The sequence below is a fragment of the Acomys russatus genome, chromosome 32, assembly GCF_903995435.1.
Source record: "Acomys russatus chromosome 32, mAcoRus1.1, whole genome shotgun sequence".
NCBI classification, from domain to species: domain Eukaryota; kingdom Metazoa; phylum Chordata; class Mammalia; order Rodentia; family Muridae; genus Acomys; species Acomys russatus.
This window is the reverse complement of record NC_067168.1, coordinates 22,634,016-22,922,373: the sequence shown is the minus strand read 5'-3', so window position 1 is coordinate 22,922,373 and position 288,358 is coordinate 22,634,016. Positions and strand designations below refer to the sequence as shown.

Sequence of the window (288,358 nt, the reverse complement as noted above, 5' to 3'; positions counted from 1 at the left end):
ATACAAAAGGCTTCTAGGACTTAGGCTGCTGGAAGCTCCAGTACTAAACAGACTCTCAGGAAAGCAACAGGAAGAAGGCTCATCCTGTTAGCTGTGTTTATGTCCTCGTTTTGCTATGATGGCTTTTATAAAGCCATTCTCCCTTCCTGATGCTTGCGGCCTCTGGGGGATGTGACTTCCAGGGATGTGGAGAGCGTTCTGACCCCTGTATACGAATGATGGATTGCTGGATCATTGCCTCAGACAGGCTAATCAAGGGCTCCGCAATAGATTACACTCTTGCTCCCCGACCCCCTTTTCTTGGGGGGCTGGTGATTGAAACCAGAGCTAAGGACGTATTTAACCGTCCGAGTTACATCTCCAGCTCTATTTTATTTTTAAAGATCTATTTTTATTTTTTTTGTGTGTGTGGTTCATTTGCTTGAATGCGTGTATGTGCACCACTTACGTGTCGGGTATATATCCTTGGAGACCAGAAGAGTGTGTGGGGTTCCCAGGAACTAGAATTACAGATTTGTGAGCCATCAGATGGGTGCTGGGAACTGAACTCAACTCCTCTGAAAGAACAGGAAGTGCTTTTGATCCCTCAGCCATCTAATTTATTGTTGTTGTTGTTGTTTTGTTTTTACAAGACAGGGTTTCTCTGTGTATCATTGGCTGTCCTAGACTTGCTTTGTAGACGAGGGTGGCCTCAGTCCACCTGCCTCTGTCTCCCTGAGTGCTGGGATTACAGGCCTGCACCACTGTGCCCTGCTAACCTCAAATTTTAGTGGCTAGCCGGGTGTGGTGGGACACGCCTTTATTCCCAGCATTTGGGAGGCAGAGGCAGGCGGATCACTGTGAATTCAAGGCTAGCCTGGTCTACAAAGTGAGTCTAGGACAGCCAAGACTACACAGAGAAACCCTGTTTCAAAAACCAAAAAAAAAATTTTAGTGGCTAAAAATTTAAATGAAGCTTTGAAAAATGGCAGTATCACTGGGTGATGGTGGCACACTAATCCCAGCACTCTGGAGGCAGAGGCAGCCACCCCTGTGAGTTTGAGGCCAGCCTGGTCTACAGGCTACAGAGTGAGCTCCAGGACAGCCAAGCATACACAGAGAAACCCTGTCTCAAAGAAAAAAGAAAAGAAAAGAAAAATGGCAGTCTCACAGACAGTAAGGTTTATCTAAGGCACACTTATTGCTATTTGAAAACTTTACCCAAATACTCTTAAGTTACAGTTGGTGTGGGAGTCTTAGTTGTCCATCTGACACAATCTAGAATCATCTGTGGAGGAAATGTCTTGATTATGTTGGTTGATGTAGGTAGACTGAGCCTAAAGAGAGCTCTGTTGTTCCTTGGCTTTGGGTCCATCTACAGACACAGAGAACGTGCCAGGTATGGTGACATACACCTTTAATCCAAGCACTTGAGGGAGAGGCAGGTGGGTCTCTGCAATCTCTAGGCTAGCCTGGTCTTTATTAAGAGTTCCAGGACAGCTAGGGTTACTTAGAGAGACCCTATCTCAAATCAAAGCTAGAGTGAGAGTGGACGCGTACTGACAAGCATCATGCACTGTTCTCTGCTCTGGCTAAGGATGCAATGTGACCTTGTGTTCTCTGTGATCAGGTGTCTCAATCTCCTGCCACTGTGACTTTTCCAGTGTGATGTACTATAACCTGGAACTATGAGCTGAAATAAACCTTTTTTTCTTGTTTGTTTGTTTGTTTGTTTTGTTGTTGTTGTTTTTTTCCGGGACAAGGTTTCTCTGTGTAGCCCTGGCTGTCCTGGACTCACTCTGTAGACAGGCTGGCCTCGAACTCAGAGCTCCACCTGCCTCTGCCTCCCAAGTGCTGGGATTAAAGGCGTGCACCACCATGCCTGGCTTAAACTCTTGTCTCAGGGTTTTTCATCACAGCTGTTGCACATAAACACTACGAAGACTCAAGATTGTTGGTTTAAAATTACTGAAGGATTTATGTCATGATATTGGTTTAAAAAAAAAAAAACCTCAGATATTTTATGGCAAAAACTATATAAAATTAAAATTTTAGAACCTCTAAGTAAAGTTTGAGTAGGTCCAGCTAGGTTTAATTGTTCAAGCTACAACCACTGAGCAGGTTTGACACAGATCATACGGTCCTCAGTTCCTGAAACATCATTCTCTAGCTGCTCAACTAAGTACCAACCCCAGATCAAAAGCATGCCAGAGGGAAAACAGGTGTCAAATACCTTCAATCAGATAATACAAAAGTGAAAATTCTGGATCTTAGTACTAGACCCCAAAAATGATTTCCTAAAACATGGTTTACCTCTTCTGGTCTCATCTGTTCAACCTGTCTCTCCACCTCACCTCTAACTCGTTCCACACTGCCCTGTGAGTTTCCCCCCTGGAGCCTTTACCTCAGTTACCACGTCTTTACTGGGCCGCCCCATGCCCATGGGCATTCACACTTACTATTTATATTCATTATGTGTGATACACAAGTGTATACATGTTTCTACACATGCAGTCAGTCACCTACACATGTGCACAGAGGTCAGAAGTCAGCAGCAAGGATCTATCTCCACTGTTCTCTTTTCCTTCCTTCCTTGTTTTTAGAGACAAGAGTTTCTCTGTGTAACAGCCCTGGCTATCCTGGAACTCACTTTGTAGACCGAGCTGGCCTCAAATTCATAGATCCAGCTGCCCCTGTCTCCCCAGTGCTGAGATTAAAGGCATGTACCACCATACCTAGCTTAAAGTAATATCTTATTTAGGATTCTTTGTTGTTGTTGTTGTTTGGTTTTTCAAGACAGGGTTTCTCTGTGTAGCCTTGGCTGTCCTGGACTCACTTTGTAGACCAGGCTGGCCTCGAACTCACAGTGATCCACCTGTCTCTGCTTCACGAATGCTGGGATTAAAGTTACTTAGATTTTTTTAGGATTTATTTATGTATACATATGAGTGTTCTATTTGTATGTATGCCTGTATGACAGAAGAGGGCATCAGATCCCATTATAGATGGCTGTGAGCCATCATGAGGTTGCTGGGAATTGAACTCAGGACTTCTGGAAGAGCAGATAGTGCTCTTAACTGCTGAGCCATCTCTCCAGCCCCCTTAACTTAGAATTCTTTTTTTTTTTTTTTTTTGGTTTTTCGAGACAGGGTCTCTCTGTGTAGCCTTGGCCATCCTGGATTCACTTTGTAGACCAGGCTGGCCTTGAACTCACAGCGATCTGCCTGCCTCTGCCTCCCGAGTGCTGGGATTAAAGGCGTGCGCCTTTTTTTTAATCTAAAGTCTTTTCAACATATAACTTTAAAAGAAAAAAATGGAATGCTTCATGAATTTGCATGTGGAATGTGTGCAGGCGCCTCACCCATCTTCTCAGGACTGTTAGAGTTTTAGTAAGTGTGCTGTCCAAGGAAGCACAACACACAGCTTTCCTCATATGCCAAAGATGACTTAGATCAATGGGGATTTTCTGACAGAATTCAGAAAAATCTTCAGGGCACGGTGGTGCACACCTATAACCCAGCATTTAGGAGGCGGAGGCTAGAGGAACAAGTGTTCAGTTCTTCGTTGATCCATCAGGGTTGACATCACAGGACAAATAGCTGTCCTAAGAACTAGAAACACGGGTACATACTGAGAACACCTTGGTACCAGCCGCCTCATCCTGCCGCAGAAGCCAGGGAGGAGGATGATACAGCAAGGGACTAAGTGCTGTAGCAGAGCTACGGCCGGGGCGCTCTGAGATAAGACTTCCCAGGGGCTTACAGGTTACGCGCTTGGCAGGGGGAGTGAAGTAATCACCTCAAAATAAGGCCAGATTGGGCTGTCCTGCTTAAAACTGGTCTGCAATCAGGAGGGACATCAGCTCTGCAGAGCCTGACCAGCTTGGCTTTTACCTGCGTCTAACTCAAGTTCAGCTCCTCACAGCATGCCTCACTTACCCAAAGAGCTAGAACCTGTCCAGGGTGCACACTCACTAACAGTCTAACAGGTAATGGCAGGGTTATAGAATGCGTCCCCTTTAGGAATGCCACGTCATTAGAGCTCCTGAATGTAGCCCAGGCCAGCTTCAAACTTGCTGTCAATCTCCTGCCTCAAGCTTGCCAATTGCTGGGGTTGCAGGTGTGCACCACCATGCCCAGCACTTGACCTCGGTGGTGTCACACAGACATTTACTCCACAAGACATTGCTGAGTGGCATGTTCCGTTCTGCCCACCCTCCTATCGGTGTGATGACAAGACACGATTTTAAACACAGAGACCAAGTGAAGACTGCTGTCTTCCTTTCCCACAGTCATGAACCCCTCTACACACACACACACACACACACACACACACACACACACACACACACACACACACCATCTTTTCTTACCTCAGATAGGTTTTGTAAAACCCAGATCAATCTCAAGGTAGCATGCTGGGTGGAGAAATAGAAGTGGCTGATCGTTGACATGAGCTTGCTTCTACTGAAAAAGTGAAGGACTCCGCACACACCACGCAGTAGCTATGTTAAAAAACAAAAGATACTTATAAGAAAATACATTTAGGCCGGGTGGTGGTGGCGTATGCCTGTAATCTCATCACTCAGGAAGGCAGAGGCAGGCAGATCTCTGTGAGTTCAAGGCCAGCCTGGTCTACAAAGTGAGTCCAGGACAGCCAAGGCTACACAGGGAAACCCTGTCTCAGAAAAAAAAAAAAAAAAAAAAGGAGTACTTGATTTTCTTTTTCCTTCTTCCCTACCTCCTCCCCGCCCCCCCCCCCCTTTATTAAGACAGCGTCTCACTATGTAGTTGTAGCTGGCCTTAGACTCACAGAGGTCTACCTGTTTCTGCCTCCCAAGTACTGGGATTAGTAACGTGTACCACCATGTCCAACTTAATCAGTTTCTTATAAAACAAAACACAAAGGCTGGAGAGGTGGCACAGTGATTAGGCATACTTGCTGCTCTTGCAGAGCACCTGGGTTCAGTTCCACCACCCGCACGGTGGCTCATAACACTCTGAAACTCCAGCGGTAGGGGAAGCCAAAGCCCCTAAGAATAGGAGGTGGCTCTGAGGTCAAGGAGCTTGTGCACATTAGAGGACTGAAGTTCTGATTCCCAGAACTGAAGTAAATGTCACGTGGGTGTGGAGGCCCAGCTGCAACTCCCCCGACACACCTCCTGAGCCACCTTGTAATACTGCAGTAGCTGAGAAGACGGGCGTTAGAAGTCAGCATCAGAACTGAGCGGTGGTGGCACGTGCCTTTAATCCCAGCACTCAGGGAGTCAGAGGCAGATGGAGTGCTGTGAGTTTGAGGCCAGCCTGATCTACAAAGCGAATCCAGGACAGCCAAGACTATACAGAGAAACCATCTCAAAAAAAAAACAAAAACAAAAACAAACAAGCAAACAAAAGAAGTCAGCATTAGAGCTGAGTGGTGGTGGCACAGGCTTTTAATCCCAGCACTTGGGAGGCAGAGACAGGTGAGTCACTGAGTTCGAGGCCAGCCTGGTCTACAGAGTGAGTTCCAGGACAGCCAGGGCTGCACAAAGAAACCCTGTCTGGCCGGGCGTGGTGGCGCACGCCTTTAATCCCAGCACTCGGGAGGCAGAGCCAGGCGGATTGCTGTGAGTTTGAGGCCAGCCTGATTACAAAGTGAGTCCAGGATGGCCAAGGCTACACTGAGAAACCCTGTCTTGAAAAACCAAAAAGAGAAAAAGAAAAGAAAAAAAAAAAGAAAAGAAAGAAAGTAACCCTGTCTGGGGGCACGGGGAGGCGGGGGGAGGCAAGACCAGTGATACTGAGTATCGGTAATAAATCTACAAGCTGCACCCCGTCTGAGGAGCCTCATCTTTTCCCTGAATAGCAGCACACTTGGGACTGTGGGGTTCTATAGGGAAATGATGCAACGGCAGCTGGCAGTGATGTCAACACTGTTCTCACTGTCAGCACTGTCGCCAGTGTATTCTGGTGGTCTACACTGCAGCGAGTATAATGTGTTGAGCTGTGAAAGTCTGCTAGCTATGTCACTGTCTGCTCACTTTCTAAGAAAACAAACAAACAATTTAGGGCACTCTACAATTAAAGTCTAAAGTTAAGAGACAGTTATAGAAAAACAAAAATATTTGATTAAGAAAATTACCTTCATTATGAGAGAATTATTCCACGACTTTACAAGTTCAGCTGCCCTTAGGTCTTGCCAACTAATGAAGTTGTGAAAGTGGTGTCCTGTTTTCCTAAGAAAGACGAAAATAGTAAAGTATAAATCAAATCTACCCTGAAGGTCTGCCACAGAGGGCCGGAGATATTGTCAGGACACTTAGAATGTATGAGGCCTGGGTTCCATCCTAGCCCTAAAAAACACAAATATGCCAAAAGAGAAAACAAATAAAAAAGACACACTATTGCCGGGCGTGGTGGCGCACGCCTTTAATCCCAGCACTCGGGAGGCAGAGGCAGGCGGATCGCTGTGAGTTCGAGGCCAGCCTGGTCTACAAAGTAAGTCCAGGATGGCCAAGGCTACACAGTGAAACCCTGTCTCGAACCCCCCCCCCAAAAAAAAAACCAAAAAAAAAATAGTAATAATAATAAAAAAGACACACTACAATTTTAAAATAATACATTAAATGGCACTTTTTATTGTGTTCTCTTTACATGTCGTAACAAACATGTGACATTAGCTGGATCATGGCTTATTTAGCACTTGAGAGGTTGATGCAGGAGGACTGCCGTAAGTTTCAGGCTAGCCTGGAATACATAGTGAGACCTTGTCTTATACTACTCCTCAAAAAACAAAAACAAAAAAATCTTAAAAATATTATGTAACATAGAGTGTCAGATTTTGAATAGACTATACCCAAAATGTCTTTTTGAAACAATGTAACACGTATACTTGCAACAATAAAATTATTGACAAGGCCTTGGAGACAAGCTCTATAAGAGGCAGAAGCAGGGGCAGGGGCAGGGGAGGGGCGGGGGCAGGGGCAGGGGCAGGGGAGGGGAGGGAGGGGCAGGGGCAGGGGCAGGGGCAGGGGGCAGGCATTTCCCTGAGTTCCAGTCGAGACTGCTCTACACAGTGAACTCTAGGTCAGCCAGGGCTACATAGTAAGATTCTGTATCAAAAAGCAAAAGCAAAAAAGGGTGGGGGGCTGCAGAGATGGCTCAGTGATTACAAGCACTGGCTGCTCTTTCAGAGGACCCAGCTTCAATTCCCACCACTCACATGGCAGCTCACAACTGTCTGTAACTCCAGTTCTAGGAGTGCACAGTGGAAGGAAAGAACCAATTCCCCAAAGTGCCTCTACAGACACATGGTGACACATGGCCACACTCACACACACATCACACACTGTGGTGGTTTGAACAGGAATGGCCCGAACAGATTCATGTGTTTGAATGCTTGGTCCATAGGGAGTGGCGAGGTTACTGGTGTGGCCTTGTTAGAGAAAGTGGGTCGTTGTGGGGGCAGGCTTTGAGGTCTCCTATGCTCAAGCTCCACCCAGTGTGGAGATCCAGTCTCCTCCTGGCTGCTTTTAGATGAAGACGTAGCATGATCTTCCAGCACCATGTCTGCCTGGATGCTGCCATGCTTCCCGCCATGATGATAATGGACTAAACCTCTGAAACTGTAAACCAGCCCCAATTCCACGTTTGCCTTTCTAAGAGTTGCTTTGGTCAGCTGGGCACATACCTATAACCACAGTACATGGGGAGGTAGAGGTAGGTGGATCTCCGTGAGTTCCAGGCCAGCCTGGTCTACAAAGTGAGCCCAGAACAGCCAAGGCTACACATAGGCAACCTGTCTGGAAAAAACAAAAAAAGAGCTGGGCCTGGTGACGCATGCCTGTAATCCCAGCGCTTAGGAAGCAGAGGCAGGCAGATCAATGTGAGTTCAAAGCTAACCTGGTCTACAAAGCATACAGACAGATACGATCATATTCCACTTTATCCGTGCATATGTGTGTTTTGGTTTTTTTTTTTTAATGATTTATTTAATTTTATTTCATGTGCATTGCTATGAGGGTGTCAGATCCCTTGGAATTGGAATTACAGAGAGTTGTGAACTGCCATGTGGCTGCTGGGAATTGAACCCGAGTCCTTTGGAAGAGTAGACAGTTGCTTTTAACCACTGAGCCATCTCTCCAGCCTGAAAAAAAGCCTTTTTCTTTTGATGCTCCTGCAGTACTGGGGATGAACCTGAGCTACATGGACACGCCCAGCCCCGGCCTCTCCTACCTGAGCAGCTCTTTTTCTCTGCCGATTGAACCATCTTCAATCCTAACACTATCCTAGCTACCATTCACTTGGGCAGCCCGTACCCCTGGCCACGCCTTCATGGCTTCAGCAAACAGTTTTGAAGGACTGTGTTCCAGACGCTGGAGACAGTACAGAGAACAGAACACAGGCATCACTGCCCTGGTGAATGTACTTTTACCCAGGCACTCAAAGAAATAACCTCTCCATCATTTAAAGACAACAAGAACGAGGCCCACGGAGGAGAAAACATAGGCATCTGAGTGTAAGTTAGGGACGTGCTGCCTGCGGGGAGGGAAGGAAGGCTTCACTGAGAAATGACACTGAAATTGGCTCTGAGGAGCCACAGCACCATGTAGGAGGTAAGTGCTCCGACAGAATGGCTGTTATGTGTTCAAAGATCCTCAGGTAGGTAACACATAGCAGCCGGGCGTGGTGGCGCACGCCTTTAATCCCAGCACTCGGGAGGCAGAGGCAGGGGGATCGCTGTGAGTTCGAGGCCAGCCTGGTCTACAAAGTGAGTCCAGGATGGCCAAGGCTACACAGAGAAACCCTGTCTCGAAAAACAAAAAAAAAAAAAAAAAAAACCACATAGCAGAGTTGAAAGACTAGCATGCTGAAGAAGAGAAAAAAACCACAAGATGAAAATGGAGTAGTTAACTCTGGCTGGAGAGATGGCTCAGAAGTTAAGAACACTGTCTGTTCTTCCGAAGGTCCTGAGTTCAATTCCCAGCAACCACATGATGGCTCACAACCATCTTTTTTTTTTTTTAAGATTTATTTATGATATATGCAATGTTCTGCCTGCATGCATACCTACACATGAGAAAAAGGCACCGGATCTCATTATAGGTGGTTGTGAGCCACAATGTAGTTGCTGGGAATTGAACTCAGGACCTTTGGAAGAGCAATTAGTGCTTTTAACCTCTGAGCCATCTATCCAGCCCCTCACAAACATCTATAGTCAGATTTGTGCCCTCTTCTGGCCTGCGGGTATACATGCAGACAGAGCACTAAATAAATAATAAATCTTTAAAAAAAAAAAAAAAAAAAAAAAAGAAAAAGAAAAAGAAAAAAGAAAGAAAGAAAGAAAAAGAAAACAGGTTAACTCCCTAGCACTCGGAAGGCAGAGGCAGGTGGATCGCTGTGAGTTTGAGGCCAGCCTGGTCTACAAAGCATGTTCAGGGCAGCCAAGGCTACGCAGAGAAACCCTGTCTCAAGAAAAAACAAAAACAAAAACCAACCAACCAAACAAACAAACAAACAAACAAACAAAAAAAAAACAAAAAGGAAAGAAAATGGAGTTAACTCAAAACATAATACAAAAGAAGCTAGAAGTTGGTCTGCAGTGGCAGCATATACTCCCAACGTCCATCTAGCATAGAGCTCTGTCAGGTTTAGCTCTATAAAAGGAGAAAACAGGGAGGAGCATGAAGGACAGTATCATAAACAAACTGCCTTCCATCCTGGTAACAGTGTATGCCCTTCTGTGTCTGTGTTACAGACAATTAGTATCACCATTAACACAAGCATCAAATCCTACAGCAAAAGCTCCATTTGACTAGGGAGAGAGTCGTTTATACAGTTGGTGATACAGAACATAAAAGCCCCAAGGGCTAGTGTTGGTTCCTCAAACAGCACAGGGAGCCCCTGCCTGAGAGCCTCGGCAGTCACCGAGGGATCCCAGCTTGTGACCCACATTTACACTGCTAATTGGCACATGCCCCGATCTGGGGCTGGTTGGCAAGGTCTCCCTGGGGGGACTCGGCAGCTGAAGGAAAAAACAAGTGGTAGTTTTTCAAAAGCAGCAATGTAGAGGATATGCCGCTTATAATTATTGCAGAAAGCAAGCTAAGTACATCATGGACTAAAAAAAAAGGAGACAGAGAAGAATATGAAAAAAAAAATTAAGGACTGAAAAACTTTAATACTGGGCTTCCTGGCTTTGTATACATATGGGGCGAATTCAAGGAAAAAACATGATATTAATACCACAAGGAAGATCAGCTTCTGTGGCTATGAATACAGGAATGTGCCATGCCCTGCCCTCCTCCTCCCTGCAAAAAAAAAAAAAAAAAAAAAAAAAAAAAATCAAAAAAATCAAAAAAACAAACAAACAAAAAACAGTAAAGCCGAACACGATGGCTCAAACCTATAACCTCAGAGTCCAGGAGCTGCAGCAGGAGGATTGCTATAAGTCTGAGGGCATATTTAATGAAAGCTTTTCTCAAACAAATCCACATGGCCAGGAAGTGGCCAGTGGTAATAAGTGACATGCAATGTGCTTTTGTAATCCCAGAGCTGGGGAGGTGAGGACCAGAGAACCCATTGGTGCTTACTGGCCAGACCGACTAGCCAACTGGTCAGCTCCAGGTTCAGTCAAACACCCTGACTCAAGACTAAGGTGGTGGGGCTGGAGAGATGGCTCAGAGGTTAAGAGCACTGACTGCTCTTCCAAAGGTTCTGAGTTCAATTCCCAGCAACCACATGGTGGCTCACAACCATCTGTAATGTGATCTGATGCCTTATTCTGACATGCAGGTGTACATGCAGGCAGAGCTCTGTATACATAATAATAAATCAATCAATCTTTAAAAAAAAAAAAAAAAAAAGACTAAGGTGGTGCATACCTTTAATCCCAACACTTGGGAGGCAGAGGCAGGTGGGTCGATGTGAGTTCCAGGCCAGCCTGGTCTACAGAGCAAGTCCAGGATAGCCAAGGATACACAGAGAAACCCTGTCTTAAAAAACAAAAACAAAAAACAAAAAACAAACAAACAAAAAACACAAAACAAAGCAAAAAAACCCTAAGGTAGAAACCAACAGAAGATACCCAGTGTTGACTGATGGCCTCTATACATGTGTGCATTCATGAACACACACACACACACACACACACACACACACACACAATGGGGTGGGGGTGGGGGTGAGATGCTGACTGTACTAGAACAGTGACTGCTGCACAGGCTCCAGTCTGCCCTTCTCTCAGTGGGACAACATGTACTCCCTGAGCTATGAGCTATCTACTCTGGTGCTGGCTTTGGCATTTGTGGGAATAGGTAGATGTTGCCCTCATGACATGCCGTAATGGCTCACGACTGTGCGGTGGGCATAAAAGCACCACACTGGCTCACTGGCCCAGAGTAAGACTCCATTTTGTCATCATCAAGGACAAGGACAAGGACAGGGCTACACCCATTTCTGCAAAACCAGACTCTGCCTGCAAAAAGTTCTTCCAAACTTCATAAAATATAAGCATTTCAAGATAATAAATTGTTTGACTGCTACATCAGTTCGGTACCTAAGCTGTCTCAGAGCCTCACCTGCTTTTTCAAAAATTAAAGCGCTGTCTCACTGTCACAGAAAAACTATTGCCTAATACTTGTCCTTCCTGCCGTGGATGACACAGCTACCTGGTGCTGGTGAGAGCAAGCAAGGGGACCAATGACCTCATCTCCAACTGTCACCAATAGGGACATTTCCACCAAGCTCCTTCCCTGGGAACTCTCTCTAGCTGCCACCTCCCTATAATTCTCACATCTGCCTTGGTACCTTTTGCCAGCATTCCTCCAACTCCGAATCTCTTTAAATCTGGGAGCGAAGTCGGGCATGGTGGCGCACACCTTTAATCCTAGTACTAGGGAGGCAGAGGCAGGTGGATCTCTGTGAGTGCAAGGGCAGCCTGGTCTACAAAGAGAGTTCCAGGGCCCGGCGGGGTGACGCACACCTTTAATCCCATCACTCGGGAGGCAGAGGCAGAGGCAGAGACAGAGACAGGCGGATCGCTGTGAGTTCGAGGCCAGCCTGGTCTACAAAGTGAGTCTAGGACAGCCTAGGCTACACAGACATCCTGTCTCGAGGAAAACAACAACAACAACAAAGAGAGCTCCAAAATAGCCAGGGCTATTATACAGAGAAACCTTGTCTTGAAAAACTAATAATAATAATAATAATAATAATAATAATAATAATAATAATAATAATAATAATAATAATAATAATAATAATAATCTGGGAAGGAAGAAAACCTCAAGTATAAAATTATGGCCCTTCCACATAGTCTCTACCAGAGAAAATGGCTACTTCTGAAGGCTTCTTCTGGCAATTCTCAAGGGGGAGCAATTTTACAATGTGTGAAGACATTTTGTCCCAAGGGATGGGACATCTACAATGCACAAAACATCCACCATCCTGCAAAGGAGGGCAAGCAAGGTGCCACTGGCTGGACAGCTCACTTGGATTTATTCAGTTATTACCATTTGTGTGTGTGTTTTGAGACAAGGTTTCATTGTGTAGCCCAGGCTAGCCATGAACTGGTTGCACCCATACTGCCTCAGCCACCAGAGCACTGGGATTACAAGTGTGAGCCACCATGCCTAGCCACAACTCTTCCGCCAGCCTAATATGCCGTGGAAAGCCTTTGATTCACTCACCCTGAGTCTCTCTGCAGGCTTAACTCCTCCTCTCACCTTTTCACCTGGCTGCCCAAGCTCAAGATGTCCTACAGAGTCCAGAGCAAACATTTTACAGTTTTGTTCCTGGTTTTATTTTGATGCTTGTCTCGACAATGCTAGGCTGGTCTTGGATTTAACCAATCCTCCAGACTAGAATTCCCAAGTGCAGGAATATTGGGCACATGCCATCACCATGTCTGGGTTCCTTTTATTGTTTTATTTTAAAAGTGGGGGTGGCTGCAGGGGGGAGACACGCGTTGAAGGCAAGATGGTAGGGATTAAACATAATAGGCTTCAAAGAAAAAATAGGCTTCACAGTTAAAGCCAAGAAACAGGGCTGGAGAGATGGCTCAGAGGTTAAGGGCACCGACTGCTCTTCCAGAGGTCCTGAGTTCAATTCCCAGCAACCACATGGTGGCTCACAGCCATCTATAATGAGATCTGGTGCCCTCTTCTGGCCTGCAGGCAGACACGCAGGCAGAACACTGTATACATAATAAATAAAGAAATCTTAAACCAACAAAACAAAAACACCAAAACCCAAAAAGAACAAAAACCCTCACAAAATTATTAGGGGCTCAGGGTGCTGCTTAGTGGAAGAGTGCTGGCCTAGCTCCTTGGGGCCTTGGTTTAATCCTCAGCACTGAAGAAAAAAAAAAAGTAATAAACAAAGCCAAGGGCTGGAGAGATGGCTCAGAGGTTAAGAGCAATGACTGCCCTTTGAAAGGTCCTGAGTTCAATTCCCAGCAACCACATGTGGCTCACAACCATCTATAATGTGATCTGATGCCCTCTTCTGGCCTGCAGGTGTACATGCAGGCAGAGCACTGCATACATAATAAATAAATAAATAAATAAATAAATAAATAAATAAATAAATAAATAGATCTTAAACACAAAACAAAGCCAAATGGGCAGTTTGAAACTCTGGCTGTATTCACTGAGTGACCTTGAACAATCTAGTGATTTCTAAGCTTCCGTTTCCTTCCTGGTTTGCTGTTCATATAATTAAAGTTGGAGCAGCAGAGGCACTGGTTCATCCCTCAGCAGCTATGACAGCACTGCTACTGTGTCTGCACTGTGTTCTCCTCAGATGCTGCAGAGATGCGCACGACTGTGAGCAAGTCTGAGAACATACAGCCTACCGCACTGCTGTGCTTCTCACATTTGCCAGGACCTCTGACTCTCTGTAAGTACGAGGCAAATTTCGCAGACCTTTGTGTTCCCAAAGACAACAGAGCAATAGAGAACTTTTATGAAAATAGCCATCTCCTTATTGTAACTTCAAGTTTTCTTTCTTTTCTCTCTTTCGTTCTTTCTTTTATGGGGGGAGGGGGAGTTTCAAGACAGTATTTCTCTGTGCAGCCTTGGCTGTCCTGGACTTGCTTTGTAGACCAGGCTAGCCTCGAACTCACAAGAGATCTGCCTGCCTCTGCCTTCCCGAGTGCTGGGATTACATGGGTGTGACACCATGCCCAGCTCAAATTTTCTTTTGAAATGGGGACTCATGGGGCTGGAGAGATGGCTCAGTGGTTAAGAGCCATGGCTGCTCTTCCAGAGGACCCAGGTTCGATTCCCAACTCACAACTGCCTGTAACTGCAGTTTCAGAGGATCTGGCCCTCTCACACAGATATATGCAAGCAAAACCTCAATGCAAATAAAAATAAAGAAATAAATCTTTTAAAAAAGAAAAGAAATGAGGACTCACTGTACTGTCCAGGCTGCCCTCAGACTCAGCAATCCTCCTGCCTCAGCTTCCCGAGTGCTGGAAGTGTAGGTATGCACTACTCTGCTGCCTTCTATTCTGTGGTTTCGAGTTCACTGAAGTGGACACCATGCCTGGCTTTTCTCATTTTTTTAAGTACAGTAAATTAAGCTCAGACGACAAGCAACGCAGATGAGCCAAATGGAAGCCCATTTTACTCCCTCTTAGCCAAATACAAGTGTTCTTCAAACACAAACTGAAACTCCCAGGCAGGTTCCCAAGCAACCAACCCCCTGAAATAGTGCTGGCCATACAAAGCACTTACTTGTTCCACGTGATAAAAGTGGCTCTCTGTGTCGATATGCCGAGACCGGCAATCTGATTCATCTGCACTCCTGCGGCTAAAGACAAAGACAGGTGAGTTATGTTTAAAAGCCAGGGAAGTTTAACTGTGTAAAAAACAGTAAGGAATCTCTGATAAGAACGGCCGAGTTTAATAAGCAAAGCATTACTAAGATAAATTTTGAATTACTTTCATTTAAAAGGAAAAAAGATACCCTAGTAATGACAAAAACTTAAAATGGGCAGGCAGTGGTGGCATACACTTTTAATCCCAGCAGGCAGGCAGATCTCAATGAGTTCAGGGCCAGCCTGGTCTATAGAAAGAGTTCTAGGAAACCAGGACTACACAGAGAAATCTTACCCTGTCTCGAAAACAAAACAAAACAAAACAAAAACCTTAAAATCGGGGGCTGGAGAGATGGCTCAGTGGTTAAGAGCACTAGCTGCTCTTCCAGAGGACCAAGATGGGTTCAATTCCCAGCACCACATGGCAGCTCACAACTGTCCAGTTGCAGAGGATATAACACCCCACACAGACATATATGCAGACAAAACACCAATACATACCAAATAAAAATAAATCAATTATCTAAAAAGATTAAAATGATAAAAAAAAAAATACTGTCAATCACACTATATTTTTTTCCCTGATAATACTAAGAAAAACCTGGATTTTTTTGTTTTGATTTAGTTTGGGTTTGGTTTTTTGAGATAAGGTTTCTCTGTATAGCCCTGGCTGTCCTGGACTCACTTTGTAGACCAGGATGTCCTTGAACTCACAGAGATGTACCTGCCTCTGCCTCCCGAGTGCTGGGATTACAGGCGTGCGCCACTGTTCCCAGCTAAATACCTGAACCTTAGTTTAGGCAATAACCATGATGAAGCTGAATGAAAGTCGCTGGATTTATTATTATTAATTAAGTAAGTAAGTAATTAATTTTGATTTTTCAAAGTAGAGTTTCTCTATGTAGCCATGGCTGTCCTGGAACTCACTCTGTAGCTTCCTAGGTACTGGGACTATGCCTAGATTTTATTTTACACGGAAATTAGTTTAATTACTGAAGTTGAGATAAAAATTTTCAACACAAACAGATGTTAAGTATAGAGATAAAAACCTGAGTTTTGGTTTCGTATTTTTTGTTTTTCTGAGACAGGTCTTACTCTGTAGCCCAGGCTGCCTCGGATCTCATTACTTAGGCCAACAGCAACCCTCTAAGGTTTGGTTGTTGTTATTTTGTAAAGAGAGAGAGAGAGAGAGAGAGAGAGTGTGTGTGTGTGTGTGTGTGTGTGTGTGTGTACACATATCTGTCTGTGTGTGCCACACCTGTGCTGCTGCATGAGGAGGCCAGAGAGGAATCTGGAAGCCTGGGGCTGGAGTTACAGGCAGCTGGGAGCCACCCAATATGGGTGCGAGGAGCTGAACTCAGGTCTTCTGGAAGAGTAGCAAGCAGTCTTAACCAGTAAGCTGCTGTTGTTTTTTTGGGGGTGGGGGAAGTTATATGATTGGGGGTGTAAACACATGCCACATATATGTACCTGTGAAGTCAGTTCTCTCCTTCAACCTTTACGTGGGTCCAGTGATCAAACCCAGGTCACCAGGTGTGCGTGCGGCAAGTGTTTTTACGTAGCGAGCCTTCCCACTGGTCCTGTGCAGAGTTTTAAAGTTCTTGTTTTTCTTTCGTGCTGCTGGGACTAGAACCCAGGGTCTCAAGGATGCTACGTAGTAAGCACTGTATACCACTAAGCTAGGTCACAGACCAGAAAATGAGCATTGTGAACCAAATTTCCTAAAATATAGACATGTGGGTTCTGTTTTGTTTTTAGACTGGATCTGACTACGCAGCCTTGGCTGTCCTGGAACACACAAGTCCAGGGTGGCCTTGAAGCCACAGAGATCTGTCTCTGCCTTCTGAGTTAGGAATGTGTGTTCTTATAATATTCTTTTTTTTTTTTTTTTCCTTTGCAACCAGGATTCATTATGTAGTGTAAGCTGGCCTCCATCCTCTTGTCTCAGCCTCCCGAGTGCTGGGATGACACGGCACGTCACCATGTTCGGCTTGTCATATTCTTTTAGAATCAATTCATGTGAGTACTGAGAAAAGTATGTCATTTCCTATATAGTATTTTTTCCAAAAATGTTTAACCCAGAATCTAACCAGGGGGAATCGGATGACCCAAAATGAGAAACAGTCTACTAAACTGGCCTGTGCTTTTGAAAAGGTTCAATGAAAAAGGGCTGGAGAGATGGCTCAGGGGTTAAGAGCACTGTCTGTTCTTCCAGAGGACCTGGGTTCAACTCCCAGCACCCACACAGAGGCTTCCAATTGGAGTCTGTAACTCCAGTTCCAGGGAATGTGATGTCCTTTTCTGGCTTCCACAGGCACCAGGCACAGCCATGGTGGGCAGACATACATGAAGGTTTGCGTACACAGATAAAAGAAAAACAAATACATCTTAAAAAAAAAAAAATTTTTTTTTTTTTTGGTTTTTCGAGACATTAGGGTTTCTCTGTGTAGCCTTGACTGTCCTGGACCCGCTTTGTAGACCAGGCTGGCCTCAAACTCACAGCAATCCGCCTGCCTCTGCCTCCCGAGTGATGGGATTAAAGGTGTGCGCCACCACGCCCGGCTTTAAAAAATATTTTTAAAACCTAGCTGTCAATCTAAAAAAGAGTGTCCTCTACATAGATGGGCAGGGCAGACTGGCATGAAAGCCACACATGCTTGGATCCTAGACTGAAAATCAAGTTATCTTTTTTTTTCTGTTTGTTTTTTAGTTTTTTTCAAGACACGGCTTCTCAGTGTAGGCCTAGCTGTCCCAGAGCTCGCTTTGTAGACCAGGCTGGCCTTAAAATTACAGAGATTGCCTCCCAAGTGCTGGGGTTAAAGGTGTGCACCAGCACCGCTTGGCTGAAAGTAGTTTTAATGAATACTTGCTATGGAGCGTGGGGACTGTGTTCTAGTCACACAGGAAGTGCACCTTCCTATGAGATCATCTTGTAGTGTGCAGGTGTGACAGCTTACATCAGAACTGTCCAAAGAGCTCAGCAGAAGACCATAAACAAAGCAAAACTATGCTTCTAGATTATACAGCCTAGCCTGCTCACTTAACATAGCTAGAGTCACCTAAGAAGAAAACTGGGCTGAAGAGGTGGCTCAAAGGTTAAGGGCACTGACTGCTTCTCAAGAGGTCCTGAGTTCAATTCCCAGCAACCACATGGTGGCTCACAACCATGTATAATGTGATATGATGCCCTCTTCTGGCCTGCAGGTGTATGTGCAGGCAGAGTACTGCATACATAATAAATAAATAAATAAATAAATAAATAAATAAATAAATAAATAAATAAATCTTTAAAAACAAAAAAGAAGAAAGAACCAAGGTAGGTGGTGGTGACACACACCTTTAATCCCAGCGCTCGGGAGGCGAGGGCAGGTGGATCTCTGTGAGTTCAAGGCCAGCCTGGTCTATAAAGAGAGTTCCAAGACAGCCAGGGCTACACAGAGAAATCCTGTCTTGAACTCCCCGCCCCGCCCCCCAAAAAAAGACGAAGAAGAAAGAACCTCAGTTGATAAAATGCGGCCATCAGATTGGCTGGCAGGCAGGCCTATGGGACATAATCATACATATGATTAACAATTCATGTGGGAGGGTCCAGCCTACTGTACTATGGCAGGGCAGGTGTCCAGCCAGAGGAAGCAAGTCAGTCCTCCAAGGCCAGTGTTTCGGTTCCTGCCTTGGGTTCCTGCCCTGACTTGCCTGAGTGATCACAGGACTGACTTCTAAGCTGTAAGGTGAAATAACTCCTCTTCTTTCCCATGTTGCTTTTGGTGAGAGTGCTCACTACTATGACTAACAACCCTAACGAGTTGGCACAGGCTCACTGTACAGTCTTTGGCTTTTTTTTTTCCTTAGAAGCTGAAGATTAAAAACAAGGCATTATGAAGCACATTTTCTACCACTGAGATATGCCCCAACATTTTATTCTTGCAATTGGTAAAAGAAATTCAGAGATATTAAAAACTAAAAGGGCTGGGCGTTTTGATAGACGCCTTTAATCTCAGCACTGGGGAAGCAGAGTCAGGCAGACCTCTGAGTGTGAGACCATCCTGGTCTACAAAGAGAGTCCAGGACAGCCAGGGCTACACAGAGAAACCCTGTCTCAAAAAAAGAAAAGAAAAAGAAAAAAAGAAAGAAAACAACAATAAAAAGCTAAAAAGACAAGAAGCAAAAACAATCCAGGCCCCCCAAATGTGCAGTGTTCTTAAACATTACACTAAAGCCAGTGTTTCCCCCTTTTCTCTTCTTTAACAAAAAAGTGTGTATATGTGTATGGATGCTCTGAATACAGCGCCTGCAGACGCTAGAAGAGGGCACTGGATCCTTGGAGCTGGATTTACAAGCTGTGGTAAGCCACTGGATGTTGGTGTTGAGAAGCCAGATTGGATCCTCTGAAACAGCAGCATATCAGGGTAGGGTGTGGTGGGGTGGGACTCCACTTCTCTGAAGAGTAGGGGAGGGAGGACAGGAAGAAGAGAGAGGGAAAGTGAGACCAGAAGGAGAGGAGGGAGGGGCCACGATTGAGATGTAAAGTAAATAAATTTCAAATAAGAAAGAAAGAAAGAGCAAGCAGCAAGTGCTCCTAAGCCCTCTTATTTTTCCTTTTTTTAAAAGGTTTTTCGAGGCAGGGCTTCTCCGTTTAACAATCCTGGCTGTCCTGGACTCTTTGGTAGACCAGGCTGGCCTTGAACTCACAGCGATCCACCTGCCTCCACCTCCCAAGTGATGGGATTAAAGGCATGTGCCACCATGCCTGGAGCCTCATTTTTCCTTTTTTAAGACAAGGTCTCCTAAGTAGCTTAAGCTGATCTCAAATGTTACATCAAGTGTGTGACACCAACACAGTGCACCAAGTGACCATGTAGGAAAACAAAACATATTTTACAACAAAGGTAAATGGGTGAAGAAGGAATGGCTTGTGTTAACCTTCTCTAACCCTGGATGTTGTACCCACCAGGAAATCCGAAGAGCCCTAGCGCTAACCTGGGGCATTTGTTATCCTACAGTGGAAAGGAGGTAAACTAGGACATGGCTGCTCTTACTTTCCTTTATAAAGTAGTTGACTATAAACCACAAATCTCCCAGCAGAATACTGGAAAACTGTAACACCTCCTCCAAAAAAAACCTCTCCACATTTAAAAGTATATATATTTTTTTCATAATGAAATATATGTAATATATAAAGTATATTTATATATCCATAAACTATTAATTATATTTATAAATACATATTTATATATCATATCTATGACAACTGATATATACAGTATAAACTATATCATAAAATATATATTATAAAAATATTTGTGATATATAAAAATGCTCATATATCTGTATTTATTTTTTGTTTTCTTTTTTTAAAGACTTATTTATTATGTATACAGTGTTCTGCCTACATGAACCCTTGCACACAAGAAGAGGACACTAGATCTCATTACAGATGGTTGTGAGCCACCATGTGGTTGCTGGGATTTGAACTCAGGACCTTTGGAAGAGCGGTCAGTGCTCTTAATCTGTGAGCCATCTCTCCAACCCCTTGTTTTGGTTTTTGAAACAGGGTTTCTCTGTGACAGCCTTGGCTGTCCTGGACTCGCTTTGTAGGCCAGCCTGGCCTCGAACTTATATAGATTGGCCTGCCTCTGCCTCCTAGAGAGCTGGAATTACAGGTCTGTGCCACCATGCCTGGCTTCGATACTTATTTATATTTATAAATATGTTTATACATATATGTGACAAATAATATATATGGTATATAAATATAAAAAGACCATATATGTTATATAATTTATATTTTGTGTATATATATATATATTGTAAATTCTCCCAAATCTAAGGAGAACTCATCAGGGAGAAGTCCACCTTAAGACGATGGTCCTCCCTGTAAATCCCATTACCTTTGACAGCATCTTTTATTACAGCAACAAACTGAGTCCAGAGAGCGTCAGGGTCGATCTCAACCCAGCCAGGTTGGGGGTAAATAGTTTCTACCTAGTCAGGAAAACAGAAGATTTAGGGAAAACACCATTAGACCAAACTGAGAATATCTGCATCCCAAGACTACTGGTTAAAATAATTCACCTATCTGCATTTAATTAATATTTGGAAGAACAGACAGTGTTCTTAACCTCTGAGCCATCTCTCCAGCCCCAAAGGTGTCTTTTTTAATAATAAAAACCTTTCTTTAAAAAGCTTTGTGTGGTCATGTCAAATACTAGTCTGATTTAGCACAAGAATATATATCCTAAGTATAACAGATAGATATGATTCTATAGATAAATAAGGTAAAATAGCTAAATAAAGTCTTCAAAAGCCCCAGAGACCCACAGAATATGGCATTTTAAAATGTTTTTATTATTCTAAAGATTCTTTGACAACAAGACAAGTTAACTGCTGGCAACACCCAGCTGACCTCAAAGAGGATGACGAGCATCAAAGAACCTCCTTATGTAGCTGGCTTCAAATGTGGCAAACAGACACTGAGCAAAACGTCTGCATTTCTGCCGACAGAATTCTGCCTAAAAATGAGCAAGCTTGGATGCAGGCAGAGTCGACAGCCGAACTCTGCCAAGACAGGGTAAGCATGTCCTCAATAGTTCCTGCCTTGCGAATGAGTCTGGCAGAGATATTGGGCCAGAAGGCCAAAGATGAGGCTCCAATGTTATACAGAGTGTAACAGTCATTTTTTTTCATTTTGGAAGCTGCCAACCTGCACTCCCCGTTCACTCAGGCATTCAAGTTTTATTCCTTTTCAAGTCTCTGAGGGGGGTTTAACCAGATAGTTTAGTTTTTTTTTTTTTTTTTTTTTTTTTGGGTTTTTTTTTGTTTTTTGGTTTTTCAAGACAGGGTCTCTCTGTTAGCTTTGGCTGTCTTGGACTTGCTTTGTAGACCAGGCTGGCCTCGAACTCACAGCGATCCGCCTGCCTCTGCCTCCCGAGTGCTGGGATTAAAGGCGTGCGCCACCACGCCCGGCTCAGATAGTTTAGTTTTAAAATCAGTTCAGTTGGTTAGGGAATAAGATCGTTTTAGATCAAGATAAAGAATTTAAGTTAATAGAGACGAGATATGATAGATATTGAGTTTCATTCAGAAATCTAGACCCAACAAGATGGGAAAACACACAAATACAAATACAAACACAAATACAAATAGCCAAATCACTATGAATGTAACATTTATATAACTCATGATTGTCACATGGTTTTCCCTGCTCTATGTAGTTTGTTTTATTCATGTATAATAAAATAAATGTATATGCTAAAAAAGAAAAAAAATTAAAAGTTTTGTGTAGCTGAGTGGTGGTAGTATACACCTTTAATCCCAGCACTTCGGAGACAGAGGCAAGTAGGTCTTTGTGAGTTTGAGGCCAGCCTGGTCTACATAGGGAGTCACAGGACAGCCAAGGTTCCATCAGAAGGCCTTGTCCCAAAATTTAAAATAAATAAATAGACAAACAAACAACTGAAAGAAAGAAACCAGCTGGGACTGGCATGATGGTTCAGCAGTTAAGAGCCCTGGGTTCAAGTCCCAGCACCCACACATCAGTGCACATCCATCTTCCACTCCCAGGGGATCTAACACCCGCCCCTCTGGTCCTCATGGGCACTGTACACACACTGTGCACAGCCACATTTGCAGGCAAAAGACCTATCCACTTAAATTAAATTTTTTTTTAAATCTCGGGGAGAGGGGGGCTAGAGAGGTGGCTCAGTGGTGAAGACTGCTCTTCCAGAGGACCTGGGTTCAAGTCCCAGCACCCACATGGCAGTTCACCACTGTCTGTGAACTGCATGATCTGACACCCTCACACAGACATACTTGCAGCCAAAACACACCAATGCACATAAAATAGAAATAACTTAATGGAAAAGTATATCTAAAAAAATAAATAAATAAGGGCCAGATATAGTGACACACGCCTTCAATTCCAGCACTCAGAAGGCAGAGGCAGGCGGATTGCTGTAAGTTCGAGGCCAGCCTGGTCTACAAAGTGAGTCCAGGACAGCCAGGGCTACACAGAGAAACTCTGTCTTGGGGGCAGGGGGTGATAAACATTCATTTCCTATATGCCTCAACACACCCACTCCTAAATACTTACCCCAGAGAAATGAGAACACATGCTCCCATTGAAATCTGTACATAAACATTTATAGCAAATCTATCCACAACTGCCAGAAACTGGAAACAATCTAAATAAATGTACCTCAATAAAAGAATGAATGTGGGACGTGTATATGACGGATTACTACCAGAAATAAGATGCAATGGGCGGAGTGTGAGATTCAGTTTAATGGTGGAACATTTGCCTAGCAAGTGCAAGGCCCTGGTTCAGTCCTCAGGACCAGAAAGAAAACAAATGAACAAACCAGCAACGAACCGTGAATACACACAGCACGGGCAAATCTCAAAAAAGAAAAAAATGATCAGGTGAATAACGCTGCCCTGAGACGCCTACTTATTGCATGATTCAATATGAGACATTTCTTTTTTTCCCACGGTTCTCATTTTCTTTTTAAATTCCAATAGAAGGAAGTATTTATGTAGCACATTGCAAGAGATGGCAGGCTGCAGAGTAACCACCTTGTGTTGCCCCTCCTGCCTCAGGCCTCGCCCTACCATATCCAACGTGTGTGTGTGGGTGCACACGTGTGTGTGCATGTGTACGGGGATGCCTTCCTTCCTTTGCCTCTCCATATGACAAAATGCCCTGGATAAAAGCCAACCGAAGGGTAACCCTTTCTCAGGATCTACTCCAGCTACACAGGAGCTGTCTGCTTCCCTTCTCCTAGGCTCTCCCTTCTGAGGGGAAAAAACAACAACAACAACTTAAGGCAACTTCAAAGGCAAAAGGTTCTATTCTGGGTCACTGTTCAAAGGCCCAGCTCTCCCAGCACTCGGGAAGCAGAGGCAGGCGGATCGCTGTGAGTTCGAGGCCAGCCTGGTCTACAAAAGCGAGTCTAGGACAGCCAAGGCTACACAGAAAAACTCTGTCTCAAAAAACAAAACAAAAAACAACAACAAAAAAAACCCAAAGGCCCAGCTCATCGTGCTGGGCATGTTAAGGTGCCGGGAGCTGGTCACACCGCATCCACGCTCAGGAACAGAGAGCTCCAGGTTCTGTGCACAGTCCAGAAAACCCTGCCCAGGCAACGGTCCCGCTCACAGGTAAGATGGTCCTCCCCCACCATTAGCCTATTCAAGACTCTCCCTCAGGACCACAGCCAGAGGCACACTCCCACTCCCAGATGGTCAGGTTGACTGCACTAACCGCACACGCAGGCCACTGAGGAAGAGTCTCTTACCTCCTCCACCTGGGGCTTATCTACTCAGCTAGTCTAGGTAGGCAGTTAGCTCCAAGACCCCCTCTCTCCACCACACAAGCCCTGGGATCACAAACGCTGCTGCTGGAGATCGTACTCTGGTTTTCATGCTTGTACAACAAGTATACAGTAGCCACTGACACCCCCAGTCCCATGCTCAGCTTTTATAACACCTTTAATGCCAGCACTCGGGAGGCAGAGGCAGGTGGATCGCTGTGAGTTCGAGGCCAGCCTGGTCTACAAAGTGAGTCCAGGACAGTCAGGGCTACAAGAGAAACCCTGTCTTGAAAAAAAAAAAAAAAACAACTAAAAAATAGAAAATAAAACCATTTCTTTTTGCTGTTGGGAGGTGGGGGTTTGGTGTGTGTGTGGTGATGTGTGTGTGTGTGTGTGTATGAATGTGTGTGCATACTTATGTGCACATGCAGGTATGCATGTCGGTATTGTGGGGAGGCCAGAAGCCTTTCTCCCAGTTTTTCAGATATAGTCCCTCACTGCTTCAGGTAGAGTGGCTGGCCACCAGGCGCCCAGTGATCTGCCGGTCTCTGCCGCTGTTGCTCACTGTGACACGGTATTCATGCTGGCATTGCAAGCGCTTTAGCCACAGAGCCTCGACCTAGCCTTGATGTTTTCCTCAATGAGGACTTGCTATGTAGCTCAGGCTAGCCCTCAACTCCTGGTACTTGGCTAGGTGAGCCTTGCACACTGCACCTAACTTGTTTTTTTTTTTTTTTTTTGGTTTTTTTCCACACCAGGCAACTTTAACTCCAACACCTATGATGCCTTCTTCCAGCCTCTGCAAGCACTGGCAGGCACGTGGCACACACTCTCATACACAAACACACATACACATAAAAATGTTTCAATTTAGTATTTATACAGTATTCTGCCTGCATGTGTGCCTACACACCAGAAGAGGGCACCGGATCTCATTATAGATGGTTGTGAGCTGCCATGTGGTTGCTGGGAATTGAACTTAGAACCTTTGGAAGAACAGCCAGTGCTCCTAACCTCTGAGCTATCTCTCCAGCACAATTTTTTTATTTTAATAATCTTTTTAAAATGTTTTAAGAGTCTACAGCTTAAAGTTTAACTGACGGCTTGGATGTATGTGTTTATCCTTGATACTTTTCAAGACTCTGCTAATAGAAAAACATAAAAAAATGGCTTAAGTGGGCTGGAGAGATGGCTCAGAGGTTAAGAGCACTGATGCTCTTCCAAAGGTCCTGAGTTCAATTCCCAGCAACCACATGGTGGCTCACAGCCATCTGTAATGTAATCTGACATGCAGGTGTACATGCAGACAAAGCGCGCTCTCTCTCTCTCTCTCTCTCTCTCTCTCTCTCTCTCTCTATATATATATATATATATATATATATATATATATATAATGATAAATAAATAAATAAATAAATCCAAAAATGGTTTAAGGATAACCAGGTATGAGCTAGGTACCCATCATCCCAGCACTCAGGAAGTCTGCTGATGTCCAGGGCAGCATGGATTACAGAGACCCTGTCTCAAAAGGAAGGCACCAGGACAAGGACAAAGAGAAAAGGACAAACAGGAGCAGACCGTATTTAACAGGTGTTTTTAATATTAACAGGGGCCAGGCAGGTGGGTAAAGCCTGGCACAGAAGACAATGCCCTGCTCGGATTACAGCGGGCGCTCCAATCAACGCCCTCTCCCCATCTCACTAACGGAAGAACCGTTCCTTACTGTCTACGAGACCTGAGTCAGGGCGCCTCCACTCCGCTCCTCAGAAAAGAGCACCCACAGGAGACTTCTGTTTATCTCACCCTCCGCATCTGTGAGTGCCCAAGGCTTTACAGAGATAAAGCGGGTGCACGCCCCTGAGAACAGCCCCACAGCAGAGGGCAGAGATTCTAGGCTGAGCCCCGGGAAAGGGACCGCTCGGGTGAAGTCTTCCTCAGACTCCCTGAAACCGCTTAGCCACACTGCTGCTGCTTCGCATCAGCAGGCACCAGGTGCCAAGGTCACTCTCTGGAGAGGCTGATCTTGGGAAGTCGATGAGCAGATACGGAGAGGAGGAGGGAGGAGGAGGGAAGGAGGAGGAGGGAGGAGGAGGGAAGAAGGAGAGAGAAGTGGGAAGAGGAGAAAGGAAAGAGGGGATTAGAGAGAAGGGGCAAAGAAGAGAAAAGAGAAGAAGGGGGGAGAAAGGGGGGACAGGAAACAGAGCAGGAAGGAATTGTTCTTGCAGGTTCTTGGCAGTTACAACAACGTCTCTTTTGTGCTAAGCTGGCAAAGTACCTTAATTCCCTCTAAGGACAAGCTCCCTTAAGATGTAATGATTTCTTCCTGGGACCCACTTCCTATAGATTCTACAGCTCCCTGAAGCACCACACTGGCTGCCAAGATTCCAACAGACTTAATCTTCGGGAACAAACTCAGAACCACGGGCAACCCTCAACAAGCAACATGAGACACGTGCCTCCTACGGAAGAAAGCAGTGAAGGCCCGGAGGGAAAATATCTTCAGAGCCTGTTTTTTAAGCGAACTCAGCTTTCCAATGCTGGAGGGGCCCACACCCTTGTTCTGGGACTTTCTATCCTGCTCTTCCAACCGTAACATTTATGGGTTTTCAAAGAAGCAGGATGTCCCTCCCAGTGAGAAGGGACATGATAAAATTTCTCCCTTTTCCAAAATAAGCTATCACAAACACACGTGAGGGCTTCAAATATGGACCACTAGCTGGTGGTGGCACACGCCTTTATTCCCAGCACTCAACTCGGGGAGGCAGAGGCAGGTGGATCTCTGTGAGTTCAAGGCCAGCCTGGTCTACAGAGTGAGTTCCAGGACAGCCAAGGCTATACAGAGAAACCCTGTCTCACAAAACCAAAAGAAGCCAGGAGGTGGTGGCGCACACCTTTAATCCCAGCAACTGGGAAGTAGAGGAAGGTGGATTTCTGTGAGTTCGAGGCCAGCCTGGTCTACAAAGCCAGTGCAGGACAGCCAGAGTGACAGAGAAGCCTTGTCTCAAAACAAAACAAAACAACCACTGTTTAGTATTTAACATTCATATTTAAGGTTCCATTAAAGACTTTTTTGGAGCCGAGCACGGGGGCGCATGCCTTTAAATCCCAGCACTCTGGAGGTAGAGGCAATCAGATCTCTGTGAGTTCAAGGCCAGCCTGGTCTACAAAGCAATTCCAAGAATTGTTGTTCCAAGAAACAACAAAAAACCTCTTTTGGTATTTTGTGTGTGTATATAATGCTCACGCCACAGAGCATGTAAGAAGGTCAGAGGTCAACTTCGATGTGTCATTTCTCTCCTCCTACCATGTGGGGCCCATAAATCAATCTCAGGTCACCAGGCTTGACAGAAAGTGTCCTTATCTGCTCAGCCATCTCAATGACCCAAAGGGAAAAAAATACAATTGCTGGGACTGGGACTTCGGATGTAACATGCAGGATCTGGTGTGTGCATGAGCGTGAGGGTGGGGTGTCCCCAGCCTCACTGTTAAAATAATAATAATAACAATGATAATAATAATAATAATAAAAAGGAATATAACCAATGTCTCCTGAGAAGCCTCATACATGTTTGGACTTCAATTTTAACTTAAAGGTCATGAAAACCTGTCTTGCTCCCATATCCAAAGGATGGTCTCTTTTCCTTTTTTATTTCTGTTCCACATGCCTTGTTTGGCTATATGAATCAAATCCTCCTAAACTAAGATTTTAGGTTTTTATGAATAATCTTTCCATTATATAAGAAGGGGTGTACCTTCCATTGAGAAGATAGATGTACATTATATGGCTAAGTCACAGAACCCACGAAGTAAACTAGATTCCTAGCATCTATTCTGTTTTGATTTTATTCTATAACTTTCTTTCTTTTTTTTTGGAGACAGGTTCTCACTATGCAGCCCTTGTTTGGCCAGGGATTTGCTATGAAGACCAGGCTGGCCTTGACCTCCCAGAGATCTGACTGTCTCTGCCTCCCAAGCGCTAGGATTAAAGGTGTGTACCACTATGCCCGGGGTGCATATAATTCACTCTGCACCCATGAAGTACTAAGACAGGTGCTAAATAACAACATAGACAGCAAGACTGAATTCTTAATGAAGTCTGCTCGCTGCAGCACAGCCCCAGATGTTGGTTGCCTTTTCTTTTCTTTCTTTTTTTTTTTTAGGGGGATGGGGAGTGGGAGGGGGGGTTAAGGAATGAAGCCCAGGGCCTTGCACATGCTAGGCAAGTACTCTTGAATTATGAATTTAATACACAATTAAGTTTCTAGAAAAATGGCTAAAGAAAACCCTGTGTTAGCTGGGCACATGCCTGTAATCCCAGCACTCAAGGAGACAGGAAGTTGTCTGTGAGTTCGAGACCACCCTGGTCTACAAAGTGAGTCCAGGACAGCCAAGGCTACACAGAGAAACCCTGAATCAAGGAAACAAAAACACAAAAAAGTGTGTTTTATCACTAGATAGAGACAACAGACAATTACTCTTCAAAACTACACTGGTGGCGTCTCAGCAGAGGTGGGACGGGGTGGGGACAGCCAACATGGCCTATGCTACAGGAAAGGGTTCTAGACCAGCGTTGGACACATAGCAAGATCCTAAAAACACAAATACACAAACAAACAAACAAACAAAAAGCTACCACAATTTATTTATTTATATATTTAATGATCTGCCCCAGAAGCACAGGTTTAAGTACTGCCATCAACCATCACAATTTAAGACGGCTCTTAGAATTCCAAAGACAGGGTTCTTCACATTACATTTCTCCACACAGCCCTGGCTATGGCTAGAAACTCCATCTGTAAACCGGGCAGCCTAGCCTTGAATTCAGAGACCCATCTGCCTCTATCTCCTGGGCCCCGGTATCAAAGGTGTGAGCCACTAAACCCCAATACTTTCTAAAAAAAAAAAGGCAATTTCCTCAAATTATGCAACAACTATGCAACTGTACTGTCTACCAACTTTTTGAATTTTCCCCCAACTTTATATTTACTACAAGGTGGGGTGGGGTGGGGACACACTTGTGCCATAGTTTAAAGTGCCAAGGTCAGAGGACAACTTGCAGACGTCCGATCCAGGGATCCAATTCTGGCTGTCAAGCTTAGGAGCAATGGAAACCATCTTCACCTACTGAACCATTCATATCAAACAACTGTAAAGCACACACTGCTTACGCAGAAGGACTTTGTGAGCAGAACTAGGAAAAACTAAGACGTATCATTGTGCTTGTGAGAAAGACTTGCAAAGAGACAAGAGTTCGGGGTGGTTCGTTGGCACAGGGATGGGCTGAGTGGGCGGGCCAGGGCTCCTACACAGCTAGCCAGAGAGAGAACTGCCGCAGTTGCAACTCACCTCCTGCTACAGAACACTGAATGAAGCTATTTCCTCACAGCAAATTCTCAAGGCCAGTCATTACTTACTTTCTCACCCTAGCTCATGGGGTCCTGAGAAAGTGCTGAGATGAAAAACACCCAGAGAGTAAGAAGTGGGGTAGCGTATTGAAAAAAAAAGGGGGGGGGGCGCCCAATGCTGTAGGGAAGGAGTTAAATGGCTCTTATCTTCACTAGTACTTTAAACATTAGAAAACTCTGGTATTGAAAGGAGCAAGTAAGAACACTACGCCCAATCAACTGCATTGACTATTGTATAGAAATCAGTGCTTCATTAAAATGGGTGTTGGCTGTTGACCAATATCTGCAGTTTGAGGCTTTCCTAACAAAGACCAACCAGTGCCTTGGCAAGCTTCAAGACAGAAGATATTTCTTATGAATTCTCAACGATATAAAGAAGTAAGGCCAACTGAGCTTTCAAAACTTGCTCAGTATCTCCAGCGGCCACGGAAGTCAGATGCTAGTGTGAGGACCTAGCGCTTTAGGAACACAAAGATGGCAACCAGTAAGATGGCTCAGCAGGTTAAAGTACTTCTGCCAAGCCCGACAACCTGAGTGCAATCCCAGGGAACAACTTGGTGGAAGGAAAGAAAGTTGTCCTGACTCTTAAATGTGTACTATAGCATGTGAGCAGACACAGATACAGGAGTAATAAAAGCAATTAATTGTTTTTAAAATGAGAGAACCGAAAAAGTTTACATCCCGTCAAAAACTGAAGAACTAAATAAAATGTGTGAAAACAAGAGTTGGAAGGTCATGAGGAAGTGCAAAAAAAAAAAAAGCAAATCACAAACCACCTTCTGTCCACATACACGCCTGCCCGCACTGCCCTGAGTCACCTCGGTTCCACCCAGGTAAAGCTAACGTGAGGAGTCCCGCGGAAGCGAGCGACAGACACCTGGCCACGCCGGTGCAGGAAAAGCATAGGTGCAGTCGGAGCCCCAGACCCGCAGGCCGCGCCCAGTCACCTTCTGCGCGCTGGAGCCTCGCACCCGCGCCGTCCGGTCATAGACGTGGCAGCGGATCACCGTGCTGCCCACGTCCAGCCCCAGCACGAAGCGAGAGTGGGACGAGGCCGGCGCGCTCGCCTCCTCCACGCTCCACCGCTCTGCAGCAACCTTCAGCACCGGCATCGCGACCCCCTGCACCGTAGCCGCTTGTGGCTGGTCAGCGAAGAAGCTATAAACGTCGGACCCCGGGGCAGAGCGCGCGCAGCCGGGACACCGCCCCCGCCGCGCCCTGCCCCGCCCCTCCGCGAGACCAGCGCCCCGCCCCTCCGCGAGACTTGGCCCCGCCCCGTCCACGAGACCCCGCCCCGCCTAGTCAGCCGGTTAGCGAAGCCCTGCTTCCCCCTCCCCACTCCCCGCCCCCTAGCGCCGTGACGTCAGGGCCCTGCGCCCAGCGCCGCGTTGGAACTTGTTGAAGATGGCGTTTGCCGCTGTGGTGTTTCTGATATCGCGGTTCAATGACCGTTACTTTGAAACTTTAAGTTCCCTTCTAACCCGGATTACTTTAAACGGATGTCTGTTAGGAGAAAAATCAATGGCATGAAGAAAAAGTTTTGAGGTTTTTCTTCTAGAATGTATGTGCTTTGGCTGCGTTTATGTAGGTGCACCACGTGCGTGCTGTCCGACGGTTGGGAGCTGCCATGCAGGTGATGGGAATGGAACCCTGGGCTTCTGCAAGAGCAACACATGCCCTTAACTACTGAGCCTTCTTCCCAGTCTCATGGAAAAAAAAAATTGTTCAGTCAAAAGTAAACAAGGTTCCTCTGGCCAGAAAAGGCTTGCATGTATAATACACAGAAATTAATAGATGTCCAAGTTATGTACAGCACTAAAGGACCTTCGCCGCCACGGAGAAAGCAAGCTTAAATATCATGAAAATGTTTTGTGGATAATTTGTTAGTTTAAAGGAATATTTTTTTCTTTTTTGGTCTTTTTTCGAGACAGGGTTTCTCTGTGTAACCTTGGCTGTCCTGGACTCACTCTGTAGACCAAGCCGGCCTCCAACTCACAGCGATCCACCTGCCTCTGCCTCCCAAGTGCTGGAATTAAAGGCGTGCGTCACCACCGCCCGGCGGAATATTGTTTTCTTGTTCGTGTTATCCTGTTAGCCTACTTGCTTGCCACTGGGCTGTGTTACTTAAAGCTTGAACATGAATCCCGTGTTTGTTTATTTGCCTCTGTATAGTCTACCTTACACAACAATACAGCAGTTGTCTGCCCTACCATTGCTGACCATTTGGGGTCAGGAGTGTGTGTGTGACTTCCCAGCGCTGTACACTTGACTGATAGTCATGCTGTTCTAGATTTCTTAAGAAACTGAAACCAAACAAATACCAGAAGGAAGACAGAGCCCAAGAGCCACAATTTAAATCTGAGCTTGTTCCATAAGGCCGTCTCTCACTAGGACCCAGAGTGCTTTTTGATTATGTATGCTCTTAGCATGGGTGCTGGGCACCAAAGTCAGGTCCTCATGCTCGACTGGCAAACACTTTACCTACTGAGCCATCTCGCTTAGTACCTGAGGGAAAGACTTTGAGGAATTTGGTATACACAGTTGGAGGGCCAGGCAAGCCTGGAACCGTGTAGACCTGGCCGGCCTTGAACTCACAATGCCAGAAGACTCACACAGGAGACAGTGACTTTGTAATTCAAGTAAAGAGACTTGGTTCTCTTCTTTTTAGCAATCAAAGCCGGGAACCTCCTTGTGCCCTCTCCCCTTAGAGAGGGTATATAGGCCAAGGCCTTGGAGGCCTCAAATACCCATCCCTAGTTAGACAGTAGTCAGCCTCCTTGCTTTCCTCCTCTTCCTCCTCCTCTTTTTCTTTTTTGCTGTTCTCTCTCTCTCTCTCTCTCTCTCTCTCTCTCTCTCTCTCTCTCTCCTCCCTCTCTCTCTCTCTCTTAAATTACGGCGTCGTTGTATCTCAGTCTAAGTTCAAACTCAGTCCACTTGCTTCAGCCTGAGAGCGGGGATTACAGGTGTTCCTGTTGATCCAGCGGCCACTGCTTTGTTGACCCTCACCACCTGATGGCCTTAATCTTCATTCCAGCTGGCTGCTGCTTCTCCGCTTCCGGGCTTGGCTGCTGTCCTGACTCTTTCCTCATCCTCGTCACCTTTCATCCTCTATCCTCTTTCAGCAGACCTGGGGTTACCACTCTGTGTACCAACCTCCCGCAACGCTCCAGACGTTTGGACAGAGTCCCTGGCACTGGGTCAGCCAGAAGCCACCCCAATCTCAGCAATGGAAACCCCAGTTAAGTCTCCGCATAGGACCCAGCAGTGGACCACCGCATTGCTGCAAGGGGTGGGGGTGGGGGGGCACAGCCCATAAGTGGTGGGAGTAGGATTTCTCCCTACCTGATAGTCCTTTGGGAATCCTGAAATATCCTCTCTTTCCAGAGGTAAGAATTAAAGTGTGACCTGTCTCCCAGATAAGACTGCACAAAAGCCAACAATGAATCTGGCCTCCAGCCTTGAAAGGAACTTAAATGGCTACACGGTTTCAGCCAGGGCAGAAATTGTGGTCTTTCTTGTAGTTGTTCTTTGGGGAGACTTCAACAGGATTGGCCTCTAAACTAAGGGAACCCGAAGTCCTGTGGCTCACCTGCTCTGGGTACCTGCCCATCTCCGGGCCCCTGAGAAGCATCCAGTGTCAGACACATGAGCAGGTTCATTCTTTAGCTTTTAAGTTCTTCCCTCCTGAAGTGTATTAAATGACAGGAAATCCCTCCGTCCACTGACTTATCTGTATCAAATTGTGGGAGGGAAGAAGGCACACAGTACTGATACGTTTCAGAAAGTCCTTTGCTTGAGAGAAGCACTTACATCTTGTTCTCTCAGTGACAATGCTTTTTATTATTATTATTATTTCTTTTGGTTTTTTGAGACCAGGGTTTCTCTGTGTAGCCTTGGCTGTCCTGGACTCACTTCGTTGACCAGGCTGGCCTCAAACTTAGAGAGATCTGCCTGCCTCTGCGTCCTGAGTGCTGGGATTAAAGATGTGCGCCACCACCACCAGGCAGCAATGCTTTTCAAAGAGGAGGGATGATTGCATGATTCCGGACTTACAAGGCACACATTCCAGGCTGAGTAGCCTGAGGTGGAGTGTCCCTGGAGGGCATCCCAAAACATCTGTCTCTTCTCTGTGTGGTAGTGCTATGGCAGCAGGTACATGGTTCTTGCTATGGTTAGTGAGATGCTCAACTAAAGCCGAGGCATGAGTAATTAGAATGTTTGTGGGTGGAGCCGGGCGTGGTGGCGCACGCCTTTAATCCTAGCACTCGGGAGGCAGAGGCAAGCAGATCGCTGTAGGTTCAAGGCCAGCCTGGACTACAAAGTGAGTCCAGGACAGTCAAGGCTACACAGAGAAACCCTGTCTCGAAAAACAAAAAAAAGAAAAAAAAAAAAAAGAATGTTTTGTTTGTGGGTGGAAAGCTGGGAAAACAGTCCTCATCTATGCGGTAAGGGATAGCATACCAGCTTGATGAGTGGGGTCTGTGGGTGACTGTGGAGGTACCCTGAGAGTAGTTAAAGGCTTAGGGATATTTTTGTAGTCTTTGAGAGGAGCACATAAGAATTGAGATTACCAGGTAGTGGTAGCCCATGCCTTTAATCTCAGCACTCAGGGGGCAGAAGCAGGCAGATCTCTGAGTTGAAGGCCAGCCTGGTTTACAAAGTGAGTTCTAGGACAGCTGGGGCTAAACAGAGGTACAACACTGTCTCAAAAAACAAAAAAAGACTCGAGATTGTTGGGGACATTAGGCCATATGGCCAGTGTTCAGCCATCTTGTCAGAGCCTGCACCGTTTCTATTTCTCCAGCAGTCTGTCATTTACCAGAAGCCAGCTGACCCTGTTGTGGTTCGGCAGTTAGATTAAAGATAAGATTAAGATGGAGCCAACCTGTTGTGGTTTATCAGTTAAGACTAGATAAAGATAGAGCAAAATATTTGGTGTGGCAGAACGTTATGACCTACTTGGAATTCCCCTTGTCTTGAGATAGCTTGCTGCTGGGTTGCCATAGCAATAGGCTTCCGTATCTCCTGCCTTATAAATACTGCTGCTTGAAAAATAAAATTTGAGAGCTTGATCAAAGATTCAGACTTGCTCTCCTTCTTTGTGTCTTGTATTTTCTTTTCTTTTCTTTTTTGTGTGTGTGTGTGGTTTTTCAAGACAGGGTTTCTCTGTGTAGCCTTGGTCGTCCTGGACTCGCTTTGTAGACCAGGCTGGCCTCAAACTCACAGCGATCGGCCTGCCTCTGCCTCCTGAGTGCTGGGATTAAAGGCGTGCGCCACCACCGCCCGGCTTAAATATATATGTATGTGTGTGTATTTTAACATTTTTTCAAAGATTTACTATTTATACAGTACTCAGCACATATGTGTGCCTGCCCACAACAAGAAGGCATCAGATCTCATTACATACGGTTGTGAGCCACCATGTGGTTGCTGGGAGTCGAACTCAGGACCTCTGGAAGAGCAGACAGTGCTGTTAACCTCTGAGCCATCTCTCCAGCCTGTGTCTTGTATTTTCATACAGGTGAATCTCCTCCCGAGCTTTAGTTGAACCCCCCGCAGGCTGGTGCAGAGACTATCAATCAGTGTCTGTGAAGGCGACCTGACCGATTCTGTGTGGAGTAAGAAATGAATCTGAGGCCAAGACTGTAGCCAAGTAGGGACTTGTTTGTATAAAGGAAACAATGTAACAAAAAGGGAGCTGTAGCTAGCATCCTCCGAGTTAGTCTTTGATTTGGGCAGAACTTGGATATACAAGAAGACTAGGGAGGACAAGGTAGATCTGTGCTAAAGAGCCCGTGCCCGGATCTCATGGGAAGGGCCAGATGAGGAGAGAGAAATGAAACACAAGCACTAGTGAGGGAAGGAAAGGCAGTGCCGAGCACTTGCTGCTCTTGCCAAGGTCCTGGGTTGGGTTTCCAGTGGCTACATGGTGGCTTACATCTGTCCATATCTTTAGTTCCAGAGGATCCAGTGCCCTCTTCCAGACCTCTGCTATGGATAAGGCACCAGGCACACACAAGGTACGCAGACACATGCAGAACACTCATACACATAAAATAAAAGTAAGTGAACCCTTTTTAAATTAAAAAAAAAAAAAAGATAAGCATAGTGGAATTTGAGGTCACCAGGACAGATAAGGCATTTACACTAGAGTTGAAACAGAGGTTATTTCAATGGAGACCTCAGGATTAGCCCAGAGCCTTGGTGGCCTCGGTGAGCACCACGGTGGGATGTGATCTCTGAGAGGCCTGGCTGTAGGTACCTTCACTCGCTGTCTCTCCAGCCAAGTTTGTGATTTTTGACAAAAGGGAGGAATGGCAACAGTGCAGTCAGCACCCGGGTCAAGATGGAGAGCATTTCCACCTTCTCGGAAGGCCTGTTTGGCACAGTGCTTTACAGTGAGCACAAAAGACGATTCTTTCCACTTAGGTGACTCAGAATTCTTGAACTTGGCACTGGTGTCAACGATCATGGATGTGGCCCATCTGAGAATGTTGCAGTTTCCAGATGAGTTTTAAGTCATTTTAAAGATGATGATGACGACAATGATGATTTATTTTGTTTTGTGGTTGGTTGGTTGGTTGGTTTTTTTTTTTTTGAGACAGGGTTTTTCTGTGTATCCCCTACTGTCCTGGAACTCACTCTGTAGACCAGTCTAGCCCCAGAATCATAGAGATCAGCCTGCCTCTGCCTCTCCAAGTGCTGGGATTACAGGCCTGCACCACCATGCCCGGCAAGATAATCATTATTTTCAGTGTACATATTTGTTCTTGTTATGAGACAGCGGCTTACCCTGCAGCCTACCAGTACTCTGCCTCCCAAGTGCTGGGATGGTAGGTGTGTACCACCACACCTGGCCACTTACATATTTGTGAGGCGTAGCATGCACATTAATAACGGATCTCAGTTGCTTTGATAAGACACCTGTGAGAAGCCGGCCGTGGTGGTGCATGTCTTTAATCCCAGCACTCGGGAGGCAGAGGCAGGTGGATCACTGTGAGTTAAAGGCCTGCCTGGTCTACAGAGTGAGTCCAGAACAGCCAGGGCTGCATAGAGAAACCTTGTCTTGAAAAAAAAAAAAAAAGACACCTGTGAGAAGGAGGAATTGCGCATTTTTGGCTCATAGTTTCAGAAGTACAAGCCAATTCAGGGTGTGATAACTAATACTGATTGTCTGCTTGGCAGGGGCTGGAATTAACTCGGGCAGGTCTGTGAGGCTACTCCCAGAAGGATTATCTGGAGGAGGAAGACCCTCTCACAGAGTGGGCAGCACCTCCTGATAGACAGTACATAGAAAGAAGTTCAAGAAGAAGCTTGTCGCTTGTCTTTCTGCCTTTGCTTGCTCCTCGTGACCCCGGCCACCCCTCTTTGATAGCAGAGAGCTGCTTTTTCAGCTTTCGACCATGAACTGAAGACACATGACTCCCCAAGAATCCTCCAGGCCTTCAGGGCCAGATGGAGACTGCTGAGGCCCCCAGCTTTGTGGGCTGATCATCTAGTGGCTTCTCAGCCTTTCCAGTGTGCGCATGGCTGTTGTGGGACTATCCTGCTCTGTGGGGCGGAAGCCATTCTAATAACACTCCCCTCTAGTTGATACACAGGCTATCTGTTCTGGTTCTGTAGTGAGCCCTGCCTAGTACAGATGCCATGGATGGGAGAGAAGGTCACATCAGGGCACAAGGAAGGGACCCAGGTTAGGGACCCACAAGGACCTGCTTTCCAGTGACTACTTGCTCTAATGAGGCTCCACTTTCCAAAGTTTTCAGAACCGCAAATGCTACTACAAGCTGGGGATAAAGTTTTCAAAACATGAATCTTGAGGGAGACATTTCCTATTAAAACTCTTAACAGAGTGATAATTCAACATAAGGAAATGCAATCCAAAATGACAGTGAGACAAAAATAGTGAGTGCACATGGGAACATGCTGGAAAAGGAACACTCAACCCAGGTGCACACCTGTAAGCCCAGCGCCTGGACTGTGGAGACGGGAGAATCGGGAGTGGGGAAGCATGGGGTATGTCTCATGAGACTATGTCTCAAAACAAAATGAGGATAAAGCCAGGACGTGGAGGGAAAGGAAACAACAGCTGTGGTGGTGCAGGTCTGTAAGCCCAGCGTTCAATAGGCAGAGGAGGGAAAAGTGTGGCAAGTTTGAAGCTAGCCTCGTATACATAATAAGTTCCAGGTCAGCCAGGGTCTTTAAAACAAATGGAGGCGGGACTAGAGAGATGGCTCAGAGGTTAAGAGCACTGGATGTTCTTCCAAAGGCCCTGAGTTCAATTCCCAACAGTCATATGGTGGCTCACAACCATCTATAATGAGATCTGGTGCCCTCTTCTGACCTGCAGGCACAACACTGTGTAAGTAATAAATAAATAAATCTTTTTTTAAAATTCATTTTAAAAATGAAACAAACTGGGCAGAGGCAGGCAGATCGTTGTGAGTTCAAGGCCAGCCAGGTCTACAAAGCAAGTCCAAGACAGCCAAGGCTACACAGAGAAACCCTGTCTCGGAAAAAAAAAGTGTACAAAAACAAAACAAATGTAGGGACTAGGCAGATAGTTTAGTAGGTAGAGTCTTTGCCTCACAGGCATGAAAGCCTGTGTTTAATTCCTAGAATTGCTTTTTCCCTCCAAAGATTTATTATGTATACAGTGTTCTGTCTGCATGCATGACGGCTTGCCAGAAGAGGGCACTAGATCTTATTATTGATGGTTGTAAGCCACCATGTGGTTGCTGGGAATTGAACTCAGGACCTCTGGAAGAGCAGCCAGTGCTCTTAACCTCTGAGCCATCTTTCCAGCTCCCCTGGAACTGCTTTTTAAAGAGAGTTGGGCGCATGTGTAATACCAGTGCTGGGGAGGTAAAGCCAGGCGAATCCTTGGGGCCTGCTGGCCAGCTAGCTCCAGGCCAGTGAGAGACAACAGCTCAGTGAAGAAGGTAGACAACACCTGAAGAATGATGTGGGGTTGATCTCTGTGCACACACACACACACACACACACACACACACACACACACACACACAAAGGGAGGGCATGCAGAACAAAAACTACAGCTACTCATTACTTACATCTCTGCTAAATCATGTATGGCTGCTGGCAATGCACAACGGGAAGCAACACAATTGCCACAATCCCTACGACGCCAGCCTGGGGTAGAGGGAGACTTTGTCTCGCAAAACACACACAAGGGCTGGGGAAATGGTGGGTAGAGATTTTTTTTTTCTCATGTCTGAAGCCCTGGGCTGCATCTCCAAGACCACAAAAAGCTAGATGTGGAAGCACATGTCTGTAAAATAAATACCACAGTGGTGGCTAAGGCTGAAGTGGCAAACACTGGACCATTGCTCTGAGAAGAAACTTGAAATTCGGGTTCCTGCAAACCTTCGGTCATGTTTTTTTTGGCCTGTTTTGGTTGAGACAGGGTCTCACATATTCCCTGTTGCTTTGGACACGTGATATAGCCAAGAATGACTCCTGGCCTTCCTAAGCCTCTCGAGTGTCAAAAGATTATAGGCATGGATTACCACAGCAGCGGCAGACGTCTTTGCACATGCACCTGCCACCGCAGGTGTGGAGGACAAAGAACGTCTTGTGGGAATTGGTTCTGTCCACACAGGGATTGAACGCAGGTTGCCAGCAGTGGTGGCAAACACCTCCCTTCGGAGCCATTTCTCTGGCCCGGGACAATCTTCTTAAGCTAAGAACAGTCGTGAGACTCTCAGAAGGAGAAATTTGCTTATAAGCAATGAACTCTGGAGGGGAGGACTGTACCTAGAGAGGCGATGGTATCTTTCATTTTCCAACAAACAAGAAATCTACAAGGCATGAAGAGAAGCTAACGGGCGTGGCCTATACACCGTGAGGAATCGGGCAACAGGAACAATTGTCACTGTTGTACTGAGAAGGAAAGACTTCAAAGCAGCCATTATAAACATGTATGAAACATCCAGCCAAGTAAAGAATGTCAATAAAATAGAAAGTATGAAAATGTAGCTGGCGTTTGCTACTTTTTCCTTCCACCCTTTCAACCCCCCAACACTAGATAGGACAGAAAAAAGGATGGAGGGCGAGGGGGAAGTAGGCAATGTTATCAATCACTAGACTGCTTCCTGCTGGTTAGGGGCATCAAGTTCTTTGGGGCAAGTTTTCTGTTTTTGTTTTTTGTTTGTTTGTTTGGTCTTTTTTGTTGTTGTTGTTTTTCGAGACAGGGTTTCTCTGTGTAGCCTTGGCTGTCCTGGACTCACTCTGTAGACCAGGCTGGCCTCTAACTCATAGTGATCTGCCTGCCTCTGCCTCCCAAGTGCTGGGATTAAAGGGGTGCGCCACCCTATGGGCCTCCTGGGGGCAAGTTTAATCTTCACCGTCAGGATATCTAATTTCTTCTTGTTGTTTCCTCTTTGCACAGGACTACTAATAACAAACAGCCATCCACCTATGGTGACTCAAGTATTTATCCTCTGAAAGTTCCCAGAATTCCAAATGTCACATACTCGCAGCTGTCAAAATCATGCCATGAGGCAAACCATAGTCATCTGTTGTGAGGCAACCTCTTATCCTCATCCCTGGGATTTAAAAAAAAAAAGCTTATTCTTATAATATTTCTTTGTTTTTAATTATTTTTATTTGATATGAATTGGTGTTTTGCCTGTATGTATGTCTGTGTGAGGGTCTTGGATCCCCTAGAACTGGATTTGCAGACAGTTGTGAGCTGCCATATGGGGCTGGGAATTGAACCTGGGTCCTTTTGAAGAGCAGCCAGTGCTCCCAGCCACTAACCCATCTCTCCAGCTAATTCTGTGTTTTTGTTTTGTTTTGTTTTGGGTTTTTTTTGTGTGTGTTTTTTTTTTTCCCCAAGACAGGGTTTCTCTGTGTAGCCTTGGCTGTCCTGGACTCACTTTATAGACCTGACTGGCCTCGAACTCACAGCGATCCATCTGCCTTTGCCTCCCAAGTGCTGGGATTACAGGTGTGAGCCATTACGCCCGGCCCTTAGTTCTGTGTTTTCAAAAGAATCCAAAAATACAAAATTCTCATTACATCAAAAGGGCCATATGGGAAGGGGCATGGTGGCTCATGTCTTTAACCTCAGCCCTTGGGAGGCAGAGGCAAGCGAATCTCTGCGAGTTCAAGGCCAGCCTGGTCTACAAAGAGAGTCCAGGTCAGCCAGGACTACATGGAGAAACTCTGTATTGAAACCCACCCCTAAGCCGGGCGTGGTGGCGCACGCCTTTAATCCCAGCACTCGGGAGGCAGAGGCAGGTGGATCGCTGTGAGTTCGAGGCCAGCCTGGTCTACAAAGCGAGTCCAGGATGGCCAAGGCTACACAGAGAAACCCTGTCTCGAAAACCAAAAAAAAAAAAAAAAAAGAAACCCACCCCTAAAATTTTTTAAATGAAAAATGACCCATTGTTAGCCGGACGGTGGTGGTGCACACCTTTAATGCCAGCACTTGGGAGGTAGAGGCAGAGGCAGGCAGATCTCTGTGAGTTCAAGGCCAGCTTGGTCTACAAAATGAGTCCAGGGCAGCCAAGGCTACATAGAGAAACTGTGTCAGGAAAAAAAAGACCCATTGTTTCAGCTGTTTTTCAGGTCATTCTGTTCCAGATGACAAGTGAAATTATGCTTGACAAGCCTGCAGCATAAGCACGGCTTCAGGTAAATCATAAATAAATCAGTATCTAATAATTGGTCTTTTTTTTTCAAGACAGGGTTTCTCTGTATAGCTGTGGCTGTCCTGGAACTCATTCTGTAGACCAGGCTGGCCTCCAACTCAGAGCTCATCCTGTCTCTGCCTCCCAAGTGCTGGGATTAAAGGTGTGCGCCTCCACGCCAGGCTCATAATTGGTCCTTTGTACCTTACCCTGCTTCAGTAGCCGTGGCAGAGGGCAGGGAGAGCAGGCTGGGCTACAGCTTAGACTGGCCTGGAACTCATATATAGCCCCAGGATGGCCTTAAACTTACAGTAATTCTCTTGCCTCAGTCTTTGAAGTATCAGGATTGCAATATGTGAGCCATCAAAGTGGCTGAGAGATACGGTTTATATTTAAGTACACAAAGTGACTATAAGTAAAAGTCTGGAAGAAGATACAGTATACCAAAAAAAAAAAACCAAAAAACAAAAAAACAAAAAACAAAAAACAAAAAAATCACTCCAAATGGCTGCCCTATTACCCTAGAAATGAGATTTTAAAATGAAGATGTTATTAGAGACAAAGAGGGATGTTTTACTCAGTTTTGGGTTTTTGAGACAGGGTTTCTCTGTGTAGCCTTGGTTAGTCTGGACTCTCTTTGTAGACCAGGCTGGCCTTGAAGTCAGAGATCCCCCTGCCTCTGCCTCCTGAGTGCTGGGATTAAAAACATGTACCACCATGCCCTTCAAGAGGGACATTTTATAATGACAAAGAATCAATCAATTAAGAATAAATAGTCCTGGTGGTATGCACCTTTAATTCTAGCACTCATGTAAGACAGGCAGATCTACATAGGAAGGTCCAGGCCAGTCAGGGCTACATAGTAAGACCATCTCAGAAAGAGGAAGAGGAGGAAGAGGAGGAGAAGGAGCAGCAGGAGCAGGGGAGTAGGAACAGGAGGAAGTAGATCAGGAGGAACAGGAAGAAGTGGAGCAGGAGGAAGAGGAGGAGGAACAGGAGGAAGTGGAGCAAGAGGAGGAAGAGGAAGTGGAACAGAAGGAGGAGAAGAAACAGGAGGAAGTGGAGCAGAAGGAGGGGGAGGAGGAGGAAGAAGGAGGAATAGGAGGAGGAGGAACAGGAGGAAGTGGAGCAGGAGGAGGAGGAAGTGAAGCAGAAGGAGGAACAGGAGGAGGAAGTGGAGCAGGGGGAACAGGAGGAAGTAGAGGAGGAGGAGGAAGTGAAGCAGAAGGAGGAACAGGAGGAGGAAGTGGAACAGGAGGAACAGGAGGAAGTAGAGCAGGAGGAGGAGGAAGTGAAGCAGAAGGTGGAACAGGAGGAGGAGGAAGTGAAGCAGAAGGTGGAACAGGAAGAAGTAGAGCAGGAGGAAGAGGAAGTGGAGCAGAAGGAGGAACAGGAGGAAGTGGAGCAGAAGGAGGAACAGGAGGAAGTGGAGCAGAAGGAGGAACAAGAGGAAGTAGAGCAGGAGGAGGAGGAACAGGGAGAAGTGGAACAGGAGGAAGTGGAACAGGAGGAGAAGGAACAGAAGGAGGAGGAGGAACAGGAGGAAGAAGAATAAGAGGAGAAACAGGAAGAAGAGGAGCAGGAGGAGGAACAGGAGGAAGAGGGGGAAGAACAGGAGGAGGAGGGGAGCAGGAGGAACGCCATGAACCCATTCAGCTAACAACAGAGCCTTTTATGCTTGAACATGCCTTTTAATGTCTGTAGACTAGGCCCTGAATGTCAAAATAGACAAGAGAGGAAGGGCAAGCAGCGTATGAGTGCCATTCTCCCTAAGTGTCTACTGTCGCTACCATCGCTAGCCATCTTGCTCCTTCCACCTTCCAATGTAGCCTTACAACAATGACACTCCAGAGGCGTTCTGAGCCTTCAGCTTTGGACCAGGGCTACCTCATTGGTTGCCAGTGTTGTGAGGTTTCCAGGTTTCTGGGTTGAGTAGCTCCTGGTCTCTGCCTCTCCAGTATTCATGTGGCCCATGTGGACTACACAGTCCCTGATCAATGAAGTGAAGCCAATAAAGTTCTCTTATAATTCTGATGCTTTGGGATGTCTCAGGTAGCCCAGGCTAGCCTCTGGTTCAAACTTATTTTGCAGCCAAAGATGACCTTGAGCTTCTGAGTCTCTTGCTTCTTTCTCCCAAGTGGTGTTGTAGGCATGCATTGTGGTGCTTGGCTTCCCATTTGCAGCTGTCTGTTATATGTTCTATTGGCTCTGTTTCTCTAGAGAACCCTAGGTAATAACACCAGCTAGATTTTTAAAATTAATGTGGCGTGTGTGTATGTGAGTGTGTGCGCATGTGCAGGTGAGTACCATGTGTTGTAACCTCTATAGCCCCTCTGTTGAGACCTATTTTAGTTCCTAGCATGATTGTAGCTCTTAGCTACACCAACTCTTAGCGTATCAGAAACCATTTTGACTCCAAGTCTCCATTTTGATTATAAGGTGAAGTTAAGTTCAAGTCCTTAGGCCCTACGTGCCTAGAGCCAGGAAGGTTCAATGCTTGCTGCTTCAGTAAAACAATTGGGCTGGAGAAATGGCTCAGAGGTTAAGAGCACTGACTGCTTTTCCAGATCCCCTGAGTTCAATTCCCAGCAACAACATGGTGGCTCACAGCCATCTCTAATGTGATCTAATGCCCTCTTCTGGCCTATAGGTGTATGTGCAGGCAGAACACTATACATAATAATAAATAAACTTTTAAAAAATAGGTGATAAATGCATATTCTGCTTGGGTTAAAGGTAAATGATGTGCTATTAGAGTTAAGACTGCAACATCCTCCTATGCTCCTTACTCCCAGAAGGCTGGAAAGCCCCCAAGCCACTTCTTCGGGAAACCTTTGAAAAGAAAAGAAAGGAAGGAAGGAGGAAGAAGGGAAGGAAGAAAGGAGAAAGCTGAGGTCTTTAAATGTAGATGGGTGTTGAAAGGCACATCTGTGCCCTAGCTATGCAAGTGCCACTGCAGAAGAATTTCATCTGGGTTCTGACACTCGCATACATGGATCTCTCTAGATCTGCCTGCATTTACATTTATCTAACCATCTATTTTTAAAGGATTTACTTTTATGATTTTTGAAATTGTGTGCAGACAGGTATGTGCACACAAGTGTAATGCCCAAAGAGAAGAGACGTGTCAGCTCTCCTGCAGCTGGAGTCTCAGGCAGCTGTGAGCTGTCTGCTGTGGGTGCTTGGAAAGGAACCAAGTTCCTCTTCAAAAGCTGAGCCATCTCTTCAGCTTTCTAAGTATATTTTTATTTAAATAATTTTTTTCCAGGCTGGAGAAGCGGCACAGGGGTTAATAGCACTGGCTGTTTGCTCTTCCGGAGGTCCTGAGTTTGATTCCCAGCAACCATTTATGATGGGATGTGATGTCCTCTTCTGTCAAATAGAGCACTTATATACATAAATAAAAAATGTTTGAAAAAAATTCCCCCCACCTCTCACGTGTAATGCGCATGATGCGTATGGACAATCTACGCACTGGTACAAGGGGTCAGAGGGCAACTGAAATGTGTGTTCAATACTCAAGTCATACATCAGGCAGCAAGTGCCTTGACTTCTCGAGCCATCTCTCTGGACCCCACTATCTATTTTTATTGTTGTTGTTGTTTTGTTTGTTTGTTTGTGTTGCCCTGGTTGTCTTGGACTACTTTTGTAGACCAGGCTGGCCTTGAACTCACAAAGATCCACTCACTTCTGCCTGGGCCCAACCTGCCATTATCTATTCTTTACTTTTATTAGTGTGTTTGTGTGAGTGGATGGCACATGTGTTTGGATATGTGCAAAAGTCACAAAAGGGTGTTGGACTCCCCTGGAGCTAGAGTTACAGGCAGTTGTGAGCTACCTGACATGGGTGCTGGGGACCAGCCTTGGGTCCTCTGGTAGAACAGCAAATTAGGGGTGAGACATCTTTCCAGCCCCGCCCACATTTAAAGGAACAGTTTATACTGACATTTCCAGTTTCCTTGGAGGAGAGTTTTTCTAAACCCCCCTCCCCATATCTGTAACTCATTTACTTTGCCAGTGGGAAGTCTCATTCCTGTGTGACTCCTGTATATTTACTAATTCAATTGATCTTACAATGCAAATAAATCACTTCCAAAATGTCTACTCTTTGTGTGAAATCAAAGTCTACTATCTAGAGGCCAATATTTGTCTAACCTGATGGCAGAGGGTCAAATGTTCATTACTGTAATTCTTTTTTTTTTCTGTAATTCTTTTTGTCCCTCAAAATGTGGATGCATTATTCATTATTCATTTGAAATATGATTTAATGCCAGCTGTTTTGCTCAGTTGGTTAGAGCTTGGGGCTGAAACATGATTTAGGAAATCATGTAGGTGGTAACTAACAGTAATGCCATCACTTGAGGGGCAGAGGCAGGAGGGTCAATGCAGCTATGAGACCAGCTAGTCTATATAGCAAGGTCCAGGCTCGCTAGGGCTTCATAAGAGACCCCATCAAAAACTAACCACACAGACAAGCAAAAATAAAATAAAATCTGGGAGACAGAGGCAGGTAGATCTCTGGGAGTTCAAGGCCAGCCTGGTCTACAGAGCAAGCTCCAGGATAGCCAAGACTACACAGAGAAAGCCTGTCTTGAAAAATAAAATACAATAAAAAAGAGTCTTAGAGTTATTTCTGTTTGCACTTCGTTTTAGGCTGTCCCTTAGGCTTGTTGGTTTTGTTCATTTGCATATTTTTGAATATGTAAACATACACATCTTTTAGAAAAGCATAGTTCTATACGAAGCTGTGCTCAGGGAGCACCATTCATCTTGTTCTCATTTGTCTGTTCTTTTCTCACCCTCCATACTTAGCCCAACAATCTCTCCTACTCATTTCCTTTTCCTCTGTCTGTGCCTCCCTTTCTCTCTCTCTCTCTCTCTCTCTCTCTCTCAAGCTGCATCTTCAGCCTATCACAAATTGCATTGTTATATTTGATTAATTAATTGGTTAATTATTATTATTATTTTGGTTTTTTGAGACTGGATTTCTCTGTGAAACAGCCCTGGCTGTTCTGGAATTTACTTTGTAAACCAGCTTCCCCTTGAACTCATAGAGATCCACCTGCCTCTGCCTCTCCAGTGCTGGGATTAAACATGTACATCACCATGCCCAGCTAATTAATTAATTTTTGAGGCAGGGTCTCTCTATGTAGCCCTGGCTGTCCTGGAACTCACTATGTAGACCAGGCTGACTTTCAACTCACAGAGCTCTGCCTACTTCTACCTCCTGAGTGTATCTATTTATTTTTCCTGTTTGTGTGTGTATATATGCTTATAGACATGCACATATTTTACATTGTGATTATAAAAGTTAGAGGCAACCAGTAGATGTTGGTCTCTTCCTTACACTAAGTGGGTCCCAGGGATTGAACTCAGGTTATCAGGCTTGGCAGCAGATCCCTTTACCTGTTGAGCCTTCTTATTGGCCACCTTTCTTTTTCCGAACCCTGGATCTCAAATGCTTGGACTACAGGTGTGAGCTATCATACCTGATTTAGCAATAATTTGCTAAATTTTGGTTTGTCTTTCTTTTGTACAAATGAGTAAAGGTACTTCTCCCCTCCCTCCCTCCCTCCCTCCCTCCCTCCCTCCCTCCCTCCCTCCCTCGCTTCCTTCTTTTCTTTTGGTACCTGAGATGGAACTCAAAGACAGACCACATCTGATTTCTCTTTTGTTTTCTAAGTATCCCCCATAGATCCCTATTGTTTGTTGTATTTACTTTTTTGTAATACATTATAGGTAACTCCTCTGACCCATTTTCTTTTTTTTTTTTTTTTTGGTTTTTCGAGACAGGGTTTCTCTGTGTAGCCTTGGCCATCCTGGACTCACTTTGTAGACCAGGCTGGCCTCGAACTCACAGCGATCCGCCTGCCTCTGCCTCCCGAGTGCTGGGATTAAAGGCATGCGCCACCACGCCCGGCCCTCTCTGACCCATTTTCAATCTATTCTCTTTGAAGCTATGTTTTTGATCTAAGTTTTAAAAGTTTTATACTTTAGACATTTTGATGCAACACTGTGGATTGAACCCAGGTTCCCATTGTATGTGTTTTCTTTTCTTTTCTCCTTGAAGACAGGGTCTGGTGTAGCCCAGGGTAGCCTTGAAATCACTTTGCAAACGAGAGTGACTTTGAACTTCTGACCTTCCTGCCTCCACCTCTAACCGCAAAAAAAAAAAAAAAAAAATCAATAATAATAATAATAATAATAATAATAATAATAATAATAATAATGAGAAACTGTTGATTTATTAATTATATGTTACATTTTGATTTATTAATTGGTTTTTCGAGACAGGGTTTCTCTGTGTAGCCTTGGCTGTCCTGGACTCACTTTGTAGACCAGCTTGGCCTTGAACTCACAGAGATCCACCTGCCTCTGCCTCCCGAGTGCTGGGATTAAAGGCGTGCGCCACCACATCCCGGCTCAAAGACACTTTTTCTTTCTTTCTTTCTTTTTTTTAGTTTTTTGAGACAGTGTTTCTCTGTGTTGCCTTGGCTGTCCTGGACTCACTTTGTAGACCAGGCTGGCCTCAAACTCACAGTGATCCACCTGCCTCTGCCTCCCGAGTGCTGGGATTAAAGGTGTGTGCCACCACGCCCGGCTTCAAAGACACTTTTTCTTAGTCCTTCTTTGATTCCTTCTCCAGTTTCTTGCCTGCCATCAGAAGGCACCTCTTCTGGTATGCCATCACCTGCACCTTGAAGCAATATCTTTGCCATAAAAGTGGATGTAGATGCTACACTGGCCTGACATCATGCCACAGGCCTAGGAGATGGGGGTCCTGAGAACTCATGGAGTAAAAATATGTGAGAAATCTGTGCAGACAAGCCCATGGCTTACGATGCTGTACCTCTGTGCTGGTGAGTTTCATGTTAACTTGACACGAGCTAGAGTCATTGGCAAGAGGAAATTTCAATTGAGAAAATGCTCCCCCAAACTGGCCAGTGGGTCATTTTCTTCATTGATTATTGATGTGAGATGGCCTAACTCACTGTGAGTGGTGACGTCCCTGGGTCCTATCAGAAAGCAGGCTGTGCAAAGCATAGGGAGCAAGCCTGCAAACAGCACTCCTCCTTGGCTGCGCTTCAGTTCCTGCTTCTGGGTTCCTGCTCTGGCTTCCCCTCAGTGGTGAAGTGTTACCTGAGAGTTGTAAGCTGAAATAAATCCTTTCCTTCCTAAGTTGCTTTTGGTCATGGTGTTTATCACAGGAATAGAAACCCTAAAACAGCCGGACAGAGGTGGTGCACGCCTTTAATCTCAGCACTCGGGAGGCAGAGGCAGGTGGATCTCTGTGAGTTCGAGGCCAAGCTGGTCTACAAAGTGAGTTCAGCACAGCCAAGGCTACACAGAGAAACCCTGTCTCGAAAAAACAAAAACAAAACCAACCAAACAAACAAAGACAACACCTGTTCCCATAGCCACAGAGATGAAGCTTTCTCCATCTTCTTACCCCATGCACATCAGCCCCTCCAGTGGGTTGGAAAACAGAGATGGGAAAGGCAGGGCGTTAGCTCTCAAAGGCCAGCTCCCAGTGACCCATTTCTAAAAGGTTCTACAACCTCCCTACACAATGCCACTATCTGGGGACCAAACGTTCAAACACATGAACCTGTGGAAGACACCTTACATCCAAACCATAACGCCAAATAGACTGGAACTTCTGGAGGAACAGGCATGAAACCTCAACATGTGGGGGGCTGAGGCATGCCTGGGAGTTTACAGCCAGGCTGGCTACACGGTGAGTTCCAGGCCAGTCTGAGCTACAGAGTAAGACCCTGTCTCCTCCCTATTCCCCCCAAACCAAACCAAGACTCCTGGGATTAGGGTAATCAGTGGTTACACAAGTACCAGAGAATTCTGAACGTGTTGTCAACCAAGAGCTCAGCAGGAACAGCCAACCTGTATGACTTACCTCCTTGTCCCTCTAACACAGCAGTTCTCCACCTACGGGCTGTGGCCTCTTCAAGGATTGAAGGACCCTTTCACAGGGGTCACCTAACACCATCAGAAAACAGATATTTACATGATGGTTAATAAAAGTATCAAAACTACAACTATGAGGTGGCAATGAAAACAGTTTTATTGTTGGAAATTGTATTAAAGAGCTGCAGCCTTTGGGAGTTTGAGAATCTCTGGTCTAACACATCAGTAGAAACTTGATATACAGGCGGTCACAGGACCTGAGCCTCACAGTACAGAGGATCCTGGGTGTGTCTGGGATCCAGTTAACAGAGCTAAGCTCTCAGATGGTCAGTCTGTATCACTGCTAACACCAGAAGAGCATCCGTTGTGTATCTGGCACTTTGTGCACATGAACAGATCAAGAGACATTGTCTCTTTAAAGAAAATTGAGATAATTATGTCACTTCCCCTCTTCCCTTTCCTCCCTCCAAACCTTCTAATGTACCCCCCTCCCCCCAATCTCACTCTCTCTCAAATTCACTGTCTCCAACTTGGCAAGGTTTGGCTGCTCCTTTACATTAGTGTGTGTGTGTCCATTTGTCCAGCCCTGTGGTGGTGAGTTCTGTTTCTTTCCCTTCCTAAGGCTAGGGTGTGGTGGGCATCAGGGATTTACTCTTGCCAAGTCTGAAGAAATGTGCTGCCTCTATGAGATTACCCCAACATGCAGGCTGCAGCTACTCTAAGGAGAGAAAGCAGAGTTTGTTTGTTTGTTTGTTTGTTTGGACTTGATTGGGATCTAAAGCCTGAAATAAAATTCATACTTCATATAGAAAGAAACATTTCATGGGTTCTTTTTAAAAACTGTTATAGCCACATGGTGGTGGTGGTGCATGCCTTTAGTCTCAGTAACTTGGGAGGCAGAGGCAGGTGTATTTCTGTGAGTTTAATGCCAGCCTGGTCTACAAAGTGAGTTCCAGGATAGCTAGGGCTACACAGAGACCCTGTCTCAAAACAAAAAAAAACCCTCCAAAGTGGTTGTTACATACAAATGCATGTGTATCTAAATATGTAAATACAGCCCCCACAGTCTGTATGTTATTTTATGTATATGTCTCCAGGGCTGATCATTTGGTGTTGGACAACCAGTTGGGATGCTCTTCACGGGGGAAGTTTTTCCATGCTCCAGCATTCTCTAGCTGCCTGTAGTTCTTGGCCAAGGGCTGAGGCCACACTAGCCTCCCCCTGTCCATTGGTGTCATGTTCAGACAGCCATGCTGGTGAGACTTCATGAGTATAGCATCTGACATCTCAGGAGACCCAGTCCTGTTCCTCTGGCTCTTAACAATCTTCCATCCCCTCTTCCTCAATGGTATCTGACCCTTAGATGCAGGAGTTGAGTTCTGTATCAATTGGGACTGGGCCGCAAAACTGTGCATTTTCATTGGTCGTAGTTTTCTAAATGGTCTCCATCTGCTGCCAAGTGAAATTCCCTTAACAAGAGGTGAAGACTATATTCATATGTATAAAGACAGATGTTTCGGGATGTAGCTAGGGATTAGTACACTGGCTTAGTAAAGTGTCAGTTCCAGATTCTCCTCCCAAGATCTGTGCCTTCAGTAGCCCTAGATTGTTGGTTAGGTTTCTACTACCAGTAATTGTTTTTGTCTTAGTAAGGGGATGACTTCCAATCGGAGCTTATTGGTTACTAACAAGGCATTCATGCCACTATTGCACCTTCATGGTTATTGTACCATGTTGTTGATTCATCATAGTTTGGTAGTACTGTTGGTTGGTTGTTCTCTCCTTTGGAAGCTTGCATGGAATCTTCAGAGAGATTTTCAGATCAGATCCAGTTCAGGGGCCTCTGGCCCTGTGCCTGGTGTGCTGCCCCTGTAGTGGATATAAACATGTTTTTGTTTTGATCCCAAGTGTGGGATGGGTAACAGACTTGTGAGAGAGCAGGTGATGTTTATCCACTTAGAAGCCGAACCACTTCGTTGGGGGTGAAGTAGGGTTGGTTTTTGCCAGCTGAAAAACATCCTAGTACAGACTGTGAGAGGACACACACACACACACACACACACACACACACACACACACACACACACACACACGGCTTTTTAGGTCTTGGTAGACACGGACACACACACACACACACACACACACACGGCTTTTTGGGTCTTGGTATTGTTTAGCTGTTCATGGCTCCACTTTGAGATGCTCCTAGAGAGAACTGCTCTAGTGAAAGCTTCAAGGCTTTGGGCTCTGGCTGAGGCTCCAGGTTCTGGTTGCTCTAGGTTCCAGCAGCAACTTTGGTGGAATTGCTGGTCTGCTGAAATCCTGCTGACACCAGGGAAATCGTTCACAGGAACTGAATCCAACAAGGTCTACTTTTCCTGTTCCCATAAACCTTTCTTGCCTATCTAGGGTAGGTGGGTTGGAAGGGAGGTATAAGCATTTAAAGAACTCCAAATAAATAAGGATTGGAAAAGTTGGAGCTTACATCCCCCAAGCCATGCCACGGTCTGTGGAGGAAGGTCTTGAGTGGATGTAACAACTGTCAATAAAGCACTGTTTAGCCAATCAACTAGGCAGGACAGGAAGTGGACCGTGGGACTTCCTGGAGAGGGGGAGGAGCCAGAATTGACAGTTAATGGGGAGAGAAGATGGTTGACAGTTGACTGGGAAGGAGGAAGAAGCCTCCGAGGATCAGACTGGCAAGTGCTTGGGATATATGCATGTTATGAGGTTTAGAGTAGTTTATTTTAATTTACGAGTAGATTAGTATCAGTTTAGATTCTGCCAGGTGTAGTGTTTGCAGCTTTAAAGTACGTTTCAGTCTCTCTATGTCAGTTATTGGCCTCCTAGGCCGAATCGATACAAATTATTCTAACAACGGTCCCCTTTCACTTTCCTGGTTGCTGCAGTTACTCCAGGCCATGTATTCACATCTGAGGAGTCAGAGCTAGGAGGCTTAGATGAGAAAGAACATGAGACATCAGTCTTTCTCGGTCTTTTCTCCTCTGTCATTTACCCAGGTAGACCTTGGGGAAGGGTCTCTGTTTCCTTTCTTTACGGGGTGCAAAGTCTAAACAAAAACTTCACATGACTTGTCTGTGACATACTTACAAATAGTAAGATACAGAGCCAAGATGTGAGTGATACCCTCTGATTCTGTAATTCAGATTTCCAGCAAACATGATGAGTTAACACAGTAATGGAGCAGCAGACTGAGGAATAAAAGGACACTCAGGTGAGACATGGTGGCACAGGCCTGTGACACTAGCATTCCGGAGTCCGAGACAGGAGAATCTCATGTTTTGATACCAGCGTGGGAAATGAGGCCCTGACTCAAAACAAGAAAAACTCCAACTAAATCGTAAGCACAGCAGGGTTGAGATAAAAGCTGATACTTCCAGTGTTCATGTTAATACACAGAATAGTAAAGAACAAGCACTTGTGCCGTCATTCAGTCTTTAATTAAACCCACAGCGCATTTAACACTTACAAATAAATGTCCAGACCTTCAGTGACATTTGCATGTTAAAAATCCCTTTGCACAACATTTTGAGGCTAACTTCGTGCTATGAATTTACAAATGTACAACATAAAAATACATTTGGAGTACATTCCATGAAGTTCAAAAATCTTTTACTGTAATTGACATACAATGTAAAGATATTTGAAATAAAAATTACAAAATGAGCACAAAGAAGTCTTCCCTTTGGAATTTTTAATAAAATACTGCTCTGTCTAAGATCTAATGAAAAATTCCAGTTATTTACAAAATAGTTACATGACGAAAGAAATCAAGGAAGATAGATACATATGAAATTACAGTGTTTAAATGAAGAAAATGTTAAACACTGTACTACACAGCACAACTTAGATCACTCAAATGTTAAGTGAAAACACTCAAAGTGATTTATGCAGGCGAAAGAAAATACAAGATTCTTGAGCCCCTCCCCCCAAAAGGGTAAAAAATAAAATCTAGCTGGGCAATGGTGGTTCTCCCCTTTAGTCCCAGCACTTGGGAGGCAGAGGCAAGTGGATCTCTGTGAGTTCAAGGCCAGCCTGGTCTACATATGGAGTTATAGGACAGCCAGGGCTCTGTTACACAGAGAAACCCTGTCTCAGTAACAAACAGCAACAACAGAAACAAAACAAAAACCCCCTACCCTCCAGCCCGCAACTGTACAAGAAAGGCAGGGTTAACAGAGCTTAAAGCATATTGGGCATGGTACCATATTCTGTAACCTCAGAATTTATAGGGCTGAGGCGGGGGACTGAAGGAGGGAGGGTGGTGTAGCAAGAGGGAGAATGGAGTGGAGATGGGGAAGAGAGACAAAGCCCGGGTGAGCAAGAGTAAGCACTTAAAGCAGGCCGTGGAGCAAATTCTCACCCCGTCATTTTGAGAGAAACAAGCAGCTACAAAGACCATCACCTGCTGCAATAACTGGCAGTAATGGACCAGCTGGTGAGAAAACCAACTTCTACAGGCCAGTTTGTAGCCCCTGGAGAGCAGTCTTCTTCAGCAACTGCACTGGAGTTTTCACCCACAGACAGGGATCCTCACCACTCTTGACACTTGGACTATTTCTCCTGTGTGAGTTACCCAGCGTGCTATGGTAACGGTGGCGCAGCTTGTCTGCTCTCCCTTGCTGCAGGAGAGCTGCCGCTGCTCTCCAGCTGCCTCTTGCTGTTCCCTGGCAGAAAGTGAGAATGTCTAAACAGGAATATGAACTAAGTCGGCCTGAGAGACACTAAAAACTTAAGCTTTATTTTTTGCAAGCAAAGAGAATGCCTGCCAAAAAAAGACCACTTTGTTGAAAACAACAACAACAACAACCACAACCACCACAACAACAACCACCACCACCACCACCACCACCACCACCACCAACATAAAATGCACACAAAGAGCTGCAGTTTGAGTCCTGGCCCTATCTCTAAAAAATAATGATTTTTTTTTGTGTGTGACCAATTTAAAAAACAAAAAGATACAGGATACCTTTCATCGTAATTTCTAACAAATTCTCTTCTATAGCAAAATGCAGAGCTGGAAGCCAGATGGTACCAAGACAATTCCTCAGAGAGTAAGGATGTGGGAGCCTCCTTCAGTGGAGAGCCACGGGGTTCCGTCACACAAGGTGCAAACTAGAAAAGTATTTGTTGATACAAATACAACAGCTACGGAAAGAAGGGAGTGAATAAAATGACCCCATAGTTTATTCTCTTGAGCTAAAAAGGTACACTGAAGTCTGCAAACACTATTGGATCTTACCTGTCTCCCTCGCTTTGCCTCCTTCCCCAAGAACTGAGAACCAAGAATCGGGAACTATCTAGACACAGTGGGCGTCTGATCAGAGGAGAGAGAACACTGCAGCAGAGAAGCGGCACCGATGCTCTTCGTTCTGCTCGTCAGGGGAGGAGGGGGCCCTTCAGGCTTTATTCCTTAATGCTTTGAAAAGTAAGGAGAATCTTTCTCTCTAGCCAGGGTCTATGTAGCCCAAGCTGGTCTTGATCTCACAGTCCTCCTGTGGCTGCTTTCCAAGTGCTGCGGGTAGAGATGTGCGCCACCATGCCCAGAGAAGGAAAATATTAAACTGAAACTAAGATTCAAAATGAGTAATTTTTTTTTTTTTGATACAACCGAGGTTTAGATGTTTAAGCCTTTAGTCTCTCAAGTGTTTAAGCCAATGAACGCATTTTATCTGCTAAATTATAGAACGAGGGCAATGAACAGGTAACGTACAAAACTGTGGAAAGGAACAATGGCTGAGAGGATCAATCTTTAGATGAACTTAATTTGCTTAAAAAATAAAGACGCACTCAACAAGGATATTTACAACAATTTCCGGTGAGGAGAGGAAGGTTGAATCAAATAACACTTCTAGTTACATGGAAACATAGACAATCTGGGAGAATTTTTCCTTCTGTCACCAAAGTCCACCATTTCCACCCCAAATTCTTAGATCCAATAGCTGGCTGAGCATATTTTACAAGCTTAAGGGTGGTTTTGGCCTGCTCTATCCCAAAGGGAAAACTGTATGGTTGCCACAGGTCAGCTATGTTTCAGAGATGTGCCAGACCCCTGCACACACGTGACAACAGATCCAGTGTCCTCATAGCTACGCTGCTGTTAAGACAAGTCTTGGCCTCTCACACCTTCCAGAGGCTGCACACATATCAGGCCTGCATTTGAACAGGGCTATGAAGGGACTGGAACAGAGAGTACCTCACTACTCTGTATCTGCCAGTATGGAATCTTCTCTTACTTTCTCTTCAAGCTTGACCCTTAGAATTTGTTTTGCTTATTTGTTTGGTTGGTTTAAGAGGAAGGTCAAAAATTCTTACTGGCTTTCCATACAGAATTACTTAGTTTGCTGTGCTCAGATTTTAGAGAAATATCCTCACAGATTCAATGGCATTATGTTTACTAAAATTTCTCACGGAATTTTCAAAAGAACAACTTCCTCTGTGTTTGCCAGGGAACACAGTTGAACACGAATTATCTCACTCGAGTTAGTGAATGGTAGAGTACACGTGAAGTGAGGTAATAAGCAGCACAAAGTTCTCAGAAGGAGTTACCATCACATCGTCACAACTCAACTTCTCCCTGTGTCCCCATCGGGTATTTCCCTTGAAAACAGAGTTTGTGAGGCACTGAAGACAAGCACGGGCCTTACCCCCAGGGTCCCACTGTATGGGAGTAAGTGCTGGGCACTGCAAACAGCTTAAATTCTATTAACAGAAAACAAAATTACAAAAATTCACATGACCATAGAAAATAAAGATAACGACCATTTAATACTAAAGGCACTACTATTATACATATACCCTGCCAGCACTCAGAGAAACACTGAAGTCAGCAGAGAAAGGAGCTCATCAAGTTCAACACTAGCATTTAAAAAACAGTAAGACTATTTTAAGACGTATGGCAGAGTTTTCCATGAGCTAAATAAAATCACACACAGCAATAAGTGGCTCCATATTAAGACTGGTTCCTACTTTTTAAAAAGTATAATCACTTTATTCCTTAAAAATATAAGTATATCACAAAACTAAAAGATAAATATATGTTTATATATGAATGCAGGCCCTGATGTCATTGAGAAAAATTTCTTAAATTCCAAATCATTTCAACAGTGTGAATAGCACGCATCCACGAGTGACATGCGGAGACAAAACGTGGCGCCACTGAGTGGCTCAGCAGGTGCTGAGCAGCTGGAATGGAGCAGGCAGGCAGTAATGGCCACACAAACATACATCTTGGATGTCCTAAAAAGTTTAAAGTGTTACCAGTGCAGGGAGGCTCTGCACATGGACCCACAGGTTTCACACATGTGAAGCAAGCAGAGAAAAAGCCGCACAAGTGGCTGTGGTGATGCATGGCTGGAGGATGGCTATGAGTACTAGGCCAGCCAGGACTACACAGCAAGATCCTGTCTCAAAGGAAAAAATACCAACCAACCAACCAAGCAGAACCTAAGAAGCCTAAAAAAGAACAGTGCCTGACAATCTGCACTGTTCTCTACTTGAAGACTGATTTTTAATCAATGTACCCTGTAGAGATTTTGAAACTTAATTTTATTAGAAATTCTTAATGCTGGTTCTTGAGTAATCTAAAAATAAAACCAAAACATCATTTCTCAAATCTAGATCGCTATTCCTAGTTCAAATCAGTCAGATGAACACTCTGGGACTTTCTAAAGTTGCTTTTGTACAAGATTTAGAGCAGAGCAACCCTGGTAGCACCAGCCAGTGTGCTGGCTCCACAGCATCTGAGGACTGACTGACTTTGGCAACAGACCGATGTGATGGCCGAGCAAGGGCCACTCTCCCAGTCATGTTGCTACATCATTAAAAAGAGATAAAACCCACATTTAGGAAATTATGAGGCCTAATTCATGCTGCATTTAGTTATCCCTCAATAATAGTGTAAAAAAGCTTGTTATGACACTAATATGATGAGTAATTTATAGCTCAAGGGCACTGCTAGTGAAGAAGTCAGTGGTTAGAGTGGTGCATTTTGACACGCAGCCCACCGCTATTTGTTTTTTGGGTTTGGAAGCAGGGTCTCAGGATGCCAGGGACTGACTGTGAAGCCCTGGAAAGCCGTGAATATATGGCAACCTGTCTCAGCCTCTCACGCATGAGTGTTACAGGCTGCTACCATGCCCAGTTTGATATTTATTTTAATACAAGATTTAATTTGATCTATTTTTTTTTACAGCTTTATTGAGGTATCACTGATGTACAACAAATTGCACATACTTAAAGTGCACAATTTGATATAGTCTTAAATAGCATGAAAAGTGCCTGATAACTTAAAAATAAAAAATATTCAATCTAAACATCTCCTAAAATAATATATTTCTGACATATAGATATCAATTTATAAAAAGGTAGATGAGATAAGGAAAATGAATTCCTAGGTACCAAATTTATTCAGAAGGCTTAGAACCACTAAAGTTGACAGCCAGTTTCCTTGATTTCCTTTTTGAGGAGCTTGGCGCTAACTTCGGGTGGGGCACAGCGCGGCCTTGGGAGGCAGTTTCAACTTGAGAAGATGCAGGCTGCGCAGCCTGAGAGGATGCTGAAGAAGCTGACGGACTTTCCTGTGGAATCGTTTTGGTGGCTTCAGAAGACCCTGATTTGCTAGTCTGAAGTGGTGTGGCTTGAGAACTCTGGGCCTCCTTATTCTCAAAATTCTTTCTGTTTGCAACTCTTTTTTTTGTAACCTTTAAGGAATAAACGCATTATTAACTAACAATCTAGGCATATGCATGCGCATGTATGCACACACATGCACGCACGCATGCACGCATGCACGCACATGTGCTTGTGTTAGAAAACACCATAAACCAGGCTACTATTATTTGCTATTCACTGCTGGTTCTTGACTTTCACCTACTAATAGCAAAAACATACTTGTAATAGGGGCTGGAGAAATGGCTCTGCAGATGAGAGTGCACTGCTCCTGCAGGGGACCTGGGTTTGGTCGCCCGCATCCATATTTGCTGGGCTATAACTCTGCTTCAGGGGCTACAATGCCTCTGGCCTGCCAGGGCACCTGAGCTCGTCTACACATGCCCTGCCCTGTTGGAGGTTGGTCTGGCGCTCTATGTGTACAAATGCTGAATTCTGGGCCCTGAGATCTGGCTGCAGTCCAGATGAGTGCATTGCCACATACTCTGAACAATGTTCTATAAACTTTTCTCCCCAATTATCTCTGCTTAATAAAAAAGCTGGACAGCCTGTAGCTGGGCAGGAGAGAGGTAGGCAAGAACTTCCGTTCCCAGGCTTAGGGTCTCAGGTGGGGACCACAAGGAAGAGGGGAAGAGGAGGAGAAAGAGAAAGAGTTGGGGGGGGGGGCATCATCAAGAGGAACTAGACTGATGGAAGAGAAACAGCCCAGACAGGACAAATACGGCAAGTAACTTGGGGCCTATGGCTGGAAAGCAGCCAGTCTAGCTTAGAGGATTAGTATAAAGCATATCTGCCCAGTTACTGAGTCTAAAGATTATTAATAAATCTAATAAGTCTCTGTGTCTTTTATTTGGGAGCTAGAACAGGTGACTAGAAAAGCCCTATGAATTAGCAAATTATCTATTACACTCCCCCATGCACATAATTAAACCAAAATAAATCTTTAAAAGATATTTATATTACTTGCTATCCTTAGTATTACTTATTAGAACATAAACTAAGACCAGAGAGACCAGCTTAGTTCATATACACAAGATTTCTAGTCAGTACTAACTAGATAAATTTTTATCAATAGTTTGTTCTGAATATTAAGAAGAAAAGAAGTAACTGTTCAAACTACAATTGTCTGCAGCTCTCACCTGCAGAGGTATGAACTGATTGTGCACCCCGCTTGGCATTCCTCCAGCCAAGGGCACGGTTCCAGGATATGAAGGATGATGGAAGGCCTTCCCAGCCACTGGCACTGGTGGTCTCCATGGCACTGAGCCAAAGAAATGAGACGATGAAGGCATTATATTGGCTGTCAAAAACCAAGATCCAGAGATTAAGACTCCTCTCTGTCAACCCTTTTAGCTTCTCCACCTCATCTGGCAACTGTAACTACTCCTGTCTGTATCACTCACTCCTGAGGGCCTTTCTTAGAACTGTGAACTATCTACAGAACTGCATATATATATGTATGTGTGTATATATATATATATATATATATATATATATATATATATATATATATATATATATATATATGTATTTATACACACACACACACACACACACATGATCATGAAGTGATTCCGTAAGAAAGGCCTGGAAACAAAGACACAAATCACCCTACCCAAATGCTAAGTTGCTTCCACAGTAAGCTGAACATACACAAAGCCCCAAAGCTCAGGAAGAGTTTTCTCTGTTCTAGTATTGTAAATGCAATTTGTGTTATGGGACAGCTATGCGCCCACAGAAGCCAGAGCAGAATGCCCCATAGGCTCACATATTTGAACACCTGCTCTCCAGTGTGTTGTGCTGTTTGGGGTTATGGACCCTTCAGAGTGTAGTCTTACTGGAGAAAGTATGTCCCTGGGGGCAGGCTTTGAGTTTATAGCTTTGTTCCACATCCAGTTTGCTTTCTCTATTTCAAGCCTGTACTTGACTATGTGATCTCTCAGTTTCTGGCCACCACTGTCTGTCACCATGCCTCCCTGCCATCAGGCGTGCCTCTTCTGGAACAGTAAGTCAAACTAACTCCTGCAGGATGCTTTTTTTTTTTTTTTTTTTTTTTTTTTTTTTTTTTGTCAAAATGCTTTACTGCAGCAAAAGGAAATAACAGTAACATTGTTTTCAATTACTCGACTCACTTTGTAGACTAGGCTGACCTTGAACTCACAGATATCTACCTGCCTCTGCCTCACAGAGTACTGGGATCACAGGCATGCACCACTAAGCCCAGCATTTATTCTTTTTTCATAAATCTTGTTTTCATTTTTCTAGTTCTGCAGACAGAGCTAGAGATTGCCCAGGGCTTTGCATATGCCTGGCAAGTGCAGTCTGTGAGAAGGATGAAGAACTTTTGCATCCTCTACTCCAGGGCTGTGATTTGCCCCTGAACCCTGCTCTGCTAAATTGACTATTCACTGCAAACTGTTTTCAAGCTTTGTTTTCTTTCTTTCTTTCTTTCTTTCTTTCTTTCTTTCTTTCTTTCCCGAGACAGAGTTTCTCTGTGTAGCACTGGCTGCCCTGGAACTCACTCTGTAGACCAGGCTGGTCTCCAAATCAGAGATCTGCCTGCCTCTGCCTCCCAAGTGCTGGGATGAAAAGTGTGAGTCACAACCACCCAGCTGTTTTCAAATTTCTAGTCTGCTGACATTTCTTCTATTTACTTATCCTCAGAGGTTTTGTTTTTAAAATTACTTATTATTTAATTTAATAGAATTTGGGCAGGAAAAAAAGGTAACTGCAAATTGTAAGCTTTTTTGATTTTTAAAGATCGTTCTTTAATTGGGTATGGTGGGTACACTTTAATGCCAGCATTCGGGAGATAGAGGGAGAAAAACTAGAAATTCAAACTGTCAAAAAAAAAAAAAAAAAAAAAAAAAAAAGTAAATCCCAAACCCCAAAAATGGGATATGTTGGTGTATGTGTATACACACTAAATATAATTTAAACTCCCTGAGAAAACTTCAACAAAAATGTAGTTTTAAAAAGAATTTAGAGAAAATAATACTTTAAGAATAAATACTTAGAAAAGCAAAATTATTACCTGTAGGTTGGGAAAAAACTGGAGGAACGGTTCCAGGTGGTACAGCAGGAGGATAATTTGGAAATATTGGTGGAAACAAGGGAAAATTCACACCCAAGGAGCCCTGTGCAAGTATTTAAAAGTTATAAGACAAAAACCAACAATACATTCTATAGAGACTAATTGAAATCTAACAGATATTGGGCTGGAGAGATGACTCAGAGGTTAAGGGCATTGACTGCTCCTCCAGAGGTCCCGAGTTCAATTCACAGCAACCACGTAGTGGCTTACAAGCATCTATAATGTGATCAGATGCTCTCTTCTGGCCTGCAGGTGCACGTGCAGCCAGAGCACTACATACATAATAATAAATAAATAAATCTTTAAAAAATAAAATAAAATCTAATGGACAGGCTATCTCAGAGGATGGAAGTTTGATTTCCAGCATGCATGATGCATCTAGCTCCAGGGGATCTATCCGACTTCCCTCTTCTGGTCTGTCTCTGTCTCTCCTTCCCTCTTCTGGTCTTCTCTCTCTCTCTCTCTCTCCCTCCTTCCCTCTTCTGGTCTTCTCTCTCTCTCTCTCTCTCTCTCTCTCTCTCTCTCTCTCATACACACACACACACCAATTTAAAAAACTTAGTAGAGAATTCATGAATGATTCTTACCAGTTGCTGTAAAGCATAAAGTGCAGCTCTCTCCTTGGCTTCACTTTCAGAGTGACACTGTGGCCCGTGGACCAATAAGCCATTAGACAATTTTACCTGACAAACTGTCATTGTCTAAAACCAGAAAATATAGATGTCTGTAAGATTATCTGTCTAGGAACCCAACTTCTTCCAAGGCTACACAGAGTGACCCTGTCTCAAATAAAAAACCGAAAACCCAAACCCAAACCAAAACTCTAAACGAATTCTACACTCATTAATCAATAATTTCCCCTCCATTCAAGCCATGGAAACCACTATTTAAGTACATCAGACATGTGGCTTGCTTCACTTAGTATAATATTTATTTTTATTTATCTATTTATTTATTTTTTGCTTTTTGAAACAGGGTTTCTCTGTGTAGCCTTGGCTGTCCTAGAGTTGCTTTGTAGACCAGGCAGGCCTTGAACTCACAATGATCTGACTGTCTCTGGCTCCCGAGGGCTGGGATTAAAGGTGTGTGCCACCACACCCTGCCCCAGACAGTGTTAAGCACTGAGCCTCTCCAGCCCCTGGAGACAAGACCTTGATATGTAGCCCAGGCTGACGTCAGCTTCCAGTGCTGGATTACAGGTATGCATCAGACGCCCCGCTATATTACCTTTATAGATTAGAAATGCCTATTTAAAGCTGGGCGTGGTGGCACACGCCTTTAATCCCAGCACTCGGGAGGCAGAGGCAGGCGGATCTCTGTGAGTTCAAGGCCAGCCTGGTCTACATAGTGAGTCCAGGACAACCAAGGCTACACAGAGAAACCCTGTCTCGAAAAAAAAAAAGCCTATTTAAATGTCTTGCTCACTTCTGAGTCACTGAGCTTTAAGAGTGATCTTATACATTCTGTTGTAACAGTATGTGCCTCTTACATGTGAGGCCTTGAGTTCAATTCCTAATGCTGCTGAAAAACATAGCACCAACTTCCCAAACCACAAACAAACAAAAAGCCTCAAACACACAGAAAACAACCTCCATACCACTCTATTTTTTCCACCTAAAGATTTATAGTCAGTTACGCTCAGTTAAAGATTTATATCTGTGTAGACATCAAACAGCAGCATACCATACCTGTGTTGTCCTCAGAAAGGAGAAATCTGGTTGTGGCATTCCCACAAGGGAACAAACTCGGGAAAGTTCAGTCACTGGTGTGGACACAGGAGGGATCTGGCCCGGCCAACATACACTATCCACAGATGGAACATGTTGGTGTTCATTCGTACTGTGAGGCTTGTTCATATAGCATGCTACCATGAAAGAAAGGGAATATCCATATTAACAGAATGGTCTTGGGCTATCCAGTTGTGTGGTGTGAATAAGAATGGCCCCATAAACGTATACATTTAATGTTTAATCACCAGGGAATGTTACTGTTTGATAGGATTAGAAAGATTGTCGGAGGAAGAATGTCATTTGGCGTGGGCTTGAGATTTCAAAAGCTCATGACAGGCTGCCTCTCTGTCAGCCACTGCTCTAGAGCCATGAGTGGGACCATGATAATTATGGCCTAAGCTGGGCGTGGTGGGGCATGCCTATAATCCCAGCACTCGGGAGGCAGAGGCAGGTGGATCTCTGTGAGTTCGAAGCCAGCCTGGTCTACAAAGTGAGTCCAGGACAGCCAAGGCTACACAGAGAAACCCTGTCTCAAAAAACCAACCCTCCCCCCCAAAAAAATCCCAAAGATAATTATAAACCTCTGAAACTGTTAAGCAAGCCCACAATTAAATCCTTTTATAAGCAGTGTCTTGGTCATTGGGGGGGGGGGCAGTCTTCACAGCAATATAACAGTGACCAAATCACCGGGGATTACAGTTTTATGTAGACAATACAGAAAACTGCTAAGTGGTTAAAAAGTGACAGGGTGGGCGTGGTGGCTTGCTCCTGTAAGCCTGAAGCAGACTGTCACCAGTCTGAATCTTGTCTGGGATACAAAATAAGATTCTGTCTCCAAGAACCAATAGAAAGGTTAAAAAAAAAAAATCACCAAGAAGCAAATTTAGATGGATATAGTTAATTAATGATAAGTATCAAGATAAAACTTTATTTATTTATTTATTTTTTTGAGACACGGTTTCTCTGTGTTATCTTGGCTGTCCTAGACTTGCTTTGTAGACCAGGCTGGCCTCGAACTTACAACGATCTGCCTGCCTCTGCCTCCCGAGTGCTGGGACTAAAAATGTGCACCGCCACGCCTGGCAAGATAAAACTTTTAAACTAGGCATGATGGAGTGTACCTCAACAAAAGCACACGTCAATGAAGAATTAACCTGTCCTTTTTGTTGAGAGAGGATCTCTCATTAGGTATGGCCTAGAACTTACTATGCAGCCACACAGTCCTCCAACTCACAGAGATCCACCTGCCCCTATCTCCAGAGTGCTGGGATTAAAGAGTGTGCCACCATACTTACCTCCTACTTCCTACTTTTGACTAGGTCTCATAAAATTTAAGATTAGCTTCAAACTTGTTACCCAGTCCAGGCTGGTCTTGAACTCTATGCTCTTGCCTCTACCTCCCAAGGGCTGAGAATATGGGGGTATTCACGAAAGCCTCCCACCCCTAGGCAGCACTGGGAACTGAACCCTGGGCCTTGTACATGCTCATCAGGCACTCTACCAGCTGAGCTATGAGAGCCTTGAAACCTTTACCATAGAAAAGAGATTAAACAGCTGGGCCTGATGGTGCGGATCCCTAATTCTAGGTATTTCGATAGCTGAGGCAGTAAGATCATGCTGTTTATAAGTTATTTGAATGATTGTGCTCATTTTATAAATTGGAAAGATATTTAGGAAAGTTAAAGTGTATTTAATACATAATCACTTTTTTTGTTTTGTTTTTTCGAGACAAGGTTATACAACCACTTTTAAATTATGTAGGGAAAAGGATGTGACACTCTTTGAAGGCTTGTGTACTTATCTGTAGTAGTTTAAGTGGTCACAAGAAGATGTAGAGCTTACAAATATTTTGATTACATATTTATATTTCTATAAGTGATACAGGCAAAAAAATGTTCATTTTTTTGGACAGAGTCCAATTATATAGCTTGGGATGGTCTTGAACTTGAAGCAGTTTTTCTGTTTTTAGCCTCGTAAGTGCTGAGATTAAAGGCGTACCTTACCAAATTTGACTTTTTTTTTTTTTTTAAGATTTATTTATTTAATACTATGTATACAGTATTCTGACTACAGGCATGTCTGTACACCAGAAGAAGGCACCAGATCTCATTATAGATGTTTATGAGCCACCATGTGGTTGCTGGGAATTGAATTTAGGACTTCTGGAAGAGCAGGCAGTGCTCTTAACCTCTGAGACATCTCTCTAGCCACCACAAAATTTGGCTTTAAAAAATTATTCTCAGCTGAGTGAGGTGGCATAGGCCTTTAATCCCAGCTCTTGAGGGAAGGGGTGGGGGATGGCAAGTGGATCTCTGTAAATTCAAGCCCAGCCTTATCTACAGAGTGAGCTCTAGACTAGCCAGACCAGAAGTACAAAGTAAGACTCTGTCTCAAAACAAAAATCCCCAAATAAAACCAAGCAAAGCAAGGTGGCTGGTGTATGCCTGTAATTGCAGCACTCAAAAAGCTATGTCAGGAGGCCTAAGAGCTCTTGGTGAGGCGAGGCATGGTGGCGCACGCCTTTAAACCCAGCACTCAGGAGGCAGAGGCAGGCGGATCGCTGTGAGTTCAAGGTCAGCCTGGTCTACAAAGTGAGTCCAGGACAGCCAAGGCTACACAGAGAAACCCTGTCTTGAAAAACAAACAAAAAGCAAACAAACAAACAAAAAAGAGTTCTTGGTGAGCTTGAACTGCAGAACTATATATCTCTACAGTGAGACTCCATCTTAAAAAAGGAAGAGACCAAAAATATAAAATAAAATCAAGCAAAACAAAAGCTTTATTAACAAAATAACAACAATAGCAACAATGATTATTATTATTATTGCTACTGAAGATAGGGTTTTGCTGTGTAGCCCAGCTGAACAGGAGCTAACTATGCAGTGCAGGCTAGCCTTGAGATCATGGGAATTCTCCTGCATTAGCCTCCTAAGGCCAGACACAGCCTGCGTGAGGCACCATGACAGGCTTCAAAGAGTAGCTACTTATTTTGTTACTTCATTTTTTTTGGCTGTCCTGGACTCACTTTGTAGACCAGGCTGGCCTCGAACTCACAAGAGATCTGCCTGCCTCTGCCTCCTGAGTGTTGGAATTAGAGGTGTGCGTCACTATGCCTGGCTACTTAATTTTTTAAAGATTTGTTATGATATCTTTAAATTATCTGTGTGTGTCCATGTGTGTGTTTATGAACATGAAGGCAGGTGCATGAGGAGGCCAGAGGCGTTGAGTCCCTTTGAGCTGGAGATGTGACTGGCTGTTAGCTACCTGCTATGGGTGCTGGGACTGACGTCTGTCTGGCTCTTTGCAAGGGGAATGTACTCTCTTAACCCTGAGCCATCTCCAGTCCTAGTTCTTTATTTATGTGTGTCTGTACGCACTTGGGGGTCATAGCATTGCATGTTTTTCTCTGCTATCACTGTCTTTCTATTCCTCTGAGGCAGGGTCTCTTCTTGAACCTGGGGCTTGATTTTCTTGGATAGGCTGGAAGTGAGCAAGACCGAGCAATCCTCCTGTTTCTACTTTCCTAGGAGCTGGAGTAATAGCTGTTTATGAGCTGCTAACTGGCTTGTTATATGTGTGCTATATGTGAACTCAGATCTTCATAAATATGTGGCAAGTACTCTTAACTACTGAACACCTTCTCTAGCTCCTAGTTAAAAACAAAAACAAAAAATAAAAAATAAATAAAAAATAAAAACAAATGTGTTTGGTGAGGTGGCTTAACGGGTAAAGGTGCTTGCTATTAAGCTTGATGACCTGAGTTCAAGCTCTGTCTGGGACATACACAATGTTAGGAGAGAACTGACTCCCCAAAGCTGTCCTCTAATGTACACACACACACACACACACACACACACACACACACACACACACACACACTGAAAAAACAAAGAAACAAAATATACTTTTTTCAAAGGAACCAAATGACCCAAGCTTTTGGAAACGACATCACTATAAGCAATAGTACTCACCTGTCTTCTTATTTGGCTTAGGATGTGATGACAACCCATGCTCATCTCTTCTACTAGAAGGAACAGTGACTTCATCATCAAATGGCTTCACATCCTTCTTACTGTCTGTTGTGTCAGGGCTGTCGATTTTTAGAATTTCTTTAAGCATCCGTGTTCCTTTCTTTTTAGAAAATGGTTCATAGGTAGATGGGGTAAGAAGAAAGTAAATGTTAGGCTTATGTAGCTTATTTGTTTTTTCTTCTTGATTTTTTGAGGTTAGTTTTTTCTTCCCCAGCCTTTGCTCTTTCTTTTGAAGAACTTCTGCTCTTAAAGATTAAGATGCTAGCCAGGCGTGGTGGCGCACTCCATTAACCCCAGCACTCGGGAGGCAGAGGCAGGCGGATCGCTCTGAGTTCAAGGCCAGCCTGGCCTACAAAGCAAGTCCAGGACACCAAAGGCTGCACAGAGAGACCCTGTCTCAAAAAACAACAACAACAACAAAAAACAAAACAAAACAAAAAAAGATTAAGATGCTAACTAAATTTGTCTAAGAAAAATAGATGGTCAAGGCTAAAAAACATTGACATTTCAAAGTACAGAGATAATATTCATCCTATTTGACTTTTACCTATTCAAACAATAGCAATGTTTAAAAAGCAGGGCTCTATGGTCTAATGGGAAAATAAAAACAATAACATACGTCAGGCGTGGTGGTGCACACCTATAATCCTAGCACTCAATGAGGGAGCGGCAGATGGATCTCTGTGAGTTCCAGACTAGACTGGTCTACAAAGCGAGTCCAGGACAGCCAAGGCTAAAGAGAAATCCTCTCTCAGGAAGCAAAACACAACAAAACAACAACATAAAAGGAAGGCTAGGGACTGGAGAGATGGCTCAGTGGTTAAGAGCACTGGCAGCTCTTCCAGAGCACTTGGGTTCAATTCCTGGCACCCACAAGGCAACTCACAACTGTTTGTAATTCCAAGATCTGACATCCACAGACATACATAAGGGCAAAATACCAATGCTAAATTGCTCAAAGCAATCCTGCCTTTCCTCACATGATGACAAAAGTGATGAAAGGTAGCATCTAACAGGACACAAAGACTTTGAACAGATGCATGGGGTATGCACGTGTAGCTGCTTAACATACGAACCATAGCAAATGACTGTGGTGATAGATTCGCCTCATCTGGAGGCTCCTCTTGAGGTGACTGTACTTCACTCTCCTTAGAGATATTCAAAGATGCTAAAAGATTCTCAATTCCAGAGTGAGGCTAAAAGAAGAAATATTTGTGCATAAAGATAAAAGTGGAAAATAGTAAAAAGCTAGATTTTACTCTAAAAATTCAACTTTTACTCATTCATTTTCCTAGATGTAAGAGTTTGGGAAGAGACACCAAATAAAGGATTTACCTATTTATTTATTTACCTTATCAATAGCATATGGGTAACCAGTCACAATCTTCTGGGCTTCTGAGGCTCCTGGACTTTCATTTCTCTTCAATAGTTTAATATTACATATGGCAGACGCCCCAGAAGTCTACAAAAAAGAATAAGTTTCTTGTGCAAGTAAATTTATAGTTACTATTTAACAATATTTTACATAAATTAAACAACATATTTTATGTACTGTATTCTTTCTCTAAAGATTTATTCCTTTTTATGTGTGTGGGTGTTTTACACGCATTTATGTCTGTGTATGCCAAGTAACTGAGCCACCATGTAGGTCCTAGGAACTGAACCCATCCTGTGAAGAGGGGACAATGCCCTTAGCCAGTGAGCCAACTGCGCAGCCCCAAGAACTGCTTTCTTTTAATGCCATAAGAAAAAGAGAGGGGGAGGGACTACTAGCTTGAATAGGGAAAATTATCTTTATTTTCATTAGCCTGTAAATAAGATTTAGATTTCTTTCAATTGTGAATATGGATAATAACCATTGATATAGACTGTAAATTTATGCCCAGCCCCCACCTCAATCAGGAGATAATCAGCTTCAGATGAGGTCATGAGGAACTCTCATGATGTGATAAGCAATTTTTAAAGGAGAAAAAAAATAGCTTTTTCTTTCTAACATATGAGAATTTAAGACTGGAGTCTCTACCTAAGGGCCAAGAAGAAAGCTCTTTGAGGACACCAATCCATACCAGACCCTAACTGTGCTTTAGCACCATTATTTCTCTTAAACTTACATTTCTTACCTTACTATTAGAAACATTATTTTGGTGGGTGTGGTGGCATAGAACTCTGATTTCAGTACTCTTTATTTCCCCCTGAGACAGGGTTTCTCTGTGTAGCCTTGGCTGACCTGGACTTGCTTTACAGACTGGGTTGGCCTCGAACTCACAGCGATCCGCCTGCCTCTGCCTCCCGAGTGCTGGGCTTAAAGGTGTGTGCCACCACACCCAGCCAAGACCATCCAACTCTTAAGTGTTAAAACAAGGATGACAGATGTCTCTCTTTTGAACCCTGACTCCAGCTGTGTAACGATTCAACAAAGTGACCGTGACTATGGCTTTCACTGTACTCCCTATGGATTGCTGAAGAAGCTGTAAAATACACTTAGACACTATACAACAACCATGTGTATTAAAAATCCAGCTATTAAGATTTTCATTTAGAGAAAAATTACCTGTTTATTGGGCAACTTTTGATTCTGACACTCAGCTTTCAGACTCTCACATTCTTCCTTAACTAGAGGAAAAACAAAAAACAAAAAAACAAAAAAACCAGACATTTTGGGACATGAAAGAGCTTACTAAACACCAGTTCAATTCATCAAGTATTCCCCTGTAGCAGAACAGCGGTTAAAAGATTTCAAGAAGGTGTAGAGTTCCCTCCTGTGTCTGTGCCTCCCTCTCCCCGTCCCTTCTCCCTGCTGTCCGTGCTGGTCCACGCCAGGCAAGTGCTCTACCACCACGCACACCCCCAAATTTGAACTGAAGACCAGGTGAGACAGAGAAGGATAACTGCGGACAATCAGATGGGGAAGGAAAGTGGCATCTGAATTGGATGTTGGAGGTGGGAGACTCCAGAAAAGATGTGAAACCAGAAAGGAATGTATTTCTGCAATTCTAAATGGGTCAGCTCTGCAGGAGGCTAAGGACAGATACTAAGCTTAGTGTCACTAATGAAGCAGGTGAGCCACAACGTGGGGGATACTGACATGTGGAATCAGGTTGTAAGCAATGGCAAACAGCCACAGGAAGGTTCTGAGCAGGTGGTACTCTGACCAGAACTGTAATTTAGTGAGATTAAATTATGAGTAATATACTATTGGCTAAATAAAGGGAGAATAGAAGACAAAGTTCTTAAAAGTTTTATTTTTGAAGCTGGGTGGTGGTGGTGTACACCTTTAATCCCAGTACTGGGACGGGGAGGCAGGCAGACCTCTTGACTTTGAGGCTAGCCTGGGCCAGGGCTACACAGAGAAACCCTGTGTCAAAACCATCAACAACAACAAACCCAACAAACAAAAACCAAACAAACAATTTCCTCATTTTTTGAGTGTATATGTGTTTGTGTTGATGTGTGCACTCAGGAAGGCAGAGGCAGGTGGACTGCTGTGAGTTCAAGGACAGCCTGGTCTACAAAGCGAGTCTGGGACAGCCAAGGCTACACAGAGAAACCCTATCTCGAACTGTGCCCCTGACCTCCCCCCCAAATAAACCAAACCCAAACCAAGACTTAGGAAATGAAAGAACATCGTGATGAAGGAGATGAAGATGTGAAATGACAGCAATGTTCTATCGTATTAGAACATTAAGGTATATAATTATCCTACAGCTCATTATTTTTTAGATTTATTTATTTATGTATATATGAGTGCTCCGTCCATTTGTATGTGTACCTGCATGACATCAGATCCCATTATAGATGGTTGTGAGCCACCATGCGGTTGCTGGGAATTGAACTCAGGTCCTCTGGAAGAGCAGCCAGAGCTCTTAACCATTGAGCTATCTCTCCAGCCCCCTATAACTCATTTTTAACTCCTTACTACTGGACTGTTAAGTCACTGTGGAGAGGAAAGGCTAAACGACTGGGCATGGTGACATGTGCCTGTGTTGTCAGAAGTTAGGTAGCAGGAGCAGGAGGACAGGTACACCATCATCAGGTACACAGTGAGGGTCCCGCAAGCCTGGGCCATGGGAGACCCTGTGTTAAACAACAATGAAAACATCACACAACCAGCAGCAAAAAAATAGGTGAGAAGAGAAGAAAGAAAAGAAGATATAAAGGAAAGAGGATAAAGAAAGCAGAAGGACATGAGAAGGAGGAATAAAAAAAGGAAGGAAATAAGGAAGACAGGAAAGAAAGTAATCTTTTATAAAGAAAATGAAAATGTGAGGACAAACATGATTAGTAAGCCTTTGTTGAGATATACAATCCACTGTATGGAAACCTAAATCATTGTAAAGAAACAATCTCAGCTGGGTGTGGGTGGTGGTGCACGCCTTTAATTCCAGCACTTGGGAGGCAGAGGCAGACGGATTGCTGTGAGTTCGAAGCCAGCCTGGTCTACAAAGTGAGTCCAGGATAGTCAAGGCTACACAGAGAAACCTTGTCTTGAAAAAAACCAAAAAACCAACCAAACAAACAAGAAACAAATCTCAGGAAGAAGTTTAGCACATTTTCATTAAATATACAATCTTTAGCTGAGTAAGCTGATGCATGGGCAGGGTAGATAAAATAAGGTTGGATTTGATTTGCAAGTGTTGTACGTGTGTGTGTGGAAATAGATAGAACCATATTAATATCTACAACTAAAATATACTAATGAATAATAGAAAATAAAAAGAAATCAGTTTCAAGTCCAGTTGGTTTTCTGGTGATTTCTATCAAACAATTTAAAGAGGAAGTATTACCATTCTTTCCAAAACATAAAAGGGCCTAAATTTCAGTTCTTTCTGAGGCCAGCATTACCAAGTTATCCCTAAATTTAAAATATCCCTCATGAATAGACAACCAACAAAACAAAACAAAAAACTCTAAACATACTAGCAATCTAACTGTTCAAACATGTCAAAATGGTTATGAACCATGACCTAGTAGGATTTATCATAAGAATCCAAAATTGTCTCAGCATAGGAAATATAATTGGACACATTAGATAAATTGAATACACGACAAATCATCCCAACAGAAATGGGAAAGACAAAGACAAAAGCAAAGCTCATCAAGGATCTAGTGGTGGGGACAGGAGTGGGACAGGAGTAGGGAGAGTGCCATGTCAGCTGCATTAGCACCTTGTAAGAGCTGGACCGGAAACATGGATCTCTTACCTCAGCTTTTGGAGAAGGGCGGAGACAAGAAGATCTCGGGAGCTCACTGGCCAGCCAGTCTACTCAACCAACTGAGCTACAGATTTAGAGACTCTGTCTTAAAAAAGGAGGCAGAAGGGGCTGGAGAGATGGCTCAATGGTTAAGAGCACTATCTACTGTTCCAAGAGGTCCTGAGTTGAATTCCCAGCAACCATATGGTGGCTCATGATCATCTATACTGGGATCTGATGCCCTCTTCTGGCCTGCAGGTGTATGTGCAGATAGAGCACTGTATACATAAAATACCTAAATAAATCTTTAAATTAAAAAAAAAAAAAAAAGAGGCAGAAGCCAGGCACGGTAGCACAACATTTAATCCCAGTACTCAGGGAGGCAGAGGCAGGTGGATCTCTGTGAGTTTGAGGCCAGAAGAGCAAGTTTATAGAGCAAGTTCCAGGACACCCAGAGCTACAAAAAGAAAACCTATTTTGAAAAAACAAAACAGAACAAAAAAAACCAACCAAAAAAGGTAGGTGAACCAGCAAGATGTCTCAATGTGTAAAGGTCCTTGTTGCCATGGTGGAAGAAAAAACCAACTCCTGTAAACTGTCCTCTGACTGCTACACATGCCACAAAACAAATAAATTAATGTAATAAAAAGTGAGAAAGGTGGAGAAAGACCAAGAAGATACTTGACATGTGACCCACATGTTTCTGCATGCACAGGCAGACACATTTAAGTGAAGTGATTTGTAACAGACAGAAAGTTTAATTCTAAGGTCAAGGTTAGGCAAGGATGCCTGTTTGTTTGTTTGTTTGTTTGAAGACAGTGTTTCTCTGTATAACAGCTCTGGCTGTCCTGGAACTCTATTTGTAGACCAAGCTGGCCTTGAACTCACAGAAATCCACCTGCCTCTGCCTCCCCACTGCTGGGATTAAAGGAGCACACCACCATGCCCAGCTGCCTGTTTGTTTTTAAAAACAAAAATTAACATAGCTTCATCAATAATGGTATTAAAAGAATTGTATTGTGTACTGTAAATGGTAAGATATCAGTGGAAGAAATAAGAAAGAATTAGACAAATGGAAAGACATTTGTGTTCATGGGCGGCGAATGGGACAGTGTTGAAGACACCGCATCCAATGTGATCTATGAAAATTCATATGGAAATGCAAAGACCCAGAATAAATGAAACCATCCTGGAAAAAGGCAAACAAAGCTGGGAGACTCAAAACTGTTTCATTTCTAACACTAAAGCTAAAGTAAGGAAGACAGCACAGACAGCATGCTGTGTGCATAGATGAACAGACTGGAACTCAGAGCTCAGAACTCACCACACAGATGTAGTCAGCTGACTTTTAATAAGGGTACCTGGGGAACGCACTGGGGAAGAACAGTCTTTCTGACAACCATGCTGCAACAACTGGGCATCTATTTACAAAAACATTAATAATCTACCTCTTCCTCATTACTGCAGGCTTTATTTTTATTTATTTTTATTTTTTATTTTTGGTTTTTCGAGACAGAGTCTCACTGTGTTAGCCTTGGCTGTCCTGGACTCACTTTGTAGACCAGGCTGGCCTTGAACTCACAGCGATCCGCCTGCCTCTGCCTCCTGAGTGCTGGGATTACAGGTGTGTGCCCCCACACCTGGCTACTGCAGACTTTAAATGATGGGTCTATGTTATCTGTTATTCTTGCTGTCTCTGTATCTGTGTGGCATGTGCATGCGTACCATGTATACACGCAGGTCAGAGGAGAACTCTGAGAGTTGTTTCTCTCCTTCCACCATGTGTGTCCAGGGGATTGAACTCATGTTGCCAGGCTTGAATGGCAGAGCCTTTACCTGCAGGGCCACCGAGCTTGCCTGGTGAATTTATTTTCAAGTATGAGATATATTTCAACAAAGCTGTTTGTTTAAACAACAAGCAACCAATGCACAGCAACAACCAAAAAAACCAAATAACCAAAAGCAGATAGCACATAAACACTTTTCCACCTTAAAACTTACATTTTCGGTGAGGGTCATGTTTTCTTTGCTGATATTTGACATTGTTGTCATTGAAGCCGGATTTATGTGGGTGAGTTACTTGACTTATTTCTTGAGGTAGAACTGCACCCTGAAAGTGAAAGTTCTCAGAAATCAATTAAACAAAACCTTAATATTATAACTTCAAAAATTAATTTAATAAAAATTATAAAACTTATTAGAAAAGCACACAGAAAACTATATAGAATTTTAAAAACTACTCAAAAATCACTCTTGGAAATAAGAATCATCAATATAATGGCCATTACACTCCAGGATTCCTTTATGTGTTTTTTTTTTCTCTATGTGCTAATTAGAAAGCAAGGTAAAACAAAACAACAAAACAAACAAACAACCCCCCCCCCAAAAAAAAACCCAAGTACCTTCCCACAGTTCTCTTTTCAATAGAAATAACTCAATCTAACTTTTTTTAAAAATTAAGAATTGAACTTAGAACCTATGGAAGAGCAGTCAGTGCTTTTAACCTCTGAGCCATCTCTCCAGCCCTCAATCTAACTTTGCTTAAAACAAATACAGAAACTAAAGAAAGCAGTAAACTTTGAATATTTCTTCTAATAAAAACTTCTTTAATCTTTTAAAAAGATTTCCTTTATTTTATGCATATGGGTGTTTTGCCTGGTAGTTGAGAAGGTCAGAAGACAGCATCAGATCCCCTGGAACTGGAGTGACAGATAGCTGGGAGCCACCATGGGGAGACGGGCAGTCAAACCTAGGTCCTCTGCAAGAGCAACATCTATCTCTCTAGCCCCCTAGAAACTTCTCTAAAAATTTCTCTAGATTTGCTTCAAGGTAAAAACGCTTTTAGTTTAGTGGGAATAAGGAGCAAGCGGGTGCAACATTAGAGCCAGCTAAGGGGTGGGGACATGTGGCGTCGCCCACATGGTTATCTAGGCTCAGCAATGTTAAAGATTTTCCATTGGAAAGGTTTTAAGATTAATACTTTTTCTTGTTTTATGAAACTCATTCACATTCCTTTCTATGTTCTTTTCCCAACAGCTGATTTTAAATTAATGTTTATACTGCCAAGTGAAACACAGTTTTCCAGAAAGACGGATCACAAACCCACAGTAATTAAGACAGTTTATGGGCTGGAGAGATGGCTCAGCAGTTAAGACTGATAGTTGCTCTTCCAGAGGACCAGGGTTTAATTCCCACCACCCACATGGTAGCTCACAGCTGTCTATAACTCCTGTTCCAGGGAATCTGACACCCTCACATAGGCATGCATGCAGGCAAAACACCAATGCATATAAAAAAAAAATCTGTATCAAAATAGGAAAAAAGAGACTTATAAATAGGCACAATAGTAAAATGACATGGTTAAACTTCACATAACATTTATAAAGTAATTTTTCTCCTGTGTGTGTGTGTGTGTGTGTGTGCATGTACGTGCTTACACACTGATGTCTGAATGCCTTCCTTAAGTTCTTCTTCACCTAATTTTTTAACAAGGTCTTTCACTGAACCTAGAGTTCAACATTTCAGCCAGACTTGACTGGTAAGAAAACCACTAGGATCTGCCTTGTCTCCATACCCCAGGGCTGCGGCTACAGACATGTGACATTACGCCTGGTTTTTTTTAATTGAGTGTTGGGGGATGCAAACTCATATTCAAGCATTTTACCCACTGAGCCAACTCTTCAATCTTAAGCTCTTTTGATTTTTGAAAGGAAGAGAAAGCTGGAAGGTGAAAAGAAACAACTTTCTATGGCTTAATCTGCTGAGGGAGTAAAAGCAGAAGCTGGAGAGCTTTAATACAAAATAATTCTCATTGTTTTGCTCTGGGCAAGTCTCATTTATCTTCAATTCTGGGCACACACAAATTCACATTGGGTAGGAAGAAACATCATGTCTTAACCAACCCTGAGCTTGTTTTAAAACGCTTGTGGTACAGGATGGAGTTGGGGGAACCCAGTGAGCTCACACACACTGTCACATGGCACGTGACTCCACCGTCATAGCAAGATGGCTGGTAGAGTTTTGGGAACAGCAGCACTTTCTGAAGGGTTTTGGGCCTAAGGAAGTGAATTAGAACTTAAGGATCAATAGAGAGGCATGAATAAATATTGCGTGCCTACTACTGTCAGGAATGTTAAATGTATTTTGCTTCCATTATCTCAGTATCAGTATAGTAATGCTACCATCATAATAATGTTGATGTATTTTTATTTTGTTTTACATATAAATAAGCTTAAGTCCAAAAGTGATCATTTCATTGAAGAATTACTGATGTTTGAGCTCAAACTCCCAAATCTTAAGTTCGATGTACTTCAAAAACACAGATGTATAATTCTAAAAGGAAAGCAAATACTGTAGTTTTCAACAGTCCTTTGGGTCACTAAAAAAACAAACTTATTTATGTGTGCATGTGTATGTGCAGGGGTTACAGGGGGTTGTGAGCAGCCTGGCACAGGCACAGGGAACTAAACGGGCGCTCTGCAACAGCAGTGCCCACTTTTAATTGCTAAGCTGTTGCTGCAGCACCCTCTTTGGGTTATTCTGTTTGACATTTCTGTAAAGATATTTGTGTTGGGCATATTACTATATTTTGCTAATTAATGCTAGGATTCTTTTTTCAAACGTTCATTAAATTCCTAGAATTGGCTTCTTTCTTCTTCCTCCTTCCTCCTCTTTTTTTTTTTTTGAGATAGGGTTTCTCTGTGTAGCTCTGGCTGTCTGGCTATGCCGGAATTTGCTCTGTAGACCAGGCTGGCCTTGAACTGAGAGATCCATCTGCCTCTGTCTCCTGAGTGCTGGGATTAAAAGTATGTGCCACCACTGCCTGGCCAATCTCAGTTTCTTAATATTAATACTTCATGAGTTTAAAAGTGTTGATTTAGGTAGCTTACAATTCTTAGAAAAGACAGAAGATAGACAAAACTTGGATGTGTTCTGCTAAAATAAGTTGTATCTGATAACAGAACTTACATACAGATTATGAAACAATATATCCCGTGATTCTCAAGGAAAGACCAGACCTTGACCCAGATCTAGAAGGATCTAGTAGTACAGGAAGAGAGTATATTGCAAGTGGAAAGAACAAAAAGAACATACAGTCCCAAATGGCAATCATTTGTTTGTGGGAAAAGGAAAGCAAAGAGTGCAAACTGACTGGACAGATTTTATGGGAATTAGTGTGGTTACATACTTGGACCAGAGTTCCCAGAGGTCTCTGGTCTTAGAGAAAAGAATTCAAAGGAAGACAGAGAAGAGACTCAACAACACCAGGCTTGTTAGAGCAAAGCACTAGTGTATCTCAGGAGTCAGTGCTCGTCCTCATGCTTTTCTTAGCCTGGGTTTTTCTTAGGGTCTTGCCAATGGAACATGGATCTTTCCACAATCCAGTAGGGAACTGTTTTATCTTGAGTGCCCCACAGGACTGCCATACCACACAATTAGGTGCATGGCAATGAAGTCACAGGTCGGGGAACAGCTTATTAATTTAAAATAAAAAGTTATTTTTTAAATTTATTTTTATTTATTTTACATTGGTGTTTTGCCAGCATGTTTGTCTGTGTAAGGGTGTCAGGTCCCCTGGAAACTGAAGTTACAGACAGTTGTGAGCTGCCACGTGGGTGATGGGAATTAAACCTGGGGCCTATGGAAGAGCAGTCAGTGCTCTTAACCATTAAGCCATCTCTCCAGCCCCTTACATTTAAAAAAAAAATTTGCTCACTTTACATCCCAATTGTAGCCCCCTCCCTCATCGCCTCCCGGTTCTACCCTCCCTCCCTCCCCTCTCCCCACTCCTCTAGTTTTCAGAAAGAGGAGCCCTTCTCCCCTATCAACTGACCCCAGCCTGTCAAGTCTCATTTGGACTGCCTGTATCCTCTTCCTCTGTGGCCGAGCAAGACCGCCCTGCCAGGGGGAAGTGACCAACAAGTGTCATAGGAAGCTCCTACTCCTCGTATTATGGGACCCACATGGAGACTGTGCTGTTATCTACCACATCTGAGCAGAGGGTCTAGGTCCTGACCATGCATGGTCCTTGGTTGGTGCGTCAGTCTCTGCAGCACCCACACCCCCAACCCGGATTTGTTGGCTCCATTAGTCTCCTTGTGGAGGGGGTATACGTTAAAAAGCCAATTTTGACACTATTATTTTTGGCCAGTTATTTACTCCCTACTTATCTTCTACATCAGTTACAGATTAAGAAAGACCTTGAAAGAAAGAAAGAAAGAAAGAAAGAAAGAAAGAAAGAAAGAAAGAAAGAAAAAAAGAAAGAAAGAAAGACCTTATGAGTGGGAGGAGTCAGGCTAGAATCCAATAGTACTGACCAGGAAGTCCTATGTATTCAAAAGTATCAGAGTAACACATTTTTAGGGCTGGCAAAGATCTAAGCAGTCTCCAATGCCTTCATTTCATATGTGTCATCACAGCAGCCCTGAGAAGTACATTTGTGTAACCTGTGTCATGAACTTGAGGCTTATTAACACTTACTACAATCTACTGCCACAGGGCATAGATTGGTCTTCAACGCAGAAGATACTTTACACAACTATGTCTTGAAGGTGATACAGGTGAAAGGATCATTAAGAAAGAGTAGGAAATATGACACACAAAGAACGCTAAGTGAAAGAGAGAGCATATGGGAGAACACTGAGAAGAGGTTAGGTTAGGTCTGGGAAGAAAAGTTAGGATCTAACTGAGAAATTCAAGGGTTTAGGATCTTGTTACAAAAAGATACCAGAAAGAAGACAGCAACTAAAAATTTCTTTTAGGGTGATAGCATACCGAAGCAGCAGCAGGAAACCAGTGTCAACAGAAGAGGACAGACAGGGACGCAGCTAGATCTCAGGGGTGGAGGTGGGGGAGACAAAAGTTCTAGATTCCAAGCTGTTTGGATGGGGGTGCTTGGGCAATGAGGGTGTAGAGACAAGAACAAAAGGAGAGGCTTCACCCGGGGTCACTCTGGGACATCCTGAGGCCAATGTGACAGTGCAGTGTCCACACAGACTCTCCCTATAGACTGGCAATACTGGATTAAACACTTGATTGAGATGTCAGAACCAGAGATTCTAGATTAGTTAAACTTAACAGATAGGTTAAGAGTCAAAGTCAGGCTTAAGGCAAAAGGGGAATGAAGCTTTTCAGTTCAGAGAAATATTTTTCTAGTGAAATGTTGGAAAAGCAAGAGTTAATAAAGAAAGTGCACGCAAGATTCTGGGAAATGTCTCTACTCACCCACCCACTCATCCTTTTTATGAAGTAAGATCTTGCTGTCTTATGTAAGCTGGCCTTGGCTTAAGTGATTCTTCTGTCTTAGCCTTCTGAGCTTCAGAGAAAAGCTGGGACTACAAGTATGTGCCACTGTGGACAGTTTGCTAATGATTCCTTTTAGAGCAAAATTCTTTGAGCCAGTAAAGTGGTGTACCTCTATAATCTCAACACTTTCTTTGGTTTTTTAAGATAGAGTTTCTCTGTGTAGCCTTGGCTGTCCTGGACTCACTTTGTAGACCAGGTTAAGAACACTGACTGCTCTTCCAGAGGTCATGAGTTCAATTCCCAGCAATCACATAGTGGCTCACCAACCATCTATAATGTGATCTAATGCCTTCTTCTGTCATGCAAGCATAATAAATAAATCTTTAAAAAAAAAAAAAAGAAAGAAAAGGAAAACCTCAAAGCTCAGTGACACACTTCCTCCAATGAGGCCATACCTTCCTAATTCTTCTAATCCTATCAGATAGCTCCACTCCCTGGTGATCAAGCATTGAAATATATCAGCATTGAGATATATCAGCATTGAGATATATCAGCATTGAGATATATCAGCATATAGGCCCATTCTTACTCAAACTACCACACTGAACAACTTTCTCAGGTTAGTGAGTTTTTTTATTTTTTATTTTTCTGAGACAAGTTTTCAGAGGAGCCTAGGCTGACCTCAAATCCCCTATGTAACTGATCCTATTGCCTCTCCATCTTGAGTGTTGGATAACAGGCAGACAGCACCAGGAATGGTGGATTTCATTCTTTTGTGTGTATGACATACATGTGTGTCGCACATGAATGTGTGCTCGCTCATATGCATGTGTGCACTAGGTGTTTTGCCCACCACTCTCTTTCTTTCACAGGGTCTGTTGCTGAGCCTGAGTTCACTGACTCAGCTAGCCTGGTTGACCAGCAGCCCTGGGGATCATCCTCCGTGTGGTCCGGCAGCACTGGGATTACATGCAGTTACAGGTGGGCGGCACCTGGCTTCCTTACGTGGCTGTTGAGGATTGTACTCAGGGCCACAGGCTTTTACAGCAAGTACTTTGCCAACCAAGCCAACTCCCCAGTGCCTCTTTTGTCTTGTGTGGAAAGGCCAAGGGTAAACTCATAGAAGACAGGGAAGCTTAGTATTTCTGCCTACAGTCCCAGACCTCTTCACGATCTCTGTAAATGTCTACTCATATTTAAGAAAACCCTTACTTAGGTGTGGTGGCACATGCCTGTAATCCAAGCACTCACTTGGGAGGGAGAGGAAGGTGGATCTCTGTGAGTTCAAGGCCAGTTTGCACAGCCAAGGCTATACAGAGAAACCCTGTCTCAAAAACAAAAAGACAAAAACAAAAACAAAGAATGCCCCTCCAAAAAACCCTTTACCAGCATAGCATTATGTATTCAAGGGGGGCCTTTGTTAAATTCGAAATGTAATTATTTCAGTTTTGTGAACAAATAAAAGTTATGATTTTATAACTTTTTCAGATATAATGAAATGACATAAAAACTGATTTCAAAGTTATATTCCTACTTACTGGAACCTATGTATGCCTAAAAGGAATTATGAAAATTAATGATTGAAACTCATAAAATTTTAAGAGAGATATAACACTGCAAATGAAAAGAAAAACTTTTCTTTAAACTAACTGTCCAGGCTGGCCATCATGGCGCAGGCCTTTAATCCCAGCACTCAGGAGTCAGAGGCAGGTGGATCATTGTGAGTTCGAGGCCAGCCTGGTCTACAAAGTGAGTCCAGGACAGCCAAGGATACGAAGAGAAACCCTGTCTTTAAAACCAAACAAAACCAAAACAACAACAAAACTGTCCACCAAACAAAGAACGCTAACCTTCTCTTGTACCGTTGGTTCAAAGTGCTGAATTTTTCCAGACCCCTGTAGAGATTGCCAAATGTTGCAAAATTCATCATCACCTTTTGTAGGTGCCTAGGAAATAAACAAAAATTTATATGAACTTTGGTATTAAAAATAAAATTGTTAGCTGGGTGTAGTGGCACACACCTTTAACCCCGGCACTCGGGAGGCAGAGGCAGACTGATTGCTGTGAGTTCGAGGCCAGCCTGGTCTAGAGAGTCTAGGATAGCCAAGGCTAAACAGAGAAACACTGTCTCAAAAAACCAAAAAAAGAAAAAAACAGAAACAAAAAAAGCCCCCCAAAAACAACAACAAGAAAGCCCTGTTTATTACAATTATTGAGTGATAAACAACAGTCAACTGACACCACATGACCTTCTCAGTCCCCTGCTCTGGAGCTGAGGGTAGCACTGGAATGTAACCAGTCTTCATAAATACATGGTTTTAAAAGTATTTAAATCCAAGCCAACCACACTATAAAGATGGTACTTATAGGTGGAGATAGAAAAGGCATGAGTTTGGTGCATGCCTACAATCCCAGCACTTCTGGATCGATGTAAGTTCGAGGTTAGCCTGGTCTATAAAGCGAGTCCGGGACAGCAAAGGCTACACAGAGAAACCCTGTCTTGGAGAGAAAAAAAAAAAAAAAGAAAAAAGAAAAAAAGGTCATAAGTTTGAGCCTCAGCTATGTAACAAGTCTGAAGCCAACCTGGGCTTATGTAAGACCTTGCCTCAAGCCTCCCTTTCAAAGGTTGATAAAAAATATCCCTACCAACAGATTTATTTTATATTTTCTAATGTTTAACCTATTGAATCTGTCAAACTCAGACCTAAGGACTTGTTTTTGGAAATCTTTAAACACCCTGAACCCCAGCATTTGGGAAGTGGCAGCAAGAACACAAACTCAAGGCTGAGCTATGAAGTGAGAACCTACCTAAGAACAGACAAGCACATGTCCCTCTTATGCAGAAACAATCTAATACATTTAAAAACTAGCCACTGTAGGTAAAGGGTTTCATACAGACTAAGACTAGGAAAAAACCTGAACCAAAACTTAACACCAGGCTACTAGAGGCAGTGCCTTTGGCCTCACACTGAGGCAGCAGAAGCCTGTAGGTCCAGCCTGGTCTAGTCTACAGGAGTTCAGAACAAACAAACCCACAAGCGAAGAAAAACTTCGTTGTGATTACTTGTGCAACTGGAGAGAAATTTGCTTGTGTTTTTTTTTTTTTTTTGCTCAGAAAAATGAAGAACTTAATTATGAAATGCATGGCAAAAATTTGAAGTTGCTTCTTGTTAGGTTTGCACAGGAGGGCCTCAACCTTATGTAGTGGAGGATGACCTCAAACTCATCTTCCTGCCTCCAAGGACTAGAATTATAGGTGAGTGCCACTACATCCAAGCTAGAAACTTGTTTTTGATGACTATGATGTAATTTTCTCATTATGGTTCAAATTTATTGTCACTCATCAGAGATAACATAGGACATTTAGACTATATAAGAAATCTAGGTGTTGGGCTAGTCAGCTTTCTGTCAATATGATACATGACGGAGTCATTTGGAAATAGGTCCTTTCAATTGAGAAAATGCCTGGAGGCAAGTCTGACTGATGATTGATGTGGAAGGCCCAGCTCCCTGTGGGCAGCACCAGGCTTGGGCTGGTAGTCCAGGTGCTATAAGAAAGCAAACTGAGCCAGGCGTGGTGGTCCATGCCTGTAATCCCAGCACTTGGGAGGCAGAGGCAGGCGGATTAGTGTGAGTCCGAGGCCAGCCCAGTCTACAAAGTGAGTCCAGGACAGCCAAGGCTACACAGAGAAATCCTGTCTCAAGAAAACAAAAAAACAAACAAACAACGCCCCCCCCCCCCCAAAAAAAAAAACGGCAAACTGAGCAAGCCAGAAAGCAGCAATCCTCCACGGCCTCTGGATGAACTCCTACCTCCAGGTTCCATCCCTATTTGCAGTCCTGTCCTGACTCCCCTTCATAATGGGCTGAGATGTGGAACTGTAAACTGAAACAAATTCTCCCCTTTCCAAGTTGCTTTTGGATGTGGTGGTTTTTTGTTTTTTGTTTTTGTTTTGTTTTTTGTTTGTTTGTTTTTCTGAGACAGGGTTTCTCTGTGTAGCCTTGGCTGTCCTGGATTCTCTTTGCAGAACAGGATGGCCTCGAACTTACAGAAATCCACCTGCCTGTGTCTCAAGAGTACTGGGATTATAGGCATCTGCCACTATGTTGGGATGCCTTTTTTTTTTTTTAGTCAAAAAAGAAAATGAAGTCTCTATGATTTCTGATTTGCAAAAAGAGTGGAAAGAAAGAATGAGAAACTTACTTGAGTAGGAACAAAAAGTGAGCGAGGAGAGTGATTAAGGCATCCCAAATGCCCAGAGGAAACGGATGAATTTGGGTTACAGTAATTCACAGCAGGTTGTGGTTTCACAATGGCTGTCAACTTCTGATTTCCAGTTTCAGAGCGACTCCCATGAGAAAGGTTCACCAAGGCACTTGTTGGCAGTCGGTATCCTCTAGCAGGTGAGCACCTACAGTCAAGAAGTTGCGTTAGAGGTGGGTCTGGTTGCACATCCCCGGACTGCTAGCAGATGAGAGGCAGGAGTAGAAAGACCAGGAGTTCAACATTGGCCAGCATTGCTACAGAGTATGACCTTGCCTCATAAAATAGGGGGGAAAAGAAAAGAAAAAAAAAAAAACATTGGAAATTAATTCAGGGCTAGATAGATCCCAGCACTTGAGAAAAGGGTAAAAAAAGTCTTTGTCAACTTTTTCTTATTCTTTTTAAATTTAATTTAATGTTTTGCTTTTCAAGACAGGGTCTCTCTGTGTAGCCGAGGCTGTCCTGGCCTCGAACTCACTGTGCTCCACCTGCATTTGTCTCCCAAGTGCTGAGATTAAAGGCGTGTGCAACCACGAACTTTTTAAACTCAATTACTTTTTCCTCTTTGAGGACACTGAAAAAGTAGAGTTCTTTTATGAGTTCCAGGTTGCTACAAAACACCTATTTTCATGAGAACTACACTTACTACAGATTGTGCATTATAAAAGTGAGTATGCCTGCAGGTAGTCTTTCACACAGCTCTCCGTCAGATGCTCTTACGTAGAAGTAGGAGAAAAAGATGTCAAGAAAACCAAAACCCAAACCAAGTCAGGTCTGGCAGCGCATCCTGGAATCACTGTGTAGGAGAGGCCGAGGCAGGAATGTCAGGTGTTCAAAGCCAGTCTTGGCTTCATTTCAAAACTGAAACTAGTCTGCCTTGATGAAACCCTTTGTCCAAGAAATTAAAACAATGAAAAAGCAACACAAAACCCAAAGCCTACAACCTATAGGTGTATTGTGACAGTGTGGGGACACACAGCTGTCTCCTCCATGAACTTGGAATGCAGAGGAAGGAAGACCTTGAGTTAGAGTCCAGCTTTGATCAAGGCCTTGTCTCAAAACAAACACACATAAAGAAAAAAAAAGTCATATAGCATAGACTAAATGCATGTGCAGTTGTGCAGAGGTAACTCATTATAATGAAACAATTGAGTAAGAGATCCAAATTCCTGGGGCATGGTGGCGCATGCCTTTAATCCCAGCACTTGGGAGGCAGAGGCAGGCAGATTGCTGTGAGTTCGAGGCCAGCCTGGTCCAGGACAGCCAAGGCTACACAGAGAAACCCTGTCTTGAAAAAAAAAAAAAAAAAGATTCAAATTCTGTTGCTGCATTTGAAGAGTACAAACTACAAGGTCTCAGAGGAACAAACATATTCAAGTTTCAAAACAACAAAGTTTGTATAACTTTATTGAGTGTGCACATGGGAAGGAGGCTGGAGGATGGCTTTATACTTTCCTTCCTTCCTTTCACTTGTCCTCGTGTCCTGGGGATAGAGGTCTCGCTGGCAGGCGTGTGCAGCAGTCACTTACACCTGCTACATTGTCTAGCTGGCTCAATAGTGGCACCGTCTAGGAACCACTGGGTACGGACTGAGGACTTACATCAGGAGCCTAAATGACAGTGATGTAAGAACTGTAATCACCCACTAACCAAAACACAGATGCAAAGGAAACTAAGTTGATGTCAGCTTGTAGTTAAATTAGAAAGAAAAACTAGAACAGGGTTTCATTTCTTCTTCCCAATATTCTAGTAATCTTCATGAGGATGACGATGCTACCAACATAAGTGACAGAGCTCACCCTATTATTTCGTACAGCTTTAAACTTTGTAGTAGAACTCCCTCAAAAATTATATCATACTTCATGTTCTAAAATAAAAGCAACTCACTCTACTGTCTTAAACCTGGTAACTTCCAATTATTGCTTTCTTTTCCCTTCACAGTCAAATTTCCTGTCTCCATTACAGATGGAAAGACGTACATGTCACTGGACTCAGCCAGCTCTATTCCTAAAGCCATTTAATCAGAAAATGTTCTTTGTTGCTGGTTCTATCCCATGTTTCTGAATATTTTCACTCTATTCCTCCCTCTTCTCCCAGCTACCCACTGTTCATGTATTTGTCACATTTAATTAAGTAGTTAACATTACAGTCAGTTGTTGAATCTTGGTGAAAGTGAAAAGTCAAGGGGGTAGACAGGTACGCACTGTTTTAACACTAGTAGCTACTATGGTGTCAGACAGTGGACAGACACATTTACAAGTGACAGAAAATCAGAGAGAGGCTGCATGGACTATCCACAAGGGACAATTATTATTTAGAAATACAAACCTTATTGTTAAGCCTCCAGGAAATTCCTCATCAAACAATACTTCAAATAGCACATCAGCTTCTCTACTAGCTGTTAAAGATGAAGAAATGAGTCAGACTGGAAAACCATACAATGAGAAACCAGCAGTAAGGTTTTTTTTTTTTTTAAAGATTTATTTATTACATATACAGTGTGTTGTCTGCATGCATGCCTACATGCCAGAAGAGGGCACCAGATCTTGTTATAGACAGTTGTGAGCCCACATGTGGTTGCCGGGAATTGAACTCAGGACCTTTGGAAGAGCAGCCAGTGCTCTTAAGCGCTGAGCCATCTCTCCAGCCCCAGCAGTTAAGTTTTTAAGAATTCTCAGAAGCATGTTTTATTTTAAAACCATTTACAAAAACCATTTTAAATATGAAGACTGACATAACACACGGACTCATCCAAGGCAAGAAACAAATGCAAACGTCATAGAAGACCACCGTGTCCTCTTTCCCTCACAGGCAGCCACGATCTTTACCGTGGCAATTTGATTTCCTATATAGTTCTTTACAGTTTGACTATTACGGACATTTCTGAAGTAATGTATAGTAGTGTTTGCAAATCGTAAAGCATTATCAGTTCACAGTTGTAACTGTATCTTCCATGCACCTATCTACCTACCATAGGGGATATACTCCTGTAACACGCTTGTTTTGTTTCAAAATTATGAGATTCATTCCTGTTTCCTGAATATGCTTTAGTATTTCTTGTATTCTATCCGTGAATATACCATCATTTATCTGTTTCCTCTGATGATGGACACTTAGTTTATAATTTTTCCAATTATTAAAAATGCTATTATGAATATCATATAAATGTGTCCTCTATGTAGGCAAATCCTTCCCTAAAAGTGAAATTACTAGGTGTTAGAGAACGCATTTAAGTTTTTTAAAATTAAAATTGGCATGGCAAGTTATATATATGTAAACTATATAATTTAATAATTCTTACCATATGTAATTAGCCAGGAAGCCATAGTAAGTAAGACACTGCTGAGAAACATTTCATTGTATAGCATCCAACAATTTATTTATTCATTTATTGGCAAGCATTTGGACTTTTCTAATTTTTGGTTATCTTATAAGGCTTGATGTAAATTCAAGTCTTTTTTCTCCCAGGTCAGTATCTAGGAATGAAATGACTGAGTCGGATGGTGTACGTTCCCATTTTAAAAACTTATCAGGGGTTGATGAGATGACCCAAGTACAATGTCCAGGACCCAAATGGGAGAAAGAGAGAATGATTCCTGCAAGTTATCCTCCAACACACAAAGACACATGCACACGCGCACATACACACGCACACAGGCACCGAAGTGAGCGTACACACAACCACTCCACAGTGGTAAGAAAGAGTAAAGAAAAGTAATTTATTAGAACACCTATGCCCTCACACTTGGGATGCTGAAGCGGAAGGAGCTTGAGTTTAGGTGGCCTGTGCTACATATTAAGTGCCAGGACGGCCTTGGCTACATAGCTACATAGCAAGGCCAGGTCACAAACAAACTTAACAAATGAAGCCAGACACCATAGTGCACAATCTAATACCAAAACTTGTGATGCAAATGGAGAAAGATCATGAGTGTGAGGTTAGCCTGGGTATCCATCTTCAATTAAAAAGAACCTAACAAACGACTTTGCAAAGTGGCTGTGCTGTTTTCATGTTCTCACTGACAATGTAGGAGAGTTTCAGTCACTCCACGGTGTGGACACTTCTTTCTTTTCTATTCTGAGGAAGGCTGATGGAAAGCCTGATGTAGGCCACGCTGTCTATGACCCACTATGCAGCCAGGGATGACCTTGAACTTCTATTCCTACTGCTGTGTTGCCTGTGGCCCTAGCATTGAACTCAGAGCCTCACTGCATTCTTGGTGAGCTATCTACCTACTGAGCTGCATCCACAACCCTCCTATTCACTTAAGTCAGTCTAGCTGCTGTTTGGCAGCATGTTTTTTCCTGTACATATCTCTATGGTAAAATACCTGCTCAATTATTATGCTTATTTTGAAAGAGCAGCTGAGGTGTGGCTCAGTGTCAAAGGCACTTGCTGACAAGCCAGATGACCCAAGCACTACCCTTGGAACCCTAGATGATCGAAGACAAGAACTGTCTCCCACACATTGTCTCTGACCTCCATATGTACCCACATGCAACATACACATGGGAACTAATAGTTAGCTTTTCCATGGCTTCTGCCTCCAGCTTCCCGCCTCGTTTGAGTTCCTGTCTTGGTCTCCCTCAATGGAGGACACTTGGGATAAGGAGGCAGCACTGCTCTTGGTCATTGTGCTTCATCACAGCAAGAGGAACCCTCACTAGGACACCCAGGTTTTCTTTTTTTGTTTTTTGTTTTTTTGTTTTTCTTTTTTTCCTGAGACAGGGCTTCACTGTGTAGCCTTGGCTGTCCTGGATTCGCTTTTGTAGACCAGGCTGGCCTGGAACTCACAGAGATCTGCCTGCCTCTGCCTCCCGAGCGCTGGGATTAAAGGCGTGTGCCACCACCCGGGTTTTTATGAATCCTTGGGATGGAGCTTGGGTCCTTACACTCATGCAGCAAGCACTGTCTCCCTAGCCCCGTTTTTAAATTTTTCTATTTATTTATTATGTATATAGTGTTCTGCCAACATTTGCACCTACATGACAGAAGAGGGCATGAAATAACACTATAGATGGTTGTGAGCCACCTAGTAGTTGCCAGAAATTGAACTCCAGACCTCTGGAAGAGCAGACAATGTTCTTAACCACTGAGCCATCTCTCCAGCCTGTTTTAAAATATTTCAGGCAAAGTCTCATTCTGTAGCCTATACTGGCCTGGAATTCTCTATATATCCAAGGTTAGCTTTGAACCTGTGGTACTCCTCCTGTTTCAGTTACCCAGTGTTGTGATTACAAAGTGTAGACCACCAGAACTGGCTATAATCTAGTTGTACTCGTAAAACTAAAATTAATATGTATCTAAAATGGTTTCACTGTAAATAACACTGTCCATTCTGAGAGATTTCTAGATTACAAAGCTTATTCAAATCTATAGATTGCAATGCAACTTAAGGCAAAACTATGAATAAGATTAGAGAAAAGTTTAAGAGCTGATGAAAATTTCCTTTCAGTTTCATAAAAATACAAGTACGCCCTATAAGCCATGGCATAATTTTAGTGTGATCTATATAAACTATTGAGCTGTCAATGGTTCTTCTCAGTTTCCCCTCCTTTCAACCACTTCTCAGATGATTAGATGAGACAGGAGAATTTTCTCTGTAAAGTACAACCGAAAGAGTAAGAGCAGCTAGAGCACACAGGGACTAAGCCTTTTCTCTGACTTATTTTCTGCTTAGATGCACATAACACACAGATCTGGGTTCTCTTTCACAACATGAAGCAGCTGCAGACATCAAGTACTGGCCTTACCCCCTTTGATTCCAATGATGGTGCCTCGAAGGCCGACTGGCACTGAGAAGTTCTCTCTCACATTTACAACACGGTCAAAGAGACGGAACTCCGCATCCCGATCAGGAATGACTCCATGCTGCTGCTCTAAAGGCTGAATAGAAGAGAGCTGTGTATTCTAAGGAACATTTGAGATCACTCCTGTCTTGATGTCTAAGTTCTGTTTTTAGAGTGTGGTCTTCCTATGCAGGCCAGGCGGACTGCAAACTTACTCTACTGCCTCAGCTATGCTGGACTAGTGGTCTTCTGACTCTGTGGCACGCCACCATGCACAGCTTGAATAAAAGTTGTTTCCTTTATATTTGTAAAGTAAAAGCAGCACTTTAAGCTTGTAGATACTTACTCTGTACAGCAAATGGGGTTTCACTGTCACTCGCACTTTCTTGTTACTCTTTCTTTGCTGAAGAAAAAATTCAAACAGAAAATTATAAAGCCATTCATCAGTTCTGACATCTATGAATTTTATAAAGCCAATAAAGGTTTTAATTTTAAGAATAACCTAAAGTTTTATTCTTATAGGAGGAATGAAATACACATTCATAAGATGAGTATAGCATAAAATTTTTTTGTTTTATATTTTGTTTTTTCGAGACAGGGTCTCTCTGTATACACCTCACTATTCTGGACTCACTTTGTAGACCAGGCTGGCTTCAAACTCACAGAGGTCTGCCTGCTTCTGCCTCCCCGAGTGCTAGGATTAAAAGTCTGCACCACCATGCCCAGCTAGTATAGCCTACATTCTTAAATCTTGTTATTTTAGGTATTATTATTATTATTATTATTATTATTATTATTATTATTATTATTATTATTATATGTATGGAGTTGGTTCTCTCCTTTACATTTATGTACAGAGATCAAACTTGGATCATTGGGTGGCAAATACTTCTTACCTGCTAAGTCATCTTGCTGGTTCTAATTTTTTTTTTTTTTTTGAAATAGGGTCTCACTATATGGCACTGGTTGTCCTGGAGCTTCCTATGCAAGCCAGGCTGGCTTTGAGCTTGCCAATATCTACCTGTCTGCCTCCCAAATGTAGGGACTAAAGGCACATACCATGGCTCCAAATTCGTATCTGTAAGTTTTAAAGTAAAATATTTAGGTTATATTTATTTATTTTTATCTTTATTATTATCTGTGTGTGTGCATGTGTGCTGGGGCCTAGATATGGACATACAAGGACACCTGAGGGAGTCAGAATTCTTGTTTGACCATGTGGGTCCTGGGGACTAAAACTCAGCTCACTGTGCTTGACAATAAGCACTTCTGCCCACTGAGCTACCTACTCACTGGCCCAGTAAATCGTTTTTAAGTATAAGACAGAAAATTTCAAAGGTAGAAGTAAGCTGCAGATTAGGTACTTTAAACTGCTCAAGTGCAGTGGTAAGAGGGGAGCTAATCAAGTTAGTTTTAACTGCATGAGTAGGTGAGAAGGTCTAGGCAGAGTCCCCCCACCCCTGGGCAGTGCTGGTGGCTAAGTTAGGGTCCTTAGCAGTGCTGGGAAAGCACACTACTTGGGAGCTGTGTCTCCAGCACTGCTGTGAGGCGAGCACAACATAAGAAACTTACTTTAAAAAAAAATATATATATTTTATTAATTTATTCATATTACATCTAAGAAACTTACTTTTAATATAGGTTATATTTTGTTTTCAACTCTATATATTTTTTTTCTCTAAAAAGAATTCTAAAGAATAGTCAACATAAGCTTTTTTTTCTTTTTTTTAAGTCAAGGTTTCACTCAGTAACCCAGGAATCCTCAAATGATCTTCCTGTCTCAGCCTTCTGAGTGCTGTGATTTCAGGCACCAGTTACCATGCTATGCTAAGAAAGATTTATATTAAAGAGAAAAATATATGAAGCATTCATCTATAAAATCATCTTGTGTGTGTGTGTCTGTGTGTGTGTGTGTGTGTGTGTGTATGTACTTAGACCAAGTGACCTAGAACCAGGTTGTTGTTGTTGTTTTTTAACAGACTGGAATTTATTCTGTTAATTTAAAAGAAAATCTAAACAAACAAACAAACAAACAAACAGAAGTCAAGTCCCATCCCTCCAATACACATATATTAAGAAGTAAGGGGAAAGAAGAAAAGAATTGGATTCCTAGGATAAAATGATTATTAAATGAAGTCTTTTCTTTCTAGCTTTGTTAAAATAGATTCCTACACTCAAGGAGTAAGAGACTAACACAGCTAACAAAGCCATCACTCTTTAGTCTTTTAGGCAGGAGGGAAGAGAGTAGAAAGAGGAAAAACTAGTGCTAAAAGAGCATGTGAGACAGTGGGAGGAGCTTTCAGTGAGCCTTTCTGGGAGCAGTAACTGCCCTCCTCGCAAGTTTCTGACCATAACACATTTGTGGTCACACCTAACCATGAAGGAGGCTGGGAAGCACAGCCTGAGAAATGCGCATGGGTTAAAAACTTGGACTTTGTTACAAAACAAATGGAAAGCAGGTTGATTTGGGACATAAAATTGTGAGGTATTCCATCTGTTCTGTTGCCTGTCCCCAGTCACACCTATCTCTATTTCTGTGTATATAGTACACTTTACTTCTCAGCTGGGCGGTGTGGCGCACATCTTTAATCCCAGCACTAGGGAGACAGAGGCAGGGGGATCGCTATGAGTTCGAGGCCAGCCAGGTCTACAAAGAGAGTCTAGGACAGCCAAGTTACACAGAGAAACCTGTCTCAAAAAACAAAACAAAACAAAACAACAAAAAGCCATCTTACTTCTCATAAACACATGCTCTCTGTGACCTACTCTGGAACCTAGACCTCACATCCACAGCTCTTGCAGTCAAGTTCACAGCCATCTTCTAAAGGTCTAGTTATTTATAACTAACTCATTTTGCTGGGAAATGGTGGCATACACCTGTAATTCCAGCACTTAGGAGGCAGAGGCAGGCAGATTTCTGAGTTTGAGGCCGCTCTACAGAGTGAATTCCAGGACAGGCTGGGTTATACAGAGAAACCTTGTCTCAACTCCCCCCCCCTCCAAAAACCACTAACTCATTTTATACTGATAGACAAGAAAAAAATTACTAAGTATTCCTTCTAAATATGACATTATGTTGTGTATAAGTATGTACAATTTTGCTTTTGAAATTCATTTATTTCTTATTTTGGTTTTTCGAGACAGGGTTTCTCTGTGTAGCCCTGGCTGGCCTGGACTCACATTGTAGACCAGGCTGGCCTCGAACTCACAGGGATCCACCTGCTTCTGCTTCCCGAGTGCTGGGATTAAAGGCATGAGCTACCACTGCCTGGCATGAAATTTAAAAATAAATTAATTAAAACTTTTATAAGAATTGGAAAAAAGAAATAATAAAGGTTCCTGGCCAAGAATCATTACACATAACCAAGTGTTACTTGGCTTGGCTCTGCACTGCGGAGTGCAGATTCTCACACTACCCTCTAGGCCCTACTGGGCTTATACCCTCTCACTTCCTCTGGGCTCAGGGATTGGGTTTGCATAGGCCATCTTCTTCTGCACATCAGACTGAGCACATCTGATTTCTCCCTTTTCTTTCCAACAGGGTCCTGCACATTATGTAGCCATGGCTGGCCTGGAACTTGCTAAGAATGAGCTGGGCTTACATTTATGGCAGCCCTCCTGTGGCTACCTCCCACATGCTGGGGTTACAGGTGTGCACCACCATGTTTGGCTTTTCAGAACCAGTACTTAACAAGCTACTGTGGAGATTTACTTGTATCTTAAAGTTTAAGAAGCACTGTTCTTGGGTGGACCCCAAATTGTTTTCCAGTATGAGAACTACTGCCTAATAAGAAAACTCTTTTTTTTTTTTTTTTTTTTTGTGGCGTGAGGGTATCAAATCCAAATCTTAGACGTGTAGGTGAGTGTTCTATCACTGAGGCACATCCTAGTGTAGAAGCTACTGATATATTCATTTAATGATGCAGTGTAAAGAAGTTTATCCATTTCTGATTGTTGTATTTAGTTTGTCTTTCTGTCCTTATTAGTCTAATAACACACTAGAACCCTAATTACACTCCTTTCACACATAAAGAAGCATTAAATTCTTATTTATATGCATATGTTGTAATAAAGATAATAAACTACAATTTTGTATATGTATTTTATGTTTGTAATATAAAGACAAATTGAGTAAAATATTTTGTATTGTGTGTGTATTATATGAGAGTATGTCCACACACACATGGGGAGACGAGAAGAGGGTATCAAATGCCCTCCTCACTCATGCTCTGCTTTAGTCTGAGACTAGGCCTCTTCTGTGAACCTGAAACTTGCTGTTACCCCACCCCCACCCCACTAGACTAACAGCTAGCAAGCTCCAGAAACCCTGCCTGCCTACTACTCTCCACGCCCCCTACTGGGGTTATAGGCATGTGTGGCCACGCCTGGCCTTCTATGTGAGTTCATAGTAGATGAACTCAGGTCCTCATGCTTGCATAGCAAGCGCTCCTATCCAGTGAGCCATCTTCCTAACCTTGTTTTTGTTTTGAGACAGGGTCTCACTCTGTAGCTCTGGCTGACCTGGAACTCAACCATATAGACCAGCTGGCCTCAGACTAGTGCAGTCCTCCTATGCCAGCTTCCAAGTTCTGGGATCACAGATGGGAGCCACCATAGAATCCTTTGTTCCCAAATGAGCTCATTGGCCTGAAAATTCTTCTTAAATATTTCTTTTATGTGTATAAAGACGTTGCCTACAGGTATATAAGTACACCACATGTATGCAGTGCATGCAGAGGCCAGAAAGGAGTGTTGGGTAATCTGGAACTGGAGTTATAGGTGGTTCTGAGTTGGGAACTGAACCCAGGGCTTCTCTGAAAGCACCAGGAGTTCTTAACCATGGAACCATCTCTCCAGCCCCTGGCCTGAATAGTAAACTCTGAGGCCTAAGGGTTTTTATCTCAGTGATAATGTCCTTGCCTACTTCACAGTACTGAAAATAAAGCATGACACAAAAATTCTCTTGGTTGAGTCTATTGATTTTTCTTCAAAGAAAAAAGGCCATGCAGTTCTGGTTTTTGTGGCTATCCTCACAGTTTCTGAGTATATGCCATGGCAATCCAAACACTACCACCACCATCATTAACAGCAGCTGTATAGCATGAGCAAAGTTTTCTTCCTTTCTTCTTCCTTTCTCTTTTTTAAAGGCATAGTCTTCACTTATTATTATGTATATAGTGCTCTGCCTGCATGTACACCCACAGGCCAGAAGAGGGCATCAGATCACATTATAGATGGTTGTGAACCACCATATGGTTCCTGGGAACTGAACTCAGGACCTCTGGAGGAGAAGTCAGTGCCCTTAACCTCTGAGCCATCTCTCCAACCCTTAAAGGCATAGTCTTATGTAGCCTAGGCTAGCCTCTGACCTATTATATTGGATAACCTTTTTTGTTTTGGTTTGGTTTTTTGAGACAGGATTTCTCTGTGTACCCCTGACTGTCCTGGAACTCATACTGTAGACCAGGCTGGCCTTGAACTCAGAGATCCACCCGCTTCTGCCTCCAGAGTGCTGGGACTATATGCATGTGTGACCACCTGCAGGCTTACAGGATAATCGTTAACACCTGAGTCTGCTGCTGCCTTTGCATCTGGCTTGCTGGGATTACAGGTGTGCACCACCATGCCTGGCTTTATGTGGTGCTGAGACACACTCAGGATGCTGTGTGTTCGAGGAAAGCACCCTATTGGCTGAGTCACATTCCCATTCCTGAAGAGAACATGTTTTTATCCCAGCGGCCTGGGATCATAACATGTGAGGTAGGCACCATTTTATAACTGATTTACCAATGATGATGCATGAAAAAATTAAAATGTTGAAAAAGAGTCTTAAGTTCAGTGTAGAAGGAAGGAACCAAAGTCTTATCCGATTTTGCTATTAATTAAAAATAGTGTGTTGTCAAGGCATCATTAATAAAAAGCAAATTAAGAGAAATTAAAGGTTTAAAAAATATCAATATAACCAACCCACTTCTATTATACCATTTATTTAAAATGGATAAAATAGGTTAAGTCAACTACACAAACTTGTTGCTTTGAAACAGCAAATAGAAAGACAGAGGTGTGTATGTGGCATGCTGCTGTGTGAGCGCATAGGCCAGGAAATGAATGTGGAGGTCAGAGGACAACTTTTGGGGAGTTGGTTTTCTCCTTCCACTACATGGATCCAGTGACTGAATTAGGTCATCAGGCACCTTCAGCCACTGAGCCATCTTACTAGCTCTGAATTGTGTCTTTAAAGGATGCAATTACAATAGTAAGGAAGAGGAAATCATCATTATTTTTCATCCACAAACTTTCTATTATGAATAGAATTATAAATTAGAACTATTACAGAGAAACAAATTAAAAACTTTATAGTTTTGGTATACTGAAGTATATTTACACTTATTTGTTTAAATTTCCTAATGGTTGCCAGGAATGTTACAGGATCATTAAGAACATACATTAGTTGGCTGAAACATAAACAAATGATAACACGCTGTTCTCATTAGTAATCATGGTTACTGAAAGTTAGTACCTTGCACTTCTCAACTTCTTCCTCAATTTTTTCAACAATAGCTGCATCCAGAATGTGTAAATCACAAGAAGACCGTGACAGGGTACTGACAGGGTGTCCTTTTAGCCAAGTAATAATTTCTTGAACTTTCTCAGCACTACAATAAAAACAGCATTGACTTTTTTACTTGATGAAAACTTTCTGAGGATTTACACTAAGGATCTGATAAACTTCCTGGAAACTGTGAATTATCAGATCTAAGTAATTGAAGCAAAATGAAATAATATAAAATAAAAGGGTACATTATCTGAACTTTGACGTGGGAGCCTGGAGCGGAACTCCGGGGCAGTGAGTGCCGACACTCTGCTTACCCGTTCTCATTTTCTCCAGGCCAGATGTCATCTTCATAGAACACGTCCTCTTGGCTGTTTTTGGCTATATAACTAAACAGTTCTGGTGCTCTAGTTAACAAAGAAATAAAATATTGCTTTAAAATATGAAATTAATCTCCTATTAAATGACTATGTATTCTAATGGGGACATGTAAAATGCACTGAAGCTTATTATAGTACTGTAGGGGATGGTACTAATAAGGAGCGAGACTGAAACACTGGATAGCCAGAGTATTCCTGTAACTATAAGAAAATTCCCACTGGCTGGGAAAGAAATAGTTCAATAGTTCAAAAAAAAAAATCAATTGTGGCTCTTGATTCTTCTTTGATTAAAATGTGAGTGTAGATGCATGAAAAACAGTATTTATAGGCTCTTTTTTTTTTTTTTTTTTAAATACAGGGCTTCCTATGTAAGCCAGGTTAATCTCACACTTGTAACCCTCCTGTCCAGCTTCCTCAGTGCTGGGATAACAATACTACAAGAACATAGAAGTTTTCTTATTCTTTTTCTTTTTGGTTTTTCGAGACAGGGTTTCTTTGTGTAGCCTTGGCTGTCCTAGACTCACTTTGTAGATCAGGCTGGCCTCGAACTCACAGCGATCTGCCTACCTCTGACTCCTGAGTGCTAGGATTAAAGGCATGTGCCACCACGCCCGGCAAGAACATGGAAGTTTTCAAAGCTAATTTTCTATCTTTTTTAAAACAAATCTGGAATATTTCATAATATAGCAAATTAAAACAGTTTACAAATTTCTTATGCTATTATTTAAAATTACATTTCTTTTGGAATCATGTAGGATTCTCAGGTATATCCAGGCAGATTAAACAAATCTTTGGTCCTTCCTCAAGCTACTAAAAAAACAATAAAATAGAAAACTGAACATAGACCAAAAAAAGAGAAATGAAGAAAATTGGGCTATGTAATGTCATATGATCTGTGAACAAACCTTTAGAAATTAGACACTGGATGGATGTGATTTAGCTGAACTGATGGACAGGAATATGCAAGTCACCAGGTGAAAGGCCAGCCTTCAGTGTCACAGCACTGCTGCTGAGTGCTTGAGGAGCTGCACAACACCAAGTTTCTCACTCTCAGCTCCGTTTCTCACTTGTGAACTGCCTTCTTGTTACGCACAATCAACTTACACAACAAAAAAATTATTTTTCCTGAATTTGCAAAGATTCAGGAAGTATGGACTTTAGGCATATTTAATAGCATTTACCCTGAAAATGTACAGCATGCAGTTGGGGAAGTTGTTTACTTGCCTCCCACCTCTGCATAATACCTGCAGTTATATTTTAGACAGGTCAGCAAAGAAATACTCTAGGTTATACCAGAGACAGAGAGCTGTGGGGGTATGGATGGTGCCAGAAAGAAGGACAGGTGCTGTGCAGCTGGGATTCACACATGAGTAGACACTACGCATGTCAGGAGCATAGCCTCTCTGGGAAGCGGACTCTGAGAAGGAGACAGACATGCACACGCTTAGTGGGGAGACTTGTAAAATCAACACTTGTGGGAAGGGAAAAGAAAACAAGGAGACCTGGACAACAGAAGTAGGAAGATGTTGAGCTGTGAGTTGTTGACGGTGAATTTCATGGCCAGTCCCACAAAAATCTCAAACTGGGAGAGCCCCTGAGATTTGTCCTGGACTGGGCAGGCAGTTGCATTTGCCTTCGTATCTCCTACACCAGGCACTGTGTTGTGCAATGGGAGTATGACTCAAGGTGAGGTAGTAGTTTGTCCACACAATTCCAGAAGAGAGCTTGCAGGTGGAGGGCTATCAGCAACGCTACTACTCCCAGGGAAAAAGAGCCTTCTGTCTAAGAAAGATCTGGAGCGAGTGGGAAGTAATTACAGAATCCATGGGACAATGAAACTCATTTTACCTGGTTAATTTCCAGAATACTAGCGGTCAGTTTTGTTCCTTACATCCATCATGCAAGGAAAATGCTAGGAGATACTTTTCTAGGAAAAATTACCCACTTAGAGAGACGATATCCATACAGGGCAATGACATTAGAAGGTCGTTTGTAGAAATAGTATCGTCCCATGTGACAAGCCCTACCCATGTGCACTAAACTCCCAATAGGCTTTTTGGCACATCGTTGTTAAGTACAGACACCAAGAAGCACTTAGAAAGCAGAGAGGGAAAACAAAACAAAACAAAACAAAACAAAAAAACCCAAACCACCACACACAACTAAACTCTAACATACAGGAGAAAAAATAATTTGGAGAAAATGGAGGTTAAAAAAAGACATTTAGCCCTGTCTTGAAAAAGCAAAAAACCAAACCAAACCAAAACCAAAAACAAACATTTAGGCGGCTCACAGCTGCCTGTAAATCCAGCTCCAGGGGATCTGATGCCTTTTTTTGGGCATTACACAAACCCATAAACATGTGGTACATGCAGACACATAAAAAAAAAAAAAAAAAAGACACTATGAATGTGTGCTGATGCACGCCTATCATATCAGCACTTAGGACACTGAGGCAGGAAGAGTACAAGTTACAGCCAGTCGACACTTTTTCTGAGTTTGAGGCCAGCATGTGGGAGGGGTGCTGTACCAGGAGACCTTGTCCTTAAAAACAAAAACTAAAATTAAAACCAACCAACCAAAAGTAACAAAAAACCAGATAAAGCTCAAACTGTCTCTTAGAGTAGAGTAATATGAAAAAAGGATGAAGAGAAGGAGACAAAAGGATAGATCCAAGAGTCCTACAAAGTGGGAACAGAAAAAAAAAAAATGTCAATTTTATCAATTATTAAATAGTATAAGGCAGGCTCCCAGAATTAAAAGGTTATCAGTTCCAGGGGCTAAACAACAGAAGAGAGAAAGAAAAAGAGTTAACACAACTAACAGAAAAGAGTCAAGAAAATGAAAATATGTCACAAGGGACTGGAGAGAGGTTAAAAGCACTGGGACTAGGGTTCAGCTCCCAGCACCCAGATGGTACTTTCCAGGCATCTGCACCTAGTTCAGGGGACATGACACCGTCTTCTGACCCTCCATAGGCACTATGCCTACAACTAGTGCACAGGCCCACATGCAGACAAAACCCTCACACACACAACATAACCTGAAACAATAGTATCTTTTTAAAAAGCAAATGGATCACAATACAAAGATCAAACCAAGATGCACAAGATTTATCAGCGCCAATAAAGGGGACATGGGACAGTGCTTTCGAAACTGAGTGAAAAGAAGCTCAATCCAGGACGCTACCTAGACAAGCTAATTTAGTGTGGGAGAAAGAAAAAAAGTATTTCCAGACACGAAGGCGGAGGGTGGAATTAAATGTACCATCCACATGGAGATATAAAGATTAAGGAACGGGAGCAGAAAGTAAAGCTTTGTATAGGGCCACAGTGATAGTGTCTCTGCATAGAGAGCTGGGTGACAGGCTGAAGCAGAGGCTGAAGGCTTTAGGACAGAGATGAACTGACAGATCCCATGGTCTGTATGGCAGTTAATGTATGTGTATACAGATAATAATCAAGTGAAAAAAGACAGGAGAGAAAATAAAAATGTGGACAGGGAAGAAATAAAATCATAATACAGGACATGGGCTAGCTGTGAATATTTATCACAATCATGTACAAACTGTAGTGAGAGGAAATCTGTCCGTGTCTATAGGGAACTGAGGGAATGAGAACTGGATGCATGTGTACTCTCTTGTGCATGTACACAGTATACTAATAGTAAGTTTAAAATAATATCTAAAAAGATATAGAATATGGCTTCATTTGGAAATGGGTTCTAATACAGACAACTATTAAGAGAGGGCTTTAATCCAACACGACTGGCACCACTGTATAAAGGAGAAATGTAGACAGACTGACAGGTGAAAGCTTACGTGAAGACAGGTGGGGGACACAGTGTCACCTGAAGACAGAGGACTGGAATGACTGCTCTGTGAGCCAAGTAACACATAAAGCTATAGGAAGCTAAGAGAAAGCCAGGGGATTATAACGCCCTTTCCCCTTGACTCTGGTTACCAGAATGGTGAGACAATTAAGTTCCCCTTGGTGAAAGCAGCTAGCTTGTGGTACCTTACTATGAGAGCCCTGGGAACCAGTACAGGGGTCCTCAACAACAAGGAGGTTAGAAACCTGGGCAACAGTAGAAAGAACGCTAAGCTGTAAATCAGAGGTGAGTATATTAACTATACATCTAAGTTACTCAGTTAACATTTACTAATAGGAACGGTAACACATTTCCTATGGGGTTACTAATGCAAATGTGTTGTTGCACATATTTTTTTTCCTTGAGACAGGCTGACCTTAAATGTACTACCTAGGTAGAATGGCCTCCAATTCCTGATCCTTCTGCCTTTACCTCCCTTGTGCTGGAGTTGGAGGCACACGCCAGCACGCCTAGCTGTTGCTGTACATTTTCCTGCAGAACACAACCTCCCTTTCAAGTGGGCCTGAGCAGGCAGGTAAGCAGTGCGCCTGGCTCAGAGGCCCGCAAGCTTGCTGCACTCACCTCTCTATGTACTCCGCAAGAAGCTGCTCCGCGGCTGACGAGTACATCCACTCACTCCCAACTTTCTTTGTGTATCCAGGGACTTCCTCGTTTTTCTTGTTGAATTTGAGATTTAAGCCCACATTTGCTTTATGGTCTCCATGAGGGCTAAGTTTAAACCACATATACACACAAGTGTTTTAAAATTTGTTCAAAAATTTTTTTAAAGTCTTTTTTTTTTTTTTTGACAGTGCTAGGGCTTGAATCCAAAGTCCTGCACGTGTCAGACAAACATCATTTCGCTACACCACAAACCCAACATTTGCTCTCAATTTTTAGAAAAGCTTAGTTCTGATTGTTTTACATTTTAGTTCGTATGGTTATTCTAATTAGCAGTAATTAAAAAGCTACAGGACAAGTTTTAAAATCAAAGTTAAGAAAGCATATAAATAAACTATGTAATTAGAAAAAAAGGAAAACAAAATTCACAGAAATCTATTACTGAGGTTCACACACACCCTCTGATACCTTTTTTCAAGGTTAGCTGCTAAAAATACAAACTGTCTTTGAAAGCATCTAAGACATACGCTGCCATGAAAGGGACCACCACTGGAGGACTTTACGGGCAACTCAGTCCACAGCCATTAATTGGAGAAAATCAATACCGAGAGAGTAAGCATTTAATCTCTATCACTTAATTTTTCTGCTATTTTAAGTAAATAAATATCCCTACACAAACTTACTTTCTCCTAGATCCTCTTCCAATAAAAATACTTCCTGTAAACCTTGAAACAAGGTATCCACTCACTCCAAGGCGACCGGCCAACACATATCCTGGGTTGTACTTTATAGAGTATTTCTTTGAATATAAAAATAAAGAGGTCAATTATGGAAACACACGTCTGTATTAAGTACTATTTGGCTACCTTTGAGATCTGTAGATAGTTACAACACCACTGACGAACCCCCCCAAGGATATGAAGGCCCCCCTTCTTTCTCTTTAAAGCACAGACTTCCCAAGGATGAAGGAGTAGGAAGCAGCTTCTAAGTCTGTCTCAATAAATAAATTCTGTAAGTACTAAACCGAAAAATTTTCATATAACCTTTTTAAAAGACTATTTTTCATACTTTAAGCAGGGCTAGCTGGCAAGTACATGGAATAAAAAAAGGCTTCAAAAATTACTACACTGAAGTCAAACATAAACACATCATCAAAACAGTTGCAAGTGAAGGAAGTAAAAAGTGTCCTTCATGTGTGAATGTAGGTACTCTTCCCCTCTAATATTTACTATCATATGAAAGTCACAGTCAAAGCTGGGCATGGTGGTGCACGCCTTTAATCCCAGTACTCGGGAGGCAGAGGCAGGTGGATTGCTGTGAGTTCGAGGCCAGCCTGGTCTACACAGTGAGTCCCGGACAGCCTTGTCTCAGGAAAAAAACAAAAACAAAACAAAACAAAACAAAAACAAAACAAAACAAAAAAACCAAAACAAAACAAAAAAGAAAGTCACAGTCAAATAAATGGAAACTTAAGTTTTGTAGTTAATGACTGAAATTAAGACAAAGAAGTGGGACAGGAAATTATGATCAGAATATATTGCATATATTCTGTATAGATAAATATATACATATACAGAAAACAGAAAAAAATCTATTTTCAATTTAAAAATATATTAAGTGGGAGAAAAAAAAAAAAAAAGAAAAGAAAAGAAAAAATAAGTATCAGATGGGATACTTTTTAACCAGGAAGCAAACAATTTACAAATCCAGAACCAACTGGCACTAACAACCATATCTACTTCTTTATACATAATGCACATAGGAAGACTAACTTTTATTTATAGCCTAATATTTTGTAAGTTTTATATAAACTTTATTTTTGAGACTCTTTCCTGGAGCTCAGGTTGGCCCTGAACTTGCTATGTGCTTGAGGATGATCCTGAGCTTCTGATCCTCCTTGCCTCCACTTCCTAAATGCTGGGATTACAAGCCTGGGCCACTAAGCTTGTCTATTCAGTGGTGGACACTGAACCCAAGGAGGCTCACGTATGCTAAACAACCACTCTACCAAACGAGCTACGTCCTCAGTCCTAATAACTTATATTCTTACTTTATGCTCACAGATGAATGTAGGAATATTTTTACCAACATATAATCAATTTCCTGAGATTGGTAAGGGATTAAATCAGCCACCATTATTTTATCGATCATATGTATCTACAATGATGCTCAAATAGGTAACTGTTTTTGGTAGGCTGGAATATCAAATTACTATTAAGATATATAAATATGTCAGTAGCCAAATGTGGTGGTTCATGTCCATAGCCCTAATACTTAGATCGAGATGAGGACAGGAGGATCAGGAGTTCAAAGTTATCCTTGGCTACTCGGTCAGTCAAAGGCCAGGCTGGACTACACAAAACACTGTCTCAGTGCTCACCCAGACACACAGAGCATGGGTGTTCAACAAGAATGCCATCAGATTTAGTAATGACACAATATGAAACAAGTTTGCTTTGCAAAACAGATGAGAAGAATTAAAGTGGTATTTCTTAATTATAAGAGGTATCACCTTATTAATAAGCACTTTGAACTGTGGAGAGGCACATTCAGTTATGATATTTAGCACAGATTACTATCATTTAGTGCCCAGGGACAAATGTCCTGTTTACATGGCTGCCATAGGTGTAAGTGTCCTGTTCCAAGTACTAACGGTACTCCATTTGAGAATTCTGAGCTGAGCTGCAATTAAGAAGTTAACTAAAATCATCAGTAATACCCTACAAAACACAAAAAGAAAACCTAAAATACTGGAGTAGAGAAAATGAGAGTGAAAGGAGCATTTTGTGTGTTCTCTGTCTAAAAGAAAACACAAGTTCTTCTTCCTTCACTGACTTTAAGACAAAGTCTCAGCTTATTCATCTGATGGCTTCAGAACATGTTGTCTAAATTCTTTCTATAATAGAGAGCTGACAGTAAGATTTTTAGGGACACCTCTGCATTCTATACCTGATGTTCCCGCAGGGTATGCCGATTCTTAATGCCTTAAATTTCGACAATGCAACATAAACACCAATTAATAATGTAATTTTTGCAATTTTTTTACAAAAGAATTACATATTTGTATATACAATTTCTATGCTAAAGATTAAACCTGGGTATTTAAGCATGCTATGCTAATTGACATGAATTTTGGGGACTTGGTTTGTACTTTTCCCTTACATTTTCAGAGTGTGTGTATTTTTCTGAGTGGGCACGCATACCACAGTACATGTGTGGAAGATAAACATGGTGTCATCCCTCTACTTGAGTTTTTCCTTTTGTCAGGCAGGATCTCTCATTAAGCCTGGCATTCATCAACCAGGCTCACCTGGTGGCGGGCAAGCTAGCTCCACAGACCTGTCTTCCAGTACTGGCATTATAGCATGTGCCACTTAAGCCCAGTTTTTATCTGTGGGTACTGGAGATTGCCCTTATACTTATATTCTTAAAATACTGAAATTAATTTTGAGGTAGAAAAAAAATCCTAGCATTAAAAAAGTTAATACCAACTATTGTACTTACATGCTGGTTCTGTATTAAAGGATCAAGATTTGGTTCCCATGGGATGCTGAAAACCACACGAATCCTACCTTCTGTAATCACGTCACTTGAATCCTGAACCTGGTGGTGGGGTAATAACACTGTTTACTCTCTTTCGTTACATTCCTTTACTTTTCTCCTTATTTGCATTTTACTCTTCTAAAATTAGACAGTGGAACTTTTCTTGTAATTTATAGCAAGATTTTAAAATATTGCAAGAGTGAGTCATTTCATATTTGCTTTAGTAGATATTAATCACATATAAACATTAACTTACTTGTAGATAACTTCAAGCTACCAAAATGTTGCAACTAATATTTGAAAACATTTGCCTAGATTCATTCACTCTTAATACCATAAAGAATGTATCTTTAACATTTGTATACTACCTGCATATTTACATATGTGCAACAACAACAACAGTTTCTACTAGTATTTTGGAAAAGAGTTTCAGTATGCATTTCCAGGTTAGCTTTGAACTCATTGTGTTGTCTAGGCTGGTCTCAAACTTGGTAACCCCCTGCTTCAGCTCCCTGAGTGCTGGGGTTATAAGCATGCACTACAATCCCCAGTTCTTCTCAGTGCTCTGAGGACACCTAATAGACATCATGCCCTTTATCTCTAAGTATTTTAGTGTATATATTTTTTGTTGTTGTTTGTGTTTTGGAGACAGAGTTTCTCTTTGTAGCCCTGGCTGTCCTCCAACTCACAGAGATCATCCTGCCTCTGCCTCTTGAGTGCTGGGATTTTATTTTTTACTTTTTTATTTATTAATTTATTCATATTACATCTCAGTTGTTATCCCATCCCTTGTATCCTCCCGTTCCTCCCTCCCTCCTGCTTTCCCCCTACTCCTCTCCCCTATGACTGTGACTGAGGGGGACCTCCACTCCCTATATATGCTCATAGGGTATTAGGTCTCTTCTTGATAGCCTGTTATCCTTCCTCTGAGTGCCACTGGGCCTCCCCATCAAGGGGACATGGTCAAATATGGGGCACCAGAGTTCGTGTGAAAATCAGTCCCCGCTCTCCACTCAACTGTGGAGAACGTTCTGTCCATTGGCTAGATCTGGATAGGGAGTGCTGGGATTAAAGGCATGCACCACCACGCCCAGCTTCCTAACAACGTTCTATGTAGAATTCTTTCCCCCCACTCTCCAAGCTGGCATCAGATATTGAACCCAGTTGTCTGTCTTCTTGCTTTTGAGGCAGGGTAATGCTATGTAGCCCAGGCAGGCTTCAAACTCATCCTCCTGCCTCAGCCTCCTAAATGCCAAGATTGTAGGCACATTCACACCCACTATTTGTCCTTTTTGAAAAAGGATTTTGTTATGTTCCCAGCTCCTAGCTGTATATTGAACGTCCTATAATCTAGACTATGTCCAGACCATTTCTTGCTGTGCACCTTAAATTTATTCCTCTCTTTTCACTCTGCCTTTCTCCTTCTTGTGTAATAGTGGAGATTGAACTAGTGTGCTAGGCAAACACTCTTTCCCTTAAAGTTCCTCACTGTGTAGTGAGGTTATCATCTGCCAGGATGTCCCTATATGTGATGTGTCTGCATTAGGGCATCATATCTGGAAGTACAAAACACCAATCAATTCCTGACTGTTACTAAGTGATCGTACTGTCAATATGCTGCTCAGCTTCTTACTGTACAATTAGTTTTTGTTTTCCTTGTAACTAATCAACAGTCTATGAAAAGACACTGTCTTTTTTCTTTCTTTCTTTCTTTCTTCTTCTTTTTTTTTTTTTCCCGAGACAGGGTTTGTCTATGTAGCTTTGGCTGTCTTGGAACTAGCTCTGTAGAACAGCCTGGCCTCGAACTCACAGAGATTCGCCTGCCTCTGCATCCCAGAGTGCTGGGATTATAGGTGTGTGCCATTGCACCCAGCATCATTTTTCCTTTTTATTATTACTATGCAATGATGAATTCTTGTTTTCCCTCAGTAATTTCTAATTCATCACTGTACTAAATTATTCTGTTACTTAAACTAGTAAGACTTGGGGGCTGGAGAGATGGCTCAGAGGTTAAGAGCACTGACTGCTCTTCTAGAGGTCCTGAGTTCAATTCCCAGCAACCACATAGTGGCTCACAACCATCTATAATGTGATCTAATGATCTCTTCCGGCAGGCAGCATACATGCAGGCAGAGCACAGTATACAATAATAATAAATAAATAAATCTTAAAAAAAAAAAAAAAAAAAAAGACTTGGCCAGTAGGAGCCCTCCCCCTTCTTCCTACGCTGACTGACACGGCCTTGCATTCTTCCGAGTATTTCTTACTTTCTGGCATCAGGTGTATCCAGCTCATTTTCTGTCTTACAGGCTCCAGACCTACAGTCAGATGCTCTAGTGGGAGACTGTTGTCTTCGAGGTCAAGGCCTGGGCACTATGTGTCTTCAATGCTCCCTGAGTGTCTGCTTCTTATTCTTTTGAAAATCAGAGCCAGAAAAATATGCATGTATATACACACAAACATGTGCCTATACGTGTATATATGCTTCAGAATCCCTAACAGTACCTCACATCTGTACCCCATAGACGCTTATTTCCTCCTATTCCGTGCCTGTATGCACTTTTTGTGTATGAATTATTAAAAATAACAGTATACTTAAAAACTCATTAGCCTTGTACCTGAAATCTACATGAGACAATTTTATAATTGCTTCAGATATAACCCAAGAAAAAAAGAGTATTACAACACACAAGATTTTGAGTTCTTTTCCCACCTCCTGATCACCCGCTTATCAGTATGTGTTCTTCAATTACATGAGTGATCTCTTTCTTACGTTTCCCTTTTCGCATTACATTTTATTTTACACTTAAGATGAATAACTATATTAACATAAAAGAAAGAAAAAGTTAATAAAAAAATTGAAACTAACTTCTCCAGTGCAGCCATAATAAGGACTTCCCAGCATAAAGACCATACTTCTGGGAGGAAACAAATCATCCAATGTTTTGATATTGGAGAAACGAGAGTCAAAAGCTCGGATGTCCTATATAAAATGAAATATAAAAGTCAATCACCATAGCTAGTGTTCCTGTAGCCCACATACCATTTCTTCCCTCACGGGATCAGATCTGTTTGTCTGCAAATGTCAAATATGAAGATTTCTATACAATAACACCCAGATCTGAGACAGCCTGACTTGCTATTTATCATGTCCTCTTCTAGGAGCGTCACAGCTTTATCGAGTTCATCTGCTTCCTACACAATCATTGGGGCAGACATTTACCACTGACCTCACTTTAGGAAGACTGACGTGAAAGGGGGGAATCCTGTCCAAGGTCACATAGCGAAAAAGCTACCTCAGGCAACCTGTGCTCTTAATTACTAACTATAACTTATTTTCCAGACTACAGGGTTAGTACATATAGCATTATTTATGCATGGGGTAGGGTTAGATTTCAAGTACCTTCCATGCTATGTATGTCTGAAACCACAGTCAGTACCAAAACTTATACCTTTTTTTTTTTTTTTTAATTTTTTGAGACAAGGTCTCTCTGTGTAGCCTTGGCTGTCCTGGACTCACTTTGTAGACCAGGCTGGCCTCGAACTCACAGTGATCCACCTGCCTCTACTTCATGAGTGCTGGGATTAAAGGCGTGCGTCACCACATCTGGCTCTATAAATACTTTTTTATACAGAGTTTACTTTATACATTAGGTAACAGTGAAAGATAACAGTAATAGAAGACTGTGAATGTGGTCTCTTCTCTTCAAAGTGTCTTGCATCTTATTCACCTTCTCCCTTCATGTGATGATGTGACAATACAACACCGCCAGGATGAAATGTGGTGAATGACTAAGAAGTTAGGAATAGAGGTGTATGCTCCAAGCTTGAAGTGCAGTACAATAGCAAAACCAGTACTGCCCTTGACTTTCATAGCTAAATAGTCATCCTTACCATCTGTAATCGGACCACCCTCAGCATATGAAGAAGAAAAAATCTCATCTTTTCATTTAAAAGGAGTATATTGTAATTGCCAGTAACACCACCCTTGCTCTTTGGAGTCATGTAGTGACTAACATAAATGTTACCATGCACCATGATACTGTCACAGCTAAGCTGGTGCTGAGATACTACTTCCCAGGTAATATTTTTAGACATTGGTTGAATGCAGGTGACTGAGGCTGTGAAACACCAAGCCTTGACTAAAGAGTACCTACTGCCTCCTTACATTATTGGAGACTATGCAAACAAAGGCAAAGCCTTTACTATTCATTAGTTTATTCCTGGAAAAAGAAAAAAATTTTTAAAAGAAAGGATATTGATATGTTGCCCATGATGGTCTAAATACACAATCTTCTGGCTTCAATTTCCCAAGTGCTAGGATTACAGCTAAGGCCAATATTTTTGAAGGATTTAAAAAAAAAAAAAAGTCAACATGTTAAGAATAAAGGGTGCATGTTCTAAAAAAATTTATTCTAGAAAGTAAGTTCTTAAAAACTACCAAAAATAAAAATAAATTAAAAAATAAAAATAAGAACTACCACAAAATTGGCCAGACATGGTGGTACATATCAGTAATCTCATACTCAGGAAGCACAGACAGGGGGATCTCTGTTGGACTCATGGCCAGCCTGTTCTATACAGTGAGTTCCAGGACAGCCAGAACTACATAATTGAAAGAAAAGCAAAAGCCAACCAATCAATCAACCAAATGAACAACAACAACAAAACTGTAACACAAAATCAAAACCATGTTCCCTACCTGTACCACGCTGAGAGAGCACGGAATAGTCCTTATACAGAATAATACTGACAAATTAACCGCCCCCCCCCAAACCACACGAACAAACCACTTATTTAGTGAATGTGTGAGTGAGGGGACACTTGTAGGAGCTGCTTCTCCTGCCACAGGGCTGCAGGACTGGACTCGGGTCCTCAAGTGTGGCTCTTCTGGAGATAGAACTCAGGTCATCAGACCTGGCTGCAAGCACTCTGACCTGCTGAGTCATTTGAGAAGCCCCCAAATAATATATTTTTTGAATTATGTTAAGTACCTTATTACACATTGCTAAATTACTATTCTATTTGTAAATAAATATTAATTATTGTGATATCTTTTCCCTTTGTTTTTCTTTTTTTGTGATACTGATTCTTCAAACACCTAGGACTTTATGAATGCTAGGTGAATACTCCACTGAGCTGTATCTCTAGTACTTTAAAATTTTTTCTTTTGAGACACATTTTTGCTAAGTTGCCCAGCTGCCTAGGCTGGCCTTGAACTCGCTATTTGGCTTAGATAGACCTTGAACCTGTAATCGTTCTACCTCAACCTCCAAGTAGCTGGGATTACAGTCCTGTGCATCAGACCTTGCTGGAAGGATTTTTTGTTTTTAATACAATGTGTAACAGTGTACAATAAGAGAAAATTGAGATTTGGGGGAACCTTACCTTAACAATAGTTTGATAAACAAATGGAAGAGTTTGTTTTGACCACTGTTTTTCTAGATGAACTTCACCATTTTGACTGATTTGATATTTACGACCTGTGAGCAATTGAGCATACACAACAGCAGATGTTTCATTTATTATTATTCCTTTTCTTCTTAGATATCTAAAGGAAGGGTACAGGAAGATATATATGTAGAAGTATGCATGCAGTCCAGGTGATACTCATTAATAAACCAATTACTTACAATCAATATCAATTACCTATATACACTGCAAATGAGGGCACAGCAGTTCTCAACACCCTGTAAAATAGTGGTTGTCAGCCTTCATAATACTGTGACCCTTTAATACAATTCCTTATGTATTTTCATTGCTACTTCATAACTGTAATTTTTCTATCTTATGAATTGTAATGTAAATGCCTGTGTTTTCCAATGGTCATAGGTGACCCCTGTAAAGGGCTATTTGGCTCCCAAAGGGGTTGCAATGATAAAGCCTTTCATAGTATTGATTTTAGTCTGTGGACCATTTCTCATTGTCTGTGACTAAGTGAGAAATCAGTCTGTAAAAACTCCAGAACTTCACATTCAAGGAAGGCTAGACACACAAAAAAATTATACATAATACAATTTTTAAATGTGAAAGAAAGTGTAAAAAGGCACCATGGAACTCAACAGAGGAGTATTTTAAGTATGCTACTCATTGCAAAGGCTCATTTGTTTCACTTATAGGTGCTACAAAATTTTCATAAATAGCTACCTTTTCCTTACTGATTCTTTTGGCTTTCAATTAAAATTTGCACTCCAATCTTCCGCACCCCCCACCCCCCGAGATGGGGTCTCTCTGTGTAGCCTTGGCTGTCCTCGAACTCACAGTGATCCTCCTGCCTCTGCCTCCTGAGTACTGGGATTAAAGGTGTATACCACATGCCTGGCTTTTTTTTTTTTTTTAAATGGCTTTAGGGGTTGAGTTCAGGCCTTGAACCTACTGAGCTACATCCTAGCCCCATACACTTTTTTATCTGCATTTCCTAGGCATGTAAATGCATCAGTCTCACAATCCTCCTGCCTCAGCTTCCTGAATGTAGTAATTAAAGTTGTAGGCCATCATGCTCAACTAGATTATTTTTTTTAATGTATTCATTTAATGTGTATGGGTATTTTGCCTTTATGTTGTGTCTGTGTACCATGTTTGTGACTGGTGCCTGTGGAGACCAGAAGAAGAGGACATCGAAGCCCTGGGATAGAGCCCCAGGTGGATGCTGATCATGCTGGGTCTTAATGCTGTTAAGAGAAGCCAGTGCTTTAGTCTCTGAGCCATGTCTCTATGACACTTACTGTTCTGAAATTCCTTGTATTTCTTTAGTCCAGTTCGATTGTTCTTTATCTGAAAGTTGGACGACTTTAGATGGTGGAGCAGTTTTCCCCAAATAAACCTTCTGTGTTCCTGGAGGTTCTTCCAAGCAAAACCTTAGGAATGAAAACAAAGTAAAAATTATACAAGCCCAAACTTGCTTTAATGTAGAGTTTTTGTAGGATTAGTGTCCATAGTAAAAAATTTTTGCATGGTACAATTGCAAAACCAAAAACCCCCAAACCCAAACCTTTTCTTGAATACAATACTAATAAAGTAGAGAATAGAGATGTGTGGACATTTCTATTGCTGAGCATGTTGGTATATCCCTGGATACCCAGCAACTTGAGGACCTGAGGGAAAAGGATGTCTTGTGTCCATGAATTTGAAACCAGCCTATGCAAGACAGCAAGCCCTCTCTCACTTCAACAAAAGATCAGATACTTAGGTATAAATATAAAAAGATGCATATATCATCTGTATAATAAAAAGATAAAATACTAACAAATCAAATATTTAAATAACAGAGGGTATTGTATTTATGGATTAGTAAAAGTATCAAATTTTCCCAAATTAACCTATATGTATACATTTTTTTTTGTTTCTTGTTTTTAAGGTTTTCCTCCCTTCCTCCTTCCACGTCTCTGCCCCATCTCTCTTTCAAGACAGAGGACAGCTATGCAGTACAGGCTAGCCTTCAACCTTACATAGCTGTGCAGTACAGGCTAGCCTTCAACCTTACATAGCTGTGTAGTACAGGCTAGCCTTCAACCTTACATAGCTGTGTAGTACAGGCTAGCCTTCAACCTTACATAGCTGTGCAGTACATGCTAGCCTTCAACTTTACATAGCTTGGTCTAGTCTTGAATTTGTAGAGATCTTCAATATTTCAGAAGTACTGGGATAATGAGTGTAAGCAATTATGTTCTTTAGATTTGATAAAATTTCTATAAAATCCCTTCAATATTAATAGATACAGAACCACCTTTCTTAAAAAGGAAACAAATGAGAACAACTAAAACCATTTCTTAATGGTTTTAGAAAAAAAATAGTCTAAGAGGAAAACTCAAATGAATCACTTTGATGTTATTAAGACTTGGAACACAGTTATAGTAATCAAGAAATTGGCATAAAATAAGTCCATAAATACAAATATACTAGAGAAGTAGAAAAACATCCACAAAAAAAGACTCAGCTTTAAAAGATGTTTGTTATTATTATGCCAGGATTTGTGTACAGTAGCTGGAAGCTCTGACACTGATCCAGAGTCTTAGGCTGTAACTTTTTTCTATTACTTAAAAAAAAAGTTTTTTTTTTCCATTTTCTATGTGTAAAGTGTAAAAGCTTGCATGTATGTATGTGCCCTGAGTGCATGCCTAGGGCCTGAAGAGGCCAGAGAGGCTTCGTATCCCTGGACTGGAGTTAGGGGTGGTTGTGAGCTGCTGAGTTGGTGCTGGAAACCAAACACAGGTCCTCTGTAAGAGCATACATGCTTTTAACTGATGAGCCATCTCTCCAGCCGCTGTAACTCTTGACTAAAGCAATCCAACAAAGCAAAGATAAATCTTTCACAAATGATGTAGCAACTGATTCATACATAAATATATTACACAATCTAAACTTGTAAAATTATGCATAAATCATTTAAATTAGGTCATTGACTTAATGTAAAAGATAGTAAGACCATAAAGAAAATATTAGCAACCTGGACTACATCAAAAAGAGAGAACTAAACTTTACTGATCCAAAAAGGAATCAAGATTTCTCACAGAGAAATACTGCCAACAAGAGTAAAAAATCATAATGGTAGTTATTTTTTTTTTAATCAATAACATTTATGAAACAGCACAACTAGTAGATGTATACAGGGTTAAGGGAAAAAAAGACTGGACAAATGACTGGTCTTCTAAAATCCTAATCCTATGTACAAAGAAAATAAAAAGATGTTTTTTGAAATGTAGTAACTAGAAAATACGACTCTGACCCAATTTCTCTGAACAAAACTTAGTTTTAGCTACATGCAAGCAAAAAAGAAGACAAGATTATATGAAAGAAAGTGTGAAATGACTAATAAAGACCTGACTAACTACTTATTGTTAAAAGAGTATGAGCTTATATAAAGTGGCAAAAAATACTCTTTTTTTTTTTGTCCAAGGCAGACTTGCTTTGTAGACCAGGCTGGCCTTGAACTTACAATGAACTCTCTGTCTCTGTCTTCTGAGTGCTGGGATTAAAGGCGTGCGCCACCATGCCTGGCTCAAAAATTCTTCTTAAAAATATAAGAAAAGGAAGGCTTGAAAGATGGCTCAGTGCTTAAAAGCGTTAGCTGTTCTTCCAGATTTCCAGCACTCATAGGACAGCTAATAACCATTACAACCTCATCTAATACCCTCTCTGGTTTCTACAGGAAACAGTCATACATATGGCACACATATCTGCAGGCAAAACACCCCTACACATACATAAAACGAATGAATGAAAAAAAAAAAAAAAAAAAAAAAGGCAAGCCAAGCTAATATACTATGTTCCAGATAAGCCAGTGCCACACAGCAAGGTCCTGTCTCATTATTTAAAGAGCTAATGTTATCTATTTTAGCAGGTAGAAGCACCTCACTGCACAGGCTTGACCACGCCCAGAATCTATGACGGAAGGAGAGAACAGACTTGCAAACGTTTTCCCCAGAGTTCCACTGCATGCCCACATTTATACTCAAACTCCTTTCTCTCTCTCTCTCTCTCTCTCTCTCTCTCTCTCTCTCTCACACACACACACACACACACACACACACACACACACACAAATCAGTGTATTATTGAAATAACATCTGAGAAGAATATGGAAAAGGTAAGGTTACATATGTTCTTTGTTGGTGGCTGTGAAAAAAAAAAAGCATCAAATGGCTTTAGAACTCACGTGATGTGGCCCACCGGTTAGCCCAACCAAGATGGGTGTGCCTCAGAGACACCGCCCCGAGGACTATGCGCCCTGAGGTCTTCATGCTGTTGTGCCCTCAGGGTCACTACTTCCCTCATAATCTAAGAGCTGTATGAAAGCTCTAAGGGGCTCCCAGCCCCTCACTGGGCAGTGTCACTGGCACCTGCAATATTAGTGATTGATCTTTCCCAAGCACTGCTGCTAGAGCAGATCAGTGATTCAACCACCACCCTCAGGGAGGACTTAGAGGTGTAGACTATTAAATAAAGTTAGGTTAAAATGTTTTTATTAGTGGCTTTGACAGAGAAAATCTTGGGGAACAATTTAAAACTCAGAAAGGTACGCTCTCGACAACTGCGGAGAGCTGTCCTTGCGGAGACGGAACAAGAAGAGCTGGCATGCCTCTATCGCCAAAACTGAGCTGCTGATCAAAGAATAATTAGCTTCTTACACCCATGCTTGCCTTTGCTTTCTTGATATGATTTAGTAAAAAAATTGTTGATGAGTAGATGTGCATCCTGAAGATTTTAAGTACAAATGATTGATTGTTTTTTTATACATAAAAATTTAAGATTTTTTTCCCCCCAAGACAGGGTCTCTTTGTGCATCCTTGGCTGTTCTGGACTCACTTTATAGACCAGGCTGGCTTTCAACTCACTGAGAGCCACCCGCCTCTGCCTCCCTGAGAGCTGGGATTACAGGTGTGCACCACCACGCCTGGCCAAGACTTTTTAATAAGATTACTTTTTAAGATAAATAATAAGATGAGTGACCCTTTCTTTGTAACAGCAAACTGCCTGTAAGAGAAGCCTTGTTTGCTTACACTTTGTTCATCTATAACAAGTTGCTTAGATATAAATTCACATGGGTTCTTGGGAATAATTTGTTTTTTTACCTATAGTACATAAAACATCATGTCTCATTGTAATCATTCACTTGGAAAATAGAATGTAACAACGCTGTAACTTTTAAACTGCTTGAAAGATTTTGCTGGGACATATAAACTGTGGAGGAAAAGTAAAATTGTAGGAGTTTTGGCTCATCCATCAAGTGTGTGTGTGTGTGTGTGTGTGTGTGTGTGTGTGTGTGTGTGTGTGTATACATATATATGTAAGGTTGTTGGAGCTTGTTGTAGCCTTGCTTCATCCACCAAGTGTGTATGGGTGTGTGTGCGTGTAATGTGTAAAGTATGTATATGTGTTTCTTCCCTTTTCACCAGCCACAGAGTGTTTTGCTGGCCCCTGCAAGAGTTAAGTTTGCTCCCTCACCATTTCCATTGGCTCCAGAGAATTACTTTTGTTCCTTTAGAGAAAAGTCTGCTCATTGATTAACCATTTATTCCACACATGCCCCTCCTCAGTATCTGACCTGTTGAAGCTGGCCTTCAGCAGTTATTAATTCTTATCAAAAAGAGAAATATATTTGCTAGATATTACAGTGGCTATCAATCAGAAAAGAATTAGGTGATAAAACTTCAAACATATTTATTAAGAACAAGCCCCCCTCCAAAAAACCCCAAAACAAACAAACAAAAAATCCCAAAACCTAACACAGTGTTATGTATTTAAAATATCCTAAGGGGCAACTGCCAATAGTGGTTGACTTTTAAGAAGTGTGAGAACAGCTTTTCACCAGAGTATAAATGTTCTTAAAATAATTTTATCACCCAAATTAAATGAAAGTTACCAAAAAACAAAGCAAATACGCCAGAGAGAGCGTGAGCTGTGTCTTACTTAGTCTCGCCGTCCGATACACCCACAACTCTGGCTTCTTCAAGATGAGGCCAGTTGACAAAGACCGACTTTCCAAGCACCAATGAAGCTATGTTCTCTATACTCTGAAAAACAAAAACAGAAAAGTCCACTCATAGTTTAAGTGCAAGAGAAAACTTTTTAGAGGCCAAGTTTTCCAGTTCCACTTAAGTTTAAACTTGTGAGATGACTGAGGTGCATTAGTGATGTGATAAAATTCCTCTAACTAGGAAAACTCTGATTTTACTGGTTAGAGTCATATTTGCCTTTTTTCCTTCTCTGATAATAACAAAAACTGAAAAGAACAGTAGTAATGCTGCTTTACTTTCATTTTGGTTGATACTTAAAGCAGAATCTAAGAAATATCTCATAAAAAAAGAAGCATCTCATTTCACTATGCAGCATGTTAATAAAAAAAGAGCATCTAGATTCGAAGTCAAGTGACACAGTTTCAAATTTTGGTTTTACTCCTTTCAGAATTTGACCAAATTATGTTTTCCTTTATGAACAATGGAATGGATGATGTCTTCTTTGCAATGTTGATGATAAAGAAATATAATACACGTAAAACTTGTTACTGTGAAATACTATAAAGTATTCTGCATAAAGTAATATCTTAAGTACAAATTCCAGGTGCAAAAAGAAGCTACTATTCAACTTACACATACAGGTTAGAGAACAACTTTGTAATAGGAACTGAAGTTTAAACATATATCTTATTATTCTTTAAAATTGTATTTAATTTTTTGTTTGCTGTTTATGACAAGGCAGGTCTCATGTAGCCTAGGCTGGCCTAGAACCTACTCGGTAGCCACAGATTACCTTGAATTTTCTGGTCTTTCTGCTTCCATCTATCAAGTGTGGAGATTGCAGACGTGCTCCCTTAACCATGTCCAGCTTAATTCAGTTCTGGGAATCTAAGCCAGGGCTCTATGCATCCTAGGCAGGTACTCTAGCAATAGAGCCACAGTCCCAGCTGGGCTGCTGGACGGCTGGCTTTCTTAGCATTCACAGAGCCCTGAATTCAATCCCCACTACTATATAACAGGGTTTTATCCTAGAACTTGGGAAATTGAGGCAAGGGGATTAGGAATTCAAGGTCATCCTCACACTATATAACAGGGTTTTATCCTAGAACTTGGGAAATTGAGGCAAGGGGATTAGGAATTCAAGGTCATCCTCACTTATTTAGGGAACTTAAGGACAGTCTGGAATACATTAGATATGGTCTCAAAACAGAAATAAACAAAAAATTTAAGCAGTAAGAGATGGCTATTTTGGTATTCTATTTGATAATCAGACTTTTCTTAAAGTCAACATCTAAAACTATAGAAAAACAATGTTGTCAAAGAAAGCAAATTCAACATTAGAACTAGGTTCCCGCAATTATTCTTTCCCTTATGTGTATTAATTTTTTTCTTATCTCAGCCCTGCTTTCAGTTTGAAAAAAAAAAAAAAAAAAAAAACACCTTTCTGTTTCACATTAATTCTTTCTGAGGTGCTAGGTGAAACCCACCCTTATGTCATGTGCTGTCTTGCTATTATATGAATCCTTTTCCATTACAAAGCCCAAAGACTTTCCAAGAGCTCTACTTTCCTCTATAGAATTTTTTTTCTGGATGATTTTCCTCTACTCTGCCTACAGTTATGCTTTCAGCTCTTTGCAGTGATAAAAGTTAAATTGAAAAAAAAATTTGGAGATGGTTTTGATATGGAGCTTTGGCTGGCCTGGAACTCAGACTCACAGAGATATACTTGCCTCTACCTCTGTGAGTACTGGCATTAAAGATATATAGTAGCTACAAGTGTATTTTTATTTTATGTGTACACATGTTTAAGTGCATTTATGTGAGGTGCTCATGCTGGGCAGAAGTGGGTGCCAGATCCACGGAGGTGGAGTTACAGCAGCCTGAAACTGGGAACAGGACTCTGACCCTCACAATAACAGCAAGCTCTCCTAACCACTGGGCCATCTCTTGAGCCCAACCAACAGCTTTCTTGGTGAAGCACATCACGCCTGCCTCCTTTATCTCCTGTCCACCTACTCTTCCCATCACTTCATCTTTAAGAATTAAATTTCTAAGCCAAGCAGTGGTGGTGCACGCCTTTAATCCCAGCACCTGGGAGGTAGAGGCAGGCGGATCTCTGTGAGTTGGAGGTCAGCCTGGACTATAAAGTGAGTTCCAGGACAGCCAGCGCTGTTACACAGAGAAACCCTGTCTTGAAAAACCAATTTTCTGCCTTCACCAATGCACTGGAATGAAATTCAGACACTGTTTCATTTTTCACTTTCCTTCAAAGTTTTGTAAAATAAAGATTTTGCTCCAAGTCTTTGTGACACCACTTAACTTGGGAATCAGTCTATTTTACTTCTGTGTCCAATGTCACTTTAACTGGTTCCTTTTGCAGTCTTTATAATTGTGGGTGTTTCTATTTTTCCCTTACATTTGTTTGTTAAAAAAGATTTATTTATGTATATGAGTGATTTGGTTCCATGTATGAATATATATCACACGTGTGCCTGGTGCCCACAGAAGCCACAAAATGGCACTGGATACTCTGGAACTGGACTCATACACCACTGTGGGCGCTGGGAACAAAATCTAGGTCTTCTGTAAGAGTGACGATTTGAACTATCTCTCCAGCCTTAATTGTGGATATTTTTTTAAGTGTTGAGGCCATGAATATTCAGTGTAACTTTGTTTAGGGAACTAAATCTCAAGCTCTTAGTCATCAGTTCTCTGTTGGAAACACTAAAAATATCTGTCACCAACTTTTAGCTTGAGGAACTTAACTATACATCAGCAGCCTTTAAAAGTGAGGTCTTGTCTTGTTTTCTTTTTTGTTTTTCTTCATTTGAACCACAGTGCAGTTTTTCTAAGACTGTACATTTCTAAGTGTACAGTAGATTGACTGTATATGATACAGGCTGTTATTCACAATGAACAATTGAGAGTACTATGCTTCCATCTTTGTGAAACACTGGTTAAAAAAGGTTACTAGGATAGCCCTAGTTAAATGTCTTAGTAACCACCTTAAGATTTCACCATGAGCAGGTACAGTGGCTCACGCCTGAAATCTCAGCACTTGGGGAGGCAGAGTCAGGTGGATCACTGTGAGTTCGAGGCCAGCCTGGTCTACAGAGCGAGTTCCAGGACAGCCAGGGCTACATAGAGAAACCCTGTCACAAAAACAAAACAACCAACCAACCAAACAAACAAAAAACCATCATGGTTAATCTAAGCCACCACCTTTCCTATTTTATCTTGTTCAGCAAACTACTGTCACTTTCTGGCTCATGAGCCCGCACACTCAGTCCAGCTACTCTCAGTCTTCCTCCATCCACTGTTGCTTAACTTACGTCCTTAGCGCTCAAGACTACAAACCTTTTCAACTTACTCTAGAATATTGCTATCAGATTACTCTTTATAAAGATATAAATGTCAAAATAATAGCCAGAGGAGGGAAAAATCCAAATTCCTTGGCCTGGTACTCAAGATCCTCCATAATCTGCCTTAGTTTCTCCTTCACCCTAATCTGCCACTTCCTCTCAACACAAGTCCTTCACGTCAGTCAACTGTTTCCACTCCATCTCAAATAGATCACAATTGTTCAAAGAGAAAAAATGCTAACATGGCAAACAGGAAGGTTAAAAAAATAAGACAATGCACACAACTACTTGTCTTAAAGTTGATAACACCTCCTTAAGTGAGAATGCCTCTCCGTCCCTGCCAGCACCCAGCTCAGGCCTCTGCCCAGCTACATGTGTGCCCTAATCACTAGGCAGCAGAGTTTACCTCTTCTTCCAATCTCCTTCATGGCGCTAGTTATGAGGCTCTCAGTGATGTCTAGCTCTTGTTTTCGTCCTTATCTTCAGAGCTGAATCTGAGTTATGGCATATGAACACCTTGGCAGGGATAAGCAGCATTATGCATGGCAAATACTCTAAAAATGGACAAAGTACTTACAAGTTCCTCTGCTTCCGCATTCACTGAGATTTCCAGCATCATGTTCTCACCACGACTACTCTGCTGGAATACTTGGACACCACTTTTCTTCAAAAAAAACTTTAAAATAATTCAGAGAATTTAATTTTAATTCTTTGTTGCTGTTTTTTGTTTTTTACTTTTTTTATTTTTTTGAGACAGGGTTCCTCTGTGTAGTCTTGGCTGTCCTGGACTCACTTTGTAGACCAGGCTGGCCTCAAACTCACAGTGATCCTCCTGCCTCTGCCTCCCGAGTGCTGGGAATAAAGGCGTGCGCCACCATGTCTGGCTAGGCTAACTTTTAATTAAAAAAAAAAAAAAAGTATTAGTCTATACAGTTTTTTTCTTGTTTTTTTATTTAAATAATTTATTCAGATGACATCTTAATTGTTGTCCCCTCACTTGTATCTTCCTATTCCCCATCTCTCCTTCTTTTACCCTATTCCCACCCCCCCCCAGGTCTATGACAGAAGGGGACCTCCTCCCCCACTATATATCACAGTCTATCAGGTCTCACCCAGATAGCCTGCTTCCCCTTCCTCTGAGTGCCACCAGGCCTCCCCACCAAAGGAAAGTGGTCAAATAGGGGGGCACCAGAGTTCATGTCAGAGTCAGTCCCCGCTCTCCACACAACTGTGGAGAACGTGCTCTCCACTGGCTAGATGTTTGCTTGATTTTTAAAAAAGTTATTATTTATTCACATTATTATTATTATTTGAACATGGGACAATCAATGACAAGCAGGAGCAGGCTGTGTCTCAAGGAGGGGACAGAGCACACAGAGTAAGAAGTCAGGTCCCCTAACTGATGCTTATTCACTTTATATCCCTATTGCAGGCCCCTCCCTCCTCTCCTTCTGGTCCCACCATCTTCTCCCTCCCTTTCTCCTCAGAAAAGAGGAGCCCCCCCCCCCCCCCCCCCCGCTTTAGTAAAGTGAAAAAATAATCTGAATTAAATAGCCACTGACTTTATGTTTGATGTGTTTCAAAGTAGGGAATCCACAGAAATACAGCGCCTTCTTGTGAGCCGTGGCTGTTTTGTTCTTCTGCATGTCTACGCGCCAAGCATCTAATGATATTACTTCATACCTAGAAAAGAATTCAAAGCATTTATTTAAAATTCAAACATTATGAACAATTATAGCTTTCAACTTTCTCTTGACTATTTCACAAAATCACAACACACACACACACACACACACACACACACTAGAAGAGAATTATTCCTTTAAAGAAAATTCTGGCATAGTGGTTCATATCTATCATCACAATCCTGTGAGGCTCTGAGTTCCAAGCTATTCTGGGCTATAGAATGAAATCCTATGTCACAGAAAAAAAAAAAAAAAAAAAAAAAAAAAAAAAAAAAAAAAAAGCAAAACCAACCAAACAAACAAACAAATCAGGAGCTAATGAGGTGGGTACATGTTCTTGCCACCAAGCCTGCCATCTTGAGTTCAATCCCCAGAGTCCACATGGTAAAAAGTTGTCCGTTAATCTCCATATACTCATAGCATACTTGCTCATACACACATCTAAATGTACACACACACACACACACACACACACACACACACACACACACGTAAAGAACCCCCCAAATTCTAAATATGAAAAAAAAAAAAAAAAACTACAGTGAAGCAAACAAACAAAAATGCAGAGAAATCCAGCTTCTCTGTTGTTTTTAGTCTAGATACTACTAGGCCTATAGATTATTAAGTAAAGGTTTTTAATCCCACTACTTTAAAACAACCTACATATAATCTATTTTTTCAAAAAACTGAGGGGCTCAGGCAGTCAAATGCTTGACCCCCAAGCTTGAGGACCTGAGTTCAATCCCCAGCATCCACTTGAAAAGGCAGGTGTGGCAGAATGTCTCTGCAATCCCAGTGCTGGGGAGCTGGGCACAGGAGGATTCTGCACTTGTTGGTTAGCCAGGCTAGCCAAATTGGTGAGTTCCAGGTTCAGTGAGAGAACCTATCTCAAGGAAATAAGCCGGGCGTGGTGCACCCGCCTTTAATCCCAGCACTCAGGAGGCAGAGGCAGGCAGATCTCTGTGAGTTTGAGGATAGCCTGGTCTATAGTGTGAGTTTCAGGATAGCCTGGAATAGAGAGAGAGAAACCCTGCCTTGAAAAGCAAAAAAGGAGAAGAAGGCGCAGAGTGACTGAAAGAGGCATCAGCCCCTGGCTTACACTCACACACGAACACAGAGCACAGCATCATTCCTCAGCTCATGTTCTAAAAGATTAACATCCACAGTAGGTTTTGTTTTCCTTTGTACTTTTACAAAAAAATACTACAACTGAAAACTGTTCACTCAGTTGTCATACACACTATTTTCAGGGAAGGTAAGAAAAGAGAAAATGCCAATGGGGATAGCGTTTTAACGGAAAGAGAATGAAAAAACAGATTTACGGCAGTAAAACAGGGGCCCTTTATTTTTCTCTTATCTCCGGCTGGGTAGTTGAAGGCCGTAAGAGGCCAAGTTATAGCTTAATGCTCAGAATACAGACATGGACAATGAAAACAAAAATATACAAGATTTAAAACAGAAACTGTCTAGAAATAAGTACAGAGATATACTAGCAAGAAAAAACACACAAAACTGCAGTAGAAGGAAAGTGAATGAGCATCTCCTCCAAGTGGAGCACGATGCGATCGATGGAGAGAGATGTTTAACAAGCTGGTTGCTCATTAATTATTCATTTCATTTTTAGACTTGTTATGTTGCTGTTTGTAATCCTGAGCTCAAGCAAGATCCTTCCACCTCAGCCTCCTAAATAGATGGGAATACCCAGCTTATTGAATACCAATTAACTATAACAAAATGTTAATGCTCATGGCTATTCAAGCCTGTGTGTGTGTGCGTGCGTGAGAGAGAGAGAGAGACAGAGAGAGAGAGAGAGAGAGAGAGAGAGAGAGAGAGAGAAATCTTTTATTGTTGGGAAGAACTATTACTAAACGACATTACCTGGCATGACATTGCTCTATGGCAGGGAATTTTTCTGGCCACGGAGAGGAGTAGGTGAACTCTGTTTCTCTATCATACCAGCACATTAGGCATTCACTGTGTTGGTTTCTTTTCCTCTCTTCTTTTTTGAGGGAGTGGTTACATGTCTCCATGGCTTCCAACAATCGTTTCTGATGTAAATAATAGCAGAAGGTTAAAAAAAAATTCCATAATCTCAACATACAGAAAAGTATTTTCTCCTTTGTATACTACCAGCTCTGAAAAAATATAAGCCTGGCCTGATGGAATGGCTCAGCAGGTCAGGGCACCTGTTGCCAGTCTGATGACCTAAGTTCAGCCCCTGGGACACATATATGATGGAGGGAGGTAAACCAACTCTTACAGATTGTCCTGACCTCACCTGTCAACAGTGTCATGAATGAGTGCGTGCATACACATTTGTGTGTGCGCACACACAGACACACACACACAAATTACACAAGAGATAAAACTAAGTCAAAACGAGAGTTCAGTGTCATTCTCAGGTACATAACCAAGCAATGCATCATCTTGTCTCAAAACAAAAAAGACACAACAAAACAACCAAAAAGGGCCTGAGAGAAGAGACTACCGAGTAAGAAGGTAAGCCAGGAGCTGCCTCAGTATAGAAAAAAATTAGGATAAGAAAAAGTAGATTCAGCCGGGCGTGGTAGCATATGTCTTTGATCCCAGCACTCGGGAGGCAGAGTTCAAGGCCAGCCTGGTCTACAAAGCGAGCCTAGGACAGCCAAGGCTACACACAGAAACCCTGTCTCGAAAAACCAAAAAAGAAAAGGTAGATTCATATCCAAAATAAGTTAGAAAAGATAAAAAGACATTACATATTAAGGGAAAATTAATCAAAGTGATATAATGATTGCGATACATGCACTAAATGCTGCAGCTCTCAGCTTCATAAACGCCAATAGGCATAAAAAACCTCACAGGTCTTGACAGAGTGCTAATGAAGACTATGATGATTACCTTTGGTTGTCAACTCAACTACATCCGGAATGAACTACAATCTAGGAATGCAGGGCACACCTGTGAGAGATTATTTTTGCTTGGATAAATCCATTTCTAGCAGACCTTTGAGTTAGGAAGACACACATCTTTGATCTGATCTTGAGAAGGAAAGACACACTAACTGGGCCATGCCTTCTCCTGGAAGCCTAAATAAGGACATGGAGGAAGGAAGCTTTTGCCCTCTGCCTGCTTGCCCTCGCCTTGCTAGCATGACCATTCATTCAGCGGCACTGGGGCCTGTTTCTTTGGGATTCCAGCATATATAGAGGAGCAGCTAAGACAACCTGCCTTGTGCGACTGAGCAACTAAGTACTGTATTCTTGGATTTCCCATTTACAGGCAGCCACTGTCGGATTAGCTGGACTATAGCCTGTAAGTCATTCCAATAAATCCATATAATATATGTATATTCCTTTATATATGAATCTTGCATATATCCTTTATATATATTCATTCTATAAATTCTCTTTACTTTATAAGTTCTCTCTCTCTCTCTCTCTCTCTCTCTCTCTCTCTCTCTCTCTCTATATATATATATATATATATATATATATATTCATTCTAAACTCTTATTCCAGAGAACCCTGACTAATACAAGATGACTTTACTACTGCACTGTCATCCACACAAAAATTAAGAGAGAAGTTTCATAGCCAAACTATACCACAGACCAAATAGACTTACGAGGCATCTATGTACAAGAGATATCAAATATACATTCTTCTGAGCAGCCCATGGGGCTGTGTCTAAAATAGACCACAATCTAGGCCACAGATTTTTTTTTTTCAGTTTTTTTTCTTTCTCTCCCTGCCCCCCCAAAACAGGGTTTCTCTGTGTAGCCTTGGCTGTCCTGGACTCCTCTGTAGACCAGGCTGACCTCGAACTCACAGGGATCCATCCACATGCCTCTGCCACCTGAGTGCTGGGATTAAAGGCGTGCACCACAGATTAATCTTTACAAACACAAAAGAATCAAGGTATGTGGTACACTCCAGCAAACACAGCATTTAGGAAGCAAAGGCTAGAGGACCAGATTAAGGTCATTTTCAACTACACAGCAAATCAAGATAAGCTGGAAACTGTCTCAAAAAGTCACAAAAAAGGGAATCACAATAATTCCTTGTATTTATCTAATCAGATCATAGTGGAATAATAACAGACTTCAATAGCAAAGAGAAAGTATGAAAACCATACAAATACATGGAAACTGAATAATACGCAGTTACATAAAGTGGGTGATTGAAGAAATCATGGAGGAAATTGAAAAGTTTCTTGAATCAATTGAAAATGAAGGTACAGCATACTACGAATTCTATTGTCCAGCTAAGGGAGTTATAAGATGAATGTTGACAACTGTGAGTGCTTACATTTAAAAAAATGATTAGTGATCTCAAATAAATAAATAATATACCTCAAGATCTTAGAAATGAAAGAATAAGACACATCACCAAACAGCAGATAGCAAGGACTTTCTGAAAGGACCCAAAAACACAAGATATAATTCTAACAATCCAAAACCGAGATTGAGTGAAATTAAGAAGTTTTTAACAGTAAAACGAAATAAAATAGCAATCTGCAAAGGTAAAAGACAGCCTATAAAATGGAAGAAAATCTTTGATATCTATATATCTGATAGGGGATTAATATCTAGAATCTATAGTGACCCTGAAAAATTAAGTAGTTGGTAAAGTGATTAGATGTAAAAACCATCAAGCCCTAGATTTGATTCTTAGCATGCCCATGCAAAAGGCTAAGCATGGCGGCTCATGGTGCACACGTGTACTCTACGTGCTTGGCACATGGAGACCGGAGGGCCCTTAGGAAGCAAGCTCCAATGCCAGGAAGGATGGTTCTGGAGAACGGCACCTAAGATTATCTTTGCCCCCTCAAATAAAAAGACTGTGCTGGGGCTGGAGAGACGGCTCAGAGGTTAAGGGCACTGACTGCTCTTCCAGAGGTCCTAAGTTCAATTCCCAGCAACCACATGGTGGCTCACAACCATCTATAATGTGATCTAATGAACTCTTCTGACGGCGTCATACATGCAGGCAGAGCACTGTATACATAATAATAAATAAATAAATCTTAAAAAAAAAAAAAAAAGAAAATAATTAAAAAAAAAAAAAGACTGTGCTTCATGTAACACTTCACATCCTGACCTCATCAATGAAGGGTATTAATACCACTGCTTCCCATTCCTGTTGTTTCCCATTTAGGTCAGTTTTAAAATCAGGTGGATAATATTCTATGATTGGCGAGTCTTCGCTGGTCATCAAATGCTGTGAAAACACAAACAGGAAAACTGAGATATATGGGACAATATTAATACGTTTTCATTAATGTACTTAGAATATTTCCTTGCTTTACTAGGTGGCTACAATGTATTTGTTATATTATAGTTTCCAACTAAATGTTTTTTCTTTTTTCTGAGACAGCATCTCCCTAGTCTTAAGACCCACCTGGCCTTAGCCTCCAGTGTTGGGATTACAAACCTGTGACAGTTTGTTCAGCAAACTGTAAGAATTTCAACTGTATTCTTGCTAATTAACTTCCTTTTTTAAAAACTTAGTTATGTAGCAAAATTACCTTTACTATGAGTTATTTCTCTCTCTCTTACTCGACCCGTCTTGAGACAGAATCAAAGTAGTCTAGGTTGGCCTTGAACTCAAGATCCTTCTGCCTCAGTCTCAAGAATGCCGGACTTACAGGTGTGTTCCACCACACCACAGCAACTATTAACTTTAATTCTGTCATTTTTTCTTAGAAACTTTTATGTATTAGTATGTGTGTGCCCACGTGTCGTGGTGTGCCCATGGAGGTCAGCGGAGAACTTGTAAGTTACTTCTCTCCTAGCATTATGCAGACACTGGGGACTGAAGTTAACACGTGAGGCAGCAAGCACTTTTATTTTATTTATTTATTTATTTTTCAAGCATTTTTATTTGCTGAGATTCTTGCCAGTTCCATTTTAATTTTTCCGTTGTCTTTTCATTCTGTAAGATCTACAACCTTAATTCTATTTCCTTATAAGTTCAGTTCAGTTTCTTTCACACACTTCCCAACAGTTGTCCATTTCACACACTTCCCAACAGTTGTCCATTTCAACCTCAAATTAATAATTTACTTCCCAACCAATTGATTCTAGTAATATGACTACCAGTATCAAAGATAGTCTAAAAAGGAAAAAAGTATAATTCAAGAGCCATAATATCATTAATGACAGAGTGGGATAAGAGATTTTTATTATGCTTATAAAAGAGGGAGACAAAGACAGCATATCAATGTCTTATGCAAAAAGCATTAGGAAATGAAAAGGGAAGATTATAAAATTAAAAAAGAAGTAGCATATCTGTAAAGTGATAATCTAAAATTTAATTGCTATTGCATGAGCACTAAACAAATGTGATTATAACATACTTATGCCTAAGAGTGGTAAACCATCAAAGCTTAGTTTAGGTGAAGGAAAAAACAAAAGAAGATGTCAAAGGTATTTCAGAAAGGGAGGCTGGGCCCTGGACCAAGTGTAGAGCAGGGCTCAGCAAGCGGCAGAAGGGAGTATGACAAAGTTAAGTGAGCAATGGGTGTGTGTGTGTGATACTAGGCACGGAGCTAGAGGTGCTGACACAGACCCTAGAAAAAATAAGTGATGATTACTTTTATAATCTGCATAGTATGCTTAGTGATTTTGGAGACCGTCTTCCTCTTGTTATATGAAATACATTAATAAGAGGAAAGTCCTTTAATTTGATAAATGGAATGCTTAAAAATGTAAATTATCTTCAGGTAATACTAATATTAAGATAATAACTCATTAGAATTGCCCTCACTCTAATAGAAGACTTAAGAGAATAGGAATTATCCTTTAAATATTTCGCAAAGGAGAGGGCATCTGATTTTACCTGTTTTAAGATAGTGTGCTTAAAATGTAGAAATGAAGAAAACAGGTACTGAAACGTTTATAGTTTGCATTAAAAAAAAAAATCAATTAAAGGTGAAGGAATTACTTGCCAAAGATTTGCTAAAAATGTTGCATCTAGCTGAAAATAAAGCTAGCCAGTGTTGGCACACACTTTTAATCCCAGCAGAAGCAGGCAAATCTCTGGGAGTTTGAGGCCATCCTGGTTTCCAGAGTGAGTTCTAGGATAGCCAGAGCTACACAGAGAAACCTTACCTCAAAAAACACACAAAAATAAATATTGTCTAAGATAAAAATTTGTTTATTAAATTAATTTGGGTAGCAATGTTTCCAGGTTTATATGAAGAATTAATACAAAAGGTCTACAAGGGGTTGGAGAGGTGGCTCGGTGGCTAAACACCCTAACTATCTTTCCAACATCTACATGACAGCTCACAGCTGTACATAAGTTCAGTTCCAGGGGGCCCAATGCCCTCATCTGGCTTTTGTGGGCATAGATATATATACATGGAGGCAAAACACCCATACACTTACATAAATAGAAAAATCATTAAAAAAAAAAAAAAAAAGAACATTAAGAAAAGTCATTCAATTCCAACGCGTACCTGGTAGCACGTAGGGAGCAAGTTTTTGCTAGCCGACGGAAGCACAGCCAGAAGCTGCTCGAATGGCTTGAAGGGTCGCCCCAGCTCAAAGTGGATTTCGAGTGAACTGAGGTTGCGGATATCAGAGAGGAAGGGCGCATAATGATAGGGATAATACCTGTGGGAAAAATAAGTTTTACACTGAAAACTTTATGCAAAATGGTGAATCTTAAACATTTTCTGACATTTATTTAATAACACAGGAATAATTAAAAACATATTCATAATTTTATCACGTGAATATAAGAAATTATCACCTTTGTAAAATTTAGCTTACAACACACACACACACACACACACACACACACACACACACACACACACACACACACGGCTTTTCAAGACAGGGCTTCTCTTTGTAACAGCCCTGGCTGTCCTGGACTCTCTTTGTCGACCAGGCTGGCCTTGAACTCACAGAGATCCGACTGCCTCTGCTAACTACTGAGATAAAGCTCCAAGCAGCTCCTAAGGGGAGAAGATCAGTGGGTCTCGGCTCACACAGCCATTATTAGTCAACTCTAAGAACTTTTATCTTCAAATCAGTACACATGTGACTATATTGGTGACCAAGATGAAACCAACCATCCACACACATTTTCTTTATTCTATTTTTCCATCTTTAACTATAGGCATGTTTTAATAAAGCTTTGAACATAAAATTAAAAATATTTCTATACACTCTAGGTTTTTGGATCACTGGACACAGGGAGACAGAGTATAAAGAGAGAAAGGAAGAGAAAAGAGGGAGAAACTAAAAATTTTTAAAAGATATTTTATTAGTTGTGGGTATGGGGGTGTGCGTGCATGTGGAGTTCAGAGGACAACGTGTGAGAGGCAGCTCTCTATCATGTGGATCCCAAGGACTGAACTCAGGATGGCAGGCTTGGTGGCAAGCGCCTTTATCTGCTTAGCCAACTGGGCTGCCTGAGCCTTTCACATTCCGTAATTATGGCACACAGCTCAGACAGGAAGGCTTAAAAGGCAGTGCACATGAAACAGTGCAAGACACATTGACGTTCAAAGCAGATAGGCTTTGGGACAATCTTGGAACGATTACTTAAGTTTTCTGAGTTTTAATTTCATCTGTAGCAAGTAGAAAACATTGTTTACTTTGAACATATGAAAATATGGTTTTGAAGTGCCTGATTTTACTGCTTGGCAATTAAACAGAAACGACTAGCACTTAGCTTTCTTTAAAAATAACAAATAAGGGGCTGGAGAGATGACTCAGTGCTTAAGGGAACTGACTGCTTTTCCAGAGGACCTGAATTCAAATCCCAGCACCCACACGGCAGCTCCAAGATCTGACACCCTCACATAGACATAAATGCAGGCAAAACACCAACGCACACAAAATTAAAAAACAAAAACAAAAACAAAAAAGGGATCTTTAATTTAGATTCTTCTTGAGAGGCCCTAAGCATGTTACGCTTCATAACGGATTCTTTCATTTTTAGTTCTTTGCGGGTACTAGGAATCAAACCCCAGACTTCACCCACACTAGATAAGCGCTGTACTATGAAACTATAGCCTTGAGTCTCCCTCTTTCTCTCTGGTGCTGGAGACTGAACCTAAAGCCTCCACCAGTGCTTTATTGGCAGCTGCATCTAAGCCCATTTGATTGAGACTGATAGAGAATTTTGGAACTTTAGATCAACAAAGGCTAGGGCTATAAATATCTTAGTTAAAAGTCTTTAAAATATTTTCATTTAAAAAGACTTTTTTTTTTTTTTTAATAAAAAATCTCAATTGCTTGATTTTATCAGTGAAGACTCAGGAGTGAGATACTGGGATGAAAGCCTGCCAGTTCAGAGAGGCAGAGAAAGCACCACCTGACCTTCCTTCTCAGCCTATGTCCCAGAAGGAAACCTCCTTCCCCACACTGTCTCAATCCCTCAAACTCAATGTCTCCCACTTCTACTTCCTGTATGTCTCCTTCCCTCCAACCTCCTGACTTCCTCTTACTCTCTATTGTTTTTTTCTTCTGTTCACGCCCTTTCAAGTGGTTGCTTGCTCTGCCTCTTGACCTATGGTTGATTTTATTTAATCCTGTCTTGAATTAAAGGTATGTGTTAGGGCTCAGCCACACTATAACTAACAACACGTTTTCCCAGTAAACAACACGGTCTTGGGGTTCATAGTGTAATCAAATATCCTGCAAAAACTATATTTAACTTAAATTTTACTGCATTGGTATATGAAAAATAAGTAAAAATAAAAGGAAAGAGGCGTAGATGAGACTCTACTAGTCGGAACCATTATAAAGTGAGATGCCTTTACCAGCTCCAGGACTGGACTCCGTGATAGTAATAATGTAAGATCCACTGTATAGCCTGCACGTAACAGGCCGCTTGGTCAGCCAGAAACTCACTGGAACAGAAAGGGGTATTTTCATTACAACACTGTTTTCTGAGGATAGGCCAATGTCTACAGTGTATTTTTAATATCTAAAAGTTATAAACAGAAAAATTCCACAACATTTTCCAATTCCATCTTGTCACATGAAAGGTTGCTTTACAGGTCCTAAACCAACTACCAAGGTAGTTAAGCCTGCTGTGCGTACTTAAGTCGTTAGTGTGTCTTATTTTCACATAAAGTTTGAAGAGCCATCTAATGAACTTCGTATAAAGTGGTACCATCGGCTCTTCAATAGTGAGAATGAGAATCAACCCAGGGGTCCTTAGGAATCTGGCCACAGCATCTACAACAGTGCTGCATCCTTTCAACAAGATTCTCTTCTAGCTTCCTGTCTCAAGCCAAATCCCATTATTAAGGTTTGGGTTAAACCAATCTTCAAATCTCCACAACAAAACAAGCCATAGTCTAAAGCCACATAGAATCACTTAGGAATTTCTTATCTCTGTATTTCCGGTAGGTATGCTTATATCTTTAAATTGTCTTATTATTAACTTGTTTATGTGTGTGTGTGTGTGTGTGTGTGTGTGTGTGTGTGTGTGTGTGTGTGTGTGTGTGCATGCCATGATACTTGTGTGGAGGTCATGAGATAACTTTCAGGAGTCGGTTCTCTTGGTAGGTATGCTTTTAAACATGAAATATACTGCCTTCTTATTTTAAATAAGTATTTCCTGATTGCTAGGAAGCTGGGCAATTAAGAAAACCATTCTTTCACCTTCTAGCAATGACTAGTCATTTCAGTATGCTGCTTTCAGCCACTGTTAGGAGGAGGCACTGCTATCATGCTCAGTGACTTTCTGGGCTCTAGTGAGCTTGTGGGTTTAGCTTCCCAAAGAGCTGAGACTAGCCACACACTACCTAGTCTAGTCTTTCTTGTTTAGCCAATTTGAAAAGTATCGAAAATGTGTGTATTATAAATATGTGACTTTGTTTTCTGTCTTTAGATTATAAGCATCTTTCTGAGTTGTTGGGAACTTTTTGCAATCACCATTTGATAGTTGTACAGATTCTGGAGACAGAGGGAAGAGATGATGAGGCAGAGGTTTGGTGAGCCTTCTTTCTTTAAGGCAAGATCTTGCTATGGAGCTGAGCTGAGCATTTACATGGGTGCTAGGGAGTACAACTCAGGTAGTATGGCAAACGCTAACTCCTCAGCCATCTCCCTAGTTCATCTATTCAGCAATTTATTTTTAATTTTAATTTTTATTTTTTTGGGTTTTCAAGACAGGGTCTCTCTGTGTTAACCTTGGCTGTCCTGGACTCATTTTGTAGACTTTGTTTGTTTGTTTGTTTGTTTTTTCAAGACAGGGTTTCTCTGTGTAACTTTGACTGTCCTGGACTCACTTTGTAGACCAGGCTGGCCTCAAACTCACAGCAATCCATCTGCCTCTGCCTCCGGGTGCTGGGATTAAAGGCGTGCGCCATCACGCCCCGTTTATTCGGCAAATCTTATTATAACAATAGAACACATGCCAGAGTTACGATCATGAAATGCGTAATTTATGAAACCAATAATCTCTCACTACTTCCTCAAAATCATGTTGTTTTCTGAAGAACCGCAAAATCTACCGTTTCTATTACAAAACAAAAGCACTGGTAAAAGCATACTCAGACACTACATCGACAGCCATCTTCGTCATGTAATACGTTCTTTTATATTGTCTAAATTCAGTTTCAAACAGATCATCATCTTCAGTCTCATCTTCAAAATTATCTGTGAGAAAAACCAGAAAGATGTGACTGATAATTATGAATATTGTTTTTCACCTAGTGATGTGGTGATCAACGCATATCAAAATCGATGCTTATAAACTATCATAGGAATCTGTCCAATCCAGTCCCGCTGGGCTCTGCTTATAAAGGAAAGGCATGACAAGCCCGATGCCAATGAAGTGACATTAAGCACAGAGCGCGTACTCACCTCTAGAAGCCACTCCTTCACCTTCACTTTTGTCTAACGCAGCCCAACTTAAGGAATTTTCCTGGCCCTATAAAAATTATAAATCACCATAAGATAAATAGTAATATATGTTTCCAAATCAGAAATGTAAGCAGGAGATTAGAAAAATACTAACTGTAACTGAAATGATCTTTAAAGGATACTCTGTACCAGCTTACTTAAAAAAAAAAAATTGAAACAGTATATGTTTTTTGGTTATCAATTGTTCTCTAAAGTTATACATCTTTATTATATGGAACTCAGATATATTATAATTCGTGTTAAAGTAAAAAAAGTATATTTAAGTATATGTAACAAAACCAAGAATATCTAAAAATTATATTAATTACAATATAAAGAAAATGAAATAATTTTACCATCTATCAATTTAACACTGCTAAACAGCAAATCTTGAGCTACTACTAATACAATCTATTTGTTAAAGCTTGGATTTAATGAGCGCTGTCGGAATCTCTGGATCTTATCCTTTTGTTGTTGTTGTTGCTGTTTTGAGAGAGGGCTTCTCTGTGTAGCCTTGGCTGATCTGGACTCATTTTGTATCAGGCTGGCCTTGAACTGAAAGAGATCTGCCTGCCTCTGCCTCCCTGAGTGCTGAGGTTACAGGCTACTGCACCCAGCTGATCTTGTTACTCTTGTTTGTTTGTTTTTCGAGACAGGATTTCTCTGTGTAGCCTTGGCTGTCTTAGGCTCACTTTGTAGACCAAGCTGGCCTTGAACGCACAGAGATCCACCTGCCTCAGCCTCCCGAGTACCGGGGGAGAGAGGAGGTTATCACTGCTCCTGGCTTGATCTTGTTATTCTTTTTTTTTTTTTTGGTTTTTCGAGACAGGGTTTCTCTGTGTAGCCTTGGCCATCCTGGACTCACTTTGTAGACCAGGCTGGCCTCGAACTCACAGCGATCCGCCTGCCTCTGCCTCCCGAGTGCTGGGATTAAAGGCGTGCGCCACCACGCCCGGCTGATCTTGTTATTCTTAAGACTATTCTTTCAACCATGTTCTGGCTATCTGTTTTTGTGAGGTTTTATTTTTTTGTTTTTGTTTTTGTTTTTGTTTTTTTATTTAGGATCTAATCCTTTCTCTCTTGTTTTTGATTGCCTAGGTACCAGCAGTGAATCCCATTAGCTTTTCGTCATATAACTCCAGCCTCCACTAGTTTTAGCTCACGGATCATGACTACATACATGTATTTCTAATATAACCTGGAAGACAGAGGTAGGTGGAGGAGGCAGGAGTTATTAACATGTTGAGTTTTACGAATACAAGTTCCCATCAAAATAGCACAGTTTCTTCTTTCTTTCCTTTTCCTTTCTTTCTATTTGAGGTGGCCTTGCTGTGTAGCCCAGGCCTAACTTGAAGTTCAAGATCCTCGAGACTCTGAATTTCAAGTCAGATTTTTAGTACCATCACACCCAGAACAAGAGTTGTTTTCCTAGGAGAAATCCATGTGGTGGAATCAGACTGATCACTGCTCAGGTCCACTGGAAAAGCTACTCACAATGTCAGGCTGGGGAGATAGCTTGGTGGATACAGCACCTGATGCCAATTGAGGACTGGAGTTAGATCTCAAGCACTCATGAGGAAAGCCCGACAGCTGTGGTGGCTGCTTATATCCCAGCACTTGGGAGGCAGACATGGGGGGATACACTGAGCAAGGCGGCTAGCAAACTAGAGAGAAGCTATGGCGAGCTATGATTTGGCTGTGGTTCACCTGGACCAATAAAAAAAGCAAAGAGCAACTGAAGATTACAACTTCAGGTCTCCACATATACCAATGCGCGCGCACGCACACACACACACACACACACACACACACACACACAACACACACACACACCAGACCACATAAATGTGAAAAAGATGAGAAGAAAAATTAAAACAGAAAAACTGTACCAGGGAAAACCATGGTAGTTACATTTCCTAGAGGAAAACTTACTAGTCTTGAGCTTAAATAAAGCCAGGATCCCATTATTATAAATAGGCTGGAGACAGGCTAACACACACAAGACTCTGTAATAGAGATGTTCTGTAGAACACTACAATATTCTCATTGAATCTATCACTCATATTAAGCAGAAACATTTACTAGATATTGTACTATTTTTAAAAGGCTGATTTATCTTTATTTTATGTGTATGAATGGTCTGCCTGTATGTATGTTAAGTGTACTGCATGCATGTCTGATGCCCGTGGAGGCCACAAGAGGGTGCTAGATCCCTCGGATCTGGAGTTACAGATGGTTGTAAGCCATCACTTGTGTGCTGGGAGGCAAACCTGGGTCCTGTGCAAGAGTAGCAAGTGCTCTTAACCACTAAGCCATCTCCCCAGCCCCTAGAGAGGAGACCAGTAATTATTTTTAATCAGTTCACTGCTGGCCTAGTGTCACAAAATTAAATGCTATATATATTCACACTTAATGAGCTAGTTGAAGACCACCATGTAACATACTTATATGTCCTACCACTCAGGAGATGGAGGCAGAAGATCAGACCAACCTAGACTATATGAGACCTGGTCTCAAGTAAACAAGCAAACAAACAAGTAAATAACCCCCAGAGGCCCCAAATAAGTATAAATTAGTCCAGTGGTCTGATGTTTTCAAATAACACAATTTAAACAATTTATTTTAAAAGCTAATTTATTAGCATCCTTAATTTTTAAAATCTTGTATGTACGCAAGTGTCTGTCTGTCTCTCTGTATACTACATGTATTCCTGGTACCCACAGAGGCCAGCAGAGGGCGGTAGATCCCCTGAAACTGGAGTTATTGTTGTGAGCTGCCATGTGGGGCACAGGAACTGAGCCTGGATCCTCGCAAGCACTCTTGACTGCTGAGCTATCGCTTTAGCCCATTTATCAGCTTCTTCTTGCTTTGTTTTTTGAGACAGGGTTTTGCTGTGTAGCCTTGGCTGTCCTGGACACTCGCATTGTAGACCAGGCTGGCCTTGATCCACCTGCCTCTGCCTCTCAAGGGCTGGGATTAAAAGCATGCGCCACCATGCCCGGCTCTATTAGCTTCTTAATGGAGGAAGCATAATGCTATTCCTTAGAGGTGAAAACAAGAAACTCATTTTTCCTTAAATACATATTTAATATATGAAAAAAAAAAAACCACAAAGGCAGAAAGAAAAGTAGATTTAGATGTTCATTAGGAAGAAATAAAAATGAAACAACCCCCTGAAACATAAGGAAAATGAGAGACAAGAAATATTAGTTTTATTGTTACAGTTTATAAAAAAAAGGCCCTGGAGGCGGCTCACCTTTGGTTTCCTCTTCTCCCTGCAGTCCCTAGCTTCTGCCGCTGCCATGCCTGCTGCTTCATTGAGGTACTTGTTACCAACTTTACTTTCAAACCACTTGAGGTCCACAAAAACCTCACTGAAGTGCTCTCGATCAAACTAAAGAAAATACAGTTAAAAATTATCTAAACATGTCTGAAAGAATACAAACTAAATTTCTCACAAAAACTTTCTGGGGTATAGAAAATTGAAGAATATTTATATATACACACACATATAATAGCATTAACTCTAAAAGTTAAACAGAAGTAAGTAAAACTGAAATAATTCAAGTGAAACTTTACAGAATAACTATCAGAACAAAGCTACAAAACAGTTTTTTTTTTGGTATTAACTAAATAATTAATGACCATTTACAGCAACTGTAGAGTAGTAAAAAAGAAAGAAACAAACAAAAAACCTTGTAGTTACTCACATCTGATAGTTTCACAAGGTATCTCTCAAACCGAGGTAAGTTGAGATGTCCACCTTCATTAATATAACCTAAAATAAACCAAATCTAAACTTGCAGTAAAAACTGACATTACTTTCTCAATAGCTCTCTAAACTTCCTTTCACAAACTGCTGAACAATTCTTCTTATGAAGAAAACTCTCTAATTGTTTTACTTTCTATAAGCCAGCTTTAGTTTCTATAATGTTTATACTATTGTATTTTAGGCACTGAAGTAAAACATTGGAAATTCCAGGTTATATAATAATAATGCGTCCATATTTCCAACCGTATCTGTAGCAATGCCATGTGCATTATAGTCTATGTGATATTTAACTTGACATGTCCATATATGAAAACGTGTGGCCGGCTCAGGGGTGCACACCTGTGTCCTATCGTTTGGGAGGCTGTGGCAGCAAGATTTGAGTTTGAGGCCAGCCTGGGATACATAGTAAGACTCTGCCTCAAAAAGAAAAAGAAAGGAACAACAACAACAACAACAACAACAACAACAACAACAACAACAACAACAATGTCCTGTAATTTAGAGAAATTTTTTTTGCCAACTTCCGATTTTTACTGTTTTGGCTTATATTGAAAACTTTAATGTATATTTAGAACAACTGGATTTCTGTAATGAAATATGAACAAAATGAAGTGAAATCAATGAGGTCTGCTGGCTTTTTTAAGATGCCTGAGTCGGGGCTCGAGAGATGGCTCAGCAGTTAAGAGCACTGACTCCTCTTCCTAAAGGACCCGGGTTCAATTCCCAGCCCCCACATGGCAGCTCACAATTCCCTCTAACTCTAAGATCTGACACCCTCACACAGACATACATGCAGGCAAGATAATAATGCACAGGAAATAAAATTCAATTATTAAAAAAAAAAAGAGGTCAGAGCTAGTGAGGTTAGTCACTTAACGTGTGTAGTCACTTTAGCAACCACTGAAAATGAGACCTCCAGTGTCTCCCCCTTGTAGTTATGCATGCAGTAATCTAATAACTGAGCACTAAACTACCAGTGAAGCACTCTTACCTCCAAGTTCTGGCAGAATAGCAATATATGTTCCATAGAGAAGAGGCAGTGCATCATGATTAATATGTAAATGAGGTAGATGAGGGATAAAATCATTGCCAACAAGAAATCCCATCAAAATCCAATCATCTATAATTTTTTCAATATCATATTTAAATGTGATCTTTTCCTACGGCAAATGGAGAACAAAGTGAAATCCTAAAGAAATTTCTGTATGCAAAAAACTATGGTCCATAGCTATATTAACACTTACTTTTAATGCTGAAAATTCATAATCAATATATTCTCTCATTAAAGACAAGTGTAGGAGGTGAAACGTCGTTTCTTCTGGTGCACATACCCTGTAATTAGTCAAGTGATCAAAACAGAGTGGTCCAACTATAAAAATGCAGCAATGGTTAAGTAAAAATTATCATTAAGAGATAATTGTTATATTTAAAGCAACTAATTTATATATAATTATATGAGAATGTAATCCTAATGATAAGTTCAAAATAATAGGTTTACATTATACTTTTGGTGGATGGACACTTAAGAATTCGTAAAGTCTAAATACACAATACATATAAGAAAAGAGTGTGGTCGGTCCCCACTTACTGCTGGTTATTGTAGGAAGTGTATAAGTTAGTGGGGGTTGTGCGCACAGTTTTGAATTTAGGCAATATAGCTTATCTCCTGCATTGGATGGACTTTTATATTGGCTTATACTCCAAGTTTAGCTATAAAGAAGAATATTAGGAGAGTGTAACATATTTAAATAGATAACATATAAGCAGGATTCATGGGAAGAATGTAAGGGTAGTTCAATATAAGAAAACCAGTATCATATAGCATATGAATAGAATGATGTGTTGAAAGATTCCATGATAATCTTGCAGAAAATCATTGAACAATATCAAACACTCTCCCATGATAACACCAGGAATACACGTACTCAGGAGGCAGAGGCAGAAGGATAATGAGTTTGAGGCCAGGCTGCTGTACACAGAGGGAGTTTTAGGATAGCCTGGCTTATAGAAAGAAACAGTGTCAAAATTAGAGAGTGTGGGCTAGAAGAAGTCCAGTGGGCAAAGATGCTTGCTCTTAGGACTGATGACTGGAGTTTGATCTCTAAAGCCCACATGGCACAAGAAGAGCCTACTGCAGGCTGTCCTGCTGCATGGCATGTACGCACACAGATACATTCATTCTTATCCCCCCAACACACATATAAACACACAAACAGAATGTAAAACATATTCTCAAAGAGAAAGAGGGAGAGAGGGAGAGAGGAGAGAGAGGGAGAGAGGGAGAGAGAGAGAGGGAGAGAGGGAGAGAGAAGGAGGGAGAGGGAGGGAGAGGGAGAGAGAGGGAGGGAGAGAGGGAGGGAGGGAGAGAGGGAGGGAGAGAGAAAGCTATAGAAAGAATTTCCTTAATATGCAAAGGACATTTATGAAAACAAATAATTAACATTACAGAGTAAAAACATTACTCCTAAGACCAGGAATAAGACAAGGATACCTACTTTACCACAGCTATTCAACACACCATAGCTATTCAACACTGTTCTTTAACTCCTAGCCAGGGCAATGAGGCAGGAAAGATAAAGAAATGGAATTAAAATTGGAAAGGGATAAGTACAACTTCAACTGTTTTTAGATGGTGTGATTCTACATACAGAAAACTCCATAGACTACATAAAAACATATTAGTGCTAATAAACCAACAACACATCTGCAGCGAGCAAGACAGGCAGTAGTTGTGTACACCATCAAAGGACAAACCAGAAGAAAATTAAGAAAATTACTGCATGGGCTGGAGAGGCAGCTCAGTGGCTAAGAGCACTGGCTGCTCTTCTGAAGGACTTGGGTGTAGTTCCCAACACCTATACGGTGCTTCATAACCATCTGTAACTCTAGTCATGGGATCTGTCATCCTCTTCCGGCCTCGATGGGCACCACACATGTATGTGGAGCCCACAAACATATGTAAGCAAAACACTCACGCACATAAAATAAAATAAATCTGGAAAACATGTTCCCATATACAAATGATACCCAGAAGGGTTAAGTACTTAAGAATAAACTTAATCAAAGAGCTATACCAGGGAAACGACAAAATATTGCTGAAATTAAAAGGAAAAAAAGAAAAAGAAATTAAAAGGAGACACAAAACATGTGCTAATGGATTAGAAGATGCAATATCAAGATGTTTTTTAAAAATTTACAGATTTCTTAAATCTTTCTTAAAGCTATCCTAAATCTCAATTATGTTTTTTCACAAAAAATAGAAAAACTTATTCTTAAAAAAAAAAAGGAAATAAAAAAAACTCCAACTTTTCAAGTGACCCTAAATATACTAATACTCTTGAAAACAGAATAAAATTGGGGTTTCATTCTTCTTGATTTCAATGTTAACTACATTAAAATCTATATGAGTATACCAGTAATAATATAATTTGACCAAGGAATAAAGTAGAAAACACAAGAAATACAACTTTGCATACATGAGCAAATGATTTTCAACAAGGAACCAAAACTTTCAATAGGTAAAGGGCAGTTTTTTCAAAAAATAGTGACAGCAAGATTGAGTTTCTATATACAAAAAATGGAGTTGGACTTTTATCTTATACTCTTTACAAATAGTAATTGAGAATGGATTAGCACCCTGACTGTGTCAGTTAAAGCTACGTAACTTAGGCTGAAGCACAGCTCAGCAGCTCACTGCTCACCACTGGGTTCCAGCCCAGGTCAGCAAAATAACAAAAGCTCCAAACAGCAAACACACAGACAAACAAAAAACCAAAAACCCAAAACAACAACCACACACACACACACACACACACACACACACACACACACACACACAAAAACAACAAAACCAAGAAAACACAACACAACAAAACAAAAAAAACCTCTCCATAAAACTTTTAGAATAAAACATAGGAGTAACATTTATGACATTAGATTTGGCAGTGTTTTCTTGGATTCTAAGACACCAGAAGCATAGGCAATAAAAGGGGAAGATAAACTGACCTACGCCAAAACAGGCATCTATGGACTAGGAGAAAATACTTGCATAACCATCGGTTAAGGGATTACTAGACATGCCTTGCTTTGTTCTTTCTTCCAACATCTAATTTACCTTTGTGTTTTTTTCCCACCAAACCGAACTTCTTCTCTTAAGAGAGAAAAATGTGCCTCGTGACTTGTTAATCCAAGCATGATCTGTTGAAAAATAATTATGAAACATTTCTATTCTACTTTTGTTCATACCATTAGGTGTACAAAAGCAATTCTATACAGAGAATACAATTTCTATACAGAGAATAATTTAAAAGTCAAAATGTGAAAATTAAAATAAAATATACAGCTATCAAAATATGATCCGATGGCAGGGTATAGATAGACTCAAGAGAGTATACTTTATAAAACTACATTCACTTCCAGCCCATGCGCCTTGTCATTGGCACTAAATCCTCCACTTCTCCCCTAATCACAGAACTTCCCCTGCATTTTCACATATTCCTCCCTCTTCTGAGTAGAAGTCAGAAGCAGCAACTTTTCCATGCTAGCTAAATAAATACACAGGATGTTTAGAGGTCATTCCAAAATGCAAAAGGGCACTTTTCCCCCATATATCCTACTCTCAAAAAAGAACTCAAAAGTCTAGTGAAACATGTGAACCACTGGCAATACATATTGCTTATTTTAATTACATTCTTAATCAAAAACAAAACAAAAGGAAACAAGGCAATCAAGAGATGTGCTCCATTTCCAAGCCGCCTCATCTTTCCCTGAACCCCTGCCACACATTGAAGGTTTTTGGGGGATGAGCTCTGGGTTTAGGGATCTCCATCCCTCAGCTCCCCTGGGTCCTCAGAGCCCCACTGCAGATGCCATGGTCCTGCAGGGCTGTGGAAGGAATGGACTAATTCCCAACTCTTTGCCCCTTCTCCCACCCGCAACGTCACAAAACACTTTCCTATACCCTTCTCTGCCTTTATAAAAAGAAATGATTTGTGCAACTTGTAACTAGGTGTTTATGGAATAAAGGAGAATGGGGAAAAAAAAAAGAGATGTAGTTATTTAAATGTTAAACAATTATTGTTATAGTGTGGTAATTGTGGTTAAGTGCCTTAAAACTTGTTTACAGCAACATTATGAAAATATGGATTTATTAAGTGATAACAGTGTGTGGGATTTGCTTCAGTGACCTAGCTTGGGAGAAAAGAGGCCAACGACTACATTAGTTAAGCAAACTTGCTGCGGCAGGGTGCAGTGGGGCACGTCTGTAATCCCAGCACTTGGGGAGGCAGAGGCAGGCAGATCTCTTTCAGCTCCAGGTTAGCCTGGTCTACAAAGTGAGTTCAGGACAGCCAGGACTGCACAGAAAAACTGTATCTTGGGAGAAAAAAACTTGCTGTGTGTTGGGGTGCACACCTTTAATCACAGCACTTGGAGGCAGTGACAGGAGGATCTCTGAGTTTGAGGCTACCCTGGCCTACAGAGTGAGGTCCAGGAAAGCCAAAGCCACACAGAGAAACCCTGTCTCAACCAAACCAAACCCCAAACTAAACAAAGAAACCTTAAGGAAACTTAAGGGTATAAGGAAGGTCATTATAGTAGCTTGTTTGTCTAGTTTTTGGTTAGTATGAAATTTTCTCTGATAGGAGGCTGAGGAGATGGCATAGCAGTCAATGAGAGCTTATTGCTTTTGCGAAGGACTTGGGTTCAGTTCCAAGCACTCACAGGGCAACTCATAACCATGCCTAACTCCAGTTCCAGGGGAATCTGATGCCCTTCTCAGGCACCAGGCACACATGTGCTGCACATACATACATGCAGGCAAAATAGTTGTATGAAAGGTATTTGAGGCATGAGCTGGGAATTAGGAGGTATTCACGACCTTAAGTAAGACAGTCCTCTTTCACTAACTTTAGCATTTGCTTTCCAGTAGTATACTCATTGAACTAAGGTTACATCTGGAGAGATGGCTCAGTGGTTAAGAGCACTGTCTGCTCTTCCAGAGGTCCTGAGTTGAAATCCTAGCACGCACATGGTGGCTCACAACCATGTATAATGGGATCTGATGCCCTCTTCCGGCATACAGGTGAATACGCAGATAGGGCACTCATATATACAAAATAGATTAGTAAATAAATATCTTATTTTAAAAGAGAGCTCTTAAAAATAAAAATGGAACTAGAGTTACTCATCTCTATCTACTTAGATCAGTTATTCATAATCTATGACAAACAAACAAAGAAAGCTTCTTTTCTCAATTCTATTAGAACTTAGATAATGACACATGCAATAATGATTGTTTTTTGTATTCAATGTCACAGCCAGTAAACTTTTTGTGTTAAAACTCCATCTCTCCAGTATTTAGCACATGACACAAGCTTACAACGACAGTAAGTGTTATACCTACCAAGTCAGCATCTAAGCCATAGAGACAATGTCTGGTGTTTGGATCATGATCTGGCTTTGCTTTCTCGGATCTGATAAATTCCATGATTTTATGCTCTCCTTCTCCAGGAGTCTAAACATAATATTTAAAAAAGAAGTTGGTAATATGCTATGTCTCAAAGTATTACATAAACTTTTAAAAATTCCTTAGATTATAAAATTGATAACCTCATGGCCTGAGAAGTAGATGGTAACACCTTGCCATGATTTGTCTGTGGAAATTTTCATATTTACAAAATACTTCAGATGTTCATGCAACCTGGCCATGAATTCAGTCCCTATAAATAAAAGTTTTAAAAGGTTAATGTGAGAAAGAGATAAAAATAGCAAACACAGTTAAGTCCCCAGTAATAACATATAATCAGTACCTTCAAAGAAAGCCCAAAGTTCTTTTCTTTACCTTGCATGCAAGTAGCATGCTGTGTCGCCAGCAATTATCTCTGATGCTGCAAATGTCATAGTCGACACCACAAAGGTAAAGTCACGGGTTTTACATGGTCTACAGATTGTGCTTGAAGTATTTTAACTAAGAGCAGTTGGAACTTTAATAAACTCCCATTTCCTATGTTTGCGCTGGATCCCTAAGCACATTCTTGCTTTTTCGTATTATTTGTCTGTGTATGATGTGTGATGTGTGAGGGTTGGTATTTGCATACCATATGAGGGTGGAGGGCAGCTTTCGGGAGTATATTCTTTCCTTTGACTATGGTTTCTGGGCTTTGAACTCAGGTCAGTTTGTGTGGCAAAAGCTTTTACCCATTGAATTGTTGTTTTCCATCTTGAAGCATTTTTATAGGACATGTAGCTTTAATCAGATTGCCGATAATAATCATTATTGTTAATGTATATTATTAATAACTAAGATTGCTTTCTTTTTAAAGACTGGGTCTGTAGTCCATGTTAGTCTTGAGCTCACTATGGGCCAAGGATAACCCTACACTTCTGATCCTCTGCCGGTAGTTACCACGTCCTGGGATTACAGGCACACACAACCATACCTGACTTATGCTATGTTAGGGATTGAACCCAGGAGCTCATGCATAGGAAATGAAATAAAGTATATATTCCCACTCCTACAACTACTTGTATGTGTGCATACGGGCTCATGCTGAAGTATGTGTTTATGTGGAGCCCAAAGGACAAGCTGTGATTGGCTCTTCCTCAGATACATTCCCCTTGGTTTTTTAGGTTTTGGTCAGGGTTTTGATATAACCCTGGCTGACTCAGAACTTCTTATGTAGATCAGGCTGACCTAAAACTCCCAGAGATCCTCCTACCTCTGCCTCCTTAGTACTGACTGGAATTAAAGCTGTGTGCTCCCTTGCCCAGCCACCTTATCTTTTGAGATTCAGATTTTTCACTGGAACCTGGGACTCACTAAGCAGGCAAACCATGTTGACTGGTAAGCCCCAGCGATCCTTCAGTCTCATCTGCCCAGCACTAAGATTGCAAGTATGCACCACCAGGCCCAACTTCTTATATGGGTGCTGGCAACTAAACTTGGGGCCTATGGTTTTTTGTTTTGTTTGTTTGTTTGAGACAGGGTTTCTCTGTGTAGCCTTGGCTGTCCTGGACTTGCTCTGTAAACCAGGCTGGCCTCGAACTCACATCAATCTGCCTCCCAAGTGCTGGGATTAAAGGCCTGTGCCACCACAGCCCAGCTGGGTCCTTATGTTTGTGTGACAAGTACTCCACTCAGTGAGCTCTCATCACAATAACCGCTATGCTCTAATAGTTTAATATTTATTTATGTATGTATATAGTGTTTTGTCTGAACATATGTCTGTGCACCACATGCATGCAGTGTCCTTAGAGGCCAACAGAGGGCATCTGATCCTCTAGAACTAGAGTCACAGAAGGCTGGGAGCCACTGTGTGGGTGCTGGGAATCGAACCCAGGTCCTCTGCAAGAGGAATCAGAGCTTTAAACCACTGAGCCACCTCTGTAGCCCCAGTAACTACTGTTCTTAACATAAAAAATTATTTTAAATCTGGAAACTGAGTAAACAGTGATTATGACATAAAAAATGTCAGATGATTAATAGCCAAAGGCAATACAATTTTAAATTATATTCAGAAAACTGGTTAGTAAATTGAGCAATGTATATCTAAGCCACTTAAAAAATAAAATTACTAGTTTGTATGGAATTTAAAATGTTACAATTAAGATTTTTGTTCAAAATAAAGGACTATAATGATGCAGTGAACTCCTTCCCTAAAGTGTATCAAATAGGGTGATATAAAGTTAAGTTAAACAAAAATTTTATTATTTCTTTTACATTTATGTGTGTGTGTGTGTGTGTGTGTGTGTGTGTGTGTGTGTGTGTGTGTGTGCGCGCGCGCGCGCGTGCGCGCATGCGTGTAGAAGACAACCTGCAGAGCTGCTGGTTCTCTCCTCCAGCATGTAGGTCCTGGGAACTGAACTCAGGTCATCAGGCTGGTCAGTAAGTGCCTGTATCTGTTGAGCCATTTCATCTGCCCTATTTTTCTTCAAGTCACAGAAATCCTAGTTTCCTTGGGGAGGTGGAAGAATAAACTCTCTGGACTAAAAGAATGGGTTTCTCATCCTGAAACTTGGTAAGTCGCAGTCAATGAGTAAACTGAAAGCCCCTGTGAGTGCCTTCCAGTCAGGAGCTCTATGTAGCTGGCAAAGTCCGCTCCACATCTGCTTATCCACATCCGAAAACCTTCCAGTGGGTCTTTATAGGAACACTCACAACCAACATGATGAGGCAGATTGTCTCATGAGTATACACAAATGGGAAAACACGACTACTGAGAGCCTAAGGACAAATAGTCTAGACACAAAAACATGTTAGAAAAAGCTCAATTTCTATCCTAAGTCTTTTGAATGTCTCTCAGCTAATTTACCTGGCGTAATACAGTTGGAATCGAATCTGGCTTCTGTAGGAAGTATCTCTCCCTTTTCTATTGCTTTTTTAATTTTGTCTTCTGCCTCCTTGGCTGACCTTAAAAGTCAAAGAGAAAAAATAGCTGACATTTCCTAGAAAATAAGCATTTTATACAAAACATTATTTAGAAGGTTTTATAAATAAAACACTAATTTGCCAACCTTATGGTTCAAGACTGTAAATTTTTTTTTTCTTTTGGAGATAGGGTTTCTCTGTGTAGCATAGCAGCCCTGGCTGGCCCTGAACTCACAGAGATCTGGCTACTTAGGCCTCCCCAGTGCTGGTGTATCTGTGACCACATCAGGGTAAAATTTTAAAAATAGTTATAATAGAAATGAAAAAGCCTGGGAATTCTTTTCTTTTACTTACAGAATTGAGCTTTTTTAAAATGTGAAGACTATAAAAGCTCGACATTAAAGTAGTAAAAAGCACATAAATCATTATAAACACTTAAGTAATTTTAACATAAGTATATAGAAAATTTATTTCAGAAACAAGTTTGAAAGCTTTGAGTGTCAATTATGTTTGCTATATTTAATTATTTTAATATTTTATTAGTAAATTATGAATACGTAAAAATATAACAAAGATAATTCCAGGCTTTAAAGATTACACTCTACAGGAGAGGGAATATTAAATAGCTATGTTTAATTTAGCTGCAATATAGAAAAGACTATAAAATAAGTAAAGATAATGACACCACTCTGAGATACTAGATTTTTTAAAAAAAATGATGAAAACAAGTATAAATAGCTTGTAGAAGTGAGGAATGACAAGAAGTAGTCCAAATTACTCTTAGACTTGGGTTGGGGCTGCTAATCACACAGTATGGAAATCAGAAATTGAAAAAAGGTTGCTTCAGGGAAGATGAATTCAGTTCCGAAAATGGAAAACCTTCTGGTATCTGGGTTATCCAAAAGGAGGCATTTAGCAAGTAGTTCAATAAAAAGGAGCTTGGGAGTGGGAAAAACACCATAAAGATACATTTGGAAGTCATTAGCACACAGTAATCAAAGTCATTGGATGTGATCACTTGGGGCTCAGGACAGAGACTCAAGGAAGTTGTTGTTGTTGTTGTTAGTTTGTTTTGATTTGTTTTTTGAAAGGGTTTCTCGGTGTAACAAACCTGGTCATCCTGGAATTCGCTTTGTAGACCAGGCTGGTCTTGAATTCATAGAGATCTATCTGTCTCTGCTTCCAGAATGCTGGGATTAAAGGCATGTTTCATCATGCCCAGTTGTCAAGGAATTTCATTTACTGATAATTTAAGAAAAAAGGAGCAGAGAAAGGGAAGATGACAAGAGTCCAACATGGCACAAACAGAGCAAAGCTATTCATGGGAAGAGAAATTCCAGAAAGAAAGAAGAATGAGCCCCGCTACTTGCTGTGGGTGGAGGAAGCAGTGCAGACTGAGTAGGACATAAGCCTAAAAGGCAGATTCAGAGCTAAGACATCGAGCATTAAACAGTATGACGTGCTGGGGACTTTCTGGGAAACGTGGGACTCTGTGCGGCAGCCTAGCACTTAATGTTTGTGGTAGTTACAACTGACTGGCCCTCACTCCCTAGCCAGTAGTCTTCCATACCTCTGATACTGAAAAGGTCACGAAGTTAAAGACAAACAGAGCTGGCAGCTTCCTGTAGTTGCTGGGAATGAGTTGATTTTTTTGTTAGTTAGATACCTCCACAAGCGTTGGGAAGCTGGATGTCTGATGAGACCAACATGACAGCTGAGGTTCTAGGGCTGCTGCGGGGGAAGAACGACAAGAGGAGGCTCCAGGACTTAGCAACACGGCAGGTACCAAGAAGCAAGGAGCGGGGTCTCTATTTTGTCTAATGCAGATCTGTGGACAAACCTAGGATACACTGATCCCCTCTGGTGGCTGAACTCTCTATGTAGACCAGGCTAGCCGGGCCTTGAACTCATGGAGATCTGCCCACCTATGTTCACGAATATTGGAATAAAGGCACTCACCATCAGCAAATTAATATGATCTTTTAGGCTAGCGATCACCTAAAACTAGTTTATAAGTATCATGGCAGCCTAGTATAAGTAGTTTCCCTATGCCTGGAAATTCTGATTAAGTCAAGTCTTTAAGTAGTCCTTGGAAATCTAAACTTTGGATTTAAAAAGGCCTTTGGATTTAAGGGCCTCAGTATTTTCAATATTTTTTGACTCTTTTTTTTTTTTTTTTTTTCCAAAATAGTTAATCAGTACTCTTTGGCATCCTCTCCTTAGTCTTGCTGGAAGTTTCTCTAAGACAGCGGTCACATTTGACTCAGGGATACTCTGCTGTTCTTTGTCCTGCCACGATGACTAAAGGAGCCTTTCATTCTGCTTACAGATCATCAAACACTCTGTACATAGGACACGTCCAAGCGGGTCTGGAGCCCGACTTTACTGTTATGTAGACATGGTCTACACATCCAGGATTTTGATTTTAAGATTCTTTTTTTTTAATCGCTGACCCCTTTACTTCTCCACAGTGGTGCTAATAATGCCAAGTTCCTCACTGAACTCTCCAGAGTCTGTCATCACCTTCTAATCTCATTTGTCTTACTGCCCAATTAGGGTTCACATTTACTCTAAATCAGCGTCTAGACTAAGAGCTGGTCATTCAATAGAGGTTTGCTGAATCGCTGTCATTAAAATAACCTCTTGGGAGCTGGGCATGGCAGGCGCATGCCTTTAATCCCAGCACTGGGGAGGCAGAGGCAGGAGGATTGATATGAGTTCGAGGCCAGCCCAGTCTACAAAGTGAGTCCAGGACAGCCAGGGTTACACAGAGAAACCCTGTCTCAACAACAACAACAACAAAACAAAAAAAGAAATAACAAAACAAAAAACCCCCACCCCACCCCCACGAAAAAAGAAAAAAAGAATAACCTCTTGGTACACTCTGTATGACTAACCAGGATTGATCTATTTCCAGATTATCAAAGCAAACTTTGAAACCTTGTAACTGAGAACACTGACTTCATATGAAACCCAACACAAGCTTTGTGACATGAGCCATAAAAATTACTAGTTCTTTACTTGATAAGTTGCGTATGATATTAAGTATGAAATATACCAATTACTTTGAGGATTTAAATGGAAAACAAATATGAACAGAAGATGCACTGTATTGTGTCAACTATTTTAAATGATTTACCTAAAGCGCCTCCCACGCTGCTGGTTCATTTTTGCTCGAGGAGCTACGCCATCAACAGCCATGAAGAATACTTTCCTAGGTTTAATAATTCGAAACAATACCTCCAAGTAGTGAAAAATGTCAGAAAAAATTTTGTCATCTGAAATTCTGAAGTGAACATCATCATCGTTAGGATGAGAACACTGATGTATAATTCCATTCATATCCAGGTACAAGTTATCAAATTCTGGAATCTAAAAAGAAAAAACAGTACGTTCCGGATTATTAGTTACAACTGTTTTAATGCCTGGGAAAAGTGATTCTTTAATGGTTCAAAACAAAAACCAAACTAAACTAAATCGGACCAAACCAGGATGTTATATATTTTGCTTATATAAAAACTCAAGGGGTCGGTCCTCTTCCCGAGACTCAGGTTTGGATCCGAGCACTTACATGGGGCTGTGGACAACCACCTCCACCTCCAGCCCTCAGGGACCCAATGCACTCTTCTGGCTTCCTCAGGCACCACGTGCATATGTACAGACATGCAGACACACATACCATAAACACACATATAAAGTTAAAAAATATTTTAAAAACCAGAATAAATAGTCATAATTCAATAAAGTAGGTAAAGGAAAGCAAACAGGAACAACTAGCAATGAAAAGACAAATTATGTAATTATGTAATGTACCAATGGCCTGACCTAATTTACTGTGAGGAAATAGATTATTTCCTCACAGTAAGGAAAACAGCCTAAAAAACACTCATTTAATATGGCACTCAAAATATTAGCTTCCTCCCTTTTTGCTATATGGCATCTCAAAGTCTCAATTTCCTGTATAAATGAGAAATAATGTCTATTACATCAAAAGCCTTAATAAAAGAGTATAAAAGGTTTTACAGGCAATTTAATGCCTTTTATACTTGGTTCACTCCAACAGAGCCATTTACTTGGTTACATTAGTTTTTAAAGCTTAGATTATAAACAGGGTAGTGCTGGAGCAAGCCTTTGATCCCAGAACTCGAAGGCAGAGGCAGGTGGATCTCCGCATTCAAGGCCAACCTTGTCTACAGAGTGAATTCCAGGACAGCCAGAGCTACACAGAGAAACTGTTTCAAAAAACCAAAACCAAGGGGGCTGGAGAGATGGCTCAGAGGTTAAGGGTACTGACTGCTCCTCCAAAGGTCCTGAGTTCAATTCCCAGCACCCACATGGTGGCTCACAACCATCTATAATGTGATATAATGTCCTCTTCTGGTCTGCAGGTGTACATGCAGCCAGAGCACTGTATACATAATAATAAGTAAATAAATAAATATTAAAAAAAAAAACAAAACCAAAACCAAAAACTCCAAGAAACAAAAAAGGAAAAACAGCTTAGATTCCTTGAAAACGGAGGCAAAACAGTTGACCTGATACAGTGGAAAGTTGGCCTTCAGCTGTCATTGTGGGGCTTGGAGGGGTGCGGGAGCATTGTTAGCTATTTTTATAGACAATCTTCATGACTCTGGTTTTCATTTATCTTTGTTCTAAGCCAGTAGGGTGAACACTATGACACAAACGTACACTAACGGAGAACTGAAATGCTGCAACTCTCCAGTTCTATCTAGTGTAATTGAAGGATTTCAAACTAATCTCCTTTATACATTAATAAAAGAAAAGTAGCTTAAATTCAATTAGTAAACATGTGCAGTTAATAATATATTTTCTCATTACTGAAAAATGGCATGCCTTGTGAGGATTGAGGGTAACAAGTTTTAAATCACTAAACATTGCCAAACATTTATCTAAAATACCTACTTTATAGCATTAAATAAGCACCACATAAAAAGTCTTTAAATGTAATATTTAACAAATAGGCTCAACTGAAACTAACAGCTAAATTGTGACTATTTGCTTCAAGAATCTGAAAACCCAAATGAAACCTCACTATAAACTCTTGAGAGTGAAACAATTTATACAAAATGTTTCAATTTCTTTAGGAGAATAAATGCGGGACAATAAAGGGTTCCTTAGCCAAATAGTTCAAGGTCAGTCTGAGCTGTCTAAGGGTAGAATAAAGTGAGTGAGTGAGTGAGTGAGTGAGTGAGTGAGTGTGTGTGTGTGTGTGTGTGTGTGTGTGTCTGTAAAAAATATTGTTTTAAATCTTAAGTCTATAGAATGGCTGAGTAGGTACTTCATATCCGTTATCCTAATGTTTGGGAGACTGGCAGACTGCAGTTCCAGATGAAAAAATGCCTAAATAGTTTCTCACAGAGCTGGGCACGATGGAGCACACCTGGACTCCCTGCACTAGGGGAGGCAGAGGTATGCTGATCTCTGTGAGTTCAAGGCCAGCCTAGTGTACAAAGTGAGTCCAGGACAGCCAAGGCTACACAGAAAAACTTGTCTAAAAAAAAAAGTTTCATACAGGAGGACCAACAAGAAAAGTTGTCTCAGATACAAGTCTTTATTGGTTCTGCAACTATTTTGACTGACAATGTCTTTGTGATTCAATTTTCTCAGGATTTAGTTACGAAAACCAAGTAGATAATTCTATGTGGCTGGGTATAGTGTGGCTGGTGGTACATGCCAGTAATTCCTGTATTTAGGAGGTGGAGGTAGGATTACAAGTTTAAAGTCATCCTATGGTATATAGCAATTTCAAGGACAGTCTGTGCTACATGAGACAGTGTCTCAAAAACTCCAAAGTACAATGATTGCTACTATGATAAATAAGTAAATGCATACATATAAAAATTAAAATTTTTTTAGTTCATAGTAAATATTTAACAAAATTCATCTATTATTTTTAAGACTTAAAAATAATTCAAAATGTGTTTGTGTGCACATTCCTGTGTGTGCAAGTGCCATGGAAGCCAGAAGTGGGTGTTGGGATATCTGGAGCTGGAGTCACAGGTGGTTGTGAGCCTCCTGAGGATGTGGGTGCTGGGACGTGAATGTGAGTCTTCTGCAAAGACAACACGCGTTTTTCACTACAGGGTTCTCTCTCTAGCCCTAAAAGTTTAGCTATTTTAATAGCTCTGTGCTAGATCAAATAGCTGTCCAGCTCTAAGAATTTATGATGCTAATTGTATTCTTTTGTAAACAAGACAGGTCATGAATATGTGTTTACCTTCTTTCTGAACATCCATCCTATGAGAACCCTCAGGGGAGCACAGCTGCCTAGAAAGGAGTGAGTAGGCTTGTAGTAGTGGATTTTAAAAAGGAAGGCTTCCTGCAGGTTAGGCAACGGCTACTCCCAGGGCTTCATGCATATTAGTCAAGTGCTATGCCACGGAGCCACGCCCTGACCACCACTGCTATCTCCTTCCTTCTCAGTGAGGGTGCTACTGACTCTAAAACCACACCAGCAGCTCATCCACCGTGAAATGGAATGTCACTGGCAACAGGCCAGGCCAGCAATGTGGCCTCTGTCAGCAGTGCAGCCTGAGGAGTCCTCAGAATTTGGATCCTTTCTGTCTATCACAGGAGAAAATTTCATAATGAGTGACAATGAAGCAAAGTTAACTATTTATCAATCAGAAAGAAAATAGGTTTTTGAAGAGAATCAAGTGTGGGTACTGTGAGAAGGGCAACACAGGCGGATGGAGGGTTGAAGCTACTTACTCAGCAGCTAAGTTTGAATATTAAGAGAAGGTTAGTAGTATTTTTCTTACTTTTAGAATTTTGTCCTTGAAGAGATGCTTTTTAAGTACACCGTGAAGGCTTGTAGGTGAAGGGAGTACAGCACCGACCAAAATGGTCCTTACTTATACACTAAGATCACAAGGAGGCTGGACTTAAGGAGTAGTTCACTAACCCCCCCCCCCTTTTTTTTTTAAACCAGATCTGACAGTGATGCTTCTCAGAAAGGGGTGGGTGTTACAGCTTTTGTATATGGTCTGGTTAGTTATACCACACATCCTGTGTGCCAGACCGCAGAGGTAAATATTAGAACCAGAAGACTGAGGGAAATCCTTCCATTCATCCCTTTATTTCCTAACTTGCTCTCCTGCCTCAACCCATATGGGTAGATGCTGTTTCTCATTTTGTCTCCTTCTGCCCCTCAGTGATTGCAGAGACACTAACAGGGGCAAAGTTGCTATTTTGCATTTAGGGATTCACAGACTAAAGGTACTAGCCCTTTTCTTTTTCTAGGTGAAGTCTTGTAATTTTAGTTAGACTATTGGTCAACTGAATAAATATTCTCAGGTACGTGGTATTTAACATGTGCGTGCATATATATATATATGTATATACATATATACATATATATATGGTTTTAATAATAGTTTTAGCATTTTTCTGCTGCCTTTTCTTTTTCAGAAATACCTGTTATTTATCTTGTTTGCCTTTATATTACCTTATCACTCCTATTTGCTACTTTCTCCTGAAAACCTTTTTCCCTGGTGCTGGGGATAGAAACAAGGGCCTCAAGCACGGTGGGCAAATTCTTTACTACTGAGCTGCATTTCCAGCATTTGAATCCTCTTTTAGTCTTTTTAGTTTTTACCTTTTCTTCTCTTGGCCTTGCATTCGATTTCTCTAGAGGAACAGAACTGACAGAATTGCTGTATATCACAAGGGGCTTTATTAGACTGGCTTAAAGGCTGTGGTCCCCTAGTTACAGGTGCTCTGTGTCACCCACAGCTTTTATGTGGGTGCTTGGGTCCTTTTCTCATAGGACCACTCTTTTGGTCTCTTTTTAATAAAATATTTGTGTAGACATTACTTTGATACATCAAGTTTCTATTTATGTATTTATTTATTTTTATGTGTATGAGTGTTTTGCTTACATGCGTGTCTGTGTACCATGCTCTACAAGTAAAGTTACAAACAATTGTGGGTGCCAGAAGCAAACTCAGGTCCTCATAACCAGGGCTCTTAACCATTGAGCCATATCTCTGCCTCCTATTTATTCATTCGCTTATTTATTTATTCGTTCATTGTCTTTGAGATAGGATCTCATTATGTAACTGGCTGGCCTTAAACACAGAGATCTGTAAGCCTCTGCCTCCTGAGTGCTGGGATTACAGGTGTAGGACACCATGCCCTGCTGACGCACCAGGGTTTAAAGTTTACTTATGTTGAATTTTAAAGCAATCCTTTCTTTCTTTCTTTCTTTTTCCCCTCGAGACAGGGTCTTTCTGTGTTAGCCTTGGCTGTCCTGGACTCGCTTTGTAGACCAGGCTGGCCTTGAACTCACAGTGATCCACCTGCCTCTGCCCTCCCAGCAATCTTTACTTTCAATTTCAACCTACTGTAAAACTTTCACAAAATCTATCTTGCTGTCCACGTCAGTTTTGTTTTTGCAACCAAATTCCTCAGGATGGAAAACACAAGATATTTTAACCAAATAAATACCTGTGGCCAAAGAGGACAGAATAAAATGTTGTTGAACATATTATGTGCTTTCAAATATTTATTGATCAAAGATCCCGGGAGGAAAAAAAGATCCTGAAAAAAAATTGTCTCAATTTTCAATCTTCTCCCTGGAACTAAATACTCTTTAAATCCTCAACCTATGTTTCAAATAAATGAAAGACAAACTAGCATTTTGGAACTTTATATAAACTTAAAAAAATATGCCAAGCTCCACTGAACTTAATATCAAAAGAATCTTTTCCAGAGCGGGATTCTATCTTTAACCTTATAAGTACCTTCAAAATCAAATCAAAACAAAAATCCCCATATAACTGACAGCATCCAGTATTAATACAGTGGCACTTACCAAAAAATAATTCAATTCGTTATACAAATTTCAAAAACGAGGTTTTTTTCCCCTTCTGCAAACCAAAGTCATTATCAAAGTCACCCAATATGACATACTAAATTATCAAAGTCTAGTTATGTATTAAAACATTTGGTGTCTTTCCTCCGTTATTCAACCACACAAATATATTCCAATATACAGCTATACAAATACACACTTTTAGAACTCACATAAACAATGTGGTGGGGCCATTATACACGAAGTATTATTAATGTTTCGGGTTCTTACTGCCATACCAAAGCTGCTAAACATCGCCCCCCATCCCTGCGCTCCAACTAAACGTTTTGTTCGTTTAGACAATAGAGGGTCGGTACTGTCTGGGGGCTAACAGATGTATCAAAAGATATCACAAATACGAGCCATTGCTATATCAACCGGTCTAGGAGTCGGGGTTAAATGCAGCTCTTCACGTCTGGAGTACTCGGCGATTCCTCCACAGGGACGTTATTGCTTGTACGCGGGTCTGTTGCTTGGCGTGGGACGATGGACCCGGGAAGATTTCCCACTCAGCCTCGCAGCCTAAGGCGAAGCGTCAGCTGCAGCTCCCAGGAGGACAGAACGGGCTTATTTAAAGGCTTCCCACTAAGGCTCCTTTGGAAGTCTCGGAGGGCTCTCCCAAGGGGGAGCTCAGACCTGCCACAAGCTCCCGGCGCGACCACTCTCCTCGGACCGGCCTCACTTGGAGGCCACCAAGCCTCTGTGCCCGACTCTCCTCCTCCTGTCCGGCCGCTGACCAGCAGGGCAGGCAGCTGGAAGGCTCAGGTCCCACTGCCTAGAGAGGCCCGCGGGCCCGCCTTTTGCGCCGCGGCCTGAGCTCACCCACCTGATGCTCCTTCACCACTTCGCTGAGGCAGGGATACCGCTCCGAGATCCATCGGTAAAACTTGGGGACTCCCATTTTGACCGTCAACACTTATTCCAGTAGCTGCAGAAACGAAACCAAACGCCCCGCCCGGGCCTACGCTGCCGCCTCTGGCCGTCGCTCGGAGGATGACAACACAAGGTCCTCCAGACCATAGAGCAAACCGCCGGCGTAGACGGGAAGGACGGTGCCGGTGGGCGGGGCGTCCTGTCTATCCGGCTGCCGCGCTGCTCTTCTATACTCGTTGGTGGCGGCGCGAGAGGCGTGATTGTTGCATTAGGTGAGCTCAGTTTTAAAATGCCAAGTGGTAGAGGTGTGGACTTGCAGACGGAATGCAAACATTTAAGGGACAGCTGGGAGAGTGTGTTAGTTTTATGTCAGTTTGATACATGGCAGAGTCAATGGGAAGAGGAACGTCAACTAAGAAAAATGCTGCCTCCTGATTGGCCTGCAGGAATATTTGATCGAAGTGGGAGGCCCCATCACATTGTGGGCTGGTGCCACACCGGGGCCCGTGGTCCTGGGGTACACAAGAAAGGCTGAGTAAATAAGCCTGAAAGCAGCGTTCCCCCATGGCGTCTTCAAGTTCTTTGATGTTGGACTGTGATGTCAAAGTGTAAGCCAAATAAACCCTTCCCTGCCCAAGTTGCTTTTGGTTATGGTGTTTATCACAGCAATAGAAACCGTAAGAGAGGGTGTTTGTACTGCGGGGCTTGTACTTGCTCGCCCTCCTGGAATTGTTGAGCTCGCTATTTTTCAACAAGGACTGGAAAAGGTCTGGTTAGTTTGTGAGGGGAGTTACTTTCTCAGAGTAATGTGAACCTACAGAAGAGTTTTTAAAAAGAGTAATATTGCAGCATTTCAAGATTCTGGGTTACTCCCCTCACTCACAATTTTTGATACCTTGTTTCAAAACAAAGGAACAAAACCCAGAAAACCTATTGTGCCACGCAAGCCCATACACCCCAGCACTTAGGAGGCATAGGACAATCAGAATTTAAAGGCCATCCTCATATGAAAGCCTAGTGTGTAGGCAGGAGGATCAGGAGTTCCTCACCTACATAAGAACCTGCCTTAACTGAATAGGACAAAAGCCACCATGAGCATTTCTGTACTTGGCTCTACCATTATGTGACTTTCCTTACAATAAGTACTGCAGAAGTTACTTAATGCTTTCTTTTAAAACTGCCTGTTCCATGATTAGGACTTGGACAGCATCTATCTTTAGTCAAAGGAACCTTTCTTTCTTTCTTTTTTCTTTTTTTGGTTTTTCGTGACAGGGTTTCTCTGTGTAGCCTTGGCTGTCCTGGACTCACTTTGTAGACCAGGCTGTCCTCGAACTCACAGCCATATGCCTGCCTCTCCCAGCGCTGGGATTAAAAGCGTGCGCCACCACGCCTAGTTGCTTTCTTTCTTCTTAAAATGTTTCCAAATCTCATTGTCTTTATACACGTTAGATTTTTAAAACCAGGTTGAAATATTTAATGATAAAGCATTCAATATGATCTTGACCTGAATGTAAAATATTACATTAGCCTTGTATTGGAAATTTTTTTTTTTAATATATGGGGAATGGATATAAAAAATGTAATATATGTATATATATATTTTTTTCACTAGTAAAGAATGAGTTTATATATCATTTGATGGAAAATGGATGCAAGTAGAGGTCATCATATTAAGTAAATTAAGTCAGTCTCAGAAAGAAACTATCTTTCATTTATGGTTCCTATATTTCATATCGTTACTTTAAAATCATGTATGTATATGTGACATGAAAGCAGAAACAACTGTTGAAGGAAAAAAAAAAGACTGAGGCAGGTGATCAGCAGGAGGTATGGGAAGAATTTGTTCAAAGTATATTATATACTTACATGAAATGATCCTGATGTAACCCAGTACTATGTACAATGAATATACATCAATGCAAATAACTAGTTTAAATATATTTATATGAATAAAAAAGTGCCCCCCAAAAATTAAAATGGGTAAAAAGCACACATAGGCGATTAAAAAAAAAAAAAAAAAAAGATTTCCTAATTATCTTGTCCTTTACTGTTGGCATTAAGTTCTGAATAGGAAATGGTATGTTCAGTTTTCACATTCATGCCTTCGTGGCTTACTATGTTTTACCTCATTATACTTTCACCCATAGGGGAAAAGGCAGAGTTCTATTTAGCAGTTTTCCATTTGACTTGGCAATTCTTTTCATTTTAATTTACAAGAAAATGTGCAGAAAACAAACACATTAAAAACTTTAGAATTAGCTGGGTGTGGTGGCGCACGCCTTTAATCCCAGCACTCGGGAGACAGAGGCAGGAGGATCTATGTGAGTTTTAGGTCAGCCTGGTCTACAAAGCGAGTCCAGGACAGCCAAGGCTACACAGAGAAACACTGTCTCGAACAATCAAAAAGAAAACAAAAAACAAAAACAACAACAATAAAAGCAAAACAAAAATCTTCAGTTTCACAAAAAATATGACTAATTCATAGCTGACTTGAAATTCATGTTTCTTGAGTTTCTCTTCCTTGATCATATTTTCACGTATCTACAGAACTTTATGAAGTGGTTTGGTGATGTGCTGTCATGTCCTACAGTGCAGAAGAGGCAGCTCTAGGTCCAGGTCCAGTCTAACACCTGCCCACAACATGAGTGCAATATAACTTTGTTGCTGTTCAAATGAAACCTGAAAACTCTGAAAAGGAAATAGATGAAAACTGTAAAATGTAATTAGGTTGGCTGGTTCTTTGCAATTACATTATTCTTAATCATGAGAATATGATGTTCTGTTTATCTAGTTGGAATATACAGCAGGTACTAAGAAAGCAATGTTCAAGAATTGAACCCATTATTTTAAATACTGTTAAAAATCACAAAGAAAAACTAGTTTTGGGGGCTGAAGAGATGGCTCAGAGGTTAAGAGCACTGGCTCCTTTTCCAAAGGTCCTGAGTTTAATTCCTAACAACCACATGGTAGCTCACCACTATCTATAATGAGATCTGGTGCCCTCTTCTGGTGTGCAGACAGAACACTGTATACATAATGAATAAATAAATCTTTAAAAAAAAAAAAAGAAATATTAGTTTCTATGAGACTATAAATAAAATGTATGTTGTACTTTAGAATTAAAGACACACCACTGATTAATAACACATGAATTTTAGATTATTAGTATATTTTTGAGGCAATTTTACATATACGGTGTCCAACCAAGGTACATTTGACATAGTAAGTTTTCATCAGTAGCTTCTTGTATGAGGTAATGCACATGTCCTTCAATAGATAATGGCAACCCTGTTACTCTATTTCGGGTCTTGATTACACCTTGTAGTCGCTGTTCAATGTCAAGAACGTGGGTTTTGGCCTAAAAAGATATAGAAAATCATTAAGGCTATAGACCCAATAACATGTAATGTTGATAATATGGAGTTTCTACTTTTCTCACTACTTAATGTTAGCACTGCATGACTAAACAATATCCTGAGCAATGAAACAAACCCAGCTAACTGGAGACGCTGACTTTGATGTTTACAATGACTTACCATCTACTAATTAGGCATGTTTATGCACTAAAAAAATCACCAGGTAACTCTGTACATCACAATTCCAGAAAGGTAATAATTTAAAGCATCTGTTTTGAGGGCTCAGTGGTGGAATGAGGGTTTAGGAAACAGGAGACCCTGGGTTCTGTTCCCTTCCACTGAAAAAAACAAAATAAAGCAAACAAGAAGCAACCTATTTTGAAATGTTCTTAAATGTTACATTAAAAATGTATCGGTTAAAAAAATGTATCGGTTTGGCCTAAGATTGCTAATAAAAGACACAGCCTGAAGCATACTTCAAGGCTGCCAACCCAATGCTGGGCAGAATCTAAACTAATACAAATCTCCTAAACTATGGTAAACAAACTATTCTAAACTGATATATAATACACATACCCCAAGCATTTGCACTAAGATATTCCTCCAGCCATTCTCCCTTTGTCCTCCTCCTATACAGTCAACAGTCACTCTACTTCAATAGACAATCTTTCTAGCTCTCCTCCAGGAGGTCCTCCTGCCTTCCACTCCCTGTCCTTCTGCCCAGCTGATTGGCTAAACAGCGCTTTATTGACAGTTGTTACTTCCACCCAGCATTCCTCCACACTTAACTATTTAAGTGAGGATTACAACAATGGTGGTGATGTTCTAATGGCTAGTACATTTACATTAGTGCAGGCAGATGGAATTTTAAGTAATACTTGGAATCCGTTTATTTCTCTTAAGAAAAAGCATATCAGAATACAAACTTGAGAATGGTGTTACTAGAAAAAAATTTTTTGAGCCAGACATAGTGGTGTATGCACCTTTAATGCCAGCACTAAGGGAGGCAGAGAAAGGTGGATCTCTGTGAGCTCAAGGGCAGATTGGTCTACAAAGCAAGTCCAGGACAGTAACACAGAGAAACCTTATCTCAAACAAAACACAACAAAAAAGAAAGAAAATAGAAAAAAAATTTTTTTTCAGACTGAGGGTTGAAGCCTGGGTTGTTAACACTACTTAGAGCATGTACTTAGCATACACAAGGCCTTGGGTTGAATTCCAAGTAGCAAAAGTGGAGTGGGTTGAAAAAGAATCTTCAGTGTTTATCTGTTAACTCTGAGGTTTTTAACAAATTTTAGATTTCTGAGTAATCAAAATTTTGGTCACCGATAATATCTGGAATCAGTTCTGATTTAAAGAGATAGAAACTATTAGCTCAAGGCATGCTGCAGATTTTACTAACCTTTTCATTGACAACCTCCCCAGTTTCACTCAGTGGTGCTTTGGAATGCCCTTTCACTGGTTTACTCCATTCCACAAGGGGATCATGCAGGAAAGTCTTTAAGACACTAAAATTAAAACAGATATAATGTAGTAATAATACATTCATTACCTTTGCAAAAAAAACTTACTAAAATCAATATTTAAAAGAATAAGTGAAAAATAGGAAGATAAAAGTATTATTACAAAATATAGGATTATACTACATTTTCAGATAGCTTATGTGAAATTATTTTGGGGGCACAGGAGGCAAGTAAAGGAAAGGTAGAGAAGTAAGGTAGAAAGGAATCAGGTGTTTTGGGGGGAATAAAATGAATTCTGTGTGACATCTCAAAATATATACTGTTAACTATTAAATGAGTATATTAACTTATCCTCTACCATATTCGAGGAATATACAATACCTTCAGTTACCATACAGATTAAGCCCACATCTTTCTTCTGTGATCTAGACAGCAACTCCAACCACCTATGGGAAACTTGTCCTTGGTTAATTTAAGATTTCAGCCACTTCAAAAGGTATTTCCTGGCTGGGCAGTGGTGGCCTCTCGGGAGGCAGAGGCAGGTGGATCCCTGTGTGAGTTCAAGGCCAGCCTGGTCTGCTTTAAAAATTTGCCTTTCTGGACTGGGGAGGTAACTTAAATCAGTAAAATGCTTGCTGTGCAAGCCTCAGGACCTGAATTCAGATTTCCAAGCACCCATGTAAAAGGCCAGAAACAGCAGTGCATGTCTGTGACTCAGCCACTGAGAAGGTGGAGATAGGTGGTGACTGTAGCTCAGTGATCAGCCTGGTCTGGCCTAATCAGTGAATTCCATGTTCATTGAGTCCCTATATTAGAAAATAAGTGGAAAGCAATTAATGAAGACAGCTGATGCTGACCTTTGGCCTCCATATGTACAACACTAAATTAAAAGTGAAAGACTAACTGCCTTATTTCTAAGATGAACAAAATTCCCCTTCCTCCATACACTATATTGAATAAACCCAGCAATTGGCTGATAAAAAAGAAAAGGCATTACATCTGGAAAGAAGTCAAACACTATCTGCAGGTGAGTTGCTGTAGCAGAGGGAAACCGTTAGGTATCCACCACAGTCACTACTTAGAACATATGAAGCCCAGCATGCTCCACGATAGGAGCAGCTATACTTCTGTAAATTAGTAATTAACAACAGAAACAAAACTGACAGAAAAGTCATGCATGAGGGGAGAACACAAGGGTTGGCCTTAAGGTGCCTTCCACCTTTTGTCTGAGATAAGGTCTAATCACTGGCTGACTTGCTCTGTAGGTCTGATTCCACTTCCCATCTCTTACAGGTGGCTGCCACAACACTCAACCTTTTACATGGTTCTGGAGAGCTGAGCTCAGATCTTCACACTTGTGAGGCAGTGCCTTATGGACTGAACAATCCCAGCTGAGGAATCAAACTCTTGAAGATATCTGTGTGCACACAAATGCCCAAATGTTGGGGTAACCTACCCGCACACATATTGCATCAACTGGCTATGAAATTATGTCCCTGTATTCACAACTGCTAATTGCAGTGCAGGCAGCTCCAGGTGCTGGCAAGATATACAAATGCTTGTCACTCCCTCACCTGCCCCAAGAGAGGATTCTCTGAGATTATCATGTTAAAAAGCAAGCTGCTGTAGTGAAGGTCATGGAAGGTCATGTTGCCCTCTCTCTGGCCAAAACGCAACACTATGGATATGGACTTGGACAGGGTGTATGCAGTTCTGCTGCTGAGTCAAAGTGAGTAAGCTGTGGAGCTTCTCCCACTAGGCTAATAGCATTTTTTTCTTTAATGAGAAAGGATAATAGCGTTTGATAAATAAAGTTTGGAGCTTAAGTGGGGATAGGGGGTCAGAAGCAGAACAGGAGCAGGGCAGGGAGGCTGAGTGGAGCTAGATGGGTAGCTGAGGGACTGCCTCGAAAAGCAGGCTAACAGCCTTGCACTGTACAGATGTCTCTGTGTCTTTATTATTAAACCCCAAGAGGGACCCCAAAAGCCCCTCGGTACCCAAGGAGGCCAGAGGCATCAGACCCCCTTGCTCTCCTTTTGCTTGAGTGACAGGCAGTTGTGAACTTTTTGACATGGGTGATGGGAATTTACCAGATACAAGAACAGTATGTGTTCTTAACCACTGAGCCACTGCTCTACCTTCAGGAAACTAACTTTTAAAAGTTAAGACTTGTACATTTAAACACTGTCAAAACACTGTCTCAAAAAATTAATGAATATTTAAGTAAATGAAAAAACATACATTTATAGCTCAGAAAACAATGTTAAGATGGCACTACACTACAAATATAACTACAAATTCATTGCTACTCCTATCAAAATCAAAGCTGGCTTCCTGCAGTAACTGATGGCTTTAAAACTCAAAAAGACATATGAGGGAATCTGGCAAATCAAGCAAAACTCATACTTTCTGATTTCAAATATTATTATAAAACTCGAGTCATGAAGATAGTCGGTAGTTGGCACATTAACATATAACTCATTAGAATTACTGAAAACCAAGTGACCAATTCAACAAAAAGTAAACACAATTAAATGTAGGAAAAAGTCTCAACAATAAATGGTACCCAGGTGTGGTGACATATTTCTATAATCCCAGTTCAACACTTAGGAAGGGGGAGGATCTCTGTAGTTCAAGACCAGCCTGGTCCACATAGTGAGTTCCAGTTTAGTCAGGGCTACATAGTACTAACACCATGTCTTAAGCCAAACAAAATTTGCCAAGACAAGTGTATTTGTATAGGAAGAAGAATGGAAGTGAATGCCTGTTTCAAGCCATACACACAAAATAACTTAAAGCAGATCAAAGATAAAAAAGAGCTAAGTCTATAAAACAAGTAGAAAAATAACAATTCAAAAAATAACAATAAAAAGCCCCAAACAAACACAGATAGAAAGCCTCACAAGTTTGGATGGAACAGATTCTTTTTTTTTTTTTTATTTTACATGGGATACCAAAAATAACCAGAGTGAAAATGTAGATAAATTAGGACTTTATCAAAATTTAAAACTTTGGCTAGGGCTACTGATTGGCAGTAATGTGTATTTAACACACTAAAGGTCCTGGATTCAAGCCCCCAGCACCAAAACAAACCAACTCTTATGACTGAAGGGGGATTGGCAAAGTGAGAGAAAATAGCCTGGAGAGATGGCTCAGTGGTTAAGAGCACTGGCTGCTCTTGTAGAGGAAAATTCCTAGCGCTATCACGGCAGCTCATAATTGTCTCTGACTCCAGTTCTAAGGGATCAAACATCCCTTTTCTGGCCTTCACAGGCACCAGCACACATGTGGTGCACAGACATATATTCAGTCAAATAGCCATACGCACAAAATAAAAAAATTTTAATTAAAAAAAAAAAAAAAAAGAAAATATTTGTTGATCATGCATCATAAGGTTCTTGTATCCAGAATAAGTAAAGAATTATTATGGTTAAAAAACGAGGCAAAGAAGGCATCTATACTTCTATCTACTAGGGGATGCTAAGGCAGGAAGACAGATTGAGTCTACGAGTTTTAGGGCAGACTAGGTAACATAGCAAAAATAATATTCTAATGGTCTGAATAGACATTTATACAAAGATGATATACAAATGACAAAAGGGAACAATAACAACAACAAAAGCCCCAATGGTCAGCTGGGCGTGGTGGCGCACACCTTTAATCCCACAGGAGGATCGCTGTGAGTTCAAGGCCAGCCTGGTCTACAAAGTGAGTTCCAAGACAGTCAAGGCTACACAGAGAAACCCTGTCTCAAAAAGCAAAAACAAGAGGGCTGGAGAGATGCCTCAGAGGTTAAGAGCACGGACTGCTCTTCCAGGGGTCCTGAGTTCAATTCCCAGCAACCACATGGTGGCTCACAACCATCTATAATGTGATCTGACGCCCTCTTCTGGCCTGCAGGTGTACATGCAGGCAGAGCACTGTATACATAATATATAAATAAATAAATATTAAAAACAAAAACAGCAACAACAAAATGTTCAACATTCCTGGTCATTAGGAAAATGCAAGTTAAAACTACAATGAAATACTGCTTTGTAATCAGTAGGATGGTTAAAATAATAATGACATTTTCAGTGTTGGTGAGGATGTGGAGAAATGGAAATCCATACACACTACTAATGGAATTATAGTTTTTAAACTGCTTTGGAAGAAAGTTTGAAGATTATTCAAAGTATCATGACTCAGAAATACCATTCCCAGGCATACACAAAAGAATTGAAAATATTCATTCACATGGAGCTTCAGCCTAAAGTTCAAAGCTATGCTGTCCATAATGGCTAAACGGTGGAACCACTACAAATGCTTATAATCTGATGGTTCCATAACGATGGTATCATTCATATACAAGAACCCTACTTGGTGTTAAAAATTGTATTAAACAGAATGAAGAGCTTACGCATGATGAACCTTGAAACTACTAATGCTACAGAACAGACACAAAAGGTAACAAGTTATATGATCAAACTAACATTAAATGTCCACGATAAGGAATCCAGAGACAGGGAGTAGATTAGTGGAAGTGGAAAGGAGGAAGAAGTTGAGAATGAATGTCAGTGCCCACAGAAGTGTTTTGTGTCAGGTGTTAAACATATCTTAAAATTAGAGAATGCTAATGAATGAGTAATTATGGGACTATACCAAAACCCACTGAAAAGTGTGTGTGTGTGTGTGTGTGTGTGTGTGTGTGTGAGAGAGAGAGAGAGAGAGAGAGAGAGAGAGAGAGAGAGAGAGAGAGAGAGAGAGAGAGAGAGAAGAGGAGAGGAGAGGAGAGGAGAGGAGAGGAGAGGAGAGGAGAGGAGAGGAGAGGAGAGGAGAGGAGAGAGAGACAGAACTAACTTTGTAGCACCGACTGGACTGGAACTCAGTATGTACATTCAGAATGGTCTAGAACTTACCTGATTCTTTTGCCTCTGTCTCTTGAGTGCTGGGATGACAAGCATGGACTATCATGCCAAGCCTAAAGTTACTATTTTTAAAAATATACTTTAGCTAACACAGAGTGGTTTCCATATAAAGAAAGGTTATTAACTACCAGTATTTACATTCAAGGTCACTAGTAGATCATTTACAAAGTAAAGGTAATTACCTCATTAAAGGCTCTCTCTGATCCCTCATCAGCCTCAGTGTAACTTCACATGCTCTTCGAAACAGACCCTCTGTTCCCATAGGACCCATTCCATTAACCATATTATGAGTCAGGCGAAATGGTACAATTTCTGGAACTTCAAAAGTTTCTCCCTGAAAAGCATATACTTTTATTATAATGGCAATAATAAACTTATAAAACTGTTGCTTGGGCTGGAGAGATGGCTCAGAGGTTAAGAGCACGGGCTGCTCTTCCAGAGGCCTTGAGTTCAATTCCCAGCAACCACAAACATGGTGGCTCACAACCATCTACAATGAGATCTGGTGTTCTCTTCTGGCGTGCAGGTGTAACACACAGACAGAATTGTATACATAATTAATAAATAAATCCTCAAAAACAATATAAAAATGAAGCAACAAGAGCAACAAGAAAAAACCAAAACCTTTGCTCAAAGAGTTTAGAAACTCATGTCTGGACTTCTTTAGGGAAGAGACATAATAAGCTGTAAATGAACAGCCATCTCCTGACAAGAGCCACATGCCTTCCCCTCTGGGCAATTTGAAACCATGGCTTAATCTTAGATAAGATCAAAAAGACGAATGGATTCACTTTGTCCAATTTAGCATACTGGATATTACTATGGAATTTATTTATACATTCAGTATTTACTCTCAATAACATAATATGCAACTCTTCTCATGTCTGTATTTCTTTCCTCAACTATTACTTTAAAATAGAAGGGGAAATGACCACAGATTTTTAGCCTCAGATAGGAAAAGAAACAACTTAGTCCAGCTGTTCATTTTCTGACATTATTTATCATGCCTAGCCTATGTCTTTTTTCCTTCTAAACAGTTATTGTAAATTTTCCTTTTGTATGGTTTGATCTGTATGTATATTGTCTTTTTCATCTTCCTGTGATAGCTAACAACAACCCAAAGCAGACAGGAGCAAAGGAAACAGAGATGGCCTTCTAGTCTTCCTCCAGAGTTATAATAGTAGAAGATTACAGAAGTTCTGAGATGTACCCACTAGCCCTAATTTGCTCCCAAGGATCCACTCTGGTACTGTTTATTGTACTTGTTATTACTATTTAGTTGCTAGGGCTTGAATTCAGGACCTAGCACATACTGGGTAAGTACTCTACTTCTGACTATATCCTAGCCTGGCCCTTTCATTAACCTAGATCAGACTTATATGTACTGTCAAATATGGAAATATTAAACAACTCTAGCTTTATGGAACCAAGTCTCTGTAAAATGAAATGATCTGCCCAAGTTCACATAGGTAGTAATTGAGTCAAGACTTAAACCTATGCTAGCTTTCATATACCATTCTTCTAACTTTTCTGGATCCTAAGTAGCTTTCCTAAGGGATCCACTGATGGAAGCCAGTTAAGTGCTTCTCAGAGTTATGCAGCTGTGATTAAAGGTATAGCTAGGGAGAACGGTTATTGGGGAAAGAAAATTTGAGAGAATATATACAATTAACTGAATAACCATACCTTATTAAAAAGACAGTTGAAGTCCACATGTACACATTCACCAGTGAAAGAATCAAAAAGAATGTTTTCACCATGACGGTCTCCAAGCCCCAGGATATAGCCAACCATCGACATGACTGCAATAGAACGGCAGTATGCAGATCTACTACTGTACCTAAAGAAATACAATGCCTGTCAAATACTTGTGCCAGGTTTAGTAAGAAAAGAAAAAATTTAAAAATAAACATTAAACTCTAACTAGGTAACTTGCCATGATGTAGGATCAGGAAATGTTCTCAGAAACCACTCATGAAAAACAGGAGGGTGCCTTGGCAGGAGTATGTCTTGGAATACTTTGAGTTTTTCAGATAAGGCTGCTGACTTTGGTAGCATACACTGGCGAAGCTCCTTTCCTGTCATATACACTCCTACAAAGCAGAATGATTTTAATTTTTCACACAGCCAAATGAGAAAAGAAGCAAAAATAATTTTTGTTAAAATATGAAAGGAAGTGTCAATTTTTACTCCAACTGAAAAGCAAGAATGGAAAAATACCAATCGTACATATAAATGGTTATAACTTGATAGCATAACAAAATAACAAACTACTGTTTTTCTGTAATATTTATCAAAAGTATAGCCTCTTATTGATGAAAATTAATGTAAACAAAAAACCCCTCCATTTTATGATCAAATAACTCCAGAATATAAAATTCAGAAAAATTCAGGTGTGAGTGATCACTCTGGACTGCGAAAATGCTACCATTCTTACTAAAATCATAGTAAGCTCTCGTGGTCAGGATGTTACTACACTGGGGTAAACCAAACTCCCAGTAAAAAGGACAAACTGGTCCTCTGGACTAATTTAAGGCTGGTCTATGAAATTCATGGATTGCCACTATTACTGTTATTTAAATCCAAATCTTATTCTATAGCCAGGTCTAACCTGGAACTTAGGAATTTAATTTGTAAACCAGGCAGTCCTTGAACTTTTAGTAATCCCTCCTCTTCATCCTGAGTGCTGAGTCTACAGGTCTGTGCCACTACACCCAAAATGTTCTTGACTCTTCTTTTTTGAGGCAGGGTCCCACTATGTTATTGTGGATAGCCTGGAACTCACCATGTAGACCAGTTGGACCTTAAACTCAAAGAGACTTGCAGGCCTCTCCTTCCTGAGTACTAGGATTAAAAGGTGTCCAACAATGCCTGGCGTGTAACTCATTTTTTTGAGGCAGGGCGTTACTATGTAGCTCTGGCTGTCCTAGAGCTCAGTATGTAGATCAGGCTGGACTCAAACTCATAGAAATCCACCTCCCAAGTGCTAGGAATGATGGCATGTGCCAACATTCCCACTTCTGGCATGTCACTAATTCTTAAAATAACCTTAGATTGAAAAATCATCTGGATACAAAAAATCTTATGGACAAGCCCATGGTTTGAGACTTGCAGCCTCATTCACTGAATAGTTCTACCATATTTATAAGATGGATTCTTAACATTTGATGGAGGTTTTCTCCGTCCAAGATGCTCGTTCACCATGTGAACTTAAACTAGTTATTTAGATAATGGGGCTTGTTAATAACAATGACATGATCTATATATACCATGCTTAGTATAATAACCATACTATAGTGATTTGTCAATGCAACTTGTTATAGCATTTCTTACAAAATTGTGTTAGTAGCTGGGGTGGCGGGACACAACTTTAATTCCAACACTTGGGAGGCAGAGACAGGAGAATCTCTGTGAGTGTGAGGCCAGCCTGGTCTACACAATAAGTTCCAGGATAGCCAGGGCTACATAGAGAGACTTTGTCTCAAAAAATAAAACAAACCCCCCAAAGTATGTTACAGAACATAACCTTATATGAAAATACAGTTTTCACAGTTAGGACCAGGTTAAGAAGAGTATATTAAGGTGGAATTAATTCAATAACCCAGTAATAGGTATTCTTTTTTTGTTTGATTTGTTTTGTTTTTCAAGATAGGTTTACTCTGTGTAGCCTTGGCTGTCCTGGACTTGCTTTATAGACCAGACTGGCCTCAAACTCTGCCTCTGCCTCCCAGAATACTGGTATTACAGGCATGCATTACCGTGCCCGGTTTAGTCTGGTATTTTTTAATTAATTTATTTGCTTTACATCTTGATCGTAGCCCCCTCCCTACTTTCTTGGTCCCACCATCTGTCCCTCTTTCCCTCTCCCCCTTCTTTTATTCCTCAGAAAAGGGGAGACTCCTCACCCACCAAAGCTGATCCAGTTGCATCAGGACTGGGCATGTCTTCTTCCCCTGTGGCCTGACAAGGCAGCCCTGCCAGGGGCAATGTTATCAGAAAGCAAGCTATAGGCCGGGCGTGGTGGTGCACACCTTTAATCTGAGCACTCAGGAGGCAGAGGCAGGTGGATCTCTGTGTTCAAGGCCAGCCTGGTCTACAAAGAGAGTTCCAGGACATCCAGGGCTATTATACAGGGAAACACTAACAACCCCCCCCCCCAAAAAAAAGTAGGCAACAGTATTCTTATAGTACAATTGTGCTAGGGAGTTATGCTACTAAGGAGATGCAGTCAGTGGATAAACTGCCGTGCTTTCAAGCATGAGGATCTGATTTTAAATCCTCAGAACTCACATAAAGCTAAATGTAAATGTACACACCTATCATCCCAGTCCTCCCAGAGCAAGATGGGAGGCAGAGACCAGACAATTTCTGGAAGCTCAAGGCCTGACCTCGGCAGTGACAAGAGATTCTGTCTTAAACAAGTTAAGGACTGATACCCAGGTCATCTCTGACCACCACATGCACACTGTAGGTCTGCCATACTTGCACAAATGAATAGGTATACACTGATTTTAAAAAGATAAAGATTAAATATATTGTATACATGTATGGAATTTTTAATGAATAAAAATTTTAAACTCTTTTAAAAAGCGGGGGTGTCATTTGGTGGATCATACCTTTAGTCTGAGCACTTTGGGAGGCAGAGGCAGATAGATCTCAGAGTTTGAAGCCATCCTAATCTATATGGTAAGAGCCTGTATCAAAAAGAAACAAAAACTACAACAAAAAATAGGTGTGTAATTACATATCAATTTGATCAGTTATTTTTTTCTATTATAATCACAATTAACAATTATCTCATAAAAATGATTTGAGGGCTGGGCGGTGGTGGTGCACGCCTTTAATCCCAGCACTTGGGAGGCAGAGGCAAGCATATCGTTGTGAGTTTGAGGCCAGCCTGGTCTACAAAACGGGTCCAGGACAGCCAAGGCTACACAGAGAAACCCTGTCTTGGGGGAGGGGGAAAAAAAGAGAAAGAATTTGATACCAGATATGACCTGTTTCTTAACGTACCTTTGCCTTAATTTTTTCTTTTTAAATTTCTGGGATATGATAGCACTCTGCAGCCATGGGAGACATGACCCTCCTACCCTGGCTTTCATGAATGCTGGGATTATTAGAACTTATTCATAATCATTGCCTATAACATCAGTTTCTATGGTGTTTGTTAGTAATATTCTAGTTCCTCAGTCCTGCATTTATTCATCCTAATTTTACTATAATAAAGACCGTTTTCTACTTACCTATTTATGAAAGTATTTGTTTACATAAATATGAATGTATATTTATTTTGTTTTATGGGTTATAATTAATTACTATCAACATCATTTTTGCTAAAGTTACCAAGTTAGGACAGCCTTCTAAGCCAACCAAATATTTTCATTTCTCTAACAGTGCAAAAACTAACTTTCATTATTCATAGGATATTTACTTAATTGTTAAAGGCACATGAAGTAATTTCAGAATTGCTAATGAATACTGCAGAAAAATAAATGTTCATTTTTTTTTTGTACACTACCTCAAAGGTTTTTCCCACTGAAAAAAACGATTCAAAGGAAGGAAGGGAAGAAAGAAGCCCTTATATGCTTTTATATATAGAATATAAATTTCACCAGGACTAAGTAAAATATATGCACTGACTGATAAAAACTATTACACACACTGGGTGGTGGCGGTGCACACTTTTAATACCAGCATTCAGGAGGCAGAGGCAGGCAGATCTCTGTGAGTTGGACCAGCCTGGTCTACAGAGTGAGTTCCAGGACAGCCAAGGCCACACACAGAGAAACTCTATCTTGAAAAACCAAAACCAAACCAAACCAAACCAAAATAACCACAACAACCCCCCATACAAAAAAGAAACCCTTATTATATATTTATTTCATATGTTTGTAGGTAACAACCCCGTGGTATATACTTCTATCATAAGACTGAATATAATACCCCGTTCTTTATATATTTTGGTCAGAATAGGTCTCAAGCCAGCAGTATTGTTCACCCATTCAATAATCCCACATTCATCGTTCAGTGGAATAACTGCGTATGTTCGGATATGAAGTTCTCTTCGACGTGATTCTGCATCTTTTCTTAAGCTCTAAGAAAAACAGATAGAAATGAAAAAAAAATAGAGTTAAATTCCTATTATGTCAAATATATCTAAATATTTTTCGTTTCCTAGGAAAAATGCAATCCTGTGATGAATAATTCTTAAAGTCAGAGGAGGGAACTAGGAGGTCATGTCCCTCATTCTACTTCTAAAACTTAAAATGTCTAGTGGAATATCTTTTTAATTCTTGATTATGAATGTAACAAAATGCCATATTTGAAAAGTAGTGTTTGTAACCATATTAAGAACAAATTACTAATGTTTTATTTTCTACTGCACTATGGATATCATTAATGTTAAGTACTTAAGCATAGAGACTGATGTTTAATTTTATCTAAAAACTGTAAGAATCCTTATTGTTACTTTAACTTTCTCTCTGAGAAAGTCATAAAAAAAATCATGCTAGTGGGGCTGGAGAGATGGCTCAGCAGTTAAGAGCACTCTTCTAGAGGTCCTGAGTTCAATTCCCAGCAACCACATGGTGGCTCACAACCATCTATAATGTGATCTGATGCCCTCTTCTGACATGCAGGTGTACATACATACATATACATAAAATAAATAAATTTAAAAAATCATACTAGCTATCTAAATAATTAACTAACTAATTAATTTTGAAACTGTTTGAAAGAAACTAAGCACATTTCTCTAATAATTAACCTATTCCTTTCAGAAACATGGTCAACCAACCAAAAAACATCATTTAAATCACGTCTGGCAGTATTTATCTGAAATCCAGCATTAAGAGGTGGAGGCAGGGCATCAGAACTTCGGGGTCATCTTTGCCTACACAGCCATATTCAAGGACAGTCTGGGATATCAAAATAAAAAATAAAAATAAAAAAGAACAAGAACAAAACAAAAACAAAAGACCCCCGCCCCACCGCCAACCAACAAAAATAAAAAACTTAAAACCTTTAAGAATAAGTAGTTGTCACCAATGCTAGGAAACTATGACAAAATCATGTACAAATTGGTATCTAACCTCTACAACCAGGGTACTTGGCTAACAAGAGGCCACATACCTTAACAGTAATAAAATGTATTACGACTAAGTTAACAAACTAAAGCCAGCCCATCTGACACTGAAATCAGAAAAACACTGAAGGAGTTTTGGTATTAATGGATTAATGGTTTGATCATCACGAAGTAACATTTATCCAAGTAACATTTTAAGTGATTCTCACCATATTGCTTTTGAAATTACCACCGAGTAGTAACTTTTAAATATATTTGGTTAATTAAACCAAGTGTAGAGTATATTGTATTTTGGGAAGAGGGGCAATGGAAGCTGGAGATTGAGCCCAGACCTCAGCATTCTTATGCAATATCCCCAGCCTATAACTGTTCATAAAAACAACACACACAAGCTTGATGGTACAGACTTATAGTCAAGCATTTAGAAGATGGAGGCAAGAGGATCAGAGGTTCAATATAGAGAGTTCAAGGCCAGCCTAGGCCATAAGAGAAGCTCCCCTCCCCACCTCGAAACCAAAGGCCCTTATCTGTTATTCTATCTTTTCTATGCTAATGAACAAACACTTACTCTGCTAGTTAAAGAGAAAGCAGTGAAATATGGGGAAAGTGTGACAAAAGGCCTGTAGAAAGATCAACAGAGTTCTGTCTTTCTAGAACATGGTTTAATTCTTTTTTTTTTTTTTTAATCAATGTAAAGAAATATGCTAGGGTTATAAATGTCTGGCTGAAGAATAATTCAAAATAGACAAGACTATATAATTACCTATTTATTTTGAGACTGGGTCTTACTTGTAAAACTTACTAATAAAAAACTGAATTCCATTAGTCCACAATCCTTTCTCAAGTCATTTTTGGTTTACATATCATGATGTATTTGACTTAAAAAACAAAAACAAAAACCAGAGATCGTTGGTTTCTGAATAGATAGAATTTTTATGTAAAGATGACGACTGCCATATTTATGACAAGGTCAAGAGTTTTTGTAGCCTAACTGTGCTTGAAACCTTCCTGCTTCAGTCTCCTAAGTGGTGCTACTACCATCACTCCTGTATAATACTTCTTGAGTTAGATTTCCCATATCTGTGCGAGTCAGATAGCAAGCACTTACCAACAGAATGAAAAATAAAAAATAAAAAGCTAATGATTACTTCTAAACAGTGAAGTCATAGGAAAACAGAACCTATTTTTTTTTTTTTTCAGCACTGAAACAGAAACCCTGAAGTCTAGATAAGGAGAAAGTGTCTTATACAGATCCAAGAAGCAGAAAATATTTTCTTTCATTAACGTCTTATATTCTTCTCTAAAAACAAAATCATAATTGTTAAAAGTTAACTGAAGTAGACAATTCCAATCTATGTATATACCCAAAAATCTGGTAGGAGGGACTTGAAAAAATATTGGTATACTGATTCCAAGTATCAGGTGGAAGAAATTCAAGCATTCATAATAGATCAGTAGATAAAGATGTAGAATTTTCTTTAATACAATGTTATTCAGTTTTAAATGGAAGGAAATTCTAAATCTTGAAGACAAACTGCTGAATGAAATAAGCCAAAAAGACCATTTATATGAGGTACCCAAAGTGGTGACATTAATGGAGGTAGAAAGTAGAATTATGCTGGCTACAGACTGGCTCGGGAGAAGTAGAGAGAATGCTTTAATAGATAGCTTCAATTTGGAATATTAATATAATATTTTTTAAAGGTATGGTTAGGATGATTGCAAAATAATACTATAACAATGAGATTTTTAAATCTAAAATGATAGCATTAAGGCTGGACAGATGACTTAGTGGGTAAGAGTACTTGCTGCTCTTTTTGAGGATTCAAATTCTGTCCTCAGTACCCATCTCAGGTGGCTCACAGCCATCTGTAACTCCAGCTCCAGGGAATCCCACGCCTCCGGACTTAGCAGGCACCTGTACTCATGTATTCATATATGCACGCACATATCCACATAATGAAAATAATATAACTAAATCCTCTAAAAAGCAAACTATTTCCAACCTTGTTAATCAAAGAATTGAATTCCATTAGTCTACAGTCTTTTCTCAAGTCATCTTTTGGTTTACACATCATGATGTAGAACTTTCCATCTGAGCCCTTTAATGAGATCTTCTTTGGTTTCTGGAGAGAAGAAAGAACTTCTACCTAAAAAATAATAAGTGTTGTATTTAAGACAAATCTGAAATTCTTTGTTAAATTTAGATATTACAAATATTAAATATGCATCATTATAATAAAAAAAGTGAGAGTATGTAGTAAACTTGTATTTAAAACGTTTCTTTTATTATAGTTACCTAGAAGCTAAAAAGAAGGTTGTTATGAATAGGGACGTAATTTTTCTTTCTTTCTTTTTTTTTCCCCCCAAGACAAGGTTTCACTGTATAGCCTTGGCTGTCTTGGACTAGGCCAGGCTGGCCTCAAACTCAAAGTGATCTGCCTCTGCCTCCCGAGTGCTGGGATTAACGGAGTGCACCACCACGTCTGGCCTGGGACATAATTTCTTAAACATTAGGAATGTATATGAAATTAAAAAAATATATATAAACCTAACTATGTCAGCAAAACAAACACTTACACAAGCATATTCAGAATGTCCTTTCAAAGCAGATACAATTTTGCATAATATTGAAAGGGCATTATTAAAATATATCATATAAATGTATAAAGCTTTCAAAGAATACATTTATTAATTGAAAGTAATTTGCTAGATGCTGGGCACATGCCTATAATCCCAGCACTTGGGGAGGCAGAGGCAGACAGATCTCTGTGAGTTCAGAGGCCAGGTTGGTCTGCTAAGAGAGTTCCAGGAGAGCCAGGGCTGTTACAAAAAGAAACCCTGTCTCAAAAAACAAAACAACAAAACAAAAACAAAAAACCCAAAGCAAACAAAAAAGAAACCCTGTCTCAAAAAACAAAACAACAAAACAAAAACAAAAAACCCAAAGCAAACAAAAAAGAAACCCTGCTTAAGTAAAAAAAACAAAACATGATTGTAATAATATATAATATAAATAGTTCTAAAAAAAAAGTTTTAAAATGTCCTAAGCCATATAAATTTAGGAATAAATACGGGGTTTTCAAAAGCTTTTCCCTATAAGAACTCTAGTACTATTTTCTTAAAATAAGCATACATTAAAGCCTGGTGTAGTTGCACACACCATTAATCTCAACACCTGGGAGACAAAGGCAGGCAGTTCTCTGTGAGTTCAAGGACAGCCTGGACTACAAAGAGAGTTCCAGGATAGCCATGGTTATCATACAGAGAAATCCTGTCTCAAAAAAACAAAACAAAAAATACAAACAAGCAAAAAACCATACATTTAAATCCTTGTTTCACAGGTGGGTGTGTGGAACAGAAGAAAAGGGTATGTGTTCCATCTCCTCTCTATTTTCTTTAAAGACAGCAGAAAATAAAGAAAACTAAAATTGTGAGAAATAGTCATAGTGAAATATGAGCATGTGAAAATCATAATTTTAGGTTGGTTATAATTCCTTATCACTTAACTTTATACCAAAGTACAAGACAATTTCATTTCTCTACATTTCTAGGGTTTTCTTTGTGAACAAACTCATTTAGATTTTCAGCTTATTTGAAGTTATAAATTAACTATATTTTAAAAGTTTTACTATGGTTATATAAAACTGAAGTTTACCACATCATCGAAGCCTGCAAGATAGGCCCAATGCCCAGGAAATGGGTCATGATTAGCATTGGCACCCAGAATTGATGGAAGAGTAGGTATCATAACCGACTGCAAAGGAATGAGGATTTGACTAAATGTTGAGTCTTCTACTAGCCTTTTCAGCATTTTAAAGTGAGTGCTCATGCTTAATGTGGAATTACTTCCATCAACCTGAAAAAACAAATAAATACTGTATTTCAATTTTTCCGTTTACTTTGAATTACAGAATTTTAATTATAATAACCATTTCACTTTTACAATTTCAATTGTTAAGCAGCATGCAATGTCCTGAGTATTTTTAATCATCTCATTTAATCCTCTTTTACCTCATAAACAACAGTTCCTCTATTATAGGAGTTTTTAATGACCAAAGGAGATAGTAGAAACCAGAGCTCTATTTACTATTAGACATAAGAAAATCTGTAAATAACTTTTTTGGGTTTTCAAATCTCATTCGGCAACAAAATGACACTGAATTTCTTAGTGTAAAGAAGAATGCTATGTGTGTTTGATTATGGGATAATCCAACAGATTATCATCAGTTACAATAGCCAATATAAAGTATGACTCCCTTTAAAACCAGAAAAAACTTGAATTCCTAATTGTAGTTTCAGATAAAGAACTAAGCACTTGAACATGCAAAGCACTTATAAGGCTAGTATCCAATGAATAAGTTTTTCCTAGCGTCAGGTACATCAGAGGTCAAGTAGAATTAATGGCAATAATGAAAGACTATCCTTTTGAGAACAGTGTATTCATGAAAGGGACAGAGCTCATGTATAAAGTGCTTGCCTGCTATGCATAAGGCCTTGGGTTCCATGCCCAACACTACAAAAAGGCAACCAGTTAATAACATAAACCCTCCATTCTCCTTCCTATCATATATGTAGCTTAACATACAAGTTTTTAAAGCTTAAGGATAAAGTAGTATAATCAGAGACTGCTTTAATGCATTTTAAATATATTTTTATGGTTGATTTAATATTTTTTACTTAAAATTATTGGCAACTATTAAAATATATTTTCAGAAAAATTCAGAAATGTAGAGCATATCAGGGAGAGGGACATATGCTATAAATTAAAAAAAAAAAAAAAAGACCAAACAGATTTAGCTGGGCAGTGGTGGCGCACACCTTTAATCCCAGCACTCAGGAGGATCTCTGTTAGTTCTAGGCCAGCCTAGTCTACAGAAAAAGTAACAGGACAGCCAGGGCTACACAGAGAAACCCTGTCTTGAAAAACCAAACTAAACAAAAAGAGAAAAACAGATTTATTAAGATAAATCATAGAGGTGTATCTCAGCAATAAAGCCCTATCTCTAGCACTATGAAGAAACAGGGGTGGGGGAGAAAAGATGCAAAGATACCTATTTAAAATATGCTATTTGACCTAATTTGATGTATGTATACTGATGTACTTAAAATCTTTAACATATACATATAATTTAACATAAACATATAAGCTCAAATTACATATAAGTTTCTATATGACATTATTTAACACTGGTTGATAAGTACTTAAGATCTGTGACAGTACCGATTTGTTGCACAATTCTAGTAGCTTGTCTGTTAGGCGAGTTGCATCTCCAACAAACTTTTCTAAAGATTTTTTCATATGGATAGCTTTGGTAAGAATTTCCTTGCATCTGTTCACACGCATGGGATAAGAAGACTGTCAATTAAAAAAAATGGTAAATACAATTGTAGATGTAGGCTCATTGGAAAGAATCAACTTAAGAGAATAATTATGATGTAAGTTTAAAATGATAAGCATCTAGGAAATCAATTCAATAACACCATCAAGAGTTGTAAAAGCTGGGCAGTGGTGGCGCACGCCTTTAATCAATCCTAGCACTTGGGAGGCAGAGGCAGATGGATTTCTGTGAGTTCAAGGCCAGCCTGGTCTACAAAGTAAGTCCAAGACAGCCACGGCTACACAAAGAAAACCTGTCTCAAAAAAAAAAAAAAAAAAAAAAAAGGGTCATAAGAATTTTTAATCTTATAACTAGTGAATTCCTTTGATGGGACCTATATTGAAGAAACAATCTGATATTTTGAGACATAGCATAAAAGAAAAAAGGAAAATAAAGCAAATGCCTTAATGATTTAAAGTTAAATCTATTTTATAATTTTATCTAATTATAAAAACATGACTTCAAAGAATATCATTTATCTAATGTTAGTTATTTAATAATCTAATATTTAAGTGAAAATATTAAATTGTCAATTCAATTAAAAATTTATTGGTAAAAAATGAGTAGAAAAATACACAAGCCGGGAGTGGTGGCACATGTCTTTAATCCCAGCACTCGGGAGGCAGAGACAGGAGATCTCTGTCAGTTCGAGGCCAGCCTGGTCCACAAAGTGAATCTAGGACAACTAAGGGTACATAGGGAAACCCTGTTTCGGAAAAAAAAGAAAAGAAAAGAAAAACACAAAACAAACAAACAAACCACAAAAGTTACAAGAGAATGCTATGAATAGTTTGAATTTTAATTTTCTTATTACCTTTATACTAGCTTTTCTACAAAATTTATCTACTAAATATACTAATCAATTTATATATACCCACTAATAACGTAGTCCTTACTTTAGTATTATATTTTCATGACTTTGGATTAAAACATGCAGGAAAAGTAAGTTAGCATAGGGCTGGAAAGATGGCTCAGAGATTACGTATTCAAGTCTTTAATCTTAACATACTGGTCACTTCATTCATACAGCAAGTATCTCAAAATATTTAATCAAGATGAATATTTTTTAAAATATTAAAAATTACTAGAGACTGAGCATGGTGGTGCACACCTTTAATTCCAGCACTTGAAAGGCAGAGGTGGGTGGATCTCTGTGAGTTCGAGGCTAGCCTGGTCTACAGAGTGAATCCAGGACAGCGAGGGCTATTACACAGAGAAAAACCTGTCTTGGAAAAAAACAAAAACAAAAAAACCCAACAACAATAAAAAAAATAAAAATTACTAACTTAATATAGGCCAGAACCCTGGAATTTGTATTTATATACTTGCTTTAAAAATACATGCCATAATAAGTGGTAGAAGACACTGTGGCGACTAGCTAATGTATTACCTTTGACACAGCAGTCATCATCCACATTGCTTGCTGAGGATAGGCCAGAAACACCTTGGCTATTATTTCCATCAAGACAACAAAAACTTCATCATGAGAATGACAAATTCGAGAGATCAACTGAGAAAAAGCAGTCAAAAACTGATATGGAGCTAACCGATTTGCATGCTCTGTTAGAACACTATTTATTTTAGCCAAATCATTTCTCATTTGTAGACGATCAGAACGGCCACCTACGAGTGGAAAATCAGTTCAAGACAGGAAAAACAAACAACATCAGTATATAAATTCATTTCACAGAAAATGTGATTAAAAACAGCTTTAAAAATATATTATCTGTATACCCACAGCTAGCTTTCAGTGAAAAGACTGTGTAAATAGGAAAGTTTTTAGGTCTAAGAGGCACTTGTTTTTATCATCTGTTTAGGTTTTAGGGTAAATTACATGCTTAAACCGACATCTTTCAAAGTATTAGGGTTATGAAGAAATGAAAAGACTACACTTTCCATTCCTGAATTGCAATTACTTTAAAAGTCTATAGCTTATCTTTCCCTATTTTTTCACATTTAATTTTATAAGATTTTTATTATTTTCTTTCTTGGTTTTTTGAGACAAGGTTTCTCTGTGTACCCTTGACTGTCCTGGACTCACTTTTGTAGACCAGGCTGGCCTCGAACTCACAGAGATCCCCCTGCCTCTGCCTCCCAAGTGCTGGGATTAATGGCATGCACCACCACCGCTTGGCTGATTTTTATTATTTTCCAGTGCGCGCGCGCGTGTGTAGCATGTACATATGACATGAGTGCTGGCACCTGTATAAGACAGCAGCTTTTAGTATCTCTGGAGCTGGAGCTGTAGGAAGTTGTAAACTGCTTAATATGGGCTCTGAAATTAAACTCAGGTCTTCTGCAAGGGCAGTATGTGCTTTAACTGCTGGGCCATCTTCCCAGCCTCGACAGTTTCTTACAACATTATAACATTTGAATTATCAAATTAATTACTGGGTTTTAGTAAGCAGGACTGTGATATCAAATGTTATTGTTATAGTTCTTCCTAGTGCCTTAAATTTTTTACATTAAGAGTCATACCTTTTTCAGCCAGGTGTGGTGGCACATGTCTTAAATCCCAGCACTCAGGAGGCAGAGGCAGGCGGATCGCTCAGTTAGAGGCCAGCCTGGTCTACAAAGTGAGTCCAGGACAGACAAGGCTACACAGAGAGACCCTATGTCTCGAAAAACCAAAAGTCATACCTTTTTCCCATTCATACGCCTTAGCACCAAAATCAAGCCATAGTGATAACATTCGTGGCATTGATTGATATATGAACTGATTTCCATACTGAAGAGACCTGAAAATATATCAACAAGAAATATGATTAGCACAGAGCTCTTCTGTAGGTTATATGAACTAGAATATAAAAGCTTAAACTACCACTTCAGTTATACTGGCTTCTGACAAAAGCTATGACATCATCTACTTATCCATCTGTCTGGCCTTGAACTCAGTTTGCAGCTGAGGATGAGAGCCCAAATGCTCTGCTTCTATCTCCTGGGTCAGAGAGCACAGGCACGGTGTGTATTTGGTGCTACGTATCAGACACACGGCTTCACGCGTGCTAAGCAAGCACCTGGCTATTGAGCTACATCTCTAGTCCCAAAACAATGGTGCTGCTGTTTCTTCCTCGTAGGTCATTGTCCCCTCTTTCATCTTTTCTTGCTAAAGTATTCAGTTAGCCTGCATAAAGAAATTATATATGTTTTATGTTAGTCAAAAGTCTTTTTAATACTTCCTTCAAACGGTCCAAAGAATGACTCCTGTACCTTCATTTGTGTTCCATGGGAGTGAGTTTAATGCTCAGGCATAATCATTCTATTTCTGGGAAATTACATTTCTACATTTTTCTTCAGTCCCCTGCCCCTTTACAGGTGATATGGAAGGAGATATATTTTTATAATCGTGAAGCCAGGAGCTGGAGTTTCTACCACAGACTTTCCCAAATTATACAACCTTTGATGTATCTGCTTCACTTCTGGTATGCTGCATGTGTATCTCCATCCATGCCCAGGGAAAAGTGTACATGCAAACTTCAACTACCACAAACTATGCAGTGGGTTTCGCAAACTTGGAGACACCACAGGGCTCAGCACATCTAGAGTATGACTAAGTGCATCGTAGAAAAACCAACTTCCTGATCCACATGATCTTTGCAATCATAATAACTCCCTTGCCAGGCAACTTATTTTTTATATTTGTATCATTTATTTTTATATCTGCACACAAGTTCTGTTACAAACTATTATTTAAATGTTTCTATATATTTAAGGTTTTGTTCCCTAATTAAACTGTTTTTCAGAACAAACATTTACACTAAAGCAGTAATAACAAAATTATTCAAGGTATATTGTTATTCAAATGAATATCTCAATACATAATTTTTATTCCTTTAAAAATATAAATATAGGAGCTGAAGCGATGGTACAGTGGTTAAGAGCACTTGTTGTTCTTGTGGAGGGCACAGGATCAATTTCCAGCACCCACATAGTGGTTTATTATCATTCATTACTCCAGTTTCCAGAGAATCTGATGCCCTCTTCTTACCATCATAGGCATGAAACAGACACATGGTACATATACATACATGCAGGCAAAACGCGCATAAAATAAATGAGGAAATCTAATTAAAGATTTTATTTATTGGATATGTGTGCTCTGCCTGCATGTACACCTGTATGACAGAAGTGGGCATTAGATTACATTATAGATGGTTGTAAGCTACCATGTGGTTGCCGGGAATTGAACTCAGGACCTCTGGAAGAGCAGACAGTGCTAGTAACTACTTAGCCATCTCTCCAGTACCCAGAGGAAATCTAATTTTACAAACTTTAAATACCAGCATTAAAAAATATCCAAAGTTTCAGTATCACAGGTGTATGATGTAGAAGCTGAGAGTAGTGCTACACACTTTCTAATCCCAACACAGGCAGACTGAGGGGCCAGCTTGGGCTATATAGGCAAGATCACACCACAAACAAACAAAATCACCAGAAAAAAAGAAAAAACCCCAATAACAATGAAAAACAAAGAAATGAATATAAAGTAGCCTTCCTTCTCTGAAGTGTAATTTAAGAAATGTAATAAGTACATTCCATACATGAAGGGGCCCGATATATACTAAAAGTAAAAATAAAAATATTTTAAAATTGTTTATTCTAGAAAAAAATACAATTACTAATTGTCTTGTTTCTGATCCCATTTCAAAATGTCAACAAGCCAGTAGTTCTCCTGTAATAACACAGCCATTAAGAAAACCACTAATATTTATAGTTACTAGTAACTACAAGTATGGAAACAAATTAATGAATTTGAGTTTAGATCTTACAAAATAAAATTTTGAATCAGGAGAATGAAATTTAGCTAAATGTTATTCAAATGTGGATATATAAATACTGCTTTAATTACTGAAAAATAAATATTTAACTGAGAAATGACAAAACCTAAAAAGTAAGAAATTTTAATAAAGTTATTGCTGTTAAGTCAGAATCTTTTACTAGAAAGTAATAGCACATGAATACAAGAACTATGAAATGTCATTATTCCTAAATTAATAATTTACCAAATATAAATACTAAGCATGACTATATATATTCATACATATGTATACATATATGAATACAATGCATATATGTATTGGCATCTGAAACAGAAAGTTAAATTCCAAGCATGGCAAGAGGATCAGGAAGGTCAGTCCAGACTTAGCTACATAGGGAGTTTGAGGCTAGCCTGGACCCCATAAGACTGCAACTCACAAAACAAAACGAAATGTTGTATTCTATCCTCTGCCTAGTTCAAGGGCAGGCTCCTGCCAGGTGATGCACATCTGTAACCCAGCACTGAGGACACTGAAAGGAGTAGGAGTTCAATAAGGAACTGAGCTATAGATTGAGACTCAATCTCTAAAATGTAAAATCAAAATAAGGAGGGGGGGGGGCAAGATTCTTTATTTGGTATAACTTCAAAATAATGTACTTATTTGTTTTATAGGATTTGAGTAGGAGAATATTCTTAACTACTATTACATTTAACAATTAAACATATTAAGTTTAAGGTCTTCTGAAAGATTGTACATGGTGATTCTAGGGATGACTGTCATAGTCTCCTGAGTATTAAGATTATGGGTATTGGCCACCATGTCTAGAAAATGGCAGATTAAAATTTTTTTGCTGGGTGTGATGGCACATGCCTTTAATCCCAGCACTTGAGAGACAGAGGCAGGCAGATCATTGTGAGTTTGAGGCCAGGCTGGTCTACAAAGCAAGTCTAGGACAGCCAAGGCTACACAGAGAAACTCTGTCTTGAAAAAGCAACAACAGGGGCTGGAGAGATGGCCCAGCGGTTAAGAGCACTGGCTGTTCTTCCAGAGGTCCTGAGTTCAATTGCCAGCAACCACATGGTGACTCACAATCATCTATAATGTGATCTAATACCCTCTTCTGGCCTGCAGGCATACATGCAGGCAGAGCACTGAATATGTAATAAATAAATAAATCTTTAAAATAAAAAAAAAAAATTAAAAAAAAAAAAGAAAGAAAGAAGAAAAATTTAAAAACATGATAGGCAAGTGTTCTACTATTGAGTTATATCTACAGTCTAGTACTGTTGATTATCTAAAATTTTACACACACACACACACACACACACACACACACACAATTTTCTCTACCTAAAGAAAAAAACTGAATGAAGAAAAATATTCTGGGACTGGAGTCATAGCTCAGCTCTAGCTGTTCTTACAGAAGACCCAGGTTAAGTTCCCAGCACCCACAAAGCAGTTCACAACTGTAACCCAGTTCCATGGTATCTGATGCCCTCTTCTGGCTTTCAAAAGTACTACACATGCACATGGTAAACTTACATATATGTAAGCAAGTACGCAAACACTCACATACATAAAATAAAGGTAAATTAAACATAGAAAGAAAAAAAAATTCTCTCTCAATTAAGCTGTAGAATAAACCCAAGCATGGTAAAACAGAAAACAATCTGAATATGCTATGATATGCGATAATATTCATCCACATTTAATCTCAAATATAGAGTTCTCATACTTACCTTCCAAAATGCAGGACTATATACCGGATGAGATCACCTTGCTTTTCCATTTTGTTATCTGTTACCATGGGCATCAGTTTGTCATAGTACTTGGCAAGGTAGAAATGCCCATCTTCCCACTCTGGCAAAAACAAGGTCACATCCTATGGAAAAGACATAGGATACATACATATCTAAGCAAATCTCATCCTAGGCTGGGGCATAAAGTACTAATAGGTGATTAAACATCAAAAGTATGCAGCACATAGCAAATTCAAGCTGCTGCGTGTAACTGGCTTCATACGTAGTGTTCCATCAGAACAATAAGCTCAAATGTGTGATGCTGATAAATATCCTTGCCAGGTGTGGCAGACAACACCTGTAATCTTAGCACTCAGGAAGCTAAGGCAGCACGATTTCAGTAAGTATGAGACAAACCTGAGATACATATACAAGGTGAGTTCCACTTTTCTGAGGTATAATTTTCGTATAAACTATGTACCCTGAGTATATAAGCTTTTGACAAATATCTGTGGAGTAATGACGCCAATCAAAAAACTATTACTATCAATATATGTTACTTTTACTTACTCTGGTATGACATAATAAATGCACACATCTCACCCCTCTTCTTTCATTAACCATGTCTTTGATATACACGTGCATGGTTACATGCACCAAAAGCTCATTTCTCTTTTTTTGGAGACATGATTTCATTATACAACCCAGGCTGACCTTGAACTCACCATCCTTCTACTTCTACTTTCTGGATGCTGGCATTACAGGTGTGTGTACCACTATAGCCCACACACAAGAATTCATTTTAGATAGTTGTGGAATAGTATTCTATCATATGACCACACCATGGTTTTGCTTAGTCATCTTTCTGCGGTAGATTAGATGGCCTATTTTGTTTTTGTGAATAAAGTTACAGTAGCTATCTTATGTAACTGGTTTTAGGGCTGCATACCTAGAAGTAGAATGACTAGATATATCACAGGCATATGCTAAATTTTATACTGCTACCAGCCGTGAGGAGGTATCTAGTTGTCATAATAATAAGTTTGCTAGTTTTTACACTAGCAACATCCCCAGCTCCAAAATCATATCTTTAAAGTGTACACACACACACACACACACACACACACACACACACACACACACACACACCCCGAGTCAAAGCTCGAAAACCATCACTGTTACTAAACATTATAGAACATTGTCATCATCACTTCAAAACAAAACCCTCTACTCATTAGTTATCAATCCCCATCCCTAACCCTTGGCTTTGAAAAGTCCTAGTTACTTTTAAATTTCCATCTCAGTTTTTCTTCATACATCACTGGAAGGTTTCATATTTTTCTTATCTTTATTAAATTTTAATACCTCATAGAGAAGTTATATCATTTTTATAAAGAAATTCCATGGGCAGGGGATGTTGCTCAGCTGGTAGTGTTTGCCTAACATGGACAAGGTTCTGAGTTGAAGTCTCAGCTGTGGATTAAGCTGGGTGTGGTGGTGCACACCTCTAACCCTAGCACTGAGGGAAGGGAGGCAGTAGGATCAGAGTTCCAAGGTCATCTTTGACTACAAAGCAAGGTCTAAACCACTGAGACCTACCTAAAAAACATTAGGCTCAGATATGGTTAACTTTGTATAGAAAGATAAGAATATTACCGTCGTGAATAGACGAGGTTGTAGCACAGTGCCTATTCTATTTCAGGATTTCACAGTTGGTTTCAGAAGTAGATTTACTGTGCAATTATTTCTAACTTGGGGGTCATAGTTTCATGTAATATTCATTTGTGGTAATTCCATATACTTATGATTCTTATTTTATAAAAAAGTTTTCTGGAGTACTATTACACACATGTACTTCAATATAGACTTTAAAAAATCATTTACCCCATTAAAAAAACCAAATGGTTTACATTACATATATACTTACCTTATATTTTTTCATAACTGCATTGCTTTCAAAGTTAGCTGTTTCTTCCATAAACCGGCCAACTAGCAGCGTGGCTCGACCATGGATTAACATGTGCTTACTCTCAGTTGGGGATTTATTTTCAGGAAAACATAATTCAACACCTTTTTGAAGGACAATAAGTGCCTGGTGAACATCACCCTAAAAGGAATCAGGCAATTAATAAATCTTTAAGAGTATTTATTTTTGCACCAACCAAGGACAATACATGCAGTATACACTGAACCCCTACTCAGATCTAACCAATGGGCAGGACATTCTCTACAGTTTGGGTGGAGAGCAGTGACTGACTATGACATGAACTCTGGTGCCCATATGTGACCACTTCTCTTTGGTGGGGAGGCCTGCTGGCACTCAGAGAAAGGATAAGCAGGCTACCAAGATGAGACTTGATAGGCTGTGGCCATATAGTGGAGGAGGTCCCCTTCTGTCACAGACCTAGGGGAGGGGAATAAGGTGAGAGGGAGGGAGGAAGGGAGGAACAGGAGTATACAAATGAGGGGATAACAATTGAGATATAATCTGAATATATTCATTAAATATAAAAAAAGAATATATTCTTATCCAGGCTATGTTGGCAAATGCCTTTAATCCCAGCACTCAGGAGCCAGAGGCAGGTGGATCTCTGAGTTTGAGGTCACCAGTGCTACACAGAGAAACCTTGTCTCAACAAAGTTATTGTAAATTCAAGTTTATCTGTCCCTCCTTCTTAAAGTTCTAAGGAAGCATTGACGCAGTTTGCATAGAACCCTTTAATCATTCATCTGTTTACTCATCCACTTTAAAGTACAAGGAACTGACTATATTTGTAGATGTTTTGGAACACCAACGATCCATAAATTAAAATCTCTGGCTTAAAAGTTCATAGTTAATTGGATATGATGCTATATGTCTATATTTTTACCACTCAGAAGATGCAGGCAGGAGGATCACAAGTTCAAGGTCAGCCTTGGCTACAGTTAGATTTTGTCTCAACAAAACCAAACCAAACCAAGCAAACAAACAAAAATAATAAAAGACATTCACAATCAACTGAAGAACCAAACCTGGCAAAACATCAATACATTTAAGTGTTATATAAACACAGGTAGGTATTTTAAGGGATAGAGAAAGGAGTTCCCAAAAATCTATCTAAAGATACAGGAAAATGGGCTGGAGAGATGGCTCTGCAGTTAAGAGCACTGTCTGCTCTTCCAGAGGCCCTGAGTTCAATCCCTGGCAACCACATGGTGGCTCACAACCATCACAACTATAATTGATCTGATGGTCTATTCTGGCATGTGGGTATACATACAGATAGAGCACTCACATGCATAAAATACATTTTAAAAAAAGATACAGAAAATAAAAGAGACCAGTAAGCCAGGCAGTGGTGGCGTACACTTTTAATCCCAGCACTCAGGAAGCAGAAGCTGGCAAATTGGATCTCTGTGAGGTTGATGCCAGCCTGGTCTACAGAGCTAATTCCAGGATGGCCAAAGCTACACAAAGAAAAAAGTCTGATTTTTGATCTTAAATGGAAAAAAAATCTGAATTTGGTCTTAATGAGTAGAAAATATTCTGCCACATAATTTAGTAAGTGGCATTTTAGTTAGATTGTATTCTATGTACAAGTGTGGGCCTAAGTGTGTGTATGTGGTACATATGTGCAGGCGTACTCAAAGGCCAGAAGAGGGTATCAGATCCCCTGGAACTGGAATTACAGGTGGTTTCAAATCACCTGATGTGGATGCTGGCAAGATGTGGTTCCTCTGCAAGAGGAACAAATATTCTCAATGACTAGCCATCTCTCCAGCCCCAGAAACACTTAATTTTTAATTCTAGCACTTAAGGGTTTAGAATGAGGTCAGTATATGACTCTGGCTGGCATAGAATTCTTTATCTCGATCAGGCTGCCCTTGATTTATGGTGATCCTCTTGTTGCTCTTATCCTGAGTACTATGGTTGTAGGCCTGTACTACCACACCAGGCAGAAACAATACTTTAAATTATAATCTATGATGAAGCAGGGGCTGATAAACAGAGGTCAGCCACGTTCCCAGTCTACATACTGATAAAAGTGAAAACCTGATACTCATTACCATGCAAATTCCCATTATCTGCAAGAAGTATGTTCCAAGACCACCAGTGTGTGCCTCAAACTGTAAACAGTAAAAACCCTATAGGTACTAGGTTTTTTTCTCAAACATACACCTACAGTAAAGTTGAATGTATGAATAAGGCACAATTAGAGATTGAGAACAATCACTACTAATAAAACACCATTTAAATAAACACTGTAGTGATAAATTTAAATTTTATGGGCTATTTCTGGCATTTTCCATTGAATATTTTCAGCCATAGGTTGACCTCATGTTACCGAAAGCAGGGAAACAAAGTTAAAGAGGGGTACTAATTTAACACTGTTGCTGAGCTTCAGGGTTTGGTATATTAAATACACTTCTGACCTTAAGTTATTTTCAATTTACAGTGAGCTTATTGGGAAGCAGTCCCAATATAAGTTGAACAGCAACCAGCAGTCTCACTGTAGGCGAGGCTTAAATAAAGCATTTGTGAGACAGGGACAAACGAAACTAAAGAGATAGGACAGCACCCAGCCAGAAATGCTGTGTACTTCCCAGAGTTCAGACTTAATCTAAAATGTATAAAGACTATTATGAAGGATTTACTCTTCTGAAGAAGCAGTATGTTTCAATGTGTATGTTGGAAAGGTCACTACAGTAATATAAAAAAAAGAAACTGTGAGAACCTTAAGAAGGTTGTTGGAGCCAAGTGTGGTGGCACATGAATTTTGCTTTTGTTTTTTGAGACAGGTTTTCTCTGTGTAGCCTTGGTTGTCCTATACTCACTTTGTACACCAGGCTGGCCTCCAACTCACAGTGATCTGCTGCCTCTGCCTCCCGAGGGCACATGCCTTTAATCTCCGCACTCAGGAGGCAGAGGTAGGGGGATCTTGGTGAGTTCCAGGACAGCCCGGTCTACAAAGTGAGTCTAAGACAGGGCTGTTACACAGAGAAACTCTGTCTCGAAAAACCAGAAAAACAAAAAAGGAAGGTTGTTGGATATTGTTAGATGCTGAAAATAATGGCATGAATTAAAATAGGAGGAAAAAAGAGAGATGATTAAAAAAACATTTCTAAAATAAAAGAGCAAAGATTTAGCCTAAAATTGAGTGTATAAAGTGAGAGTGGGAAAAAGTTTAAGATAAAAGCTCAGATTTGTTTCAGATAAGGGGATGGAAGTGAGGCTTGTTCAGAAAAATAAGCAGCGTGAGAAGAAAAATAGGTATTATTAAATAATGAATTCCATTCCAAGCATACTAAGTTGAGGAATACAATAACACTCGCCAGTATCATCTAACACAGGCTTAATAACCACTTTCCCCATTGGTCTGGGAAATACCTTCTCTGTCCTCTCTTAGTCACCACCAAGTTTCTACAATCACATATAGCGTCACCCAGAGCTACAAAATGTTAACTACAAAACATGCTCTGTCTACTATCAACTCTAAAAGTGTCTATTATTTAAATATGAGACATAAGGTTAGTAAGTAGTTCATATACTTAAAAGCTCTCATTTCTATTGCTGGAATCTGCGGGCTGCTGGGATTGTCTGTTCTGAAGCTAAGCCCTTCCTGACAGGTGGTGACAGAAGTACATCTTGACAGTAACACTGGCAAGTCCACACACAAGTGTTTCCCAAAGCCATTAAGTAAGAAAGTTTTACAATCATTTATGAAGTACATACTGAGAACCTATTACATCTACCCTATATACTTACAAAAAGTAAAATATAGTAATAATTGTTCATTTTCCCCAGAAATATGTAGGACAGATGAAAACTCAGAGAACTTTACCATAAGACTTAAAAAATAGGAAGATGTTTTATTTGAGGACTTCAGAATACAAGAAACAGTCTTCCTTCCTAGACTATTGTAGAGAATGAAGAAAATTGACAGAAAAAATAGAGTTCTGAATTTGGACTAATGGCTTTCCCAGTTGGACACTGGTAGACATGTGTAATTCCAACAGTACATTTTGTGATGAGTTTCCCTTGGCCAGTACCTTGGACCACAGCCACTTTGCCCTTTCCACATACAGTTCGGCAAGTCGTGATTCTCCTGCGTTAAGAAGAGCATTGTAGGCTGTCTGATGGTGCCCAGCCTTTCTAGCTACCCTGGCACTCTGTAGCCAGCATTCTCCAACCATTTCATTGTAATCCGGCCTAAAAAAACATACCAAAACACAGGTGAAAAATAGCATTTATGAGTATACTCAATAACTTAAAACAGCTCTTCCCAACACAGAACCTTCCCAGTGTACTATTTCAGTGTTTACTTTGTAAAGCAACAATAAACAAACTGTTCCACTTGGGTCTTATAAGTCTATCTAGGCTTTATTCTTGTTGCTTTCTTTTTTTTTTTGAATTTAGATTCAAACCCAAAGATAATTGACACATGATACTTTACTTAGATATATTGCAGCATACGATATGTGTTGATATTCATCTCCCAAAGTGTTACTTACATTTAAAAAATTTAAAAGATAAACACACACACATACACAATGAAAGTCTTCTATGAAGGTTCACTGGATATCTAAGAAGTACCTCCTGTGTCACCTGCTTGAGTACTGAGATTATAGTCATAAAACATCTCATGCTTAGCTATAAAATTGATTCTTTATAAAGATTTCCCTAAGGGCTGGAGAGATGGCTCAGAGGGTAAGAGCACTGTCTGTTCTTCCAAAGGTCCTGAGTTCAATTCCCAGCAACTATGCGGTGGTTCACAAGCATCTACAATGAGTTCTGGTGTGCAGGCACACATGTAATAGTATATAAAAAAATAAATAAATCTTTAAAAATTTTTCTTTAAACATCTTAATATTTCACTTTACCTTAAAATTTTTTACTTACTTATTTTATGTGTATAAATATTTTGCCTGTGTGTACGTATGTGCACTATATGTGTGCCTGGTGCCCATAGGGCCCAGAAGAGGGTCTCAGATCCCTCCGAACTGCTGTTACAAATGGTTGTGAGCCACCATGTGGGTGTCTGGAATCTAACCCTGACCTTCTGAAAGAGTAGCAAGTATTTAACCACTGACTGAGCCATCTCTACAGCCCTTTGTAAAAATGATTATTATGATCTTGGTTTTTTTCAACTATGTAATAAATTCCTAAGAACTGAAAATAGGAAATGCAGATGTAGAAAGAAAAATACTCCCAAGAAAGTATGAACATGATACTAAATTCAAGACAATTGACTTAAAAAAAAAGTAGTATGAACAACCTTTTGTTGAGGCTTAATAAAGCCCTTCGTAAGGCCAGGATAGGCTCCTTGGCCCTATAGGAATTCTGGGTCATTTCCAGCCGAGCTGCCCAATTCAGAGAGTCTTCATTACAACTGTCATCTGGAGATTTGTGAAAAAGTGGTTTGATGCTGTGCTCTAACTCACACAACATGTGTAATCTGAAGATAGACAGAACACGTTAAAATATTACCATAGTTAGTCTTATTAATCTCACATAAGAAGTATACATATTAGATCAGCTATGAAAAACCAAACTTTTTTCCTGCAATATAAACAGCAATATTTATATAACTTAAATTAAGTGTAAACAACAATTTATTCATGTTAAAATATTCAGTGCCTTGATGTCATCCCTGAATTCTTGTGAATTAACCTGAAGGATATGTAAAAACTAAATACAAATGTGTGAGAAGAAAACTTTACTGTCAGCCAGGTAGTGAGTCACCTGCCTTTAATCCCAGCACTCGGGAAGCAGAGGCAGGCAGATCTCTGTGAGTTTGAGGCCAGCCTTGTCTATAAAGAGAATCCAGGACAGCCAGGACTATAAGAGAAACCCTACCTCAAAAAACAAAACAAAACAAAACAAGACCTCAACAACAACAACAAAAAACTTTACTGCCAACGTGTAAATAAAAGTTATTCATTATAAATGAATATGAAATATATATATATATAATACTGATATTAATGAGGGCCTAATATAGTTCATTTTTTCCTAGGTGATAGAAGTCATGATATAGTCACATCATCTCTTGCATTTTTATAATAGTGTCTATGACTCAGTATTGAAGGTACACACACACACACACACACACACACACACACACACAAAAGTACCTGAGTAGCTACTGAATGAAATTAAATTGAGTGAGCCAATATCTGGCTTCACTATGATATTACTGAAGAAGATCATGCAAAATAGAGTAAATTCTAGTAAGAAACTGCATTTGGCATTTAAACTTTGTACTCCTATGATAGCATTTTCTTTTTTTTTTTTAACCATTTTTTCCTCAGGTGAATAAGTAGACTTAAAGAAGACTATGCTAAGATATTTAAAAAACAATGAAAGAGTCAATTTGTGTTAAGCAGCACACCAAAAATAAAGCTGGGTATGATGGTACATGCCTTTAATCACAGCACTCAGGAGGCAGAAGCAGGTGGACTGCTGTGAGTTAAATGCCAGCCTGGACTACAAAGCTAGTCCAAGACAGCCAGGGCTATACAGTGAAACCCTGTCTTGAAAAACCAAGGGGTGGATTGGTAAAAAGTCCTAGGTGAAATATATAAATAAGGAATGTAAAAGTGGTATCCTCAAAATACCTCACAATGAATTCATATCCTCGTTGGTAGGAGCCTCTTTCGAAGCTTGCTGCTGAGAGAGGTACAATTTGTTCTGCTCTCACTAGTTTCAATGTGTCATAGAAAGCTGCAGTGTCTCTTTTTTTAGCTGATAAGAGTAACTGTCCTAGTCTGACACTCCACGTTGTGGATTTCCCATCTGAAAAACAAGTCAAGAAATGTGATGAGTGGGTCCAAAAGCCAGCTTTGTTGCATTTTATAAGATGGTCAGAAGAAATAATGAACAGACGGTTCTGTTCTATATCAAACAACTAAATAGGCATTCATAAAACAGACCAGATTAAATGTGAATGCTGTTAAACTATCAAAACTAGAATATTTATTGCAACTTAATGCTGCTAGCACTTTAGGAAGTAACTTTACCTGTTGCCAAATAATTTTCTACCAAATCCCACTGCGACAGTTTCCAAGCTGCTTCTACTCTGTATGTGTTTAATTCATCTGTCCATTCAGACCTATTAAGAGAAATGCATATCAGCTACATTTTAATCTATTTATAATTAAAGCAGCATTTGCACATTTTTGTTATATTTACTTTTTAACATATGTCTATATTATTACACATAAATAAAATAAACTATATGAAGCAGGAAGGACCATGAAACAATCAGTAATTATATAACTGTTACACTGATAGTGATTTGGCTATTTGTATTTGGCAAACCTGAATTAAACATCTTTCCTATCTTGTTGAGTCTAAAATTCTGAACGAAAATCTGTATCTATCATATTTCATCTCTATTAACTTAAAACATCTGTCTATATCTAAAAATATCTTAACCACTAACCAGCTAAGCTTAATTGTAAGATTAAACTCTCTGGTCTTCAACCCCATCAGAGACTTGAGAAGTAATAAAACTTAATTACCTGAGTGAACTGGAAGTGCAGGTTAGCAACTTCCAAAACAAAAAAATGACAGAGACACCCAACACTCTGTTCATCATCTTCAGCCTTCTGACCCAATATAGCTGGCAGACATATCTTTGAGGCAGAAATTATTGAGGACTTGTTTACCCTGTCTTGGCAGAGTTTGGCCATCAACTCTGCCTATGTCCAAGCTTTTGTATTTTTATAGGTTTAAACACTACTTATTTATTGCTCTCTGGTATTTATATTATATTTCATAGTTTGATACCAAAGAATTGCCCAAAACAACCATGAAAATTTTATTCTTTTATTGCTGAAGAACATTTTCCACTAAGGTTTAAAAGCTTTTAAAAATTGAGCTGGGGCACATGCCTGTAATCCCAGCACTCGGGGAGGCAGAGGCAGGCCTATCTCTGTGAGTTTGAGGCCAGCCTGGTCTACAAAGCAAGGCCAAGACAGTCAAGACTACACAGAGAAACCTTGTCTCAGAAAGAAAATTTTTTGAGCTGCGCAGGATGGCACACACCTTTAATCCCAGTACACACCTTTAATCCTAGCACTCAGGGAGGCAGGGACAGTTTTATCTCTGTGAGTTTGAGTTTGGTCAGGAATATATAGTAAGACTCTGTTACAAACAAAACAAAACAAAACAAAACAAAAAACAACCAAACAAAACTCCGCAAAGAAACCTATTTGTTTACTCATATATTCATCCACCCATCCACCCACCCATCCTCCCACCCATCCATCCATCTATCCACCCATCCATCCATCCACCCATCTATCCACCCATCCATCCATCTACCCATCCATCCATCTACCCACCCACCCATCCATCCATCCACCCATCCACCCACCCACCCACCCATCCATCCATCCACCCATCTACCCATCCATCCATCTACCCATCCATCCATCCACCCATCCATCCATCCACCCACCCATCCATCCATCCACCCATCCATCCATCCACCCACCCATCCATCCACCCACCCATCCATCCATCCACCCATCCATCCATCCACCCATCCATCCATCCGTTTTGTGTGTATATGTATATATGTCACAGAGTACCCATCCTCACGGTCTGTCTGTCTGTCTGTCTGTCTGCCTGCCTGCCTACCTATCTATTTTGTGTGCATCTGCATATGTGCCACAGGGCATCCATGAAGGTAAAAAAATAAGTTGCTGGAGGCAGTTCTCTCCTTCTATCATGTGGGTCACTGAGACTCAACCCAGCTCAGTGAAATTCAGCAGCAGATGCCTTTACCCCAATAAGCATTCTGCTGGCTCCATTAATTACTTCTGATAGATATGTTTACAAATGACATTTTGTGAGAAAATGTATTATGGAATATATTAGAGGAGAGTTAATTCCCCAATAATAGCACAGTTCTTTAAAAAATTATTTTTGTGTGTAACATAAAGTAAGATCATGGAAGAAAGAATACAGAGAAAAGCACTTCTTAAAAACCTGGGATTTTTGGTATGGGTCATAGTGTGGGAACTGGACAAGGGCTAGCTTCCCTGAGCAGAAGCCCTCTCCCTGCCCTATGTTTAATCAGCTTGAAGTCAACTTCCCTGGGAACTAGACAAGGGGCTCACTTCCCTGAGATCCAAACAAAAGCTCACCTTATCAGATTAGGGCCAGCTTCCACTTACCCAACTGTGTGGGAGACCGCAGTGTAACAGCTACAGCAGATGAAAAATTTAAATAAAAGTCCCCCTGCAGCTGGGCAGTAGTGGCGCACACCTTTAATCCCAGCATTTGGGAGGCAGAGGCAGGTGGTTTGATGTGAGTTCGAGGCCAGACTGGTCTACAAAGGGAGTCCAGGAAAATCAAGGCTACACAGAGAAACCCTGTCTCAAAAAGCAAAAACAAAAACAAAAGAGTCCTTCTGCAGCATGACTCAAAGCTCCTCTGCCCTATACCTTATCAATTAAGGCCAACTTCCCCTAAGCCCCTTACCCAATTATGTGATGCAAGGCTGGGAAAGACTTGCTTGCGGTTTCTGCCTTTAAAAACCTTGTATTCTAAGGAATCAAGGCTGCCCACCTTCCTCAACCTCTGGAGAACAGACAATCCTTGCTCCGGAGCAAGATCAATAAAAAAGACCCTGTGTACATTGCATCTGACTGGTCTCTGGTAGTCTGTGAAGTTTCGTGACTTGGGCATTACAATGGTCAGTTGGGGCCTGCCTAGGATACCCAATAGAAGGATTTAAGAAAGTTACTTACAACATGCGGGGGAAAAAAAAAATCAGCTGTCTAACTCTGTGTGTGTTTTCTTAACCTATTTTTCAGTTATTTAGAAAATTTTGACTTGTAAAATCAGTAATAATCCCCTTCTCTCTCCCTCCCTCTCTGTCCCCCATCCCCCAATCTGACTGTTTCTCTCTCTCTCTCTCTCTCTCTCTCTCTCTCTCTTATTTTGAAGACAGGGTTTCTCTGTGTATCCTTGGCTGTACTAGACTTGCTTTGTAGACCAGGCTGGCCCCCAACTCAGAGATCAGCCTGCTTCTGCCTCCCTGAATGCTGGGATTACAGGCATGCGCCTGGCTTCTGTCTGTCCTTAAAAGGTGCTCTTATTATGTTAGCAAGATGGTCCCAAATTCCTGGGCTTATTATGCCATTTTTTTGTCTCAACCTCCTAAGGAACTGTAATACAGGTACATGCTGTGGTCCTTGTTCTGTAGTTGTCAATTGACACAACTGATAACAAGGAACCTCAAATGAAGAACTGCCTCCGTGGACTGGCTTGTGGGCCATGTCTGTAGGGCATTTTCTTGATTGCACTATGAGTGGTACCATCCCTGGGCAGGTGGGCCTGCTCAGCATAAGAAATGTAGCTGAATGTGAGACTGATAGTAAGCTGATAAACAGTGCTCCCCCATGGTCTCTTTTATTCTTTCTTGAAGCTCTGGCCTTGGCTGCCCTTGATGGACTATAACTGGTAAGCCAAAATAAAAACCCTCTCCTTTCCAAGTTGGTTTTGGTCAGTGTTTTATCATAGCACCGGAGAAACAAACTAGAATAGCCACCCATACCCAATTAATGGGCTATTTTCCTCTAAGGATTCTATTTAGAGGACAGTAGGATGAAAAGTGATACTTTTGATTATGACTGCATAGAAGCAACTAGCCTTTCTTTTTTTAAATCATACAATTTGAATATTGGCTATAAGCTAGATTCTCCACAATTCTCCAGAATATAGCATATAGCCAATACTCAAATTATATAATTAAAAAATGATGATTCCTTATCTAATAACATCACACAAAGGCACATATATAACCATAATCATTAAAAAAAAGAAAAAAAGAAAAAAAAATGAACAAAATAACAGAGGCTGGGTTAGGACCAATATCCTTAAATGCCTTCCTTGTTTTTTTTGTTTTGTTTTGTTTTTAAATAGCAAAACCACAAAATATTACAAATAACCTAGTAATTATTAGTTTTAAAGGTCTATAAATAAGGGCTGGGATTTAAGCGCCTAGCACGCACAATACCCTAGGTTCATATAAACCCATTATGGTGCTGCATAGTCATATTCCTAGAATTTGGGAGATGAAACCAGGAAGATCACAAGTTTAGGTAGTCTGAGGCTACACAGTGAACTTGAGACCAGCAGGGCTACATGAGACCTTGTTGAAAAACATCCCTTCTGCAAAGCCTAAATACACTAAGCATACTTTGATCTATAAATATTAGTGTTACCAAAACCAATGTAGAACAAGGCTAAGAGCAAGGTAACAAACATTTAAAATTTAAAAGTCTAACTGAAAATAATTTCAAAAGCATAGCATCAAATGCCAAAGTATCAAGATTTCAGGATTAAGAATATGATTATTATTAGATTATCAGAAATGTGTCATCCCAAGTCTTATACCAAAAGTACAAATGGGAGGACTACTATTAGAAATTTATTAATATAAATTAAATAAATTGAATTGAATTAGTATAGGTTAAGTAGAGAAAAAGAACTGTTTAAATGCAAATAAAGATCCTCCCCAAGGAAAATATGTGACCTTGTTGGTCATTTTGCTTTACTATGATGTAGTATCCTTTCAATGAAGTGATCAAAGCTTTTTTACACCCCCAAGACTGAGATGTATTAGGTCCTAAACAGAAAACAAGAGAAATCTAATTTTACATTGTATATGTTAAAGAACTTCATATACCAATTTGTGCTATGACTAAGTCCCCTGTCAAACTCCTGTAATCTCTTATTCATGGTGTCTCTCAATTTGCAGAAACACATTCACAGCATGTAGTGATCTCCCCACATCTGGGCAACTTCCCCATTACTTCATGAGTTCCACGGCGACTGAATGAGTGTGTCTGTCGCAGACATAGTAGAATGAAGGTCCTTATTAATCACATATTTTAGTTGACAGAAAACTAGATAAGCTGCTTCAAAGTATCTAACTACAAACACAATCTGTATTCTCTCTAATGAACTGAGATCCATTCCTGTGGCCAAATCTGCCTGTCTAGAATAGCAGGGGCATGGGATATATAACAGAATAGGGATTTCTTTTTTTTCTTTCAGGGAAAGCATTTTCAAGAGCAGAGATAACTTAGTTAACTGGAAGAAATGGTCAACCTTCATCTTTGCCTCGAGCAAACATTTTTAGTTGGAGGAACTATACAATTTACCACAATACACCTACTTTCTATAGGAAAAAAGACTCCTTTCATAATTATAAATCTTTTAGTTAGATAAAATCAATTCTATATATAGAAATATTTCAAAAAATTACTCAAAGTTTTCTCCTGTCCCTCTATTTCTAGCAAAGCAAACAACTGGTGTTAATTTGACAGTCAGAGCTCTAATGAATTTTGAAGCCAGGGAACTATCCCTATTAGTCATATTAGTGACAGGTCAACTCTGAACAATTCCTGCCTTTAAGAACAATCTAATTTAGCTGGGTGTGGTGGCACACACCTTTGATCCCAGCACTAGAAAGGAGACAGAGACAGGTAGATCTGAGTTTGAGGCTAGTCTGAACTACAGAGCCAATTTCAGGACAGTCAGGGCTACAGAAACTATGCCTTGAAAAATAAGACAAAACAAAAAGAAGAATCTAATTCAAGATTTCTTGACTCTAGACTCCATGGATAAAAGATAAGCTATTATCTGGGAGATGAAAAAATTGAAAAGTAGGCACGGGCTAACAAGAGTGCTCAGTGGAGTATTTGCTTTGTAGGCTTGACACATGAGTTTAATCCCAGAACCAACATAAGGATGGAAGGAGAGAAGTGAAATGACTCAACAAAATTGTCCTCTGACCTCCACACATCCATGCCTCTCCCATCAAACCCTGTTCCTACAATAATTTTGATGCCATCTCCAATATCATAAAAGTATATAAAGCATTTCATTACTTTAGTGAACATAAAGCCATGTAATTCACAAAACAAAAAGTCCTTCTCCAGAATAATAAAAGAAAACTAAGTATTTCTATTTTTATTTTTATTTTTTTGGCTTTTTTCTGAGACAGGGTTTCTCTGTGCAACATTAGCTGTCCTGGAACTCTTTGTAGACCAGGCTGGCCTCAAACTCACAGAGATATGCCTGCCTCTGTCTCCCAAGTGCTGGGATTAAGGGCATGTACCACCATGCCCGGCAGAAAGCTATTTGTTAATAAAACATTACCTGTTGGCATGTACTCCATTGACCTGAGTGATTACAGTCGACAGCTGACCAAGACCTAACATGGACTTCACTACACCATGATAATGAATGATCTAGAAATAAACAAAATTTAAGATAGTAATTTAATTTCAAATATATTTGAGAGAATAAGATTGTCCTAATTTCCTATATTACTGCTTGTATGTGTGTACCTTTCCTAGTTTAGCAACAATGTAGCTTAGCTATGTAGCAGCACTCACTACCAATGTCCTAACATATTAAAAGTTACAGAAAAAAATCTAAAAATAATTTCAGATTGAATTTATCGTATTTTTCTATATTTGTTCTAATTTTTGGTTCAGATCAAATAGAGAACATAAAAGTATTCAATATTATAAACACCTTGCTTCAAGATTATGTATCCTAAGTCAAGAGATATAATGTTATTAATATATGTTTAGGGGGCTGGAAACATGGCTCAGAGGTTAAGAGCACTGACTGCTTTTAGAGCTCCTGAGTTCAATTCTTAGCAACCATGTGGTGGCTCATAACCATCTATAATGTGATCTGAGGTCCTCTTCTGGGCTGCAGGTATACATGCAGGCAGAGCACTATATACATAATAAATAAATACATCTTTAATTTCTTTACCTTATACTGTTCAAGGACCCTTCAGTGAACAGTCCTACCCACAGTCAAGAGAGGTCTACCCATCAACTGAAGTAAGCAAGGTAATTCCCCACAGTCATGCCTACATGCTCATGTCCCAGGTGATTCTAGATTCTGTTAAGGGGATAACTAACACCAGACATCATGACAAGATAGTTAGTTTATGGCCAGGCTGAACTACATGACACCCTGACTCGAAAAAAAAAGGAAAAAAAAAAAAAAAAAAAGAAAAGAAAAAACAAAACCCCATAAAAACAAACAAACAAACAAACAAAAAACCAAAACAAAAATACCAAAAAAAATGAAAGAAAAAGAGAAGTAAATTTTAGAATGACTAGACGTACATATCTGTATAAATACACTCCATAATTAATTTGGGAGAGTTATTTTGTGTGTCTTTGTGTTTATTAGTCGTGTGGGGATACCAGAGTATGTTTGTGCATGTTTGTGGAGACAAGAGGTCACTCTGGGGTACTGTTCCTCAAGAGTTGCATACCTCCCCCACCCCACCCCAAGTAACATGTAAACGAATGTCAATTTTGAAACCAACTACCATTCCTATTTAGCAGCTTACCTGGTCTGGTTCTAGCTGAATAGCCCTGTCATAGCAGGCAGTGGCATCCCTCAGCAAGCCAATACTTTCATGTTCAAGGATCTGTTCCTTCAAAGATGGCTCTGCTTTCCTAAGTGCACTTACTCCAGCCACTCCGTCTGGCTCATGCATAGCAGCATACAATTTCTTTGTTCATCCATTAAGAACAAAAACAAAACATCAATCAAGTAAAAGAGAAAAAAGAAAAAAAAAAAAAAAGGCAAAAGCATATGGAAACTGTATAAAAAGTTTTTACTGAAAATAAGGCTTATTATTTGTTTCCAGGCAGAATCACAGTAAAATTACAATTTTCAGGCATCCTGTTACCTTGACACTTTTATTCCACTTAAATATAAATTGATGCTGGGCATGGTGGCACATGCCTTTAATCCCAGCACTTGGGAGGCAGAAGCAGGGGGATCGCTGTGACTTCAAGGCCAGCCTGGTCTACAGAGTGAGTTCCAGGACAGCCAAGCAACTAACCAAACAAACAAAAAATTGAGAAAAAAAAAACCCTCAAAACCAAATTGGCATTAGTAACTATTACTGACCCTGAGGACTGTAGTGAACCTCATATTCTGAAATTTTTTCTGAGTCCAAATGAAAATAATTTTCTGTGGAGTATAATTTACAGATAGTTTATTCTATTTCAAAGGCTTTTAAATTTTAAATAAGCATCTTAACATACTGATAGTGAGAAAACTCAACAAGCCCAAGTAACTCATAATTTGGCATGGCTAGGTATGGGGGTATAAGAGCTGGACTTATCATATTCTGTCAAATCTTCTCTGATTCATCACTTTCTTTTTTTTTAAAGATTTATGTATTTATATTCAGCGTTATGCCTGCATGTACACCTGCAGCCCAGAAGAGGGCACTAGATCACATTATGGATAGTTATGAGCCACCATGTGGTTGCTGGGAATTGAACTCAGCAATCAGTGCTCTTAACCTCTGAGTCATCTCTCCAGCCCCATTACTTTCCTTTTCTGCCATTTAGAGATAATCACTTTCAAACATGAATGCTTTCTTTTACAAACTAACTTTACTTTCGTTTTGGATTAAAGACATGTAGTACTATGCTTGGACCTAAGGTTTTCTTTACCTGAAACTTGCTCTATACCAGGCTGGCCTTGAACTCAAATTTGTTTGCCTGTCTCCTGGATTAAAGTTGTGTTTGTATTCTAGGCAGATCATAGAGACCTAGAAGGTTTCTGGATATGATCTCTTGCCAAGCAGCCATGTTCTGAATTAGAATTCCTCTATAGAGCCCAAACTACCCTTGATGACTTTGAACTCATGATCATCTTGTCACTATTTCCCAAGTGCTGGGTTTACCAAATCTGGCTAAAATCAAGTCTTGATGAGAACAGAAAGGTTCATCAAGGCAACACGGAGGCCACTGCTCTTTTTAGCAAGAATAATGCTAATGGGTATGCTGTCATACTGCTATAATCCCTAAACTTGGGAGGTATAGGCAGGAAGATCAGGAGTTAAAGGTCATCCCTGGCCATTTTATGAGTTAAGAGGCCAGTCTGGGCAGGGTTATTTGCATGAAACCCTGGCTAAGAAACCCAAACAAGCAAAATGTAAAAGTAAAGAGAGAAAAGGAAATCTTGTTTTTTATTTGTTTGTTTTTGAGACAGGGTTTCTCTGTGTAACAGAACTCTGGCTAACTGGAACTCGCTTTATAGACCAGGCTGGCCTTGTACTTAGAGAGATCCACTTGCCTCTGCATCAAGGGCCCTGGGATTAAAAGGCATTTACCACCATGCCTGGTGAGAAGTCTTGTAAGAACAGGCAAAGTGAATAGGAGCTAAAGATGATAAATGCAAGGAAGATAGTTCTTTATAAAGCTATTAAAAGAAACAAGAAAGGAGACACATTAGAAAGAGAATGTAAGATCAATGGAGTTAGTAAAGAAGATATAATTCCGAATTATATGAAAGTTAAGTAAAACATATCTATATACTCTATATACTTTGAGTCAGGAAGAAAAATTAACAATACTATAGAAGAAAGGAAGTTTTGAAGGAGTAAAACTCTAGAAATCAAGAACACAGTACAATCATGGATTCTGACAAGAAGGTGTCTTCCTCAGGAATAAAAGAATAAAATAAAAATTGCTGCAGATTTGGTTTCTACTTTCTTAATGATGAAGCCAGACCATTAGTTAAGACTGAGGTAGAAATGACAAAATAAGGAAAGGGTATGAAATACTCATCCTTGAAGAGAGAAAAAGTGGTTTTACTAGAGAAAAAGAGAAGAACTGATGCAACTGTTAAAGATCTGTAATAGATGTTTATGATCAAACTTAAAACTGAAAATTTTTCTGTAAATTCTCTCCAGCAGTTTCTGTCTGCTTCCATGTACACACACCATGGAAAGCCAGATGGGTGAGTGATACAGGCTTGGCATTTTTCATTCTGAAGAAAAACCCATGCTTGTGAACTCACAAGGGGAACACATACAAGGAGGGGGTAAAATTTAGCCATACATTTTCTGTTTGTTTGTTTTGTTTTTTTAATTAAGACATGAATGCCCAAGCTGGTAGACAACTCTCCTGTTTCAGCCTCCTGAATACTGAGATTATAGCTGTGATCCACCATTCTATGCCTGGTATATTTGTGGGTTTTGTTTGTTCATTTGTGGTGCTGGAATCAATCGCACGTAAGAACTTGCACATGCTAGGTAAGTTAACCCTGAACTGCATACTAAGCTGATGTCCCAGTTCTTTTGCCACATTTTGCAGACTGGCAAAACCCAACATTTTGGATCTTATTAATTCCTCTGTCTTAGCCCCATGTACTTTCTCTTTCATATTATTTTATAAATCTTTGTTTCTTCAGCATTCTTACATCTCCCTGTTCACTCATGCCAAACTAAGTCCAATTGTCTCCCAAGGACAATGGTAACGCCTAGAATCATAGCCTTTTATACTCCTCCACAACATTAGTCAAGACATCATAATACTGCCCCAGCACATGCTCTCTAAGGTTCTCTATGACACAGTGTCTTTCCTTTACCATCTCTAAATGTCATTCCAAAACTGACATTTTACTGTTTGCAAACATGATGTTCTTTCCCAGCTCCATGGAAATGCCTCTAATAGCTATCATTATTTTAGACATCAAAGCCATGAAGTCACTCCTTATTTCCCTACTCTCATCTCAGGACAAGTGCCCTTCTTCAGGACAAATGCACCAACACCTTAGATATTACACCAAATTCATCTTAATCTCTTCCCACTATCAGTAATCATCTAAAGTATTACAAATATTTAGTACCTAACAGTGTCTTGAAATGGTCAATAAAAAGAACAATGTCACCATAAATGACCGACAATGTTACTTTTATTAAATATACTATATTAATTTCAAACCTGTAGAAATCCAAGATGTTTTTGAATATTTTGCTTCTTTTCTGTAATAAATGATTCAAAGTGCATTACGGCTCGTGTGTATGCTTTGGAGCGAAAGGAAGCTACGGCCAAAGTATCCTGGGGTATGAGGTCTAGAAAACGAGTTACGCTCTGATAGTCTTCAAAATTCACATTTGATACTAAATTAAAAGAATTTAAAAAAAGAGTAGTTAAGAATTGATAAAATAAACATTTAAGAGATGAAGTATCTATCTTTAATTTTTTCATTAAATAATACAAATGCATTAAGGGCTAATACTTTAGCCTTAACAAAGAACAAAATGACTGCTCAAAGGCTCTTGCTCCAATTCTAGCATTATTATTAACTTAACTGTGGACACTATTCAACTCATTGAACCAGAGTCTCATCTGTTAAGAGGAAACTATGTTTAATTTTTAAAAAGATATGAAGATGAGGTAAGAGAAATAAAATTATTTTTTACTGAACTACAAAATACGGATAAGATGCAATTATTTAGTAAGGAAAATGCAGAATTATGGAATAGGCCTGCTTTTTATTTTAAAGTTTAAACGCTTTTTGTTTTCCCTCCCCCAGTGCAGAGGACTAAGTTCTGGCCTTTGTTCATGCTAAATAAAATTCTTTGAGCTATTTTTATTCCTTGCTTCGAGGTATTAGTCTTAAAAGACAGAATTTTAATTGCAGTGTTAATGAAAATAATAGCCAAGTTAATACTTGCTTCTTTTTGTTTTTGTTTTTTGAGACAGGGCTTTTCTGTAACAGCCCTGGCTACCCTGGAACTCGATTTGCAGACCAGGCTGGCCTCAAACTCACAGCGATCCACCTGCCTCTGCCTCCCAAGTGCTGAGATTAGAGGTGTGCACTACCATGTTTGGCTGAGTGCTTTTAACAGTAAGGTTTTTACAAACAGAACCAGGAGCAACTTAATCACACCCTATAGAAAGCATTCCTGCCAACAGGTAATTATTTGAAAATATAGAAACATTTGTAAAATAATGACCTATTGTGCTTAACAGACATATGGATAAAAAGAGGGAGTGGCTCACAAACTGACAATTTTGTAAGTGAAAGTCTCTTTAGTAACTATCAGATTGTCAATTTTTAAAATTAGCCCAAAAACCTAGCAAGAAAAATGTGATAACCATGAGAATGGCTGAGAGAGAAATAGCAACAATAGGACTGTAACCTTTTGAGTACTGCAAGAGCAATAAAAAAGTGGTTCAAAACCATGAAGAATATTCATTACTGTGTGATCAATATAATTCTTGTCAATAAATGATTATAGCACAGGGGCCAATTGGTAGGGTGACTCTAAAGAGATTCATTTAACTCTAAAAGACTCTTTGGTCTTATTAGTAAAACTGTAATATCACAAAAACTGAGTTACAGAACAGTAGCTCGACACTGTCATAGCACAACTGTGTGCTCAGGTGACTGGAGATTCTGCTGGGTAACAGACACTATTGAACCCAGGAAAATAAACTGAAGGAAAAAAAAAAAACCTCTTCTTTAACACTAAAAACTTAAATGTGAAAATGACACACACAAACAAATACACTGAGGCACGAGGAGCAAATGAGCTAAGAGTAAGGAGGAGCACAACCGCAGTATCATTTCATCCATTCCATAGCTCACAGTTGACTCTCATATATGCCATCTTTTCAAACCCTTACAAAACTCTCCTGAGACCCCATTTTATGTAAAGAAAAATTAGGTATGTATCTTGTCCACGGATTTAAGAGTAAGAACTTAAAATTGCAATTTCTTGTATTTTGTATAGGTAAAAACCTTAGGTCTCTAACATACTAGAAAAGCACTGTACCTCTGAGCTATACTCTGACCCTAAAGTAAGGTCATATACATTGTTTTTTCTCAGTGTGTATTATTACCAATTTAAAAAAAAGCATATGGGCTGGGTGCGTAGCTCAGTAGTAGAATGCTTACCTATCATGTATAAGGCCTTGGGTTCCATCCCCAGTAGTACAAAAACAAACAAACGCATAAAACCAGACTTTTAAAAACTAATGCTTAGCTGGCATGAAAGAGCACACCATTAATCCTAGCACTCAGGAGGCATACACAAGCACATTTCTGAGTTTAAGACCAACCTGGTCTATATATTGAGTTGTAGGCCAGCTGGGGCTACATATTGAGACACTGTCTTAAAAACAAACAAACAAACAAACCAAAATAAAACAACTAATGCTTAAATTTTAGAATTAACACAAGCACAAGTTAATTAGTGGATAGTACAAACAACAAAATATTCACATATTAAGTTCACCTTACCTCCTTTTGGCTTGTTTTGTGTAAGTTTCTCAGCATTCAATGCCTGAAATTTGTGCCTTGCCCACTGGCTGAGGTGGTCCAGCATAGAGAACACAGTCTGTGTGCTCAGCTGGCACAGGTCGGATGCACTGTCTTGGGCACTGACGGCATGCTGATCGTCATGCTTTAGCACTGCCATAATTTCTGCATAAACCTAAATTATTCAGTTATAGTTAGTAATGTACCTACATGGTATCATTAATATCTGATATAAAAGACTAAACATTATACCAATAATTAAAAAAAAACCAGTAGATTAATAGTAATCTTTCCTATCTATAGCTGAGAAAGAAAAACTGGTAAGGAGTAGAGAGATGATGGTTCAGCAGTTAAAAGTGCTTGCTGCTCATTCAGAGGCTGGGAGTTCAGAAGACACATATGAGGCAGCTCACAACTGCCTATAACTCCAGCTCCAGGGGCTCTGACGCCCTCTTCTGGTCTCCCTGGGCTCCTGCAGATACATGTGACACCCACCCACACATAAATAAAAAAGTTTTAAGAAGATTGATTACAATTAATTTCAGAGTAAATGGATAATTATACTGATAATGATATTAGATTTTTATATTAAAATTTTTTTTAAAGTTAGAAGACAAGATTTGGGTTTTTTTGTTTTTGAGGCAGATCTCATGTCATACAGGTGACTTAATACATAGACTTCAGCTATGTAGCTGACGATGACTTCTAACTCCTGATGCTCCTGCTACTCTTCTTCTCAAGCGATGGAGTTTATTATTGTGTATGTGTGTGAAAGCAAGTATGGGTACACGGGTGCCATGGTTTACATGTAAAGGCCAGGGGGCAACTTTCAGGGCTGGGCTCTCTTTTTCTACTGTAGAATCAGGATATTGAACTCAGGTCCTCAGTCTTGTGTGGTAAGCATCTTATCCACTGAGCCATCTTGCTAGTCCTTACTCGTAGCTTCTAATAGCAATATGCTAGAGAAATTAAGTTTCACATGTTCAGAACTTGTGTCACATGTCTGGAAACCAAGTCAGTTAACTCTCACCTCTTGCTGATCTTCTTGATTACAACCCAACAAGACATACACGAGGATATGTGGGAGAAGATAGATGGTGACTTTGAAATCATGCTTCATCATTATACTGCAGCATGTAAAGATTTTGCTGGCAAGATCATCTCGAACCTATAATCTCAAATGGTTTAAAAAATTAGTAGGTTTATACATTCTGTTCTATTGATTAAATGTTAAAATGTAGCACATGAGATTATCCGTGAGTGAGTGCGTATTCTCCATGCAGAGAAGGGCCTACACTCAAGCAAGGGGGACTTCACATCATCCTTCTAACTGACCCCAAATGCCAGAACTGCTGAGACCACTACAAGCAATGTAACACCAGCCACTAGCTACTTTAGCATAAATGCCTCACCTTTTACATATCCTTTTCAATGTGTCATGTTTTGTTATAAATTACTTCCCTAACTATAGTATATCTCACTTAGCTATTATTAAATGTAGTATACTAATTCCATAGATGAAGTAACAAAAATATATGCTGAGTCAGCACATTGAATATGTGGCTGGTACTATAAATAGTGTGCAATGACAAACTATTGGATAAAAAGAAAAGAAATAAAAACTAAGTTAGTCAGGCACAAAAAGTTCAAAACATGTACCACTTAAATCTATACAATTTTCAGCTTTCAATTTAAAGTTGTAAATTCACAAGTATAATCTAATCTTCAACTTATTATAATTATTGAACTGTTAGAAAATGTTTTAAAGATTTTATAAATTATAATATCAAATTTTAACTTAAAAAGAATTAAATAGTTGGAGCTAGAAATAGTTAACTTAATAATATTCAACATTTTACTTATATTTTTGTGTGTTCATAAAAAAGTGAAAGAAAATGCTTTAAAATTGCCATTTAATACTTGTTATTTTAAAATACTAACAGAAATGTAAATTTAAAGCAAATGTTGTAAATTTTAAACATTCCTTAAGCATTTTCTTAGAATGCACAGTATATTTTTGTTAGTTAGGCCTATACAAATTTTATATTAGGGAAACTTTACCAATATACCTTCATTCTTCTATAAAATTTCATTTAAAAATATTTTTATTTTAGATAAAGATAGAGATATATCTTTTTATAAAAGCATTACTAAATATTATATATCTTGTTTACATAAAAATATAAAAACATAAAAATAAAAATATTACCTTTTAACTGTCAGCCTGCATACCCTCTTAAGTAGTGTAAGTTTGCAATATAAAATATAGATATAATAAATGCTTTACAGTAAATTAATACTATAATTTATTTGATAAAAGAATTGACCTTCTACCCAGGAATTGTACTTAGTAAATTTTTAATTAAACGATTAAAAAATTGTTATTATTGGTAAACATTTTCTTCAAATTTTTCTATCATATCAATATTTTATTTCTGTTGTATATGCTATACACTGGATTCCTCTAGAACTTCTGATTTAGTTAATAAATTCTGAACTAGGTTCTCTTACCTTTGTTATAAGATAACCTGCCCAAGATGATGACCATTCTGCAAAGTTATTACCTAATTTACTTAAGTAAATTGGCTTCTTTACTTCTGACCAATCTGTTGACTTCTGGGAACTCTTATATCTGTAATTTTGAAAATTTATTTAAAATATGTTTAGAAATATTGTAAAGAAAGCATATATACACCTCTTCACTGAGAACAGGTACTGCATTATATTTGCTGAATTCTGGTGAAATTCTACTATCTGTCTTAGGGGTGGAGTAGGAGGCCATCACATTCTCCTCAGGTACACCTTAGGACCTGAGTATGTCTCTCCCTCAGATCCTTCCAATCTCAGTCAAGTTCAAATTGCTCAGTTACATTATCTTCCATTATTCCTCATTTTAGGCATCCATCAAACTTATTGATTAATTGACAATTTTAACACACTACTATATTCTTCCAAGTTTTATATCATGACTGACTTCAATTTTGGCTGCACCACTTAATCAAATGCTAAATTCTAAAGAATTTCCCCCTTCACTCAAATTATAAGGGTTCCTCAAACTATCTGTACCATGTCTACTGGCACTTTTGTCCAATGATCTCATCTGTTGTGCTTCTGACTTCACATAAGATAAAAAGAAACCATCACTATTTCTCAAAATCTAACTTGTAAACCCAGCTGGTGTCTAGCTTTCCTTACTAAAATGAGAGAAATTCTCCCATTAGTTCAATATGACTTTCTATTGTATCCTCAGCATTAAATTTTCTTAAACATATTCAAACGGCTCTCATCTCAAAACTAACTAGCTGTAGGATTTTCTGAAAAGCCTAGATTCTTCTAGAATCATCATGCACATTCAAGAATTGATAAATACAATCTTTGCCTTATTCTCATGGTCTCCAGCAAAAACAACACTTTTTACTATATTCCATGTTTTAGAAAATGAGAAAGTCCACAAACTCAAATAGAACACTAAAACAGGAGAAAAACTTTTATGTGAAAACATTTTTATGATACTTAATTGCTTATGTGAATTTGGTTGAAAAAATTAATGAGTTGAGCTACAAGCCAGATTTTGCCTAGTCACATTTTATGTTTTCTGCACAAATTATTTCTACTGAAACTTTGTTTTTCAAGACAGGGTTTCTCTATGTAGCCTTGGCTGTCCTGGACTTGCATTGTAGACCAGGCTGGCCTTGAACTCACAGGGATCCACCTGCCTCTGCTCCTCAGTACTGGGATTAAAGGCGTGTGCCACCACTGGCCGGCTCTGCCGAAACTTTTAACTCCATTGGATTTACTTGGTTCTAAACATTGAGTCTTCTAAATACAGGCATCATCTATGCTTGTAGGTTTAGAAACTACATATAAAAAGCTCAACAGTATCCCATCTGAGGAAGCCCCTTTAATCTTAGTTACAAAAGTATCATATCATGGGCTAGTGTGGTGGCTCAGCAGGTAAATGTACTTGTGACCAAGTTAAATGACTTGAGTTTGCTTCCCAGAACCAACATGGTTGGAAGGAAAAAGTCAACTCCTACAAGTTGTCTCTGACTTCCATGTGTGCCATAGCATGTACATGTACGTGTACACACACACACACACACACACACACACACACACACACACACACACACACTAATATAAAATATGTTAAATAAAAAGAATCATATATGAATTCTATTACTGTCCTAAGGTCACTCTTGTACACAGCTACTTAAAAGTGGGCAAAAATGTGGGCTTCTACTTTTTGTGTGTGCCTATGAGTATGTGTTCTGGTGCTAATGTGCATGTGAGGTCAGTGGATAACCTTGGGTGCCTTCTCAGATGTAGTCCATCTTTTCTTCTAAGATTTGAGTCAGGGTCTATAGCTTGCCAAGTAGGCTGGGCTGGCTAGCTGGCCACCCCCAGGATCCCTATGTCTGCTTCCCCAGTGCTAGGACTACAATAATGCACCACTACAACTTTGTCTTTTTACGTGGACTCTGAGGATTGACCTCATGTTTTATAACCCAAAACAAATAATTTACAACAGAGCTATCTCCCAGCTTGACTTCTACTTCCCAATAAGTAAAAGCAGCCACCTCATAAACTGCCTCCCCAATCCAAGAAATGTATTCAACAAGCTGATATTGATTAGACATTCATTACTAAATATCAGCTAAATTCCAGGCAATCTACTCTGTTCATACTTTATCTCTTATATTATTAATAATTATCAATATGAAATGAGTAAAATTATCCATTCTCAAAATGAAAAGCATGAAGCCAAGCATGGTGGCACATGTCTCCAATTCCAGCACTTGGGAGGCAGATGCAGGAGGAGCTCAAGTTTCAGGCCAATCTGAGTTAAGTAGAAAGACTTTTTTAAAAAAAGGAAACATTTGTTTAAGAAAAGCAAACAGCCAGCAAAATGGCTTACACTTATAACCCCAACATTGAAGAGCCTAACAGAGAAAGACTGTCACAAATTCAAGATCAGCCTGGGGTACAGAGTGAGTTTTAGGCCACTCTAGTTATAGAGTGAGACTGTCTCAAAAACAACCAACCAAACAGAAGAAACAAATAAACAAACGCCAATAAAAACCCAGAAATTGAGCTTTGTTAAATAGTTTAATCAAGACTTCAGAGCTAGCAAGTAAAGGGCTAAGACTCAGATTTAGGTATCCATGACTTCAAAGGCTACGAACGTTCTAGTAAATTCTAAGAAGTCTTAAATATACAAATGTGCTAAAATATAGACTAAAGAAGTGGAAAGGCTGGGTATGGCAGCTCCCACCTGTAATACGAACACTAAGAAGGCTGAGGGATAAGATTGTGAGGATGAGGCCAGGATGGATAACAAAGCATGCTCTGGACAGCTTGAAGAATTTAGAGAGACCCTGTTAAAAAGGAAAGTGGGGGGGGGGGGGAGATAGAAAATGAAGAGAAGAAAATGTGAAATCCTCAAAAAAGAAAAGACAAATTTTAGTTTTAGACTCCATAGCCATATCTTTACTACTACTGGTCACAAGAAAAACAATGCTTTCAAAAGGTTTTTTAATGTAAAAATGTTATCCAGCATAAAAAATGAAAACTTTAGTGTTCTTATAAGAAATTTCAGGAGAAGTGTAAGTGGTACTTGAATAAGGCTCAAAGAAATAATTTCTCCAAGGTCATGTATCTAATAATCACATGGCCTAAAGTGCCTAAAATTAAAAGCCTTCAGTTAAAAAAATATCTAAAATTTATAATTAATAATTACTCCTATCAAAGTTATTTAAACTGAAGAAATATTAGAAAACATTTTTAAAGTAGAGAGAGAAAAGATCATCATGATGAAAAATCAAGAATGATAAAAATCTGTAATTGGGTTTTTGGAATACTTCTAAACATTAATTTCTTGATTTAAAACTTTGAAAAAGTATCAGCTCAGGGCCAGAGAGATGGCCCAGTATTTTACTTACAAACGCAAGTGTATGAAGACATGAGTTCAGATGTCTAGCACCCATATAAAATCGTGCAACTGAAGTCACAGCGTAAGAGAGGAAGAACTGATTGGATCCCAGGGGCTGGCAGGCCAGTCTAAGTGATAAGCTACAAGTTTAGTGAGAGACCCTGTCTCAAACAAATAACGGGGGGAAGTAACTAAGGTAACTAAGGAGGACCTGACATCATCCTCTAGCCTCCACACATATAAACTCAAGTACATGCTCATACACACATGCACACATACAATGAACACAAAAGTATCAACTCATATTCAATGTAGATATTTCAAAGTAGCAGTGACAGCTGAACTGAAATAAAATCCTTTTAACTTCAATGAATTGGTCTTAAATACTTAAAGTTACAGAATTTAACCAAATGGAGCAGACTTCTCATTTTAAATGAGTATAAGAATAAATCACAATAAAAACACACATAAAGAATAATTAAAATACCCTTTGTTGTTATTATATGTTTGTATGGTGAATGCATGTGTATGCAGGTATGTGTGCAGGACAGAGGCCAATGTTGGGTGTTTTCTTAAATAGCTCTCTAACTTTTAGTTTTTGAGACAAATTCACTTGGCCGTGCCAGCTGACCTATGGGTTTCACGAGTTTGCCTGTTTCACTTCCCACTGCTGATGGGGTTCAAGCACATGTTGCTAGGTCTGGCTTTTTTATGGGTTCAGGGATCCCAACTCCCATCCTCATGCTTACACAGTAGGCACCTTATTGACCAAGACTCCCAGCCTCTAAGAATATTTTTGATGTTGAAAACTCTATGAAGGTATATTAAATTAAAATTTTTTTTAAAAGTTTTGTGACAATAATTTAAATGAATAGACATACCTCGTATTGAGATGAGGTTCTAATATTTCCCGGACATGCTCAGGAAATCTCTTCCACAGCTGGTAACCTGGGCCACTGCTCTGTATCTCTCTACAGTCATAGATAGAAAGTAATTCCTACAAACACACATTTTACATTTGTAAGTCTACAGTGAAACACATAAATGAAATCTTTTAAGATTCCAAATTTTTTTAGGACATGTATTTCAATGATCCAAACCATTAAGGTACTGTACTTGGGGTCACAATACTATGGCAACACTTAATTATGAAGCCAGTTCATGTAAAAATCGTCTCTAAAACATAAATTTAAGAACTATTTTGAAGCTGGGTGGTGGTAACACAAACTTTTAATCCCAGCATTCAGGAGATAGAGGTAGGCACATCTGAATTTGAGGCCAGCCTGGTCTACAAAGTGAGTTCTAAGACAGCTACACAGAGAAACCCTGTCTTGAAAACAAAACAAAAGCAAGCAAGCAAACAAACACACACTATTTTGAGACAAAAAGAACTTTCTACATTCAAAAAATTACAGTACTTAGAATGTTTCTTTTGGTGCTAAAGATTGATCTGATACACACAAAGTATGTACTCTGCAACTAAGATACACACCCAAGTCCTGACCCTGAGATTCTGATTTCTTTGGAGTTATAATAAAGTAGCCAAAAGTCCCAAAGAGTGCATAAACGCAAGACACCTTAACTTCTAGATATAAAATAGCAAGCTTAAAATTCCCCAAACAGGACTCAAATGTTAAAAACCAGTTCATAGCTAGGTGTGGTAGGGGACACATGTAACCCCAGCATTAGGGACTGTGAGACACAAGGATCTTCACAAGTTCCAGGCCATGGGTTTGAGACCATGGGCTACACAGGAAATTCCAGGCCAGCCTGGTCTACACTGTGAGTCAGTGTCTTGAAACAAACAATTAAAAAACCTATTTATTATTATTTATTATAATAATTTATTATTAAATTAAAAATAAGAGTAATTTATTATTCAAGTTCAGAGACTGAATGTTTCTATTTTTATTCCTGTAAAGAACAAAACAAAAGCACGGCTGGGCACTGTGGTACATGCCTGTAATCCTAGCACTTAGGAAGCTGAATTGGGATTTAGAATTTGAGGCAAGAATGATATGACATATATAATTAGAGCCTTTCTGAAAAAGCTGAGAAGGAGTGTGAAAGGGAGAGACAGAAGGGGAAAGAGGGAGAAATGGGGAGGGATTGGGGGAACAGGAAAGAGGAGAGAGAGAGAGAGACAGAGAGAGAGAGAGAGAGAGACAGAGAGAGAGAGAGAGAGAGAGAGAGAGAGAGAGAGAGAGAGAGAGAGAGAGAGAGAGGAGAGATATTTTGAGATTATTTGTTTTGAGACTTTTGTTTTTTCGAGACACAGTTTCTCTGTGTAGCCTTGACTGTCCCGGACTTGGCTTTGCAGACCAGGCTGGCCTCGAACTCACAGAGATCCACCTGCCTCTGTCTCCTGAGTGCTGGATTAAAGGTGTGCGCCACCACTGCCTGGCTTAAGCATATTTCTTAAGTACACTGTAGCACATTCATATTGAGTATTGTTCAGTCGCTGCAAAGAATAAACTAGATATATCGTACTGACACAGAAAATTACCCAACAGGACATTAAACACAAGAAAATCAGGTTGAAGATCATAAATATTTCACATTATGTAGCATAAAAGACATTTTGTATTTGTATAGGTACTTGTAATATGTTAAATACTTTAAATACACACACACACACACACACACACACACACACACACACACACACACTTTTTAAAATTTATTTTTAGGTTTACAACAATGGGTTTCACTATGGCATTTTCATATTTGAGTCATTATATTTTGTTCTTATTCATTCAAGAAAATATACTTCTTTGTTCTCTAAACTATTTAATTTGAATCTGGATTACTTAGGTTATAAAGATGGTAGTAAAGTATTTTACAAGTATGGAATTTATAGCTTTCTTACCAGCATTCAATACTGTAAAGTCAGTAATGGCAATTACATGCAAGCGTGCTTACCTGAATAGCATAAGCAGCTGAATCTTGTGCTCGGCTGTTATCAGCATATGCAAGATAAGCTCTTGTTAGCTCCATCAGCAATCCATAGGCAAAGCTTAAATCTTCTACTCCAGTCTTAATAAAAGAAAAAAATTAATAATTCAATAACTGACACATAAATTTTATTTAGGTGTTACTATGGTACCGACAGTGAACTTAGAAATAGAAAAGGAAAGTGAAGCTCAAACTAAGCTTTTTTTTCTTTTCTTTTATTATAATTTATTCACATTATATCCCATTGTTATCCCCTTGCTCTTATCTTCCAGTTCCCACCCTCCCTCTCTCCCTCTTCCACCCTCTTCCTCTCCCTTAGATTTCTGATGGCGGGTGGCCTCCTCCCCATGGGTTGATCACAGTCTATCAGGTCCCATCAAGGTAGCCTGCATCCCTTTCCTCTGTGTGCCCCCAAGGCCGCTCCGCCCAGGGGCAGTGATGAAATCACTGGCACCAGATATCATGTCGGAGGCAGTCCGCTCTCCCCATCCTCCCCACACACATGGAGCATGGCCTGCCCATCAGCTACATCTGAACGGGGCCTAGGTACTCTGTATGCACTGTGCTCGGTTGGTGCATCAGTTTGTGCAGCCCCCTAGGTCCAGATCCGCTGGCCTTGGTGTTCTTGCGGAGCTCCTGACCCCTGAGTCCTTATGGCTAAAATATAATTCAGAGCTAAGAAGTCAATGATGTATCTTCTTAGCATGTTATGAAACTATATCAAAATCATCCAACTTTTGAATAGTTAGGCCAGTTTGCACTGTTTGTGTTTTAATAGGCAGAAAGCAAACTGTAGGGCCACCAAGATGGATGGCTCAGTGGGTAAAGGTACTTGCAATGTGCACCAGGTGAGCTCAATCTCAGAACCTGTCTAAATGTGGAAGTAAACTAATTTCTCAATGTTGTTTTCTGACCTCCATCTGTGCATGCAATGGCTGGTGCACGGGCGCACGTGCGCACGCACACACACACAACTTAAAAAGCAAATTGTATACATAGCAGTTCTTAAACCACATTCTGTAAACCCTGAGAGTTGCTTTATAGAATATAGTTACTCCAATGTAATTTCAACACTTTTTTCCTACCAGATTCACCAGGTACACTGACACATCAAACTTTTCATTTTTGATTGATGATCTATCTCAGTGGGAAAGCACTGGCCTAGTAGCAAGGCCCTGAGTTCAAGCCCTAGCACTGAAAACAAACAAACAAACCCCCCCCCGCATATGCAAAACCCAACAAAAAGTACAAACTGATTGTTATATATGGATTTCCTTAACATATACACTAGCAATTATGCAGAAGTGTTAATGTTTAGATAACTTAACTAGGTCTATCATAATTATCTATCATAATTAGATTACTAAGCTTTTCCCTCCAAGAACAGAACACATTAGATTGGGCTTAAACTATTGCTTTTGGCGAAATAATTCCATGACAGTATTTAGATAGTAATAAAAGCTACTTAAACTATTTGATTGTATAAATGGAATATATATAACAAGGGCAAGAGGGATTGCTCAGCAGTTAAGAGCACTGGCTGCTCTTGCTGAGGACCTGTGTTCAAGTTCCAGCACCAACATGGGAATTCACAATTGTCTTCAATTCTAGTTCCAGGGGATACAATGCCCTCTTCTGGCCTCTGTGGACACCAGGCAGGCATGTAGTGAAGATCTGCCTGCCTGCCTGCCTGCCTGCCTGCCTGCCTGTCTATCTATCTATCTCCAGGTAAAATCCTTGTAACACAGGGAAAAAAATAAAGCAACTTAAACAGAGAAATATTATCACTCAAAATTACCACTGCTTACCACAAAGGTAAAATCTTTTCCTTGAGTTTCTGTTGTTGAGAAATCTAGTCGTCCTGGATCAATTGCCCCCAATTCTCCTAAACATTCTCCACACAATAAACGAGCTTGAGAGTTGGCATCCTGGCAGCCTTTCAAAATTACTGTCACCAGCTGTGAGATAACAGGCTCCACTGTTTCACTATCAGTTGCATATTTTATAAGTTTTTCCTAAAATAGAAGTAGGAAGTTTATACAGAACTCTTACAGCATGTTTTTTTCTAGACTAGAGAGCTTAAAAATATTGATATAGACAAAATTAAATTATTTTATCTTCAATCTTTTCAATTAGTTTTGGTGACTTTATATAATGTATCTCTCACAATATGTTTTGCAGTAGTAGTATGTGCTTTTAGCTGCTAAGCCATCTTTCTTGCCCAAAAATTATCTTTGAGGTAGTATCATTTAGTACTTATTTTCTATTAAGCCTATACCTAGTTTACCAGCTTTAACTGGTATATAATGATGCACTATATTTTTACTTCTACTGTGCATGAAACAATTACTGAGTTTATCTATTAGAATGGGTAATATTCGTAGAGCTCTGCCTCTTGCTCAAGTATTATTTTGTCTTAGATTTACAATTAAATCAGTTATATATATGAATAGTAATTATCAGTCTTTTTTACAAAACCTACCTTGTCATCTAGACTAAATAAAACAGATCCTCAAATGCATTTCTTAGAAGGGCTCACTTGTAACAATAGTATTTCTTCAGTTCTTGTATATTTTAAAACTGTGTTCAGTTTTATACTCAATAAGCACAGCTTGAATTTTTTTTTAAAGCCAATCTTTAGGCCCCTATCAATCTAGTTTCCTTGCCCTTGTCAGTGAATTTAAAAGGGGTGGGGGTGCTACAGAGATGTACTCCTACAAAAGACCTGGGTTCAGTTCCCAGCCCTCACATGGCGGCTCACCACCATCCATAGCTCCAGTTCCAGTTCTGACCTATGCTGGCACCAAGCATGCATGTGGTATACACACATATACATGCAAGCAAAAAATTCATATATAGAAAAATGAGTCTGAAAAACAAATTTTCATTTTTTTGTCTAGAAGTTCTGAATATTCTACATTACTAAAGTCTATGACTTATCTGAGGTGACTACTTGGTATTTTCTTTGTATAAAATGGATTATTTCAGTATTTAAAATAGATATTTTATTTCCAGAAAGCTCTGTTGAATTAGTTATATTAATTCTGTCATGCTGCTTTGATATCTCAAGATACTAATTATTTTTAATGCTTTATCAATGACACTTAAATTTTTTAATGTATTCTAATAGTCCAAAAATTGCTCGGTTTTTTTTTTTTCAATTGACTTCTTGAGTTCAGTCAGCTGTGGTTCATATTTTCTTGGTTATGTCCTTTAATCTCATTTATTTAATTGTTCAGAAGCTGGGGTTCTCAAGATCCTGTCTTCCAATGATATTTAAGGAGATTTATGTGTTCTACTTGTTCTTGTTGTTGTTTTGTTTTGTTTGAGACAGGGTTTTCTCTGTGTAGCCTTGGGGGTCCTGTAACTGACTCTGAAGACCAGGTTGGTCTTGAATTCAGAGAACTGCTTGCCTCTGCCTTCTGAGTGCTGGGATTAAAGGAGTGTGCCACCACCGCCCTGCTCCTTGTTGCTATTTGTGTTGGAGAGAAACAGTGAGAGACCATCTTAAAAGCAGAGAGTGATAGAGGAAGACACCTACACATGAGAATTACCATATACTTGCACCACATAAATAAATTTTTAGAAAGTCGAAGAAGATGCAGTAGTCTAAAGTACAACTATGAAGCCAGGACTCTTCAAAACAACAGATAATTCTGCAGTTTTTTGAGACTGAAGCTAATGGGTATCTAGCCCATTTTTCAGATGGATCTGGTAATCTAGGCAAAATAAAAAAAGTGCAAGTATGAGGACTAAATCTTCCGAATTCTCAAGCAAAAATGCCAATCTATCATCTTTTCTTTAAACTCCCAATATACTTTTTTCTTATAATTTGAATTATATCACTTTAGCATACCTGGTTTTTGTGCAGGGTTTCCTTCAAGCTGGTGAGAGCATGAATACGAACATCCACATTTTCATGTTGAGTTGCTTTCATGGATAGCTGGAGAGTAGTCTGAAGGTCAGCACTCTCAGAGGCTTCCTACACAAAGAGCAGAGAAGCCTGCCTTATTCACTGCCCTAACAACCTCTATTCTCTCTAGAAAGGCCTGTATTCGCTATGTAACCTGCTACTGTTAAGATAGCTAAACTATAACCCAGCTAACAATTTTCCATCCCTTTCTTTGCAAAGTTTGTCATCAATATTTCTTTGAGAAAATTATTTTTTATTCTAAAATCTTTAGAACTAGAGATTTTCTTCCAGTTGGATAAAACCCTATCTAATATAAGTGCTTTTTGATAAGAAGTACAAGCTGGGCAGTGGTGGCAAACACCTTTAATCTCAGCACTCAGGAGGCAGAGGCAGGCAGATCTCTGTGAGTTCAAGGCCAGCGTGGTCTACAGAGTGAGTTCCAGGACACCTAAGACTATACAAAGAAACCCTGTCTCAAACAAAACCCTCAAAAGAAAAAAAGAGCCCTCCCCACACCCCGCCCCAAAAGAGTCAATGGTTGTTTTTCCAGAGGTAGAATTCAATTTCCAGCAACCACATGGTGGCTCACAACCATGTATAATGGGATCTGATGCCCTCTCTGTCCTGCAGATATTCAGGAAGACAGAACACTGTATACATAAGCAAATGTTAAAACAAAACAACAGGCCTCCTTGTGCTTACCCAGGCTGCACTCTTACACTGACTGTTCTGAAAGAGGAGGCCATATAAATGTATACCTCAGCCTACACTACTGTGCCTAGTCTGTATTGTGAACGGGGAGACACAAATAAAATAAAAGTAAAAATAAAAATAAAAGAAATACAAGCTTTCCCTAATTTATGGAGGCTACATAATGACTATTAGGCAGATCTGTGGACTATTCAATCCTTTCACTACTCAAAGTATTCTAGTCTCTGTCCTAAAATTCTATGAAATCACAGTATTTTCATAATTTCAGGAAGTCTGTAAGATTTCAAGATGATCAAGAATCCTTTAGATCTGACATAATGATAACAGTATAATCATAGTGGCACTATGGTTATAGGATGATATGACTGGAATCATCCCACATTTTTCCCTCTCAGGCATGTAGAGAGAGTGGCTTCTATCTAATACTAATGTGTCTCTCACCTAAATAGGATGTGGTAGTTGGCAGTACATGACCATACTTCCAGCATTTGGAATACTAGACAGGTAGATGAGGTGTTCAGGACGAGCCTTAGCTACACAGTGTATTTGAAGACACCCTCAGATATAGGAGACCGTCACAAAACAAAGCAAAACAAAATAAAAAAATTTTAAATGGCACCCACCAAAGTTACTGATTCACGGTATCATTAACCTAATCACCATGGTTATATTATTCTTTTTTTAAGACAGGATTTTTCTACGTAGCCTTTGTTGGAACTCAGTAAGAACAGGCTGGCCTCAAACTTATAGAAATCCTTCTGTCTCTGCTTTCAGAATGCTGGGATTATAGGCATGAGCCATCATACCCAGCTTTAATTGTAAAGGATCTTTTTTTTTGTCATTTTTAAAATTTTGTTTTTTATGTGTTCGAGACAGGGTTCTCTGTGTAGCCCTGACTGTCCTGTACTTACTCTGTAGACCACGCTGGCCTCAAACACATAGAGATCTGCTTGCCTCTGCCTTCCAGGTGCTGGGATTAAAGGCGTGTGCCACCACCCCAGTATAAAGGATCTTTTTTTAGTGTACTGGAATTCAGGTGCAATTTTTAATTTAACATCTTCCATACCATAAGAAAAGAAATGAAATACCTTTCTATATTCCTGGAGAACCACTTTTATCTTTTCTAATTCTGGGTGATCCGGCAAAAAATATATTTCATGAAGAAAATCTTGTACAGCATCCCTAATAGTTAAAAAGAATTATTTGCAAGAGTGTAAATGTAAAGCAAAGTTGAAGGCAAAGCTAATAAATTCATATTACATGCTGTGATTATTCACATTTGAAGTAATCTTCCTGGCCTAATTTAACACTAGCAATTGTTCTAGGACTAATTCAGTGGTAGAATGATTTCTTAGCATCTACAAGGCCTGGGCTCAATCTCTAATATCACAAATTAAATAAAAATAAACAAATGAAAATATTTAATAATGGCAAATAACCACATCTAAGAAAATCATCCTTCATAGTCTGTCACATCAGTGGTCCACAACAAACTATGCTTCTCAGTTTGTTCACATATATCCCTTTGATCTTAACCCAGACTGGGTACAAGTATTCCTTTGGCAAATACATGTGGTAGAAGATAATGCTGCGGATAGAAAAAGGCAGTTTCCATTTTTGTGCTCAGGAAAATACTGAGTGAGCAGGCAAGAAATACAGTTGTCAACCTGGACAGAAGACACAGAGAGAGGGCCCTGACATTACATGAACAGGGAGGAGTCCACTTCAGTCCACCTTCTAAGCAAATGTGGCCATACCAGTGATGTCTGGTGAGACCAACAGAAGGAATAACAAGCTGAATTCAGCCTAAACAACAAAATTATGAGCAAATAAAGGTGTTCACTGCCTCTAAGGTACCACATTTAAAGTGATTTGTAATAGCAGAAAGTAGTGAAAAATCAATTCCCAAATACAAATTTTCATAAAGAAATTTTAGAGAAAATATGCAAATATATTGATGCTGTAACTTTTTAGTTGCTTAAATTATAATAAATAATATTTTAGGTTTAAATATATTTTTAAATTCTTATCTTTATTAATACATGAAAAATATAAATAGCTACCATGTGTGCTGTTAGAGGCTAGACATGAGATGAAACAATAAACTCAGAAAAACTCATTCACTTAGGGGTGGAGAGTCTACCTAGCACCAAATGAAAGAAAACTTTTCTTATGACATGAAAAAAATCAGAAAAATTATTCTACCATCTATAACAATGAGCATATGTATATTTGGATAACAACTAAAAAGAGATATGAAAAGTGGTATTAGTGATTTTATTGTTCTAGCATATAGAAAACTAATATATACAGTGTCCTGCTGTAGTTATTAGTGGGAATGGAAAATCGGAAGAAAAAATTTCAAATGATAAGATGTGTCCAGCTTTAAAAGTCAAGCTAACCAATTTGCAATTAGTTAGAAGACAGAACCAGAGAACAGCTCTCTTGCTGAAATAATACATGTAAAGAAATATGTTTTAAAGATACAGAAATGCCATAAAAGTCTAAAATACAGGAGGCTGGTCCAAAGGTTAATAAGATGAAGTAAGGAATTCTAAGTAACGTAGTAAGTGCAGAAAGTGATGAATATCCCTCCTAACTTTCCTCAGGGTACATGTTTTACTTGCAAGGGAAGGTAAATTTACCTTTACCAACTGAAAGACAGTAAAAAACATTTCATTGCTGATCTATTAATCAATGAGTTTCAAATATATTTAGAATAAAAACAACACCCACTGAAAAATCTATTTATTCAATAAGCACCTACATACCAATAATTTTAATTTACTCAAGGACTCTACATTTTAAAATAGTAACTCCACATTATCAAAGTAATGCTAATACTTTCAGCCATAAAAATACATTTTTAATATATGTTTTAAAGCTGGAGAGAAGGCTCATTTGGTAAAGCACTTGCTGTGTATGTGTGAGGATATGAGTTCGATCCCCAAGTAACCACAGGAAATTATGCGCCTGTAATCCCAGTGCCAAAGAAACAAAGGCAGGAGAGGAGGACCTTGTGGCTTCGCTGGCTAGTTGGACTTGTGAAATCAGTAAGGTTTTTGAAAGATTTTTTTTTTTCTTTCAAAAAATAAGGTGGTGTCATTTAACCCTAGTATTCATGAGGCAGAGGCAATCAGATCTCTACGAGTTTGAGGCCTTGTCTGTATAGTGAGTTCCAGGAAAGCCTGAGCTATAGAGTGAGACCCTACTTCAAACAAATGACAAGAACAAATAAGGTGGAGAATGATTGAGGAAGACACACAATATCAACTTTTGGTTTCCACACATGCACGCACACATACACACACACACCACAAATACATACACATAAAAGTTATTATTTTATGATTAATTTCAGTTACAATACCTGTTTTCAATGATGAGGTAGTGAAAGATAGCAGCAGTTTCTTTAGGCTGCATGTGTATTAGAGGTAACAAAGCTACTATGACATGACTGAGCAGGGGGCCCAGGTAAACATGATCCAGGCAACGAACAAAGCAGTCCCATGCTCTAAGTGAAAAAAAAATTGATTCAAGTATTTTTATGTTTGCAAAGTACCATCAATATTAGCTGTTAGCTGAAAAATGGTATGTACATACTTTTGATATAAAGATCATTGATACACACATACACACAGAGTGATCTCTAAGTTATATTAAGTAAAACAAAACTTAAAAATACCAACCAACAAAAAACAAAACAAAACAAAACAAAAAAAAAACCAAACACTCAAAACAAATAGAACAGCACTTTGTGGCAGGATCAATATAAAAGAAAAATGTTATGCATTTATGCATTTACAGATAATCTATAAAGATAGTACAATGTCAAAATTTTTTAACTTAGTGCTAAAAATGTACACACATTTAGAAGAAACTGCATTTGAAGGTTGGATGTGGTGACACACAACTCTAATCTCAGTACTTGTAAAGTAATGTCACAGAGTTCAAGGGCAGCTTAAATTATGTAAGACTGGCTAAATTTTTTTTTTTTTCCCGAGACAGGGTTTCTCTGTGTAGCCTTGGCTGTCCTGGACTGAATTTTCATCTTTCCATGAACTAATAATATGGGCAATTTCCCCCTAGGGATGCTGGACAGTGATAGCAAGGCACAGTTTCTAGTCATAGGTTTCATGTAACCATGGAGGTGAACAATGGGCACTGTAGTCACCATCATACTACCGTGTTCAGTAGACTACATAAGATACTCAACATTTTATTATCTACAGGCTTTGTGTTATAGGATTTTGGTCAACTGAAAGCTACTGTGTGTTCTGAGCTCATTTAATCCAGGTTACATTGAGTTATGGTATATGGTAGGTTAGATACATTAAAAATGTATTTCCAGCCCAGGCTGATTGCCTATAATTGTTGAGGCCTGCTCCTTTTAGGTAGCATTAACTATAGATATTTTTTATTTCAGGCCCACCAGCCACATCATCTCAGCTCACTGCTGATATAAAAGAATCTCTACACAAGGTCAGGTTGACCATAAACTATGTTTATGTTAATGAGAAACTCTGTGGCCTTGTTGTTCCCAGAAGTTCCACAACCACAAGCCCAGCTGTCCCCAACGGCCAGGCACACTTTCAAGGTCAGCCAGAACTTCTTGTTAGCAAAATAACTTGAGTCATAGTTGACCATCCTGTTTGACCATCCACTCCTCTGTGTGACCTAATTGGCGTTTTCATCTTTAAATATGCGATACAACTTCCCCTCAGGGACACGGTTCAGATTCTGAACTAGCTACTTCCTTGAACTCAAAAAATAAAGTTTTCATTTTAAGCTTCTGCATCTGTGAGTTTTCTCAGCTTCCACCCCGGACCCAACATAATTTCAATACTAGGGAGGCTGAGGTAGGAGGATTGTTGAGTGCTGGGAAGCCTAAGCTACATAGCAAGACAATGTCTCAATCTAATAAACGACATTCCTTGTGGATCCACTTCAGTTCCTATCTCCAGGTTTCTACCTTGACTTCACTCGGTGATGGACTGTAACCTGAGAATTAAAAGCTGAAATAAACCCTTGTTTTACTACAGCAATAGAAATCCTAATATAAAACAAACAAAAAGGTGTAAGTCATTGCTGAGGTTTCCGGGAGGACTGTGGTGGCATGTGAACTTTGGGCTGGAAAAGCTGTTGAGTGCTTGGAGTGCAGTGGACTGTTCTGTGGAAGCTTGGAAGGTAAGTATTGAGAGCAGTGCAGATGAAGGAGGCCTGACTCACAAAGCTTCAGATGGAATCAAAGATTCTACTGAGAGGAGCTGGGCACAGTGGCACACACCTTTAATCCCAGCATTCAGGAAGGCAGAGGCAGGTGGATCTCAGTGGGTTCGAGGCCAGCCTACAGTGCGAGTTCAGGACAGCCAAGGATACACAGAAAAAAATCAACCCGCACCCCGCCTCCAAAAGACTTTACCAAGAACATTAGATATTTTGAATTAAGAATCTGTAGTTCTAGTCAGCTGGGATTGAAGAATCAGCTATAATTAACAAGAGACCATCACCACTTAAGTAAAATGTTTGCTTAACAGAGTCAACTGATTCTTGTTAGCTACAGCTGGGAAATTAGCACTGATTTAAAAAAAAAAAAAATCAGAACCCTTGGGGACAACAAATCTGAAACTATCCTCAGGGTCAGCAGACCAAAACTGTGGTCCAAAGGGGCCAAGGCTGCATCACATGCTGGCAGGCAAACTTGGCAGTGAAAGAGTCACCCATGAGGTACAGATTTTGAAGGAATAAAGGAATCATGGGAGAGTAAGAGCACCTAGGAAAGTCTACCAGCAAAGGTGCAGCTCATTTGTGGCAGAGACTTAGGCATTTTAGAGATGTCAGTACCATGGGACAACTATGAGGACAGCAGCAGCTGTGAAGTGGAGCCAGCCTGAGCCTAGATGACAAGCTGCATGTGCTGTGAATGGCAGAGCTAGAGGAGTATGACTGTCTAAGCCTGCTGGAGCCCAGAAGAACATGAGTAACTCTGAGACACAGGAGTTATATACACTGTTGGGCATTTGACTTTGATTTGTTCAGATTGTAACTCTGTCCTGATTCTACCTTCTTAGAGTAAGAAAGTGTGTTAACTTATTTTTTATTTTATAGGCGCCACACTTAAGAAAATCTTAGGTAGACTTAAATGTTTTAAAGAAACTGAACTTTTAAAGTGTTTGGAACTTTAAAGACTAGGACTTTTAAAAGTTAGACTGTTTTATATGTGATATTAACCATACCATTGGGGGGATGAACAAGAAAAGAAAGGATATGACTTAGTAAGTGATGTGTTTGTGTGTCAGACTGACAAACGGTCAACTGTGCTGGCTAGTTTAATGCCAACTTAACACAAACTAGGGTCATTTAGGAAAAGAATACCTCAATTGAAAAAAATGTTCCTACCAGATGAGCCTGTGGTAAAAATTCAAGTTAGTATTACATAGAAATATAAGAAAAGTTGTCAACTAAGATGAATATTTACCTGCAACATAACTCAGGAAAATCATCCTTGAATCTAAGGCCAGTTCTCAGTGTGGTCATCATTTTTACTCTCACTGAACTGACATGTTTAGGTCCCATCAACTTCATCAAAGACATCAAACTATTCAATGCCTACCAAGAAAGTAGTGGTTAAAAAAGAAACTTATAAACAAGATGCCAGTAGCAGACAAGTGGTAGAAACAAGTGCTTCCTACCCTCGTGTCAAGGCATCAATGTACACAACACAAAAGGTCTAATAAATGCTTGCCAGTTTTTTTTTTGGTCAACTTACATGAGAAGCAAGAATCTGAAAAACACAAGTTGCATTCTTATTTTTGTTACCCTTGAAGGAGCTCTGCTACTTTGGTCCAGTGGCCTGCTAAAGCAATAAATCTTGAAGTTTACTAAGGATATGATACATTTTAATTTTCTTAAAATATGTCTCATATCACTAGTATAAATTCAAATATAGATAGAATCTAAAGTTATTTATAATTTAAACAGAATGCCTCATAATGGTTAATAATGGTCTTAATGATACTAAATTCAAGATGTTCTGAATTTGATACAACAAACAACTCGGGATATACTTAGAACAGACACAGAATGAGAATTGTATCAATAGATCTAGGTTCTAATGAATGGATAAAAAAAAGTCTCTGACTAATCTTATCCATGTACTGTCTTAGTTAGGGGTTACTATTCCTGTACTGAAACACCATGGCCAAAATCAACTTGGAGAGAAAAGGGGTTATTTGGCTATGCTTCCACATCACTGTTCTTCACTGAAGGAAGTCATAACAGGAACTCAATCAGGGCAGAAACCTGGAGGCAGGAGCTGATGTGGAGGCCATGGGAAGGGTGCTGCTTACTGGCTTGCTCAGCCTACTTTCTTCTATGATTTTCTTGAAGACATTTTCTGGTCCTTGGGACTTTGCATCTTCCTTTTCATCAACTCCTATAATCCTGAGGTTATGCCTTCTCATGGTGTCCTTGGATGCTTTGTGTCACTAATTTTTCTCTTTTATTATTTTCTTTGAGAGATGTATCAATTTCTTCTATTGTATCTTCAACACCTGAGATTCTCTCTTCCATGTGTTGGATTCTTAGTTATACTTGTCTGTTGGATTTCTGCTTCCTTTTTTAATTGTTCCATTTCACTTTTTTTCCTCGATTTGTGATTTTTTTTTTAATAGTCCCTAATTCTGTTTTCAAGTCGTGAATTGTTTTATTTAATTCCTTCACCTGTTTGCTTGTGGTTTCTTGTTTCTTCTGGATGGCTTCTATTTGTTTGTGTTATCCTGGAATTCTTGGATTCATTTCCTCTTTATAGTTCTCAAATAGCTGTATAAGCATGGTTTTGAGGTCATCTTCCTGTGACTCTGCTAAAGTAGGGTATCTGTTGGTTTCTGGGCTTTCTGGTGGAGCCATAATGTCTTGATTTTTGTTACTAGACCTCTTATTCTTTCCTTTAGGCATCTGCTTGGGCTTTCTGAGCTGGTGGTCTCAGGGATGAGTACCTTTGATAGGGAGCTGTTTTCTATACAGGGTTCTCAGACTTTGCCTTGCTGTGTCTATATTTGTTTGAGCTCTGCCACCTTGATTCCTGGTTTTATAGGGCTCCTCTGGCTGCTTGTCTCCTCTGAGGGATTCACCACACAATCAATCTGTGTTTTGAATGTCAGATGCTGTGTGGCTTCTGTTTTGTTAATCTTTTGCTCTGTAGGTAGGCCACTCTGCTTTGGTGCACTGATCCGTCCAGCAATCTGACCTTCCCTTTCTCCTTGCTGGTTGCAGCCCTCCACTGCAACAAGGTGCTGGTCCACTCTCTGTCACCCACTGTCGCTGCCCCTGTTGCTTGGCACTTCCCACTGCTGATCTCGTCAATTCCCCACCACTTCGGGTGCTTTGTTCCCTGCGGCCTACCTCAGCAAGTGCAGCTGTTGTTGCTGGTGCCACAGCCACCACAGCCACCACTGCTGTCACTGTCCTGTCTCTGTCGCTGCAGCCGCCGCCACCGCCATGGATGCTCTGCTCCCCTGGGGGTCCATGCTTTTTCCCCGAGTTTGAGGGTGCACAAGATTGTCCCTAGTTTGTTTCTGGGACACTATGGTTTCTCCCACTGTAGTTGAGTGGGAAGCTTGGTGTTCCTGCTTAAGAAATAAGTCCAATTTTCTGATTTGATTTCTCTGGCATCTAAACAAGGTCCATACTGCTGGCCACCATCTTGGAATCCCTCAGCTTACTATTCTTATAGCACTCAGGACCACCAAGCCCACATGTGGCGCCATCCACAATGGCCTGGATGGCCTTATGGGTCACTAATTTTTAAAATACCCTATAGGCTTGCCTATAGCCCAATCTTATGGTGCTATTTTCTAAATTGAGCCTCCCTCCTCTCCAATGACTATACCTTGTGTCAAGATGACATAAAACCAGCCAGCACATGTACCAAAACCTAGAAGCTCTTTATGGCTCATAACATAAATTCCACTTTCCTTAGACTTAAAGTCATTCATTCTCTCATTTAGCATAAATGTTTGGAAAGCCATATGGATGGAATAGAAGTTACTGAAAATTTACTAGTTAACACTGAAATAACAGGCATTGGCTGTTAGAATTTGTAGCTAAATTTTGCTGTATATCTTACTTGGATCCTTGAAGTTATCAGTAGAGGAATACAAACTATACTGAGATAAAAGCTGCCACTGGGCCAGGAAGATGGCTCTCAAGGTAAAGTCTTGCTGACAAGCCTGACAACCGATTCTAGCCCTAGAACCGAATAGTGCAATGAGTGTACTGATTCACGCATGTTGTCCTCTGACTTCTACATGACCACTGTTACACACTCCTGCTGACATACATACACACTAAAGACAGAAATACTAACATTAGACCCAGGGGAACCAATAAAATTCAATTATGCAACTCATGTTCAAGCTCTCAGTTACTGCTTGCTTGTGTCTTCCACTGGGCTGGGTATCATGATGGCATGAGCCCGCAGCCACTAGGATTATTACCTGACAAATACAAAGCAAGCAGAGCAAGGTGGCTGTTATAATCTCAGCACACAGGAGGCTAAGGCAGGAGGACTACCTTAAGTTCAAAGGTACCCTGAGCTATAAACAACTTGGTTGAGTCTGACCGAAGATATTGACTCTGAAATGTTCTTTGAATCTAGAATCAAGTTGTGGCTGCAGTTATGTTATCTTTGCCTATAGTAACAGAGCCAACATACAAGTGGTTCTATTTCTATTTTTACAATGTCTAAAGAACAAATATACAATATTCAGTAATAAATATCAAACATTTGGTTGCTTTTCTTTTATGAGTCTCACACTTAGTTAAGGCTGGCCTGCAACTCAGTATGCAATCCAAGCTGCCATCAAGCTCTAAGCTGTCAGTTTTCCACAGGTTGAAATTACAGGTGTGAGCTACCACACTCGGCTTGTTCCTTGACTCTTTATAATTGAGTGTTTATAATTAGGATCAGAACTCATGTTCCTTGAATATTCAATATGAATTTTATTCTAGTCCCTTGGAATTCAAATACCATTACTTACCATTTTCTTATCTTCAATGCCAACACTGGAGCTTAGTAACTGCATATTAAAAAAGGCCAGAATGCCCAATAGTTTTGGTTGCAAATAATCAGCCTATGAAATTAAGGAAAAGATATTATATGTTTTACATATATCAAATGTCTCCTCTTTCCCTCTGAGCTGGATATTTACTACAGAACTCCTAACGGGCAGCTTTCTACCACTGAACTATATCAGGCAGGAAAAAGAGCTAGTGATGACAGCTGAAATATGTTCCAAGGCAGCATGGCTTAATGTTGAACAGCTGACTTAGGTTACCTTAGGGTTACATAGACAGCAGAGAGAAGAAGAGTCTGTACTAGCATACAGTGATGAGTTAGGTATCTGTCCTACATGTCTCTCTAGCATACAGAAATTCTTGTCAAGCAAAGAAAATACTTATTTTTTCAAGCATGAATTTACTTTTTGGATTGTGAACTAAAAAAAAAAAAAATCATTTATTTTTCTTGTATTAACAAAGTATTGGGTTTCATCACAACATCTCTAATACATGTATTTTGTAAACTTCTGATTTAGATTGAAATTAAATTTTGGCATAAGAAACTACAATTCACTAATGATATGGTTCTAATCTATGTTCTTAAATAAACTGTAGGTATAGGTGGCACTCAAATTTCCATAAATATTCTAATTTTAAAGTTCTTGCATCCAGACAAACAGTACTTTGAGGATATATATCTGCCATTCACCAAATATATACTATCATGCCAGGTACATGTGTGTAAGTTAAGTACTACTATACATGGCAAATTAATGAAAGGCACTAAATAAATTCATACATAAATATGGTTGTGGTAAGAGCTATAAAAAATAAAAATAGCCGGGCATGGTGGCACACACCTGTAATCTCAGCATTCAGGGAGGCAAAGGCAGGCAGATTGCCCTGAGTTCTTAAAGCCAGCCTGGTCTACAAAGCGGTCCAGGACAGCCAAGGCTACACAGAGAAATTCTGTCTTGAAAAAAAAAAATCAAAAACAAAAAATACCCCCCCCCCAAAAAAAAAAAAAAGAAAATAGCCGGGCATGGCGGTGCATGCCTTTAATCCCAGCACTCGGGAGGCAGAGGCAGGTGGATCTCTATGAGTTCGAGGCCAGCCTGGTCTACAAGGTGAGTCCAGGACAGCCAAGGCTACACAGAGAAATCCTGTCTCGAAAAACAAAAACAACAAAAACAAAAAACAAAAAAAGAAAGAAAGAAAGAAAAGAAAACAAACATGGGTATGTGATAGAATTTGGATACATGAATTTAGGTAGAGGTGATAAGCAAACTTTGAAGAGTAAAAAACATCCAGGAAATTACTATTACAACTACAGAGACCATCTAATAAAGCCAACCACTACAAATAAAAAAATTTGCCATTTTTAAGAAAACAATAGAGCTAAAGCAGTGAAAAGAAGAGCTGAACAAAAGGAGGGTGGAAACATACGGTCTCACAGATTTAAAGAGCTCATACATTGCTCTCAGGTTTTGGTTGAAACAAATGGGTAGTTAATGGTACAATGTGCCACTGCCCAAAGTAGGGAGGATTAGGGGAAACAAGTCAAGAAAGAATAATAAAGATTTCACTGGGGGCTGAGTAACACATAGATAGCTCAATGGGAAGGCACCTGCTGTGCTGGATGTCAGGTTTATACAGGCTAAGATCATCTGAGAGGAGTTAAGAAAATGCTTTTATAAGATGAGACTGTAAGCAAGCATATAGGACATTTTCCTAATTAGTGACTGATGAGAGAGGGGCCAGGCCATTGTGGGTGGTGCCATCCTTGGGCTGGTGGTCCTGGGCTCTATAAAAAAGCAGGCTAAGCAAGCCAGTAAGACGCATTCCTCTGTGGCCTCTGCATTAGATTCTGCCTCCAGGTTCCTGTCCTGCCTTCCTGTGATGATAAACTGTGATGTGGAAGCATAAGCCAAATAAAACCTTTCCTCCCCAAGTTTCTTTGATTAGGGTGTTCCATCACAGCAATAGTGACCCTAAGACACTTGCCTCACATGTACAAAGCTCTAGGTTTAATCCTCAGCAAGGCAAACTGGGTTCCTTAACATTCCCTTTTGGTTTCTTTAGCTTGGTCCATTACATCAGAAACAACACTATTCACTGAATATATTTTCAGATAAACATTTGTGTTTACACCATTTTCTATTTCTTCCTAGGATCCAACATATATAAACCCCAAAGTCCAAAGCTTAAAGTTTAAAAGTTTGAATTGAAACTTAATGGAATCATCAAAATCATCACATCAAAGCCAGGAACCAAATGAGATCATGATGATAAGGTGGAGCCAGTTACACTATCAAAAAAATCACTCCAGCATGAAAAGAATAAAGCTGAAAAACAAAGAGAAGAGTGAAGCTGGATGTGTTGCCACAGGCTGTAATCTCTGAACTAATGAACCAGAGGCAGAAAAATCAGCAGGTCAAGGCCATTCTCAACCACATAGGGACTTTGAGGCAAGCCTGGGTTTTATGAGACCCTGATTCAGAACTAACAAGCAAACAACAAAAGTAGAAAACATAAAAAAGGAAATACATCTTTCCTTTACTCCAACAATGGATTTAATTTAGCTTGCTTTGTCAAGGATTAGTTTTAAGAGGAAACAAGATGAGAAGGCTGTAAATACAGGCCAATACATAGTTGATAATTAGGAAGGGAAATAAACCTTGTTTACTTAGTGAAAAAGTAAAATCATGCCAGGTTTGGTGTTGCACACTTTAATCCCAGCACTAGTAGGCAGATCTCTGAGGGTCTGAGGCCAAAGTGAGTTCTAAGTCAGCTAAGTCTACGTAGTGAGACCTTCTCTAAAAAAGGGCAGAAAGGGTTTAGATAAAATAAGAATCACCTGGAAATCCACATTTTTCAAAGATAACATATGCAGTTAACACATTCTGTGACCATACGACTTTAACCTTTTCTAAAAGGAAAATGCCAATTAAAATTGAAAGAAAGAGCTGGAAAGATGGCACAGCCATTAAAAGCTAGGCTCACAACCAAAAATAAAATGGAAAGAAATACCTATGCTTGGAAAATGAAATAGAGGAATTTCCTCAGCTTCATAAGTAAGCTACAGAAAAAGAGAAAACCACACTAAATATCATGTACCACATTCCGTACCATCAGTTCAGGTGATGTGATCTCTCTTGGCCCCTGATACGGATCATCACTAGATGCAAATGAGGCAAGTATCGACAAACCATTGAACACTTGTTGATAATGCTCTCCAATACGCAGCAATAATTCATTGTGCAATCCTTGAAAATCTTGTCTTAACAGGCTCCCCAACTCAATTTCTGTTTCATTCTAAAGATATTAAAAACAATTATTTTCCTCATATTAGCATTCAAATTTAAGTACCTGGATTTTAAACATGTTATTAGTAAATCAAGAGCTCTAGGTCAGGTGACATAGCTCACTCATAGTCCTAAGAAAGGACACTGGCAAAGGATTCTAATCTTGTTCTCTTCCAATAGGTCTCCCATGGGCTGTATGCAATGAAGGAGAGTAATCAGACTGAGCCATCTCTCCAGCCCCATAAAAATTTTGAGAAAGTAGGAAGAATTATAATCAAATTATAATCAGACCAGCAAGTAACTAAAACAAAACACAGTTAAAGGTAGTTGACTATTCCCATAATTACCTGCATATTATCAGCTAACATAACTATAATCAGTATAAAATTACTAATAAAACTATATAAGAATCTCATCCATGAAAAGGTGACTATTCTATCTCATTAAATGATCAGAAAAAATATCAAAAGAACAATTCTATTTAGAATCCTCCCAAGATAATGATTATTTAACAATATTTATATGTATTCTTATAGTATAAGCTATAAACTATTCACTTGTCCTTCCTACATTACAATGTTACAATATTTTCCCAGTAATGTTAACTTAGATTAAAAAAATAAAATACATACAAGTATTCAAATACCTTCAAATAATGAAGGGCACGTTCCAATTCATCTTTGGAACAAGAACAAACCAAATGAGAAAAAATGTATTTGAAGTTATTTATTAAAATCTCCCGACGATTGACATTTAATTGTTTTCCTAAAGTTCGAATGAGAGCAGACGCTGCAGGGCTTGCTTTGGCCGCAAGATCAGGCAATAGAACTTGTAATGTCCTCTGAAAAATAATACAATAATTATCAAAAAGTACATTTGTCTGTGTGATAAATTGTTCAAATAAGCTGTCCACATAAAATATTCTTTAATGCTATGTAAAGCTATATATGGATTCACACCTGCATTCAGCTTTACCATTTACTCACTTGACTATTGTCATGATTCAGGCCTGTATATACAGCAGTCAACAACAGGCAAGGTACCAATAGCACAGAGATTCTATCATATGCATTAAGAGACAGTGAACAATAAGGAAATGTAAAAGTAATAAAGATTGAGTCAGTCCTGGTGGAGCATGCCTGTAAATCCCAACACTTGGGGAGGCAGAGGCAGGTGGAGCTCTCTGAGTTTGAGGACAGCCTGGTCTACAGAGTGAGTTTCAGGACAGCCAGGGCTACTCAGAGAAACCCTGTGCACTACAAAGAAGTGAATTTCTCATGAGTATGTGTTAAAAGATGTATGGTCTAAAGTAAAATCCTAATCTGACATATCCTTTCCTGCATTTAGAGAACAGCCATGAATGCAAACTTAAAGAATTTTTTAGATTATAAAATTGATGCTGTAACATTACAGAAAAACAGGTAAGCACACTTACATCCCAATACTGTAACAAATCTTTCCTTTTTGGTCTATTTCTTTTAAGATCTAGCTCATTAAATTCACATAAAATCCAAAGGTAAAGTAGTTATGATTTTGTCTAGTTATTCTACATGTACCTAATGAATAAAACTACGTATAAGTCATTATTATAAATATGAGATGGGACAATGAGTAAGATCCAGGTCTTGTTTGAGGGGGTGACATTCTGTCACTCCATAGACTGAGGCAGGGGGATAACACACTTGACGATAGTGTTACAGACTACAGAATAAGAACCTGTCCAAAAAGAAAAAAAAACAAAAAAACAAAACAAAACCAAGAAAGAAAACAATAGGTTTGCCTTCATAGACATACCTTATGTTATGCCTTTTAATTCAGTTATACGTAGGTTAAGACTGTTAAATAATATGGCTTAAATTTAGATGTTTAGTTTCTTCTCAGAGTTTTAATGCCCACTGTCAGTAGGTAAAGTTGCAATAAACATTTGTGGGTTTTGATAGAATTAATGAATAAGGTACTAATGGCTTTGCAGTTCTTATATTATCCCATTTTCTTTGTGTATATATAACCAATTTACAAGCGATTTAAGTTTTTAAAACTAATACTGTAGGGGAAACCACTGTATGAACTGTTACACAATATATTAAGATTAATAATAAACCTGACTTTGGGGCAAAGATGAGAAGATAACATGCTCCATCATCCTTAACCCTGACTCCTAGTGAATCACAGGCTTCCTAAATCATTCTAGTTTACAAAGTCTGACATTTGAACTCATAGGAAATCATACCACTAATTGTGTATTTTATATTCAAGTTCTTAAGGATAAATACTACTTTTTCAATGTCCAATGGAATCCAGGACAGGACTAAAAACATAAAGACTCAAATAGTTAACCTGAATGTGATATTGCTGATTATGATATATAAACAGTAAATAAAAATATACATAAATTTAAGTTGTACTATATAAGCAATAATCTCTGTCAAAGTAAAAATAAACATACAATTTAGGAGCTAGGGAGATAGCTCAGGTGGTAAAAAGCATGCCATGAAAGTCTGCAGACCTAAGTTCAATCCCTACAAAAGCTGAGCATGGTAACATGCTTTTAATCACAGTGCTATAGAATCAGAGACAGAAAGATTTAGTTAAAGGCTTGTTGTCCAACCATTCAAGCTTACTTGGCAAACTCCAGGGTACTGTGATTGGACTATGACCCCCTTGCCTACACCTTTAAAACTGATGGACAATGCCTGAGTAACAATAGCCAAGGTTGTCTTCTGACCTACACACACACACACACATATACACACAAAGCACATTAAAAAAAAAAAAAATCTAAGGTTCATAGGGTCCTAAGTGCAGTTGCAAGGCTTTCTTTAAAAGCAAGCAAGCAAACAAACAAACAGAATGGAACATATGAAATGTTGAACTGAAAACTTCAAATAAGTCAACTACACACACACACTACAACTTACAGTCAGGAAACGATTAAGATCAGGAAAGTCAAAAACATTGGCAATTTCTGACAAGGTATTTAAAGCCACTTCTCTGTGGTGAGCAACATCTTGTACTCGCATCTCAGCAGTCTGGCAAGGAGTAGCCGGGAGTGCTGTCATCTGACTGGAGTGAAGAGATTCTACTAAAAACTAAAGCAAAACATTTTTCTTAAGTTTTCAAACAAGGAGGAACCCTAACTAATCACCCTCCTTGGCCACCAACTAATACCTTTTTACAGAAAAACAACCATACTTAGTTAAGAAACTTTAGTATTATGCTAAAGATTATATTACAAATAAATACAGGTAAGACCAATATTTTAATATGGTCTAACCTTCCAGTGATTAATGAATATGCCTTTCTAAAAACAAAGTGCCATATTTACAATATCAAAATATAAAAAGAGTTCATTATTATTGAAAAGGCTAAAAAATGATGACTCCCTAAAACTTGACATATAAATTATTATGATACTCTTTTTTCATCTATAACCCGTATCTTCAGACTAATATCCTTAAGTACAAATGGCAACAATTCAATTCTAAAATTTACAAATAATCCTTTAAAATGAGCAAAATAAGAAGACATGCATATGCTGTTTTCCATAAGTCCTGTCTGGTCTCAAAATCCTGGACTTAAAAGACCACACCACCTCAGCATCCCAAACTAAGTAACTGAGATTATCAACACACACATTGCTTTGCCTGGGTTCAGTTTCTTTGTAAACTCATGTAAAAATTGTTGCTATTGTCTATTGAAGGCTGAATGTTGGCTCTCACCTGACAGATGGGTTTCTTATATTGACTGAAAAAATTCTGCAGTTTAACACTTTTAGCTGCAACTAGTGCTCGAATCTCTGTGTATGCCGCTCCAGAGACAGATGCTGACTTAGACAGCAAACAATGCAGTAAGTGCAAGAGCGCAAAAGGTATCAAATCTCCTTTTGCTGCCCTGAAAATAAAAACACAGGCACGCATAAAGTCAGTGTCTCAGAAATTAATGCAGATGCAAAAGTAAATATATGCTGAATCATATTTTTCTACAATATATGTCTTATATGACCTTTTATTCTTCTTTTGTAAAAATTTTTTCCAGTGCACAGCAGGCAAGTACTCTACCATTGGACTACATCTCTACCTCTCACCATCTCTAATACAAAGCAAGTAAGACAGTGACAAAAATGAGTAAGTTTCAATTCAAATGTGTCAAACATACCTTCCAATATCGCCTGTTGTAAGAATCAAGGTATCCTTCAGCTCGCTATTTCTTGATATTTGGGCATGTGTATATGCTTCCTTCATTCTTAAGACAAAAAGCTAGGAAAGCAAAGTGCATTGGTCAGAAAAGTTCTAGACCTAGGCTTATAAAAATCTGTATGTTTAATTTAAGATTTCTAACCTCTTTTATGAATCCGTCTTCAGAGTTCAAAGATTCCAATATATATTTGATATTTCCACTAAAAGCAATTCTAACATCCTTGTCTGGATCTTCCATCAAATTTAATAAAGTCCCAAGAACTGCTTTTACCTCTGTTTCATCTTCTTGAAAATCAAGATGCTTACATAGATGATGCAGATTGTCTATGAAAGCTAAAGTGGTATATATTTTCTAATTTAACACATCATATATCAAAGTTGTACTTAAAAATACTATACAGCAAACAATCCCATGTTGTCTTATATGTCAATATCTAAGTATACATGGCACACACAATTTAAGGAGATTAGAATTCATTAATTTACTTAATTTTGTTTGTTTCTTGCTGTTGTTTATCTTAAGGTCTCACTGTGGAAACATGGCTGCTGACTTAGAACTCACTTTGTAGACTAGGCTGGCCTTGAATTCGAGATCCACTTGCCTCTGCCTTCCAAGTGCTGGGATTAAAAAGGCATGTGCCCCTACAGCTGGCCAACTTACCAATTTAAATTACTTTATACTTAATAAAAGTTATAAATGAATAAAAATAAATACTAAAATCTAAGTTATAGATTTTTATAGATTTTTATCTATTAGACTTAAAAATAAACATTAATTAAAAACCTCTCAAGGAATCTTAGATCTTAGTCTTATTGTCAATTTTACAGAACTTAAGAGTTCCTAGAACCACTTACCAACTATCTGAAAGCTTGTGAATAAATTGCAACTTACTATCTAAACACATGGATCTTCCAAGAGTGTGTGTAAATCTTAACCCTCCAACAAACTCATACTCCATTGTCACTGGAAAGTGTTTTTTTAATTCGTAAGTAATCACTCACCAAGTTTTACTGGACTAGGTGTTTTTTTTGTCAACAGGAAAAGGAATGGCTTGCAAACAGAAGCTTTTACTTGAGAAGATGAGCATTCATGCTGAGAAGTGGCTTTCAGGTTCTTACAGAACAAGTCCACATGTTCAAAGAAAGGATCTACTGAGGAACTCATCAAAGAAAACATGCCATGAAGAGTACAGACAAGTTGACCGAGGATAGAGGCAAATTCTTTCTTGACTATGTCAGAATCATCTTTGACTCTATCTCTGGGGGAAAAAAGAAAAAGTACTGAATCCTCCTAGTAAATATTTTGGATTAGATTTTCTTGATTTAAGACAAAGGGGGGAAAAGATAAAATTTAGAAGGGAAAAATATAATTTTCAGCTAAAAGCAATATTTATTGTATATACTGTGTAATAACTCAAGAAAGATACCCAAGATCAATGATTTATACAATCAAGTGATATATTCAAATTAAAGTCTTAATACATACATAAGCATTTTTGGAATTTGGTTACAAGAATTCTGCTGCTGTAACAAGATAAAAAATCCTTTAACACAACTAGCCCGGATTACTTCATGGGAGCTCTTCAGGGCCCAACTATAAACTGCTGTTCTCCATTCAAGGAATATTCTTCTTGGAAACAGAGTCAGAAGAAACACACATTGTGACTGTGCCTGTGGAGCTAAAAAAGAATTAACTTTATTCAACAAGATTTCCTTTAAAACTTTTGCTTATTATTTTTGGGGCACAGGTGCCAAAACTCATGTGTGGAAGTCAGAGGAGAACTTGAGGGCGTCAGTTCTTTTCTTCCACAATATAGGTCCCAGGGTCAATCTCAGGATGTCATGGTTGGTGGCAGGAACCTTTACCCACTGAGCCACCTTGCTAGCCCTTAAGCAAAGTTTCTAAGGTGTTATGTATGCTGTGAAATTAGCATTTAAAATATATACAATATATAACATAATGAAATCTTTTCAGACAATAAAGCAAGAACACAAAAAATGTTTACATATAACTTTATAATTAGGGAAATGCAAATTGATCAGATAGAAAATATATAAATAGTTATCTCCCTGTATTGCTACTGTTTTAAATAGCAAGATATTTTAAACTTGGTGATGTCAAGTATTGAACATGACTCTCATATCTGACTAGCAAGAATGTAAATTGGTATATTGCTACATCTCTGGAGAGCAATACAACAAAACAGAATACAAAATATGGAAACCCTAAAGCCTAGTAATTGCATTCCTAGGAAATTATCTCCAAATAGTGCCTAAAATAATATACACATCAATATCTTGATCTTTTTTAAAATTCAGGATTTTCAATCAGTATATCCCAGCAAATAATAAGATACTCTGTCTCTCTCTTTTTTAAACCTTATTATCTTTATTTATCTGTATGAATGATTTGACTTACATGTATGTGTTTGAAATGTATGTGTGTCTGGTCCCTGTGGAGGTCAGAAGAGTATATCAGATCCCCTAGAAAAGGAGTTGCAGGCACAAGATTTTCTATTCCTAGTAAGTTCCCACAGTTTGCACTACTGGTTTATGGATAATACATCGAGGATCACAGCCTTGGGAAGACTTAAGACTTAATTAAAAATATTTATAGACTTAAAATAGTCAACAACCAGAAGTAACTAAATTGTCCATCAATGCCATGATAATGTTCATCTTTTTAAGAATTTTATTATTTTAAATTATGAACTGGGGTGGGGGAGCGGGACTATGCATGTGAATGCTGGTGCCTGAGAAGGCTAGAGCCATCAGATCCTCCTGGAACAGGAGTTACAAACAACTGTAAGCTGCCTGATATGAGTGCTGACAACCAAATTCAGATGCTCTAAGAAGAGCAAGCAGTCCATGCTCTTAACCACCAAACCATTTTTCCAGCCCTGATACTGTTTATATTATAGTTGATTATTAATAAATAAAATACTAAAGCTTATATGAGTCATCATGAATACATCCTATAACTACAGTGCTGATCCAGTTAGGCACGTGGCATATGTCTATCATACTAGTACTTAGGAGGGTCAGAAGTTCACCTACACAGCCAAATTTGAGGCTAGCCTGTTCTACATAAAAGCCTATCTAAAAAAATAAAGACAATGTTGCCTAGCAAACTCCAAGTTGTGAAAATGAAAATAGTTCTGTATATTATATAAGATAAATATGTTGCAGGATATTGGATTATACTGTGAACCCCAAGATTGTGCTGTTTACAGGAAAAATCTGCTTCTAGTTGTGGTGTGGCTCAGCCCTGTACACACCTTTAATCCAAGGGCTTTCTGATTGAATACTGTAAACAGGATTAATAAAGTCAACCATAGGTCAAGAGGCAGAGCAAGCAACCAGTTAACAGGAAGTAAACATAGGAGGGAAAAAAGTAAGAGGAAGTCAGGAGGACAGAAAGAGAGACACACAGGAAGTAGAAGAGAGGAACATCCAGTTTGAGGGTTTTTTGAGATGGTGTGGAGGAGCATTCCTTCTTTTGGGATGTCTGCTGAAAAGCAAAGTCACGTGGTGCTTTCTCTGCCTCTCTGAGCTAGGAAGTTTCTTTCACCCTAGCATCTGGCTCCTGAGTCTTTATTGGTAAAACTGAATGTTTGAGATTTTGTTAAAAACAACATAAATACATATATAATAAAAACAATAAAACAAAGCAAGTTCGGATGGTAATTATCTCTAGAGAAAGGAGGGAACTAAAACTGGGAAAGAACAAAGCTTGTTTATTTACTTATCTTTCTATCTTTCATGTTTCGAGTCATGGTCTCACTATGTAGCCCAGGTTGGCTTGAACTTGTAAGTCAATTCTCCTGTCCTGGTCTCCCAAGTGCGGGGATTGCAGGCAGGCATGCACCACCCATTTAGGACTCTTACATGTTTTCATTTTCTGGTTTTGTTTTGAGACATAACAGGCTTATGGAGCTCCACCATCTCAATTTTAGTGGGCATTGGGGAATCAAACCTGGAGCCCCTAACCTGTTAGGTAAGAGCTCTACCCACTGAGTAGATACATTCCCAGAACCAACATATTTATTTATTTTATTTTACGTGCATTGGTGTTTTGCCTGCATATATGTCTTGTGTGAGAGTGTCAAGTCCCCTGGAACTGGAGTTACAGACAGTTGTGAACTGCCATGTGGGTGGTGGGAATTGAACCCGGGTCCTCTGGAAGTACACTCAGTACTCTTAACTACTGAGCGGTCTCTCCAGGCCCCATATTTATTTTCTTGAAGTGGGAAGTTGTTTGAGTGTTTAGAATATTATTTTCTACTCTTTTTTATGTGTAGTCCTGGAATATCTCATAGATTTCTTAAATGAAAATTTTTTTGTTGTTGGTTTATTTTGAAGACAGGGACTCTAGCCCAGTCAGGTTGGCCTGGAACTCATGGCAATCCTCCTGCCTCAGTCTCCTCACTGCTAAGATGGCAGGCATAAGCCCCCACAACCAGCTCAAGATAAAGATGCTTTAGGCTATGTCTCGAACTCTGTACAGATAGAAAGGATATAGGTATAGGGCAAGTATTCCTTCCCTTACTGTCTATATACCAAACTCCTTTCTGTACTCTTCTAAGTATTCTCCCTTGAATTACTGAAAAAGGATGATGAAGTATTATAAATTCTATAAAGAGATCATTACACAAAAAATAATCAATATATATCAGACAATTTTGTGATCACTTACAGTAACTATCCCAAACCTTCTGGCTTAGTGACAGAAGATTAGTAGCAAATGAAGTCAACTTTAAAGAGTTATCATCAGAATGGGAATAAATCCACGGAAGTGAGAGCATTCCACATAATTCTTCCAGAATATGATCCTCGAATGAACTTTTGACTACAGAGACAGACAAAAGGATATAAGTTATACCTATTCTTTTAACACATTAGACATTTTCTTCCCATTAAGAATATAGACATCCAAAACATCAAGTAGAACTATAACCAACATTCAATAAACAAAGATTCTTAAAATGAAGAGCCATAAACAATCTTATGTTTTAACTGGGAGTAGTCTGTAGCAAACTCAGGGCCCTGCACAAGCTTAACATGTATTCTACCACTGAGCTCTACTTCCAGGCCCATGCTGAAGTCTGTGAAGCCAACAAAATCAGATGTGGCTTAGAAAGATATACATCTATATACTGCCTATATGGATCATAGCATTCTTCAGATTCTCAAGTCAGAACATTTAAATGTTTCAAATAAATGTCTACTGACTAAATCAATCAAAAAATTGCACAAATAAATGTGAAACTGAGACACTACCAATAAGTTCAATTAACAGAAAAATTGAAAATATTCTGAATATTGCAAATACTTCTGAATTTAAACTTTAGACAGAAACAGAAAGCCTATAGCTACAATGACTAAGGTTAATATATCACTTATTTGTACTCACCTTGCATATACATCAAAGCATCATAAATTCTCACCATGTTATCAATGATTAATTCCAGTTCAAGTTTCTGAACAGATTCTAACAAACTCCTACAGCTCTTAAGCACTTTTTTATAAAAATCCGAAGACATCCAAGTTAGCACTACTGGAGGTTTCTCTTTATATTTGTGTTGACAGTCCTTCAAATTATGGCTGCAATGAGTACATTAAAAAAACATTTAAAGAAGGATAGCAGGCTACCAAGAAGAGACTTGATACCCTATGAGTATATAAAGGGTGAGGAGGTCCCCCTCAGTCACAGTCATAGTGAGGGGAGGAGGGGGAAAGCGGGAGGGAGGGAGGAATACAAGGGATGCGATAACAATTGAGATGTAATATGAATAAATTAATAAAATATAAAAAATTTCAAAATAAGAATTCTATTATAGTCCAATGTAATATTTTAGTAAATCCAAAGGAAAATTAAATACAGAACTAATCTGCAGCCTTAAGCCAATTTAAACTCAATATACAAACTAACCTTATACTTAAGTGTATTCTCTTTATGTTGGTTTAAGTCAGTTTTTTTCTATTGTTGTTTGTGGTATCTGGTATGGGGGTGGGAGATGGGGGAAGACAGATATACCAAGTCTAATTTGTAGCCTAGGCTGTCCTAGATAGAGGTGATCATCCTGTCTCAGCCTCTTAAATCACTCTTATGTTATGGGGCTGGTCTAGGATCTTTGAATGTTGGTTTAATTAATTACCAGGCTTAAATAATGATAGAAGATATGCTTATTTAATTATTAACTGATGTGGCAAATGGTCCTTATAAAAATGATGTAAATCTGATAATACATTTCTTCAATTTATCTCCAATTTTAAATTTAGAGGCAACTGAATGAATATATTTTCCAAAAAATCTCTTCTTTTATAACTCCGTATTGGCTAGTCAATACAAATCAGTCAGAAAGTACAGAATGATCACAAGCTGTCCTAAATTATGGCAGTAAGAGTTAGTCTTCAAAAGCTCATACTTATTTCTTTTGATAGAAATGTATATTAAAGATACTGAACAGAAAATATGCTTCTTCTGAATTATAAATCTCTGTTCTATTTCAAGAAATATAGTCAAAGCCATGAGTTTCTTAATTGTACATACGTAATGTTCTGCTATCTTCATCTCTTGTGTCTTTGGGGAAAGTTATTTAGGCCCAAGAGAAAGATTCTACTTTTTCTGCACTTTAACTTCTCATTTACCTCTAGGATTGACATAACGAGTAAGAAGCAACATGTAGTGCAGTACTTAGCCTTTTGCAGGCATTCAATAAAAAATGTCTTACCTACTTCACTACAAAGTTTGTGTCCTAAGGTCACAGAAATAGAGTGAGTAATCAGACTTACTAAAATGGTAAATACAAATTCATTAAAGTCAGAGAACAAAAAAAGTTGTTTATGGCCAATGAGATGATTCAGTGGGTAGAGCACTTGTCCTGAAAGCCTGATGACCTGACTTTCATGCCTGGAACTCATGTAAAGGCAGGAGAGAACTGACTCCACAAAGTTGTCCTCTGAGCTCCACAGACATTCCATGGTTTTCATGCACCCATACACATCATACACACAGAATAAAAAAATTAAATCTTTGAATTTTTTTTTACCCATCCATGTCTTGATGAGAACAGTGAACAGTGCAGAGAGCAGTCAGCTGTAATACAACAGTGATTCCTTCTAACATCTCCACAACAGAACTCTTTAGAGTACCACACTCAAAGGAAACCTGAAGGGATTCAGCTTTCTGTTTCAGTACATTCCACAATATGCTTTTTTTGTCCATATCCACATGATTAATTCTATAAATAATTATAATCACAATAGAAAGTATTAAATGTATAGTACAAATGCATTTCAAACAAAATATGGGGTGGGGGTACAGCTTAGGAATAGACTGCTTACTTAATATATATAATGCCTTAGGCTTAAACTCCTGCACAAAATTTATAAGTAAACACCTATGTTTAAAATAAAAGAGCCAGCAAGATGGCTCAGCAGATAAAGGCACTTGCTACCAATTCTGAGAACAGGAGTTTGATCCCTGGGAACTCACGGGATGGGAGAAAGGAACCCACTCCCACTGACCTCTACACAATTGTTGTGATACATACACACATGTAGACCAGACAGACAGACAGGCACACACACCAGTAATTGTAATAATAAAATAAAACAAAAATAAACAAAAACTGGAATGTATTACCAACTTTTATCTACATTAGAACAGATTTAAAACAATGTTCAGTTTGGCTGAGCTATGGCAATTCTTTGGCTACATACAAAAATAGTGTATTTGTTAAAATTTGAAATATATAGACACACAGGTTGACACTTTTCAAATATTCAAAAGCCAAATTAAATAGGCATGCAAAAATATTTAAAGTAACTTTACTTATATATAGTGTCATAGTAGAGAAAATTATAATGATTAGCAAAATATTTTAAACATTCCTATTGTATTCTTTGTATTCTTAAATCAGAAGTTAGCAAACATTTATTTTTTAAGATAAATAAAATATAAATGAACTGTCTAAAATAAAATCAGATGAGGTCATACTCTTCAGACTGTCTGGATGGCCTTTTGGAAGAGCTGAGAGAGGAGCTGAGTCTACGTCTCTTTGGTGACACCCCATCATTATTACCACTGAGATGTTCCTGTTGAGTTTGGTATTGAATTCTCTCAATAATTTCCATACTTTCCATTTTCAAAGCTGCATAAAATGGTCCCAACAAGTACTGAGAAAACAAAAATAATTTCAAATATCACCTCTTAGGAGATATGTTTATATTATTTATAAAAGGTGTTAGTGACATGTTTTCTAGAAAGCTAAACTATTTCTGAGTCTTATAAGCAAGCCAAATATGCATATCAATCAATATTATTTCACATTCTATCTATTAAGGATGGCTTTATTGCTTTAAAAAGGTTTACAACAAATACGCACTATAATTTTCCCCTTCTCTTTCCCAAAATGCTATCCAAAAATTTTATAAGGGAATTATTAACTTTTTCATACTATAAATCCAACAAGATATACAGGCTAAAATAAGCTAAAATGTTCAATGTTTAAAATACTGAATCAAGTTACTACACATCTGAGTATTTTATTGCCTGTTTTTCCCCACAGTCCAAACAGGAAAAATTGTATAATCTAACATCACTAATCACGCATTCTAAAGTAAAATCATTTACAGATAAAAATACTGATGATTAAGTTTTCTCCAAATAAGATAACTAGCCCCCTTACAATTGATGTTGCTAAAAATACATATTTTATAAATTCTACTTTAGAACAATCTAATTTTTTGGCAGTTTACTTTCCTAATGAACAAATTTTTCTGGAATGGAAGTCTGGGAATGAAGCTAAGCTATAAAAATCATCACGCCCTTGACATGCCATTATTATGCGAGATGCTCTCTTCTCTTGTTACTACATCCTATACATTTGCACACCCTTAAATGAACAAAACACTTAATGTGCAGTCTTCTGAATAATAATTACTTACCCCAATATGTGTCTGAACTCCAAGAACATCTACAAGAGCTCTACAGATTTTTGTCACATACACCTTCCTGACCTGTAAAGCTGACTCATACCCAGCTGGCACAAATGTAAGGAAAATAATGCAGTAAATGACACAAAGTTGCTTTGAGCAAATCAGACTTGAGCCGCATAAGCACTCCATCTTCAAACATGACGCAGAGTTTTTCCAGCAGCACGTTTAAGTAGAAAGGCTCAATATTTCTATAAGCCTCTGCTTCAAAAGGGAACAGCGTCTTGACCAGCTTTGAGAATGGCTCTTCGTACAATTTCAATTGGTCAGCATCCATTCCTATAAGGTGTTGTAGCAATTCCAAAAATAAGCTGAAAAAAGTGTTGGCGGGCTGTGCTGGTAATCCTCCAAGCTCAAAGAGTTGAGTTAAAAGGGTAATTGCTAAAGATCTGATTTTGGGACTACCGTGCTCTAGCAAGGCACAGCCTATCTGCCACAGTAACAATTCTTGTCGTCTAAAAAACACAATTGGAACAATATGAATAAGAACCATTAATAAAGTGACTTCAATAAACTCTACGTTTTGCATGTTCATGAAGTGCAGAGGAGCTGGCTGTAAACATCCCATGTGTTCATCCAATCGGCTTAAAAATCGAGAAACAGCCACTGGCCATTCCATAACATCACCCACTGCATTTCTTTTGTGGAGGGAAATTAGGTCTTCAAAAAGATAGAGTAATTCCCTTGTGAGTACCCCAAAAATTGCAGGATTCTTGCTTTTAAAAAGAAATAACAATGAGCAGATAACTTCACATATTTTTTTGTGTAACATGTGGCAGGATGGAGTTGCTGCAATCCGTAAAAGTCTTGTAATGATCCAATGACTGAATTCTTTGAAACAAACAAACAGAAAATATATTAAATAAGCAAGCATATCATAAGTGTGAATTTGCTAAATGCTTGATGATTGATTTTTAAAGTATACATTTTACCAAGAGAACAGTCTACATTTCCTACATGATAGAAAGGCTATATTTCAGAATATCAGTTTTGGAGTTAAAAATGGTTCTAGCTTACCATCTACTAGTTATGTCAACTTCACATCTCTGAACCTATATAATGCTATCTCTGTTTCTGGCTATTGTAATAATCAAGTAAGATAATGTATGTGAAATAGTCAGGATAGTTCCGAAAGCATAATAAATACAATAGTAGCTACTATTACTCCTTCAACAAAAATCATATTTTTCATTTTTGAAACAATATTTCATGTCACCCAAGCTGGTCTTGAACTTGCTATGTGGTCAAGGATGACATTAAATTCCCAACGATCCTTTTGCATTCACCTCTTAAGTGCTACGGATCAGATGGGCAAGGTACAACACCCAGTTTCCTTCAATGAGTAGTTACTAAATGCAGAGTTGGAGGTGTGGGTTAGTGCTACATTGCTTATCTACTACATATAAGGCACTATATTCAATCCCCTAACCATATGCACATGTCATTCATTCATCCATTTGAGACAGTCTCTCTACATCTGTTTGACACAGAGTCTCTACATAGCCCTGGTGGTCCTGGAATTCACCATGCAGACAGGGCTTGCATTAAACTCAGAAATCTGCCTGCCTCTGCCTCCCAAGTGCCAGGATTAAAGGTGTGCACCACCATGCCTAGCTTATCTTGTTTTAAATGTTACTAGCTTTAAAGTTATTTCATAACCACTGTGGGTTACAGTCCATACTTTAGAAAGTATACTTAAGACTGAGACATGATACTGTATAATTTAAGAACTTATGGCAGAAGAAATACAGAACATCAGTAATCAGAACATATAAAGCAGCAGGAACAATGCTAGTTCTAGATGGCTAGAAGTCAAAAAACACTCTTTAAAGGATGTATTATCAAAGCAGATATTGCAATACTATCAATACATTTAAAAATATTTCATTATATAGGAAAAGGTTTGTTTTGCATCCCTTTAAGACAGAAACAGGAAAAAACAAAACAAAACAAAAAAAAAAACAGTGGAGTAGTAGCAATAAGGTAAAAGCCTAGAAAAAAAGATTTAACATAAGAAAGCAACTTTTTCGCTGGGTGTGGTAATGCACAACCTTAATCCCAGCACTTGGGAGGCAGAAGCAGGCAGATCCCTGTGAGTTCGAGGCCAGCCTGGTCTAGAAAGGGAGTCCAGGATAGTCAAGGCTACACAGAGAGACCCTGTCTCAAAAAAAAAAAAAAAAAAAGCAAAAATTTCATGAAAGACAATAGTGTAAGTTTTTGTTTGTTTGTTTGGTTTGGTTTTTGTTTTTCAAGAAAGTGTTTCTCTGTGTAGCCTGGCTCACATGGAACTTGCTCTGTAGACCAGGATGGCTTCCAACTCAACCTGTATCTTTGAGCACTGGGATTACAGACACCCTGCGTTAAGTAAGTATTTTTGAATAGAATGCCTAAACAAGCTTTGTAGTAAGTAGAGAGGATGTTCCAGTAAAAAGCTGGGTGTGGTGGCACATGTCTTTAATCCCAGCACTCAGGCAGCAGGAAGATCTGAGCTCCAGGCCAGCATGGTCTACAAAATGTGTTCTAGGCCAGCCAGAGGTACAGAGACTCTGCCTCAAAAAGAAAACAAAACTGCTACCACCTTTCCCCTCACTATATAGCAAATGCAACTTTTGGGAGTATGTAATCATGCATGTGTGATATTCAAAAAAGCAGAAAAGAGATCTCATAAAACTGGTTGAGATTAAAATAACAGCACTCACCAACACAACTGTCTTTGGCCTCGTTTAGTCCCTGGCTTCCATTCACATTTACAAACATAAGTGGAGAAGACTTCATGATGTGCTGGATGAAATCAAGTAACATCACAGAGGTCGGCTGACCGTCAGTTTTCTTTACAAGTTCTAGAGCAACTGAGAGGTAAAAGATTCTTTTTAAAAACTCACAACAAACTAAACAAAAGAGATTTTGCTAAGAAACTAGATTTTGGTAATCAAAACTTTTTTGCAGCAAAGTACTCATGCTAAATTGATATGTGATGAAATAGTATGATCTTATCTAATATTATTTTTGTATGTGTGTGGTATTAAGTGTGTACGTGTGTATGTGTGTGTGTAAGTCAGAGGTCAATATTGGGTGTCTGCCTCAAGCATTCTCTACCTTATTTTTGAGACAAGCTCTCTCACTGAACCTAGACTTCACCAATTTAGCTAGTATAGTTGGACAAGGAAGCTCCACAGATCTGTTATGAGATTACAGGTATACACTGCTGCAGCTGGCTTTTTAAGATTGTGCTGGGAATTTAAAGTCAGCTTCTTATGCTTGGGCAGCAAACTCAATGTCTGAGTCATCTCTCCAGCCTGCCACCTAACTTTAAGTGTCTCATAACCATGTACATTCATCTATAATACATTCCATTCTGTAAGCATTTGTACTATAGGCCTATAAGATGCCAGGTACCATGCTAAAATCTGAAGAAAAACAAACAAACAAAAGCAAACAAAAAAAAAAATCTGATAATCTAGTGAAGGATTAAAAAAAAAAAAATAGTGTGACATGGTAACTCAAGATAAAAGGAAACAATTCTAGAAAAATACTGTGAAGGAATTCCTAAAAGAGAAAGTGGCAGAAGGAAGAAGCATGTGGTCAAAACAGGTATCATATGAAACCGCATTTTGCAAGTGTTAACAGTCCTCAGCAATCTTTTTAGTAACCTGTAACTTTGTGGATTAAAAAGAACAAAGTTTAATGGTTATGATAAATCATAAAATATGTTGTACTAAATTTTACTCTATTTTAACCCTTTGCTATGGCAGGTTTTGTTTTTGGCATTTGCTGTGTGTCTACCACTGGCAAGTTGCTTATAAAGTCCTATGATTGGACGTGATCAAATTTCTTATAGCTGGGAAGAAGCAGGCGGATCTCTGTGAGTTTGAGGCCAGCCTGGTCTACAAAGTGAGACCAAGAGGCCAAGGCCATACACAGAAACCCTGTCTCCAAAAAAAAAAAAAAAAAAAAAAAAAAAAAAAATTCTTATAGCTAACACATCAAAGAACTTTAGGAAGCCAGTAGAAAATCATGGTTATTAACAGAAACACAAACTTGGTTTTAAGGTCTAAATTACATCATGTTTTAAGTAACAAGTAATACTGAGTAACAACTTGCTTGAAATTAGTATCTAACAAATACTTAACTCTGTAAGTAAAACTGCCTAGAGGAGAAAGTGGTAGCATAATATTAAATGAAAAACCACTGACGTTCATCTAATATTATTTTTGTATGTGTGTGGCATACATAAGAAAGAATTCCCTCTTACCAACATTTACATCTGTAAGTATTCGGTCAATGAATTGGCAGAGAATTTGTCTTGGTTTCTGTACAACGGTATTATATTCCTCTGGAGTAGCACTAGAACACAAAGAAAAGCATGTTAGGAGGCACGATGGGAGCTAGCAAGATGGGTTAGCAGGTAAAAGCACACCCTACCAAGCCTGCCCTGAGTTCCACTGCCAGGACTGACACAGTGGAAGGAGAGAACCAACTCCCATGAGCTACCCTCTGACCTCTATATGCACTGTGATGTGTGAGAGGCGTGTTGGCTCATATCTGAAACTGGAAGCTGAGGCAGAAGGTCAGCAATTCTAGGTCAGTATAAGCTACTAAGAGAGATTCTGTCTCACAAATTAAACTAGGCAAAAGCTTTTAATCTTTAAAGGACCTACGTTTTAATTTGTAGGAAAATTCTCTAAAGTTGAATTTATCAAATGTGATTAGTTTAAATGTTACCATAGACAGTATTCTAGTACTTAAAAGTGAAACTCTAAAGACATCACTAATTTGGGGTGGGGGAGCTTAAGTGCCAGCATAGGAATCTAATCTGCAGATTTTAGAAATATGTAGCTCAAAATGGTAGCCATTAGCCACATGTGATTATTTAATACTTGAAATGAGGTTATTCCAAATTAAGATGCATTAAAGGCACTTATTAGATTACTAATACTTGTACAAAAAAATTAACATTGCATTAATCATCTTATACCAGTTACACATAAACATAATATTTGAATATAATAAATTAATACACAACCTATAAAATGTATTACTAACTTAATTTTACTTCTTTCCTTCTTGCTTTTTAAAATGTGGTTACTAGAAATTTTTTAAATCATTAGTGGCACATGCCTTTAATCTCAGCACTTGGAAGGGAAAGACAAGCAGATCTCTGAGTTCAAAACCAGCCTGGTATGCAGAGCGATTTCTAGGGCAGCCACACAGTGAAATCCTGTGTCAAAAAAACAAAAAAACAAAAAAACAAAAAGGGAGGAAGGACAGAGGCACTAATTCTGAAAATGTGCATAACGGGACACATCTTTAATCCAGCACTCTGGAAGCACAGGAGGTGGGTCTGAGTTCCAGGACAGCGAACACTACATATCAGAGAGTCAGTCTCTGTCTCTGACTCTCTCTGAGTAGAAAAGAAAGTAAAATCTATAATTAAGACTTAAAGCTGGGCACAGTGGTGCACTCTTGTAATCCCAGCACTCAGGAAGGCAGAGGCAGGTAGACCTCCAAGTTTTAGGACAGCCAAAGCTACACAGAGAAACCCTGTTTTGAAAAACCAAAACAACAACAACAAAAACTTAAGAGCCACATCAAATAATTACAATTTGTGATCTTAATCTGGACCTCCCCAAATGACATTAGTATGCCTTTTTGTTGTTGTTGTTGCTGTTTTGGCTTGTTGAGACAGGTGTGTGTGTGTGTGTGTGTGTGTGTGTGTGTGTGTGTGTGTGTAGCCTTGGCTGTCCTGGACTTGCTTTGTAGTCCAGGCTGGCCTCGAACTCAGAGAGATCTGCTTTTAATAAGGCATGCACCATCACGCCCAGCCTGACATTTATATTCTTGAATTGATAATGGTACCATGATTATATTTTAAAACATATTTCCATAATGCAGCAGTTTTCATATCTGCATCATGTTATAAAGTCCTGGATTCAAGCACCAGTGGAACCATGAGTTATCTTAGATACTCACAGTACTGAGCACACAGTTCAGTATTGAAAGCATTAGCTGCCCTTGCAGAGGATCCAACACTATTACTCACAACCACCCTTAAATCCAGTTCTAGGGGGTCCAAAACCCTCTTCTGTCCTCTGAGGGCACCAGGCACACATATGATACACATACATACATGCAACCAAAACACATATATACAAAATAAATAAATTTTAAAAAGAAGTCTCTATCCTTTACTGGTAATTACTGACATGGATGGAATGTCTGGGATTTACTGCAGAATAGTATGTGCTGAGAAGAAGAAAGCTATAAAGGAGGAAATCAATATATAATTTTTCTTCTTTTGCTACATTTGAAAATTTCAAAATAAAAAGGTAACTAAAAATAAAAAATATAATACACACACACACACATTCTCTTAGAGCTAATCAAGAAAAAATATTAAAGAGAAATAAAAAGTGGCAAAGCATTTGCCTACCACGTGGGAGGTCCTGGGTTAAATCAGTATTGAGGGGAAAAAGGAGAAAAACAATTCAATAGAATTGTTCCCTAAAATTATGAGTAGACTCAGCTTGGGTACTGTGGCTTATATAAAATCACCACAAAATAGAAAATGAAAATTTAATAGAGTCTGTTTGCTTCCCAAACTGCAACACTACACCTAATCAGCAATAACTTACCATTTCCCCTTCTATCCCCTGGCAATATTCATTCCAATATTTTATCTCTGTCAACTTGACTGCTGTAGGTTTCTTATCTTAGTGGCATATCATACTTACCCGTTTGTGACTTCTTTCTTTTTTAAAAAATTTATTTAATTTTATTTTATGTGCATTGGTGTGAAGGTGTCAGATCCCCTGGAACTGGAGTTACAGACAGTTGTTAGCTGCCGTGTGAGTGCTGGAAATTGAACCTGGGTCCTTTGGAAGAGCAGACAGTGCTCTTAACCACTGAGTTGTCTCTCCAGCCTGTGACTTATTTCTTAAAGCAGTGATTCTCAAACTTCCTAATGCTGCAACCCTAATTTAATGCAGTTCCTCATACTGTGATGACTCCCAACTATAAAAGTATTTTCATTGCTACTTCATAATTGTAATTTTGCTACTGTTATGAATCATAACACATATACTTAGAGATATGGCTTTGCCAAGGTGGTCTGAATCCACAGGTTGAGAACCACTGGTTTAATTGTAACACGTTAGAATTTCTTTCCTTTTCATACTAAATAGTCTTTATGTTTATGTCACATATGGGAGGGTTATGTCTACTTATCTGTTGGTAAACATTTGCTTCCACCATTTAGATATTGTGAATAACAATGCTATGATGAACAACACGGTAAAAATAAATGCTTTAAATTCTTTGAAGTATATATTAAAAAGAATTAGCAGGGTGTGATGGCACACATCTGTAATCCCACACTTGGGGAGGCAGAAGCAGGCAGATCTCTGTGAGTTCAAGGCCAGCCTGGTCTACAAAGGGAGTCCATGACAGCCAAGGCTACATAGAGGAACCCTGTCTCAAAACAACAACAACAACAAAAACCAAACAAACAAGCAAACAAAATAATTGCTTGGTTATAGGGTAATTATTTATCCCACCCCCTTTTTGTAGTACTATCATTCCACTTTCCACAGTGGTTAAGTCATATTATTTTACATCTGCACTAACAATGTACCACAGGCTCCAATTTCCCGGTATCCTTACCTTTTTTTTTTTTCTTTAGATATACAATAGTCCTTTTTTTTTTTTTTTTTTTTTTGAGGGGGATCGAGACAGGTGTCATTATATAGGCCTTTTAAGTCCTTGGTAGCCCAAGCTGCCCTTAAACTCAACGAGGCTCTTGCCTTGACCTCCTAAGTCATTACACTAGTTTCCTTGTGGTTTTGATTTATGTCTCCCCAATTTTCTTACCCATTTTTTCACCAAATTGTGTTTCTTTTTAGATTGTTTTTGAGTTATATATTAACAGCTGTTAAGCTCTTAAAATTTTAATTATTTTAAAAGTCTGTATGTGTGTATGATATACATGTGTATATGGCCATATGAGTACAGGTGCTTGTGCCATGGTGCATGTATTAAGGTCAGGGGACAACCTTGGGTGTTGGTCCTTGCCTTCCAGCTTTTCTGAGACAGAATTTCAGTGATGATGGCATAAAACTTGTATTATCAGTTTCCCCCAATCATTTTTACTCATATACTTTTAGAAAGACAGAAATTACTAAATTTAAATTTTTAATTATTTTTGCCCTTACAAAGTCTACTTGCCATATTTATACAAAACGGAAAAAAAAAAATCACACAAGGTGATGGTGGAGTTAGAGAACAAGTGGTCTTTTAACTTAGGTTTTTGTTTGTTTTTTAGTATGGCCAGCAGAGGGAAATGGACCCAGCTATGGTGCATGGCTATTCAGATCTACTCAATGGACAGGGCATTCTCCACAGTTCTGTGGAGAGTGGGGACTGACTCTGACAGGTACTCTGGTGCCCCATATTTGACCACTGCCCTTTGGTGGGGAGGCCTGGCGGCACTCAGAGGACAGGTAAGCAGGCTACCAGGATGAGACCTGATTGGGGAGGAGGTCCCCTTCTGTCACAGACCTAGGGGAGGGGAATAGGATGAAAGAGGGAGGGGGGAGGGAATGGGAAGATACAAGTGAGGGGATACAATTGAGATGTAACCTGAGTAAATTACTTAAAGAAAAAGATAAAGGGGGGGGAGGGCTGGAGAGATGGCTCAGTGGTTAAGAGCACTGCCTGCTCTTCCAAAGGACCCGGGTTCAATTCTCAGCACCCACATGGCAGCTCACAACTGTCTGTAACTCCAAGTTCTGACACTTTCACACCAAAGCACATAGATTAAAAAATTTTAAAAAGAAAAGAAAAAGATAAAGAAGCCATTTCTATTGATAACTGAAGGGGCGTGGTGCGCACTAACTCTTCAGATTGGAACATGGTTCCCATTTGATTTTTGGGGTTGACAGAAACACGGCATGTGTGTTTCTTCACACCCCCCCCCACTGTTTATTTAAGGCAAGGTCTCACAATTTAGTCCAGGCTAGCCTCGAGGTTCCCCCTGCCTGTGCTACCCACGTTCTGGGGTGAAAGGAGACGCGCAAATGGGAAAGCAGCTCATCTTTTAGTTTGGGGTAACGCTGTGCTGGTTAGACTGAGGACCTGTGCCCTGTCCCTGTCCCTGTCCCTTCTGACTAAAGCGATGGGCCGAGCAACTCGCAGAGGATCCCAGCTGCAGCTGGCCGATGACGCGCGGCCTCCCTTCCAGAAGAAGCGACGGCCCTGTCAGCAACTGATTTCTCTCTCGCTCCCTCGAGAAGCGGGGAACGCGCCTCTGAAGCAAAACCTAAGCCAATCAATTCGCCCAACAACGATTAGAAGGGCCAGAACCCAGGGAAGGGTTTTCGAGAAGCAAATGAGCGCGGCAAAATAACCACAGAGACCCTTCTAGAGGCAGAGCAGACAGAAGCTCGCGCCGGCAAGCCCCCGCGAGGGTCCTGACCGCGCTCCCGCCAACCGCCACTGTGAGGGAGAGAGGAGCCCACAGGCCGCGGCGCGGGGCCGAGGAGACCCCGCGTCTCGAGGCTGGCGACGACGCGCGGCCCTACCTGCCCAACTCCCGCAAAGCGGGGATCATGGACGCCAACTCCAGCCCGTGGTCACCCATGGTGACACCGAGCGACTCTCAAAACAGCCGCCGCCGGTGCCGGGCTTCTCCACGGGCGTCCTCTGAAGAGAAGGCGGAGCGCCTACAGGGGCCCGCTCGGTCCAAAACTCCTGCTCTCGCAGCGACCTGCAGGCGCTTGTTTCCGTTTTTTGTCAGGACCTCCGGGGAAATCCCGGAGCGAAGGGGCGGGGCCGACAGCGGACGTGCCCGCCCACTTTTCCTCCCGCGGGGGTGCGTAGCCCTCCGGGGTTGTTTGTTTGTTTGTTGTTTGTTTATTCATTCGTTTATTTATTTTGCTTTCGAGATGCTCAAACCTGGTTGCTCAGCCAAGCAGAACCTCAGGGCCCGAGTTGGGGAGGAACTTGAAGACCCAACAAAGTTATATATATTTCATTATGTTAGAATTACTTATTTAACTAGCTAAGGCTACGCAGGATGCCTACGTTTGTCGTTTGGGACACAAGGATAATTACTGATGCAGCCTCCAAAATTAAAATTAAAAAGTGGTGGAATGGCAGTCAGATGCGCGCCTGACTGCAGGATTTCAATCTGCTGCACCGTGAACTCTTTCCTTTTAGGTATCCTGGCTGAAATGACACGGATCTTACGTAGACTAGCAATATAAACACATTCTTTCCCCTTCTTCATCTTGTTTTACTTTTCTTCACAGCACTTCCTTCAGTGCCAGTAGAGGTGGGGCTGTCAACTGAAGTTAACCCTTTCCTCCCCAAGTCACTCTTCGTTGTGGTGTTCTGTCAGTAATAGAAACCTAATTAAAACAATCATATATGAAAAATAGTTTATCAACTAAAAAGTAAGAAATGCTAGCTATTTTTAATTATACTGGGAAAGATTACAATTAGAACTGTGGGTGCATCCCAATGGATGACCACTAGCCTAGCTCCCGAGGCTCCAGGTTTGACCTGCAATACTGTGCAAACTACATTCTTTAAAAAAAAATTGATTAAGCGGGTACTGAAGAGATGGCTCAGAGGTTGAGAGCACTGACTGCTCTTCTAGAGGTCCTGAGTTCAATTCCCAGCAACCACATGGTGGCCCACAACCATCTATAATGTGATCTCATGGCATGTCGGTGCACATGTAGGTAGAACACTGTATACATAATAAATAAATCTTTTTAGAAAATTATAAAGCCAGGCATAGTTGTGCATTCCTACACTCCCCTTACTTTGACTGTAGAGGCAGAAGGATCAAGAGTTCAAGGCCTTCCTCAGCTCCATAATGGGCTTGAGGGCAGGGGGACCCTGTCTCAGAAATAAAAAAATAAAAAAATAAAGACAGTGTATATTGCACACTTGGGTAGCACTGTAATTCTGAAATGCAGGACCCCAAACAGCAGAGCTCTGTCAGTCTAATCCCAAAAGTAATTTAAAATAAAAATGTATTTTTATATGTATGAGTGTTTTGAGCATATTGTATGTGCCCCATGTGCATGCCTTGTGCCAGCAGGGCATCAGGAGAGGGCGTCAGACCGTGTGGAACTGCAGTTATGGGAAATAATGTACTAGCAGGTGGGCATTGGGAGCTGAGCAGCAAGAGCAATGCACGCCTTTATCTGCTGAGCTACTGTTATAGTCTCCAAAAGTGTGTGGTGTGTGTGTGTGTGTGTGTGTGTGTAAAAGACACTGTGTATTAGGCATTCTTGTGACAGAAAGATGAGGAACATAAGTCACTTTCAAGTAATATACAGGAATATAGTAACTCCCAGATTAAATTCAAAGCAAACTGTAAAGGCCAGAGAGACTGACAGAGAATCAGCATGCATTAGATGACGGAAGGAAGTGCGCATAGGAACTGCAGGGGACAGGGGAGGTGGCTCAGGAGGGCCTTAAGGAGGTGCTACTGTATATAAGATGGGACATGAAGGTCCAGCAGGATTTGAAGCAACAGAGACAGGAGAAGGGGGACTATTCTATCCAAGCGCCACAGTATAAACTGAAGGACACAGAAGGCTTGAATGGAAGGGCTTGGCCGGCATCTAGGGAACATTTAGACCAGGCGTATCTAACCTGTAGCCCACCACTGGTAGGCCACGGTTGGCAGTCCTACATATGCCCTAGGATGTCTGTGAATGTGGCCCAATACATCTGTAAATGACAGCATCATGTCCCAGTGTCATAGAGACACACTGCAGTAAGTTGTGGGAAGGTACCAATAGGGTTTTTTTTTTTTTTTTTTTTAAGGTTTATTATGTATACAGTGTTGTCTGCTTGTAGGCCAGAAGGGGGCATCAGGTTACATTATAGATGGTTGTGAGCCACCATGTGGTTGCTGGAACTTGAACTCAGGACCTTTGGAAGAGCAGGTGGTGCTCTTAAACACTGAGCCATCTCTCCACCCCCCAGTAGAGATAGTTTTTACACAGTGCGACAATAAACTGGCTACGGCACTACAGGCCCATAATTCCAACACTTTAGAAGAGGAGGCAGGAGGATAGCTAGTTTGAATTGGCTTAGGCTACATAGGAAGACACGGACTCAACAGCAAAAATTAGTCAAAGCTGCACTCGAATTTGGAGGAAGGTGCAAGTCAGAAGGAAAGGAAGCCAGCACCCATTGAGATGTCAGCAGCTTAGCAATGTATCGATAAACAGGCAACTGACATTGAGGTCCATGTTATATCCTCCAATGACTACTGTATTTCTTTTTTATTTATTTATTTATTTTTTTTTTATTTTGTGAACATTGGTGTGAGGGTGTCAGATTCCTTGGAACTTGAATTACAGACAATTGTGAGCTGTCATGTGGGTGCTGGGAATTGAACCCCGGTCCTTTGGAAGAACAGACAGTGCTCTTAACCACTGAGCCATCTCTTCAGCCCTGATTCCTGTATTTCTTTGCCAAACTTTGCGGAAGAGTTTTCCATAAGGCTGTTTCTATTTGTCATCTCCTCTTCAGTCCTCAGCCGCTATCGAGTATACTCGGCCTGTTGTCCCTCGCCTCCCTGTTTTCTCATCAGAACCACCAATAGTTTTTCTTTTGTTGCTATTGTTATTACTGCTTATTGAGATTGGGTCTCCCACAGCCCAGGCTGGCCTTGAACTCACTGTGTCGCTGAAGATGACCTTATGTGGCACTGGGGCTCAAACTCATGGTACGGTGCTTGGTCCCCAGTTGGTGGAACTTTTGGGGAAGGATTGTTGAAGGAGAAGTGTCACTGGGGGAGGGGGGCTTTCCCAGTTCTCTTTCTCTCTCTCCCTCCTTCCTTCCCTCCCCTGCCCTTGCTTGTGGATCAAGATTTAAGCACTCCAGCACCATGCCTGCCTCCCTGTTGCCATGGTGTCTGCCATGATGGCCCTGGATTCGAATCCCTGAAACTGTAAGCAAGCCCCCCCATAAACTGCTAATCCTGTAAGTGGCCTTGGCCGTGGTGCCTCTTCCCAGCAATAGAACAAACAGTAAGACTCGTGCCTTCCTTCATGCTGGACAGACATCTGGACAGACCTTCCAGAAGCTCTTGGGAGCAGTCCCACAGCCTGGGCTGCACCCACCTGTGATCTTTCTCTCCTTCTGAAGCTGCTGTAAGGGACTGACGGCCACACCTAGCTGCCATCAAGAGCCTCGAGACCTGTCTGCTTCTCTCCTCACAGGACTCACAGAAAGCAAAATCCTCATCTCATCATCACACTGCTGCCCAGGGTCTACGGCAGCCTGACTAATGTCACACATTAACCAGTCTCATTCCCCTATCCCGTGTCTCCTGGATTCCTGTCATGCATGTCCTGCAGCATAGGTCATATATTAACTAAGCCTGCTTCCTCAGCATGCAAGAATCACTCCCTCCCTTAGAAATCTTTACTAAAAGGTATCTGGGGAACATATATATATATATATATATATATATATATATATATATATATATATATATATATATATATATATATATGGTCTCTGCCAAGTGACACATATGGTTTTCTTTGATAATTTGCCATCTGTTTCAGTTAAGAATGGACACTGGCTTGGGTTTGTATGGTGGAGACTAAAGCCTCTTCCATCAGACCCCAGCTGTTTGGCCTATGGAGTTAATAACCCCCTTTTAAAAGATGTATTTATTCATTACGTATACAGCGCACATCAGATCACATGATAGATGGTTGTAAGCCACCATGTGATTGCTGAGAATTGAACTCAGGTCCTCTGAAAAAGCAGTTGGTGCTCTTAACCGCTGAGCCATCTCTCCAGCCCTAATAACCCTTACTAAAGCTCTCACGGAAGGACATTGACCTCCTTGCTTTCTCCCTGGTCCACCTCTGCTCCTCTCGTGGCATTCACAGGGCTAAATCCAAAGGACACAGGCACACTTTCTTCTGACATGATTTGACAGTCTCCATCGCTGCCTCCCTGGAATGCTTTCTTTGGCTGGTTGGCTTGTTTAAGCACTAGGTCCTTTGCTTTTCTCCTTAACTGGATACCCTTAGGCTCTTCCCTGAGGTTTCTCTCTCTTTTCTCTTCCTCCCACCTCCCTAACCTCAAGGCATCACAGGGCTGAGCAAGCTGTGTATGACAAGTGTACTGCAGTTTTCCTTGCTTTTTTTCCACTCTTGGGTAACATTATTCCTTCTGAAGACCTCGGTAACTTTCTGTCATCTGACTCCTCTAGAGCTCACTAGGTGCCCCTGCTCGCTCTCTCTCTCTCTCTCTCTCTCTCTCTCTCTCTCTCTCTCTCTCTCTCTCTCCCCTTACTAGATTTTTCTACCTTGAATGTTCTCAGGCACTTTGTTTTTGTTTTACTTTCTTAAAAGAAATGAAAGAAAGAAAAAGAAAGAGAGAAAGAAAGAAAGAGAAAAAGAAAGAAAGGAAGGAAGGAAGCCTTTAGGGAAGACTAGCTAGACGGGGTCTCAAGGGCTCAGACACATTGAACCCCTGATTCTCCTGCCTCCTCCTCCCAAAGACTGGGATTACAGGTTAACACAAACATGAGCAAAAAGAGATGAAAATCCAGAATTTCCTGATGTCTACCACACAATCAACAGTTTTTTCATCCGGCCAATTTTCTGGCCCCGCCACTCCCAGCTGGGCATTTGACGAGGAACCTGTGTAAGCATCGTACACTGAACTGCCCCTCCAGCCTTCACCAGTCTTTGTTACACTTAGGATTACCCCTCCTATACCCCTTTCCCCAAGTTGGATAACTATGAATAAAATTCCAAACATAATATCACTGTATCTGTAATTACTTTGGTTTGCAATTCTAAAATTCTATTTCCTATCAGATCTCATCACCACATTCTGCTCCCAGTTGATCATCACGTCTTGACTAAATTACTTCAAATTATTCTAGGGTGTGTTAATGTCAGTCTGTAATCCCAGTCTTTGGGAGGTGGAGGCAGGAGGTGTTCAAGACTAGCCTGAGTACATGAGACCCCGTTTTGCTCAGTTTCCTATAGGCTCACTTTTTCTCCAACCCATTCTCCATACTGGGGTCCCCTTGCTTTTTTTTTTTTTTTTTTTTTTTTTTTTTAAGCTTAGTAATATTGTTGAACATTTTTAAGTATGTCTTATTTTTTTGTTTGTTTTGTTTGAGACAGGGTCTTGGTGTGTACCACTGGCTAGTTTGCAACTCAATCCAGGCTGGCCTTGAACTTGCAATAATTCTACTACCTCTGTCTCCTGAATGTGGGGACTACAGTTGTGTCCCACTATGTCTAGGAAATTATGTCTTTATGTACAGTTTTTAAAATTAATCATGTATATTCAGTATCAACTTCTACTATACATAATATAAGCTGTAAATATATACATTTTAAGTGAGATAAACAGTATAAACAGTTTTAGAAGTTACTTTCTGTACTTAAATGTACACCACCTTACCACACAAACTCATTCGGTAATTTGTGTCTTTTTCTTTTTTGTGGTGGTGAGGACAGAACCCAGGGCCCTCTTGTATACTTGTCTCATCATTATTTAGGGGGATACAGTGTGGGAAAGAGGGTGAAGCTTTAAAGCAGGAATTTTGGTGTGGGCGTATCCTATACCCTTGCTAGTTGGTAAGCTTTGCGTAGTGGAAGCTTTTGGTTTTTAAAAAAATACTCAGTTATGTTATGTAAGTGGGTTTTGCATTCAGTTTGTTCACAGGTGATAACAGCTTCCCACAGTTCAGAGAGAGGCGTGATCTTTGTTAGCTGCAGCTAGTTTAATTCTGAGGCCTCTGGAAGGGTATAAATATCAAAGACCAGAGAGAGAGAGAGGAAGTGCATGCCAAGGAGACAGTCGGAGAAGATGGCTGCTCCTGGGATAGCGTGACTGAGATTGGTATTGCCCCAATGAACCCTAAGCAGCCTGAACTAAGTCTAAGGAGATCTACATCCCTTTCCCTTCTAAACTTCTTTCTCTCCTACCTAGGGTGGCGGTGGAGGTTGGAAAGGAAATAGAAGCATTAAGGAACCCCAAATTAAAAAAAAAAAAATGACAACACTACAAGCTGGATATGGTGGCGCACGCCTGTAATCCCAGCACTGGGGAGGCAGAAGCAGGTGGATCAATTTGAGTTCGAGGTCAGTCTGGTCTACAAGGCGAGTCCAGGACAGCCAAGACTACACAGAGAAACTTTGTCTTGGGGGAAAAAAGACACGCTACAAGTGGCATCCAGTGTGGGATACCTCTTGTTAGTACCCTTTTTATTATCTATTTTATTGGTGTTATCTTATACCTCTACTTTCCTTCCACCATCCCCACTCCCACCCCCAGCTTCCCTTCCACCATCCCCCCCCCACCCCCAGCACTAGGTGGGAGAGAAAGGAGGTTAGAGGAAACCGGGGACATAGACCTCTCTAGACTTAGTTCTGGCTGGTTATGGTCATCAGGGTCTTTGGAACAATGCCAATCTCAGTCATCAGGAGATCCAGCAGTCCAGTAGAGCCAGCAGCCCCCTTCTTTTTCTGTCTCCTCAAAGCCTCCCTTTCTCTCTTGGAGCATCCTCCGAAGCACCTCCTCTTTCCTCTGTCTCTGGGCTCTGGCCTCTCCAGAGTCCTCATAATTAAACTATCTGCAGCTGCCAAAGAGCCCCTCCCAGAGCCCACATGAGGCAAATAGTTTGCTGCTGTGGATAAATGCGAATCAGCCCCATATTGCACACCTGGGATTAAAACAAAACAACAACCAAAAAAAAAAAAAAAAAAAAAAAAAAAGTCTACATAACATAACAGAGTTTTAAAAAACATTTATTTATTTATTACGTATACAGTACTCTGCCTGCATGTACACCTGTATGCCAGAAGGGGGCATTAGATCACATTATAGATGGTTCAAGCCACCATGTGGTTGTTGGGATTTGGACTCAGGACCTCCAGGAGAGCAGTCAGTGCTCTTAACCTCTGAGCCATCTCTCTAGCTCCACATAACTGAGTTTTTAAAGACACCAAAACCTTCACCACAGCTTTGTGTCCTAGGGAGAGTGAACAAAGGGATACCAACCAACATAAAAATGTTCGTTAAGTCATGTGTATCCAATTGTCCCTATTAGTGATGAAGTACTATCAAGATAACCACTAGGTGGCACTACAACCCCACTGAGACATTTGTGACTTTCTGGCTAGATGTTGCAGGAACTGTCTGCCCGCTATGCAAGTCCCATCACAACCCTTTGTTAGCGTTACTGTTTTCCTTCGTTTACTGTATTATGTCAGGATTTCATTGTGTAACACACAGTATAAAGGGTATACATTTTAGTAAACTAAATGAGACAAGAATGTAAATAGTTTCAAAAGTTTCTGTACTTGGCACCCAAATTGGATCTGTAATTTGTGTCTTTTTATTTTTTGTGATGACGAGGCCTCGTGCATACTTCATTTATTGTATTGTGTCAGGATTTTATTATATAATGCACGGTATAAAGGGTGTACATTTTAGTAAATCCTAAATTAGAGAGCTTATGCTATCCGATACCAAGCTATAACACTAATCCTCTGTACCTGATGATGTGATGTCAGCGTTACTTGGAGTTGTTATACTTGGTAGAATCACAACCTTTTCAAAACTCCAGTCTGATTAATCCCTTCCCTTCTTCAGTGGGATGGTTATGGGTTTTTTGTTTTGTTTTGTTTTGGTTTGCTTTTTTGTTTGTTTTTGTTTTTCAAAACAGTGTCTCTCTGTGTTAGCCTTGGCTGTCCTGGACTCACTTTGTAGACCAGGCTAGCCTCGAACTCACAGTGATCTGCCTGCCTCTGCCTCCCAAGTGCTGGGATTAAAGGCATGCACCACCACACCCAGCCAAGGGTGGTTATGTATTGAATATTGTCATACATGGGTTAAAGTTACAAGAGAGATTATGTCTGTTGTTGTCTGCTGGGTAAAGTCTCAAGTAATGAACAATAGAACTACAAACCATCATTCTAAAGTGTTATGAAGGAAGCCAAGTGATTCCCTGCAGCCAGCAGCCTGCACCAGTGCACCTGTCTCACTTAGAGACATTGAAAAAGCCGATTACAACCCAGACCAGATCTACTCAGTTTTATAAGTCACTCAGTAGAGCCATTTGTCTTTGCATTTCTGTAAGTTTTGCATATATGCACATGTTTATATGTGGCTTTATTGAATTTTACTCACACATATGGGAGCTTTCTGTATTCCATTGTCATCGGAATTGCAAAGGGCTCAGATATGACCATAAGGGTGTACAAAATAGAACAACAATGATTGGAATGGATTTTTTTTTTTTTTTTTTTTTTTTTACTGTTTTCAAAATACTTTTATCCACCAGGTAGCCCCTCAAGTTGATAAAGCGTGAAAAGCTCTGGAATGGGAGTAAGCATCACATACCCGGGAGAGTGCCTTAAAGCACATCCTGGAAACATGCCCAGAGGTTCAGAGTAAAGATGAGTCAGACAGAAAGCTCAAATTTTACATTTTCTTTTAAAGTTACAGGTAAATGCGGAAAGTATTAGTTTTGGCTTTCCAGGAAGGCAGTATAAGAGAGGGGCAAATCATGCACACGTGTTCATGTGTGACCAACTGCCTAGAGTTTTGTAGTGCTGGCATGTATAACTTTATCCGTGCAAGGTGAAAAGGGGGTCTGGGGACTATAACAAATAGTCTCTGGCATACTTCACATCTGCTTTTCTTTGATAATTTTCCATCTGTCTCAGTTCATGAATATGATTTTTGTTTTCCCTACCTCAGCTTATTATGTTGATTTTACTCTAGGGTAATTTCAGTTTGATTTCTACTTACTCATGTACATCTATATTAAAAGCTAGACTGCCCATTATTTTTTTTTATAGTCACAATTTCAAATTCCCAAAGGGTTGTCTAATTTTTATACACATGGCATCCCTAACGGAAGAGGAAAGGGATCAAATGTATGGGGCAGAGATTTGTTTTCATCACTGTCTTATTTCTTAGGTTATTCTTTTTCTCCTCTAAATGGTGTTTTTAAAAAAGAAAATCAATATAAATCCAGAGTTGAACTGAATGTCAAACTGAATATTGTCCTTTTCACTTGTATATTTATTTTTCTCTGCTTTATTCTGTAAAAAAAAAAAAAAAAAAGTCAAATAAACCCAGTATGCTTATACTCAATATTGTACTTCCTGGTTTCATTCAGAATGCATCACGGTTAGGCTAGGTGCCCATCAACAGATGGATGGATAAAGGCAGTACGGGCTGTACACAGTGAACTATTATTCAGTTACAAAGATGAATGAAATAATGATACCTGCAGGAAGGCACGTGGCGCTGGAGAGTATTATATTAAACCAAATAAGCTAGACTTGGGAAAGACAAACATTACATGTTTTTTCTCATGTGTGGAGTCTAGAGTCAAAAGAACACTAGCCAGATCAACAGCTCATTGCAATGAACATTTGCAAGTGAAGCCATGTGGACAGAGGGGTACACGGACAAGCGAAGCTGTGTGGACAGAGGGGTACACAGAAGCACACACTGTGACACACTACAGCTTCCATGATGAGATGTTTTTTATGTTTTGTTTGTGTGGTTTTTTATTTTGGGGGGAGGTTGCAAGGGCACAGAGGGCAGATATGAGGGGACGGGGAGATGAGTGGGACTGGGGTGCATGATGTGAAACTTACAAAAAAATCAATGAAGAGTTAATCAACAGTAACTTGAAACTAGGAAAAGTATTAGGGAAGATAAATTAGACAGGGAGGAGACAAGAGAGGTTAATGGGGCAGCTAAAATATGATCAAAGCATATTATGTGCATAAATGAAAAGTTTGCAGTAAAATCCATTGTTTTGTGAATTTAATACATGCTAAGCCATTTTGTTTGTTTTTTAGGTTTTTTGAGACAGGGTTTCTATGTGCAGACCTGGCTGTCCTGTAGTAAACAAGGCTGGCCTCTGCCTCCAGAGTGCTGGGATTAAAGGTGTGTACCACCATTGGCCCAACTGTTAAGCTTCTTAATGGGTCTAGTTTTTCTGAAAGCCAAAGTGAAACTGGTGCCTGTGGTGGCCACTGGTTACGGTTATAAGCATTTTAAAACCTTGTGTTCTAGAGAGCAAATGTCACAGGGGCTCTAGGACGTCTTCAGAATAAAGCCAGAGTTTTCCATGGACTAGTTTTGTGATAATAGCACAACTTTGGGATTGATCTCGAGTTGGAATCCTGGGCTTTGTGCTTATGAGCCTGTACTGTAGTTGGTACAGAAAACGCATGGACTGACCATCTGAGGTGGTGGTGGTGGTGAACTTGAGTTTTCTCCTCCTGACAGCCCTTTCCTCCCACAGAGCCTGGTAAAATAAGCTCATAATCTAGAGGCTTCTTTGCAAAGCGTGGAATGAGAAAAGAGGGTCTTTACAGGAAAGATTTAGTTAGTTAACTGCCTCCAGTTTTTATTTAGTTGTGTTATGAAAAAATGTGAACTTTTTGGCGCATGTGTGTGTGTATTTGTGTGGTAGCTAAAGGTTGACATTGGGTGTCTTCCTTGATGGCTCTCTACCTTATATATAGAGGCAGAGTCTCTCAGTTAAATGCAGAGCTTTCCAATTCAGCTAGTCTGGCTAGCCAGCGTCCTTCAGGAACCCTCCGTCCCTACCTCCCCCAGGCTGGGATTCTTGGTGGCTGTTGTACCCACCTACATTGGTGACCCTGTTGGGCATCTGAACTCCTACTCATCTCCCCAGCACCTAAACAAACAAACAAACAAACAATGTTTCACATTAAAAAAAAATCACCTATCAATGAAGATAGTTTCTTAGGGCTGTTATGGATATTCTATGAAAAACAAACAAACAAACAAACAAACAAAAAACCCAAACACTTTGAATTGCTTAAACTGGTGAGTTATACCAAATAGGAGCCCAATATCTCTTAGCTCTTGTTATTTATAGTTTACGCAACTACCAGAAGAAGTAGAAACTATCCCCACTTCAGTATTAGTTGACGATATTTCTTTTTAAAGCAACAACTGGGACACATGATTGAACCTAATTCATGTGATATCAGCTATTCAGAATCTGGAATGATCTAGAAAAACTGGAGCATATGCTGAGGTGGTGGGTCTTGGGTGGCAGTTTGATTGGATAGAAAATGAACCTTTAAGACTCTGTATTTCCTGGAAGGATTAACCTAGATAGGAAAGGCTCCCTGAAGGCCCACCCGCTGCAGTGAGTGGCATACAGATACAGGGAGACCCTAGCACCAAGGCAGGCTTCTCTCCTGCCTGACTTGGCCACTTGCTGATGTCTACCCTGTAGCTGCCACAGAGCTGCCCTTCTTTACTGACCTCCGCTTTCCCATGTTAACTAAAGAACAGCTTCCCTCCAGGGCTCCTCCAGAAATCCAGTGACAGATTGGGACTGTGAAGGGAGGCTTCCAGCCTTGAAATTGAACAGCTACAAGGTCCTTAGCCTCTCCAGGGTGTAAATGGCCTCTGCTGACTACTCAGCAGGTGTACAAAAGCCTACCAAGTCCCCTTTATAATATATATTTATTCTGGCGCACGACTTTAATTACTTTTAAATGATTGCTCTTTGATTTCTCAGTAGAGTAAGATTATCAAATAAGATCTGAGCTAAGGGCTTTGACCTGGAATCTCCTTGCCTATTTTTTTTTTTTTTTTTTAATCTCTATGAGGATTCATTCATATATTTAGAGACAGGGTTTCACTGTGTAGCTATCGCTGTCCTAGAACTCACTCTGGCCTTGAACTCCCAGAGATCTGTCTGCCTCTGCTTCCCCATTACTGGGGTAAAAAGCATAGGCCACTGTGCTCAGCCTTTCTCCATGCCTTTGAAAATCTTTTCATTGCTGGTGACATAGTCAGTTGAGCATCGGGACTGTTCCTCTCTCCTCTTTCTCTTCTTTGTACTTGGGATGGAGCCCAGGCTCTTGTAAAATCTCCTTCTATTGTCCAGGCTGGTCTTCCACTTGTCATTGTCCTGCCTCAGCTTTTCAGGTAGCCAGGATTGTAGGCCTACATCACCAGGCCCGCTTACAATTTCATTCCTGTTATGTCCATTTCTAATGATCTATTTCACTATTTCATGTTTGGGAGAAACTTCTGGAAAACACTTTGGCTTTTATCATGATTCAACAAGTTGCATCTTGGGGCTAGTTGCTTTTACAAATGACTGAAAACTGATTATTTTACCTTCCTTCTTTTGCCTTCCGTCCAAATCAAGTGATGTCATATTTGGGTTCTGCATTTCTTCATGGACCACATTGGTCAATATTTTCACCACATATATACACATAAGTGCATTTGATTATTATTTCTAACTCTTTTGGGCAATATTATATAGAAAATGAGGCTTATGTATTTAAAATATCCACTTTAGCTTTGAGATTTGTGTACATCCATGAGGTCATCATCACTATCAATGAAGAAAATGTTTCTATGGGCTCCGAAAGATTCTCATTGTCTCATTGCTGTCCATTCTTTCTCAACCTCTGGCCCAGGCAATTACTGACCTGGCTTTTGTCCTTATAGGCTTGGCTTCAGGGAAATGAAGTGTTACACTGTATATCTCCTCCCTGGTTTCTCCAGCTCAGCATAATAACTCTGAGATTTCTCTACTGTAGGGAACAAATGAAATCCTGAATGAATGGGGTTGGCCATGTCAGGGACCCCAATGCCTCAGCCCTAATGGAGGTGGCGAAGCCTTCCCAGGTCAGGTCAGGTGAGGACAGATGGCAAAGCCTTCCTCTGGACCACTGTTAGGTGTTGATAGTGTGTGCTGAAAATGTCACCATGGCTTTCTGCCCTCCCTCATGTTTGCTGCCTGAGGACTTCCTTCCTACTGAGACTGCTCCGATGCTCTCCCAACACTCCCTAAGCGGCCTCCTTGTCCAGCTCCCCGCAGTAACCCTAACTCCTTGTCCAGCTGCGCACAGTAAACTCGCTCAGCCTCTGGGGTGCTGTGGCTTCTCCATCCTGGAGCCCAGACCATCTAGTCTCAGAGACCGGCTAGCATCTCTGTATGTCTGCCTTTTCTCCATTCGCTGCCTGTACAGGAGGATGTGGCGATCTACACTGAAGCATTTGTGCAGGTCAATCTTTTTTGGTACCAAGTAGCATTCCACTGTCTTGATGTAGCGCATTGTTTTTCATTCACCCATTGACAGTCAATAGGAAAAAAAAAAAAAAAAAAAAGAAAGAAAGAAAGAAAAAAGAAAAGGCTACTGCTGCGTGAGTATTCAAGTCTGTGTGTGATATGTTCATTTCTCTTGGATACGAGCTAAGAACGAGATGGCTGGTCATGTTGTACTTGTTTAAGTAAATATTTCACGAGTACACAGTTCCTCTTGTAGATCTGAGCTCAGACAAAAACGTTAAGTTTATGGGACTTTCTGGGTTTCTGGATTTTTCTAGACACGGAGCTATCCTTATCTTCCACCTCTTTGGCTCATTTCCGTATTTATTTACTCACTCAATTCTTTTGGACTTTAAACAATTTCAGGCTCCTCAGACTGCATTCCTACTGGGCTGACTGCTCTATCAGTTCTGGACTAGGTGCTAAGGGGCACATAGGACCATAGGTCAAAGGTCAGCAAAGGGGTGGCGCGGTACCCCGCGCAGCTGTGGGTATGTCACCAGAAAAAAAGTATACAGGAACTCTTGAAGCTGCATTCCATTTGCTTAACTCACATGCTGTCGGAAAAGATCCCTCCTTTGTTTGAGTGTGGGCTTTGGCTATTTATTTTAAATAGGTGTGGCTGTTAAAGAAAAATTCTCCGAGAGGGAGAAGGATGAGAGAAACTGTTTTTACTTTAATGAATAGCTTGTCTTTCAAGCTGTGGTTTTCAAAAGTGGCATGCACAAGGGTGCCACCAGCTTCTTGAGAACATGTAGTAGAAACGCACGCGCAGCATTTGGGACTCTGGTGTGAGAGCTGTTTGAACAAAGCCTCCAGGTGATCCTGATGCCCCCTTGTGTGAGAATCACCATGCTAAACTCATTCCCGCGGTGCAGGTGGTCGTAATTAGGCTAGGTGAAGTGTGGGCCGCGGGGACGACGCCCCTGCAACGACAGCCCACTCCTCCTAAGCCTCTTCAGCACCTGCAAGCCTCCAGTCACCTGAACGCAAAGATCTGACGGCCTCTCCCCTGGGTGCAGCAACTAAAACCCGGCAAGTGGATTCAAAGCGTGCGGGCGTGGGTGCGGGACGAGCATGCGCAGTGGCGCGAGCGCAGCGACTCGGAGGCAGGCGAGAGGTAGCTGCTGCGGAGCAGACTAGCGGGCGCAGGCGATCCCGGGCTGGAGCTGCCGAGCGGCCGCAGGTACGGGGTACGGGGTGCGGGGACGCGCACGCGGGAGAGGGGCGGGAGAGAGGGAGGCTGGAAAGCCAAGCTTGGCTTAGCCGTGCTCGGTGAGTGCTCAGGGTTCCTCACCCTAGGCGTCTCCGACACCTGCGGACGCACCCCTGCCCGGCGGAGGAGTCTTATGCTCAGGTGTGAAGCCTTGAGTGTAGCTGCTTAGACTACAAAGCCCAGGAAGCGCACGGTGATACCCTGCATCTAGAAAGGAAGAGAACTAAGTTTTCTGTTTTAAACTTTGCGTGGCTGTTGACGAGGCTTTCTGTTCTACCCTTGTTTCTCTTAAGTTGTGTGACTGCTCCAGTCTGTCTCTGCTGCATTAGAGGCTCAAATAGGGGCAGAATGAAATTGCATCCGTGTTTGCTGGATTTGGTGCCTTGCCTGGAGCTCTGGGCCCTCTGGATGCAGCGTAAGAAATGTCAGTCTTCATCGAAAGTCGGCGCCAAGAATTTTGTGGGGTTCAGCAAGCTGCATTTTCAAGTACAGGCTTTACAAATTAAAAAAAAAAAAAAAAAAAAAAAAGGCAAAACACAAAACCAAAAACCTATTTTCAACATTACATTACCACCACCACCCCGCAATGTCACCCATATTCAATGGATAATATTGAAAATTACCCATATTCAATGGATAATATTGAAAAGAAGGAAATAAACCTCCCTGGTTATTTACATTTTATGATTTATAGGGACATGTATTTTACCTCAAAGTTGTACCCTATATGGGACCAACAGGGATTGAACATTTCTTGGAGGAATGTAAAATCATAACTAGAATTTTGGGATGAATACAGAGATCGATGTTTTGCGCCCACAAAGGTGAAGCAAGGGCATTTAATCACACCCCCACCTCTTGTAATCAACTCCTCTTTAAACTTAATTCATTAGTGAAATTCTATAGGAAAGTGTTAAATTTGTGATGTGGGAGGCACACAATTGTAGTAAGTTTAGGAAACAGATAATTGAAGTCGAGGAGGGGGGGGGACCTGTAGAAAGAGACTACAGGCTACAGGGGACCCCTCCTCCCACTTCTTCCCCTCCTTTCCCTGCCACGATGATGAATGTTTTAATGGCAGAAATAATATACAGTTGGTCTAGTTTTGTACTGAGGGACCTTTGAGGTCAGCCGGTTCAAGTGCTTCAGTTTACAAATGAGAAAGCTGAGACCAGGGAGGTTCGATGACTCGCTATGCCCTCCCTAGCCCCTCTGGGCAAAGCTGGGCCTGGGAACCTGGTTTTCTGATTTCAGGGATCTTTTTACTGGGCCTCTCTGATATTCCTGCTGTAGGTTGGATGAGGAAACTGCCTTCACTTCCAGCTCATCTTGGGCAGTCTGACGGAGGCAGGACGTTAGCAATTTCTACCTTGCTCACACCTCATGTACACATTTCACAAAGGCCCATCGCGCAAGCCTCACTTATAGGTTTGCCCGGCTTGAAACCAAACCCTGTGCCCTTTCTCACCCTGCTTGTTTGCTTCCCTTTCTTATTGGTAGTTTCCTTTGGTAACAGTAGCTCTCTTCCCTATCCTACCGTTTTTTCTTTTTTTTAAATCATGTTTTGTTTTTGTTTTCCTCTGGAGACAGGGTTTCTCTGTGTAGCCTTGGCTGTCCTGGACTCACTTTGTAGACCAGGCTGGCCTCAAACTCACAGCGATCCACCTGCCTCTGCCTTCCCGTGTGCTGGGAGTGTGCCCAGCATCCTACCATATTTTATGACTTCCCTATGTGCTGCTGTTCTCCCCTTTGGGTACAGCTTCCTGAATTATATTTTAGAACATGTTCTTATTTTGTGGCTGGAAAGATGTTAGGTGTGTAAATTCTGCAAAGGGTATGACATGAAGACCCCACCCAGTACTAAGTTCATACTCTTCTCAGCCTCTGTTTGTGGATGGACGGCCATTAAAGGGGATTTGGTGTGCATGTTCCGTGATACAAGGGAGGAAGTCGGAGTGATTTTTTAATCCAGAAATCACAGATTAGTTGGGAGAGCTGCAAACGCAGTGAGAACACAACAGCAGAGTGTTCTCCAGGACTTGGATTAACCACAAATGCAGAATGGAGAACAAGGATTAAGAGCTGGCAGGCCAGAGAGAAGGGGCAATGGTTAAGAGCCCCCGGAAACTCCTCCAGAGGATCTTGGTTCGATTCCCAGCACCTACATGGTAGCTCACAATGGTCTGTAACTCCAATTCTAGAGGATCCAATGGCCTCTTTTGACCTCCTCTGGCACCCAGCACACACCTAGCACACAGACACATATACAGTTGAAATGCTCATACACATAAAATAAATACATTAAAAAAAATGATATAAAGGTGAGGCATGGTGCCCACCTGTAATCCCAGTACCCAGTAGGCTGAGGCAAGAGGATCTGTGCCAGTTTGAGGTCTGTCTGGTCTACGTAGCGAGTTTCAAACCTGTTTTGAAACAAACAAAAAGAAATTATGTAAAATAAGAATGTGGTAAAAAGATTAGGTGTAGAGAAAGCAGAGGTGTTGAAAATTCCTCTTTCAGGATTGAGGTGTTGGTAGTGGGTTTATAATATCATTTTAAAGCTTCTTTGTTTCTTTCCTGTGTCTTACTGTCGCTGTTGTCTTACTTCTCATCCTAAAAGATGAACTCTTTGAAAGACAGTTCTCACACTCCATGCTCACAAGGAATGGAACTGTGCAGACACTCAGCAGTCATTGCGTGGGATAAATAAACCCTCTTTTAGCATGAGGAACATGGGTAGCTGGGATGATAAGCTGCATGACAATACTTTGTCTAGCCCATGACCTCATTGTACAAAGGAGGAGCTCTTTGTGTCATTAGAAGAAATGAGAGACACAGAATCGCTGGCAAATCCAGAATGAAATGGACGGATTGTGAGTTGTGCGGGGGCGGGAGGGGGGCTGGGGTGAGGCCAGGGGGCCTGGGAGTCTGTACATGTGGAAGTTGAAAACAGTCTAGAGGGGTCATTGCTAGCTTAGTGTACTTAAGGTGGAAGAGAAGCAGATCAGCTCAGAGTCTTTGGACAGTGGGCTGCTCTAGGCTTAGGATCGTCTACTGTGCCAGAACCATGCTCTCAGAGAGAGCTGTACTGAAGACCAGTCCTTTTGACTCAGCAACATGGGCACAGGGTGAGAGAGAATAAGGACAAAATGTGATCAGACTGTCCCCAAGAAAAACAAGACAGAAAGCAGTGATTCTAAACCTAAATTCTAGTTCAAGAAGCGTTTGGAATACACTTGCTGGACTTGTGAGGGATGTAGCAAATGGCTACTTTGCAAATCAAAATGACAGTCTTTTTTTGTTGAACTACACACAACACCGAGGAAACTGTTGGAGGGCACGCACGTTCTTGCCCTCGAAGTTTGTGGTATGATGGACCATCCATTTTTGACAGGTAGTGGTAGCTGTTCTCATAGAAAATGGGGCAAGGAGGGCTTCTGGTGTCAACAGCAGATGAAGGAACCTCTAATCAGGAGAGGTTATCAGGCTAAGGAGATGGGCCAGTCAGCATGCACACAGCTCAAAGTTTGATCCCAGCACCCCATAAACTGGGTGTGGGGCTGTGGTCCTGTAATCCCAGCACTCAGGAAGTACAGGCAGAAGGATCACCTCTACTTTGAGTTTGGCCGGCCTTGTTGAAAAGGTTACTGTGGGGCGTGGGGGTGGAGGGGAAGAGAAGCCCTTTAATGTTTTTCTTTTCCCCCCTCAAGACAGAGTTTCTCTGTGTAGCAGCTCTGGCTATCCTGGACTCACTTTTGCAGACTAGGCTAGTCTCAGACTCACAGAGATCTGCCTGCCTCTGCCTCTGGAGTACTGGGATTAAAGACTTGTGCCACCACTGCTCAGCTAAAAAGCTTTTTAATTTTTAAAGGTACCATATTAGACAAATGACAAATCATTCACCATATTTGAATTGATGTGTCATGTATTTAAACATGCCCAAATAGTAAATATAATTTTACATGGTAAGTTAGACTTTACCATGGCCTGTGTAAGATGACTATATTATGTCACTTTCTTAAGATGATAGTAAGACTATATTCATATTTAGTTTCCCAGTATTTTCTAAACACCCGACAAAATGAACATTTATAGAGCATCTTATGAGGCAGATGCAGTTATTACCCTCATCTTTCATATGAAAAAACTGAAACTTAGAGAGAGAAAAAGTATGTGTGAGGTCACACAGTCAGCGTGTGACTGAGCTGAGATTTGACCCTAGCACTGCCTGACTTCATTCTGAGAGCTCAAATAATCACATCTCTTTATCTGTGCATACTCTAACAGGTGCTTAGAATGTCCAAAGGCCGTGACTTTCAATATTCCATGAGCAGGGTTTTACTTTGAGAAAGCAAACAATAGTAATGGGACTTTCTGTTATTTTTTTTTTATTCCACCTAGTCTTTTTTTTTTTTTTTTTTTTTTTTTTTAACTTTTGCTTTGAAGCATTCCTAGACACAAGAGTAAGCATTGCATCGTTTTGTTTTTTTCTGGATGGAACATTAAAAGAAGTGCTGATCGGCCATGGCTCTCTTTTGGGCAGAGCTGTGTAAGTGCAGAGTGAGGGTAGAAATCCATGTAGTGCCTCTGAAGTTGCAGGAAAAAGATGCATCTGTGTGAGAACATAGCAACGTTGGAGGACCAGTGTGTAAGGACCCCCTCCCCCCGCCCTGGTGGGATCCTTTTCTTGAAGCTTCTGGATTGTGTATGGGTCTAACTTTCAAGCCTAAGGATTGTGTTCATAAACCCTTAGGGAGAATCCATATGTAAAGAGCATTTCCTTGTACCCCCAAGATTGAAGGGGCTGGAGAAATGGCTCAGGCGTTAAGAGCACTGGCTGCCCTTCCACAGGACCCTGGTTCCATTCCTAGCACCCACATGGCTGCTCACGACTACCTGTAACCCCACTTCCAGGGAACCTAATACCCTCTTCCGTACTCCTCTAGCACCAGGTATGCAACTCAAGAGGTGCATGGACAAGAGGTGCAGATAAAACACCCACACACATTGAAAAGAAAAGAGAAGGAAGGAAGGAAGGAAGGAAGGAAGGAAGGAAAGAAGGAAGAACAAATGATTGGAGAGTGCTGAGTGCTGCAATGAGTTTGTAATAGTTGGGCATAGAAAGCTCCAGGAAGGTAAAAAACAAAATAATTTATAGCCAGACGTGGTGGCACACGCCTGTAATCCCAGCAGGCGGCAGAGAAAGGGGGATCTCTGTGAGTTGAGGCCAGCCTAGTCTACAGCAAATCCAGGACAACCAAGGCTACACAAAAAAACCCTGTCTAGAAAAACTGGGGTGTAGGGGTGGGCTGAGAGTAATTTATAGCCCTTGTGTGAGGCCCATGATCAGAGCACATGTGATCTGCTAAGTTGCTTGTGTGACATGTGCTCTCTTCCTCCGGATGAGCCAGCAGCCTCTCCTGAGAACCTGGAAATGGAAGGCACATTGAAATTCCACAGATTTGTCTAGCCATATCCAGGGCACTTGAGCTGGGTATGAAGAAGGCCTAGGGGCACCTGGCCTCTACCTATTCTTGTTTTAACATCCAACGCCTCGTCATGTCAGATGGTTTGGAATTAACATTTTACTGTGGGTCATGATGAAAGCTGGAGAAAGAGAAAGAGACCTTTGTGCTACACCCCGTGTTTATTGGTTATAAAATGATTATATAAGTCAGCGAGGGGACCTTTGCTACTGTATAAGTTCACATGAGATGTAAAGCTGTGTCGACTTTGATCATACTGTTCCTAGCCTGCACTCCTGTGTCTGGAGGAGCCTGTTCGTTGGGTATGCATGGCTTCTGGAAAAGCAAGATTTTTAAAAATAATATATCCTATTATTTCCTATTTTATTCTTTTCATTACAAATTGTGTCTTAATGATGCTATGGGCACAAAGTCAGGCGTTAGATGGGTTAGATGTTCTTTTTTTCCTCCTCTTCAGACATCCAGTTTATCAGAACATATTTTGAAGATATCTAGAAAGAAAAACTACAAGAATATCTGGATAGTATATAGGCATGGTTTCTTTTAAAAGATCCAGTCTGGGGCCGCTGAGATGGCTCAGTAGTTAAAAGGTGCTTGCGGTTAAGCCTTAGCACCTGAATTTGGAACCACAGGGTAGAAGGAGAGAGTGACTTCTGTAAGTTGAGCTCTTACCTACACACATACACCCGCATTTTAAAAAGAAGAAGAAGAGAGAGATCCAGTCTGATCATGAAGAAAGCAAGAGAAAAAAAGAAAAAAACCCATGTTTTTTTATATTAGAGTACATAGATGATTTAGCTATGTAGAGGAAAGTGTGTATGTTGAGTGTGGGGACTCCTTTATGAAACAAAGCAAAGGGTTTGGGGCTGTGTTTAATTAAAAATAGTGGAGGAAACCAGTTTTATTATGTTATTAAGAAACAAAATCTTAAGTTATTGGAAGAAAAAGATCTAGGAAATAACTTTTTTCTTTTCTTTTCTTTTCTTTTTTTTTTAAGCAAAAAATGATAGATCCTGGGGATATGGCTTGCTTTATCCTGGTAGAGAGCTTGCTTTGCTTTCACAAAGCCCTGGGTTCGATCCTCATCAGTGTATAAACTGGGTTTGGTGGTACTGGCCTGAAAAACCTAGCACTGAGAAGATAAACGCTAAAGGATCAGAACCCTAGGGTCATCCTTGGCTACACAGCATGTCTAATTCAAAGAAGCTAGCCCGAGCTACTACATAAGATCTTGTTTCAAAAACAGTAACAGCACTACAAAAACAGTCAGGGACAGTACAAAAGGCCCTTCAATCTTTTAGAACCAAGAAGTAAAAGATTTTAGGAGCAAGCCCAAATAGAAGTTGGCTTAGATTTAAGTTTACCGCATTGCTGTTAGTGATTCTTGTACCAATATCTTCTCATCTGACCCCCACATCTCTACTTAACATGCTTTCAGGCCACTTTGTACTCCACAGGTAAGTCAGCGTGCACAGACCCCACCAGTAAGGGCCAGAGTGGAAGCCTTGCGGAGCTCTGTACTTTGAATGCCCTAGAAGGTACAGGCAGCATTCATGTGCTGTTCCCATAGTCGAAACAGATTAAATAAGTATTCAAGGGGAAGGAAAGCAGGTTCAGAGCTGACTCATTTCTGCTGAGTGACCACTAACATGAGTAGGCATTTTGTATGTGTTTCCCTTTGTCTTTGTAAATGCTATCTCTTATGGGTATAGTGATGCCCTCCCCCCCCGCCCCATTTTTTGTCCTTGACAATAAATATATACTTACTGCGTACTGTTTATAGATGAAAATCAATGCAAATAGGGTTTTGAGGTTTGATACATGAGTCTTCTGCGTGCCTTAATGCTGCTCATCAATAATTTGGTGGAAAGACAATATCGTTAGTATATAATTGAACCCGTAGCCTGATATCAAGGTAGTGTTTATAACCTTTGTGAACGAACCAGAAATTCTCAGGTTCTGGCGCTCTTCCACTACACAGCTCACTCAGATTTTATTTTATTTTTTAATCTTGCAAAGGCTCTGTTTCCTACCTCTAAACCTACCTCAGGTTTAGTTTACTGTGATACCCCTTTGGTTCAGGGAATATTCTTCTAAGAGTGGCTCAGTTCTTATAGCGTTTTAAGTATTATTAGGTCAGTAAGGTGCCAGCCGTGAAAAGCAGCTCCTGAAATCCCAGTGGTGTGTTTTAGCAGTGGTTGTCATGCCAAGAAAACAATGATAACAATTTTCTTCATTCCCATCCCTTCCTGTGTGTGTGTGTGTGTGTGTGTGTGTGTGTGTGTGTGTCTGTGTTGTTTTGTTTTATTAGAGATAAAATCTCATATAGTTCAGACTGGCCTCAAACTTGCGATGAAGTTGATGCTGGTCTTGAACTCCTTCAGCCTTAGCTTCCAGAGTGTTGTGTTGTGTGGCTCAGGCTGAGCCCTTCTCTTTTTTTCTCTCTTTTCTCTTTAAGACCTAGATGGCTTCACACTAACAGAGATCCAAGAGTGTGTGCCACCCCCACCACCCCTTTCTTCTTTTTAGTTAATACATTGTACTATGGCATTTGTATACACGTGTGTCATTGGAATCAACCTATGTATATTATTATTCATTTTGTGTGTATGTGTTCTTGTGCCACAGGTCATGTTGTTCTTTCCTTCCACCATGTGTGATCTGGGGGTGGGGGGGGGTGGGGTCAAACTCAGGTCTTCAGGCTTGGCAAGGAGTTCCTTTACCTGATGAGCCATCTTACCTCACAAGCCTCCTGATCTTATTCTTAAAGAGCCATTTAAATCCAAGATCCGTATCAGTGGGAAACGTCTGAAAAATCTCTCACTGTTTAATGGTCCATCAAAGTGAGCCTTACGGCAGTTCAGATTTTGAATATGGAAAAATCAATTGGCCTGTGCAAGAGAAGTCACAATCTGTGGTTCTTTCTGACCCCAGGAGAAGGGAAACCTTCAGTACTTAACAGTGACTGTGAAAGAAGCTAAAAGGAGATTTGGAAGAAAAGCGTTTGTTGATATATGTGTGTGTGTGTGTGTGTGTGTGTGTGTGTGTGTGTATATATATATATATATTTTTTTTTTTTTTAACGTGTGAATTTGCTGCTTTCCTTTGGTAAGTGGCTAATATTTTGAGAATGGCCCTCCTACCTGAGGTCACCTTACTTGGAAATGGCAGAGATCAAATTCCTAATATGTTTTCTAATTTTACACTTGAGAAAAGCACTGGTGTTTAACACGCAGCGAATGGTGATAGCCACATGTATATGGAGGGATCCTGTCTAGAAGCTTCAGTCCCACATCACTGAACCTAGTGCTTTTCCAGGTGCCACATGTCTTTTTCTGACCAGAGGAAGATCATTTCTGTATGGAATTTATATTTGATATTTACAAATTCTAAAATGTGTTTCTGTGCTTAGCCTCAGCGGTGGAGGCTCCTTCCATGATCCCCTCTGTTGTCAAAGGTGCCTTCAGTAACTGCCTCCTCAGTTCTGAATCTCCCGCGACAACGAAGTGTGTTAGTCTCTGGTGTGGAGACAGGGGTTGGTTGCATCTCACTAAGGGAGAGGGCGGCATGTATGGCTATGAGTGACACATGGTGCTTACGAGATTGTTCAGTGGAGGGCGTGTACATAGGGACTGTGTTAGTTGCTGTTCTATTGCTGTGAAGAGACACCATGACCAAGGCAACTTGTAGGATGAAGCGTTTAATTGTGGGCTTGCTTACATTTTCAGAGGGTGAGTCCATGATCATCACAGTGCGGGAGCATGGTGGCGGCAGGCAGGCAGGCACAGTGCTGGATCACTAGCTGAGTTACATCCCAATCCACAGGCAGGAGGCAGAGAAAGAGAAACTGGGCTTGGCGTGGGCTTTTAAAACCTCAAAGCCCGTCCCCAGTAACACACTTCCTCCACCAAAGCTAAAGGCTACACCTCTTAATCCTTCCCCAACAGTTTCACCAGCTGAGAAGCAAACAGCAAGCCTGTTGGAGCCATTGTCATTTAAGGATTACCACCTGAGACATAGTTGTACACCAGGAAGAACAGCCACCAGGAAGAACAAGGGAAGGAAGCGAACTCTGATAGGGGACAGGTAACTCTGGCCAGGATGTTACGGAAATCTTCAAAGTGGAGGTGCTCTGAAAAAGTGTAAGGCTAGTTAAGGGGGGAAAAAAATAGAACAGAGAAAAGGCTCTTGGTGAAGGGATAATGAGGACGGGAAGTGAACTGGTCAAGAGGTGTAGGGGCAAGGACCTGGAATAGAGTGGTTCCTCGGAATATCCCTAGCCCCTAGGGGCCGGGACTACCTAAAAAAGATTGGCTCCTACTTCCTGGTTGTCTTTCCTCCTGAATGAGCTCCTTCACCGTGAAGCTGTACCTAAGGGTTTGACTCAGACTCCAGTCCAGATACTAATCTCATATTGTGAATTTGTGCAAAGCAGAACAAGGAAAGGACAGCGCTGCTCCTCGACACGGTGGAGGAGAAGGTTCATCGTAGGTAGAAGGCCGTGTCTAGTCAGAGGCAGAGCCATCCGGGAGAGTCCAGAGTGGACATGAGCAGATTGAGCCGGGCCGTGGGAGGAGGAGGGGACAGGACAGAGGAGAGCCAGACCAAGAGGCCGGGAAGGTAAAGGGTAGATGAAAGGGGCAAGTAACCAAAATGGCTGACTATAGGGAGGGGCTGCAAAAGAGGGAAGCCCAGCCCAGTATCTGGGCTGGAGAAGCTTAGGGTAGGGGTGAGGTATGCTAGTCATAACTTGTACCAGGTAGGGACTGAGGGATGCTGGGAGAACCTGGGGGCCAGGTCCACTTTGATATGTTAAATAGGCACTCAGCCATTTTGTCCCGAGTTTAAGACCTGACAGTGAACAGCTTTGGAACCAGATCTCTGTATTTTCACGGTGGAAATGGGTTATATTTAGTCTCTAATTTCGGCCCCTCTCCTAGTGGTTTTAGGGTACCCACTCTGAAGAGAAAGTGTTCCAGGAGCCTTATAGGCCATTGAGGAAGGATTCCTTTCTAAAGAAATCTCCCTCTGATTCAGGGTGGAGATGTGACGTTCTGATCTGCTGTAAAGGTTAGAACGCAAATACTGTTCTCCCCTCATTTAAGAGTTAATCCAGGCTGCGTAATCCCAGCACTCTGGGCACAGAGGCAAGAGGAATCTCTCTGAGTTCGAGGCCAGCCTGGTTGACAGCAGAGTTTATCCAGCAGGGCCTGTCAATCACCTGGCCAAGAGGCCGCCCCTGAGGCAAGCAGTCTTCTTAGCAGCTGGGAGGAATAAGTATTCCCTTAATGAAGTAATAATACTTTTCTTCCCCAGGAACCTCACCCTCTCTGTGGTCAGGTACAGATCCACTGCCTGTAGCTCTGTTAGTCTGTCTGCATTTTGAAACCATACTTAATGGTAGAAACAGAGTTTACGTATGAAATAGGAGAGAATATTGATTTGATATAGTTTGAAGGGGAAAGGGGAGAAAGTTTCAGGTTACTTACCCTTTCTCTGCTTGTGCTCATCCTAATTCCTTTCATCTTCTTTTCCGTCTCCTCCTGTCAGATGCCAGCCAAAGCCTAAGTGTGTTCCTTGGGCACTTTGGGCTTTCTCTGACTCCCCTTTAGTCACGTGGCTGCAAATGGATATAGCTCTTTCTCTTTTCCCTCTTCGTTTCCCTCCTCAAGGCAGTGACCAATATTTATAGTTGCCTGCTCTGTTGTTTTTCTCTCAAACTATTAAGAAAATGGTCTTTGAGCATCCTACAGAGTCTGTTTTAAAATTTTTTTCAAGATTTATTATTTTTCATTTCTGGCTATGTGTATGTACACATGTATGTGGATGCATGTGTGTGTGTGTGTGTGTGTGTGTGTGTATGTGAGTGTGTGAGTGAACTTTACTGTTGAGCCATTTCTCCAGCCTGAGTCTGTTTTTAAATTCATTTACTAACAATATTAAGAACCCAAAGAGGGCCTGGGCGGTGGTGGCGCATGCCTTTAATCCCAGCACTCGGGAAGCAGAGGCAGGTGGGTCACTGTGAGTTCGAGGCCAGCCTGGTCTATAGAGTGAGTTCCAGGACAGCCAGGACAACTACACAGAGAAACCCTGTGTTGAAAAACAGAAAAGAACCCAAACAGGGAAGCGCAGTTTCCCTGGTAACGTGTGACAAACAGCAGCTTCAGGTGACAGCATTAGCAGAGGCATGAAGACAAGGAGAGGTGGCCCTTTCCTGAGAAATACTGCAGTTGTTCCAATGTGTTCTAGAATGTAAACAAACATGAGAGCCAGCTACAGAGCTTGTTAAAAACAAAGCCACACAAACAAACAAACAAACAACCCACCCACATGTCTGCGCCTTCACTCTGGCGGTTCTGATTTTTACAAGTGTTTTTGATTTGTCTTGACATCTCATTCTTGTAGATGGATGTATCTCGGTCATAACCAAAGAATTTACATATCAGCAGCTTCCCAGATGATGATGCTGGGGCTGACCGGAGGCCAGCGAAACTCACTTTGTTTCTGCTCAGCTTTTGTTGGCAGGTGTTCCGTGCTTCCAGCCTCTCTCCAGCAGCCTGGGGTCCTCAGTGCAACTTGAGATTGTCTTCAGTTTCACCCAGTGGCCTCTCGCAGAGGGCTTCCTCATAGAGACCTTAAGCCTGCCGCACCTTGGTTAGCCTTAGTAGCTCTTTAGATCCATGGAACAAGGTTTTGTGACTCTCCATCCACGGCAGAGCCGAGCCTGGCTGCTTGGCACAGTTGTCGCAGCAGCTTCTGTGCGCCGAGCCTGGGGGAACACTTCCCTAGACAGCTGCTTTTGAGGAGCAGGGAATCAATTCTGTAGACCCTTCCAGCTCAGCTCTCTCTCTCTCTCTCTCTCTCTCTCTCTCTCTCTCTCTCTCTCTCTCTCTCTTCTAATGAATTTGTGTTCCTGAAGTTCAGAGTCTTTGATCTGTGAGGCCTTGCCCTTTCCTGTTTTCCCAGTGTGGAGAGCAGGGTCTCCAAATGGTCACAACTGTGTTTCCAGAACATGCCATGGGTATAATTTTAGAATTTTTGTGCTCTTTCTCCCCATAAACTTAACTTAAACTTTTCTCCATACATTTCTCCAAATATTTTCTCCATACATTCTCCATACATTTTCTCCATATATAGTATATCCTTTTGCCAGACCTATCTCTTTGCACTGGAGATCCAGGTAAAAGCTTTGAATAATGATGCTATTACCAACAGAATGTTATCCAGGCTTATGTGTTTTTTTTTTTTTTTTTTTTTTTTTTTTCCTTTGAAGAGAAGCTGCACCTGCCTGCGAATGACAACTCAGAACAGGAAGCTGTCTGTAGTCACTGATCGGCTGATTAGAATCTCAGGACTGTGGAGAGATTGGAATGTCGTCGGTCCATAGGCTAATTACTTTATCTTGGGCTATAAGTTCTGGCATCCAGAACAGCCATTACTTGTTTGTCCTGTGAGTCGGAACCAGCATCTTGTTATAATAGGAAAAAAAAAACCATTTAGAATCTATTATAGACTTAGCAGGCAAGTAACTTCTACAGTCTAAAAGCTAGGAACGTCATCAGATAGCACCTTGAGCCTTTAGAAAAGTTTGTCTCGTTGCTCCTGCCACTCTGATGTACCCAGCAGTGTATTTTAAGCTTGCCTTGATTTATGACTTCCCCTGTTGTGTAAAACTTTAAAAACTTTGGGAAACTGCCTCCACATTGGAACATGGAATGTGGAGCAACCTCAACTTGTGTTCCCGGGACACGGACATTCAAAATGGCTCCAGAACTAGCTACCTCTTACTTCAAGAGGAGAGCTGTGGTTTTTTTGTATCAACAGCCAACGTTCATGAGTCCAAACCTTTGAAACTGAGCCTCGCTCGGGTTCTTGGGCCGTGGAAAGGATGCAGCAGACCTGTTTCCAGGCTGTAATGAGGATGGCTTCTGTCGCACTGTGAGGGTCCTTATTCTCTTCTGAGCCATATTTACATCAGGAAAACAGTAGAGGAGGCGCTGTTCATGTTTGTAGTGCCACGAGTTGAACCCAGCTTATTGCATGGTAGGCAAGGGCTGTACCACTGAGCTCCATCCTCCCTAAGGAGAGGGCATTTGATGCAGATGTTAAAGGAGGGGGAGGTGCTCGTCATCTGGAGAAGGGCTGGCCGGGGCAGCAGATTCATTTGTTTTCTGTTGCTTTGCTAAGACACCCCCATGTGGGTACTTGATAAGAAAAAGGTGGTTTATTTGCCTCACATTTTTATAGGCTTGCTGTTCTTCCCAGCCCTGTCAGATTAGGCAGCCTCTGATGGCAGCCTCTTTGACTTTGTAAGAACATATAAGAGTTCTGTGCAGAAGGGCCTGATGAGGGATTGCCTCTCTTGGTAAGAACCCACTCTTGAGAAAACTGGTTGGTTGTTTGAGACCAGCATTTATCCTGTTCTGGGAGCAGTGCCCTCAGACGAAGCTCCATGTCTTAAATGTCCTAACCACAAAATGGCCCCATTGGAGACCAAGCTTCCAGCCCGTGACCCTTTGGGCAATACACTCAAACTGCATTATTTATTTATTTATTCATTTATTTACTTATTCACTTTACATCCTGGTCATAGACCCCTCCATCCTCTCCTCCCAGTCTGACCCTCCTTCCTTGTTTCCCCTATACCTCTTACCCTACTCGTCAGAGAAGGGGAGCCCCTCAACCCCAGCTCCCTCCTCTCCTCCCAGTCTAACCTTCCCTCCCTGTTTTCCCTATACCTCATCCCCTACTCCTCAGAGAAAGAGAGCCCCCCCCCCCCCAGCATATCAAGTCGAATCAGGACTGAGCTCATCCTCTTCATTTGTGGCCTGGTAAGATAGCCCTGCCAAGGGCAAAGTGATCAAAGAGCAGGCAACAGAGTTCATGTGAGAGTCAGCCCCTATCTTCTTTACTAGGGGACCAACATGAGGACCGAGCTGCCCATCAGTTACATCTGTGTCGGGGGCTTAGGTCCAGTCCATGTATGGTCATTTGTTGGAACTTCAGTCTCCATAGTCCCCCCTGGGCCCTGGGTACTTGGCTCTATTGGCCTTTTTGTGGAGCTCCTGTCCCCTCTTAGTCTTTCTCTCCTTCCCCCTACTCTTCCACAGGACTCCCTGTGCTCCACCCAATATATGGCTGCAGGTCTCTGTATCTGTTTCCATCAGCTGCTAGGTGGAGCCTCTCAGAGGACAGCTATGCGAGGGTCCCATCTGCAAGCATAGCAGAGTATCGTTAACAGTGTCAGGGCTGGTTCTCTCCCATAGGGTGGGTTTCAGGTTGGGGCTAGGCATTGGTTAGACATTTCCTCAATCTCTGCCTTTTTTTTTTCTTCTTCTTCTTTTTTATTTTTGTTCCTGCACATCTTGTAGGCAGGGTGAGTTTTGGGTGAAAGTCTTTGTGGGTGGGTTGGTGTTCCCTTCTTCCACTAGGAGTTGTAGCTAGTTAACTGTCCTCTTCAGTCTCCATGACCCCTGCTACTAGGAGTCTCAGCTAAAGTCACCTTCGTATTTAAATCATTCCAGGGAATAGTAATGAGGAGAGAATTCCACATGGCCAGTTGGACCTCAGATTGATGGAAGGTAGGACACCTGTGGCAAGACTTTTATGGCCAGGGACCATTGGGAGTACAAGGTTGTAGATTCAGACATTGTTCTGCAGTTCGTGTTGAGTCATAGGATTATTTTGTAACTTAGTCATAGGTTTATCTCCAGCTTAGCGAACTCACTAGTTTGCTGTAGTATTTAATAGGAGGTGCCCTGTTTCTTAAAGTGCACTCATTTGCAAATAGTGCCTTTTAAAATAGCACCTAAAGTGCTGCCTTTTCTGCTTTTGATTTTAATGTGTATATAAAGCAACTTAAGGGCTTACACAAATTAGTTCATTACTAGATGCCTCTAAGAGTTTAAAAACTTGGTAAGCTAGTAAGACACACACATAAAACATCTCTGTGTGTTTTTTTCTGTCTCTCAAAATATATTTTAATGTTGGGCTGGCAAGATAGCTGAGTGGGTAAAAGTGCCTGCTGTATAGGCCTGATGACCTGAGTTTGATACCCAGAACCCACAGTGAAAGGAGAGAACCAACTCCTGAAAGTTGTCCTCTGATCTCCACACCTGCAGTATTGCACCCCCACTTCCACACATGCACTATTGCACCCCCACTTCCACACACACCACACACACACACACACACACACACACACACACACACACACAGTTGAGTGTTGAGTACAGGGCCTCCACGGTGAGCCTGAGTGAGGTGAGTGGCCTCAGCTTACATTACACTACCACCACAGATTCTTCTGATATCCAAGAAACTATTCTAGTAGCACCATGAAATTTTGTGTGGTCGAGTTCCACCCTACAGTATGAGTGACCCCTTTGTCCAGCACGCCCACATTCTGTACCTGGCCCACCCTTTGCCACTGAGTAGTCACCTTGGTTGTTTGACTGTTGTAGTCTTGCAGTACTGTGTCCAGACAACCCCCTGAATGGCATTCATTTTAAAACTCATGACTTATTTCTGCAACTTTGCGTTTAATATTTTTGGATCACAGTTGACATGGGTAACCAAAACCATAGAAAGCAAAATCACAAATAAGAGGGGATAACTGTGGTCCAAAAATAGGTGCTAAAGACCTTGTTTTTATATGTTTGGTGCAATAAAGTATCAGTCATGTGTTTTATTTAGTCAGTGTTCTGTTGCTGTGAAGAGACACCATGACCACAGCAACTCTTATGAAGGAAAGCATTTAGTTGGGGCTGCCTTACAGGTTTGAAGATTTAGTTCATTAATGTCATAGTGGGAAGCATGCAGGCAGACATGGTGCTGGAGAGGGAGCTGAGCGTTCTAGATCTGGATCAGCAGGCAGCAGGGAGAGAGAGACACTGAACCTGGCTTGAACATTTGAAACCCAAAGTCCACCCTATGACACACTTCCTCCAACAAGGCCACACCCACTCCAACAACACCACACCTACTCCAACAAGGCCATACCCACTCCAACAAGGTCATACCTACTCCAACAAGGTCATACCCACTCCAACAAGGTCATACCTACTCCAACAAGGCCACACCCACTCCAACAACACCACACCTACTCCAACAAGGCCACACCTCCTAATCTCTGTCAAGTTGAACCACTCCCTAATGACCAAGTGTTCAAGTATATGAGCCTCTGGGTACCATTTCTATTCAGACTACCACAGCATGTGAGTAGGGGAGGTGTATATTCAGCCACGCATTAATTTGCATTTTCTCCCATTTATTAATTTATGAGAAGCTTACTATACATCAGGCAATGGGATATGAAGTGAGGCATATTGAGAGTCTCCCATAGCTCAAGTTGGCCTTGAACTTGCTGTATAGTCTTCAGGGTTGAACTTAAATTCCTGAGGCTCACTGGCTCCATCGTCCCAGTGTTAGGATTGCAGGTGTGTGCCACCATGACTAAGAACGTCGATATGATTTTTTTATTACAGTATGTTTGCTTGACTTAGTTGGTCATTGTTGTTAATTTCTTATTGTGCGTCTTAGTCACTGTTCTGTTGCTGTGAAGAGACACTGTGACCAAGGCAACTCTTTTCAAAGAAAGCATTTAATTGAGAGCTGGCCTATAGTTTCAGAGGTTTAATCAGTCCATTGTCATCATGTCAGGGAGCATGGCAGCACGCAGGCAGACATGGTGCTGGAGAAGGAGCTGAGAGTTCTATATCCTGATCTGTAGATAGATAGATAGATAGATAGATAGATAGATAGATATCTGAGAGTTCTATATCCTGATCTATAGATAGATAGATAGATAGATAGATAGATAGATAGACAGACAGACAGAGAGAGACAGAGAGACAGAGAGACACACAGGCCCTGCCACAGGCTTTTGAAACCCAAAGCCCGTCCCCAGTGACACACTTGCTCCAACAGGCCACACACCTCCTAGTCCTGCTCCCATAGCGCCCCTTCCTGGTGACCAAGGATTCAAGTATGTGAGCCTATGGGGGCTGTTCTTCTTCAAACCACCACACTGTGCCTACTTTACAAATGACACTTTCAGCAAAAGTTCTTAGGAAAATCACAACACAGATTTGGTGGTTCGGTGCCATTACAATTTCTGGGATCCATTGGGTCTTGGGACTTATTTCCAAGATGAGAGGAACAGTTATACTGTTTACTCCAGATATGGCCTTTATTGACAGGACGTCCTGAGAGCTACTTTAACACTTTTCTAGAGTGAGCTGAATAACTTGAATTCACAATAGTAAGGATTTCTGCAGTTCTTTTTTTATTCTAAACCAACTCCAGGTATGAA

At 40.4% G+C, this 288,358-nt stretch overlaps 3 protein-coding genes and 1 non-coding gene across 4 annotated transcripts in view; 1 reads left to right on the top strand and 3 right to left on the bottom strand.

Moving 5' to 3' along the window:
* Positions 1–30,696, bottom strand: part of Gk5 (glycerol kinase 5) — an 89,918-nt gene extending 59,222 nt beyond the window's left edge. Inside the window, exons 1-5 of the mRNA XM_051140464.1 lie at positions 30,445–30,696; positions 20,673–20,766; positions 14,702–14,777; positions 6,103–6,196; positions 4,352–4,483 (exon numbers count right to left, since the gene is read on the bottom strand). Of these exons, the coding sequence (XP_050996421.1) occupies positions 4,352–4,483; positions 6,103–6,196; positions 14,702–14,777; positions 20,673–20,766; positions 30,445–30,609 (561 nt within the window). The 5' untranslated portion in view covers positions 30,610–30,696. The remainder of the gene's footprint in view (positions 1–4,351; positions 4,484–6,102; positions 6,197–14,701; positions 14,778–20,672; positions 20,767–30,444) is intronic.
* A 26,432-nt stretch (positions 30,697–57,128) lies between these two features.
* Xrn1 (5'-3' exoribonuclease 1) lies at positions 57,129–155,476 on the bottom strand. The gene is made up of 42 exons (XM_051140745.1): positions 155,282–155,476; positions 148,720–148,952; positions 145,525–145,622; positions 142,823–142,932; positions 142,617–142,727; positions 140,328–140,410; positions 137,458–137,545; positions 137,205–137,373; positions 136,152–136,219; positions 135,698–135,835; positions 132,403–132,469; positions 132,090–132,195; positions 130,347–130,436; positions 128,028–128,184; positions 125,666–125,785; positions 122,463–122,632; positions 120,462–120,582; positions 119,477–119,575; positions 115,491–115,594; positions 110,807–110,938; positions 109,470–109,632; positions 106,951–107,064; positions 104,043–104,141; positions 101,222–101,337; positions 100,500–100,646; positions 95,985–96,074; positions 95,635–95,770; positions 89,461–89,517; positions 89,079–89,211; positions 85,653–85,722; positions 83,265–83,472; positions 80,911–81,006; positions 73,817–73,925; positions 69,175–69,236; positions 67,975–68,085; positions 67,700–67,819; positions 66,564–66,723; positions 62,551–62,726; positions 61,450–61,563; positions 60,803–60,905; positions 58,908–59,068; positions 57,129–57,800 (listed from the first exon to the last, which is right to left on the bottom strand). The coding sequence occupies exons 1-42, from the start codon at positions 155,354–155,356 to the stop codon at positions 57,504–57,506; spliced, it is 5,181 nt and encodes a 1,726-aa protein (XP_050996702.1). The 5' UTR covers positions 155,357–155,476; the 3' UTR covers positions 57,129–57,503.
* A 2,974-nt stretch (positions 155,477–158,450) lies between these two features.
* Positions 158,451–255,924, bottom strand: Atr (ATR serine/threonine kinase). Its single transcript, XM_051140721.1, is given in 48 exon segments — positions 158,451–158,686; positions 160,087–160,192; positions 165,237–165,388; positions 166,741–166,894; positions 166,991–167,147; positions 170,998–171,148; positions 174,145–174,288; positions 175,797–175,997; positions 177,363–177,497; positions 178,910–179,142; positions 180,160–180,257; positions 184,019–184,161; positions 185,946–186,125; positions 190,049–190,208; positions 191,275–191,454; positions 192,617–192,794; positions 193,019–193,110; positions 199,182–199,273; positions 200,404–200,568; positions 203,804–203,982; positions 206,112–206,304; positions 207,160–207,297; positions 208,641–208,761; positions 212,943–213,058; positions 214,984–215,097; positions 216,825–217,031; positions 218,873–218,998; positions 220,729–220,822; positions 223,011–223,154; positions 226,119–226,249; positions 229,681–229,773; positions 232,829–233,014; positions 233,651–233,845; positions 235,923–236,093; positions 236,724–236,895; positions 237,160–237,260; positions 237,343–237,533; positions 238,203–238,459; positions 238,687–238,879; positions 241,897–242,049; positions 242,614–242,804; positions 244,253–244,444; positions 245,203–245,381; positions 246,153–246,266; positions 246,268–247,031; positions 248,900–249,049; positions 250,453–250,544; positions 255,776–255,924. Coding segments are annotated over 48 exon segments (7,911 nt in total). The 5' UTR covers positions 255,835–255,924; the 3' UTR covers positions 158,451–158,512.
* Positions 219,615–219,737, top strand: LOC127184510 (small nucleolar RNA SNORA51). Its single transcript, XR_007830148.1, has one exon. It is a non-coding gene; the product is annotated as a small nucleolar RNA SNORA51 (small nucleolar RNA).
* Positions 255,925–288,358: the final 32,434 nt, after the last annotated feature.

Bases quoted from the DNA above. Each gene is read 5' to 3' on its own strand.
- Xrn1 (XM_051140745.1), bottom strand. From the start codon at position 155,356: ATGGGAGTCCCCAAGTTTTACCGATGGATCTCGGAGCGGTATCCCTGC. The intron at 115,595-119,476 runs GTAAGTACTTTG...TTTGTTTTTCAG, and splicing joins ATGCGGAAGCAGAGGAACTT to AGTATAGAGAACATAGCTTC. The intron at 100,647-101,221 runs GTAAGTTTGTGT...GTTTAAACTTAG, and splicing joins GGAAGAGGATCTAGGAGAAA to CCCTCATGGAGACCATAAAG.